The 288,358-nt window shown below is 42.6% G+C and overlaps 1 protein-coding gene and 2 long non-coding RNA genes across 5 annotated transcripts; 2 read left to right on the plus strand and 1 right to left on the minus strand.

Annotated features, from left to right (window-relative positions):
• The first annotated feature begins 79,576 nt into the window (after positions 1–79,576).
• On the plus strand, positions 79,577–214,696 carry Ets1 (ETS proto-oncogene 1, transcription factor). Of its 3 annotated transcripts, none has more exons than XM_048343659.1 (10): positions 79,577–79,666; positions 92,919–93,001; positions 107,624–107,771; positions 182,468–182,587; positions 184,357–184,557; positions 187,529–187,606; positions 188,813–189,061; positions 194,607–194,867; positions 212,274–212,392; positions 214,356–214,696. In XM_048343659.1, the coding sequence occupies exons 2-10, from the start codon at positions 92,933–92,935 to the stop codon at positions 214,569–214,571; spliced, it is 1,461 nt and encodes a 486-aa protein (XP_048199616.1). In that variant the 5' UTR covers positions 79,577–79,666; positions 92,919–92,932; the 3' UTR covers positions 214,572–214,696. The 3 variants fall into 3 exon arrangements, with proteins under 3 accessions (XP_048199616.1, XP_048199615.1, XP_048199617.1); XM_048343658.1 differs by lacking the exon at positions 79,577–79,666 and adding an exon at positions 81,140–81,324; XM_048343660.1 differs by lacking the exons at positions 79,577–79,666; positions 92,919–93,001; positions 107,624–107,771 and adding an exon at positions 144,840–145,276.
• LOC125349489 lies at positions 147,630–169,847 on the plus strand. The gene is made up of 4 exons (XR_007210524.1): positions 147,630–147,775; positions 153,346–153,358; positions 163,839–163,849; positions 169,836–169,847. It is a non-coding gene; the product is annotated as an uncharacterized LOC125349489 (long non-coding RNA).
• On the minus strand, positions 188,212–207,616 carry LOC125349490. The gene is made up of 3 exons (XR_007210525.1): positions 207,606–207,616; positions 190,220–190,225; positions 188,212–188,377 (listed from the first exon to the last, which is right to left on the minus strand). It is a non-coding gene; the product is annotated as an uncharacterized LOC125349490 (long non-coding RNA).
• Positions 214,697–288,358: the final 73,662 nt, after the last annotated feature.

The raw sequence follows: 288,358 nt of genomic DNA on the forward strand, positions 1-288,358 counted from the left end.
TTCAGCTCAGGGGCATACATACACATAGGTGGGTTGGACTGTGGGTTGTTTGGCTTTAGGAATTCATCTTGTCCAGTTTGTAAACAATCCTCTTTAGTTCCATTGAAAATGAACAAACCAGCTGAGCACCAGTGCCTCATGCTTGTAAGCCTATTTACTCAGGAAACTGAGATCTAAGGATCACAGTTCAAAGCCAACCCAAGCAGGAAAGTGCATGAGACTCTTATTTCCAATTAACCACCAGAAAACCAGAAGTAGAGCTATGACTCAAGTGGTAGAGTGCTAGCCTTGAATAAAAGTGCTCAGGAGCTGGGTGCTGGTAGCTCATGCCTGTAATCCCAGCTACTCAAGAAGGTGAGATCTGATGATGGTGGTTCAAAGCCAACTCGGGTGGGAAAGTCTATGAGCTTCTTATCTCACTCAGATATCTCGAAAAAGCCAGAAGTGACGCTGTGGCTCAAGTGGTAGAGTACTAGCCGTGAACTTAAAGAGGCTCAAGGACAGTGCCCAGGCCCCGAGTTCAAGCCCCAGAATTGGAAAGAAAAAAAAAGTTCAGAGATAGGGCTCAGGTCTTGAGTTCAAGCCCTCGTACTCACACACGCACACACACGGACACACACACACACACACATTCACACACTGACATACAATCATACTCACAGTGTTATACTCTGATTACTTTGCAGGGTTGCAGGGAAGTTCCTTCTACTGACACCAAAAGTTTATTCTTTCTACTCACAGCTGTCACCTTTACGCTTCCACACACACGCAAATACCTGATCAAAGACGCACAGGAAAGCATCCTGGGACACTAGGTGCAAGAAAAATGGGTCTCCACCTGGTGCCAGTGGCTCAGTCCTGTAATCCTAGCTACTCAAGAGGCTGACATGTGAGGATCTCTGCTTGAAGCCAGCCCAGGCAGGGAAGTCTCAGAGATTCCTTATTTCCCATTAACCATCAGAAAACTGGAAGTGGAGCTGTGGTTCAAAGTAACAGAGTACTGGCTTTGAACCAAAAAGCTTAGGGACAGAGCTCGGGCTCTGAGTTCAAACACCACAACTGACAGAAAGAAAGAAAGAAAAGAAGGAAGGAAGGAAGGGAGGGAGGGAGGGAGGGAGGGAAAGAAAGAAAGAAAGAAAGAAAGGAGAGAGAGAGAAAGAGAGAGAGAGAGAGAGAGAGAGAGAGAGAGAGAGAGAGAGAGAGAGAAGAGAGAGAGAGAATCTACCAGGTGCAAGAACTCTGTCTTTTCAGGTCCACACTATATCACAATTGGTGAAAACTGAGGATAAAAGTAATTGCACCCAGAGCATTTCCTGTGTTTTGGAGCAAGGGGTCTTACATCCTGAATCTCACACAGGAGACTGTGCCACTTGATGCAACTGATGGAGTCTCAGCTTTCCAGAAGGCTCAGGTTAGCTCCAGAAAGTTGATGGGCAGTACTAACTAGCAGAGAAGAGAGCTGAGGCTCAGAAGTAGCCCAGGAAACAGAATGGGCCTTGGGAGGCCTGAAGGATTTGCTCAGGTGCAAGCCAGGCTGGGGAAGCTGGGGCCTGGAAGAGTTCGAAGTACCCTGCTCTCTCCATGGTGGGTAAGTTTGAGACACTTTCCTCCGATTCCATTTCCTGCCTCTAACTGCCACAGCTTGATCGTTGAGACTTAGCCACCCGTGACTGTTGTGGGAAATAGAGGGAAAATTGAGCAGCTACATTCATCTCCTCTCCTGACACAAGGGGCAGGTCTAGAGATAACTGAGCCACATCTAGGGCCCGTCAGTCATTGTCAGTGAGCCTCAAGTCTTTGTCTTTAAACGATTGGTTAGTACCAGGAATGGAGGCTCGGTGAACCTTGCAGGTGAGCTTGCTTTGTACTTTATTTATTTTTCTTTGAGTTTAATAATTCATCTCTAGAGAGGAAGCCCAAGATTGAATATTAAGACACAGAGATCAGAAATGATGAAAATCTGCATCTTTGCCTCAAAGGTATGTACCAACTGATGGGTTTTCATGTCTAGATATTCACCATCACTGTGAATGTACTCAAGTCATCTTCTCTCCATTAGGCCTCAGTTTCCCCACTCTTTAAAATGGAAATATGATCCACCAAGGAAAATGTGACAAACTAGCCATAGATGGAAAAGTTCCTAAGAAACACACCTCCAATCCATGGGAATGAAACCATGTTCTTACAACTTGACTTATTATTTTTTTTTAAACCACGGATAGGTAAAATTACCCCGCTGACACAGGTCTGTCTGCACCCTCAGAGTTTTTGTTTTTTTTCATTTCACATGCAAAAATTTATGTTTCTCCATTTTCATTGGCTAAGGGTGCTGTTATTTGAAGGTAAGGTGTGGGAAGTCCTTTCGAAGTTCAGTGGGAGACAGGGAGTCGGTTATAGTTTTTCTCTCTGGAAGAAACTTTCATCAAGATTTTTTAAAAAAAGAAATGTTTGGGCTCCGCTTGCTACTGTAACCTCTAGTCCTCTGCCAAATGGCAGCACAACAAAGAGTGCCTCCTTTTCAAGTTTCTGGTTCATAAAACAACACAACGCAAGACAAATAAACAGAAACAGAAGGCTTGGGTTCGCATAACTTAGAATGAACATGTGTGGAGCAAAGAGAGGCCCTGTGCTTAGACAGGCAGACTATGTCTCCTGCTTACCTGAAGATGTCCCCCTGGGTGGAAGATCTGTCATCTACTATGCAGGTCTGCAGAGCAATGCAATGGGCGTGTGTGTGTGTGTGTGTGTGCGCGCGCACGTGTGTATTCTCACAGTCACATGACCTCTTTCTTCCCCCCCCCCCCCCCCGAATTTCTCAGTTGACCTGCTGACTCAGGGAAGAGACTGTCCATGCATTTGAGTGGATATGATGGAATATAAAGGACAAGTGATTTTTTAAAATGCATTCCAATACTGGCATTTTTTGTTCACAGGGCTTTTCTTTATGCATGCCTGGCCCTCTATCACTTGAGCCACACCTCCACTTGTGGCTTTTTGCTGATGAAACAGGGATTAGGGTCTCACAGACTTGTCTGCCTGGGCTGGCTGTGAACTGTGATTCTCTGATCTCAGTCTCCTAAGTGGCTAGGATTGTAAGTGTGAGCCACCAGTGTCTGGCTCACATGACATATTTTCACTATGAGGTCAACCTTTTTTGGTTTCCCTTCTTTCCCATGAGGGGTAATCAGCCTCAAGAGTGAGATGTGAGCTTGGGGCCTCTTTCTAGAATGCAGGGGGAGGGTGCACAAGAGGTGGCTGCATCTTGTCCCACTGTCCTGCAGAGACTTGGGAGGCTCATTGTATTCATGCAACTGTCCCATCTCCCACTTTGCAAGGGGTTTTGGAAAGGGAGTTGGGAATGATGGGGAGGTGCAACAATTTCAAAATCCCACTCATTCATTCTATGCTTTCTCTCTTCCTCTTTGACATGTAAAAATTCAGGCCCATCCCTGGGTCCCACTGGATTGTCTCCACCTTCTCTCAGGAGGCGTAGGGAAAAAGCTCTCATCACAGGATTTCCAGAAAGCTCCAAGCCCATGAGGAAAGCATCGCCTGGAGAAATCACTCTTTCTAGGCACATAGGGAAGATTTTCTCAGCTAATCAGCTCAGTTCTCAGGGGACATCTTCAAGCCATTATGAGGTAGTATCTGTGGATCAACCGTAGCTAAGCTCTGGAAACTCAGAGTATGTCCAACCCTAGAAGAACTGCTAAAGATTTATGATGTTGCAGAAGAGGAACTGTTCACGAAAAGAAAGAAAAAAAAAGGACGAGCCAACTTCCTTGCACTGTGTTAAATAACAAACTGAGGGTGTAGAGCTACTTTTGCTACATCAAGAAAATTACATGACAGGGAAGACCATGGGGCAGTTGGTGGGGTGCCTGCATTTTTGGAATCCAGCTCTGTGTGTGCATATGTGTATGTGGGTGTGATATCTGTCTTTTTGAGGATTTTGCATATCTCTTTCTCTCCATTCACAATCGTCAATTCTGGTTTTGGTCAGGTCCTTTTGTGTCTCTTCTGGGGGGACATAGTTCCCTTAATTCAACCAGAACTCTCATCAACTCTCACATCAGATCCGTCTACAACTTTTGTCTGGGGATGATTATCCAGTAGAAGTGTGTGTGTGTGTGTGTGTGTGTAGGCACTAGTTCTGGGGCTTGAACTGAGGGCCTTTCCCTTAGCTTTTTTGCTCAAAGCTGATATTCTACCACTTGAGCCAAAGCTCTACTTATGGCTTTTTAGTGGTTAACTGGAGACAAGAGTCTCACAGACTTTCCTGCCTGAGCTGGCTTGGAGATTTGATTCTCGTATCTCAACTTCCTGGGAAGCTAGGATTCTAGGTGTTGGCTGTCAGAGCCTGGCTTTTAAGTCTTCCATTGCTACTGCATTCTTCCTGGCCGAGACAACTTTGGCTAATTGTACCCCATTTCCCCATGTTACTGGCTTTCCCAGGCACTCTTTTTTTTTCCAAATTTTTTATTATCAAACTGATGTACAGAGAGGTTACAGTTTCATACATTAGGCATTGGATACATTTCTTGTACTGTTTGTTACCTTGTCCCTCATACCACCCTCCCACCTCCCCCTTTCCCTCCCCCCCCCCCCCCCACGGAGGTGTTCAGTTCACTTACACCAAACAGTTTTGCAAGTATTGCTTTTGGAGTTGTTTGTCTGTTTTTACCCTGTGTCTCTCAATTTTGGTATTCCCTTTCAATTTCCTACTTCCAATACCAGTATACACGGTTTCCAATATACTCAGATAAGATTACAGAGATAGTGTAGGTACAACTACAGGAAGGTGATACAAGAACATCATCAATAATAGAAGCTACAGATACACATAGGACTTTGAAAGTAGTTACAACTGTGATATAACAATTGTTTCCATAACATGGAGTTCATTTCACTTAGCATCATCTTACGTGTTCATAAGGGCCTTGTGATGCTCTGCTGTGACTTGCCTAAACCTGTACTAATTATTTCCAATAAGGGAGACCATAGATTCCATGTTTCTTTGGGTCTGGCTTGCTTCACTTAGTATAATTTTTTCCAAGTCCTTCCATTTCCTTACAAATGGGACAATGTCATTCTTTCTGATAGAGGCATGAAATTCCATTGTGTATATGTACCACATTTTCCTGATCCATTCGTCTACTGATGGGCATCTAGGCTGGTTCCAGATTCTCGCTATGACAAATTGTGCTGCGATGAACATTGTTGTGCTGGTGGCATTACTGTGATTTTGTTTGTGGTCTTTTGGATAGATACCCAACAGTGGGGCTGCTGGGTCATAGGGGAGTTCTATATTTAGCCTTCTGAGGAATCTCCATACTGCTTGCCAGAGTGGCTGAACCAGTTTACATTCCCACCAACAATGAAGTAGGGTTCCCTTTTGGCCACATCCCCTCCAACAATTGTTATTGTTAGTTTTCTTGATATATGACATTCTTACTGGGGTGAGATGGAATCTCAATGTTGTTTTGATTTGCAGTTCTTTTATGGCCAGTGATGTAGAGTCCCAGGCACTCTTGAGCCATCTCTAGCTTTGTGTATGGGTACAATCTGGTTACAAAAATAGAGCCAAACCTGACCATCAAGAAAATATTTGGCCAAGAGTGTCCATGTCACCTAATTTGGTTTGTGGCTAAGATTACAGAGGCTCATTCTCACTTCTTATTTTTAAATAGACAAATATGACACAGTGTAGATTATTCTTCATTCTTAAAAGTGTAAATAGTCACATTTTTCTCCCTTCCCCCTGCCCCTACTTCCCAATGTTCACAAAGGAAGCTACTTGGAAAATAAGGTTGGTAGTCAGAGGAAGGTGAATTGGGACTATTTCAGAGAACTGCATCCAGACTCTCGACTGGCTTCTCAGAAGCTGCCCAACCTCCAGATGTGCAGTTGTAGGAGATATACAGTTCCACATTGCTTAAGTCATTTGAGTCAGCTGGAAGCATCCTAGCTGACTGAGGACATCAGACTCCCAGAGTGGTATCAAACGGTCAGAATGTGAGAGAATGGTTCCATGTGGGCCAACTCATTTGGGAACCCAAGGTACTGGCTGAGTTCTGGCTATCAGATAGTGAGACTGTGTCAGTTCCATCTCTGGATCTTGATTTCCAAGTGTGTGTGTCATAGGGATGAGCTATGTCTAAGCTTCAAAGTGCATCATCCAACAAGTATTACTGTCATTTGTTGGTTTAATCCCCTAATCCATCCTAATGAAAATAACTGGTGGTCAATCTTGGTGAGAGATTATTTTGTATCAAATTCTGTACTCAGTGGGGCCTAGTTCCTTTCATCTGCATTGAAATCCCATAAAGTATGTTTTTCTATTCCCATTTTGCAGATGTCAAAAAAGGAGCTAACCTATTTTTTTCTGTATTAGATAGATGTTAAGTGGTGAAGTTTACAAAAAAGTAATAAATATTTGAAGATGATGCTATTTGGACAAGCATGTGTTCAAGAAATTACCAATTCCACAAACACATCATTATGGGTCTCAAATTCCCCCTTTCTCTATGTCGCCCCTGTCATAGAGCCATTATTTAACTTCCTTTTACTATTTCACAGGTCTTTAAGCTTATGGCTGTTTTCACAATTAACTACAGGATTTATTGTTTTGCACTTAGAAAAAATAAATATTTGTGCTGGGTTTACACCATGCCTCTAAAAGTGTGTGTGTGTGTGTGTGTGTGTGTGTATTTGTGTATGTGTAGCTGGTATTACAGTAGGTATAGCTTCAATGCAAAAAGGGAGAGTCTCTTAGCTGGGTAAATAAAGAGATCTCAATTGGAGATGGTTTTCCCCCTCTACAATATGGTTGTCATAACCAGGAGGGTGATTGTGTGCTACTGGCATCCTGCAGGTGGAGACCAAGGATGCTGTTAAACAAAGACTTGTGCCACCTCAGATACCACTGGTGCTGAGGCTGAGAGACCTCATTGTGGACACATCAAGAACCAGTGTAGCCTATCACAGCTTAGTCAGAATCTAAGGGGAGTGTGGAATGGCGTGCAATGTTCGCCAGTTGGCACCCACAATGTGTTCAGTAAGGTCCTGGAGAGTGGCCATGTGTTTTGCTTAGAAGAAAGACAAAGCTCTTCAAGATGGAGGGTTTTTGCCCAAAGGATTTGGGGTCAGCTGATCATCTCCCTCAAACAGATGAGGTATTCTTTAGTTCCCTAGTGTGGCCAGAAGCCTCTCCTTTTTATCTCCTCTAGTTTATTTCTGTTGTCTGGCCCTCTGACAGCTGAGCCTAGGATCTGTACTCCTCTGTCGCTAGGTTACCACCATCATATCTCTTTTAGGGCAGGACCCTTTATCCTTGTCCTCTCATCCTTCTCAGTCTTACCAGTATTCTGGCACATACAATACATCCTGTTTCACACTTAGGATCTCCCCTTCTGAATCCCAGGAATTTAGATTGTTTTTGTTTTTAATATTTAAGCTTATTTTCTTGTGATCCTTTTGTTAGAGAAGTCAATGTTCCTTAGAGCTACATGATTCTTCCAAATGCTGAGGACAGAGTCAAGACATCCCACAAAGAAAGAAAAGTCATAAAGATGGGTATGTCCAGGTCTAATTTCACTACATCAGAGGCTTTGTAGGCTTCCTCCCCCTACCCTTTGGAGTTTGGAAGGAGGTTGAGGTAGTAGAGGTAGTTTTATAGGTTTAGCCAGATGTGAGGGACATCTGGCAAAGGGATGTTTGTTTTTGAAGCATTTCTGACTGTTAAGCTCATAGGATGAGGAAAAAAATGCAAGGGTTGCTGTTCAAGCTGAGATGACATTTGCCTCCAGGGTAAGAATTAGAGGCAAAAGCAAGAAGATGGGATTTTGACTGAGCAGAAAGCAACTTTCTTTATTCTCTTCCGTCATTTCTTTAGCTGAAAAAATGAGACTCTGTCTATCTGGTATAATAATCCTAATGATTCTACCTACCATTTACATGTGTGCATTATACATTTCTTATATGTATATATTTTGTATGTAACATGCTCCAGGAACATTATATGTGATCTTGTTTACTGCTAGGTTTGGGCTACAGATGTTTCCTAATGCCTCTAGAGTGAATTCTATTCTTTATTTTTTGGTCAGTCATGGATCTTGAATTCAGGGGCCTGGGCACTATTCTTGAGCTCTTGCTGCTCAAGGCTGGTGTTCTACCACTTGGAGCCACAACACCACCTCTGGTTTTCTGGTGGTTAATTAGAGATAAGAGTTATAGAGACATTCTTTCCCAGGCTGACTTTGAACCATAATCCTTAGCTCACAGCTTCCTGAGTAAGCAGGTTTACAGGCGTGAGCCACCAGTGCACAGCTGATGAATTCTGTTCTTTGCCTCCAATATCTGAGTAGGCATTACGCATTAGACTTAAAGATATCATTCTCACATTTAGGAATTTCATGGTTATCAACTACAGTGTAAGGTTTCTTGCTTTGTTTGGGGATGGTTTTTGCTTGTTTTCCTCACAGTGTTGCTGTCTGATGCGGGCCACATCTGGTAACCTAAATTTTTCAGAGAACTTGTGAGGTTCATGCTATTAGTAATGGTTCTGAGAGCTTTTTTTTTTTTTTTTAATATAATGAACTTTCTCCAATCCAAACTCACACTCTGGAAACCTTGGCTTCATAAGCTCCTGCCTCTAATCAGGAGAAACAACTAGTCTCTTTGAAGAAAGCATCAGATAGTCTAGAGGAAGTAGCTCTTGAACTTGAGGCTCTGGCCCATCAAAGACAGCCTGGGGAAATAGAAGATTACACTCATTGCTCAAAGTTCTTGCTTCATAAAAGGATTACGTTGTGTGTGGGGATCTAAAGGCTGTGAAACCAGAAGATTATGAAAAGAATTCTACTCCCTCCAATATACTAGTTCCAGGCATATGTGGGCCATCTTCCCACTGGCCCACAGATAGTTCTTAATCTTAAGAAATTTCTCCCAGCTAGAGGTGCGCTGAAGCAGCAAGGAGGAGGTTTTGAAGCAAATAGGAAAGAAACAAAGATGTAAGACTTATTTCAAGAGGAAAAAGATCCTGAGAGTCTTTCAAAGAAAAAAATAATGGGTTGAAAAAGAGAAAGAGTGAGCAAGGGAGGGAAAGAGGGAGGGAGGGAGGGAGGAAGAGAAAGAGAGATTGAGAGAGAAAGAGAGACTGCCAAAGATTCAGGAAGGAAAGATCTTGACTTGGTAGCTGGAGTCCAGAAGAAGCTAGATGCATATAAATATAAATACAATATAAAACCTTAGCTGGGTGCCAGTGGCTTATGCCTGTAATCCTAGATGCTCAACAAGTTACGATCTGAGGATCATAGTTCAAAGCCAGCCCAAGTAGGAAAGTCTGTGAAATTCTTACCTCCAACTAACCACTGGAAATGGCACTGTGGCTTAAGAGGTAGAGCACTAGACTTGAGCACAAAGAGGTTCAAGCACAGAGCCCAGATCCTGAGCCCAGGGACTGGCAAAAAGAAAAAAAGTAGAAATAAAAATAAAACCCTAGTCACTAATGTAGGGCATGCTGACTTTCTCCACCAATCCAGCCATTGCAGTGGAGTGATTTGAAATGGCTAGCACAGAACTTGAGGTTGATGGTAAAGGGGTGAACAACTGGTGATGCAAAGGAGCAAACCCATGGCCTAGAAGGCTGTCCTTCCCTTCCTGCTGCAAGAGATAGCATTGTTAGCACCCTTCAGATGCATTGATGGCTTCGAAGGTTTGCAAGGGGTTGGGCTGTGGCTTTGAAGTATGCAGTTGTCCCACTTTGGAGCATGCTTAGTTGGGCACTAGCCTTCCTTGATTTCTTGTTGTCTTAAACTGAAGGGAAAGGGATTTGACTTGTCAAAAGGACATTCAGGCTTCAGAGTGTGGGTGGGAGAGGGAGGTAGGGCAAGATTATGACAGATTGGGTGGCAGAATGTATTCTGGGAAATTTCTCTGCACAATGAAATTGCACATACTTCCATTGCTCTTAGAACAGGAAGGTCATCTTCTAACACAGGGAGAAGTTTATAAGGCAACTCTGGATGCTGAAGTAAGCCCAGACATCTTCCATACTACTTTTTCTTGTTTTCACAGTATCCTCTATGGTTGTAGTAAATAGCTTGAGATACCAAGAACTGACTGTAAACCAGAAATTCTCTCTTGCCAGTCACAACCTATAAAAGGGGGGAAAATACCTATTTTACAATTTGGAAATCAAACATTTAAAAAATTAATATTTTGTGAGTGGATCTATACAATAAGCAAACTAAACAGAGTGGTTACTTTTTATGATATTGGCTTACTTTCTTATATATTTTGACTGTTTTTTACCAATTGGGATCAACCAGATACTTCCAACTTTATAAGTTTCCATTAACCAGAAAAATCTGCCAGTCTATATTTTTCTAAGCCTTTACAAAAAGAGTTTAACTATCCCTTTCCATATCTATCAACTTCAAAGACATGATATAGTTCACATATAAAGACATCATAAAACTGAGCCCTAGAAATGTGGATTATAGTTCCAGATTTATTAAGAATATTTCCTAGCTGGGCGTCCATGAGCCATGTCTTATGCCTATAATCCTAGCTATTCAGCAGGCCTAAGCTCTAGGATCATGGCAAGAAGTTAACCCAGGCAGAAAAGTCTGTGAAACTCTTATCTACAATTAGCCAGCAAATAGTAGGAAGTGGAGCTGTGGCTCAAGTGGTATGGCAGTAGCCTTGAGTTTGATAAAGCTAATGGACAGAGCCCAGGTCCTTAGTTCAAACCACAGTACCAGCACAAAATGGATGATAATAATAATAACAATAGTTATTATTATAATTATTATATATACATATATACTATTATTCTTTTGTGTATTGGCTGGCTTATTTTAGGCCCATGGGCTTATGGTATTACATGATAAACAATTCATATGCTCTGACTGGATGCTCTAGTATCTTTCTGTTCCAAAAGATCACTGGAGATGAAAGGCTTTGAAATAAGTTAAACTTGGGGTGTCTGAGTATCCGTTTAATACAGCCCCACTCCATAATACTTATTTTTGGTGCCAGGCATGAAAGAAAACCTCAGAAAAGTCGGCCCTGTACTCTTAAAAATACGTCAAGGGCCCCCAACTCTTTAACAACACAGGAAATGTCAAATATTATATGGATATAAATAACTCAGTAAAACAGGACTGCAAGAACATCTGGCTTTGCACAGTTCCACGCACTCGGCTGGCTCAGAGATATTTCAGTAATATCGTCCATTCGTTGAGTTCTGTGAGACGGTGAGGTGAGGCACAGGAGGGAATTTGAGTGTCGAGTGAAAAATGTGCTTGTAAAAAGGTCTGAGCTGTTATCTGTCTAATCCGTCCTAATCTGTTCAGTCATTTGCTCTGGGGGCTCTTAAGAAAGGAATACTGACCCCCCTCTGGAAGCCAGTCTTTCAGACAGATACCCTCAGGGTCTCAGGGTTAGAGAGAGAGGGCAGAAGGTTAAAGACCTTGGAGGAGCAAGCTGCCTCAATGATCACCAAAGCTCTTTTTATTTTTTTTTAAAGCAACGTCTCAATTTTCCAAGGTACTTCCAGCTTTATTGGATTCCACCATAACACAGAAAAATCTACAGGGAAAATATTTGACTCACATCACCTTTGTTCTGGCAAGTTTGGTTTCCCTGCCTCCTCCTCCTCCCCCTCCTCTTCCTCCTCCCCCTCCTCCCTCTCCCTCTCCTCCCCCTCCTCCCCCTCCCCCTCCCCCTCCTCCCCCTCCCCCTCCTCCTCCTCCCCCTCCTCCTCCTCCTCCTCCTCTTTTTCCTCCTCCTCCTCCTCCTCCTCCTCCTCCTCCTCCTCCTCCTCCTCCTCCTCCTCCTCCTCCTCCTCCATCTTCTTCTTCTCTTTTTCTCCAACCCCCCACCCCAGAGCTTGAACTCAGGATGTGGGCATTGTCCTTAAGCTTTTTCACTCAAGGCAGATGCTCTATCACTTGAGCCACACTCTACTTCTGGGTTTTTTTTTGGTGGTTAATTAGAGATAAGAGTCTCATGGACTTTCTTGCCCAGGCTGGCTTCAAACCTTGACCTTCAGATCTTAGCCTCCTGAGTAGCTAGGATTACAAGTGGGAACCACCGACTGCTAGCCATTCTTCTCTTTGTTGTACCATATTCTTCCTGGGAGGCTTTCTTTTCATATTTAAGATATAGTTTCCCTGAGCTTTGGGCAAACCACCATGAGGGGAAAGCAATTGGTATAATTCAGACTATTGGATGTTCATTTCACTTATACCATTTCAAAAAGGAAGTAACCTAATCAGGAAAAAAAATAGATACACAAAAAAAATCCCATATGGAGGGCTCTCTGCTCTCTTCTCTTTTCTCTCCTTCCCTCTTCTCCTTTTCCCTGCCTTCCCTCCTTCTTTCTTCCCCCCCACCTCCTTCCCTTGCCTTGCCTTCTTTTCCCCTTCCTCTGAGTGAGCTTGTGCCCAAGACCTTGGACATCTAAACTTGGCTCTGCCAATGAGCTTCAGGTCTAGCCTAAACTACCTTGTACCTAAAACCCTCCTTAGTGTCAGAATGCAAAATCCCCTGGTGGTAGATTAGAAGTCATGGGCAGGTCAGAGTACTTCTCACACCGAATATTCAAAAGGTCAAATACAGTTTTGTAACCAAATGTATCCTGATTGGCCATATACCTTGTATAAGTTGGTTGGATGATTTCTCTCATCCTTTTTTTTTTTTTTTCCAGTGTGTAGATGTAACTTAAAGGAAGACCAATTCATCTGAATGAAGGGCTCTGCTCAGGACTTTGAGAATGTTCCTTAAATGTTTGACTTGGTGGGAGCCCAGCCCCCACACGGTCCAATCCATCCCCAGACAAAGACCCTGTTGAACATCACCTGCCAGCCCACTGCTCTGTGAACCACTCACACACCCTCTTTCGCCCTTCCCTTCCAATCCCATACCAGGGATTTGACAGAACAAACAGTACTCAGCCACCATGGAGATTGTGACACAGGCCAGTCCACTTCAGGAAATTCAAACCGACAGACAGTCCTGCCTTCTGCTATTGCAAAAGTGACTCCATGGGCAGGATGCCAGCACAGAACGGAGCGAGGGCTACAGCTCCAGGCCCACGGCCCTCTCAGAAGACATGGCAGTGCCTGGGGGCTAAACGTTTTGGCAATGTTGAGATAAACATTCAACTTGAGCCATGTTTCATGTGTTTAACCAGATCTTATTATAGTGTCAAACAAAACTGCCAGCTCACAAGAAACAGCCATGTATTTTTTATTTTTTATTTTTTTTGGTGAGAGTTGAGAATGAGAGGAGAGAATTTTTTTCCCCCCACAGAGGTCAATTTCCATGGTGCTGGGATGCCCAGAGACATTTTCATTGAGATGGAAGTGGATGCTGAGAGACTTTACTCCCAATCCTGACCTTTCTGACCATCACTTTCTCCCACCCCATCTCTGTAGACTTCAGGAATATGCCACTTTGCCATTCTTTACTAGGTTAAATTCAATATCAGTTGCTTAATCCTGATGCAATTTAAAGGGTGGGTAAATGATCACTGTATCCCACCATGAGTTGGAACTGTGAAGCAATGATTGTGACCTTGTAGATGTCCTTCTGGACAGTCCTTCCAGAGGTCTATCTGAAAAACAAAATCTACATTTGGGGAAATCCAAAAGAAAGGTCTGGGAAGTGAATATTTTCTTTAGTCCACTGACTTCTCTCTTCATCTTGCTTTGTTGCGGAGTGTGTTTTCCACATACAAATCATTTTTGTTTTAATTATAAAACTTTATGGTAAAGCTTAAAAAGCTGAAAGTTATTCTCCTTTTTTTTGGTGGGGGGGTTGTCCCTGAGCTTCTTTTACTCACGGCTAGCACCCTACCACTTAAGCCACCCCGCCATGTTCAGCTTTTTTGGTAGCTTTAGTGGAGATAAGAGTCTCACATGGGGCTGGGGATTTAGCTCAGCATAAGAGGGAGCCTGCCTTGTGAGTGCAAGGCCCCAAGTTCGGTCCTCAGCTCTGGAAAAAAAAATCTATAAAAGAGTCTCACAGACTTTCCTGCCTGGGCTGGCTTCAAAACATGATCCTCAGTGCTCAGCCTACTGAGTAGCTCTTGGCATGAACCAGCAGTATCTGGGTTATACTCTTTTTCTAATATATATTATATATTATACACATACATATGTATATATGTATATATATATGTATAATTTGTTGAGCTTTGCTGGTGCTGCTCATGCCTGTAATCCTAGCTACTCAGGAGGCTGAGATGTGAGAATGAATTGCAGTTTGATGGGCACGAAAATCAAGAGACTTTATCTCCAATTAACCAGCAGAAGTCAGAAGTAGAGATATGGTTGAAGCACCAGTCATGAGTGAAAAAGCCAAATGATAGCGTGAAAACCTGAGTTTAAGCCCCAGGACAGATGTGTGTGCACAAAAACCCAGAGACACCTCCTCAGCCTGGAGTTCAAGCCCCAGGACCAGTGCACCCCCCCACCCCCATTCCCAAGACCATGACCACAGAAACTCTCAGTTAACTTCCAGTTTCTGGGTGATCCCAACTGATGATTACTAAATGAGGAGAAAATATACACTCATCACGGTTACATCATATCTCTTTTCCCTCTAGAGTCATTCCATTGTATCCCCAGGGGATTGGTCTCAAGACATGGACAACCCCCCCATGGATACTAAACCTTGATATTCAAGAGCCATATATGGACTTGTACGATCTTTACCTATAACCTGTAAAAATCCTTCCATTTTTCAATCATCTCCACATTGCTGATAAGCTTTGAAAAATGTAAATACTATGTAACCAGCTATTGCGCTATATTGTTTAAGGAAACATAACAAGAAGAAATTGGTTTGTACATGTTAAGTACAAATACACTTCCCCACCCCCCCACCCCCAATATCTTCAATCTGTGGCTGATGGAAGTAGAGGATATAGAATCCTGGGATCCCAGGGCGATGGAGGGTGGACTGTATATTTTAAGAATTTGCAGAGCCTTGAGTGTACTTGATTGTTGACAAGAAGGATATAGATGAAAGAGAAGGGAAGGGATAGTTGACTCTGTGAAATCCTGAGAAGACAGAACTCAGAGCTGCAGAGGAGAAAAGAGTGGCTTGGAAGGGAAAGTTTTTTCTTTTAACAGTGTCATGGATTGTATAGACATTTCTTCTTTTCTTTTCTTTCTTCCTCTCCTTTCCTTCCTTCTTTCCTTCCTTCCTTCCTTCCTTCTCCCCTCCCTCCCTCCCTCCCTCCCTCCCTCCCTCCCTCCCTCCCTCCCTCCCTCCCTCCCTCCCTCCCTTCCTTCTTTTTGTGCTGGTCCTGGCCACTTCTCCATTTCCAGCTTTTAGATGTTAAATTGGAGATAAGCGTCTCATGAACTTTCCTGCCTGGGCTGGCTTGGAACTATGATCCTCAGAGTTCAGCCTTCTGAGTAGCTAGGCTGGCTCCCAGATTGGGTGTTCATTTCCTTAATTAGCCAAAGCGAAAAGTTGAGTTGCTTTTGGAAGCATTTTCTATAAAAGATAAAGCAATGAAATCTCTTTGTTTTCCTTCCAGATCATGTTGGTTGCAAAATTCTTTTTTCTTTCTTTCTTTCTTTCTTTCTTTTCTTTCTTTCTTTCTTTCTTTCTTCTTTCTTTCTTTTCTTTCTTTCTTTCTTTCTTTCTTCCCTTTCTTTCTTTCTTCCTTTATTTCCTCCCTCCTTTCCTCCCTCATTTCTTTCTTCCTTTCTTAATTTATTTCTGCCATTTCTGAGGCTTGAACTCAGGGCATGACCACTGTCCCTGAGCTTCTTTTGCTTAAGGCTAGCACTCTACCACTTGAGCCACAACACCATTTCTGGCCTTTTCTGCTCATGTGGTACTGAGGAATCGAACCCAGGGCTTCATGCATGCTAGGCAAACACTCTATCACTAAGCCACATTCTCAGTCCCTGCATTATTTATTTTAAAACCAGTTCTGATAGATGGCAGTTAAATCCATCATTATGGTTTAGAACAAGTCTTCAGGTATAATTCTATGTGACATTCCTTTAAATGTTGCCTGCCATTCCGATGACACCTTGTCCCCTCTATTGCTGGGCTTTGAAATCCCTCCATCTCAAAAGAAGCACAGAACATAATTGTCACTGTGGGATTGATTACTATCACTAATACAAAAGAATTATGTGCTATTCCAGTTTCTGAACTCTTGCTCTGTTGAGGTTTCCTCTTTGCTTCACAGGTGAAAGAAAGCATCATCAGTAAGCCCATGATTCTTTTTGTTACTCATTCTTCATAGATACTAACAGTCTGTCCTTCTCTCCCACCGCAGATGACATGACTTCCCACTTGTGCACTTGTAGGGTGTTTCCTCTATTATCCCCAAGTTTACAATGGTTTTCCAGAATGGAGCCATTTGTGCTTGACTGTGGATAGAACATTTTTTAGTCTCGAGGATATTTTTGAAAATTTTCCTCCTCAAAGCAAACAAACAACCAAAAAACATAGTTTTTGCTCTTAAAGTGGGTGCTGCTGGCACAAATCTGTAATCCTAGCTACTCAGGAGGCTGAGATCTGAGGCTCACAGTTCGAAGTCAGCCTGAGCAAGAAACTCTGTAAGACTCTTCTCTCCAATTAACCATAAAAAATATGAAAGTAGAGCAGTGGCTTGAATGGTAGAAAGATATTCTCCCATGAAAAAGCCAAGGGACAGTGCCCAAGTCCAGAGTTCAAACCCCAGTACAAAACAAACAACACCGTAGTTCTTCAGGAAGGATTCTGATGATTCCTCTGTTTCACCAGCTCATGTTTACTCTTCAGGACCTTTTCATGCCAATGTGAGACCTTCACTTCAGGCCTCTGGCTCTAGCATCTTTTCTCTATTGTTTCCAGTGTAACCCTTTTTCTCCTGATCATTTTGGGGGAAAAAACCCAATTGCAGCTTGAGTTTTTAACTGTTTATCTTTCAACCATTTTTCAATTGCCCAATTATTCATTTTCCAACTTCAGCTTGATTTTTCCCTTACAATTTCAACTCTTCCTTTTCCCACTTCTGAGTATAATCCTACGATTCTATCTTTTTCATTCATTTACAATTTTCCACAATTCTAATTTTTTTCTTTTTGTATCTTCTTTCTTTCTTTTTTTTATTTTTTTTAATTTTTTTTTTATTTTGCCAGTCCTGGGGCTTGGACTCAGGGCCTGAGCACTGTCCCTGGCTTCTTTGCTCAAGGCTAGCACTACCACTTGAGCCCCAGCGCCACTTCCAGCTTTTTCTATATATGTGGTGCTGAGGAATCGAACCCAGGGCTTCATGCATGCTAGGCAAGCAATTTACCATTAGGCCACATCCCCAGCCCCTCTTTTTGTATTTTCTAACCCTAGGCATTCTATTACTAGTCTAAAGATGGCACAACTTCTGGCATTCCCCCAACATTGCCATTTTAGAGCTCTGATATATTCCAGAACAGTTAAGACGAGACAGCCTTTCTTTTATCCTGCAGTTTGTCTCCCAGAAGATAGATTGCTAAGCAAGGAAGATGCTGGGCCATGGACGTGGTGCATGAACTGCCTGTGTGCACTGTCTATGCTCTTGGACACGAATCCCCTTTTCAGCTCCTCAGGCATTGTGTCAGGAACATAGGCACCCAGCACAGAGCTAAATTCACAAAGCCTGACCTAGTCTTCATCTAGCTTGATCTTTTTCTTTGATGATTACACTCCTGGGAGGCAGTGCATCCTTTCTTATAAAAATTTAACTTCAAGCCAGGCTCCAAGGCTCACGCTTGTAATCCTAACTACTTGGGAAACCGAGATTGTTGGGACTGAAGTTCAAGATCCCCATCTGGGAGGATAAAGTTCCTAAGACACATATATAGGGAAGCCTAACCTAGGTGAATCACCATGGACAGGAAGAGAGAACTTACCACAAAAATTACCAGCAAGCAAATAGGACTGGAGCTGTTGTTGAGTGGTTAAAATGCCTGCCTAGTATGGATAAGGACCAGAGTTCAAACCTTACAACTGCCAAAAAATACTAAGTGTAAAAAAATCATAGAAAAGAATAAAGGAAATCCAGCTATCGCAAACTGAAGAGTATAATTAATGAGGACGTGTGGGATATAAATGAATTTGTATCGAGCCATCAGACAATCTGTGTTTCTCACAACTTGGAATCGACTGCAGATAAAATTGTACAGCCTGGAGTCATAACTCACTCCCGTAATCCTTAGCTACTAAGGAGAGTGAGATCTGAGGATCACGGTTTGAAGCCAGCCCAGGCAGAGACTCTTACCTCCAATTTACCACCGAAAAGCACAAGTGGAGCAGTGGTTCATGGGGTAAAGTGCCAGCTTTGAGCAAAAAAGCTATGGGAAATGAGCACATTTATTGTCAACTGTTTGTCCAGGATTATCTTCTATAGCATATTACTAACATTCTGTGCAATTTGAGTAGCCATTTTTTTTTTTTTTTTTTGGCCAGTCCTGGGCCTTGGACTCAGGGCCTGAGCACTGTCCCTGGCTTCTTCCCGCTCAAGGCTAGCACTCTGCCCCTTGAGCCACAGCGCCGCTTTTGGCCGTTTTCTGTATATGTGGTGCTGGGGAATCGAACCTAGGGCCTCGTGTATCCGAGGCAGGCACTCTCGCCACTAGGCCATATCCCCAGCCCTTGAGTAGCCATTTTTAATGCTAGTGAATCATCAGCTCAAGGTGAGCATTTTATTTATTTATTTATCTCGAAAAGGTGATGAGCAGGGAGGTGACAGTTGTATAAGTAAGGTAATGAGTACATTTGTTTTTGATCATTGTTACCCCCTCCCTATTCCCTTAACCCCCAAGTGGTAAGGTTCATATCCAACATAGTGTCAAGTGAGTATCAATGTTGCATTGGTTCATCCTTTGTCCCACTGTGTCTGTGACCCCCTTTCTCTTCCTCTGTGGATAGCAGCCTATACAGTCACATTTCTTGATTTAGTCAAATAATAACATGTATATTTTTCTTCCTGATTCAGATTCCTTTTGAATAAAGGTAGTTTTACAGTTAAAAAAAAAAGCTATGGGACAGTGCTCAAGCCCTGAGTTCAAGTATTGGTGTGCGCGCACACACACACACACACACACACACACACACACACACACAGAGCAAGTAGGGTTATAGATTAATGAACTGGTATAATAATTACTAATATAATCAAATTCAATTTAATTATATATACATATGTGCATAAGTTAGTAAATATATGTATATATATATGAGATTTAATTATATGAACATTTCATAGATTTAAAAATACACATTTTCCCCCTATGGTACCTAAGGCACAATTACAAAAATAAATCCTATTCTTGAAAGTATTGGCAAGTTAGGGGCTAATTTTTTGTGTGTGTTTGCAAATTACACTCAGATCATACTTTATGGCAAGTAAAAAAAAAAAGTAATAAAATACGTCCAAGAAGATTTTCCTGTTGGGAAATGAATGTCCTAAGATTCTCTCCTGAATGAAAAGAAACAATCAAAAGTGAGATGGCAAAGTATCTACAAAGGAAAACAAAGAGGATTATCTCCTTCCTTGTTTCTTCTGTGTGGTGAGAGTTTATGAGTGACACCACTGCAGGCATGGAGGCAAGGTAGGAGTAAGGGAGGAAGTCTTTTCCTGGGGCAGGAGGAAGATAAACTTCCTAAAGATCCAAGTCTTTCCTCTTCCGTAGTAGGAATGAATGCCAGGGAGACTGGCCTGGAGAATTGTAATTTCCCAGGTGTTCCTGCTTTCTTTTCCCCCTTGCTTGTCTTCCAGTTGTAAGGTGTGATTCTACAGGAACTCACGCGTTAACATTGCATTTGGAGCCCCAGTATTTGCCATAGTTGCATGTGGTGCCTGAAGAGAATTTTTGTAGCATTGAATAAGGCGTATGAATCCTACATTTGGGCACATGGAAGTCTAGACGTCACGTGGGTGGAATGTGAAAAGGATGCTCTCTACTCTTGCAATTAGCAAGACATTGAATGTTAGCCTCCTGAAGAACTTTGTAAAATTATTTTAAAATATTTGCATTGTTCAACAACTGGGATAAAATACCTCTTATAGCCAGTTGTGATTGGAAGTATAATATTTATGATTTATGCTTGGCCTTTTTATCTTCATAAACGCTTTTGTAAGTTTTAGAAGAAAAAGAATTCTAAAACCATAGTTGTGATGTTTTTCACTTTCCTCTAACATTTGCTTTAATTTAGAATAACTAAAAGCTTACTCTTTTGTCTTTATTTTATTCTCACCCAGATATTATTGGTTCATTAAGAGAAAATCAAGAGGTTAAAGATATAGTTTAGTGATAGTGCTTGCCTAGAAAGCAGAAGTTTTTAGGTTTGATCCCCAATACTACAAGAGGGGGGAGGATAAGCTTTCAATATAAAATAAAAATAAATTTTAGTTATCTTTGATATTTTCCTCTCTTTTTATTCTAGAAGAATTGTATCTGTCGATGGATTTTTATATCATGTTGTAATTGCATATTTAGGAAGTTAAGAGGAGTTTGTTAGCTTGAGTTAAACTTACAAACATTGAGACAGAGGCTATGTGGTTTTCATTTGTGTTCTTGGTCTGGGTCCTGAACCTATTAAAGACAAATCTGTCACTCCAAACTTGCCCACCTACAGTGCTCTTAGTGGAGGCAACCTAAACTGAGGATGGTTTATAAACAGATACTCAACTCAGAATCTCCATATCAACTAGTTAAAGTACACACTCATCCTCCTTAAGTCGTAGAATTATATTGTTCCTATAACATGGAAATTATACTACACGTTGAATAAATCCTATCCAAAATGCTTACCAGAGAATATTTGTGTGTACATAATGAGAAATCTAGGGCTTGGCACTCAAGCCAAAACACAGAATTTAAGCCAGGTGCTAGTGGCTTACACCTATCTAGAATTCCAGCTAGTCAAGAGGCTGTGATCTGAGGATCAAGATTCAAACCCAACCATAGGAAGACAAACCTGGGAGATTCTTATTTCTAATTAACCAGAAAAAAAATCCCGAAGTGGACCTATGGCTAAGGTGGTAGAACAAGATTGTAAGGATCTGAATTCAAGTCCTAGTGAGATGTATGTACACACAATTCATTTATATTTCACATACACCTTGTACATAGAGCCTGATTATTTTGGAGGATTTTAAATAATTTTGTGCGTGCTACCCAGTCATATGGTGTGGAATTTTTTTTACTTGAAAGTGTCATTTCAGCTCTCAGAATCATTTGGATTGTGGAACATTTTGACTTTGGGGTTAAGGATGATCAACCTATGTTCTTGTTTCTTTTTCCTGTGCTTTACAGCAGAATGATTTCTGTGTGACCTTGGTGACAACCAGAACTTGTCCACAAAGTGGGAAACCTGCATGGCTGAGGTGTCTGGTGTACTTTTAGCCCACCTTTGTCACCTTTCCTCTTGCACTGCAGGCTGGCAAAGAATAAACTGGTGAATGGATGTATTGAAAGTAGCCCTGACTCCATTTACCAGGGGTCTCTGCCCATTCCTTAAGGGTATCACAGCCTTCTGGTCTTCTGTATCTAGAGATGATGAGTGGTGGGTGCAGAGTGAATGTAGAAGGGGAAGCTTTGAAAAGCTACATGAGGCAATGTTGTGTCATTGTGAGAATGAGATTTTCCCATTGGATCCAGAGCCTATGTGTACCACTCATCTTCTGGGTTCTCTGAGGCAAGAACACCATTTTCAAATGGTTCAGTTCTCTTGTCTAGAAAATACCAGTACATACCTAAAAGGTTGCTTGTGCAGGTGAATTGAGCTAATGCATTCGTGATTCTCAGCAGCTGGCATACCACAGACACCCTGTAGGTGGGCATTTGTTCTTATTGTTCAATGAAGGCAATATGTGATTTGATTCAACATTAGTTGGATGTGTATATAGGCTGCTAGAAATCAAATGAGGGTCTCTACTGCAGGACAAGCAGTAGAGAGGGGACACACACATCGAGTAACCTGCTCCCAGAGTTTCTCATTTTGGGGACAGCAGTGGATAGCAGGAAAGACACCCCCAACTTCTGGTCCTCATCCCTTCTAGTCCATTCCATTCTTTACAGTCTGAAAATCCTTTGGTGTTCCTGTTTGTCTTAGTGAATGTCCAACCAAGCACCCGCTCCTCTGGGTTTAGAGGGTGTGGGTTTATCTTCTGCAGCAGGCTTTCCTCTCCTAGAGACTTCCTCCCTTGTTTCCTGTTTCCATCAGAACCAACATATCCTGTAAAAGACTTTTGGCTCATGGATTCAGCGTGTGCAGAAAAGAGTCATATTGCACGGAACTCTGCCCACAGGGGTTATTTTTCCTCCCCTTCTCCTCTTGCTCCTCTCCTTCTTCTTCTTATCTCTCTGCTCCATTTCCCACTTGCCTCAAATTCTCAGACTTCCTCTGTAGATCCCAAACAAGGATTTCAGAAATTCTGAGTCATCTGTTCTGAGAGGGACCCTCTTAGGGGTCTGCTTTAGCTTTGAATAATGCAGTTATTTTGGTACTGTGTAAAATCCATGGACAGTAACGAGCTCTGAAATATGCTATCTGCCTTACAGAGATACTCTTTGGTAGAGTAATGGACATTTCAGAATTCTCACTCATTGAGGACAAAGAAATCCACTATTTGTGGAAATTTTTCCATTGTATTCGTCAGTATTTTATTCATAAAGTGCTTTTTTTAAATGGCAGCCACTTCATACAATTACCTAAAGATATTTTTTTTTTTTTTGCCAGTCCTGGGGCTTGGACTCAGGGCCTGAGCACTGTCCCTGGCTTCTTTTTGCTCAAGGCTAGCACTCTGCCACTTGAGCACAGCACCACTTCTGGCCCTTTTATATGTATGTGGTGCTAAGGACTCGAACCCAGGGCTTCATGTATACGAAGCAAGCACTCTTGCCACTAGGCCATATTCCCAGCCCCAGATAATTTAAAAAATAAAAAAAAATTACACTAGGAAGGATTTGGGGTAAATAATATAAGTCTGATCTAAAATAATGAGTATGTTATTTGTGCAGTTTTGCTTTACTTATCAAACTCAAGTTATCTTATTCCCTATTCTTTTTTTTTTCTTTATTCTCAAAGTGAAGTACAGAGGGGTTACAGTTTCACATGTAGGGCAGTGAGTACATTTCTTATTCAACTTGTTACCTCTTCCTTCATTTTTCCCCCCTGGCTCTCCCCTCCACCTTTCCCTCTCCTCCCATGAGTTGTACAGTTGGTTTACACTAAATGGTTTTTTAAGTATTGCTTTTGGAATGGTTTGTCTTTTTATCCTTTGTCTCTGGATTTTGGTATTCACTATCCCTTCCCTAGTTCTAATACATGTATATACAGTATCCAGAGTACTAAGATCAGATAATTTGTGGAAATTTTAAGTGTTAAATGAGAAGGGACAAGTAGTAGTTATTCATACTATGGTATGAATTGATTTCTCTGCCCTTCCTCCATTCCACTTAAGGATCATGAAAGCATGAAACCTAACACATGTGATTTCTTTGGAGGTGGGGTTTACTGGATGGATACACGGGAGGGGGGAGAGAGTGGGGGAGCCAGCCTTGCATTTATTTGAGCCATTTCTCTTTCCCTTTTTGCCTTTAAGTTATTTTTTTCCCAATCAGAATCAATTCTCTCTCTTTCTTTGTTCTTCCTTCCTTCCTTTCTTTCCTTCCTTTTTTTTTTTTTTTTTTTTTTTGCCAAGCTGGCTTGAAATAGCAATCCTGTGATCTCAGTAACCAGGATTATAGACATAAGCCCCCAGGCCTGGTGCTAAGGATCTGTAATGTATTATTCTTTTTTAAATTAGCATATATTAATCACATAAAAAGTTCAGTTGTGTTAACTCTGTTTATACATATAATGTATTTCACTAAATTCACCATTTCCCACCTTTTATTATTTTATTCCCCCATTTCTAAATAATTTATAATGGGTTTCATAAATTATTCCTTTTTAAAGTATACATTAATTTCACTAAGGGATTCTTTATAGTTATTCTGAGCAAAATATAATACACATACAAATATGTATATATGTTGAACATTCCATAGGATATATGATTTTATGGGAGCTATGGCGTTGAAGAATGAGGAAAGGCAGGAACAATCTTATATAAAGTTGTGTATCAGATCCACAGTTTGTGTCCATCCATCTATCCATCCATCTGTCTTCCCATCCATCCACCCATCCACGCACCCACCCTCCATCTGCTGATTTTTCTATGTGGTCCATCCCTTATATCCATCCATTTCGCCATTCCTTTGTCTGTCAATCTAACATGAAGAACTAGAAGTGCCTACCATGTCTAGATGATGCTGCACCTGCATTCTGGACATGGAAGAGTGAGCATCCATTGCTCACCTGGAGCTTGATAGAAAGGAAAGGATTATCTCATTCTCACAAAGTACAGGACAATGTGTTAGGAGAGCCAGGACATACAAAATATTTTCTGATGACTTGAAACTTGAAGGACGAATTAAGACTTTCTAGGCGGACTTGGTAGTGAAGGGATTCTGGCCAGAGCTATAGAAAAGCAGACCTGAGAAGATAAAATATCTCTATGTGTGAAGGCATAGGAAGGCTAAGGTGTACGGCCACTGTCCTGGAAGAGAGGAGCCATTGCTGGGGTGAAGACAAAGCACAGACTGAGTCTCTTAGGAAACATCTACATGGTGTGGAGGTCAGACCAACCCCATGATGATACACTCATGATTTTCCTAACACTGCACATTTATAAGAATGAAGGATGAAGAAATGAAAGGACAGGTGTTAAAGCTGAGCATATTGAAAAGAGAAGAAACAAGTCCTAAGAGAGTTCTCTATTTTTCCCTTGAAGCTGGGTATTTTTAGGAAATAGAAAGCCTACTGGGAACCTATCATTCGATGTCCCCATAGCATTAATCAGAGAAACTATCAAATAGGGGGACCACATTCAACATGGCAAGTGAGGGCCATGTATAATATTTTGGATTTTATTTGCTTTTGTTCTTTTTGTGGTTTGTTTTTGTGTATACCATTACTGGAGCTTGAACTCAGGAACTGGGCACTGTCCCTTGGCTTTTATACTCAAGGCTGGTACTGTATTCTACCAGTGAACCACAGCTCCACTTCCAGCTTTTTTGTGGTTAACTGGAGATAAGAGTTTCATGGACTTTCCTGAGTGGGCTGACTTCGAACCACAATTTACAGATCTCATCCTCTTGAGTAACTATGATTACAAGTATGAGCCACTAGCACCCAGCTTCCTATTTGGTTTTTGACAATGATAAGCACCATTTTCCCCCTAAACTTCATTTCTCTCTGAACTGTCTGTACCAATCTTTCTTTCCCTGGGATTCATCTTGTGAGAAGGAGGGGGAAGAAAATGAGCAAACTTCTGGAATCTCCTGGGCCAGTCCTCAGTGTCTGGCTCATAGGCTTGCGTGTGGCCTGTTCTTATCAGTACCAGGTCTCTAAACCATCAAAGACTTTTTGCTAGAGAACCTCAGTGTCGTTTGGAGGCCCACACACGTGTACTGCTCCCCTAAGTGAGCAAGTTGGCCCCGCTGTCAAGACTGAAGGTAAGGGGAAAAATAATCTGGTGAGAAGGAAGGAGGAAAGCAAATGTGTTTCTGGTCAGTGGCTCTTGTTGTTTTTGGCACCTGAGCGTGAAACTCCCTGGCTGGCCTGTCACCTCTACGATGATGGCCAAGGGAGGCCAAAGGAAGGGACATTCCAGCACCTTCTCAGATTCTTCAGTTGTACCTTTGGAGCTCTGTTATTTGTTTATTTTTTACATTTCACTGGTTTCTAATTCATGGGCACAGGTGGGGAGAGAGGAAAAGGAAGGTCACAGTTGAGATGTGGCTTCAAGGCCTCAGAGTGACAGCTTTTCTCCCCATGGTGGAGGAATTGGACATTGCAGATAGAGGACATGGCCGCTAGGTGGCAGGCTCCTGATGCTACCCCAGGTCCCATGGTAGTTTCTCTGCAGTGAATCTAACAGAAGATGGGGCGGGGGCCAGGGGAGGGGCGGGGCGGGGCAGGAAGCAACCGAAGGTTGATATGCCAAATGAAAACTTTCAGAAATGAAGGGCTCTAGCTATGTTACAAGGCCTGTTGACAATTCTATTGTCAGAGAGGATGGTGGTTTATATTCTCCTAGAGCTGATCATTTGTGCACAATGGCAAGAGAATGGGAATGTTCTGGACTCTGAACCCACCTCCTCCCATGATCTGTCTCTACATTGCCTTACAATGTATTCAGTTGTCTCTCCTTCCTATTTCTGAAACTCTATCTGTACTAGCATGTGATTCAAGGTCTGGCAAAATGGCTGTTTTACTGGTTTGTGGCATGGCCTTAATGTAGGAGAGCAAGCATGAGCTGTCCTTGAACTTTGCACACAGCAAGTCCCTCTTTGCATTTTAAGATGAAAGCCCACCATGGGGCCCCTCACTACTTTGTAGAATCCCAGAGGGGCAGAGGCAGCACATGGCCTTTTTTGTTTCTCTATGGCCAGACCAAATGTTGTCTTGAATCCTAGGCCTGTCTTAACACCAAAATAATTGATAGAAAAGTTCAGGGATTGGAGGCTGTGGGCATTCTGCCATGTTGCTCATGCACATGACTCCTTTTCCCATTTCCTTTTCCCTCTCCTCCCTTCAACCTCTTCTATCTTCCCTGGCTCTTCTCATTCCTATTTCTCTCTAAGCTCTTGTTATTGTAGCCCTAGAACCTTCTGTAATTTGGAAATCAGCATCTCCAAAGGCCTATGTGAAAGATTGTGGCAGTATTGGGAGGTGGTACAGTTTAGTGAGAGGAAGCTATACCTTTTAAGATATACCTTTCTAAGGTTATACCTTTTAATCAGGCTTGGGGCACCGCCTTCCTTGTTGTTGGTGGTGGTGGTTCTGCAGCTTGAACTCAGCCTGGGCACTGTCCCTGAGCTCTTTTGCTCAAAACTAGCACTCTACCACTGTGAACTACAATGCCACTTCGAATTTTTTGATGGTTGACTAGAGCCAAGAGTCTCATGGACTCTCCTGCCTGGGATAGCTTCGAACCACAATCATCCTTAGACCTCAGCCTACTGAGGCTGTAATCCTAACTGGATTATAGACTTGAGCCACCAGCACCCAGCTGTGACACTGCCTCCTATTATTTCCTCTCTCTCTCTCTCTCTCTCTCTCTCTCTCTCTCTCTCTCTCTCTCTCATATGCGTGTATGGGTATATGTGTATATGTGGGTGTTTATGGCTTGTGAGGGATGTGGGTATGGTGTATTGATTATGCATGGAATGTGTGTGTATGCTTGTATGTGTGTGTGTACGTGTGTGTGTGTGTGTGTGTGTGTATCGTATGAGAGCCAGGAGCTGGAGCCTCCTATAGATGCCCATCACCCCTTAACTTCCTCACCCCTCTTCTAGGCACAGCAAGGTAAGAGGATGACCTCAGCAGCTCCAGGTCAGGAAACATGAGCGCCACCCCACCCCTGGGTCCTCACTGCCTGGCTTGCTCCTAACCCTGGCTGCCAGGCTGTAGACGAGCTGCAAAGCCGCTGACAGCCCTCTCTCTGGGAAGGAACAGGAAATGAGGCTCCCTGAGGTCCTGGAGGGGTCTAGCCTCAAAGGCTTTTGGGGCTGGGAACAGGTGAAATGTCCCTTTGTTAGGGAACTGAACAAAAAGGAGGCAAGGGGAGATGTGGAAAGATGTGGAGATGAATATAGCCAGCCAGTAGCATGCACAGAAAAGCTACTCTTGATGGCCTGGCTTTGCGCACAAATGGGGAATGGGAAATGGGCTGGTAGAAGCAGGAAAAGGAAGCTGGGGTAAGAGGAAGAAGGTTTGAAGTAGGCAGTGAGGGACGCATAAGAAGGACCTGACCTAGAGAGAGCGTCGGTGAGGAGCTCTGAGCTCTGCCAGAGTTAGACTGTGATATTTTATTATTAAATTATAGTTTTAGAAAAAAAAACTCTCAAGAGAAAATAGTCAGTCACCAGAGCCTCGTGCTTGATTCCATTTTAGGACTTGAGAGAGAGAGAGAGAGAGAGAGAGAGAGAGAGAGAGAGAGAGAGAGAGAGAGATGAACCAATCCCAGGCTTGAACTCATGGCCTAATGCTCTTTCTTTGCTCAAGGCTAGCACTCTGCCATTTGAGCCACAGCTCCAATTTTAGCTTTTTACTGGCTGATTGGAGACAAGAGTCTCACAGACTTTCCTGTCCAGGCTGGCTTTGAACCTTGATCTTTAGATGTCAGCCTCCTGAGTAGCTAGGAGTACAGGCAGGAATCACCAGTGTCCAGTTATATTTTGGAACCAATTTTAAATGGATATTTTAAAAGTCACAAAACCGTTAACTAAATGTCTGATCTGGGACATTTTTCGTTTCTTTCTTGGCCCAGTTGTCTTTGCTTCCATCACTGGAGTTATGTGGTGTGGCTGAGCTAATATGATTTCTCTAGCTTCAAAACCTGATTAGCCAGGTGCCAGTGGCTCATGCCTATAACCCTAGCTACGCAGGAGGCTAAGACCTGAGAATTATGCTTTGAAGGCACTTGGGGTAGGAAAGTCTGTGAGCCTCTTATCTCTAACAAATACTCAGAAAAAGCAGGAAGTGGCACTGTGGCTCAAGTAGTAGAGGGCTAGCCTTGAGCACAGAGAAGCATTGAGTGACAGCATTGAGGCCCTGAATTCAAACCACGCACGCGCGCGCACACACACACACACACACACACACATATTTTCTAATGGAGAATTTAATAGTGGCTTTTATTCTTGACATGTTTGGATTTTTGTCTGTTTTGTTGGACATGGAGTAGGCTCAGATGTCTCCTGGGGCGTGGTAGAGATGTTTCTGTGTTGCCAATTGTAGACTTGCAATTAGAGGTCAATAGAGGCCTCCACGGGCCACCTCTGGGGCCGCAGCCCTGTATCCTCAGCAGAGAGGCGATCCATAAGTGATACTTACACAAGAAAAACCGAGGCGAAGGGACGCTGTGTCAGGCTCCTGGGGAAGGCCCTTCTCTGTTTCCTTGGGCCTTAGTCATTACAGTTCAGGCCCATTCCAGAGGAGCCCCCGTCTCCCTCATTTTCCTTATTCCTAAACACAAAAGAGGCCATGGCCTGTGGATAGGAGCGACCATCAGCAGTCCAGGGGCAAACAACATCCTTTCAGTCCCTCTACTGTCATCTCCCACAGAAGCCCCTCCCCTTGGAAGGTCCTTGGTTCTGGTTCTCCATCCCTCCCAGCCTCTGCTCTTTGTGTACACACACACACACACACACACACACACACACACACACACACACACACACACACTTCTCTCTGTCTCATCACTCAAAGCCAGCTCAAGGCTCGGCAGCTCTTCTCATGGCTCTTCTGTCTGTAAGGTCTATCACTGTCACCAACCTGCCTGGTGACACGCCCTCCCCCCATCCCACCTCACGTGAGATCACACGCGGCACCTGCTCAGCTTTGTCTTCTGCAGCCCCTAGTGCGGTGCTGAGAGCCCAGCTGGAGTCCAGGAGGCGATGCCCCGGGGTCCAGGGAACGCAGGGGAGGATGAAGGGGAGAAAAGAGGACTCTGCTGGCCCAGGGGCAGGCAGCATTTGGTCTCTCTTTGGTTACCTTGCACCTCCAGCTTCTGGCCAGGTGGGGGCTCTGCTGTGCAGAGCACAAGTTAGTTCTTGCTGGGGGGAGAGAGAGAGAGAGAGCACACTGCTTAGATGCATAGATGTACCCTCTCTCTAGAAAGTTTATTTCAGGACCTTCTCTGCTCCCTCACTCCTGCCTGCTGTTCTCTTTTTAGAAATACACGATGGGGGGAGGGACTGCTGCTCTTTCTCTTGGTGGCACTGGGGTTTGAATTCAAGGCCTTGCGAGGCATGTGGTCTACCACTGGTCTCTGGATAAGTTTGTGTATAGTGAGTATAATTCAGAAGTGCTTACTGAATTGAATTTCTCTGCTATTTTCACAGATAAATATCAAGAATAAGAGTACTAGCCAAGCACCAATAGCTCTCATCTAGTCCGGAAACTGAGATCTGAGAATGGAGGCTCCAAGTCAATCCGGGAAGGAAAGTCTATGAGACTCTTATGTCTAATTAACCTCTAAAAGGCCAGATATGGAGCTATGGCGCAAGTGGTAGAACACGAGCCTTGAGAGAAGAAACTAAAGGAGGGAGCCCAGGCCATGGGTTCAAATGCCAGCACTGACACAGAAAAAAATAATAGAAATAAAAATGCTAAGAATTTTATAGCTACGGGTCCCCTGGCTTTGTTAACTTAGACATGATTTTATATGGTATGCCAATTGTTCAAATACCCTGTACTATTAGTTTATTGCATATTGCCACATTCTTAGTGCCTCCCTAGTCACCTCCTGTGATAGTTCTCTGTGTCAATGGTTCCTTTTATGAATGTGGTCTACCATGAACAGGAATCTAATTCTAGCTGCCTTTCTTTTTAATTGAGCATGTATTTTGTGCCAGCCCCACACCTTTCCCTCTGCTGCTTGCAGCAGCTCTGGGGCGGAGGATGGAGGCAGTGTGCAGTGTGGTTGACTCTAGGCTCTGGGCCACACCACCTAGGTTCAACCTGGTTTTGCCAATTACCAGCTCTGAAGCTTCCTTACTCACTCTGGGCCTTGGTTGTCTCATTTGTACAAAGTGGGTAATACTAGAGCAGGAATCAGAGGGGTTTTGATGATTAAATAGTTTAATGCAGAAAACAGAGTAGACACAGCAAGGTGGAAAGCAATAAAAAAAAAAAGTTATGTCCAGCGACAGTGGCTCATGCCTGTAACCCTAGCTACTCAGAAGGCTGAGATCTGAGGTTCAAAGTTTGAAGCCAGCCTAGAAAGGAAAGTCCACGAGACACCATCCTCCAGTTAAATACCTCAAAAAGGCAAAAGGTGGATGAGTGACTCAAGTGGTAGAGCACTAGCTTTGATCACAAAAGCTCAAGAAGAGCTCCCAGGTTTTGGGTTTAAGCCCCAGGACCCCAATCCCCCACCTCGCTGTGCTTCCCCTCGCCCCCCACAGAGTCATCTAAAGATGGTTTAAAGCACACAGGAATGTGTATTCTATGCAAATACCATGCCTTTCTATAAGAGACTTGATCATCCTTGGAGTTTTTCTGCATGCAGGTGAGAGCAGGGGGGAGGGGATGTCCTGGAACTGAAAAAAACATCATATTATATACAGAGAGGGGAAATTGAGTCAGAGCAACATGTCTGTGCGGGAATCAAATCCAATACCGATTTGATCCCAGTCTTGCTCCTCATCTATGTGGCACGTGTGTAAAGAGCTTGGTGTGTCAAAACTGCGTGAATGACTGACTTTGCCTTGGATTCCAACTTTCCTTGGCCAATCAGAACTGGAGGACTCCTGGCATCACATTCTCTTGGCTGTACTGTACCCTATTGGCCTTCAGGGGGCGCCATTGAGCTGTGTTCACGAAGTTTCAGACCAAAGGGACCTACATGTAATTTAAAATTACCCAGGAGGTAAAGAAAAACTTTTAAGGTTGAAATCCTAACTATTAAGACTTTTGTCTTTGTGGAAACACACACACACATACACATACACACACATCTTAAAAAACAAAATCATTCCACAGCTGGGATGAATAGCCTTTTGTGAAGTCAAGGTTAGTGCAACTGGTGTTATTTCTCATCTTTGCTTAAGGTTCTTCAAAAAGAAAACTATACAACTACCTTCAAATAAAACAAAGCAAAGCAAAACATCATCAAAGGCACACACAGTAACTCTGGGCCCACTATCGGCGTGGAATTTGTAACCCTAAACTTGTCAGGGGTGTCTTGGGAGGCCCTGTATCTACTGTAAGCTAAAGCAAACGGCTAACTGTGGTTCATACAAACAGGAATCAAACCCATCAGAGAGCGCTGACACATGGGAAATAATTAGGATGTATTTTGTGCTTGTCTATTTGCCAAATGTGAGGTTTCACTCAGGGTGGCTGAAAGCCTTCATGAGGAAAGGCCAAACTGTCTTGGAATACCAGCCTGTGTCCACCTGGGACATTCTGACATCCACGTCTGGGCCTCTGGCCTAATTCTGTGCTGGCCTCAGCAGTGAGCCTCCTGGCTTGAGCTGAAAACTACCAGCACTCTGTAAGAACAGTCACAGGCTGCCACATTTACCCTTTTGTCCCTGTTCTGTGTGTCTTCGGGTGATCATCGTTAATCTTTGTCTTTTCTCAGTATGGAAGAGCATCACTCCTGCTGGAAAGATGGAAAGAGAATGCTTCCAAGGGCTGGGGAGATAGCTCAGTGGTAAGGAGGAGCTTGGCTAGCATGCATGAGGCCCTGGGGTCCATTCTCAGAAGAGAGAGACAGACAGACACAGACACACAAAGAAAAGATCCTTCTGATCCTCCTAATTCTGGAAATGCTCTTCCAGACTTTTTTTTTAGATCATCTCTAAGTGAAAGAAACCTTTAGGCACACCTGCCCATTTCAGTCACTCAGGATCTCTTGTGAGTGTTCCTATACGGTAGGTGCTGAGGAGATAAGGAGACTGAAACAATACATATATGTGGGTATGACTTCATAGCAGCCAGCCTGAAGGTAGATTCACTGCATTCGGCATCACTGAGTATCTCTCTTCTTTGCCGAGTTTCCCAAGGCTGTGCTGACAAGTGGCTGCTTGGTACCCTTGCTTCCCGGTGCCTCTCATGCTCTCCTTCATCTAAAATTGCTGAGCAAAACCATCAGGGCCAATATGGGGGGAATATAGGAGGCACACGTGGGAGTCCCCTTTAATCTCTACCTGGGCCCCCCACTCTGGCTTTCGCTCTACTCATTCATCTTCTATAGACCTGGCTTGACTTATTCTGCTCTATACTACGTGGACACATCTTGGAGGCCTAGCTAGTTGCTATCTTGTTTCTTGGCTGGGAAAACAATGATAAATAGGAAACAAAAAAGAGGAGTCAGGGAGTAAAAACATGGAAAGGATGAGGGACTGTCTTTCAGTTTGCCGTAGGACAGAATCTAGTCCTAGGTAAATGGCAGCTGAGATCACCCACCATGAAATGAATGACTTGAAGCTTGATTCACTGCAAAATAACACAGTCTCTCCCCACCTAGCTGCATAAGCTGAGTATCAGAGAGCTGCCCCACAAACACTTCCATGGCATCAGTGAGATCTAACAGCACCCCCATTCCCCTGTGTAGGGTGGGTGACTTTTAGCCCTTCTCCGTGGTGGCTGAAGGATCGAACTGTATTGTAGAAAACACCAAATTCTCTCTTCAAGATCACCTGGCAGAATGGTCTTTGAACATATGTACAAGGGCCCTCGCCCCTGAACTTCCTTCTGCTTTTTTCTTTTTTACTTCTTTTCTTTTTTTGACAAGAACAGATAGAGTTCATCATTTTCAGACTGTGCTGGGTTTCCTCTTTGTTTCTGAAATATGTTTTACTTCACCTTCCACAAGCAAGTTCACGCCCCACCCCTCTGCTGTTTGTTGAAACCTTGAAATGCTGAGCTGAACTTTGCTTGAGCCTTTGAGAATCTCTCCACAACTGCAATCTTGAGGCCTGAGATCCCGGAGCATCTTCCAGCTTTGCAAATACCTCACAGGGTTTGCCTGGAACCCTGAAGGCTGAGGAGAGGGTCACACATATGTGAGGCACCTGCCTGAGGTCTGGGGTCATGGGCAACCAAACACCTCCAGCTTGGCCTGGAGGGTGGGGGGTGTGTGTGTGTTTTCTCTCCCAAGCAGCTGGATTCTAACTTACTCCAAGCAGGTCTGCTTCAGCGACGTGGGGCACAGATGGGGTCTTGCACTGTCAAGTCGCACACTTTTCTCATCACACTTTTCTCTAAAGGTGCTGCAGCCAGGGTGGTCTGATAAAGGGGCTCTGTGGTCGATGCCTTCGGTGGTAGCTGCTGAGCTGGTTTGGAGGGTTGTGATGTGAAAGTTGATGAACAGGTATCAAATGACATGTCTCACCCACTGTCCTTTCTCATCTCCCCGGTTGGGTGGTTTTCTCTTCTGCCTTCTTTCCCCCCCTAAAGATGACATCTCTTCACTGGGAGTGGGGATTGCAGGTAGCTCTGTTCGGTGGTCATTCTTTGTAAGACACTGTTTCCTAAGTTAACAAGAGGGGCCTGTATTTTTGTTTGTTTGTTTCTGTGCTGGTACTGGGGCTTGAACTGGTCCTGGTCACTCTAACTTGGTTTTTTTTTGTTTTTGTTTTTGTTTTTGTTTTTTTTTCTGCTCAAGGCTAGCACTCTACCCCCTGAGCCATAGCTCCACTTCCAGCTTTTTGATGTTTCATTGGAAATGAGTCTCACAGACATTCCTGCCCAGGCTGGCTTTGAACTGTGATCCTCAGATCTCTGCCTTCTGAGTAGTGAGGATGACAGGTGTGAGCCACCAATGTCTGGCTAAAAACTGGGGTTTCCTTTGACCTCTTAGAGGAGGGCAACATTAATCTGGCTGGTCGTCTATAAGCTCTGGCTGAACCCACAATCTCCATCTTGTCCCCAGGGATCAGGGCCCATGAGTAGGTCTCACTGGGACATCCGCAGTGCCAGCCAGGGTGCATGGTGAGGTAGAGCGGCTGGCATGGTTCAGCAGGGCTCCGCTTCTCCTGACTACGTTTCTTCTGTCACATTTTCTGGGGAGCCTCGCCACCCCACCCTACTCACTGAACAACAATGCATGGTATCTAATTGCTCTCTCATTTTTTAATTTAGTAACAGGGCTCAGCCCAGGAAGCCTTGGCTTCCAACCCTTGAGTGTTTTGACTCAGGGACCATAAACGGTCTGATTTCTTGGACAAACATAATGTTGAGGAATTTGTCTCTTGACACAATGGCCAGGCTCTCTGTGAATGTCATGGCTGTCCATTCAGGCCCGCGCCAATCCCCACCCCCACCCTCTTCCTACGGACAAACGTCAGATTACTTAAAATAAATATTCCCTTTGGGTTTGGGGGTTCTTTCTTTGGGTCACTCACCTTTATCTCTGCATTCAAAGGCAGCTGTAGGGCTGAGATATGGCTTTGTTTGTAGTCACTGCGCATGGGGCCTGACTCATATGGACATTTTAGTGACTCCAGGGTCCCCTTTTGGCTTTGCAGACTCCACTCCTTTGCCATGAGGCAGCAGCTGCCTGTATGACTATGCTACTTGGAGTGCCGTCGATTGCCTCCATCTTCTCCTCCTTTGTGCCCCCTCCCAACAGCCTCCTAAGCCCCTTTCCTGAAGTAAACCTGGACAAGCCTCCCTTCCTTCTGACATGAAGTCCTGAGACTCTGCTAGGCAAACGGAGCCCTTCTCCACGTGGCTGGACCAGAGTCTCCCTTGGTTTTCTTTCCCATCACCGGATCCACATGGCTCTTCCCATGGCTCCCTCAGCACAGGAGGGTGGCCTGGGCCTCTGCTTAGTCGACTTCTCCTCCTTCTTGCCTCGGTACTCATGCATAAAGAGCCTCCTGGGGGCGGCTTTCTGATACATACAGAGTCTCTCCTCCTTCTCAGGGCCTCTACTACAGCTCCTACTGCATTCTGTGGTACTTTTCTATTCCAGCCAGCCAACCTTACTACTATTATTTTCTTCCAAATAAACTACTAATGATTCTTTATTCTCTTCCTATGTCTTTTCCCTCCTTCTTCCTCCTCCTTTTAGGTAGCTAATAAGATCTCTAAAACCTCTTCTGGTGGCTCATGCCTGTAATTCTAGCTACTCAAGAGGTAGAAATCTGAAATTGCCATTCAAAGCCACCCGGAGCAGGAAAGTCCATGAGACTCTTATCTGCAATTAACCACCAGAAAACTGGAAGTGGAGTTGTGGCTCAAAGTAGTACAATTCTAGCCTTGAGCAGAAAAGCTCAGGAATAGCACTCAGGCTCTGAGTTCAAGTCCCATGACTGGCACAAAACAAAACAACAGCAAAAAACCCTCTTCTGGTCCTGTTACAATGCCTGGTATTCTAGAAGAAAAATGTGTTCCATCCTAAATTTTGCATAATCAAATTATTACAATGCTTAGTCACAATGCGGCTATTTAAAACCCCGAGATTCAATGCCACTGCTCATATGCTGACAAAAGGAAGCCTGGGGCTTAGGGAGCTGAAGTAAGTGTCTCACAATCACTTTGCTAGCAAGGACAGGATTCACACACAGATCTCTCTGACTCCAACTCATGGCTTTGCTGTAGTATCCCATAACCATGACTGGGCCCTGTATGGAGAAGCAGGCCCCAGAGGACTGGCCTGTGAGTGGTGACTTTGGTGTGCCTCCATCTTCCCTTTGAGGGGATAGAAAAGGACACAGCAACAGGTGGTCCCAGGAGAATTCCTTAGGACATCAAGTTCATACGTAAGCCCCTCACACCTGCTAGGCATTCTCCTTCCCCTTTCCCACCACAATGCTCTGTTCTACCTTCAGATTTATTGTGCTATCAAAAAAAAAAGGATACAAAGAACCCATCCCTGGGAAGTGTCAGCCTCTGTGAGCTTGGGCTGCTAGAGAAAACAGTCACTTTGAACCTCTGATGGGCAGGAGCAAGCAGACCTGTCAGCCACGGGCTCAAGGATGCGTGGGACTATGAGGACCCAGAGAAAAGGAGGTCCATACAGTGGAAGAGGATAATGGAAGTTGGTGGGAGAGGCAAACCAAGAGATGACATAGCATGCTGCAGGCTGGAGTAGAGGGGATGAGCACCACAAACTGGAGTCGTACTTGTGTATGATGTCTCTGTAATGCTCAGCACCATCTACTCTGGGCCATGTTCTTCAATGCCCTGGCCATTATTCCTCTTCCTTTTATTCAGTAGTAGAATCCACAGGATTCAACCCCCAGCACATGGTTATTCAAATGCCGATGGTGCAGAAGACTTTAGAGTTCTAAGACTCTGGCCTGGTTCTTCAGAAGCAGAGGCCAGGAAGACATGCCTTCAGAATGAGAATCCTTCATCCAAAATGGTTGGGGCCAGAAGCATTTCAACACTTGGAATTTTCAAGTGAAGTATTTATACATACCTAATGAGATAACTTGGGGAATGGGAGCCAAGTATAAACGTGAGATTTATGTTTCATATATAAGAAGAGCCTGATGATACTTTGAAGGTAGTTTTAAATAATTTTAATCATGAAATGATGTCATGAGGTGGAATCTTATTGGCGCTCAAAGCTTTCAGATGTTGGCTTTCTGATTCTTGGATTCGGGATTTCCAACCTGTCATAGATTCCTATACCTCTGATTCATAACCGAATGCTATATTCTGATTCGGGGATGAGATGGGGAAGACCAACCAACCAATAAACAAAATGGCAGCTGATGGAAGTTGCTGATATTCAGATGGAGAGAGAGCCTGCTGGGCAAAGGGTACATGGGGGAGCCTGGTGGTGATGGTGGTGGTGGTGGTGATGGGGTATGTGTGAGTGTGTGTGTGTGTGTGCATGTGCTACTTGTGGCCAGGGTGTTCGTGCAACAGGAGGCATCCCAGGAACAGGGGCCAGTTCCCGGATCAGGCCCCTATTGCTCTTTGTGGTGATCTGATTTCCATTATGGAAACAGGATACTGGCACTGGCAGTTAGATAATACACACACATACACATGCACACACACACACACACACACACACCAGCCATAGGGCTTGAGCTCAAGGCCTGGGCACTGTCTCTGAGTGTGTGTGTGTGTGTGTGTGTGTGTGTGTGTGTGTGTGTGTGTGTGTTGGTTCTGGGGCTTGAACTTTGGGCTTGGGAGCTGTCCCTGAGCTTCTTTGGCTCAACACTAGCACTCTATCACTTCAGCCACAGCACCACTTCTGCCATTTTCTTTGATTAATTGGAGATAAGAATCTCATGGTTCTTGACCAGGCAGGCTTTGAACTGTGATCCTCAGATCTCAGCCTCCTGAGTAGCTAGAATTACAAGACATGAATCACCAGCGCTGGACTAGCTAGATACTATTTATCAAGGCCTTTGGACCTGCACCCTTTAACTTAGATCTTGTCCAGAGACTCCTGTGTGGGTCATTGGTGTTCTGAACTGTGTGACACTTCAGGCCTGTGGAACCTGAAGTTGGCCACCACACTCTGAGAGGGCTTAGGAAACAAGAACGCTGGCTCCTAGCCTCCCCATCTAGCTTGTACCACTCGGATTCTTCCTCACTCTCAGCTCTGGGTCTTTGGCTACTGAAAACTAGCCACTAAAGCCAGATACCATGATCATTGACCCCAAATGTAGCTGCCAGGGCTGTGGGGGGTAGCATTGGACACCTAGTTCTAGGACCTCTCCATGTACAAGAAGTCCACTGTTTCTTTTGCTTCCAAATAAACCTACTTTGTCTGCTTTAAACACTTGTCTACCCTTTAATTTTTCTGTGGTCAGAGAAAACAAACCCAAACCCTAGAAGTAATACAAATAATGACACTCTTTCTAGGCTGGGCCTCCTCTCCTCTTCTCTTAATCTCTATCCATTGTAATAATTGTCCTTCTCTTCGAATCTGAATGCATTTCAATGTAAATGACTTTTACCGGGAATAAATAATGAACAAATAAATGTGTTCCCTTGCTCCATCATTGATGAGATCTCTCTACCACCTCCAGCCAGATTTCCTTATCAGATGCTCAAAACTTGCTCGAACATGGAAAGGGATCCAAAGGTGAAATGAGTTGGAGAGGAGGAGGGGATTTAAACCAAGATTCCACAAACCCAAGAAACAATGCTACTTGTATGTATGTGGCAGGGGGCCACGTAGGGCCATCTTTCTGGCTGTCATCTAGGCCCTGAGATTCCTCATCCTCAGGTTCTTCACAGAGCTATCTGGTAGCTGACTTTCTTCTTCATCTTCTGTATTCCAATCCCCTGAGATGGAAAGTGTGCTTTCTCTGAAACATGCCTGTAGCCTTGCCTTGAGGCCAGGTCTCTGTATTCCTCTATGCTCGTCAAGGAGCAACGATGGATTCGTCCTGTAGTTCCCTCTGTGAGAGAAGTGAAGGAAGCTCACAGCTGTCTGGAGATATTTGCTGAAGTCATGTTGGGAGAAACAAATGACATGTGATGCAACCCATGAACCGACCACCAAGCTCCCGAGATGCACAGGTTCTCAGGCTCACAGACCCTATGGGAAATTGCCTATAGGGGCCTACAGCCTGGGAAACTGGCCTAGAGGTTTGATAGAGTGACTAATATCCTACAGGGATCAGTCAGGCCTCGGGACTTGCAACAGGGTCACCAGAACAGCCAGCCCCCTCTCTGAGCAGTACCCCTGGGATTGTTCGTGTCCATCTGGAAAAAAAAAAAACCCCAAACTCTTCTCTGAGTGTGACTCAGGACTGTGTTCTTCCTCCCACCTCTCTCAGCAGCCATACGATTTACTGTATTATTTTATATTTTCTATTGGGAAACCCCAAAGCCTCTAAAAGGCAAGAGAGAGTCAGAGGTTTGAGGGAGGAGGATCTGCTTCAGAGGAAATAGGAAGGAGAGGAAGAAGGGGGAAATAGGGAGAGAGAGAGATGCCGAGGAAGCTGTGTCTCTGTCACAGCTAATCTCTCTCTACCCATCAGGGAGCAATCTAGAAGGATTCATGTCTAGATGTTTAGCACATTGTTCTGACCTGGAGGTTTCTTCTCTGCAGTGTAACCTGCTTGGTTATTGTCCCTAGGAAAAAGAGGACCCAAAATACTGAATGTCACCCAGCCAGCCTTAGTCCCTAGCAAGTCCACATCTCTTCACCATCCAGCCATCGTTCTGCAGTAAAGACAGGTAAAGGTTGGAGCTGAAAGAAGCCGAGGGAAGAGAGGATTATAAAATAGAAATGACACCTGTGATTTTTTTTTTCTATCCTGGGGCTTCAACTTGGGGCCTGGGCACTCTCTCTGAGCTCTTTTGCTCAAGGCTAGTGCTCTACCCTTTGAGCCACAGTTTTACTTCCAGTTTTTTTGGTGGTTAATTGGAGATAAGAATTTCAGAGATTTTCCTACCTTGGCTGGCTTTGAACCATGATCCTCAGATATCAGCCTCCTGAGTAGCTAGGATTACAGGCATGAACCACCAGCACCCAGCCAAAGTGATGTTTAAATCCTAACTTTTATCAACCATTTGAGACCCTTGTTTCAGAGAGTATGCATACTACATTTTACATGCTAAGCATTCATAAATAGAGTCCTCCTTTTCTAGCATAATCATCTCATTTTTACTCAGATGCAACTAGGAACTTCCCTTCAGGATAAAATCAGTAAATATTTCTTGAATAGAACTTATGTGATTTGTTCAAGGTGACTAACTTTGAGCCCAAGTCTCTGGAAACCAATTCAGGGCTTTTTAAGAATAGATGTCACCCCCTTCCTTCTCTGAACCAACTTCCTCTCTGTTCTTAATCATAGTTGCACCAGAGACAAGATCTCATTTTCCTGAAACCCCCTCAGCGGAGGATGTGATGTGGATGGATACAAGTGAATTTTGCTTGCCTTGCTTTCCCGGGATCAACAGGAGCAGCTGGTTTCTCTGACTACGGGCCTGGGGTACAGCAGCTGGAGGCTGGGCTGGGGGCAGGGAAGGAGGAGGAAAGACAAAACAGAGGAGGAACTGGAAGATAAAGCCCTCTCCCTGCAGGCCTGGCTGGCTGGAGGTTGATAAGCCATCTTCAGAGGTGTGCAGGGGAGCTGTCTGCCCCTGCTTCCTTGCAAAACCATGACTCAGAAGTATTGTTCACATCCTCAGGACACACAGGAGCTAAAAATAAAGCTTGAAATGAGGTCCGATGAGGAGGTAAAGAAGAGGAGGAAGACAGCTCGGAAGAATTGAAAGCAAGAAGCCTGGAAGCCGGGTGTTGGTGGCTTGTAGTCCTAGCTGCTTAGGAGGCTGAGACCTGAAGCCTAAAGTTTGAAGCCATCCTGGGCTGGAAAGTCTGTGAGACTCTTAGCTTCAATTAGCCACCAAAAAGCTGGAAATGGATCTGTGGCTAAAGCGGTAGAGTGCTAGCCTTGAACAAAGACAACAACAAAACCTCAGGGACAGTGGTCAGGTCCTACAGATAAATAAATAAACAAACAAATAAATAAAAAGATGGAGGAATGTTTCTGGGGGAAGAGAGAGGAAATGGCTGTGCCTGTTGAACAAGAAATACAACAGGAGAGGGAGAAATAGAGTTCCAACCTGAGACAGGAGAGAGCAAGCCTAGAAGAAGTAAGGTCCTGGAGAGGAAGTCCAATCATGCGAACATGAGATTAAAGTTTCGTGAAAAAAAATACCTCGGGAAATTATTATTTAAATGACAAAATACCACTAGGCCTGATGCTCTGTTGAAGGTCAGAGTTTGTTCTCTTGTCTCTAACCTTGGGTTCCCATGCTTACTAGGTTCTGTACTCGAATACCTTTCTCACAGATTCCTAAGTGGCCAGCCCTGGGCCCCAAATCTTCATCCCTAACACAGATCCCTGGTCCACAGTTGATCTAATCTCTTCAAGGATTAGTGGTAATGATCCTGTACTCCCTCCCTCTCTCCTGCCCTCCTTCCTTTCTTGGTGATAATGGTATTTGAACCAAGGCCTCGTGCTTCCTAGGTTGGGTGCTCTATTGCTTGAGTTATACCCCCAAACCATTGTTATTTTCTTCCCCCAAAGTTGTTCTTAGGAGTCCTCAAGAAGGAAGTGACTGCTTCTGAGGCTCATGGCATCCCTCATGTTAAACCAATGCAGTCTCCTTTTAATTCTTGTTACCTAGTAGATGTCCTCCTGATTTGATTTGAAAAACAAAATGTTGCCACCTAATAAGGTTAGCACTCATAGACTTATTAAGATGGCATAATTTACATGGCCCCAAGTTAAATGTGTCCCAATCTGTCCAGTTCCTCAGGCGGAGGATCATTGTCTTCCCTATACCTTCAGGCAGGATCATTGTCTTCCCTACACCTTCAGGCACTCTGCCACCTGGGATCCTGGGACATGCCTCTTAGGGTTGTCACTTTCTCCTCAGTCCCTTCCTGTATGGGCCTCATCTGCTGTGGCCTCTAGCCAGCCAGCCTTTCTCTCCTCCCCTGGAGGCCTGGCAGTCCTACCCATGCTTCTTTCCCACCTGTGCTGTTTGCCATCCACCTTTAAGAGCTCACTCCTAGCTCTCTCAGAAGTCTTCTGACTTTACTTCAGTTTGTGTGGCCCAGTACCTGCAGACTTGGCTCAGTCCTGCCCATCAGAGATCTAGACCTTTCTCCATCTTGCTCTTCTCACCCCTACTTAAGAAGCATCCTTAATTGTGGAACCCTATCTTGCATTTAGGGTACTCAAAACCTGGAGTTAGTAAATGAGCTAATCTACAAGTGTGGTTATGGCAAAATCAATCAACAAAATGAACAGATCACCAACTCCGACTGCTCCATCTCTTGTGAAATAGGCATGGTCTGCGTGGAGGATCTAATTCATGAGATTGTGTCAAGGAAGCAAATAATGTCCCCAGGCCTTTCAAGTTATCTTCTCTACCACGAGGCAGAATGAAGCAGCAGAAGAAGATCACCCATTTTATAGAAGGTAGAGATGCTAGCAATGGGGAGGATCAGATCAATAGGCTGGTTTGAAGGATGAACTGAGGTGTCTGCCATGCTACTTTTGTAATTGGGTCTGTTTAGGACATTCCAACCATCCGATCTCTTTGTCCTACAGATGATAGGTCAGCCTTCCTCCAACCAGGGCCTTTGCAAGTGACATCCTTTCCCACTGTCTCTTATGAAGTTACTCTTGCTGAAGGTTCAACCTCACCCTACAAGCTACTTCCTAGGGCATGCTTCCTTGACTGCCCCTTTGAGCATGCTCTCAGTGTATGCTGTGCATTCCTTTATAGAATCCACCACAATCATAACTAGATGGTTCATTCTTTAACAGAAAGTGCCCACCAGGCCATGAGAACCATTAGATTTCTGCACTGCTTTCTGTCCTATCTCTAGAAGAGAGTGCCATACAATGTAGACTTGTTGACAAAATGCAACTTTGGATTTTATGTGAGAAGTAGAAACTGGTTGGTTCCAGACATCAGTATTTTGTCTTTTAAACCCACTGTTGGAGTTTGTCTTCTGTCTTTTTGTTCTGTCACATTCAGGGAGATGGAAGTAGGTAATTTGCTTTTCCACCTATCTTGTCCTTCTTTCTTTCTTTTCTTTTCTTCCCTCTTTCCTTCCTTCCCCTTTCCTTCCTTCCTTCTTCACTCCCTCCCCCTTTCCCCTCCTTTTCTTCTTCCCCTATTCCTTCTTCCCTCCCTCCTTCCCTCCCTCCTTCCCTCCCTCCTTCCTTTCCTTCCTTCTTTCTAGTGGTACTACCATTTAAACTTAAGGCCTTGCTCTTGCTAGGCAGGTGCTCTACCTTTTTACTTTTGCCCCTATCCCTTTTTATTTTTGCTATTTTTCAAGTAAGTTCACACGTTATTTCTGAGCTGGCGTGGACTGCTAGCCTCCTATTTATGCTTTCCATATTGCTGAGATCACTGGCATGAGCCACCATGCCTAACTATTGGTTGAGATGGAGTCTTGCTAACCATTTACCTGGACTGTCCCCCGCCCCCCCCATCTCTGCCTTCTGAGTGGCTAGGATTACAGGTATGAGCCTAGTGCTGTCTTTCTGGATGCAAAACACTTCGGAAGCAGGCAAACTGCATCTAATGTTGGCGTATTCTTTTTCCCCAGACTTCAAAGAAGCTTGGCTCAGTGGTCACCCTTGTTAACAAGTCAAGAAGCACTAGGGCGATTGCCTGGGCTAGATACAAATCACAGCATTCATTAGCTGTGCGGTCATGAGCAAGCCCTTTCATCATCCTGAGGCTCCATTTCTCATTCATCACATGGAGACAAAACAACAGTTACTCCCCAGATTGCTTGTGTATGAGGACTGGATCTATAAAACCCCCCAAACAGCCAGCACATACCTGACTCTCACTGTCATCTCAATCACAATCTAAGCCTCTCACATTCCGTTCTGCAAACCACCAGCCTGGGCCCTGTGTCTGGGATCACAGAGAAGCAGCCGCCAGGATTGGACAGATGCTTTTACAGACACAGTCCCTGCCTTGCCTGGGGAGCCTGGGTCATCACTGGAGAGTGGGGAGGACCAAGCATCCAGGCCCTCTCCCCAGGAGCTGAGGCACACATGAAAGCCCATCCTAGCTCAGGAACTGGGCCCCGCTGTGCCGAGCATCTGGATGCTCTTAGATCTCTGTCTGGATGCTCTGCTTGTCTTGTAGGATCACTTATCAGCACAGGCAGACCAGGCCCTTTACCTTCCTCTCTGGGGCCCAGCCCCTCCTTTCCTATCCATAAACACTGGTGGGCTCGGGGCTGGGCTGCTGTTCCAGGACTTGCAGAGGAGGCTTCCGTGCAGGCTCTTTCCTTCCTTGCCTCCTCACTGTACATGCTGCTGCTGTCCTACAAATACAAGGTCTCCTGGCCAGGTCCTAGCCACCTGTGGCTCCCCCCATGTTCAGATGGGTGATGTAAAGGGATCAGATGGAGATTTAGAAATGGTTCTCAAAGCATGCTTGTGGAGGGCTATTTGTCTTTAATCCTCACCCCTTTTCCTTCTAAATCCTCCTCCTCTAAAACCTCCTTCTCAGCCAGTTCCATTCTTCTTTCTGAGGTGAGAAGGACCCCTTATATGTCCCTTACATCTATGTCTTGATGAGTCCTCAGGTGGGGGTTAGGAGGTCTCTTTGGGGGCACTGCCCTAGACTTGGTTCTATCCTCAAGGGTGAGTCCAGGCAGAGATTTCAGGCTAGAGGCAGAGAGAGTACCAACCATGAGGAAACACTTGAGGGGATAGAGCTTGGGGCATTCCTTCAGATCCTCCTGAAATAAGAGTGGGTCTGTCACGTCCTCACTTTATTATTCCAGTAAGGTCTCCTATGATGCTATTAGCTACTTTTGTCCTAGCTCAGTTTCTTGGGCAAGTCTTGGGATGTCATTCTTGCTTGCCTTTCCTCCTACATCACTGGGTCTGCTCAATCTCTCCTGCTTTCTCACAGCTTAGCTGGTGTCTAGCTTCTGCATTTGGCTGTGTTCTTGGCTCTGCAGGCTTTCTGTGCATCTGCTTGGAGAATCCTGCCTTTGGAGAGCCTCTCTGAGCTGATCACCTCACACTTGAACTCCAACTCAAGCTTCCTTGGGACGCCAGACACACGTACAATGCTCATGAAACAGACATCGTGGATTTGGGTGGTCACAATGGCCGCTTGGGTTGTGTCACACACTGCATCCCCAGCTTCCCATGTGGCCATTTTTTCTCAGACTGAGACGTGGATTCCTGCTTCCCTTCTCCATTCTTGCAGCCCTCACCCAATATGTCACCAAATCCTGTGGCCTCTACTTTTAACTTACTCCATACCCACCAGCTGCTGGGCCTCTCTCCAACCATCCCCCCCCCCGCCCCCTCCTTGCTGAGCCACCTTCTAAGCCTCATTTGAAGGTGCGATGGCTTTCTCCCAGCCTCTCACTGAGGTAGCCAGAATGGACAAATCATCATTCTTTTCTTTCACCATTTAAGTCTCCCCCCTCACTCCAGTTTCAACTGGTCTACCTGAAGGAAACACACCCTCATGCCCCCCCCCCCCACACAGCACCGCCCCATCCCAGCTCGCCCATGTAGCTTATCCTGCTCTCTTTCTTCCATGCTACTTGGATTATTTCCTCTGTTCTCCATTTACTGTCTTTCTTCCTTCCCAGGCTTCAGGCCTCACCAAGACTTGGAGTCCCAGAGCCTGGTGACACAGGATAGCCACTCTGCCATGGACCCAGCACTCTCCCATCAATAGAGAAATCCTCTTCCCTTTCATAGGCTATAGTCTGAAGGCCCCTTTCTCAGAGACCACCCCAGGCAGAATACGCCCTCCCCTCCCTGTGCTCTCTCCTGGGGCCTCCTTCCCAACCTATAGTCACAACCTGTAAATACACATTTACCTGCATTTGTCATTCATTCCCTTCCTGTGTTTGCTTATTTCTATGGTCTTTCAAGGACTTGGTGTAAGCTCCAGGAAACAGGTGCTAACGAAATATTGGTTGAATGAATGGGAACCGTTTGTAGTGTATTGTCTTCTGGGATGCTTGCCGCCATTCTGTAAAATGCATTTTATTAAAATACCTATGTTTTTGCTGTTGAATGAATTCATGGCTCAGTAAGATAAAGAATTTGCACATAGCCTCAAAGGTAGGAGCAAAAGGCAGCCTGGAGCCTAGGTCTGTCTAACTGAATGCAAGTGTGCATGCACATGTGTGCATGTACAAACATCTGTGTACACGTGTGTGTGTGTGTGTCACACGTGGGAGTGGGAGTAAAAAGAGAGAGAAGAGAGGGTCTATTCTCTCTTTCGTATTGCACTATGCAGGCAGCTGCTTCCTCTTTCGGTCCCTCCATGGACGATTCCTCTTGCTTTCCCAGACCAAAGGCCAGAGTCACATTCACACACTTGTTTAAGCCTCCTTATTGGCTGGAAATCCTCATTGGTGGGCCCAATGCCTGGTACTGAGAGATCCCAGGTCATTTACCACATTACAACCCTACCATATCCATTGATTCCAAGGAAACAACGGGCCCCAGTATTGCTCCTTTGTATACAGAACACACGGCTTCAGGTGAATCTGAATATTACCTGGAATATGCAATCGCTAGAGCCTCTTTACCTGGAAGATCTATTCTATTTGGAGCTTACTGCCAGACACGAGCTTGCTGTGTGTCTTGGCTCAGGCATTCCACTGTGGGTCACCTATACCCTGCAAGAAATGAACTGGGTTTTTGCTGCAGGAAGGAATGGGTAAGGAGGAACTACTACAGAAACTTTTTTTTGGGTTTTGTTTTGCTTTTTGGTACTGGGGATCGAACTCAGCACCTTGCCCTTGCTAGACAAGCACTTTGCCACTGAGCTACATCCCAGACTACAGCCTTAAGACTGAACTCCTTGAACCACAGAAAAGGACATGGGCCCAGAGCTCCTACCAGCCTCAGCTGTGCCACTTTTCCAGCTGCTGAGTCCACTTTCCCAGAGAGACCCTGCTGCTTCCTAGGAATTGGGGTACAGCTTCAGGACACCTCCTGCTTGCTGAGGATGTAGCTTGCTGGGAATGGGGCTGCCATAGCCCCAGCTTTAGGCACTGTAGCAGATGTAGATTCCTTTGGCTTGTGGCCCATCCTTGTTGGTAATTCATGGAACTAGGGACTGCACCTCTACCTGTTGAAGCTTATGCTCAGTCTAGGAGCCTGAGAAAGACTGACAGGCAGAGGTCTAAGTAGGGAGGGACCTTAGGCAGTGTGAGCATCAATGGTTATTCATCCCAGCATTCTAGATCGGCACTTATAGTCACACATTCACACCTGCCTTACAATGGCCCATTCAGTATTGCCACTATTGTCCAAGTATTTATCTATAAATAGACTTCATGTTTGCTGCTTCACAAAGTGACAAGCAAGTTGGCCATCAGAGCCTCACTCTTGTAGTCCTAGGTACTCAGAAGGCTGAGATCTGAGGACTACAGTTTGAAACCACCCTGGGCAAGAAAGTCCTTGAGACTTTTATCTCCAACGAACCACAAAAAAAGCCAGAAGCAAAGCTATGGTTCAAGTGATAGAGTGCTAGCCTTGAGCAGACAAGCTAAGAAAGAGTGTCCAGGCATTAAACCCCAGTACTGGTGCACACGTGTGCACATGTACACGTGCGCACGCGCACACACTCACAACACACACACCTTAAGTGACAAATAAGTAGAAATGGTCTCACCCAAAAAAAGCAAACACATGGCTGGCTTTGCTCTATGTGTTCCAATGGAGCAGGCATCTCAGGGCTGTGGGCTCTCCACAGAGCCGCACCGTCTCGCTGCTGCCTCTGTATCAGGGCACAGAGCTACTTCTGTTTGCAGATGCTGTTTTCACCTGAACTGGCTGTTGGCTTGGGCCATTTGTATAGAATATTAATCTATATGTTTTTTGTTTGTTTGCTTGCTTGTTTTTAGTGCCAGTTCTGGGACTTGAATTCAGGGCCTGGGTGGGGTGCTGTTCCTGAGCTGCTTTTTTTTTTTTTTTTTTTTTTTTTTATCATGGCTCACACAGGGCTACTTCCCTTTTTCTGGTGGTTAACTGGAGGTAAGAAGAATCTCATGGACTTTCCTTCCTGGGCTGGCTTTGAACCACGATCCTCAGATCTCAGCCTTCTGAATAGCTAGGATTACAGGTGTGAGCTGCTGGCTAATCTATATACTTAAAAAAATAATTAAACTCTGTTCAGAGTGAAATTACTCCAAATTGCTATCTAGTAGGAGACAGAAATGACAGAGAAGGAAAAGAAGAGGAAAGGAGGAGGAGGAGGAGGAGGAGGAGGAGGAGGAGGAGGAGGAGGAGGAGGAGAGGAAGAAAGAAGCAAGGAAGGGGAAAGAAAGAAAACAAGCTGGCTTCTCTTTTGGTGTCCTCCTCTCCCATTGTGGCCTTTGTTCTTTGGGTCTCCTCATCTCTCCCAGTGTGGTTTTTGTTTGCCTTAGCACAGAGAAGCACAATGACAAGGAAACACCTGTTCCCACTTCTCCCTCTGCTCTGGAGACTGCAGACCTGGTTCCACCTGTGTCCACCAGTTCGGTGGACCAGCTGCCATTGCACCATGATCCTCTCACAAATGAAGAAGAACTTGAACAATGGAGATCAGTTTCTACCGAAACCTGCAAAAGCAGCTTTCTACCATCTAGAAAGGGCACCTGGAAGCTTACAAGGCTACATGGGTGGTGAGGAGGTAGCTGTTCAAGTTACCTCCCACACCCTTCCCTATCAGCCTTGCACCACTGTCCCCGCCACCCCCCCCCCCACCATCCTCATCTGCCTGTGTTTCCATGTGAATCCCCAGGGTCCATTTCCATCCACAGCTAGTCTTCACAGTAGCACAGTAGTAAGCTGTGGCTTTGGCTCATTTGCCTATTTTAAGACAGTATTAAGTCTTGAGGCTGAATGCTTGTGCCCTAAGAAATACCAAGAAATACCCCCATTTACCCACTAACTCTTTGTGATCTATGGGGTCACATGACCCTGCACTTTCATTCTGATCTGTACCTCCTTAGGTACCTGGATGCTGCCTTGTTTTATTCAGCCTAACCTTCCATCTTCTACTGCACAGATTAAAGTTCTGGCTTATACTGGGAAATCATTAGAAGGCTTCTTTTCCCAGGGAAGCAGGGGAGAAGGGTTTGGGAAAGCTGTATACAGAATTATCTGCACCCTCAGCTCCTAAATGAATCTTGCACAGCTGGACAGATGTTTCAGCTCCAGCATGGTTGTCCATGCTAAAACTGGGCTCTGGCCCAGAATGGCCCGTTAGCTGGCACTGGGTCTCTTGGGCTCTGTGGTGAGCTTAGTCAGTCCTTGGTCCTGGCCCTGGCCCTGGGCAAGGCATTAACTTTGGCTTATACCAGGCCCTGGATCCCTCCTCCTTTTCCTGCTGCCATCTGCTTGGGAAGCAAAGGCCTTAAGTGTTTGCCCCACAGTGCTTGTTCCCAGTACTCTGTGTACACAGGCAGGGTCAAAGAGACAAATGGCTCTGCACACATGCCTGGCTAGTTGGATGTCAAGTCTGGAGAGTATATGCTTGGATTTTGCTGAGTCTTTTTCCCCTGGACTAATACAGACCTCCACATTCAGTGTTCTATGAAAAAATAAGAGCCGAGGCCATGTCACAATCACAACCTAGAACCACATGCAACCACACAGCCGATACCAGCCACCCCCAGATGCAGATACAGCACCCTGTGTGTGGATGAGACATTTACCAGGTCTCTGCCAGCCCCAAGTAGCTCAGACCACAGGGCCCCATACTGCAGGTGGTAATTTGCATGGGGTAGCTTAGCCTCTCCCAGGAGGTTTGAGCTATAAGAAGTTTATTTTCTCTACCTGGGAGTTAGATGGTCTTCTTAAAAAAGAGAGAGAAAGAACACACACACACACACACACACACACTCACGGAACTCCCTTGCTTTGGACCCAAGCCTTAAAGGTGTTTGAAAGCCTCTTGTGGCTATTTCTGGCCCCATTGTCGTCTGGGTCTGGGAGGAAGGCCTCATGGCAATTCTTTGCTTGAAAGACAGAAACAGAACATTGTTTCTGCCGGCTTTGATTTAATGGCCAAAAGCAGTTATGGGAAACTGTTGAACAGATGTTCTATGAAACTCAGAAAAGATTGGGTCTTTGAGAAAGGCTATTTTTAGATAAATGCTTCCTACTAAAGGGGTTTGGTGCTCACAAAAAGGGACAGAAAAGGAGAGAGAGGAGGAGAGGGCGGGAGGAGGGAAGGAAAGGACTTAGAGGTGCGGAGGAGGGAGCTATGAACATTTTGATAGTCACATTTCAGTTTTCTACTTATTTCCTCAACATGAATTTTCTGTCCCAGGAAACCTGGGAGACCCGTGATACAGATGGCTCATGGAGGAGGGGGGGCTTCTCTTAGACCTTCCATTTTGAAACAAGAACTTGCTGGGTGCAGGAAGTTTTCCCCAGCCTAATCCACCTCTTGCTCCATGGAAAGACTGGCTTTCCTGGACCACTTCACATCCTTGCCTCTACTTTCATCCCATCCCTCCCTTCCCTTCCCTCTGCCTCCCTCACTCAGTTATTTCCCTCTGAGCCACACATCTTCTTCCCCTTGCAACCCTTCTCTGAACTCCCTGGAATGAGCTGGTGTTCTTCCTCCATCACCGTGAATGCCACAGGACTGCCTGGCATTCCATCTCTGCCCTGTTTCTGCATTAGGTTGGTCCACAGGCTCAAAGCTCTCCGAGACTTTAACTGGTATTATTTTTAATTTTTTTCAAATTATCTTTAAGTAGTTGTAACAAAGGAGTTGCCATTCAATAATGCAATTTATTAATACCATGTGTCTTATCAATGGCACTCTTTTCATCATTCTCACCCGTCCCTCCCTCCCCTTTCCTTACTTTAAGAAAAATTCTTAATTTTGTAAGACATGCACTGAATGCGTTAATGCATTCTCTGCCCCTTACTGCTCAGTTCTCTTTTTGCTGTCACCCCTTGGCCTTGGCGAACTTAATATTGAGTGTAGAATAAATGCTCGTGGAGTGAGTGGATAGACGGGCCAATTTTCCCTTCATCTACAGGAGCAGAAATTAATCCTTTGCTGCTTTTGTTGTTCTGCCATAAGGGACTAAAATAGTGCTTATTACTATTGTGGGAAACTGAAGCTGTGGGGCAATCCATTAAAGAGCTGGCACGAGAAGGCATTCCGATTCCTATTTCTATCTTTCAATCCCGAGTCTTTGGTTTGTTACACTCAGGGGGAATAACATCATTTCAAGACAGCCTGACAAGACAGCCCCAAGAAAGACCACCTCAGGCAAGAGAGAGGGCACAGCGAAGGGAAGTGGGCTACCTCGGAGTATCCCATATGCTAGAATTTCTGGGGCCATTCTAGATGGAACAAGAGGACAACGGGGCTGTCCTTGGTGAAGGTTCATGGTGACCTTGACAATGTCACCATAGCAGATGAACAGAGCAAAGGCCAATTGCTTCAACTTTCTAGAAAGTATTATACCCCGGCCCAGGAAGAATGGATTCACTATTGACTCCCTGCCTTGAAGCCCTCGTGGAGTATTTTCCAGAGGATGTTTTTGGACTGGCTGGGTTTAGCTAAGTTATGCTTTCTGGACAGTCAGTTGCCGTGGCTTGCATAGGAGCCAATGGTCACAACACTATGTTCTAGAGGAGGAGTTTCATGGAAGCTAAAGCCAGGAAGAACTTGATTTTCTGTGTCATGGCTTTTTTTGTGTGAATATTTTTTTTGGATTGGGGGGGGGGGTCAGCCATGGGGCTTGAACTCTGGGCCTGGGAACTATCCCTGAGCTCTTCAGCTCAAGGCTAGCACTCCACAGCAACACTTCAGGTTTTCTGGTGGTTAACTGGAGTTAAGAGCCGCACAGACTTTCCTGCCCAGGCTGGCTTTGAATCACGATCCTCAGATCTCAGCCTCCTAAGTAGCTTGGATGACAGGCATGAACCACCAGCACCTGGCTGTGTGAATATTCTTACCTCCTTTTATATTCTTAGAGCCATGTCTTTAAAAATATAATGTCGTAATGACTGTGCTATCCATGCTAGAAGATGTTCATACTCATCTTTGTTGAAGGCATTTTCTAAGGCACATGACATAAACAAATGAACCTGGGGTCTAGGGGTCAAGCGGCAGCATTCGCCAAGCATGCAAGTTCTGGTTCAAACATCAGTACCACAGGGATAAAAAGAGGGACATTACCTTTTTATTTTATTTTTTAATCTTTTTATTTTAAAAATTTGCTTGTAGTAGTGGGATTTCAAAGCTAGGCTTTGTGTTTGTTCAGTTTCTTGCTCACTATGGGTGCTCTATCACTTGAGCCATGACTCCAGTCCTACTTTTTTCTGGTCGTGGGGCTTGAACTTGGTCTTTTTTTGCTCAAGGCTACTGCTCTACTACTCTGAACCACAGCACCACTCCTGGCTTTCTGGTGGTTCATTGGAGATAAGAGTCTCACTTTGCACCTACCTGCCTGGGCTGGCTTTGCATGGCAATCCTCAGATCTCAGCCTCCTGAGTAGCTAGGATTAGAGATGTGAACCACTGGTGTCCTGCTGAACACTGCCTTCTTAATGTTCTCAGTTACCTAAGCTCCGAGTTCTATTCTCCCTTTTGTTTTATACATGAGGAAACTGGGTTGGTCAGAGAGATGAACAGATTTGATCTATTCCATCCATGCTCCAGACCACAGCAAGTGAAACAAAATGGCTGCATTGAGCACAGGTTTGGCTGATGACAGACAAGGACTTCTTAAAAACTTTCCCATCAATTACAGTTTCTGGGGTGTTTAGTTTGATTTCATTTTGTTTCTGTGATGGTGGGGTCAGGACATAGGGCCTTGTACATACTAGGCAAGAGTTCTACCACTGATCCTTCCCACTGGTTTCCATTGAGGTCTCTGTGACACGTTCTCAATGGACCCTTTCTTTTCTAAAAGTCTTTGCACACCTTCTTGGGTGATGATTTTTTCCCAATTCTCTGACCCTTTCTAGGACACCATTAAGACAAAGCGGCCTCAGAGTGGAAAAGAGGTAATATGTCAAAGGCTCTGAATGGTACTTTTCTAGAAATATGAGCAAGAGCAATGTAGTCATTGCCCTTTCTCTACAGTTTCACTTTTCAGAGTTTCAGTTACTCACAGTCAACCACAGTCCAGTAATATTCAATGGAAAATTCCAGAAATGAGAATTTCATAAGTTTTAAATAACTTCTATCACAGTCTATATTATCATAGTGGTGCTAATCTATGATCAGTTGCTGTTGTTAATCTCTTACTGTGCCTAATTTATGAGTGAAACCTCAACATATGTTTGTATAGTACAGGAAAAAAATCAAACTATATGTAGCATTTAGGATTGTCTAACGGTGGTCTTGGAATGTATTCCCACATGGCTACGAGGGGCGGACACTCTATTAAATGGAGTTAGAAAAGATTTTTCTTTTCATTTTTTTCTAGTGTAGTAGATAGCTTTTGTCTTAGTCTAGGACCAAGCTATTTAAAAAAATTTTTCTTAGTTTTAATTCCTTTCCCATCTGTGGTATTTGGGTTTGTTCTCTTGAAACTTGTTCTTATTTGGACACCAGTAAGTATTTGTTAAACACTTCTGTAGGAGTCAGGTTGGGCCAGGTTATGGTGCGATAACAAATGCCAACTCTCCATATCTTGAAGCAACAGTTAATCATGCTACATGGGTATTACGGGTTGACAAAGGGACTTTGTTTCATGGGAGCAGGATAATAAGCAGCTGTCACCTAAGGTAAGATTTCAGAATGGCTGAAACTCTTCATTGGTCTCATCAACTCCTTAATCAGTGAGAACAAATTCTGTGGTCATTCCCAATTTCAAAACAAGAAAGTATAGTCACAGGTCCAGATTGAGAAAGATCTGAAATATACAGTGACCAACTTTTGATGTGCTTTCCACCAGGCTAATTTTACTGTAAAAGCAAAGAGGAGTCAGAATCTTGCCCTAGTTTCCCCTGGTTGAGTAAGTAGAACTTCTCATACCTCAAAAGATTCAACAGTGTCTGGTCCCTTGTAGCTTATCCCTGTGATCCTAGCTATTCAAGAGGTTGAGACCCAAAGATCATGGTTTAAACCAAACCAAGTAAGCAAGTCTGTGAGATCTGTGAGACTCTTATCTCCAATAAACTACTGGGGGGAAAAAGCCAGAAGTGTAGCAGTGGCTCAAGAGATAGAACAAAAGAAGCTCAGGGACAGCAGCCAGATCCATAGTTCAAGTCCCCCTCCCCCATGCACACTTGTGTGCATGCACACATGCTCAAAGGTTCAAGAATATTACAAACTGGTCTAAAGTACTGCTCCCTAACAAGCCATATGGGAGGAAAAAGAGAATTTCAGACTCAATGTGTGCAAGCCCTGAGAAAGCAAATGAAGAGAATTGGATTTGGGGAAAAAATGCACTGGATAGAGCAATGTCTAAATAGACAGAACAATTATAAGCGTACATATCAGAGATGAAAGGATTCTATGAGCTGATCAGAGTTACTCGAACCATTTGTCCCAGCCAAACCCTTCACATGAAGCTGCATGAAATTCATGTCGTCTTGTTATTTGTTCTTCTGATAAACTATAAGCTCTTTAAGAGCAGAATCTTACTTTATCTCTTATTACTAGCTCTTATCAAATCTCTGGGGCACAGAAGGGCTTCATTATGAATTGTTTGGGTGAGTTAATCCTCATAAGCTATCTTCAAATAGTGTACTCAGAGCAAAAGACCACCCACCGAGATAGCAATATCATCAATGGCCGCTCAAAGCTTCTAACACAGTGAAAGGCTCACCATTCTTAGTTTTTCTCCAGGAGGCCAGCCCATAGCCTACCTGTCTCAAATTCTTCGAGTATCTTCTTCCAAACATTGTTTTTGCCTAACCATGCCAGCAAGAAAGAATCTAGGTTTAATCTCCTGAATCTACAAATTTCCTTAGAGCAAATACACTTCCCAAATAAGACCAAAGTTAGGATGGTCAATGATGCTAAAGGGTGCATGAATCTTTAATGCCTGCAGGGTTCCATTCTATGAGGATTCTCTAGCCCATCACTTTTGTTGTTGTTGCTGTTGGTTATAGGACTTGAACTCAGGGGCCTGGGTGCTATCCCTGAGCTTTTGTGCTCCAGGCTAGCACTCTATCAATTTGAGCCACAGTGCCACTTCTAGTTTTCTGGTGGTTTAGTTGGAGAGAAGAGTCTCATGGACTTCCCTTCCAGGGTTGACTTTGGACTGTGATCCTCAGGTCTCAGCCTCCAGAGTAGCTAGGATTACAGGGGTGAGCCACTGGCACTCCATGAGCTCATTACTTTTTAATCCATCTCGGAAATGGTGAGGAATGGGGAGCTGGGGTGACCCTCTCAACGCTTTGTAGAATCCTCTGGGAGATCTGGGCTACAATCCAAGTGTTTTGACTCACACACCACTGTTCTTTATACTCTGGATGAATGTATATTGCTGTTTAGACCTGTTGATAAACTTCATGCTTACCTTGTGCTTACCTTTATACCAAGACAATGTTTAAAGCAAGGCAGAAACAACTAAAGGAAACCAAAACAACATGGTTTTCATGGCAAGAACACAGCAATCTTACAGCCAATATAAACATGAGCTCTCATGGAAACCTCAGCGCATCAGGTGTGAGTGACATTTGAGCTAATCGGGTAGGAATTGAAATCCCAAGTGAAGCCCACCAGCTCCTCAAGCTGGCGTGATGGCAGCCACTAAGGGTCAGGAAAGCAGGTGGCATTTGAAAGCAGATCTGAGCAGTACCAGATTTCTGAGATTCAGTTGTGTTACTTGTAATGTAGCTGGTACACAAATGCCTATAATTCTTGCTACTCAGGAGGTGGAAACCAGGAGGATCACAGTTCAAGGCTAGCCTGAACTAAAAGCGAGTGAGAGTCCATCTCAACAGTTAAGCAGGGAAGAGTGGTATGTACCAACCATTTCAGCCTACACACCATTAGTAAGAGGCTCGTGATCTAGGTTGGCCTAAGCAGAAAACGATCTGAAAAATAGAGCAAAAAGCTGGGACCGGGGCAGGGGAGGGGAGGGAAAGAGTCATGGCTCCAGGGTAGAGCACCAGCCTAGCAAGTTCAAAACTCTAGGCCTTCCAAAGAAAGAAAAGGTGAGAATCCTGCTGGCCTAGTTCATATGTTCATCACACACATTACTTATGAAAATGAAAATGAAGATGCTTAATGGGATGCACACCAAGACTAGATCCTGCTCTACAGAAGGTAGCATCTAAGAGATTTTTTTTTTTCTTTCCTGAGCCCAAGTCTGGAATAGACAGAAAGTAGAGTTATCCCAGGTCACTGACCATGCCATGAACATAATCAGCCATTTAGGATTGTGATGGGAAAAGGACTAAAGAAAGGAAGCAGAGGTGGGGGGTGGGGGGTGGAGTGGGCACAGCAAGGTTCCAATGAGGCCGACGTAGGGTGGAACAGGGAAAGAAACACCTCTCAGAAGTAAGGAAAGACTTAAGTGATGCAATGAACAATGATAAGTGCAACTCCCTTCTCTTCTCTGGAAGCACTGCTGCTCCAGAAATAAATCAAGAAGTGAAAAGCAGTAAAACGTCATAATCAGGAATATGACCTCTCCAAAACTGGTGGCTCACACCTACAATCTTACCTTCACCGAAGCTGAGAACTAGAGGAACACAGTTCAAAGCCAGTCTGGGAAGAAAAATTGGAAAGACTGTATCTCCAAAATAACTGACAAAAAGCTGGACTGGAGGCATGACCGAACTGGTAGAATACCATCTAGCAAAGTAAGCTCAGCAAGCTCAAGGCCCTGAGTTCAAACCTTGGTACTGCCAAAAAAGAAAGAAGGAAGGAAGGAGAGAGAGAAAGCAAGGAAGGAAGGAAGGAAGGAAGGAAGGAAGGAAGGAAGGGAGGGAGGGAGGGAGGGAGGGAGGGAGGGAGGGAGGGAGGGAGGGAGGGAGGGAGGGAGGGAGGAGAGAGAAACAAAGAAATGCTGCAATACAAATTTGCTACTTGGGTCTTTCCATACAAACAAATGATCCTGGATTCTCTATACACTCCTCCTCCTCCTGTCTCATAGACTTAGGCTCCTTTCCCATCAGTTTTAATTAATGAAGCATTTTATTGAGCATGTCTGAAGGGCTGGCCTCACCAAAAGGCAAATGGAACAATTAATTTGCCTATTAGGAACTCAGTGAATTAGGACTAATTTAGGAATTTCTCAAGCTGATCTAATTTTCCTGACTTTTGTAGGCCCTAGGGAATGCGAGAGTGGGAATAGGTAATTCTCCCTGGTCCTAGGAGGGTTGTCAGAGCTGCGGACTTCAACTTCCTGGCAGCCTTCTATGGAAGACTTCTCAGCCTTGTATGGAAACTCCTCCACTACATTGTTATAATGGCAATCATAATTAGCTGACACCCTATTTCCTGTTGTTTTTTTTTAAAGCCATGTTTGCTGTAAACCTAGGATAAATAAACCCCAAAGCAGTCCTTAGACCAGGAAGCATTTTTAGGGCTCATATCCTGCCCTGGCATGAAGATAGGGTCAGATGAACTAATGGGTCTTTCCAGTCTCACTGCCGTGACAGCAGCCATGCTAATAAAGGCAAGAGCATCAGAGCAGAATACTGTCCAGTGAGAGAGAGAGAGAGATGAACAGCCAGGTGACTATGTTCTGTTTTCATTTCTATCAGCACAGGCAAATGAAATAGGAAGGCATCCGTGTTTATTCCATTCATGTGGAAATTAAAATTATAACAAGGGAAACTGGAACCCATTTGGTCGAGGATGTGGAACAGTCTCATCACCAAAAAAGGAAGTCAACAAACCCAAACCAGGTCCATAGTAATGCAAATAATATAGGCTGATACAGTTAATCCTAGCTACTCAATAAGCTGAGAGAGGAAGGATTGTGATTACAGGCCAATTAGGACATGAAATAAATCTTTTTTAACAAGACTCTATCTGAAAAATAATGAGCAAAATCAGGAATGGATGTGTGGTTCAATGATATAGAATGCCAGGCTAGCAAGCACAAGGCCCTAGATTCAAGCCTTCCTACCATCACTATCCTTATATAAAAATAACCCTCCCCCAAGATCATATTTTAGAACTGGAGGAAAATACATGAAGTCTACTACCCTCATTTGAATTTTGGGTAGCACTTTAGTGGCCTGGTGGGTCCGAATGGCAAGAACATACCCTTGAGTAGAATATGTTCAGTGTCAGGAAGTCAAAAGAAATACAGTCCTGTGGTTCCGTGAGGGGCAGAATCAAGCAGGTCTGGACACACCACCACATATCTCTGCCTCCCCCCAACCCCTCAGACCTCAATCTCCAGCCAAGTGACTGTAATTCAAATGGTCCAATTGGAGAATGACATCTATCTAAGTCTTCTTCGTGCCAATTGGCTAGGGAGCCAAGCCAACTCTCAATGTGGATTTTGCACTGTTCATTAAATGGGGAAAAAATGGGGTTTGAATGACAAATGTTCCGACTTCACAAAGGAATCCCATCTTCTAGTCTTCCCTTCTCATCTCCTGGTCTTGACCCCAGTCAAACTTCTCTGCTTGCTGGGGCACTAGAATGTTCCAGTTGCTTTCTCAAGCTACATTTTGGCTACACGGGTGTCTGGGAAGGACAGGTTTGGCACTCGGAGAGTGTATCTAGCCCACGGATGTGGGTGGCATAGAACACAGCCAGGAGAATTATTACTGTCTTTGGCTCCCTGCTCTATTACCAGGTCCCTCCATGGGCCCATTTCCTTACCTTCTTTCCAGGTTGGGGGTGTGGGGGGGGAGCTGTAAAGGCTCTGTGCAGAGGTTACTCCTTTCATAAGCCTGAGGTATCCAGTTGTGTGGTCACCTTTCTTATCCCTCTGGCCTGGCAAGAGGAGAATGTGTCTTGGGAACATTTTACAGTCATTTCTATAAAAATGGATACTCCAAGTCAATGAGAAGCCTGAGTTCAGCCTTCCAGGCAGGGTTCGCCAAAGAACAAAGATCTGATTCATACTCACTCATTGACTGCCTTATTTAAGATTTCTTCCCCCCTTTAATATTATAAATGCACACAGCCAGGAATGCAGGCTCTCTAGATGAAAATTTGCACATATCATTTTAATTTCCCATTCTCTGTATGTTTCCTGTCCACCCCCATCTCCAGCCCCGTGCATTCCAGGGCAAAGGCCATCAGTTAGGGAAGAGGAACTGAAGTGGTCTTGCTTTGGAAGAGAGGAGCTCCTCAAGGGGCATAGAGACGTTGGGCAGGATGCCTTCTACCACCCTCCCTGAGCCTAAGGCCCAAGGATGGGGGCTTGCCTGGAGCCTGTAAACCCATGGAGGGAGGATGAAGCTGGCCCTCGGAGAAGGAAGTTGTCCATCCTGTCCCCGTCTCACCTGGTGTTTTGGAGGTATGCTGTGAGCTGCGTGGGTGGCTGGCTGGCTGGCGGCTATGCAATAAGTTAGCAATTTCCTCAGAACATTTGGAAATTTGATTCTGTCAAGGGGAGCATTGGAGCTGCTGACTGATAAATCGTCTGGTGCCTTTACACTTTTCACACATTGATTTGGGAGCCATAAATGCAGAAGAACTGGGTGGCCCATTGCCATGATGACTGGCTTAGACTGGAAATGACCGCAGGCAAAATTTCCTAGACCTTAGGGTGCCAATGTCTCCCATTTTTAAAGGTCCAAGTAAAAGAGCGAACCATTAGGGGAAGAACTCTACCGGAGGAGGGAAAGATTGAAACATAGCTACTCAAAGATACATTTTCTTTTCTGAAATTACTGTTGCTCTTGATTTCATATCAATATCTTTTCAGAGGTTCTCCTGGGCACTCTTTAAGCTACCCCAGAAAAAGAACCAAATTTCCATAATTTATCTCACTCTGATACAGCAGGCATCCAAAGGAACATGGCTATGGGCCAGCATCTTCTATTACAAATGATCTCCTCTGTTAACAACAATGACAAACTGATAACTTAAAAAATAATGTATAGGAATTCATGTGATAATGAAAAGCCAAGTAGAATAGAATATTATAAATATTTGAAAGCTGACATTCCCACGACCACAGCTGGTCACATTTCAAAAACCATGTCTATTTTTCTTCTTATCTTTTGGTAATTCATTTCATCCTTTATGTATTATAATTGATATGATTTCATATAATATATAATATAATTTATGTAATATAATGTAATCATGTTAAATTATACCAATTGACTATCAGTCTAAAACATAAAATATGTAGATCAATTACACTATAACCGAACACATCAATTTCCTAATCTTTATGGGAATTTTCAGTTTAGCTTTCTTTTGGCTATCATTGTAACTATGAATAATGTGCTTTCTTTTGGCTCACCATCTTTAAAGAACATATCTGATTTCATACCATGTAATATGAGGAAATGAATATTACCATATTTCTCTCCACCTTTGAACATACATCTCTACCTTCTAATATTATTAACATTAAATTCTCATTTTGTTTTGTAACCAAAGTTGTCATTTATACTGTTTTACTATAGATTATTTCTAAAAATTGAAATCTGTGTTACAATGAGTATATATTCATATTAAGTCAGTTCACCATAGAACCAAGTTGTCTAGCCAGACTTTACAAAAGGAGGCGTAATTTTATATCATAAAAACTCCACTAATGGAAAATTCCAAGTTCTAAGATTAGATAGAGTCTCTTTCTTATATGAATTACTTCACATTTTTCTTTTAGAGATTTATGTTTTTCCTGTTACCTCCTCCTCCTCTTCCCCCTCCCCCCTCCTCCCCCTCCCCCTCCCTCTCCCCCTCCTCCTTTCTTAGGTTGTAAGGCTTAAACTCAGGGCCTGGGTGGTATCCCTGAGCCCTTTTGCTCAAGGATACTGCTCTATTACTTTGAGCCAAAGTTCTACTGCCAGTTTTCTGGTGATTAAATGGATATAAGAATATCATGGACTTTCCTTCGGGGGCTGGCTTTGAACCTCAATCCTAAGATTTTAGCTATCTGAGTAGCTGACCCTAGGTGAGTAGCTAGGATCTGTGTGAGCCACTGGTGCCCAGCTTGCTTTTCTTTTAACTAGAACAATTTATGTAGTCACTGCTCATCCAATTTGTAAATTATTTGTTATAGGAACCTGATTTATATATGTATGCTAGTACTGGCGTTTGAATTCAAGGCCTTACACTTACTTGCTATGCAGGTGCTTTGCAACTGAAACCACACTTTCACTGGACTGGCCATGATTCTCCTGTTGATGCCTCCTGAGTGGCTGGAGAGACAGAAGTTAATGGGCTGGGTTTCATTCTCTGCCGATCCCCAGACTTAGAAGCATGCCTAGCACCAGACAAGATCTTACAAGAGATTTGCTAAACAAGTAGACACATTGATCTCCACTCTCTCTATAAAACCATAAGCAAGAAAGAGCATAGTTATTGATAAATGGAGAGAAATAAAGCAGATTAAGGTGGATAGGGGAGTACTGAGGTTGTACATGGATGAGACAGTCAAGTGAAATCTCACTGATGTGTTAAGTGCTTCATGTGACATCTATTAAGCGTGCCAGAGAGAACTATGTGGCACTACAGCAGGAAGAACATGTGCAAAGTGTAAGAACTTCCTTGTTCTTTGGTCCTTTCCCATATTGGCATCTGGAAGATTCTTAAGTCGACCTAAAATGTGAAGATACTCTTGTTTTGGGTTTGCATTTGAGCCTCTCACCTAGTCCATTCTCAACTCACCTTCAGGTCTCTAAAATTGTAACATACCCATTTTGTTCTTCATAATGGCTACATAAAACTGTGTGTGGCATGTATATTTTGACATGTATAAATAGATACTGACTGAGAACTGCCGAAAGAGATTGCTTGCTGGATTTGTCTATGGAGGCCTGTGAGTAGCCCAGGAATATGAACTTAATTTATCCCTGGGAAAATTAAATCTAAGAAAGACAGAAGTTAAAAGGCAATAGGACCAGAAGAGGACTCCTCAGTGAATGCTCATTTGTTTTTACTCTTTCTTTTTTTTTTTTTAGGTGCCAGTCTTGGGGCTTGAACTCAGGGCCTAGGCACTGTCTGTGAGTTTTATTGGTCAAGGCTATCATTCTACCACTTGAACCACAGCTCAGCTTCTGGCTTTGGGGGTAGTTCACTGGAAATGAGTCTCACAAACTTAAAACCTTTTTTGAAGCCAGGTACCCATGGCTCATGCCTATAATCATAGCTATTCAGGCAACTGAGACCTGAGGATCGTGGTTGGAAGCCAGCCTGGGCAGGAAAGTCCCTGAGACACTTACCTCTTATCTCTTCACTGAGATGTTGAAAAGTAAAGAGATAAAACTTAAAGTGCCCTGCGTGGGGCAGTGGGGAGGGGGGGGAGGCACTGGAAATTTTGCTTAAGATAGTTTCCTTGTTTACAAACAGCAGGGTTTTTAAAAGAGGAAAAAAATTGGTTGTTGGAACGGTGACCGCCTCATTAGCACACAAGTGTTACAGAACTGGGATCAGTGGATAAACACTCTAGGAAAGTGTATTCCAGGCCAAAATGATGAGGTATGCTGGAATATTGGGAGCCACCCAAGCAAAAATGAGCACCCAGAAGCAGCAGGCAAGTAGGACCAGTTCCTGAGGACGCTGTGGGAAAGCCTCTTGCCTTGTACAAGGCAGAAGCTACAGTTGTGATGACCTCGCCTGCTGCTTTTAGATATGTCAAAGGCTCCAGTAGACAAGCAGGAAGTTTTAGATCAAAGTACTGAATCGACCTGGTTCATGGGTGTTACAGGAAGTTCATCTTTGGTATTCAGTAACAATATTCGTGCTATCTAATTCAGCTTTTGAAGCCCATATAGATGTAAACCACGAGGAAATCATCTACTGGAAGTGACTCCAGTGACTGCAATTCTCTGCCTCTTCACCTGCTTCTGAATCGTTCCAGTCTCATGTGCCTATTCCAATTCAGAGCCGCAGGTAGAGGGTTCATAGTCAGGTTTTAGATTCTGGGGGATTCATCCACATTGAGAACATGCGGATCATAGAGGTGAGTTCCTCAATCCCTGGTCTTCGAAAACTGGGTGGCCATGAAGCTAACGTGTGGAGTTCTATGCTGAAAAAAAATGCAAATGATATCTAAATACAGGAATGCAGAAAAGTCTTTCTTGTCTCTGTGTTCTCTCCTGTCCTCTTCCCCCCACCCCCAAAGTAATCACTGTTATCTTCTGGTTACATTACTTTAGCCCCATGTTACTGTACTAACATAAATATCTAAGTACACATAGGATATTTTTCTTATGTGAATGAGATCATAATAAACATTTTGTTTTGTCATAAATGTATAAACTACAAAAACATCAATTTCCGTAAATCTGTCTTGTTTCTTCTTGATTGTTAAACTTGGTTTTCATGATTCAGCTCAAATAATCTATGTTTTTGACCAATTTCTTTGACAGATCTGTAATTTAACAGGGCACATTTCTATATGATATAATTATATCCTGCTATAATATAATTATATAATTTCAAAGATCAAATCCCTAAATAAACTGAGATCCTTGGATGGAGACTGGAAGCAAAATAAATAAATAAATAAGAAAGAGGGGCATGCCTGGAGGACTACGTAGGGGCATACCTGGAGGATGCCTGGGGGTGTGTCTAAGGGCATCCCTGTGGGTGTGCCTAAGGGCGTGCCCAGGGCATCCCTGTGAACTTCCCTGGGAACATCCTGGGGTTTGTCTGGGGGGCATGCCTGGAGAACTGCAGGGGGCATGCCTAAGGGCATACGGGGTGTGTGTGTGCCTTAGGGCATCCCTCAGGGCATCCCTGGGGGCATGCCAGGGGGGGCATGCCAGGGATATGCCTGGGGGCATGCCTGGAAGGCTGCCTGGGGGCGTGCCTTAGGGCATCCCTGGGCAACCCTGGGGGCATCTCTGGGGGCATGCTTGGAGGACTGCCTGCGGTCGTGCCTGGGGGCTTCCCTGCCTGTGGGCATGCCGGGGTCATGGCTGGGGGGCGTGCCTTAGGGCATCCCTTGAGGCCTCCATGGGGGCCTCCCTGGGAGCGTACCTGGGGGCATCCCTGTGGGTGTGCCTGGGGGCGTGCCTTAGGGTATCACTGGTGCTGTCCATTTGATGGCTTTGGATACAAATGGCACAAGTGGTATTGTGCTTCAAACACAGGAAATATTGTAAGATACATAAATGCTTTCAAGGAAATATTAAGAAATATGATTGCTCAGGCCCAACCTTTGAGACAGGTAAATGGTTAGTGCTAAGTAACTGAAACTAATGAACAGGCAGTGCAATGGCGTCCAATAGTTATACAAATGAGCCACACATATTCTGCTTGAGGAAAACCAATTTAATTCCAAACATAATTTGCGCTGAAAGGAAATGTCACTTGTACATTGTCCATATTGGCATGAATTAAACTCATCAATTAAAATTTTATAAAAAGAATGAGGATTAGGCAGGTGCTGATGGCTCATGCCTTTAATCCTAGATACTCTGGAGGCTATGATCTGAAAATCACAGTTTGAAGCCAGTCCAGGCAAGAAAGTCTGTGAGACTCTTATCTCCAGTTTACTGCCAGAAAAAGTGAAGCTGTGGCTCAAGTGGTAGAGTGCTAGTCTTGAGCAAAAATAGTTCAGGGACAGCACCCAGGGCTTGAGTTCAAGCCCCAGGACCGGCAGAGAGAGAGGTATCCAGTGCAATGGCTAGTTTTGCTGTGGCTAATACTGAAGACTGAAGGTAAAATTAGTCAAGCAGGAGCTGTTTCCAAGGAAGTTCATGGGTCAGATGCTCTCGTTCTCTGGAATCCTGTTCTCCCTCCCTCCTTTCCTCCCTTCCTTCTTCCCTTCCTCCCTTCCTTCCTTCCTTCCTTCATTCCTTCCCTCCCTCCCTCCCTCCTTCCCTCCCTCCCCCCTTCCTTCCTTCATTCCTTCCTTTCATTTTCTTCAGAAACCACCCAGATAGACACTGAAGATATGCAGGGATAACACCACATAAAGCTGTGTTTCATTTCCAGATCTGTGCTAGAGCTCACAGGAAGAGTAGCTTGGTTAGACTAGGCCTTGTGAGAATCCTTCCTGTCATGCAACGAGGGAGAACATTTTATTAATCAGTTTGTGCAGAGTGGCATCGGGGAGATTCAGGAAATCTGGAAGATTTTTCTATGAAATACTTTATTATCCCTCAGGAACTTGTTTACATTCCAACTTATGAGTAAGTTGAGAGTCCGTCTATTTTCAGTGTACAGAAAGCATTCCCTTCCTAGCCTCTGTGATGTAGAACATAAAACCTTTTCTGGTTCTTTTGATTGTTGTTATTACTATTATTGTCATCATTAGTATTATTATTTTGGGGTTGGGGGGGTGGTCAGTTGTAGGACTTGAACCTGGGGCCTGGGTGCTGTTCTTGGGCTTTTTTCTTTAAGGCTAGTGTTCTGTCACTTTGAGCTACAGTGCCTCATCCAGCTTTCTGGTGGGTAATTAGAGATCAGTGTCTCATGGACTTTCCTTCCTGGTCTGGCTTCAAACTATAATCCTCAGATCTCAGCCTCCTGAGTAGCTAGAATTACAGGCCTGAGCCCCTGGCTACTGGATAATTATTGTTATTAAGTAGTTATACAAAAGGGTTACAGTTCCATATCAGGTTATTAGTAGGGTGCTTATGCACTGTCACCCCTTCTATCATTCTCCCTCATTTTCCCTGTTCCATCCCTACTTGTAAGTTACATAGCTTACTTTTTACATAATGTACATTGGCTATATTAACTTCAGATGCATCATATGAATGTTTCAATCATACACATATATACTATATACATATATATACACTTGTGAGTTTAAAGTTACATATATGTGCATATAAAAGTTAAACATAAAATAGGAAAGATAATTAACTTTGTGTGCCTAAGACAATGAATATGTCCTTTCAATTTCTTTATAGTTTTACTCTGGCTGGAGTTTGCAAGAAAGTAGAGCCTTCTTTGAAGCTCCAGGAGTATTGGCTGTAGTTTTATACCAGGGACACAGAGCTCACGTCAGCCTGGTTGCAGCAGCACCTTTAAAGGTGCTGGCTATGCCCCTGCAGTTCTGAACCAGAGCTCTCACTTCTGGTAGGATTCTGGTGCTGGGTTTGCAAAAGCCAAGAATGGAAGAAGCCAACCACCCATCTTCCAATGAGAAGATAAAAGGAATCACGTTTCATTGTTTCAGGGAAAGAGGAAATGGAAAAATTAAAGGCAAAGAAATCAAAGGATGAAAGGAAAGAGGAAATCCCTATCACATGGAACACAAAGTAGGCAGCCAGGCAGTTTATGTATTGCATGAGAAGACTTCCTCTTAAACTTTCTAGAAATCATCTGGGTCATCCTTTACTCCATAGACAAACAGGCTGTGTCCAGGGAAAGAGAGAGACCTTGCCCTAACCAGACCCCTAGTTAAGAGAAGTGGGAATGGAATCCATTTTCTGACACTTCTCATTTCTAGGAGGGTCAGGAAGTGAAGGCTATGTCCTCTGGGTTTTAGGAATACATGTAAGAATACTAGGTGGGCTCTGGCTCCAGCGGTTCATGCCTGGAATGCTATCTACTCAGGAGGCTGACATCAAAGAATGGAGATTTGAAGCCAGCCTGCGAAGGAAAGTTTGTGAGAATCCTACCTTCAAGTAACCAGCAAAAGAAGCTAGAAGCAGAACTATGGCTCACGTGTTCCTAAATGGGAAAAGCTATGGAACAGCACCTGGGCCCCGAGTTTAAGCTCCAGTACTGGCTGGCGCGCGCGCGAGCACACACACACGAATAGTAGGTAGGGATTTAAAATACCTTGAATGGCAATCATTTGGGGCCATTGAAAACAGATTAAGGGCTGAGATATTAGCTCCGTGGCAAAGTGCTTGCCTAGCAGCTACAACTTCTTGGATTCAATCCCCAATACCCAGAAATAAAACGACAAAAAAAAAAAATACAGTTAGGAGCTGGGAATATGGCCTAGTGGCAAAAGCGCTTGCCTCGTATACATGACGCCCTGGGTTCCATTCCTCAGCACCACTTATATAGAAAAGGCCAGATGTGGTGCTGTGACTCAAGTGGCAGAGTGCTAGTCTTGAGCAGAAAGAAGCCAGGGACAGTGCTCAGGCCCTGAGTCCAAGGCCCAGGACTGGCAAAAGAAAAAAAAAAAAATAACAACCAAAAAAAATACAGTTAGGCCCTCCCCCCAAAAAACTAGGTTATGATGTATAACTAAAGAAAGCAATATATTAAAATTTCATGAGTAGTAGGATATATTTTATTTTGCGTAATAAAAAATGCTTTTTGCAAAGAAAAGATGGGAAAGAGATGGAAATTATACCATTGGGTATCTCTAGGTGAAGGATTATAAATGCATTCAATCCTCTCATTTTGTCTTTATTTTTTCAGTGATTAGAGTTTTTAGATACATCTTTCTTTTATATCAGTTTCATATAGCTGTTTGTGAATACAATGTATCTTGATCAATGTCACCCCTCCACCATTCCCCCCCAATTTCTCCCAACCCCACCCATCCTTTCAAGTTCCCTTGTTCAATGTTCACATATGTACATTGAATATTCCTCTCTCCATTCATCGGCCCCCCCTGACCTTTCCTATTTGAAAAAATTGATACTTATTACTTTCAGATTTCAAAAAGAATATTTATTTGTAAAAAGTAATAAAAGACAGAATTGCTTTTGAGTTCAAGGTCAATATCCTTGGCAGTGGGATGTAGTTGAGTAGTGCAGTGCTTTCTGTCACACTGTAGACCCTAGGTTAGACCTCTGCCTCCTACCTACAGCCCCAAAGCCAGTGAAAGGTGATTTTAAAGGATGAGCATCATTTCAATGTAAATCCCCCCAAAAAAAGCTCCCTTGAATTTTGATCACCTTTGGGGCAGACATTCTCCACAACCTGAGCAAAACAAACCCTTCTGAACCTTTGACTCACTGTAAGATTAGACTCTGCTTTAAGCAAAAAGCAACAATACTTGTCTACAACTTAAGCTGGTTTTTTTTTTTCATTTATTTTGTCTCTTTAGAAGTATGTATTATCCAAACTTCCAGAATTTCCAACATTTCTGAAATGCCACCTAAATAAGAATAAAAAGGACTGGAGTTGTGTATTGGCCAGGCCTGAGCTGAGAGGCAAGAGGCAAGGAAAAAAAAGCTCTGATTAGGAGTTCAGTGTCTTTAGATAATGAGCTAGATTGTCTCCAGCCACAAGCCTGTTACTAAGAGTTATGTCAGCATCTCTGGGCGTGGGGGATTTAGGGTGGGGGGTAAGGGGGATGGGGGATATCCAGATGCCTTCTAGTTGGTGTAAGATTGAGTGATTATGTGATTTCCTTACCTGGCATTTAAAACAATCATGGGTAAATGATGCTGTGTGTCTTATTAGGGTGTCTCCACACTAGATTTTATACTTCCTATCTTTCTTTCCATACTCTATACTTGTTCCAAATCAGGATCTAGATGGGATTCCCACACACCTGCCCCATGCAGAGTGTTCTGTAGAACAAACACCATTGAGAGGAATGGGTGAAATAGTTCATCGGCGTTTAGACCTGACACACATAGAAAACAAACCAAGCAGATATTAAAACTCCGAAGTCTAGATTCAGTCAGGAAATCACAAGTCTGTTTCTTTTATTGTATTTGTCCTCAAGGAAAAAGTTAGATGAAGGTTGTACTGAGATAACGTCTTGGATAATCAGGGAAAGCCAGACCAGATGTAGACTGAATTACCCAGATAACAGAAACAAATCTGGTGTAAAGTGGTGACTCATCCTGTCTGTTGACACAGCCTGAAATGTTCTGCTTAATTGTCAGCTCTCCACTTTGTGCTACATAAGAGATAGAGGATTCTTCTGACAGGTTTACTTTTGTGTGGATTGGAAAAAAAAGTTTGAGCTAAGTCAACAGTATGGTAACTGTTACAAGGGACAGTGACAAGGGCCAGAATTCAGTATTATGAGTGTGGCATTAGCAGAATCAAGGAGGGAAGAGAAGAGAACAAAGACTTAAGAGGTTATGAGGTAAATTAGATCGAACACATTCACTTATGCACTTGTTCATCCATACAGCTACCTATTTGTCTATTATCTCTCTACTCATTCATCCATCCATCCAATCAAACATTCACGCATTCATTTACATATCAAATTTAGATTTCAGCTTCAGGGCTACGTGCTATAGGAAAAGTGTGAAACAAGGTGAGTCCATTCCTTGCTTCATGACTTAACCATAAGCAAGAGGAATGTTGCACAAATAATTACAGTATAATTCTTGCTATAGGAGAAGTGGTACATGATTGAAACATATCTAGTAGGGAGACAGAATCTCACGAGAGACAGAACACAGAAGTGGTCAGGCAAAATCTCCTTGCAAAGGTAAAACTCAGGTTGAAACCAGATGTACGAATGCCTGAGACATCTGGATCTCGTTAGCCTGTCTCCCCAAGTCCCTGAGTACAGGAATAGTCTTGGCTGCGAGGAAGAAGAAAGCAAAGTATCCAGGATAAAGATGTCAGTGGCAAACCTGGCATCTGGTTGAAATGATGTTCCAGGATGTCTGAAAAATAAAAAATAAATAAACCAATCTACTTCTAATCATTCACCAGCCCCAGTCCAATATAATGAGTACATTAGCAACCGAGGAAGGTGGCTTTCTATAAATCTCTGAACACATGCATAGCGGCAGATGACTGCACCTAAGCTTGTTGTGCATTGGACTTGCTCTTTCTGAAGATGGGAGGATTACTCCGTCAGCAGATCAGTTCATTTGGATTTTGCTTTTTTGGGGGAACTATGGCTTAGTCATTATCATAGATCTATAGACCACTCCCTCCCTCAAGATGTTCAACAGACAGTGGACATTGGTTTCTATGAGTACATAAACCATCCAGTTATAGATAGATGTGAAAAGCTTATCAGCTTTCTCTTAGTCAAAAGCTTTATCTCTTTGGCTCTGTTTACTTATTTGAAAGGCTGTGAGGATAGAGTCCCTGCTTCTTCCCAGTAAACTAATGGCTTCTAAAACTCTTGGACATGGTAGTTCTGCCCTGAGAAGCATATTCGAACAGAAAGAATCAACCCAGATGTAGGGCTGAGTGAGAATGGCAAGACTCAGAGAATAGGTGTTCTTGGATCAGAAGCACCAACTCTTGAGCACTTCAGAGAAAGCAGAACCCAAACTGTTTTCCTAAGACCCCTGCAGACTCCCATCAAGGAAGGTTTGAAGGAGGACCACTTTATCCAGTGGAGGTCAAGGAATTCATATATGGACCCAGAATCCTTCTAAGGATCAAATCAGCACCTTCTGGGTGCTAATGACTCATACTTGTAATCCTAGCTACTCAGGCAGGCTGAGATCTGAGGATCACTGTTTAGTTAGAAGCCAACCTGGGCAGAAAAGTCTATGAGACTCATCTCTCCAATTAACCACCAGAAAACCAGGAATAGAACTATTGGCTCAAAGTGGTAGGGCACACTAGTCTTGAGCAAAATCTAAGGGACAGAGCCCAGGCCCTGAGTTCAAGCCCCACAATTGACCTAAATAATGAATGAATAAATAAATAAATAAGTAGATAAGTAAATAAATACACACATAAGTTAAAAAAAGAATCTTTCTAATGATAGTGGTTGCCTTATAATAAATAAGACTAGAAAATATGGTCAGAAAAACTCAAAAGGGTTGACCCAGTTGTCATGTCTTGGTGAAAAGGCCGAGCTTGGAGACCTGGCTCAGTCTGCAATAGGTAGACCGTTTCTAAATGGAAAATGATGCAATTGTCATTCCTCAATGTGACCCAGGTGCACCAGTCTTACAGACTCCGTACAATAGCTTTCTGTGCAAGTATGCCCTAATTATAAGACTCTCTCCAGCATACAAGCAGGAGAGAGACTCAGCCCATGTGTGGAATCCACCATATTACGGAATAGCACCAGGGTGGGAAGCAGTCCTAGGTCCAGCTCTTGTTCTGCCATCTAGCATAAGCACCGAATGAAATACCCAGCGCTCACTGCTTCTTGCATTCTTACTTTATCCTTGAGCATACTCATTTTATATCTAAGGAAATTAAAGACCAGACTTCTTCAATACAATGCCTGGGGCACTGGGTTTGAAGAATATGTGCTATAAGCCAATGCTATAAAATAGTCTTTATGAAAACAATTTTGTTTTTTAATCTTTTTCTTTGTGCCAGTCCTGGGGCCTGGACACTATCCCTGAGCATTTGAGCTACAGCTACACTTCTAGGTTTTTCATGGTTAATTGGAGATAAGAGGCTCACAGACCATCCTGCCCAGGCTGGCTTCGAACCACAAGCCTCATAGCTCAGCCTCCTAAGTGGCTAGGATTATAGGTGGGAGTCATCAGTGCCAGGCTTTGTTTTTGTTGTTTCCTTGATTTTTTAAAAATTCTTATTGCAGAAATATGACATTGTGTGAAAATCAGAAAGCACAGACATCAAATAAAAAAAGAAAACAAAAATTTCTCATACAAAAGAAAGATGGACTCAGTACTTAGGCAATTTCTGCTTCTTTTTTTCCTTGTGCCAGGATTTGAACTCAGTACTTATCTCACTTGGCTTTCTTGCTCACAGCTGACACTTGCTTGTTGAGCCATACCTCCAGTCTAGCATTTTTCTGGCTCATTGTAAATACAGTTTTGTGGATTTTTCTGACCTGGCTAGCTTTGAAACACAACTCTCCTGAGTTGCTAAGAGTGCAGGTGTGAGCCATCAGTACCCAGCTGCTTTTTAAAATTAACTTATATTTATATTTATTTATGTCAGTACTTGGGACTGAACTCAAGGTCTCATGCTTGCTGGATAGGCACTCTACCACTTGAGCCAATCCTCCAGTCACTTTGTGCATTGGTGATTTTCGAGGTAATGCTGTTCACTTTATGTCCCACTGGGCCTGGGCTGTGATCCTCCTATTTGTGTTTCCCCATGCCACTGGGTGACTCACCAGTGTCATTGCTTTGATGCTTCCTCCATGTCTGGGATAACAGTTGTAAACTTCTGTGCCTGGTCATTGGCTATGATGGAATCTTACAAACTTTTATGCTGGATCTGCCCTCGAACTGTCATGCTCCCCTCTGATCTCTGTATGCCAAGTAGCTAGGATTTACGGGCTTGAGTTGCCCTCCCCAGAAATTTCTGCTGTTCGATTTCAATAATAGGATCAAGCGGTATAGCATATAAAACATCATATAAATCCGTGGTACACGTCTCCAAGGAGACTGCCTCTGAGGAAAACCAGGAATGGCAGGATGCAGAGTTCAGTTCTATACTGCGCATGCTTGATTCGTTTTTCCCACAACACCACACAATTTCCACTTAGGATGTGCAGCCTTTCAACAAGCTAACCTTTTCATTTTACCATTTTAACTAAGTGCATTAACATTTGTCTTGATTGGGAGGGGGCACCATTTGCTTTGGGGGAGGCATATTTTCATAAAATCAAGGCCAGAGAAACTCTCAGCAGATCATACATGATTTAAGCACAACTAACCATAATGCGGGACTAAATATCCTGCATCCACTGACCTGTGTAATTAATGGGCACATGGGAATTTTTGTATTGTTTTTGCAATTTCTCTTGATTAAAAAAATTTTATTGGGTCAGATTCAGTCAAAACTATGTGCAATCAATCCAGGAATAAGGCAGGCTTACTGTGTTTTCAGTTTGGCCATGAAGCACGTATTCCTCCATCCTATATTAAATTCAAGGAGTGTACTAGGGAGATGTGGTTACTGAGGAGATGCAAATGTCAAAAACACAGGCCACACCCTCCCGGAGTCACAGTCTCCTATGGGAGATGAAGTGGAGATAGGAGAACTTCAACAGCACATAGTCACAACTCTACCCAGGAGCAAGAAGATGGCTGCAGAAGAAACTGCAGAAGATAGGGCTGTGTAGGGGGACACTGAGAAGGAACAAGACTGGAGCCCAAGAGACAAGGCAAAGCATGATAGGGAGAGAGTGCTGAACTGAAAGAAACTGCTCTGCAGGAGACGACATGCAAAGATCATCCCAACACACAAGTCAAGAACAAAATACCCAACAACACAATTCTTTGGGTAGGGCTAGTCTTGGTATAAAAACACAAGAAAATCTAGAGGATCACTTTCTCACCCAGTGGGCAGCCTTCTGGTGTGACGTGCAGTGAAGGGCACAGGGATGGGCACACTTAGTTTTGAATCTGTACCCTCTTATACAGTTTAAAGATCAACTCTATAGTCACACTTCCGGTTGAAACAGTAACACCTGCAAGGTGTTACATTGACCAAGCACAAAGAAAAATACAGGAGAAAGGGATTTTGAGGGACACGTGGGATAGAATGACAGAGAAAGCATAGGAAGACACCTATGGCTTATGCCTATAATCCTAGCTACTCAGGAGACTGAGATCTAAGGGCTAAGGGTCAAAAGCGTAAGAAAGTTCTTCAGACCCTTCTCCCCATTGAACTGCCAAAAAGCTAGAAATGGAGGTGTGGTTCAAGTGGTAGAACATCAGTCTTGAGAGGGAAAGGTAAGAGAGAGTGCCCAGGCCTTGAGATCAAGTCTCAATACCAGTATAAGAAAATTAAAAACAAAATTTTTAAAAAAAAAAGGACAGAGAAAGGGGTCCAAAAAGGAGAGGTAAGGGGACTATTTCAGGGCTGACTGCCCTGTATCCCATAAACATCCATTATACATCTGCAGGGTTGCCATAGATCTCAGTAGAACTGGGATGAAGATGCATCTTTGGCAAGGCTTATGAAAGCAACTTTGCAGGGTGTCTATCTGAGACTCCATCCCCCAACTCATTCCACGTTACAGAAAGGAAGTTGGGAGCAGAAAGTCAGTGCCAACAATAATGGAACCACACATTGCAGGGTCCTGGGAGGATCGTGCCAAGAAACCCAGCTTTTCCATAGATAGGCTGTCTGGCACATATAGGAAAGCACCTGGATGCCAGATGTGAGCAGGCGTGTGTGTGTGTGTGTGTGTGTGTGTGTGTGTGTGTGTGTGTGTGCGCGCCACTAACGTTCCATCTGGGACTCAAGACAGAAGCTTGGCTTTTGATCATGGAAAGGATACAGAGAGAAAGAGAGAGAGAAGAGAGAGAGAGAGAGAGAGAGAGAGAGAGAGAGAGAGAAACAGATAGACACACATGGGGCGGGGGTTGGGGGAGAGTGAGAAATTCATTACAAAGTACAGGATAAGAAGTTCCAGAGCTGGAGTGTAAGTAGACAAAGGTTCTTGGCTCAGCGCTTTCCTTTTATCATATCTTTTGGGGCCTCTTCGCTATTTGGTGACAACTGTGCTTCTAATGATGTCCAGATCTTCCCTCCACCATTGTGATGCTTGGTGTAGATTATTGCTTTCCTGCATATAGGGAGATTTCTGAAGCCTTGATCTTTTTTTTTTTTTTCTGAGAGAGAGGGAAAGAAGAGAGGATAGATAAATTGCAGTAGGTAGCTAATTTTCCTTTTGGTGTTCTTTAAATTTAGTGTTCTTCATTCATCCTTTCAGACTTAACTCTTTGTGTCTGATTTAAAGAACCATTTCAGGGGAGGATTCCAGTGGGGTAACCCCTTTGAACAATGAACTTATAGTTTAACAAAGTGAATAGCAGGAAGCTGAAATATATTTTGTCAGAGGAGAGGGGGCAGATGAATGGAGGGAGGGAGTACAGTCATGATCTTCAATGTGCCTATGTGAAATGGGACAAGGGGGGTGGGTAGGGTTGAGGGAGATGAGGGGAGAAGGGGAAGGGATGACATCAAGATGCGTGGAATTGACCATCCTTTCTACAACTCTTAAAATAAAACTAATAATAACAATAATGATGAATCACTGAGAGTTGTAAAGGGGTTAGTGAATTTCAGGGAGCCTCCATAGGAAGGTGAGAAGATTGGTAGGAGAAGGGTTATAAGTCCTTGCTAAACAAAGATTCCAGAATTCACCTCCTTTTCTTCTTATAGGACTACATAGCTTCATTGTGCAGCTGGTGGTGATGAGAAAGGGAAAAAAATATGTGTTCACACTTAGAACAGCAAATAGCTAGGTGGTAATTATTCTAGAAACTTCTATAAGCACTATCCTAATTGTGTGTCAACTGTAATGACTACTGCTGGGTTTCTGGCTGGCAGTGAAGTTGTTTAATACCCTGGAATGTGGAGACCACAGGTATATTTATCATGAGTTTGCTAGGAATTGCTTTCTTTCTTTTTTTTTTTTTTCTTGAAATTCCAAGATGTGGTGATTCCCCATTGAGATCCTTCCAGGTAGATGATCTCAGGACCTGCGAAAGACAATGCAGCATTGCTTTCTCAGCTCATTGCTGATGCCATCATCCAGTTGTGTAGTGAGCTACACAGCCCTGTGAACTTGGTCTGCATGGCCTTGGAGATGTTCAGCTCCTTGCTTTGAGTTTATACCCTCCTGCTCTGCGCGGCCATTTTCTTTTGTCCCCTGTGATCTATGTGAATCAGAGGGCATTCCCCCAGGGTACCTACTTAACACTAAAGGCCTACTTAACACTAAATTTCCTTTGGTTATATGGAAATGTGTCCTCAAACTGTGCCTCAAACTGTAGCCTCAAATTGTGATCCTCCAAATTGCAGCCTCTCAAGTAGCTAGGATTACAGATGTGATCTACCAGTGCCCAGCTTCCAGAACTCCCATATTGTTCCCAAAATCAAAGTTTGATCCCATTAAACTCTGACTCCTCATTCACTCCCTCCACCCCCTGCTGACTTCTATTTGTACATTCTGTCTATGAACTTCAGTATTCTATGGACCTCAGATAAAACCAGAGTTGTACATTTGTCCTTTTGTGCCTGGTTTATTTCATTTAGCATACTTTTGTCAACATACACTCATACTGTAGCATGTGTCAGAATCTCATTTTTTGGCAAAGGTTGAATAATATTCCATTGTAGGTCTATAGCCCATTTTGTTCATCTATTTATCCTTGGGTAGGCAAGTGGATTGTTTCTACCTTTTGATACTTGTGATTGACACTGCTGAGAACTCTGGTATACAAATATCTGCTTATATTCCTGCTTTCAGTCCCTTTGGCTGTATCTGAAGGAATGGAATTGCTGGATCTTATGGTGATTTCATGTTTGTTTTGAGGCGCTATCATGTTGCTGGTGGAGCAAACATGGGTGTAACCCCTGTCGGATCACTATCCATCCTTGCCATTCAAAATTCAATTTCTCTATATCCTAGCCAGCATCTTTTCTTTCTTGGATAGTACACATGAAGCAGTATCTTATTAAGGTTTTTATTGATGTTTCCCTAACAATTACTAATTTTTCTTGTGTTGATGGACCATTTTTATATCTTTGGAGAAATGTTTACTGAAAATTTTTCTGATTTTGTTCATTGAGTTTGTTCAATTATAGTTCTCTATATGTTCTTATAATCCTAATTAACAGTATTCTTATCAATTATTATTAATATATAATTAATTCAATAACAGATGGTTAATTTTAATTGCACTATGTTGTTGATTCTAATTAATACAATATTAGTTCTTTATTTGATATGGGAATTACAATTTTTCCCATTATTGGAGTTTCTCTTTGCTAGGCAAGCTCTTTACCACTTGGGCCAAACCTCAGACCCTTTTTTGCTTTAATCTATTTTATATAGGTTCCGTTACTTTTCTCCCCTCTGCTGACCTTAGACCAGAAACCAAACCTTCCCAATTCTGCCTCTTGGGTAGCTGAGATTACAGGTATATACCACCATACTCTACCTTTCTTTATACATTTTTGATAGTGCCCATTGACAAATTTTTTGTCTTGATGAAATCCAATGTTTATTTTTTCTTTTGTTGCCTGTGTTTTGGGTGGTCTAGCCAGGAAATCATTACAGATAGAATGTCCTGATGTTACCTCCTGTTTTCTTCTACGGGTTTTCTATATTTAGCTCCGGTCTGTCTTTGACTCGCTTCTCAATTTTGCACATGGTAGGAGGTAACAATCTAGCTTCATTCTGTTTTATGTGGATAACTTCTAATGTATATTTCTGAAGATGTCAGTTCAAAATAAAACTACACCTATTCTGGACACGCTGTAGACATTCTTTGGCAGCGATGACATATACCATGCATCCTTCGTCGTTCTAGTTTATTCCCTCCAGAGCATGAGAGGTCGTAGCAGATGATGGAGCTCAGGTTCTAAAGAGTGACTTTGTATAAAAACTCTATGTCAACAACTCTAAATTTATCCCTCAATAATCACCCTGTACCCGGCATAATGGTGGCTTGTGGGTATAATTCCAGTTACTGAGAGGCAGACATTAGGATGGTCACAGTTCAAGTTCAGCCTGGGCAAAAAGTTCATAAGACCTTACCTCAATAAATTAAGCCAGTCAAGATGGTTCATGGCTGTAAGTTCTACTACACAGGAAACACAGAAAGAGGAATAACAGTCCAAGGCCAGTTGCAAGCAAAAAAGCACAAGACCCTATCTGAAAAATAGCCTCAAACACAAAGGGAGGCATGATTCAAGTGGTGGTGTTCTTGCCTAGCAAGCACAAGATTCTGAGTTCAAACCCTAGTTCTGCTTTCTAGTAATAAGAATAATACCCTATAGTTTTGTAAATCCAAGAATCAAAGTCTTTAGCCACGTGCTGGTGGCTCACACCTACAATTTTAACTAGTCAGGATACTGAGATCTGAGAATCATAGGTTGAAGCCAGCTTAGGTAGATAAATCAAGAGATTCTTCTTTTTTTAATCTTTCCAGTCCTGGGGCTTGGACTCAGGGCCTGAGCACTGTCCCTGGCTTCTTTTTGCTCAAGGCTAGCACTCTGCCAACTTGAGCCACAGCGCCACTTCTGGCCTTTTCTACACAAGTGGTGCTGAGGAATCTTCCCTAGGGCTTCATGTAGAGGAGGCAAGCACTCTTGCCACTAGGCCATATTCCCAGCCCCCTCAAGAGATTCTTAACTCCAATCAATGAACAAAAAGCCAGAAGCAGAGTTATGGTTCAAGCAGTAGAGCACCAAGCCCAAGCACATAGGCCCAAGAGTTCAAGTCCCAGTAGTGGTACACACACAAAAGTTCTGTTGCAAATACAGTGACTGGATGATATGCTCTTTGAATACAGCTGCACGCTGGGGTGGACTGAGCTTTAGGAGATAGGTGAAAGCTTACACAACTTCACAGACCTCTCACAGCATGCACCAGGCTTTGTGGACATGGCTGATTTATGTGTCTGCCTTCCCACAATAGTGTGATGATCTTGTTAGATTCCCAGGGCCTAGAACAGAGCCTGGTGTCGATATTAATTAAATTAAACAGAACCAGTAGCACTCTCTCTTCTTTTTTTTTTTCCCCAAGCCATGTTAATGTGCAGAAAGCAACATGCACAGCAGTCTTGCTTTAATTACCTCATTACTGCATTGCTAATTTTATACAATGAAGGCTAACAATGATGTTGCACTGAATAACATTTATTAGATTTTTTATGGGCTTTTAAAACTTGAAAATTGGTGTCTTCGTGTAAAAAAGGAAGAGTGGGGTTCTGGTGGCTGACATCTGTCATCCGAGATATGCGAGAGGTTCAGATTAGGAGGATCAAGGTTTGAGGCCAGCCCAGGTACACAAGTTTGTGAGGAACCCCCTCCCCACCTTAATATATAGCTGAACTCAGTGATACATACCTGCATCCTAGCTGTGATGGAAATCCTAGCCTAGCATAGGTAAATTGTACCCAGGTGCAGTCCTGGGCAGGAAAAAAAGGACCCTAGGCAGGGCTACTAACATTCATTTGTTTTAGAGATCACCTTAAACTATATGTAGGTGAAGAGGCATATTAGCTTTATGGTTCAGAAACCCCATGTCAGCTCTCTTCCATACACAGTAAGGACATTTAGGTCAAGGCCAGGCTACAGAAGCCGGAGTAGTCCTTTTAGACTAATACTGATCATATTTATTTTTACATGCAAGTATAGGCTACAGTGTTCACACAGAGTAAAAGCTGTGCAACTAATGCATAATTGTAGTTCTTTTCTTCTCCTTAGCAAATGTGGCATTTATTATTAGAGTGAAACACAGGACTGAAAAGCTAAGTGGGTAACAGCCACCTGCTTGCTGACAGTTTGAATGGATTTTTCCTGTAGTCTTCCCACTAACTCTTGCCCAGATAAATGGGTCTCCATTGAAAAAAAAAATGTGGACAGCATCGTACATTCAGGTACTCAGTGGAAATCTGATGTATAGTTTCATAATCACCCAGCCGAGTCCTTTTGCTCCTTTCCCTCCTTTCTTTGCTCCTTTCCCTTCTGGGCTTTGCCCCTGGTGGATTCATACTTGAAGTTGAAGTATAAAGTTACGATTGCTATAGCCAGTCACACTACTTGTTTTCCTATAGAATGCAGTGCTGCCCTAAATAACTCCTGTGCTGGTGCCCAGGGCTGGCGGAAGAGTCTCCAGTTTTCCTTTGACCACACCCCGAATTTAAGGAGGCAGCTCTATTAGGAGCATTATGGTCCTCGCATCCTCTTTAGTCACACGCAGAGCAGAGAATTCCGCAGGTAGTTGGTAGGAGAAGGCAGAACTTCAGGGGCGTTCACTGGTTAACTAAACTTCATCCTGCCTCTCCTTTGAAGCAACAAAGTGAAAGGTGAGTTTCTCCTTAAAATTTTTCATTTTCTTTAATCCTGTTTTTATTTTATTTTTACATTCTGCAAATCAAGGGTAAATTAGTGGAAACTTCTAGGATACAAGCAGGTTTTTCTTCTTCACTTTACATCTGTATATCCATTCAGTTGTTTAATAACAGTTTTCAAAAAAAAAAAAAATCTTACCTGATCTTGTTGTAGATGGAACAGCTTGATAGCAGGATTTAGGTCTTATTTTGTTTCTTTCTCCCAAAGCATAATCCTGCATGTTGTTTGTATTCAAAAGACTTGTTTCATGCTGGATTTTCTTGGCAGATTGGAGCACTTCCAAAGAAATAAAACTGTAATTCAACATAGAAATGTCTCCTCAACCCCAGCCTTTCACTCCTAGTGAAGCTTGTTACAGGTTGGAATTTTGTAAGGCAAGGTTTACTACTGTGTTTCTGTCTCACAGTTCTTCAAGATCTACCAATCCCTTAAATGGCCCTTGTCATCTATGTGAATGGGTGCATGAGAGGGATGGGGGAGGGGAATGGCAGTTCCTCTCCATTCCTTGACAGTATACAGTAATTCCTGCTTGCCTGTGTGCTTCTCGTCTACTATTAAAAATGTCACTATTACTGACTCTCAAAGTAGCATTTTCTAACTGGTGCTGGTGGCTCTTGCTTGTAATTCTAGCTCCTTAGGAAGCTGAGGATTGAGGTTCAAAGCCAGCCCAGGCAGAAAAATCTGTGAGTTTCTTCCAAAAAAAGCTAGAAGTGGAGGTGTGGCTCAAGTAGTAGAATACCAGCCTTGAGCAAAAGAAAAAGCTAAGGGACAGTGCCCAGACGCTGCGTGCAAGCCCCAGTTCTAGCACAAGGAATTTTTTTTTTAAAGCATTTTCTGTGGATGAGCTGTCACAAAAAGATACTGGGAGATTGAGATAGAGTTTGGGGAAAGGGCTGATTGTAAGTTTTCCTTGTTACTTTTGTTTTCCTCACTTTTTCTAAAATTCTCCAGGCTATTTTTTCATCTTTGTTTGGAGTAAAATGATATTTAAGCAACAGAAAGTACAGATCTTAAAATAAGAACCCAGGAAGCTCCATTTGTAAAATGACCACCACTTTAATTCTTTCCTCAGTGATGGTCTGGATTGCTTCATCTCCTTTTTATCTTAAGAGAAACCCCTTGTGCCAGTCTTCAGTGGGGTGGCAGCCACCCTTGGGGAGATAGTTGCTTACCTGGTGGTTTCTGAATGGAGAGAAGAGAGAGCTTGTGTTTGTAAAGTGCTTTGAAGATGAAAAGGTCTTTTCATGTGTTGGGGGTATTGTAGTTATTAATATTAATATTTGAAGAAGCATGCTGCTTCTAATTGTAAATCAACAACTTCCATCCTTGCCAACTCAGGACTGAAATAACAAACAGTTCATGCTGCCGTACAAGCCTTTTCCGTTTGGGTTCCGCTGCCGAGGATGTAGGAAGCTCAGATTGATTACAGAGCGGACCTCACTGCTTTACCGGCTCCTTACACCCAGGTGTTCATTGCTGGAAGCCCAAGGAGGCCTCCCAGCAGAGTCAGGGGAGACAGGATAGAGGGGGGTGATCCTTCAACACCTGGCTGCCTTCTGTGACCTTGAAGAATCTGCTAGGAGCCTGGATCTGGGCCAGCTGCTTATTTCAGGTAATAGTGGAGTTCAGAGGCCACGGAGGGGGGGAGGGGGGCTGTCAGAGTTGAACTGCCAAGCTCTGGCTTGAAAATCAGGAAAGTGGAAGGTCCTTGGGTTGTATTAAAGATGTCACATTGTGACATCGATCAAGGTGCCTTGTACTTACAAGCTGACCTGTTGAACTGAAAGCTTTAAGATAATATTTTTTTTTTTAATTAACCTTGTAATCGAGGACAGGTGATTGAACGTGATGGGCTTTGATTTTCTCCAACTCTAGAATGTGAATGGTTATTGGAAACCCCATCGTTCACAGAGATGAGAGATTAGAAGTAAATGGCATAGAGCTTTGAAAACAAAAAGAGAGTCAATAGATCCAGGAAAGCGTGAAGTAATAATACAGGAAAGCGGGTGTGTGGATGGAGGTCCCTAGAGGAGGGTGAGGCAGGGGTATACAAATGCCAGACAGACAGAACTTGGCCCAGATTTCCCAATAATTACACACATAGCTCCCATACACTGGTGAATTTTGCACCATTAACTTGGGTTCTGCTGTGCCTCCAATTTTTATGTATTGGTAGACAATAATCATTTCAAATTATCCTTTCAAATTTCCCAATTGTTCCTATCAAAAAGCAGAAGAAATGGATGTGTCCTAGAGGCTGGAGCATTCTATTTCCTATCTTCTCGTATCCCTTCCCTCTTCTCCCTTTCTTTTTCTTCCTCCTCCTCTTCTCTTCTTTCTCTCTCTTCTCTCCTCTCCTTCTCTTTCTTCTCTCTCCTCTCTTTCCTTCTCTCCTCCTCTTCTCTTTCTCCTTCTCTGTTTCCCCTTCCTTCCACACTTTCTTTATCTCCTCTTATTTTGTCTTTTGCTTCTTCATGGAAATTAAAAAGTAGCATTGAGTGAAATTGATGTAATAGGCAACGATGTAGTGGCATTTGAGGCAAATATCGGGGAAACTTACATATGGCAATGTAGTTCTTACACATGACAACATAGTTCTTTTTGTTTGTCTGTTTGTTGCTTTATCATCCCCACTGAAAATGTAGTAGCTTCCCAAGTACTCACTCTTTGAAGCTAGTAGATTCCCTCACTATCTTTTCTGGTTTCCTTCACTGTACCTGAGAAAGGAGCCCTGTTACTTTTTTTTTTTTCTCTTTCCTTTCTTATATTCCTTCCTTTTCCCTCCTTGCCTTTCCCTTCCTTACCCTTCCTTCTCCCTCCTTTCTCTGTCTCTCTCTGTCTGTCTCTCTTTGTCTCTAGCTCTTTCTGTCTCTGTCTCCATTTCTCTCTCTATCCCTCTCCCAGTCTCTCCACAAACTCTGGCTGCATTGTCCAGGTTGGGCTGAACTCCTAGGTGCAAGAACTCCTAGATGGGGCTGTAGGCTGGTACCACCTATTTGGCTCTAGTTTATTGATATAACAGGTTTTCTGGAAAGACCAGATCCTTTGTAGATATGGCTGTCATCTGGTTCCTGGCTTGAGAGGTCCAGAAAGGACCTGGGTTGCGCAATTCAAACCTCCCAGAGTTGCCTCGCACCTTATCAGACTTGTGTTCAGCCTTGGCCCTGATGTCTTCTTTTGGGTCCTTGGGTGGTCTCTGCTTCCTAAACACCCACTTTTCTAATCATATTCAGAAATGTAATCACATGAGCCCAGCTGCCTACCAACTCACTGAGGTCCTGTGACCTACGGGCTTCCAGGTCACGTGTGCTCAGACCCAGACCCAGACCTCCTTCCTAAGACTTTGTAACAGGATCTCTGGTGATTGCCATGCATGTGATAGTTTGAGTGGGTGTTGCTTTAAACCTAAAAGCTAGAACAAAAAAATGTGGAAAACCCAAACAAACAGAAACATTTATAACATTTTCCGGAGCAGATTACTACTTCCTTATATTAGTAGTTACTCCACAAAAGATTGACATTTCTACCAAAAAGGATGTTGGTTTAACTCCAGTCTGCTGGCTTCCATAATTCTCCATATGTGCTAAGCAATCTCTCAAAGGCTTCCTTGGAAACTGTAAGAAAAAATGCTTGGTGTTCTGCATAACAATGGTACAAACTTGAGTCACACTCCATGGAAATTGTGGCTCTTCTCTCCAGCAAAATTCCTGAATAAGCCTACTCAACCTAGGGTTATGAAAGGAAATCCTAATATTTGACCTTAGGGGATAGGATAGGGGTGGGAGAGATGAGGATTTAGGCTCTATGAGTTCTGGTTCTAATACCATAAATAAAACTACTAATCCAAGGCTGTAAAAAACAAGAAAATAAATAAAACTCATCCTTGCTACGACCTAATAAATGTTGTCAGATTGTCTGGTACCAGACATAAAATGAAAATGATCATTATTATTAATAGATCATTGTTTCCATGTATGAAGAACTTTGCTAAATACTAATTATTTTGTACAATCATGCTCAATGATCCTGAACAGGTGACTATTATCATCTCCCTTCTGGAGTAGTTAAAGTAGTGCAATGAAATATGGCCACCATCGCACTGTACATTGTCACCCAGAGGCTAACTCCAGAGCTCTTGCTAAAACCGTTTAACCTCACTGACTTAGTTCAGTCAAATTTAAAGAAAAAATAAAAGGGCTGACTTGATGAATCTCTTTCCAACTCCGAAATTCACTGAATTTGCAAAGACCCCTCTTTACAGCAAGCATGCCAACAAGCTGTTTAACATTATACTGAGAAATTGGAACCTTACAATTCAAGCAATAAAGCCAATAAAACTCCACCATGGAAATCACAATCAGACATAGTCCAAGAAGTCACTTGGTGGATTTGAGAGATCTATGTCAGCTGGTGTCTTATTTTAATTCAATTCTGTGAAAGGCGTTATTGAAACGCTCCAGTCCCCTTTAACTCTTTTCTCAATCTCTCTATTGATGCCCTTAGCTTCATTGAGAGCTCCCTTAAAGCAAGAATGGAACTGACATTCTAGATTTAGTCTTTCATGGTCCATGGACTATGAGTTGAAAACAAATTATTTAAAGTTCTAGGCTGTTAGAGAATTTCTTTGGTATTCATCACTGGGTGAGGAGTGACATTTTGGGGGTTATAGCCCTTCTCTGAGCTTGACTTGGCCAGGAATTCATTCTACCTGGACTGTGATTCCATCCACATCCATGATGGTTGCAAAGAAGGGCATTTCATGTTATTTTTCTGGCTTCTTCGTGTGTGTGTGTGTGTGTGTGTGTGTGTATGCAGGTTTGCACGTGCACATGCACGTGTACACACCAGTACTGGTACTTAAACTCAGGACCTCATGCTCTTATTCAACTGCTTGAATCTGGCATTCTACCACTTGAGCCACAGCTCCCCTTCCTGCCTTTTGCTTATTAATTGAAGATAGGAGTCTCACAAATTTGTCTGAGCTGGAGGCAAACTGTGGTTTTCAAACCTCAGCCTCCTGAATAGGTAGGATTATAGGTGTGAACCACTTGTACCTGGTGGTTCTTTATGAATACCTCACATGTTCATACCACTAGATCACATCCCGAGTCCAAGTGTGATTATTTGTTGAAGTTCATGATTAAACCTAGAGCAGAGGAATAGCATTTGGATACAAGCTATAGCTACTTTTATTCTAAAACATATTTAATCTCCCAAAAGCTGTTTCCACCCACACACATACTAAGTAGTAGATTGTTAGTTCCTGACCAGTTTCAGTTACTTGACTTAGTTAGCACTGTCTTAGTGAAATACCCATGCATGTTAGAGCTGGTGGACTTTAATGTGTTCTGTGGTATGAATGAGCAGGGCAGCTTTCTTCCTGGTTTCCAGAATGCACTTAGCAGTGTGATGGTGAAAATCAGTTTTCTCATTCAGAAGGAAATACAAATATGAGCACTCCTTACTTAAAACTAACCCAGGTAGAAAAGACCAAGAGAATCCATTTCCAATCAACCATCAAACAGCTAGACTGAAAGCATAGCTCAATTGGAAGGAAGGAAGGTAGGAAGGGAGGGAGGGAGGGAGGAATCTGTGGCGGACACTGAATTGATGTTGTACATCAGTTCATTTAATTAAAATGCCATCTTCTTGTAGCTAACATTTAAGAAGCCTAACCCTCAGGGTTGCAAATGGACATACATCATAGGTGACATTTTTTACCTTTTCCAAATATATCTCTATCCCCAGGCTCTGAGACTGCATGCCATTGCTCTTTCCCTCATTTAGCCTGGGCTATAATAGACACAAACAAGAGCACATTGCATATACCCTAGGTACCACCTAAGAACACACAGTCCCTTCTCTCAAAGAACCCATGTCTCAGAAGCAGAAAAAGACAGGGAGTATTACATCTTTGTTGCCTTGTTATAGATTATCTCAGGAGGAGGATCATAGCTGGCTGACTTTGTAACTTTCCAGGAACATGAGAGAAAGCATCCAGAAAGAGGTAATACACTCAGCCTTTAGAAACAGTTTTGTGGTATCCTTGGCCCTCTGTGCCCACAGACTCAACCAACCACAGATCAAAAGTATTGAGAAATAATCCTATCAGGATTGAACATGGACAGACATTTTTTCCCCCTTGTCATGGTTTCTACACTACAGAATAACATTATTTACATAATATTGGCATCATATTAGAGATGAGAAATCAAGAGATATCTTATAGGACACAGGAGGTGTGTCTCAGTTGTATGCCACTCCTAGGTTGTTTCATACAACAGACTTGAGCCTCCACAGGTGTGGGAAATTGGGTAAGGGCTTCCTGGCCCAGTTCCTTTGGGAGGTATTTCAGAAAGAAAAAAATTCAAAGCCTGTGCATTGAAGATTAAAATGTGGCTTTGACACTTTGCGTGTGGGTTTTCATTTGGCAGAGACACTGTTGTTTGGAATAATCCCCTTTAAGTGGTGACCAGTCATTTGGGAAGCCAAACTCTTTCTCTCCTGTAATCTTAAATCAAAAGGATGTCCTTTTTTTTCATCTAAGTTGATGTCAATGCTAACTTGTTGACATTAGAAGAAATGCTCATTGCAAATCTTATCAAGTATTTTGTAGCTTTCTAAGAGGAAAAGATAAGGAAAAACATAGATATATTCTGGCAGCGATTTATTGTACTTTTGTACTCTTCATAAAGTCTCTATACCCAGGATTGGTCTTATCCATAATTCCAGGCCTGGCAAGTGAACCTGAAGACTAGAGGACAAGTTCCATTGATCAACATACACTGTACTCATCAACTGATTTGTTATACAATGACTTAAAGATTTAAAAAAAAAACAACCAACAACTCCACAGTGTTAGCTGGGTGTGGCCTATTATTGCAGCCCTCTAAATTGAGTCCAATGGGTCTCTGGTAACATGAACCTGACTGTAATTTCAGGCCAGCCTGGTCTATACTAGACCTAAACATAATTTTAAAAACAAATGCAATGACAGTAGCCAATAACTAATCACACTTCCTTTTTCAGTGGCAATGTAATTGTAGCTCATGTATTTTGAGGTGCATTTGTTGATATATAGTAAAATGTAGAATTCATATATTCTTTGTGTCAACCAAACTAACTTTATGGCATTAACTGAGCAGGTAAAATATTTTGAGTGTTTTTATAATAGGAATTGGAGGCAAATTAAATATGCAGCAGTAAGATATTCATTGAGAATAGTACAATGCACACAAAGAAATAGAATTCCATATAGTCTTAAACTTCACAAAATAGAGCTATATTTATTGAAAATGTTCATCTCATGATGTCAATTATCAGCGGAAAAAGTAGATAACAAGCTGGGCACTGGTGGCTCACGCCTGGAATCCTAGCTATTCAGGAGATCTGAGGATCACAGTTAGAAGCCAGACCAGGCAGAAAAGTCCACCAGTCTCTTATCTCCAATTAACCACCAGAAAACCAGAAGTGGTGCTGTGACACAAAGTGGTAGAGTGCAAACAAGTTCAGGGGCAGTGCCCAAGCTCCAAATTCAAGCCTCACACCTGACAAAAAAAAGTAGATAACAAAATAGCATGTAAGGAATATCCCAAAAGTGACATTATGATCACTTTTATGTATTAAATTTGCATTTATATAGATACATTTGAAATACTGAGGAGAATATTGAATGAAATATTCGTGTAATCTTGTGGGATTTCAGATGTTTTATGATGTCCATTTAAGATTTCTATATTTTAAAAGTAATATATTTAAGTTGGGAATGTAGCTTAGTGGTAGAGTGCTTGCCTTGCATGCATGAAGCCCTGAGTTCAGTTCCTGAGTACCACATACACAGAAAAAACAGGAAGTGGTGCTGTGGCTCAAGTGGTAGAGTACTAGCCTGAGCAAAAGAAACTCAGTGACAATGCCCAGGCTCTGAGTTCAAGCCCCAGGACTAGCAAAAATAAAAGTAATATATTTTTGAGATAAGAATGTATTATTTTATCAAAGGCAATTAATTAATTTGTTTTGGGTTTTGGGGTGTGTGTGTGTGTATGTGTGTGTGTGTGAGAGAGAGAGACAGAGAGAGAGAGAGTGTGTGTGTACTGGGGCTTGAACTCAGAGCCTCTTGTTCTTGCTTGGCTTTTTCCTTCAAGGCTGAGCCTTTACCACTTGAGCCATACCTTCACTTCCAGTCTAGCCTTTTCCCGGTTAATTGAAGATATGAATCTCCTAGGTCTTTCTTCTCCTGGCTGGTAGAAGCTCAATCCTTAAACCTCAGCTTCCTGAGTAGCTAACATTACATGCATGAGCCACCCTTATCCAGCTTAAAAACAATTCATTTGAAAAGGTTTTCTTTTTTTTTTTTTTTTTTGGCCAGTCCTGGGCCTTGGACTCAGGGCCTGAGCACTGTCCCTGGCTTCTTCCTGCTCAAGGCTAGCACTCTGCCACTTGAGCTACAGCGCCGCTTCTGGCCGTTTTCTGTATATGTGGTGCTGGGGAATCGAACCTAGGGCCTCGTGTATCCGAGGCAGGCACTCTTGCCACTAGGCTATATCCCCAGCCCCAAAGGTTTTCTTTTTGCAACAGGGTCTTGATATGTAACCTAGCCTGACCTCTAACTCTTGGTCCTCAGGCCTTAGCCTCCCTAGTGTTGAGATTACAGGCATATACCATACATAGGAGAAGCAATTTAAATTATAATTTAAAGGCTTAATCTTTCCTTTAAGAATAGACACCCAAAATGAAATTTTCTTAACTGATGTCACAATTACATGGAGATACAGCCAAGCAGGCCAGAGTTGATGGGAGTGGAAGCCTGCTTTGACTAAGACCTTGTCTCTTTGGGATTTCCTATTCTCCTGCTGCCTTGACCCCAAATGTCCCTATTGCTCCCTAACCTTCATTTCACTTTGTCCTGGGAAGACTTTGGTGAAAGGAAGTACCAGGCGTATAGATCCCTACTGGGCTACAAGACTTGGGCAGGGTGAGCCACAGAAGAGTGGTATATGCTTTGCAAAGAATAGAACCCTCTAGCATCAAATAGAAAGAGATTTGGCTAAAAAGGTTATTACCCTTTGGGCCTCTTCATTTAGTGATCATTTTTTTGGACCCTAAAGTCAAGCATAGTGAAGGTGGAGCCTAAGACTCCGAGTCAGGGCTCACTTAGGTCAGTTCCTCCCCATAGAGAGATAGCAACATTCATGAGTTAAAGGGCCTGTGTTCATTTTCTAATGTAGGCTGTGGTAGTCAACAGTTATTGTGTGCCAATCTGTTTGGTTTAGACCATCAGCACTGCTCTAGAGCAGAGATGTGGAATGAAAGGAATGAGCTAAATCTGCTCTGGAGCTTGAGTTCTACTAGGTAGCACTTAGGGGGAAACAGTTGGTGCCCACGTATTCCAGTGGAGAGTAGGGTGTGGCTTCTTGTTCAAGGTTGTGGGAAAAGATAAGGTGACCTTAAATAGCATCGAAGGAAGCTGTTTCCCTGTACACTTTGCTATGGAACAATCTCATTTTTCTAAGTGGTCTTTATCCAGTCCTGTCACTATGGAGTCTGTGATTTGAGAAATGAATGTCTTCACCTCTGACCCACTTCTTTTGTGTTCAGTCTTGTGAGACCAATTCATTGATTCATCCACCCAATTATCCATCCATCCATCCATCCATCCACCCACAGATTTACACACAGTGAGTGTCTGTTATGAAACATGAAAAAAAGGAGATGTGGTTACATTCATAAAGTTCAGGATCTAATGGGAGAGGCAACTCAAAGCAGATGTTTGCAGAACAATGTGATAAGTACAAATAACAACACTGAAGAATTTTGGAAAGGAGCAGCTTTCCTTGTCTGGGACAAAAGGTGACTCAGGAAGGGGCAGGCAGAAGAAACTCTGAGTGACTGCTAAGATCTTGAAGAAGAGGGGTTCACTAGTTCAGAAATGTGGTAAGGCAGAGAACCTTCATATAATTTGAGAAGGTCAGGGAAGTTTTAGGGGAGCTGAAGAGTCCCTCCAGAACACCAGAGTTTCATGGTGAGGTGTGTGTGTGTGTGTGGGGGGGGGTTATGTGTTGGGTCTAGTGGTGCGAACTGGGGAGGTGGAAGTGTAGAAGGCTGGATGGGTGAGCTCCATTGTTTCCTATTGGATTCACATACTTCATTATGTGAGCAATGCTGGTTCCATTGAAGAAAAAAATGAACTTGGCTCATCATGAGCCTCTGTTATCAAGTATTCGATTCATTTCTACACCCAAGCAGGTCCTGAGGCTCCTTCCTGGCTGGGGAGGACATCTTTTGAAAAATCACACAGTTGTTTCCTATTTCAGTAATACGCATGTGCAATGCCAAGACAAAATGTTCAAATCCAGCTGATATTCAAGCAGTGGTTTATGTGGGAGGGAATTCTCTTTGGCCAAGAAGACAAGGAAGGGGTGGGCGGACCCTCCTCCTCCCCTCTGGCGCGCGCGCGCACACACACACACACACACACACACACACACACACACAACCTCCAATTTGCCTTCTACATCTTCTGAAAGAGTTTAGAGCTCTTGCAGCTGTTCTGTGTCACAATCTACTAGTTGGGAGGGGGGAAAAAAAAGACAGGTTCTTTTTTTCTTTCTCCAAAAAAAAAATAAATAAATAAAATAAAGTAGCAATCCATTTCTGTCCCAGCTTTATTTCCTGAGATGAGAACCCTGGAGTGTCTTGGCAACTCCCTTTTTTCAGTTTCCTTCCCCGGGCAAAGGGCTTTTCCCCCTAGAGGAGCGTCATTCATGGACTGGAGAATGTGGTCCAGCACATGCTGCACCAGATGTTCAGCCAGAGGTTCCCCCCTCCCCTGTTCATGGAACAGAAAACATGTTTCCATCCAACCTCTCCCCCCGCCCCCCAAGCCTTTTGCTTGGAGGGAGCGTGTTGTCTGGCAGGCAGATAGAAACTCTTGGTGTCTTTGAGCTGGGCTGCTAGGAAGCCTGTTATTGCCAATTCCCAACGTTTTTTTGTTGTTTTTTTTTTTTCTTTTGGGAATGTGTAAGTAAAAGAGGCACCCAGAAGGGCAAAGGTCCTTTGCTGCTTGTGGGAGTCTGGAATTCTTCTCTGGGGACCCTGGTGGTCACACCTCTCTCTCTCTCTCTCTCTCTCTCTCTCTCTCTCTCTCTCTCTCTCTCTCTCTCTCTCTCTCTCTCTCTCTCTCTCTCTCTCTTGCTCTCTTGCTCTCTCTGTAATCTTCCATGATTTCTCACTGCTGGTGCTTCTGCTTTCCATATTGCTGGCAAATTATGTTCCTTACATGGGAGTCTCTCTTCTCCATGGTCTTTCTCAGTTTTACTACCTAAGCCTGGTATAACCTAAAGGCCACAAGGGCAAGAGACTTTGCTTGTTCACTTGTGTGTCTCCAGGATTCCAAACAGTACCTCGGCACATAGTAAGTACACAGTAGATTTTTGGGTGTGCTTGAACTGGGGCTTGAATTTATATGAAAGTAAACTGGTGAGGCTCCAGTGTCTCACAACTATGATCCTAGTGACTCAGAAGTGTGAACTTCAAACAATTAGAGTTCGAAGCTAGCCCAGGCAAAAAAGTCTGAGAGATTTCACCTGCAATCAACTAGCAAAAAGGAGAACTGGAGGTGTGGCTCAAGTGATAGAATGCTAGCGGTGAAAAAGCAAGAAAAATGCAAGGCTAAGGAGAGCACAAACCCTAAGGTTATGGAGAAAAAGTGTGTGAAATAATTTATTTCAGAGATCATTTAGGTTTGACATATTAAAGATTTCCTTCTGAAAGGCAGCTAGCTGGAAAATCCCTCCTTCTAGGACATTCTCAAGCATTCTCATGGGGAATTTAGCAGCTCTCTTCTTTCTTTTGGGATGAATGTGGCCATTCCATTCTGCAAGGACTAACTACATGGGGTGGTTATTTGTTTATTTATTTGTTTGGCTAGTTGGTCATGGGGCTTGAACTCAGGGCCTGCACATTGTCCCTGAGATCCTTTTGCTCAGAGCTAGTACTGTACCATTTTAAGCCACAGTACCACTTTGAATTTTCTGGTGGTAAATAGGAAATAAGAGTCTCACAGACTTTCTTGCCCAAGCTGGTTGTTTCAAACCATGATCCTCAGATCTTAGCTTCCAGAATATCTAAGTTTACAGGTGTGAGTCATGAGAGCCGAGCTTATTTTGTTTCTGACATGCTTCAATGTAGTGGCTTTTTTCCCCTTCTTCTTTCTCTCTAATGCTTTCTCTATTTATCCCTTCATCAATTAATTTATGGCTCAACTATATATGTAAAAATATATGTATGTATATATACATACATACATACATATATGTATATATATATATATATATATTCTTTACTCTGTGCCAGTCATGGTTGGGAGTGAGGGACAAGTAAGAGAAGGAGGGAAATCTGCTTTCTAGCATTTGAGCTATATCTCCAAATCATTTTTGACTTTTTTTTTTGTTGGCCATGGGACTTGAACTCGGGGCCTAGATGCCATCCTGAGCTTTTATGCTCAAGATTAGCACTCTACCACTTCTGGTTTTCTGATGGTTGATTGGAGGTAAGAGCCTCAAAGACTTTCCTGCTGGGGCTGGTTTTGAATCCTATCTTCAGATTTTAACCTTCTGAGTCGCTGGGATTACAGGTATGAGCCACCAGTCCCTGACTCCACCTTGACATATTATTTTTGAGGTAGAGTCTGTTTTATGTCCAGGCAGGCCTGGCTTTGACCTTCCTACATGTCACTGGGGGTAGCAAGCTTGTGACCCCACACCCAGTACAGGTGGAATCTTGAGCGGGGAGGAGGGCCGCAGGTCTAGGCTGGCCTCTACTCATGATCATCCAATCTCTACTTCCTAAGTAGCTAGAAATCACAGGCTTTGAGCCACATCACCCAGCTAGGAAAGGAGATCTTACTTTACAAGACTCTGCTTCTCTGCCTAGATTACTATAGAAGGTGCCCTTTGTAAACACTTTCACTCCATCTTGTCTGATATCTACACAGCCAGGCTACCTGGCTGTCAGAGAGTGGCTCTATCTGGGGTCTGTCTCTCTCAGTCTCAGTCTCCTATTCTGCCGCATAGAGATGCAAATCAAATGACTCCTAGGAAGATTCCTAGGTCTAAGGGTCACAGACTCTTTAGTTGAGGTGGGGGAGATGGTTGAGAATCCCACTGCTCTGGGCAGTTGGGGGCTCAGTCAATACTTTCTCCTACACAGGTGCTAAGAGCAGAATGAGCTACGCTGTGGATTCCACCATGGGGAGCCCTGTGCCTTACTCCGCACCTCGTCCTTCAATGGCAGTAAGTAGTGGTCCCTTCTTTCAATTTGTCCTCCCCCCTGCCTTCTGCTCCCTTCTGTGTCTCTTCCAGGACCCATGATCCACAAAGAGTAGTAGTCAGAAACGGGAACACCACCAACACTGGGATCCCTTTTCAGTCTTTCAGAGGAGTTTGATGGTGACGTTATTTCTCCTGTATTCGGTATTAATGTAGAAATCCCTGCATCTGCTGATGAAGATTTCTTTTCTTTTTTTTTTTTTCTTTTTAGATTCACAAAACGTGAACCTACCTATGGCTCCCAATGGGAAGCCCAGTGATTTTTCACAGTTAAGATCATTTGGTGTCTGTTTTTCACATGTACCTTAGACACATTTATTATGATATGATACTTTAACTTAGACCTGAGAAATAAATAATACAAATTTTCTTTGTGTGTGTACGTGTTGGTACTAGAGCTTCAGACCAGGGCATTGTGCTCTTGCTTAGCTTTTAACATTGATGACTGGCCCCCTACCACTTGAGCTACACATCCACTTCCCCCTTGTTGGTAGTTAATTGGAGATGAGTCTGCTTGCCCAGGTTGGCTTTGAACTGTGATCCTCAGATTTTAGCTTCTTGAGTAGCTGGGATTACAGGCATAATCTGTGGGCATCCAGTACAAGTTTTCTAATCAGAGAATTTGAAACTGAAAACAAGAAGAAATGTGACAATAAGTTTATAAGAAAATTTCATCAATCTTTAGTTAAGAAGGGCCAAAGGAACTTAAATAACTTGTTAAAGGTTTTTATTTGTTTTATTTTGTTTGGTCTTAAAAGACTCCTATCTAGACTACATGTAGGTCACCAAACTTGCTTAAAAATTGCTATAAGACAGCTGGGTGCTGGTGGCTCATGCCTGTAATTCTAGATATTTGGGAGGCTGGGATCTAGAAGATCATGATTCGAAGCCATCCTGGGCAATAAAATCCTAGAGACTACATCATTAAAACAACAAGCACAAAGGAGAGCTGGAAGCATGACTCGGGTGGTAGAGGACCACCTGAGCAAGCTCCCTGGTACTGGTAAAGTTGTTTTTTTTTTTTTAAGTTACTGTATAGGAGAGATTCCGGAAGGGGTCAATTTCCATGTTAAATGAAACTTTAATGTTTCCAGATGTGTGGTTAGTTAGCTACTCTTTCTAAATGCTGCATGTGTAAATGTAGTTGTCAAAAAAATGTTGAATTTTTACACTTGGTCTGGAAATGGGTAGATAAGTTCATTGTTAACTTTCTGGGCCCAAATAGGCAGCAATCCATCAAGCCTCTGTTCTGACTAGTCTCTGCCTATGTTTTACTTGAAGTCCTGTGGAATTTTTAACATTTGTATTTTAAGTTAGCCACGATTTCTCATTCTCATTGCATATGAAAAGATTTGAGTACTTAGAGACTCTTTTCCGTCATGTTGAAAAATAATTGCTCAAAAGCTGTTGTATAGTCACAAGAAAACCATATGTTAGGGAACATGAGCACATCTTTCTCCCTGGGCTTCTCTGAAAAATGTTTTTCTTCTTTTTAAAAAATTATTTCTCTTTTCATGTAATTACCATTCACTATTCCCCAAAATTAGAAGCCAGAAAAGGTTTATACAACCATTTATGTCAGAAATATATTTTTAAAAATCCAAGACAAGGAATCAATCAAGCTAGGTATAGTGGTTCGTGTCTGTAATCCCAACTACTGAAAAAGCAGAGATCAGGTGGATCACAGTTTGAGGGCATCCCAGACAAATAAGACTGTATCTGAACAAATAAGCTGGGCACAGTAGTTGATATGTATAATCTCAGCCACATCAGAGGTTGAAGTCCAAGGTAAGTCTGGATGAAAATGTGAGATCCTATCTGAAAAATACCTCTAGCCTAGAAAGCATGAGGTACTCAGTTCAAACTCCATTACTACAACAAGAAAAGCAAAGGAGTTACTTTGGACTTGTTTACTAGAAACTATCCAGGGACTTAGAGTACAAGGCCATGGAAAGGGCTTTATGCCTGCTCCCGAGAGAGATTATCACCTAACATCAGCAAAAGTACACCCCACTTTTCTTCAAGATAATATTGTGCACATGTGTTAAAACATATACTGGTAGTGTGACATCAGGGCACAATTTAAAGCCAGTATGTGTTAAGTATCCTTACCGATGTTATAATCAAATTAAATATTCATATCTTAAAGGAAACAAGTTAATTAAGATTAACACCTTGTGTAAGAAAAGAATGCCACAATGGAATGTACTTATCAAATAAAAGATTAAGTATGTAAGTTGCAGGTATAACAGGTTATTATGCTGGATGGAGTGTCTGGAAACCATAGACAGTTAAAAATGAAAGCTCAACCATACCCAGGTGCCAATGACTCACACCTATAATCCTGGCTGCTCAGGAGGCTGAGATCTGAGGATCACAGTTTGAAGCCAGCCCAGGCAGGAAAATTTGTGAGACTTATCTCTAATAAAGCACCAAAAGCCACAAGTAGAGCTGTGGCTTAAGTATTAGATCACTAGTCTTGAGCAGAGTTCCAACCACAGGACTGGCACAGAGAAAACCAAACAACAACAACAACAACAAATAACCCTCAATCAAAATCAATCAATTTTCAGCTGAAGGCCACCAGACCCAACTGGGTGCATTAGATGTTTTCATGCATTGTGAATGGTTTTCATTAGTTTCCAAAGGAAAAATACATGCTGTTCTCCACCAATAGCCATATCTGGGATACACAATCAATACATGAGATGCTTTTGACCATGAGTTTCCAACTTGCTTGAGTAAAAGCAGAAGGTAGGGTGAGGTGAGAACTTGAAGTTTTTAGCCCAGTACTTTCACTGGACCTTGATTTCTCCATCACTGAAACTATTGAGGTAACCTTCAGAACCACAGAACAAGCAGTGAAACCTTGAATGACTCTTCTGATAAACAGAGGCACATAATGAACAGCGTGGATTGGTACAAGTTCAACAGTAAACCTCTCAGGTAAACTTTCAATATTCATCTAGGTTATATTACAAACCAAGAAAGAATCTACATGTTCTCTTCAACTTAAAACCTTCAGTGTGGTCACTAGAGACACTAGCAAGCAAACTTCCCCATCTCCAGCCCAAGCTGAGATGTGGTTGAAGATGGAGCATAACTTCCTTTAACTCTCAATGTTAGAGAAGCAAGTCTCAGCCCACGTGAAGCCCCAACCACATTCTCAATCCAGCACTCCAGGTCTTCCTACCTAGGCCACAATTTAGTTGGATCCCTTCCTCCACCCCCACCACCCCCACTCCCCCCAAAAAACCCAACGCTGTCCCATCCCAGGGAAGGGTAGAGGGAGGGAAATGATGAAGGTTGGCAGGATTTTCAACAGGGACTTTTTTTTTTTTTTTTTTGGCCAGTCCTGGGCCTTGGACTCAGGGCCTGAGCACTGTCCCTGGCTTCTTCCCGCTCAAGGCCAGCACTCTGCCACTTGAGCCACAGCGCCGCTTCTGGCCGTTTTCTGTATATGTGGTGCTGGGGAATCGAACCTAGGGCCTCGTGTATCCGAGGCAGGCACTCTTGCCACTAGGCTATATCCCCAGCCCCTCAACAGGGACTTTTTGGTAATACATGGAAATGTGATTGGTGGTCAAGGTCTGAGACAAGCTACTGTCTTCTAGTTGATAGAAGCCACTGACTCACCTGAACTTCCACTAAACAGAAGACAGAGTCCCATGACAAAGTATTTTCTAGCCCCTAAGACTGAGAAACAGTATAGCCCCTTCATGTTTGAAGGCTGAATGATAAATGCAGCACAATGGTCTAAGCAGTTCTTGGTCAGAATGGAAGACAGTGAGTATGTGCTCCTTTTCTAAGGAATTCTATTTAGAGTGTTGGTTTGGTTGGCCAAGAAGCAATCTTCTGAAATAGGATATGAATGTTTTCTAAACCTGAGAAAATGCAAGTCTCAGGTTCCTGGTTTGTAAACTCCCTAGTTTTCTGATATACTAGAATTACTAGTGCTTCAGCTTTCCCTCAGAGGCTGTCATTAAAATGGATGCCACCAGCCAGGTGTTAGGGGCTCACTCCGGTAATCCTAGCTACCAGAAATTGGAAGTGGAAGTGGTGCTGTGGCTTCAAGTGATGGAGTTAAGTTAACTTTGAGTGAAAACGCTCAGGGACAGCACCTAGGCCCTGAGTTCCCATGACCACCACCAACAACAAAGGAAAACGGATGCCACCACCAGGCAATGGTGGCTTAGGCAGAAGTCCGAGCATCTGCCTCTGTGTTGAGGCTGTCAAAAACAGGTCGCCTGTTTTTTCCTGACTGTAAAGTCATTCCTCAGGGGACCTTCATGAATGGAGTGATATCACAGCTTCAGCTGGAGAGGTGGAGAAGCCACAGGGTGGAAAGCCTGGTGGCCTTGGTGTGGGAGGGGCACATTTCCAGGTACGGCTGTGGGCTGTGAGGGACCATTTCATCCAGTTCGGGAAGCACTGTTTCCTGTTATGCTGACTGCCTCTGCCCTCCTGAGCCCTGGAAGTCCCTCCAGTGCTGGCTCATCGGTCCTTGTGTGCGTCATTCTCCTCAAGCCACTGAGCTGGCCCAGCTGGGGCGGGCAGACGTGAGGGACCTGGGCATGTCCAAGGCCTTGGCAGGGGGATGGGGGCAGCAGGGCCTCAGGGATCAGTGACCCTGGGGCCCTAGGGATTTTAGGAAGCACCTTAAGTGGTTTCAAGGACAGGGATAGTAACTGCCCCCTCACCTCTTTTCGGAGTTTTGTATTTTGGGGGATGTAGCATTGTACCTGGGATCTGGTAAGAGTGGATGTCCAGGGTGCTAGGCCACATAGAATATTCAAGGGATTCAATAAATATCCCCAATTTCCAGATTTCCTTAGGATAGGCCCAGTCAGGAGACATACCTGCTGGTTTAAGGATGGCGTGACATTGAAAACTCATCACCCTCTCATCTAGATCAAACACATTTTTCCTTATAAATACTGTACCTTTATTTTTTCAATGAAAACAGGAGTTGAGAAAAGCATTCAGTGAAAGGCTTTTTCTTTCTTTGACTTGTGAATTTATTCTCTGATCAGTGGTCTCACCATTTTTGGACAATTATTCTTGTTTAAGACAAAGTATCATGAAAGTTGAGCTGGTCATTGAAGGGACAGGGTGGAGGAAATGAATTCAAGCACACTGCTGATGTCTGCTTGGGATGGATGTGAGGGGCCCTTCAGCCACTGGCTATCTCTGGGGTCTGTGCCATCTACCTGAGCAATGCCAGAATCTCTTGAATCTCAGTTTGGTTGGTAAGGGGAGTAGCCTAGCCACAAGGTTCATTTGAAAGCAATTCAAAACTGAGCTCCTGGCTATGGCTCTCAAACTCTGTGCTTCAGAGGTTTCAAGATTAAATGTGGGGGCTGGGGATATAGCCTAGTGGCAAGAGTGCCTGCCTCGGATACACGAGGCCCTAGGTTCGATTCCCCAGCACCACATATACAGAAAACGGCCAGAAGCGGCGCTGTGGCTCAAGTGGCGGAGTGCTAGCCTTGAGCAGGAAGAAGCCAGGGACAGTGCTCAGGCCCTGAGTCCAAGGCCCAGGACTGGCAAAAAAAAAAAAAAAAAAAAGATTAAATGTGGGTCTTGCCAATCTCTCCACAGTTTGGGCAGATCCTCCTTTTTACCTCTTCTTCCTCCTTTCCCTGATTGATTGATCTATTAACAACTGATTCATACACAATTCTTATTTCCATCTTCACTCACTCTGGGGAGGTAGAAAAGGGAATTCCTGCATGTATGCCTTGTCTGACAACAAACATTAACTGAAGCCTTTAGTCCTGGGGCCAGATAACTGTGAGGTACAACGGATTTTGTTTATTTTCTGCTAGTAGATCACAAGGCTTGACGTTGGGAAATATATAAAGAAAAGATAGTTATTTAGCTCACAGTTTTTGAGGCTCTTGGGCTTCATCTAGTGAGGGTCTTTTAGCTATAGCCTAACATGGAGGAAAAAAATTACATGCTGAGGGAGTCTGTCGGGGGCGGGGGAGGGGGTTGGAATAGGTCGGGCTGAACGCATCCTCACTGGGAGGCTTAAATGAGACCGTGCTTGTCAGGTACCTCCACAAAAAAGGGCTCCATTAATTCCCGTTTCACCAACTTTCCTGTCCAGGCTGATTTCAAACTTTGATTTTCACCTCTCAGCCTCCTAAGTAGCCAGGGTTACAGGCATGAGCCACTGGCACCTGACTTGGGCTTCTTGATTGTGTTATATAGATACTTGGAAACAGTGATAAAGATAATTTCTACTTGTTGTCCATACAAGGATGTTACAAGAGCAAGATGGGGTAAAAATGGAGACATTCTTTCTGATTGAGAAACTCCCTTGCTTCATTGTTGCCCTGAATGAGAAACAGCTCTTACCACTAGATCCAAGTTCTCCTGTCATGGGCCAGTGGCTTACAATCCTCTGGTTCTCTTCTCCTGAGTTATTACAGTTTAATTGGACCTCTTTGGGCGGCAATTCTCTTTTTACCCTAGTCTCCAGCTGGTGATACTCTTGGAAGCCCATAGATAACGCATCTGGGCTTAGAAAAATGGAAAGATACAAAGAAAAGAAATTAAGGATCCAGAAAAGGACTTTTCCCCTCCGTCACTTAAGGTGGTGATGGACTTATTCTTGAGGAGATCATTGGAACTGAATATGGAAGAAATTGTTTATACTTATAACACTCAGTGGCAGGTAAGAAATTGATGAAAATGAAGAGCAAGCACGTATTTTTTTTCTTGTACCTTAGAAAGTGGGAGTTTTCTAAATTACCAGTTTCCATCAGTACAAATGAGCACATTTCAGAGTCAGAGGTCCATGTCATCAGAAAATTAAGGCGCTAAGAGGTTAAATGAACTGTTCCCATTTACAAAACTGAAAATGGATCAAGTGTAGCCCATGTTTCCAGGCTCTTGGCACAGAATACGCCTGTCTACTTGTGTGGCTATAGCTAAACACCAGGGAGTAGGAAATTATAAACACGGGAAGTTACTGATCATAGTTCTGGAATCTGGAAAGGTCAAGATCAAGTTTCCGGTAGATTCTAAAGTTGGTGAGGTGCCCAGACTCCGCTTCCAAGATGGTAGCTTGTTGCTGTATCTGGATGCCATGAATAAACTCTGTGTTTTCTTACTTGATGGAAGGCCTGGAAGGGATTGATCCTCCTTCCTCTACACCCCCTCCACATCCCCACCAGGAGTCCATTTAATAAGAGCATAATTCCATCTTTGCATTTACTTCCTAAACATCCACCTTTCAGTACTGTCGCATTGGTGATATTCAAACCATACCAGTTCCTTACCTCCAAATTCATCCTTATTCAGTTTTGGAAAAAAGAAGATATTGGTAATATATAAGAACATAATCAATGTCTATTTGGTAATTCATGTACTTTGTTTATGGGGAAAAATGGCCTTTCTGATTTAGGAAAGAATCAAAACTCTTGTAGACCACCAAGCAAATCACAATACTGACAGTATTGTCCCTATGGCTCTGATTCAGTGTCACCGCGCACCTCATGCCATGGAGGCCTGAACTGTCACTCAGTGGTGCCACAGCATTGAGTCTGTAGGCTTCACAGTGAGTTCCTGTAATTCAAATATCCAGGGAGCTTGAAGCTAACAAGTGACACTCAACCTCACCTAAGACCTCTCAGCAGAGCTGGGGCTGCACTCTGAGGCTCAAGAAGCCCTTTCTTTGTCCTATCCTCCATGTGTCTAAGCCACATGTCAGCAGGTGTCTGCTGTGAGGGGCGGTCATTGTGCTTCCTCCTGGCTGGCACGAGGAGGTGCAGTGTTAGTATTGGGTATGGCCCTCACTAACTCAAGTTGGTCATCAGATGGTCTACACAATAGCATAATTAGCCAACTGCAAGTGGTTCATGCCTGTAATCCCAGTTACTTGGGAGGCTGAGATCTGAGGATCATGGCTCAAGGCCAGCCTGGGCAGAAAATTCTGTGGCACTTATATTTCTAATTAACTAGCTGGAAGTGGATCTTTGGCTCAATTGGTAGAATGCCAGCCTTGAGTAAACAAAGCTCAGGGAAAGCTCCCAGGACATGAGTTCAAGCCTCAGTACTGACACCAAAAGAATAAAAATTTAAAAAGGTTAGTTAAAAAAGTTAAAAAGCACAATTAGATATTCAGATATCCACCCCCCCCCCCCGCCCCAAACACTGGGCTTCAGATTTTTCCTCTTTCAGAGGCCTGCAGTATGTCAGGTCTGCTCTTCCACCAAGGCCCAGGCCTATCACTCCTATTGTTTTAGGAAGAATTTCCTGGCCTTGAGTCTAAAATTAAATTGCCCTTTGAGAGTTTGCTATTTTGTCTGTTCCTGTCTCTCCTGGTATCCGTACCGCCTCCTAGTCCCCCATGCTTGATAGACAGGCGTGTTCAGGAGATCTAGGGAGGACTTCTACTCTGCCTCCCTCCCTCTGCCTTCAACAGAGCAGAATCATGGCACCCCGAGAAGCATCTCTAAGCTACCATGTCCTTCCAAAGCCAAGCACAGCCCAAGCAAAATCGCTCCTTAGCAGCTCTGTGCATACCATGTCTAGTAAGTGTAAGAAGATAGCTTCTGGGGGAAAAAAAGGAGTGTAGACTTAGAAATCATTGGAGTTGTACTACCTAGTGTCAAGGAGTTCCTGAGCACAATGAGGTAAATGGTTTAATCTAAAGTATGGTTTATGTATTGCACTCTGTGTTATAGTCCCTGCCATGTAAGAGTCTGCCACCAAGGTACTTTCCTGAAATATGGGATCTGTGGGGACAAAGCCATATTTGGATTTGGTTTCAGGGAAGCTTGAATACTTATTAAGGGGACATTGTCATGAATTGGCATTATGGTTGACAACTTTTGGCTCTCCCTAGGCTTCCTTGCTCTGTGGGGCTTTTAGTCCAGCCCAATGTCAAGAGGAGAATGTAGTTGGGTCAGCACAACCAAGCCTTTGAGTTGGCAAGGAACTTGAAGGTCATCAGGGGTAAGCTCTGCAGGAAACAAAGCTTAAGGGAGGTTAAGTGACAGGCCACAGATTACACAGCTCCTTGGTAGTAGAGCAGGATTTGAACCCAAGCTTCCTGCTCTAGAGTCTTTCTGCTAGATTGCATGAACATTTCTGAGTTCCTAGAAAAGACACTAATCCTAATCCCAGGACTCATTCACCCATCCTTCTAGGTTTAAAATGTGCTTAGAAATTGTAGCATCTTAAAATAGTTATCGTATTTTTTATCGTATCTTCTGTTTATGGACTGAAGGTAAGCCTCAGGATTCTGGAGATAACCAAAGGAAAGGTGGAGTTAATATATGGAGAGACACAAAAGGAAAGTAAGAGAAGAAAGAGTTCTCAGGTGAATGAACCACTTGCACTTTGAAGGCTACATCCAGACAGACTAGCTAAAATGTAGCTCACCCACATTCTCCTAGATTCACTGACCTCCTAGGTTTGTGATTTAGTGTCATCAAACTATTTTCCTGGTCCTTCCTTTCCCATTTTGTGGGACTTTGGGGGGAAGAGAGAAGGGAGACAATGAGCAAATGAAATGGTTTTGAGATGTGGTAAGGCAGGAGGAGGAAGGGAAAGAGATGGCCTTGGAGACATAGCTGCAGGCAGTTGAGGAGAGATGGCTGGAAAATCCCCCCTCCGTAACCCTGATGTGTGAGCGAAGGAGTGAGGGAGAGGCCACACACAGGGTTTGTGAACCTTATATCTCAACCACCTGAGTAGCTAGGATTACAGGTGTGAGCCACTAGCATCCAGCTTCAACTACTAGTGTGTGTGTGTGTGTGTGTGTGTGTGTGTGTGTGTGTGTGTGTTGGTCCTGAGTCTTGAACTCAAGGCCCAGGCTAGCACTTGACCCACAACTGCACCTCCAGCTTTTTTTTTGCTGGTTTACAGGTGAAAAGAGTATCACAGACTTTCCTGCCGAGGCTTTGAACTGTGATCCTCAGATCTCAACCCTCTTGAGTAGTTAGGATTACAGGCATGAGCCACAGGCACCCGGTTTTCAACCATTCTTTTCAAGCAAACTATTGCCCCACACAGCTTCCTGTTGTAGAGCTAGGGAGCAAAGAAGCCGAAATCTAACAGATCGAGGTTAGAATGATGTCTCCCTAAGAAGCATGGCCTTTGGAAACTTGCTTTCCATTCTTAAAGTCTCCATTTGCTCTTTTGTGGAATGGAGATGAAAATAGTAATGGTGCAAGAATGTGGTGAGAATTAACAGGGGCTGTTGTCTTGTAGGGGCCTTCACCTGCCAGCTGGTGCCAACAGCCGTGAGATGTCTGTTGGTTCCTTTAATCAGCCACCTTTGGGAGGAAGAGTGAAAAACTGTCAGATGGTTTCCTTAAAACGGTGGCAGAGATTGGGTGTGTGCCTTACATCTCATTGACTCATCTCTGGCTACAGACAAGAAAGGCAGGTGTCAATAAAGAATTAGTTTTGGGCGGTGCCTTTTAACTTCAATGAGTTAAGGGCTTTGCCACCCAGACTTCAAACCTTCTGATACCTGCCTTATTTCGTCTCAACTGGGGTAGTTTCATAATGAACTGGCACTGGTGATGCGGTTCTCTTTGAGTAAAAATGGCGCTTTCGTACGCTATGAAATAGTTTTAAAGTCAGTTGTTGAAATGTCAAAGAAACAGGCAGGTGTCTAGATAACAGAACATTGTCAGTGACATCCAATAGCAAAGATGCTGGTGGCTCATGGGAGACTGTGACATTCAAACCCCAGGACCAACACAAATATAACTAGAAAATTAATAAATAAAAAGCTGTAGTTTTATTTATAAATAAAAGTGAACTATCCCTATTGACAAAAGAACCTCTTTTGGGAACAGAAGATGCTCTAGCCAAAAAGGCAGTGACATAAAATCAAGCGGTTACCACCCATGGTTGTACCATAGACACCAAGAGCTGGCTTTTGTTACCATGACACTGCCATTTTGCATACTTAGAACCTGACAGTGTTACCTCTACCTTCTAGCTGCCTTGCCTCTCCTCTGCTGGTTATACTAAGATCATTTCCCTTCAATACCTCTTGGCATATTAGGCCTTGCCTTTTCTGTGGCCTTTCCATAGCTGAGAAAATGCATACTTTTTAAGTTGAATTCTATTCATTTCAGCCATCCATCACTCTAGCAGGGCCTCTAACATACTGCCCATCATCTGCCTGTAAGGTTTGTAGTTTATTCTGCCTGATGTCCTCTGACAAAGCTCCTATTTCTATTTCCCTCTATCATGTCACAAAGATCCTAATGATACAACCTACTACCATCTTACAAGAATGCCCCACTTAACTCTACCCATCACCATGTTCAAAGATCTTTTGCTTTAAGCAAGCCATGGATGTTTGTGACCCCAAAGAAGGAAAAATATAGGTAACTTAGAATTCTCCTTCATACCATGTAGAGCCAAAATTCTTTCCCTTCAGATCTTGTTTCTAGGACTCTGCTCTTTACATTGAATTTGGTGAAAGGATCTGAAGGATAGAATTGAGAGCCCATGGTTTGACTTAGACATCTAAGAAATGAGTAGTGCGGGGTTTTATTTTTTTGTCTTTTTTGGTTGGTTTTTGCTGGTCTTAGGGCTTGAACTTGGAGCCTGGGCACTATCCTTGGGCTTTTGTGCTCAAGGCTAGTACTCTATTGCTTGGGTCACAGCTCTACTTCCAGCTTTTATGGTGGTTTATTAGAGATAAGAGTCTCACAGAGAAATATCTTTTTTTTTTTTTGGCCAGTCCTGGGCCTTGAACTCAGGGCCTGAGCACTGTCTCTGGCTTCTTTTTGCTCAAGGCTAGCACTGTGCCACTTGAGCCACAGTGCCACTTCTGGCCGTTTTCTATATACGTGGTGCTGGAGAATTGAGCCCAGGGCCTCATGTACACAAGGCAAGCACTCTTGCCACTAAGCCATATCCCCAGCCCCGAGAAATATCTTTTAAATGGATTGTTTCCAAGTGTTTGTAGATAACTTTGCTTACTGTTGGATAGTCAGAAGTTCTCTCAGCAGTTTCTCTAGGAGCTCACAGTATTAGGAGGAGATATCAGCAAAATGGTTTAAAGCCAGAATTCAGGAAACTGTATCTCACTGAAGCTCATAGAGATTTTCTTTTGTAGTAATTTCCCCAAATCTCTTGGTTCAAAATATATACAGGCAGAAAATCTTAGTTTCTCAGGCTTCCTGGCAACAGAAGGCCAAAAACATTAGCCTTGACCTTCATTTAGTTCTCAGGTCGTGTGTGTGTGTGTGTGTGTGTGTGTGTGTGTGTGTGTGTGTATGAGGAGAGGGGTAGTACTGTGTTCTCAGTACCATCAGAGCAGCTGAAAGATAAACAGCCCCAAAGTAACCCATCCAGTACCAGCTTAAATAATCTTATGAGTATTACAACATACAAGATCCAAAAGTTCAAGGTGTTTTACATTAGGCACAGTGCCTTCTTCTACATTCAGGGTTCAATTGTCACTTTTCTCCTATGCCAATATAATTTCTGTGTTTTATTTTCTTTTTGGCCTGTACTAAGACTTGAACTCAGGGCCTGGGCACTGTCCCTTAGTTTCTCTTGCTCAAGGCCAGATCTGTATCACTTTGACCACAGCTCTACTTCCAGACTTTTTGGTGGATAGTTGTGGGAAAGTCTCATAGATTTTTCTGCCCTGACTAGCTTTGAATTGCAGTCCTCAGATCTCAGCCTCAAGGAGTAGCTAGGATTACAGGCGTGAGCCAGGGACACCTCACTATGTGCAGGGTTTTGTTTTGTGTTTGTTTTGGTTCCTTACTGAGCTTTGTGGGGGGTAGACCACTGCAAAATAAGGGAGTATGTGATGAGTGACCGGATGTAAAAAAATGGGGTGGGTTCTTATATGCTCAAGGGGAAAGCAGGCATCAGATCCTCTAATTAGAGAATCTATTAAGCTATCTTTTGTCAATGGACCCTTGGAGGTTCATTCCTTAGTACTTCCCATCCATTGTTTTAATCACATTAAATTCTTTGTGGCGTTTTGTTTCTCTTAATTGGGGTTTTGGTTTCAATGGCAGTGGAAGATGGGGATAAAGAGATTAAAAAAGACACAAAAGAAAGTTGATGATGAGCCAGCACAGCTTAGACATGTATTCTCAGAAAATCTTTCCATGAATTTGCCTCTTTTTTATGTTTTTAATATTTATTTCACTTGCTTAATTTAAGGAATGCTAAATGATACCTGCTTTTTATTGAGGGTCACTTGTCTTGAATTTTGTACATATTTCATTAGTAAGTAAGTTTATTAATCAGTTTCCTATTTTATTTTAATTTCAACCTGGCCTTGTGTTCGTTATTAAGTGCTCTGCTACTTGAGGCATGCATCCAGTGTTTTTGCTCTTACATCCTTTTTCGGGTAGTCTCTAGCTTTTTTCCCAAGCCAGCCTCAGAACAGTGATTCTCCTGTCTCTGCCTACGGAGTAACTGGGACTATAGGCATGAACCACCATACTCAGTCCTTTTGTTTTGCTTTATATATAATTTTCTGACACAGATTGTTCCACGAAAATGTCTTATCTTGTGAAGTAAGTGGTATTCCCCCCACTATATAACTGGGTAAAATAAAGTTTAGATTAAGAAGCAGACCAGATTCACATTGATAAGTGGTGAAACCAGGAGTTGACTCTGTACATCCTGTGAATTCAAAAGGTAAGGTTTTAAACACTATACATCATGGCCTTTCCCATAGTCTGTTTTATCTCAAAAAATCTCCACATATTGGAAGAAAATCTTGTCTAACAACCAATGTTATTAAAACCTATACTTATTAACTAAAACAATGAAAGGAATTTCAGGATATAGATCTGCATTTCTTTTATTTTTTTAATTTTTTTTTCTAGCCGTGCTATGTTTGAACTTAGAGCCTTGTGCTTTCTCTGTCTGCTTGTTCAGCGGCTGCTCTACCTCTTGAACCATGATTACAGCCTTTTGTTGGTTACGTTAGAGATGGAGTCTCATGGACTTTCCTGCTCAGGCTAGCTTCACGATTTTCTACTGTTCAGGCTAGCTTCACACATCTCGGCCACCTGAGTAGCTAGCTAGGTTTACAGCTACCAGCACCAGGCTAATTTTCATTTTCTTTTGCATTTGCAACTTATTTCTATATATTGGGATGCCTTGTCAGAAGACTGTTTCATGGTAGTTTTTATAGAGTAAGGTACCCTAACAAGAAAAATCTAAGCGTGTATATATTTAAAATAATTCTTATTCTGTCCTGTTGTTAACTATGAGTCTTGGTGAGAGGGGTCCTGGGTTTTGCACACATTAAGCAAGCACTCTACCATCTGAGTTAAGCTCCCAGCCTAACTCTGAATCTTTATTTGAAGGTTATAAAAGGTGGTCCTTAAATATATGAAGAAATAGGTGGAGATGAAGATACTTGTAGTCTGAGTTAAGAATTCCCTTTATTTGCCATGCATTTCAGGGATCAAGGGGAAGGAAATCAAAAGTTGATTCTGTTCTATTGTTTATGAATGATCCCTACTCACATGTAACTGGATAATAATAATGAAGTCATAGTAAATATAAAGATTCCTTCCACCCTTAATATATATCTATATATCTTTCTGTTTTTCCTGATCACAGAGGCAGGGACCTGTCAATACCTTTGAAGATCCTCGAATGACATATACTTTCCCGTCGAATTATCACCACCAGCAAAGACTTTACTACCCATTCTGGGATGAGATGGCTACCCAGGAAGTTCCCACTGGTCTCGAACACTGTGGCTCAGGTAGGAACATCCACAGGAGCTGGGAAGGAGGATAGAGTTGAAGGACAGGGAAACTGATGAGGCATGCATTCTCTGAAGTTACAGCTGCCACGGCCTGCGTGGGTCTGCACTATTGTTCTGGTGGAAAGCCCCTGCCATCGCAATCATTTTGCTTTACTTTATTTTGTTCAACAGGAAGACCTAAATCTACGAATGAGCCCCAAAGAGGTCACTCTGGGTCTCTGTTTTGTAAATAGTACTATGTACTTCCTGACACCAGTTTCTATGACACCATAGTTGACAAAGGGCCTACACGTTTTGCAATTATAAAGGATGAATTGGAAAAACAAAGGTGTGTGGGCCTGTGGACCGTAATTTCTCATCTCCTCCACTCTTTTCTGCCCTTGCCCACCTGTGCTTGGCTGCTCCTTCCTCAGTCATCTCTCCAGTTCTGTCCCAGTAGCTCTTCCCTTATTTTCTGTATTCCCTCTTCTTTCTGGGCTGCTGGTTCAAGTGCTGCCCTCTGGTGAGCAGGAGTCAAACTCCGTCAGAGCTTTCTAGAATGAACAGAACTATTCTCTCCAGAGCCCAAGCAGTGCAAAGTTCTTCCCTCCCTCTGTCTTCAGGACTTGGTTTCTTACAGATTCAATTTTTCCTTCATTTACTTTCTAGCATTTTCCTTTCCAAAACAAAAATACAAAATCATTAATCAGATATTCAGATTACTTTTCCACAAACCTATGGTCTGATGTATATCCCAGTACCAAAGCCGGTCCAAATTTGATTTTCACTAGGATGAATTCCAAACATTTCAATGTCTCTATTCCTGTGAAACTAGTGTAAATTTGAGGAATTACTTGGGTGAAGCTTTGGGGTGAGGTGAGTCTGTGGAAGCTAACTTAAATACAATTTATTTGTTTATTTTTGGTTCAGTATTGCCTTTTACAACAGTAGAGAAAATAAAACAAGCATTGGTTTTATTGATCATGCTTTATCTGTTATCAGAAATAGACACATAGGATAAGATGTTAAGTCACTTAGTGGGGCCTGTTCAATATAGTCAGAGAGGCCTGAGAGGCTGCTTTCCAATTGCCTGGTTCTTTTCTAGGAAAAAATGAATTCTGTCTCTGTGTCCCAAACTCTTCTCACTCAGTAGTCATTGATCTTTCAGGGATTCTTCCACACTACCTGGATTTCAGACATCATAACATTTATGTGATCACAATCTGTTTGTATCTGCGATCCTCCATCCACAAACACAACTACCCCCTCCATGTATCTATTTCATGAGAAGGTTAGGAACATTTTATGCACCTATTCAATGTAAGGACTTAAGATATGAAGACATGAATAATAGTGACCTTTAAAAATTCTATGCGAAAATATGATTATATTTGTTTAGGCAGAAGATGAAAAAGGTTGTATCCCTATTTGTATAATTCTTGAACACGATTAATGCTATAAGGTTTAAATTGTATATCTGCCATTTTAACTGTGGTTAAAGCTACACAGCCTTAAACTTCCAGCTCTCAATATATATCTGCTTGCTAGAAGTTACATCTTATTAGTAACTTAGGGTTTGTCTGAACTTGACAAAAACCTCAAAATGAGATGGTCTTGTCTTTACAGCAATTAAACATGGTCCTCTATCATTGTACATGTGTGTGTGTGTGTGTGTGTGTGTGTGTGTGTATGTGTGTGTAGGAGACTTGAATTTAGGACCTGGGCACTGCCCCTTAGTTGTTTTCCTCAAACCTACCACTCTATCACATGCGCTACAGCTCTACTTCAGTCTTTTTGGTGGTTAATTGTAGGTAAGAGTCTCATGGACTTTTCCTGCTTGGGGCTGGCTTCGCACCTCCATCCTCAGATATCAGCTCAGTTCTCAGCCTCTTGAGTAGCTAAGACTACAGACATGAGCTATCAATGCCCAACATGGTGTTCTATCTCAAGAAGTAGGCAAACCTCAACATTTTATTCTCTTCCTTATCAGAGTTCCCAAAGGTTCAAAAAATTTATTTCAAGATGAATGAGACTGTCTATGGGGTATATGAGGGTCTTGTAAGGGGAGAACTGCTTTAAAATGCAGGGACTTGCAAGCAGAGTAAAGTAGTCTTCTTTCTATAGTCCACTTTATTGTTTTGAGATGAAAGCTGGGGTCCCCCAACCCCTGTGGCTTTCAGGTAGGATGGGGAGGCTGGGTGACCTGGGTCACCCCTGTGTGGCTCTGAAAATGGTAGACTCCCAGTGGGCTTTAGCTCTATACCAGTTGGTGGCAATCTCTTTGCAGATGTAGCCTCCAACTCTCACTTCCCCAGGCTCTCTCCGATGGAAATACCTTGCAAGAACCTTGTGCTTTTCTAGTTTCTTCTTTGCTTTGTGAACTGTCCAGATGAAGGAGCCCTAGGAATTCTTTCTGGACTTTGGTCCAGTTTGCCTGGGTGATAGCTGGCCTTTGGAAAGCCATAGTAGGATCATCAGAAAGGGAGATGAAAACATGGACCAAGTAATGATTTCTCCAGCTGTGGCAAACTTCCTAGGAGATGTGTTGAATAAAAAAGAGAGGGAAAAAAATACTCCACTTATTTTTTTCCTCCCCTAATCTTCTTTTTTCCTATTTATAACTTCAGTTTCCTTCCCGTCCTCCATCTCATGGCTACTTCCCACCCTCCTCCCCCTTCATATTTGTGCTCTCAAAAGGGATGAATGAACATCTTTTCCAAGGATTTTGCATCTGTCGGAGACTAGAAAACTGACAGGAGGGGCTGTGGGGAGCGGTCAGCCCCCCCTTCCAGCAGCCCTCATTGGAATGTTGTAACTACTCACTAATAGGCAGAGGCGGAGCGGGAAGAGAGGGGGGAAGCACAAAGATAGGAGTTGGGGAAAAAGCCTCAACAGGTGATAGGAAAGATGGAGTACTTAGGAGTGTCAGGAGCCACCTAGATAGAATAGATGGTAAAGGGGATGCCTAGGAAGACAGGTGCAGTGGGTGGAAATGGACAGGAAATAAAGGTGGGTAGGGCTAAGAGAGGTAGATCATAATGGGGAGAGATTAGGAATGATGAATGGAAAGGGGGGAGCCTGGAAAAAAGACAAGGCAAGAAGGAGGGGGAGGGGGGATGACATGAAAGAGAAAAATAGACGATTCTGAAAGCATTAACTATACGGCTAAAAAGAGAAGGCACATTTGCATGCAATTGCCTGTGCAGCTGTACATTTCTTCATGACAATCTTGTAGTCATCATTTTCTTTCATTTTTTTTTCCTCCTCCTCCTCCTCCTTCCTCGGCTTTGGCCCCCTCCTCCCTGTCAGCCTGGAGCTATTATGTGAGCCAATGGGGGCTGCGGGCTGGTGTTCTGAATGAATGAATGGACCCTTTCTGTCTAAGCTTCTCGTCATCCTTCTGTCAGGGAACTTTGTGAATCAATGAGCCCCTTACACGAGACAGGGCTGAAATGTCTGTTACTGTTTATAGTCTGCCTGGAGTGGCTCCCACAGACCCTGCCTGCTCTCCTCTGCCCCACTTTTCAGTTTCAGCCCTCTCTCTCCTCCTCATCACCAGAATCACTTGGTGTGACAGGCTTTTGCTACCTAGATCATTCGTGATATTTCTTTTTCTTTTTTTTTATTTTTTATGCTGGTCCTGGGGCTTGAACTCAGGGACTAGGTGTTTTCCTATAGCTTTTTGGTTCAAGGCTGGTGGTGCTCTACCACTTGAGCCACAGTTCTACTTCCAGCCTATTGGGGATTAGTTGGAGATAAGAGTCTCAAAAACTTTTATTGCTCAGGATGGCTTTAAACCTCAATCCTCAGATCTCACCCTTCTGAGCAGCTAGGATTACAGGCATGAACTACATTACTTCCAACCCACTAGCATTTTGGTGTCATTATTATGACTATTCTTCTACACAGCCTACTGAGAAGTGACAGGATAGATGGAGGCCACTGTCTGATGGACACAGGAAACCTCAGAGTGGAGTCTACTGTCATTCATGCAAAGCCTCGTTTTTACTGGAATCCAGAAATACAGTTATCAGCCATCCCCTGAAGCACCCAGACTGTAAATTCTCAATCCATATTTACTTCAGTCTCTCAATAAGGGTGATCACCAACCTTGCCTACCTTGCATGTCAGAAATACAATGGTACCTGGTACCTTCCAAATAGAAAGAATTATTCACTTTTTTTTTGAATCCAGGAATGATATTACAAATGAATGATGAACTGCATCTGGAATTAACCAAAGCCACGATGTTGCCATCAGAGCATACTTTTGAAAAATAGTAGTTTAGAGTTCATAAACAAGTATGAAGCTGTAGAACATAGTAAACCCACCTTCCCTTCCTGAGCAGTAGAAGTCATTACCAAGATCCTTTGGAGTGAGCAATAGGATGATGCTTTTTCTTCTCCTTCTTAAGAAATGCCATTTATCTGTTAGTTGCTTAGCACAATAAATCCCTATCTACTATGTGCATAAATACCTAATATTTCCTATTCTTCTCCAGAAAAAAATGTGTACATGGTACATCAGTAAAGAACTCAGACTCTAGCCAAGTGTAGTTCGGCATGCTCGTAATCTTAGCCACTGAAGATGTAAGGCAGTGGTAGGAGAATAACAGTCACAGAGAACACATGCAACTCTATTTGAAAACGAAATGTAGCTCAGATGGCAGAGTGCAAACATAAGGCCCTGAGTTCAAACCTGAACACCACTAAAAACAAACAAACAACAAAAAAAGCAAGAAAAGTAAAACAAATCCAGACCATGTAACCAGATCGTTGGCTTTACAAAGCTCTTCCTGACCTTGTGATCTTAGGTAACTTGATTTTCCTCATCTATAAAGGAGATCTCTTAAAGTCTGTTCCCCAGAACACCAGCAAAAATACTATCTGAGAAGTTGGTAGAAGTTCAAAATCTTAACCCATACCCCACACCTGTTCAACCAGGAACTCCTGAGGTGCAAAATCCTCCTGGAGGGCTTTAACACAGCCTTACTCCAAAGAGGATATCTGATTTGGTAGGTCAAGGTTAGAGTTCAGGAAAGTAAATAATGTATTTCTTTCTTTACTTCTTTGTGGCTTATATTATTTATAGAGGGCTGGGGGATTTCATTGTTATATCTCAACACATATTTAAATTGCATTTACTTCCTCTATCACACGTCCTGCCCCTCTTACTCCCTAAAAATAGTAACCTCAACAGGTTTCCTTGTTTAGCTGTGCAGTTTTAGGAACATTTTTATTTGTACATTGTACATTTTTAATTGTACAATGGGATTTCACGGTGGCATTTCCATACACATCTTCAATATTTCCTGATGAAATCTACCACTGCTATCACTCTCCCCCATCCTGCCCTCTTTTTAAAACAATTTCAACAGGTGTTCTATTTCACACATGCAAATAGGGTACTTCAACAATATTCACCCTCCTTCACCCTTTCCATTCAGAGAGCATCTACCTTTCCAGCAGAATCTGTTATACTTCTTATCCTTCATTTTCTTCAGTGTATATTAGTTGTACAAAGGGATTTCACTGTGGTATTTCACACGTGCATTATTAATATACTTTAATCTCATTATTGTGTGTGTGCATGTGCTTGTGTGTGCGTGTGCATTTCCACAATAAAGCAAATGATTTCCATATGAAATATCACAGTTATGTCAGAAAGGTTGGTAGTACCAGTGAGTGATTTCAAATCACACTATTTAACATTTCTGAAGCAAAGTCACTAGTAAGATGGTGGAACCGAAGAATGTCTTTCCTAAATAAACGTTGGACATTCAGGTGGCAGATAATATTGAGACTTGGGTTCAGAAGTCTCTCCCAGGGTTCTCAGAGGGCAGGGCGGCTGGAAGGGATCAAACCTGGGCAGTGTTTGGAAAGGGATCTCCACAGCCAGGTGGGAAATTTCAGCAGGAAAACCAGATGCCTCCAGTTTGGCTTTTAAGTGTTGAGGTTATTGAGGGAAAGCCAGTGAGACTTGTTCAAGGGAGCTTCACCTTGCTCTGAGATGTTTATTTTTATAGCAGGTTTGTTCTTTCAACTGACCATCTCAGATGGCCCTGGAGTTAAAAGAATGGTATTTTAAGCTCTATCGGAGTATATACGTTCTAACTCCTTCCAGAATGGGAGTCTCCTTTCAGTTTCTTTGTTCTTCAAAAACAGTTCTGGTCCCATGAGCATGTGTTGTGTGGATGTTGAAACATCACACACTACGATACTGGATGGATAGTATATAGTGAAGTGGACCAGGGACCATGCAGGCATTGCCCAGTCTCACAATTGTATTGTATTTTCTCAATTTTCCAACTCAGTGTGGAGCTGTCTTAAACGGTCCAAGGACAAAACCATCACTAGTTCTGTAGCATAAGACTATATCCCACAATTCCCTTTAGTAAACAAGGTCTGAATACTTAAGATGCTGGGAAAGGTGGACTGTTTCAGGTTCTGACCCAGGAGCTATGGCATTTAGTGGTCACCTTGTCTCAGCTCTGACCCTTCACCAAATGGTCCAATGCCAAGAAAAGCACAAGGCCGGACTCATCTTGCCATGCCCCTACTTGTCTCTGAGGAGATCTGAGGTTGCATGGAGGAAATGCTGGAGAAAAGGGAAGCAGGATACAAAACAGAATCCACCTGCTAGAAAAGATGGCACACACTTGCACTATCATATCTTTTTCTTAAAAATATTAACATAAGGCTGGGGATATAGCCTAGTGGCAAGAGTGCCTGCCTCGGATACACGAGGCCCTAGGTTCGATTCCCCAAGCACCACATATACAGAAAACGGCCAGAAGCGGCGCTGTGGCTCAAGTGGCAGAGTGCTAGCCTTGAGCGGGAAGAAGCCAGGGACAGTGCTCAGGCCCTGAGTCCAAGGCCCAGGACTGGCAAAAAAAAAATATATATATATATATATATATATATATACATAACTTACACAAGGAAAGGGGTTTCACTGTGGTATTGACACATATGCATGTGATTGACTTGATCAAGTTGACCCTGAGATCCTCAGATCTCAGCCTCCTGAGTGGCTAGGATTACAGGGGTGTGCCACCAGCACCTGCTCTACCCTCTCCCTTTCCAAAACATTTTTAGTGGGTTTCATTGTGCTATTTTCAAACATACATATAATGAATGTACTTGAATCATATTCACCATCCCCACTCCCATCATTTCCTCCTTTATTTTCTTTAAAAAATATTTCTTGTGCTGGTCCTGGGGCTTGAACTCAAGGCCTTACATTCTTGATTGGCTTTGTCACTCAAGGCTGGTGCTCTACACTTAAGCCACTCTGATACTTCTTAGCCTCCCCCCCCCCTTTTTTTTTTTTTTTCAAATTTTCTGCTACTTAGGTTTCCTGACCACAAGATGCTTAGGAGCCTCACTTTTTGCAAGTGAGGGATGTCACTGACCAGCTATGGGCTGAACTTGCCTGTCTTCCAATGTCACATGGCCTCTTATTCTCTTGCCACTCCCTTGGTAGTTTTCCAGCCTGAGTTGTGTCATAGGTTGTGTGAACTGTGGGCACCAAGGATGAGAGTAAACCGAAGGGAGAAGAGTCTACGCAGCCGGTGTGGTGCTCAGAGCAAGAATATACCCCAAGTTGGGCGCTGGTGGCTCACACCTGTAATCCTAGCTACTCAGGAGGCTGAGATTTGAGGATTGTGGTTCGAAGCCAGCCCAGGCAGGAAAGTCCCCATGAGACTCTTACCTCCAATTAATCACTCAAAAACCAGAAGTGACACTATGGCTCAAGTGGTAGAGTGCTAGCTTTGAGCACAGAGAGGCTTAGGGACAGCACCCAGGCCCTGGGTTTAGGCCCCACAACCTACAAAAAAAGCACTGTTTGGTATTGGCTTGGGGGGTTGATTCTGTTCTTCAGGCCTATTATTTCCACCTTTAACAGGTGAGGTACTTAAACTGTGTTGTTTATTATTAGTATAAAGGTGATGTACAGACAGTGTAACAGTTATGTAAGTCAAATAAAAGAGTACATTTCTTTTTGGACAATGTCATGCCTTCCCTTGCTCTCTCCCATTCCCCCTCATCCCACCAGCCCATCCTCACCCCTACCACGCCCCTCACCCACAAGATGTATAGTTCATTGTCAACACAGTATCCAGTGAGTACCACTGCTGCATTTGTTTACTCCTTTTCCCCTCTATTTCTGTGCGGCATCCTCCACTCCCCGCCGCCCCCCCCAGACAGATAAATGAAGAAGACAAAAAGAAAAGGAAACAAAAGCAGCAACAAAGAAAAAAAACACTCTTATTTCCATTTCCTGGAGTTCATTTTGGTAAATATTATTTTATATGATTGCGCCTTTGTGTTCCTCTACTAAGTATACCCTCCTTTGGTCTCACTGTGTGAATTCCTAGAGATGGGCATAATTTTACCATGCCCCAGTGTATTTTAGATCTAGCTTCCGCACAAGAGCAAACACATATGGGCTGTTTGTGTCTCTGAGCTTAGCTTAAACTTATTTTTAAAAGTTCTTGCACCCATATGACTGAATGGTATACACTACTGAAAAGGTCTTGGCCTCTAACAAGTGACAGATTGATGCCCTCTCCTCTTCTCTTCCAATCTGGGTTGAGCTTGAGACACAAACACTAGGTCCCTGCTTGTGCCCAGTGAGTGTGTGCCTGCTAGCTACTCATCTGAGACTGTTCTTCTAGGTCTCCTTTTACCCAAGAAAGGAAGAGATGCTTTGAGAGGCTAGTGGCTGGGGGTTCAGCTTTCTGGATTATTTCCATAGCCAGGAGAAAAGAGCTTTCCAGATATATGTCACCTTTGCACCTGGGGGGAGGGAAAGTAGCCTAGATGGAGACCAGCTAGCCTAGTCTAGCCTGTGTGAAGTCCCAGAGTGTCACAATGATGATGCAAACTTCTCTTGTTCCTGCCATGGATTAAGTCCTCGATTTCCCCAAATCCAAGGAAGTTAGGGTCTTGCTCAGCCAAGTCCCCTGGGGGCTGCCAATCGAAAAGTTCTCTTAACTTTTACAAACCACAAATATTTGGTCCAAGTTGGGAAAGGTCCCTGGGGACACCAGCATTCAAGCAGTTTGACCCTTCTTCTGCAATGGGGTGGATGGGTTGGGGGGGGGGGGGGACGGGGGCGGTGGAGGCCACTGGCTGGCTGGCTGGCGTCACTGGGCTCTTTGCTTGGCTCCAGTGGGCAGACGACAACCCGGGCGCCACTGCGCTCTGTGAATGGAGACCCGCGGGTGGGTGGGTGGATGGATGATGTGAGGGCTGGAGCCAAAAAAGCAAGACCCGGGGTGTGTGAGACAGAGGAGGGGGTGGGGATCGGCCGCAGGGACAGCCTGTTGTGCTCAAGTCTGGTGATACTCGACTCTCTGTCCAGATGTTCACAGTGTTTATAGCTGCTGGAGCAGGAGACCCAGCTCCCTCATTAATAAGTTGCTTTCTTACGCTGCAGCCAAAGAGGTCTCAGCCCAGAGGCTGCAGCTGGAGCCTGCGTGTCCTGCTCCCCTCCCCCCCCATCCCAGCCTCCCCACTCCTCACCCCAACCCCGCCTTCCTCCTCTGCAATCCTCCCAAAATACACGAGCACACAAAAAAGAAAAACACCAGCAGATTTTTTATTTCAGAGAGTAAACACTTGGGCTGTGGGGGTCTGGAGGTTATGGGAAAAGAGGAAACCATCAGGCTAATCAGCCAGCACACACTTCCCCTGCTGAAATAAAACAGAAATCATTGCTGCGCAGCCCCTGCGGGTTAACCCTGGCGCTGCCAGCCAGGCCTCCGAGGTGGGGGCCTCAGGCCCTGCATTTTGCAAGTGCGACCCTCGCAAAGCCAGGAGAGGAGAGGGGCGTGGGGTGCTGGTCTGTCTGCTCCAAGCGGGACGGTTGGAACAGGGGGTTTCCGATAGGCGAGAGATACTGGCGTCTGGGTAGAATGTGGCTCCCTACCCAGGCGCATGCATGGCTACTCAGTGTAGACATGGAGAGTGGGACCTATTGATCGGGTTAGCTCAGATCAGGGCCAGCTCGGCCACCTCATGCAAATCACTGGGCCTCTCTGGGCCTGTTTCCCCACTTGTGCTAAAGTGAAGAAAGTAACAACAAATCAAAGAACAAAATTCCGGATTTAATAGACTAGTGTGCATTGACCAAGTCCTTCCTTCCCTTTCACTTCCACCCTCCTTTCCCCCAACTCTCCCTTCCTTCTCCACCCCTCCTCTCCTCTCTTTCCTTCCCTTCCTTCATTCCCTCCTTCCCTCCCTCCCTCCTTCCCTCCCCCTTCCCTCCCTCCTTCCCTCCCTCCCTTCCTTCCTTCCTTCCTTCCTTCCTTCCTTCCTTCCTTCCTTCCTTCCTTCCTTCCTTCCTTCCTTCCTTCCTTCCTTCCTTCCTTCCTTCCTTCCTTCCCTATCTCCCTCTTTCCCTATTTAAAGGCCTCTAGCTTCCATTTTCCCTCTCTGGCCCCCTGCTGCCTGCCTGGGGAACATAAATATCCCATGAGACAGAGATCAAGGGTCAAACATGAAGCCTAATTGCCCCCCTTGGAGAAACTACCTCTCCACTGGCTGATGTGTGGGCAGCTGCCTTTCAGTTCTGCCTGCCCTATCTCATCAGGCAACTGGTTAGCCCTTTCCTCCTGGAATAATAATAACTATTATTCCAAATAGGCATGGAATTTTCCTCACTCCATCCTGAACATCCTCATTAGACTCACTCCTGACTTTGGAGAATAGTTTGACTCTTTGGGGCTCTCTTGCTATTTACAAAAAGAGAGCTTATGGACTTCTATTCATCCCTGAAGGCCAGATGGGAACACCCCCACAGCAAAGCTATCAGTTCCCAGAAGCTATTTTGTGATCAGGTGGTGGTGGGAAGCTGACATGCAGTGATCCAAGCAACCACACAACCAGGTTTCATTTGGTGTCATCCTTATCTCATAGATTCTTTTATCAACCCTGACAACTTTCTGCTAAGTTAGATCTGCTGATTCTCATAGAGCAGGGTTCCTTGACAGAATTGAACTTCAGAAATGTGTGATCCTGATGAGAGATTATGTGCAAGAAGACTCTTTCTAAGGATCTGTTGCTTTCCTCTAGTCTCGAAGTGGTCTGAGGAGCCCCCCCCCCCCCGCCCCATCCCCTCCATAGAGGTAGCACATAGACTATTGTACTTACAGAGTACACCTTGCACACTTGGTGCAACAGGGATGGATTCATAGTGTAAAGTTCCTTCTGATAATCTTGCCTCACCAGAGCCCAGTGAATCCTAACAGAATGCATTTAGCTCCGGAAGCTGGTTCCATTCCACTGTCTCTAGGACAAGCACCACAAGTCCTAGTCAGAGTTCAGCTCCATCCTTCTCTTTTACACCATCCTTTCTACTGATGATCTTGACGATCAGCCCTGAAAAAAAACAGCAAAACAAACCTTGAAATAATGGCACTGTGGCCTCTTGCAAGTGAGCTGGAGTGTGGATGGCACCCCGTTTGGTCTACTTCACACCATTCTAGGGAAGCCACATGGAGATGCTACTTCCTTGAGACTTCCTAATAAGCAAGAGATTTCCCCCATCGTCCTTACCCCCCGTGTGTGGGGGGGAGTGGTGTAAATAATGTCATATATATATATATATATATATATATACACACACACACACATATGTCAATTATATCAATGGCAGATAAATCACTGGGTACTGCAGCCTCTCAGTCATCTGTAACTGTACCTAGGTTATCTCTTCAAATCTTTCCTTTATTTCTGATCTTTAAATTCTCTTGGAATCATCGACTGTGATCAGACTTAAGACTCTGAGTCAGGTCAGATTCATCACCGCTACTGACACCGGCAAGTAGAGACAACTTTCAGACCTCTTCAAGCTAGAAAGAGCCAGTGGCTTTCAACTGCCCAGTGGTGTGTTAACATTTCCATCCTTCATATCTCAAATGTACATTCTTAGCTGAGTGCCCCTGTGAAAACTAAGAGGCTGAATATTGGGTTTCATAGTACAAGAGGCTGGCTACCTTAGGCAACAGATCAGTTTCAGGACTGCTCCTGGCAAGTCCAAGTAAAGACCAGAAATAATAGTTAGGCTGGTGCTTCAATCCAACCACACTTGTAAGATTTCAGGTATTTCATCAGTACTTTGCCACCAGCACCTGCTCTCCTCTCTTCTTCCCTCCTCTCCTCTTCTCCTCCCCTCATTTCCTCTTCTCTCCCCTCCTCTCCTCTTTTGTTCTGGTACTGAGGTTTGAACTCGGGGCCTCATATTCTGGCTTTTTCACTTAAGGCTGGTGCCCTACCACTTGAGCCATACCTCCATGTCTACCACATTTCCCTATTTCTATGTTGCTTCTTTACTGATCAATGGGGGCGGGGGAGGAAACACATGCATATTGCTAAAGAATAATTTGTAGCCCATTCTTTTCTAATTAAATGAGAATTTAAACCATTGTGTTCTAGAAAGCTCCAGAGAAGGCGGTCTTCCTAGAGTGGTCTGAGAGGTAGTCAACAGTTTCTGAAATGCCTTCTATGTGCCGGGGAACACGTACGTGTGGTCTTTTGCTTTTACAAGAATCCTATGAGAGTGATATTCTTCTGATTTTATACACCAGATGAACGACAGCCAGGGAGGTAAAGCTCCCACCCCAAAGAACAGTAACTATCACTCTGGGAGGGAGGGAGAAAATAGGAGGAAGAAGAGAAGAAGAAAGGGAGGGACAGAGGGAGGGAGAGAGTAATTAAATTGGAATTTTTCTTCAAAGCTTGTCCTCTTAACCATTAGACAAACATTACCCGGATTTTTTTTCTTACATCTTCCTTGTGGCCTCCTCTTAGTGACTGATATCCACCCACCAGAATAAGAGAATGTGGGCTTTCCTACATGTCACAGAGATCAAATAGAAAGCTGGCCCAGTGTTGACTATGACCTTCGGAACCTCTGCCTGGTTTCTTTGGTGCAATACTGGTTTTATTTCAGGACATGAATGAGCCTGCTTATCTGCAAGGCTTCTCCGAAGCCTGGTTTAGTTCCTTTGTTAGGTATTCAGTTAGAGACAGAGGGGTTTGCTGACCCTTTCACTTAAGCCTCACATCCCCCTCGGCTCCCTCAGCACCCCCCTGGCCCCCAGCTGAGCCACTCTGGGAGCAGACAGAGTCACTGAGCCAGACTCAGAAGTTCCTGAAAGGTTATACCCTTGAAGCTCCCCACAGTGTACATAGCACGTGCTGAAGTTTACACAGACTTCTCAGGCCTCTGAATAGAGAGACTAATTGTGGGGAAGCTGCTTTTCAGCACACAGGATGGGCTGTTCCCTGTGGGGTTTACTATCAAAAGGCTTTTAAAAGTGCAGTGTAGTCATTGTTGAATATTTCACAATGAATTAAATACCATTTCTCTCCTCGCAGCTGTTGTATATGAGTGAGCATAGAGTGTATTCTCTCTCTCTCTCTCTCTCTCTCTCTCTCTCTCTCTCTCTCTCTCTCTTTTCCTGGCAGTAGACCACTGCTGTATAAACCCAAGCACCAGGGTAATGAGATTATTTGTGAGTGAATTCTTTAGGAAAAGCATTTTGTTACCTGGATGTCAATGGGCTGTGGAGCTGGGGCTCTGGAGGGGGGAGGAGAACCTGGGCAGGAGACAGAATTGACAAGTCTCATCAGAATTGGGAGGCAGGGGGCAGGGAGGACTGAAGGGCTAGGACAAGTTATCTAGTTTAGCAATGGATCCCCATTTTGCCAAGGCTGCCTTTGTTTTCAGCTCTAATGTAGTGGGTAACAGAGGTGAGTTCCATATTTTATATTATTTACTTTTAGCAAACAATTATTTTTCCATCTTCTCTTTCAAAAAATCCTTCCTGATCTTACCTGTTCTTAATGGAGTTGACAGAACATTAGTTTGGCTGTTTGTTTGTGTTGTTGTTGATGGGGCTTGAACTCAGGGCCTGGGCACTGTCCCTAAGCTCTTTTGACCAAGGCTAGTGCTCTATCTACCATTTTGAGCCAGAGGGCCACTTCTGGTTTTCTGAGGTTTAATTGGAGATAAGAGTCTCAGAGACTTTCCTGTCCAGGCTGGCTCTGAACTGTGATCCTCAGATCTCAGCCTCCTGATTAGCTAGGATTATCGACTGGTGTTATCTACCAGCGGCCTGACCTTATTTCTTTGATTTTTTGGGGATTTTTTGTTTGTTTGTTTGTTTTAATCTTCAAGAATTTTAAAACATTTTAAATGGTAGAACATACCAGGGAATCGATCTTTCTTATGACATTTAGTGTGGTTTGGTTTCCACTATGTAGCTGACCCAAACTGTGCTAAATACCATTAGTCTTGACAAAGCCTTAAGGTTGGAAGGTTTGCATGTGGTTTGAGTATATCCTCCAAGTTCCATAGGCTCCCATGTTTGTCTTAGATAATAAGAGGTAGTGAAACCCTTCAGAGGGGACCTTGTGGGAAGTGATTAGATCTTTAGCTGAGATTGGTGCTTTTCTCAGGAGAGTGCCTTCTGGCTCTTACAGAAAGGAGCTCAAGCCTAACAGCAAGATTGATACCTCCCCTGATTTTCTTACAGCCTCTGGTATTTAGTTACAGCAATCCAAAATGGACTGCGACTCAAAGTATTTACATCTTTTCTCTTTTTAGAAGATGAAATTCAAGTGAACAGTGAGTTGGAATTCTATATGAAAACAATAGAGATTCAATACTAGTGTCGACTTAATTCTCCAAATTTCATCGGGGGTAGCTCTTTTGCACATCATTCTTTGAATAGTAAAGAAGAGATTAAATTGAAAAAGAGGATTTTGACTAGTTAGAGGGAAACTGGACTTCCAAATTAGCCACTAAAGAGTCTGTGGATTACCTCTCCTCGCCAATATCTTTCATGATACTTCAGAGGGTGCTTAAGTAACTATTTTATTATATTCCCTATGGCTCTATCAACTAAGACAAAAATTTGGAAACATAAGGGAATGTTTTAGGAAACACAAAGGGAATAAGCAACTCATGTATGCAAAGAAAAGTATTGAAGCTGAGTCTGGTGTCTCAGGTCTGTAATCCTAGCTACTCAGGAAGCTGTGATCTGAGGACTGAAATTCAAAGCCAGCCAGGGCAGAAAAGTCCATGATACACTTATCTCCAATTAACCAGCCTAAAGCCAGAAATGGAGTTGTGGCTCAAGTGGTAGAGATGCAGCCTTGAATGAAAGTGCTATAGGGCAGCATTCAGGCCCAGAGTTTGAGGCCCAGTACCAGCACAAATAAAGAAGAGAATGGAAGGGAGGGAGGGAGGGAGAGAGGGAGGGAGGAAAGGAAGGAAGGAAGGAAGGAAGGAAGGAAGGAAGGAAGGAAGGAAGGAAGGAAGGAAGGAAGGAAGGACAGAAGGAAGGAAGGAAGGAAGGAAAGAAGGAAGGATGAAATTGAGTTCAGAACATTTTAATTCTGCATCAGAGGCATTTAAAGAAACCCAGCTTGTCACGTCATTATGACAAGTCCAGGCATCAGATTTTAGGGTTGGAAAGAGGCAGTTTGAAGTTCAATCCTGTGCCTCTCCCTTTGTTATCAGTCACCTAGTATTTGTATTTCCCCAGTGTTTGTGGCTAAGCAGGCATCCAAGCTCAACTTCCGCAGGAAACACTGAGGAAGTGTGCATCACTCTTGTCACTTTCACACAATCATTGTCTTCTTCCTGGATGCGAACTTTCCATGTACACACATATATGCCATGTTTAGTTTACCTTTTAAAACAATTGACAATGTTCAAAAAGAAATGTACTCATTACCTAAATTATGTAACTCTAACTCTTCTGTACATCACCTATATAATAACAATAAAACATGCTATAAAAATAACATATCTTTAAAGAAGACTTATATGAGACTCATAGCGTCTGTAACTGTTAAGATTTCATCTCTGTGGTTTAACACATCTAGATGTTTGCATGGGTGTTTTCTTCTGAATGGTTCACCTATTTCCCACAATGGTGGCCCTGTGTAATAGCAAATCTTGCCTCTTTTCCCCCATCTCTGTGTCCTAACCCTTACATTTTCTGACTCCCTCCCATCGACTTTTAACCCATATATGTTGAGGCTTCTTTTGTTTGCTAGTTGCAGAGGAGTAGCTTAAATTCAAGAGGACTTTATGGATTTGCAAGTTCACTAGAAGATCCAGCCTGGAAGAACTGAGGGTGTTAGAAATCTAGTCACATTTCTCTCTTTTCGTCCTCTTCTCCATTTTGGTCATCTTCCCTGCTCATCTTCCTTCTACTTTCTCTCTCTGTCTGTCTCTTTCTGTCTCTGTCTCTCTGCCTCTCTCTCACACACATACTCATGATTTTTCTTTGATAGTAGAAGAGAATTCTGTCATCATAGACATTGTGAATCATGTCTTCCCTCTGAGTTAATGGCATATCTTAAATTTCTGCATCACATGCTCTACCCCAGGTAATCAATGAGATTATGGAAATGGGTAAAAAACGTCTAAATGGTCATGTTAGGTCTCATACTTTTCCTTCAAAATAGGAGGAAAAGGGTGTACCATGCCCATCAGTGGCACCAAAGCTCTCCTGTGTGAAGAAGATTCTCATTTCCTTCAGGTCTCAGTAATGTTTTCTGAATACCAGTGTGCAGTCACTGCCTTGGTGTTTCTCATGAAAAATATACTCCTTGTGGTACCTAGCAGAGTGGCTGAATTGTCATAGGAACTCAGGTAAGGTATGACAGATAGTTGAACCAGTGTTTGAAAATTCATCTACAGCCAGGCTCACTCCTATAATCCTAACTACTCAAGAGACTGAGATCTCTGGACTGAAATTTGAAGCAAGTTCTGACAGAGAAGTCTGTGAGATTCTGATCTCCAGTTAACCAGCGAACAGCTGGAAGTTGAGGTGTAACTCAAATGGCATAGTGCTAGCCTTGAGTGAAAAAACCAAGTGTGAGACCCTGAGTTCAGGTCCCTGTACCAGCACCAAAACAAACCAACAACTCATTTCTCAGGATCATTATGGCTACAGAGAGTTCTAAAATTAGTTAAGAAGTTATTAAAAATTTACCATACGTATAACACCTTCAATAATCCATAAAAAAAGGCCTTCCAGAATCTGATCCAGCCAGACATGGGTGTCTCAGGCTGAGAATCCTAGCTACTTAGGAGGTTGAGATCTGAGGGTCACAGTTTGAACCCAGTCTGGGCAGGAAAATCCATAAGAATTTTACCTCCAACTAAGTACACAAACAAACAACAAATCCAGAAGTGGAGTTATGGCTCAAGTGGTAGAGCTCTAGCCTTGAGCAACAAAGCTGAGAGACAGTGCCCAGGCCCTGAGTACAAGCTCCAGGACTGGTACACACACACACACACACACACACACACACACACACACACACACACACACGAATTAGACCCAAAGAAAGCTTTCTGTGTTGTTATTCTTCTTCCTCAAAGACCACAGGACGGCTCACCATTGACTGTTCTATCTCCAGTGAGTAGCCTAATACATGACTTATAACAGAAGATTTGATCAATATTTGTATCTTGGTTGTCCAAACTCATCATAGCTATTGGTTGGTGACTTGGTTCTTACTTAGAACTCAGACTCTTGACTGAAGAGTGAGAAGAATGTCCTTTGTGTTGGGCCGGGGAAAGAAGGCCCCGCCTCAACATACTTCCTTCTGGGAACTCCAAATGATGTGCAAGTGAGGGTGTGCCCCCAGGAGGAACAGTCATTTCCCCTGACTTGGTCAGCCATGGAGAGGAGAGTCTGATTTTTGCAGAGGGGTTTGTTTTACTGGTGTTTAGAATAGTGGTCCTCTGGCTCTGCTTTATGTAGCTGGGATTGCTGTTATTCTTTCCTTCTCTGCCCTGGGTTGGTTTTTCACCTCCGTGGCCTTCCTGCCTGCCTTCGAGATGCATTTAGACTTTGCTCCTGCCTCCCAACCTGAATGAAATATTCCATTCCTGGGTCTGCCGCTCTTCACCTCATTAGTGTCCCCAGTGTTTATAAAGCCAGGAGATAATATTTTTAGGTTCCATTTGGAGTTCCCCGGGCAACTTCACTCTAAGCTACTTAGGAAGTTTAGAAAAGAAGGTCACGGAAATGTTAGATGTTTTTTCCACTGAACTTTCGTTAAGAAAATGGTCTTAAGATGCTGTCCCATAGACTGGACTGGGCAGACTTGACTGCATGATAAAAATCCTGTCTTTTATATGTGTCTTGCCTTTACCATTTGAAAGCTAAGGTTTTTTAAAATTCTTTTTTCCTTCTTTTCTTATGGGGGGGATGGTAATAATAGGGAGGAAAACTTCATTGAGATAATTTATATACTATGTAATTTACTCATTTAAAATGTACAACTTAATGTTTTTAGAATATTAACACTATTGTCCAATCATCATAATTTAGAGTATTTTTGTCCTTCCTATAACAAATTTGTAGTGAGTCTCCATTTTCCCTCAACTACCTGTCCTGCAACTTAATAACTACTAGTATTTCTGTCTTTGTAACATTTTTTTTTCAGTTTGGGTTTCTTCTACCGTAGCCTGCTGTAACTATTTTCTTTCTTTAGCATATAATATTCTCAGTTTAGGCACATATTCATCCATGTTTCAGCACTTCATTAATCTCGGGGTTGGTAGCTCATGCCTGCAATCCTAGTTATTCAGGAGGCTGAGATCTGGAGATTGAAGTTTCAAGCCAGCTAGAGCAGAAAAGTCTGTGAGAGTCTCATCTGTAATCTACTATGAAAAAAGCTAGAAGTAGAGGTCTGGCTTCAGGGATAGACTGCCAGCCTTGAGCAAGAAAGGACCAATGAATGCTTGAGGCCCTATGTTCCAGCCTTAGTACTGGTACACATGGGTGCACATACTCATTTATTTCATTAGATGGTTATGTTGCATTGCATGTATTCACCATTTGATGGACATGAGAGTTGCTTTTACTTTGTGGCTGCCACAGATAATATTACTATGAGCATCCTTGTACCTCGTTTCACATGAATGCATTTTCATGTTTTCTTTGTATAGATCATGTGGTCACTCTCTGTTTAACCATTCATGTTGTGACCAGTGTTTTCCAAGGTGACCCCATCATTTTCTATTGCCATCAATGATGTCTGAGTGTTCTATTATCTTCTGATTCTCTCTAATACCTGTTCCTTCTTAAAAGCTAATTCATTTCATTTTGAATTTGTGTACTTTTATTATAACATAAAAAGAGCTTCTTTAGGATCTTTCCTTTTATGTGCACGCCCTGTTTATATTACTCCCTCCTCACTTTTCTTTTCCTTTTTACTTTTTGCCAGTCTAAGGGCTTGAACTCTGGGCCTGGGTGTTGTCCCTGAGCTCAAGGTGAGTCACAGCATCACTTCTGGCTTTTTCTTGAGTTGTTTGTTGGAGACAAGAGTCTTAAGGACTTTCCTGCCATGGCTGGCTTGGAACCTGATCTTCAGATCTCAGCCTCCTGAGTTGCCAGGATTACAGGCTGTGTCCCACATTTAGACGGTGTTATACATTTTACCCCTTTTGCCCCTCTCCTTCCTGCTCATCCCTTTCTAGGTCACCCTCTGTTTACAATCATGATCCAGTAAAATGATCATTATTTTAGATCTGTTTTCCATAAATTACTGAGAACATCTACTATTCGGTATACTGAGCTGGGCTTATCTCCATCAACAGGAGGATAACCAGATCCATCTCTTTTCCTGCAAATGACATACTTTCATTTTTCTTTATGGCAGATTAGTGTGTGTGTGTGTGTGTGTGTGTGTGTGTGTGTGTGCATGCATACATGTGTGTCATTGTTTCTTTATCCATGCACTGATTGTTGGTCACCTTAGTAATTCTTGTCTTGTCCTTTTGTTTCCGGTCTTCCTAGTGAATGTGAAGTGTATTTTATTATGGTTTTGGTTTGCATTTCTTTAGTGATTAGTGATCTTGGGTATACTTTCCTGTGCACATTGATCATATGCATATCCTTTTTTTTTTAAAATAAATGTGTATTCACATCTTTGGTCTACTTTTAAACAGGGATATCTTTCTTACCATTGAGTTGTAAGAGTTCTTCAGAAAGCCTAGATACAAGTTCTTAATCAGATATACAATTTATAAGTGTCTTCTCCCAGAATATGAGTTATTTTCACACTTTTTAGCCCAATGTACTTCCAGTGCTTTTGCTATTGTATCTAAGGTATCACTACCCAATACAAGGTGATGAAGATTTATTCCAGCTTATCCTCCAGAAGCTGTATGGTTTCAGCTCTTACATCTAAGTCCACAATCCACTTTCAGTTAGTTTTTGGAAGGGCCATTTCTTTCTGAGTTCAAAGCTAGTGACTGCGGGACGGGCGTGGGGGATGGGAGTGGGTGGGAGGCAGAGTGTGTGTGTGTGTGTGTGTGTGTGTGTGTGTGTGTGTATGTGTATTCAACTTGGAAACAAAACCCTTGCTATACATTATTTATACCAAACCAGATTTTATCAAACTTATTAAATATATTTTCCCACTCACATCTTACCAAATATCCTGCGAGCTATTATTAACTCCATTTTATGGACCAGTAAGCTGAACTTTACAATGCTGAAATAATTTGTCCAAAGTTAGACTGCTAGAACCAGTCACCACTAGCTCACACCTGCATCCCTAATGACTCAGGAAGCTGAGATCTGGGGGATCATAGTTTGAGGTTAACTTGGGCAGAAGAGTCCACTATACTCCCACCTTCAAGAATAACCAGCAAAAACAAAACAAAACAAAAAAAGTGAGCGGCTCAAGTGGTAGGGCACTAGCTGAGCAATCTAGGAGACCTTGAGTTCAGACACCATGAGCAAGGAAATCAAATAAGTGTAAAGACTTGAATTCAAACTCTAGTACCAGAACACTACAAAAGACAAAAAAGTTTAAAAAAGAAAAAAAAATGTTATCAGTTGTCTGGTAAGCATCTTGAATCTTCACAGTTTATCACAGATCAGAGTTTTAATTCAAATCAGTTCAAATCAGGGACTTGGAAGGAAAAAACTGTGAATCTAAGGAAAGTAGAAATAACCTCTTAAAATGGAGATGCCAATATCTACTATTCTGTATGAAATTACTCCCCCCATTCTTTCTTCCTGCTTGTAGATCCCCTTTGTGAAGAATGTGGACTATGAAGCTTAGAACAATGTAACATTGTTTCGGATGCATCATTTAGGTGTATGTAGCCTTGTGCCTCAGTTACTCTGAGATATGTACAGTACTGGAATGTGTTACTATAGAATCCCAATATTCAAGGGCACGTGAAAGCAGAATGCTTAGGAAGAGGACTTTGGTGGCCAGCCCCTCACTTTCTAAGGCTTTGCTGACCAGCTGCAGCTGTGATGGAGAGACATCTGAGAGACTGTGCAGTCTGGATGAAGAAGTTTATTTCATGTCAGTTTCCCTTGACCCCTGGGTCCCAGGGGAAAGAGCTGAGTCTTTGCTCTCCTTTTCCCAATACTCAGTGGTGATTTCATCCCTCACGCTGGTGCCTTCTTGAGCTCAGGCAGATGTATCGCTGAGATCCAGCTGTCTCCACCTCCCAAGTCACCCCACTTCCTTCCTAGGAGAGATGGTTGGAAATCAGTGTGTTAGTAATGTCATCATCTACATCCCTCCATGTCTCCTCTCCCCACCACCACCACACTCGTCCTTGGTGGAAAGAAAATAACCATATAAATGGATTACGGCAGACAAGTGATTGAAAAAAAAGAAATTTCATAAGTGAGCCAGGTGATAGTGGCTTATGTCTATAATCCTAGCTAATCAGGCAGCTGAGATCTGAGAATTGCTGTTCAAAGCAGCTCAGGAATGAAAAACTTTGAGATTCCTATCTCTAATTAACTGCCACCAAACAAAGCAAAAATAAACAAACAAAAAAATTGAAAAGGGAACTGTGGCTCAAGTGAGCATGAGCCTTGAGTGAAAAAGCTAAGGAACAGCATTCATACCCTGTGTTCAAGTTCCAGTACCAGAACAAAAAGAGAAAAAAAGGGAGGAAGGAAGAGAAAGAGGGTGAAAGAAAGGAAGGCAGGAAGGGAGGGAGGGAAGAAGGAGGGAGAGAAGGATAAAATTCAGTATATGACAACAAAACACTTGGCAGGGGAAATTCACATTTAAAGATCTTTGAGAGGTAGGTGAGTATGATCTTGGACATATGAATAGTTAGGAAGAACTGAACTAAGGTGCATTGTCAATGTTTTGCACAGCAGTTGCATTGAATAAGACATTGGAGAGAATCTCTATACCCTGGGCAGCCACTGCACCTGCGAGGCTGTAAGGCTTCCTGTCCTCTCAGGCCTGTGTTGAGATGTGGTGAAAAGAATACCATTTGAAGTGCTTTGTGATCTCCCATTCTAGACCAGGTGAAGCATGAGCGCTGTTTCAATCAGGGGAAACAAATGATGCCTATTTACATTTAATTCTGAGGTTTAGCACATAGAGGACTTTAAATCACCCTAACTCTGTGATGTTACTGTAAAATGAGTATTTTCTAGTTGCTTTTCGAAGATATCCGATTGGTAGTACTACAAGGCTATCTTGTCCTGAGGTATCGTGCGATAAAGAGAGAACAGGAATGTATTGAAATGAATCTTTAGCACCTCTGCTTCTTCTAGTCAATTCTGAGCTCTTCCTCCTCCTTATGTAATATTCTTTCTGTCATGATTTGTCTTGATTAAAATTGTTCAAAACTTTAGTTGGTTTCAGAAAACAGCTATTTCCAGACCATATAATATAAACAATTCCCTAAGACCTTCTATAATATTGTTTTTACCCAATGTACTTAATTCTTATATCCAGTAACTATGACAGTGCTTAATTTTGCTATACATATTTTCTTCTGATCTTACTGTTTGGTTAAAGTACATTGATTATACATACCTGATATTTCTATTTGATTAGTGTGGTGGCATTCACACTGGCTCATTTCCAATAATTCTTCTCTTTCAACCATGTTTTCTGCTAATCTCTGTTTGCCACAGTTTATTTCTGCAGTGGAGGTTATTTGATTTGTCCTTGATAAATTAACAGGTGTGACTTTTACAGGCTCAGGACTCAATGGCCACTTTGTATTTGTGCCAAGCCCATGGCGGGGGGGGGGGGGGGTGGGGGGGCGGAGACAAAACTACAGGAAAATGAAGATCGCTTTGTCTTCATTTATCCTACTATTTACTGCATGCCTTCGAGTTCCCAAATTAGTCTTCCTTATGGCATATCAGGGTAAAGGAGAGTCATGACGTGTGTTTTACCAGCTAGTGTCTAATTGCATAGTTTTCAACCCATTGCAATAATTACAAAATGGGGCCTTTCACTTTAGCATGTAAAGTTCTTGCCAGAACAGACTGACTGCCAAGCATATGACAGTTTTCTTCCTTTCAGATTGGAGGTTCCCAACTCTTTACGGATAATTCAGTAATCATGGAATCTTCCAGGTTCGCTGTAAACTTTGATTGCTGTTTCTATGCAAAAGGCATTCATATATATTAGCAATGGTGAGATAAACTGATCTGGAATGCCATTGTGCCTAGAAATGAAGCTACAAAATAAAGTCCACAAGGCAGAGGCTTTTGCCACAAGGCTTTCTGTGTTAGAGTAAGAATCAGTCATTGACTTTGGCTGTTTTTATGTGTGTGAGAATTTAGCAGAATTCAAAATTTATTTTGCCACAGGCCTTAATTTTTTTCTTTTCATTATCCAACTGCTAATTTGGAGGCACCTGGGTACATCATGGGGGACTTACATTAAATATATGGTGATCACTTTCTACACCAGCCATCTATTCATCTATATGAAACACTCAAGAAGATGCAAGATGGCTGGGGATATGGCCTAGTGGCAAGAGTGCTTGCCTTGTATACATGAAGCCCTGGGTTCAATTCCCCAGCACCACAGAAAAGAGCCAGAAGTGCGCTGTGGCTCAAGTGTCAAGAGTGCTAGCCTTGAGCAAAAAGAAGCCAGGGACATAGTATTCAGGCCCTGAGTCCAAACCCCAGGACGGGCAAAAAAAAAATAAAAAAAAAAGATGCAGGAGTCTAAAGTACTCAGGCAAGGTATATATGGGTGTAGGGATTTAGTGAGTGTGGACCCTCAAAGACTAGAGCTGGTTTGAAAACTTTAAGCTCACAAACTATTAAAGAGATTTTTTTAAATAGCTGTTCCATTAAAAATTCTATCTTAATAAAATTTAAAAAAATGTATAACAGATACTACATGTAAATGTATGTGTGTAATGAATATATATATATATATACACACACACACGTATATGTATATGCACCTGTGTAGGATACCTGATCATTTCAAATGGAGAGAAACATACTGTAAAACAGTAATGTCCTTTTTCAAGCACAAAGACTATCTATAGTGAAGCTGGAAGTAATTCTGAACTTACCTTTCCAGATTGTATACAGTGTAAACAGGTTTTCATTCATCCATCCTTAATTCATTTATTCATTCACCCATTCCTTGTTCCATTCATTTTTTTCATTTGTTCAGTTATTACTCTTCTAATATTTATCAAGAAGTTGCTAGGTGCAAGCCACTGTGTTTTAAAATATAATTTCAAATTTGAATACAATGTGCTTCTTTCTTGCTCTTGAGGTCTCAGGCTTTTCAGCAATGAAATAATCATAGGGGAAGGGAATGTTTAATGCTGAGATCCTCAGGGCAATTGAGTAAGTAGACCAGAACTTTCTAGAAAACAATCCCATAAAAGTAGACAGGAGAATGAGCACCCAACTCCAGCAGTCCCAGGATTGTTGGGGGTGCAAGTTCCTTCTTCAGGAAAGAAGGATAAGTGAGGTTGAATGGTAAACAGGACCAATTTTAACCTTACAGGCTCTGCTTGGATTTCACTGACTTGATAATAAGGCTCTTTTGAAAGAGTTTAACTTGAGGAGTGTCATAGTATTTATACATCATGCCTAAAAATTGAGTGGGGCTGGATTCTGGGGGCTCATGCCTGTAATCCTAGCTACTCAGGAGGCTGAGATCTGAGGATCACTGTTCTAAGCCAGCCTAGGCAGGAAAGTCCATGAGACTCTTATCTCCAATACCCAACCAGAACACTAGAAGTAGATCTGTGGCTCACAGTGGAAGAGTGATATCTTTGAGCAAAAAGAGCTTGGGAATAGTACCCAGGCCCGGAGTTCAAGCCCCATGACTGAAAAAAAGAGAAAAAAGGAAAAAGTGGGGCTATTCTTTCATATCCTTGCTTTTTCTATATATTACTTTTCCTAGAAGCCTGTGGTTTTTTCTTGTTTTGTTTTGTTTTATGGGGGAGGGGCTGCCCCCCCCCCTCCATTCCCCTTGGCTCTTTTGCTCTGAACACCTTGGAACTCAGTGATAATTGTTCACAATGTTTCACTCCAGAGGCAGAGACACCACTGCTGGCCTGGCCTGTGGGTTCATTCCCCCCCAAACACTTCACTGTGATGGAAACTTTTGCCTTTCCAATTAAATTATTTTGTAAAAGAGTGTCAATTTGGTCTTCTCCTCCAAGCTGTGGGGGGTAGGTGGGGAGGGGGGCTAGAGTCTGAGCTGTGGATGAACACAGAAGCTGTATGAATGCAGAGATATTGATAAAGATGCTTTTCAAAGGGCTCCAGCTAATTGGCAGTGGGATGAGGGGGTGGGTTTGTGAGGACTACAACATTGGCTTGTCTATTTTCGGGGCTCTTTGTGGAGGTTGCTAGAGTGAGGGGAGCTAATCAGGAGACCTGCATGGGGAGAGAGGCGTGTTATTTAATTAGCTTTACAATGGCCTGACTTGAAGGCACGTGGTGGTTTTAATAGAGGGAGATAGATGCCCTTTTTTGCAGGGCTAATTGTTAGGAAAAAGCAAGGTCTTTGTTCCCACCCAGCATGAGGGCTCTGATCTCTTGGAGCCTAGGGCTTCCCCTGCTTATAATTTTAGACAGAGCTATTCAAGGGAGCTTTGCAGAGAAAAGAAGAACAAGAACAGTATTGTATATGCAGGATCACTGCCCAAACTTCCCCAAAGTCATGGGGGGGGGGGAATAAAAAAAAAGAGCCAGAGGACCCAGCCATGTGCATTTTGGAGTATTTCCCCATTCTTTATTTATTATGGCTGTTGGAAGGGCAAAGCAATCCTTTCATCAACTTGGAGCTGAGGTAGGGCAACTTAACCAAACATGGCCCAAAAAACCAACTAAGTCTGTGCTTCCAATAATATGGCATTCGTCTGGCTAAAATGGGCAGGCAACTTGCAAGGAGACGGTGATTTCCATGATGCCAGCGTTGGTGGCAAGGTGCCAGGCAAACATCGTGCCAGAATACAAATTGAGTTGTTGATCTTCCCTAACTAGCAAAATCTGTATTACACAAGGGACAGTACTGGGAGGGTAGCCCTTGGTTGTGAGTGGTGGCCCAAGGGGCAAGGTAATTGAGCATTGCACAAGATTCGGTGGGGTCCACTGGCCAACACAAGCTTCTCCTCAGCAAGTGACACTTTATCTGAATTCCAGATGACAAGTCCAAGCTTGGGGCTGGTGGGTCTAGAATTCTGTCACTAACATGCATGTGCCTGGCATGCTTAGAAATGAGTGGAAGTTCTGATTTACAACACCACATGTTTCAATTGGCAGATGAAAATGAGTGAACACAAAGAAAGATGAGTTAATACAAAGACGAATGAACACAAAGAAAACTTGCCTGAAGTAGTTGTATTGCTGTTATGACTGGTAGGAACCGATTGGGGAATGCTTCTTAGCAACGTACAGGGCAGGCCATGTGCAGGATTTTGACAAATTACTGCCCAACCCGATAGTTTAATGGTCAGGACAATCTCATTAAAAAAAATCTCATTTGGTTAAAGTTGTACAAAAATCACTGGATAGCTATCACTCTGCTACCCAGATAGGAGAGAACTCAATATTGGAAGGCATCTTTGAGGGTGTATCTATGTACGTATCTGTGCTGCTGATTGGTGCAGCTTTGAACCTGAGTTTAGAATGTCCACAACCCTATTTCCCATCGCCATGGTGAGACTTAATCCTTTCACACCCAAAAGGCTTGTGTTGTGGGTGTGTGATTTATTCACTTGATAAAAAAAAATTCCTTTTATCACTTAGTCATGATCTTAATGGCATGTACCCAATAGACACCCATAGACTAATGTTTTTTCCTTGTGTGCCATGGTTTGGATTATGAATTGTTTAGGTGCATTCAATCTGAAGTCATGATTCCTACTTTTAAAATTCACAGTAGCAATTCAGCATCATGGAGTACTTTATTGTGTGTCAGGTCCCATGCAAAAGTTCTTGGCATACACATACATTTTGTATTCAGCTCCACTCTCGGGACACTTTCATCAGCTATGTTTAACAAAATGGAGGCTTTCTGAGGCAGGAGAGTGACAAAGCCCAAACTCAAACTCTGGTGTCACTACTGCCAAAGCTTAGGCCATTAACTGTTCCACTCCATCAATGTTCAGGTATTGTAGAGCTTATGTGCATTCTGTGTCTGGAAGATACCAATACCGGATGGTTTCTGTGCAACAAGAAACTGCAGGTCTTTGCATGCATTCTTGAGAAGCTTGGACATGAAAGTGCCTTCTTACTCTCATACTTCAGTTCAATTCAATTCACTCCAATTTGATTGCAAAAAACCCCTCCATAGGAGTAAGCATTAATGGGAAGGGGTGTACATGTAGGTTCCAGGCCTTTCGTGGATCTGGAATAGTTATTGCTGATCACCTGGTCTCTCTCGGTGCTACAAAATTCCCAGAAAGAGAAGTCTATGGTATATTTTTTCTTTAAAATTCTCAACAAAATTTAGAATTTTTAATTCCTGGAAAGGGATCTCTCCTGGGAACCTGCCATAAGAGAGCTGCCTTTTGTTCTCTCCTCCCTGAATTAGCTGCTAGCTCCCCGCCCAGTAGTACTCCACCTCCTCCTGGTTGGTCCCTGGTGATTCTTCTTATCCAAGTCCATTGGTTTGTGTCCAGTCATAGGGCTTGGACTCAGGGCCTGGGCACTAGCCATGAGCTTTTGTGCTCAAGGCTAGTGCTCTGCCACTTTGAGCCACAGCTCTACTTCCAATTTTCTGGTGGTTAATTGGAGTCTCATGGACATTTTTGCCTGGGCTGGCTTTGAACCAGGATCCTCAGATCTGAGCATTCTGAGTATCTAGGATACAAGTGTGAGCCACTAGCACCCAGCCCAAGTCTTTTCTGTGATGAAGTCGTTCAAGAGGATTTTCTAGTCTGGGAAAAACATGTGTCCTATCCATCTGATGATATAGATTTTCTTTAAGATTAGATTTTCCCTATAGTTTCTACTTCTCTTTGTTTTTCACCTTATTCATCATTACCTATTATTTTGAGCCACAAGCCCTTGAATGTGCTTCATGAGTCTGACTGATGGTGGCTCTGTACATGTTACTCAGATGGGAATTTCTCCTCTCTTCTTCACAAATTCAAAGAAAGGTTTCTATTGCATGGCAGCCAGATAGATGAGATGTGAGCTACTTTTGTTGCCACAAAACAATGCCAAGCAAACTGGGATGGCTTCTTAGAAATTCCACACAACCTAACATCTCTCAGTGGCTCTTAAGAATGCAGAATCAAGGGCATTGGTGGCTAACGCCTATAACCTTAGCTATGCAGGAGCCAGAGATCTGAGGATTGCGACTTAAAGCCAGCCCCCACAGGAAAGTCTGTGAGACTACTATCTCCAAATAACCATTAGAAAACTGGAAATGGTGCTGCAGCTCAAAATGGTAGAGCACTAGCTTTGAGCTGAAGAGCTCAGGGACAGCGCTCAGGCCCAGAGTTCAAGCCCCACAATCCACCAAAAAAAAAAAAAAAAGATGCAGAATCATGTGTGAGCTGTAATGCCAGTGAGGCTGATATCTCTCTTCTTTTTGTTAAATTTTGTTTTTGTTTTTGTTTTTTTACATAGTTGTACAATGGAATTTCAATTCAACATGTCAAGTTCTGAGTACAGGGCATCTTGATCCATTGTCACTCCTTCTATAGTGCTGCCCTGTCTCTTGCTACCCCACTTAGCCTCCCAAGTTACCTGGCTTTTCATTTTCATAGGCTTATCGCTTCTTGAGGCTGTTTGCCATTGGTCAGAATTACAGAGGTGGCATGGTTCGTGGTGCTCAAATATTCTAAATATAACTAATTACATGAAACCTTCCAATCTTTTTTCCTGGATCTAACAAGCTGGTATATTTAATGAAACTTATATTCTGTGCATACTCTTCAAGATAGTACAGCTCATGCTCCAAAACACATTTAAAAAGAAAGAGATTTGAAGTAGCATGATGTGCATCTCTTTTCCTCTGCGTTAGATTTAGCATCAATGTAGGAAGAAGAGTCTCATAAATCCATTAGGATACTATCATGTAATTCAGTGAAGGATATTTAAGGTAAAATGTTTACAGACAACCAAAAGGGCACACTAAATTAATTGTTTACTAATTTCTTTTTTGCGATAATTAGGAGGTTGTACAAAGGGGTTACCCTTCCTTCACGTTCTCCCATTCTCTCTTCACAAGTTGCATAGTTCCTCTTTTACATAGTGTATATTGAATGCCATGATGTATACTAATTTCTTAATGTGAATTTTTTTTTCTTGAGACTCTTATAGCCCATTATAGTTCAGGTGTCATGATGGAATTGAACCAAGCCTATTATTTCCTTGGTTTTTATGGTTAAGATCAGTAAGTTCTCTTTTGTAATGTCTTTATTCCCCACTAGCAGATATCGATGTTTAAGTATGGAGAGTACCCTTTTAACCCAAACAAGAAAGTTCAAGCACTTTTTACCTGTCCCTGTGTGCTTGCTAGGCATAGATGCTCAGTTGACAATCCTTGTCCTTTCTCTTCCTGTCCCTATTCAACTCATGCCCATCTTCACCCCATTTGTACTCTCTACCTATCCCCCTCCTTTCTATGCCTGTAGTAAAAGGATACATTTCAAAATACAATGCTTCCGAGGAAGACTGGTCACAGTGTATTTGAGATGGTAAAGGGGATGTGTAATAGACACCGTGTCCCATAAAGTATGTAACACTTGACTCTTTCTTGTAAAGAAGGGGGGAAATTGAGCTTATTGCATACATTTTCCTTATAAATACTGCACCTAAAAGCTGTATATCTGACCTTGTGGCAATCAGTGCAAACAAAGACTCATCTCAAAGTTCAGTCTTGAAGACAGTTCTTGAACAGTTGGAAGTGATGAGCAGCACACTGCATAAAATGTCCATACTGATGATAAAACCCTTGGTTTGTTATGGGATGAGCCTTTTTCCCCCCACAAACTACTACTCTTGCCTACACTCAGAAGAAAAGCCACATGTATATTGTGATCATAAGCATATTCTCCTTTAAGAGGATGAATGCTGGAATAAGCAGAATAACTAGTGGTTAGAAAGGCATTAACCCTTTAATCAGCACCATTCATTGGGCTCCCAAGGTCTTCAATCAAACACCACAGGTGCAATAATGACTGGAGTTTCTTTTGCTGTTTGTCCTGAGACTGCATGAGCAAGGAGCACATATTCCAATAGATTCCAAGGATGGATGCTCAGGGTGCTGAGGACAAAAGGAAAATGTATGGGTATGGGAGTAAAGTTTCTAAGAGGGAAATTCTTTCACATGGAAAATGTACATGAACCTGAGAAATGAATCCCATGCTTGTGTTGTATCAGTCTGTGACCTCCTGGGACCTATCCAAGTCTGTCCTGGATCCTTGGTATCTCTTCAGCTTGAGGACCTCCCATTCAGTTGACTTTCGTAACTCTTTGATTCTTAAAAGTTGGTTTTGTGTAGGTATTGGGCACATTCTCAATTTTTTTAAAAAAATTGTAATTATAAATAAAAGTGATGTATGGAGGGTTACAGTTACATAGGTCTGGTAAGGAATACCTTTCTTTTTGGACAATGTCACTCCTCCCTTCCCTCTTTCCCAGTTTTTCCTCCCTGTTCCACATGAGCAAATCTTAATTTCATTTTGGAATTTAGGGGACTTAAGGCCCAGAAAAACAAAGGCTTGGAATCACTGATTCTTATTTCTTCCATTACATCTGGCCCTCGTCATGACCCATGATCATTGCATCCTTCCCACAGAAGGTCCCTCCTACGGATCCTCTTTTAACCTCTTCTGATTGGCTTCTAGTGAGATTTGCTTCTTCAGCTATCAGAATGGAGAAACTCTCCATCTCATCTCTGCTCCTTGATCTCCAGGATGATACAAGTTAGTCCTTTGGGGCAATTGACTTTGGCATTTAAGAGAAGGAAGACGGTTCCACAGTGAAATTATCTTCCTGTGAGAGTCAAGCCACAACTGCAGAGAACATCTGTTTTGAAGTTCCGTGTTGTCTTTGTAACCTAAGAGTCTAGTAGGGTAAGATCAGAGGAAGGCCTTGCACCACCTGCAGCCTTGGTGGTAGGGTGGGAATCTTGTTCCCATGAAAGAGACCCTGGGCCTCCACTTTTGCCAGGCTATTAAAAAATGTTGGCTCTCTTATCATCTCTGCTAATGCCACTATCTCTCTGCCTCCTCATGAGGCCAATTTAGGACAATGTAAATTGGGATCCCAATTATAGGATCCCCACAGGTGTGGAGGGCAGTCTGCATTCAGCATTATCCGGTCTCAGGTGGGAGCAATAGTCCCCAGAAAGATGCTGTCTGTAGGCTTTGGAGAGGCAAACTGACCCTGAGTGTAGAAGAGGCTTCCATACTCTGTAGCCTTGATTGACTACTCGCCTCATCTGTCTGAGCTGTGTCTGATTTGCTGCGCGGACACGTGATGTCTAAACGGATGCATTCTAAAATGTCGCTTGGTCTGTGGATTAGGCCAATCCGTCCCACATTGTTGGGGCTGCAGATGCAGATGAATGGTTCATAATTATAGTCTAAAGAAACTGCAGACAGCAATAGAGCCAAGCCAGACCCTTTTCTTCTTATAGCCCATGCCAAGCTGTCTCCCACAGGGAATGAGAGTGTGGTTATTCTGCAATCTACTTGTCCCAAGACAGCTCATGTGGTACACAGAATCGGGTGCAATTTCTAGAAACCAAGTCTGAGCATTTACAAGCTCCCCTGTACATCGGATCCTGTTCTGTGTTACAAGGCTGATTGGAATAGACTAAGCCAAGCAGCTGAGACTTCTCTCATCCATGTGGCATCTGTAAATGGCAAGGGTAGTTGCCATGGAGAGCTAGCTATCAGGGGGTCCTGACACTGTCTTGGTGCCTTGTTCAGTTGTGTGGCGCTGGACAGGGTGAATTGTTCACATGTAGACTTAGTTTTTCTTTTTGGTGAATGGGAAGGGCTATGCTTGTTCATCACCAATAGGCTTCCACCCATTTTGAACCTGTGGTCAGAAAGTCTGAGTTTTCCCCCCCCCCCTCAAAAAAGTCATCAGTAATTGTGACCTTGAAAAGCAGCTTTAAAAAACAAATTGAGAGCCAGGTAGGTGGCTCACGTCTGTAATACTAGCTACTCAGGAGACTGAGCTCTAAAGATGGTGGTTCAAAGCCGGCTCAGGTAGGTAAGTACATGAGACTCTTCAAGTAACGACCAGAAGACTAGACATAGATCTGTGGCTTAAAGAGGTAGAATGGTAGCCTTGACCAAAAGAGCTCAGAGACAGGGCCCAGGCCCAACTTCAAGCCCCGTAACCAAATAAAGAAGAAAAAAAAGTGAAGGACCTAGCTAAGAGAAAGATTTATAGTGGATTTTCACATATTTTACTTGATCTTTAAAACAGTAATAAAGAGTTGGGGCATTATGATTTTTCTGATTGTAGATACTGCGCTCAATGCTTTGTGGGTATGATTTCATTTCATGTTCTCAATAATCTTAAAAAGTGGATGCTGCAAGGTACGGTGGCTCACAACTGTCATCCAAGCTATTCAGGAGGCTGGGATCTGAGAATCACAGTGGGAAGGGAGCCCTGGTAGAGGAATTCAAGAGACTTTTATCTCCAGTTAACCAGCAAAACGGCAGAAGTATGGCTACGGCTCAAGTGTTAGCGTCAGCTTTTGAGCAAAAAAGCCCAAACTACAGTGACTTGAGTTTAAGTCCCAGTATCAGTGCATGTGCACATGCACACACACACAAAGATACTATTATTTTCCCTTCTCATATGTGGAGGAACTGAGTTTCAGAATTGTTTAAGTGTGACTTACTGTGGTAAATTAAGCCCATGAATTGGTACAGCTAGAGTTAGAGCCTGAATCTTATTCTAGAGTCCACACTGTTCACTACCATAGGTCTATTTTATTCTAAAGTTTTCCCCAACAAATAGACCACCAAGTCTTCTCTCCCCTCCCTCTGTTTCCTCCTAACTGTGGCTCCATTATCCCTTATTGTTTATTGTACCTTCTAAACAATAGCTAATGCGTCTGTTACAGACCAGGGTGGTTTTATTCCCTGAAGCAAGAGGAGGTTGTGACACCAAAAGGTTAAGTAGTTTGGGTGAGGTCATTGGGGTAGCCCGCAGTCAGCAGTAATGCTGTCTTCCCAGTCCGCTACTTGGGTTTTCAGGCTGACCTCAGGCCTTTTGGAATTAGAGTTTCATTAATAGAGTTATTTTAACTTTTATTTTCTAGCTCTGATTTTTCCATTTTATTGCTGTTTGATGATAGATATTACAGCTAGATTAGCCTCTGGCATCTTTCTTACCCAGCATGCTTTTTTCTAAACTTAACAGATACAAAACAGCTTAAGTTTGTGAAGCTGCTTCTTCTTCTTCTTCTTCTTCTTCTTCTTCTTCTTCTTCTTCTTCTTCTTCTTTTTCTTCTTCTTCTTCTCCTTCTTCTTCTTCTTCTGAAAATGATAGGGGTTTCTGCCTTTTCAGGACAAAAGAAAAAAAGCAGGAAAAAAAAGTCACAAAACAGACCGCAAATGCAGTGCAGACAGGTTGCTAATTGAGAGCTTGAGTGTTCTCTCTCTCTTTAAAAAAAATCTTACATGTATACCAGTAAATCAACATCTGTGAGTCATAAACTCACCCTGGATCGGCCGTTAGTGGTCTGAATGTTTTTCTACCTGCCTTCAGTACAGCATATTTTTGCTCAAAACTCAGAGATTTGTTCTATTTTATTCTGTTGGAGTTCAAGATTGAGGAGTAGGCAAGATTCAAGAGGAATCTTGGAGAGGAAGAAGTATGTTTTCTATGATTGTTTAAAATGAAATATATTTTTTATCTTTTTAACTTTGTTGAAGCTGAGTAGAATTGAGGGGAGGAATATAGAGGAACAAAATTTGTTTTGTTTTACATTTTTTCATGTGCTGAAAGAGTGCCTGGAAAACAGTGGCCATTTTCTTATCATTTTACTTGCCTCGTTCATGGTTCTGTCCCCTAAATCCTGTAGTCTTTTTTTTTTTTTTTTAACTTGGTGTGGAGCAGGAATGGAGCTTGAGGAGTTCCAGTACTTGGTAGAATGTACTTGGTAGTACTTGGTAACTGAAGTCTACAGAATGTTTGAAACTTTAATTTGTTTTGTCCCCAGTGCAGAAGTAACTGACTAGCATAATAATAATAAAAAAAAGACAAGTCACTTCCCCTTCTTACCATACCTGAGTGACCAAAAAGCTGACCATCCCTCATTTAACACACTTAACAAACATCTGTACAGGTCTAAGCCATTCAGCAAGGCACTTACTTTACTAAGATGTCAGATAGAAATGTCATTTAAAGATTGTAAGAATCTTTAGAGAAACCTATGTGAGTCCTAGCCAGAATAAAAAATTACAATTTACCAAAAATCTGATGAATCAAGCATAACAGACCTCACTGCATATTAATTTCTGATTGGATTATTAACATGTCAATAACATAAAATCTTTGAATTTTGCCTTGTAAGTGCTTTTCATCCTATGTTTCAAGAAGATCCAAGGCATGACTTCTGATAGTATGAACATTTGTAATTAGTATTATCTAGAGGTCTGTGGGGGTCCCTATCTATCTGCTCAGCAATCCCATTGCTGCTCTGCTTCCCACCCCCAAATTCCCTGCTTTGGGCATTCGAGCATTTGAGCTTCTGAGCTTCAGGACTGAGTTAGAAAATGGGATGATTGGCTAGCTGATTTGTCATTGTTGAAAGATTACAAGTGTCCCATCTATTTCCCTCCCCCTGCCTTGCTTGAGTGGGAAAGTGTTTACAGTTGAATTATGGTGGGCCGTTTTAGTGTCTCATGTGAATTTTAGTGTTTAGGTTAGAAAAGAAAGTGGAAGAACAGACCTGGCTAGAGGGAGAGGGAAAAAAAATTACTCTGAGCAAACTGTGTTTTCCGATAGGGAAGTTTTCACACTTGGAATAAAATATTTCATTATTTTTCATAAGTCATCACCAACAATTACAAAATTTCCCCAAAGCAGCTGTTGATTTATCCATCTCTCCTTCAGATATCATATGTGAACAAGGCAGGACCCAGTTCCAGACCCTTCTACTCTGTGGCTTACTTGGACGTGTGAATGTACAATTCATTCATCAGCTGTTTCCCTGAGCTTTTCCCAGGACCCAAAGTGTCTGTTCTTGTCATCTGGGGGCTAGTATTGTTTTCTTATGCCTTCTGGAAACACAGCTGGACCCCAACAGTCTTTGTTCTTTCGAAAAATTAAGATTGTCACATATACATATTTTCCTCTGGTCCCTGACCAAAAACTAATGGGGTATAATCTGGAAGTTGGACCAAAAGCCCGAGATTTACATTTATTCTTGAATCCTTCCCCGATTTCCTGTGAGAAGCTTGCTAGTTGCTAATGCTCAGAGGAGAGGAAACCCAGCTTAGATGAAGGTAAGCAGGTGTATTAAAATTTGCCTGAGACAGGGGCTACAGTTGGAAGCAACTGGTAGCACAAATCAGGAAACTACTAAAAATAGCTTTCTTTGAGGTTGTACAGGAAGGTTTGTTTAGTGTTTTAAAATCAAATGCAGGTCTCAATGGTTGTACACATGTATGTATCTACGTCCTGGTTGATTTGATGGTTGAGATCAGTTATCTCCAGGTATAAACCAATGTGCTGCTAGCAAATCGTGCATTATTTTGATTCATTTTGTGTTATCTGAAGTGTTAGGAGTCCCCAAATGTGTTTTCCCCCTACCCCTTGCTTTCCAGTTAAGTATCTCAGAGATTCAAAGTAGAGGACTAAGCTGACCTGGCTTTTTTTTTTTTGAGGGAGGGCGGGCAGGGTGGAATTTGAGGTGGTGGCTGGAGGTTTATTGGCTTTATCTAATAGTCATCCTGAAAGACGAAGCCTCGGCCTGTGATCACATAATTCGAGGTACAGAATTGCCAGAAACTCACCCCCCTTCCCATCCACTGCTGTAGAAGCTTATGGAAGCCTGCGATGGGGGTTCAGAGGTGACGTTCCCTACTCCGAACTGTCCTCCTCCCCGGTAATACAAGGGGCATTTGGGTCTGCATTTGGAGGTCTCCAGTCAGCTGCCTCTCGCCCGATTGTAATCAAACGCAGCCATCACCAATGCTGCCTCTGCCCTGCCTAAACCTTTGCAAGAGTGGGAGCCAGGTTCCCGAATCACCACTAGCCGGTTGGAGTCCCACCCTCGGAATCCCTCTGAGGACGTCAGCCCGTGACCCCCACGACCCGCTCGCACGCTCGCCCCTGGGTGCCCATGCCTCACGTCCTGTGTGTGTCAGTCTTTGTGAATGAATGATGCACACGCGCTGAGGAAACTATTCTGCTACTGGGAGGAGGGGGAGCGGCGGGTGATCAAGCCCTCAAGAATGCGTGGAGAATCAGACGGACTTTCCCGAATCTGTCGTGGTGGAAGCGGCCCAGGCGCGGGGTTCAGGGCCCTTCCCCTCCCGGCGGACGAGCCGGGGCTCAGCGGGGGCCCGCCGGCACTCCCGAGCCCAGCTGCGGGGCGGCCAGGCGCGCCCCGCCCTTCCTTTCGCTTTAGGCGGCGGGCGGTGATTGGCCCTGGGCACTCTGGAAGCCACGCCTCCGGACACGCCCACCGCCCCCGGAGAGCTGAGCGCGCGGACCGGCTCGGGCCCGGGCACACGGAGGAACGCCCTAAAGAGGAGGGGAGGGCGCCCGAGCGAGGGGAGGGAGGAAGAAGCGGGGTCCTGGGGAGCGAGAGCTGGAGCTAGAGCGAGCCGCAGCCGGCGGTGGCCGTGGGAGCGAGCGAGTGAGCGAGAGAGGGGGCGAGGGGCGCCTAGGAGCGGGCGAGCCAGCCAGCCAGCCGGGCGAGGACCCAGCGCGCTCACTTCTCCGCAAAAAGTGTCAACTTCCCGGGAGACCGCGCCGGGCGCGCACGGTCCAGGCGTGAGGGTGGAAAGGCAGCAGGGCATTTGGAGTCTTTAAGGAAGAAAGTCGGAATCTTCCCCCCTTCCCCGTCCCGTCCCTTTTCTCTTGCTAAGAATCACCCCCCCCCCCCAACTCCCCATTAAAAAGAAAAAAAAAACTATAACCGCAAACTTGCCCTCACCCGGTCTGGCCCCTACTCCTGGCATCATGAAGGCGGCCGTCGATCTCAAACCGACTCTTACCATCATCAAGACGGAAAAAGTCGATCTGGACCTTTTCCCTTCCCCGGGTGAGTGGTGATTGCCAAGCGCCCCCCCCCCCCCCGCCCAGTCCTGGGGGGGGGTCTCCTTATTTTCCCTCTGCTGCTCCCATTCTAGGCGCTTGATTTCTGCCAGGGATGCTGGTGGCAACTGGAGGGAGGGAGAGGCCAGGAGGGGGGCTTGTTGGTGGCCCAGAATCCTTGGTTTGGGGCATAGTATTTTATTTTCACAGCTGTGTTTTGCTAAGTGGTGGGAATAAAGCTTATAGAATTTCTAGCATCCCATTCTTTTTCTTCTCTTAAAAAAAATCTCTTCTTTCCTATGCCCTTATTTCTTACTCATAGCAAGAGGACCTGGCATTGCCTTCCAGAACTTCATGTCTTTTTTTTTTTTTTTTTGTTTTTTTTTTTTTTGGCCAGTCCTGGGCCTTGGACTCAGGGCCTGATCACTGTCCCTGGCTTCTTCCCGCTCAAGGCTAGCACTCTGCCACTTGAGCCACAGCGCCGCTTCTGGCCGTTTTCTGTATATGTGGTGCTGGGGAATCGAACCTAGGGCCTCGTGTATCCGAGGCAGGCACTCTTGCCACTAGGCTATATCCCCAGCCCCAGAACTTCATGTCTTGATTTTGCAGCTCCTAGAATTGGAACTGGTTAGAGGGCAGTAAGAGCTGAATGGGGTGTCTAACGGGCTGGCCTTCTAGTTCCTTTCCCTATAAAATCTTGCCTTCCCAAGCTCTCTTGGGTCTTTGCTGGGTACATGATGAGGTGGTAGGAAGAGAACTGAAATGATCCTTTTTATCCTGGTATTCATGCAGGTTCCTAATTTGACCAGTGTTTCGATTTGGTTGTGTTTAGTTGGTACCAAAGAGCCTAGAAGAAGGAAAACATCACAACGCCAGGCATGGCTTGAGTGTCTTTGGTTCATAATGTTGTTCTGAAGAGAGAGAAAGAAACTTCATTTTTTCTTAGACCCAAATTTTGGTGCTAAGCAGATGGAATTAACTCCACAGGATTCCTGTAGTCTGAGAGGGAACCAATCTTATCTATAAGGCAGAGAACTGCCTCCTGGCCTTAGTGAGGAATGGTTTTGGAAATTAAAGTATCTAAAAGATAGGGGGAGAAGTCCCTGAGTTCTGGAAGAAAATTGTTACATGCACCTCTGTTGTATCTGATTGTCAATAACTTTAGTTGCTGTTCTCTGGCCTTTCTTTGCCTCTGCCATAATTAGCTGCCTGCTTTAACCCTTTCTTAGCTTAAATTTCCAAATGAAGGTCAAGCTGATATTTTGTCATTCGGAGGTCCATCAGAACACCTTAATAGAGGAATTAAGATCTTTCCTACTCCCTGCCAGTTTCCCAATATTCAATCCCTGGATTGCTGTGTACAAAGAAGGCTGGACTAGTTTCTTGTCATCCCATGACCATGGCCAAGTCAGTGCAATGCTGAGGCCCAGAGCCAAGATTACAGGCACTGAGAGCTGCTGTGAAGGTTGTCTTTGGGGGTCCAAGGGAGCTAGAAGAAGTTCTGTGTGTCACAAGTGATCTATACCATACAGAGGAGCAGTGAAGGGATAGTTCACAGTGAAGACATAAACTCAGCTAATAGACTCTTCCTTTAAGAATGACTTGTTTACATGTGTTGTTATGTGTGTTTATGGGGAAGAGACAGAGCCGGTCATCTGGGAAATATCATCTAGATATGTCAGTTCACATACCTACTATAGATATTTCTTGTTGGCACTGAACAGAGCCCCTGGCAACACATGTTTTCGATCACAGCGAACAGCTGAAGCATGTTCGTCTGGTAATTTAATATTAAATATTAGAGATTTAAAGTATATGGGGCTGTTACTTCAGTTACGGGTAAAAATAAGCCCTGGGCAAGTGAGTTTCTTTAGCTTTCCTATCCACGAAATGGGGACGGGATGGAGATGGTAAGGCCTAATGCTACCATCCACATCCAATACAGGATGCATATCTCTCTCCCTCTTTCTCTCTTTCTTTCTCTCTTTTACTCTCTTTCGCTCACTTTTTCTTTCCTTCCTTCCTTTTTTCTTTCTTTCCTCTCTGTCTCTCTTCTCTCTCTTTCTGTCTCTCTCTCTGTCTCTGTCTCTCTGTCTCTCTGTCTCTGTCTCTGTCTCTGTCTCTCTCTCTCTCTCTCTCTCTCTCTCTCTCTCTCTCTCTCTCTCTCTGCCAGTATTGCGGCTTGAATTTAGGTCCTGGGTGTTTTCACTTAGGATTTTTGTTCAAGGTTGGCACTCTACTACTTGAGTCACAGCTCTGATTCTGGCTTTTTGGTGGTTAATGGGAGACAAGGGTCTCACAGTCTATTGCTGGGGCTGGCTTCAAACTGTTCTCAGCTGCTACCCCCTTTAGTAGCTAGGATTACAAGCAGGAGCCACCAAACCTGGCTACGATATGCATTTTTACAATGGCTTTTTGTTGTTGTTGTTGTTCTGAAAAGATTCCCAAGCCACCATCCAGTTTCATAAGTAATTTTCAATGCAGCAACATTTCATCTTCTCATGAGGTTTTATTTCTAAAATTTTTAGGGAGGGAAGTTAGGAGAATAACGTGTAAACTCTGAAAATTACATAGAAATAATAACTAATTTTTAACTCTTTGGAGGGAACTTCAGTTACTTCTATGTAAATAACATACCCATGCCTCAGAAAGGGACATAGAGGTAGAGAAAAGGTAAGTAACTTCAGTGAAAATCTCCAGAGAGCCAGTGGGTGATGTAAAATGAGTTTCTCGCTTCTCAGTACCTATTATCATGAGGAAGGTCGCAAGGTGCCTTTGATATAGCTCAGCACTGAAACTTCAGTTAGGACTTACTCTGACAGGTGCAAATATGGAAGAACCCTTGGCCGGGCCTGCTGCTTTTACCAGGGGAAGGACAAGACTTTGTCTGAGTAGAGACTTGCCAGCAGACCGTATAGGACATGTGTTTAAAGTTTAACTGCTCACAGTGTGGCTTTGTGTGTCCACAGCTGTGAATTAAATAGTCATCACAATGACTTCTTTGGGTTGCCTGGTTTCTTATGTGTGGAGACAACTATTGTAGGAGTGTTAGCTGGCTTTAACGGTTAAACTAGAATTTCCTTTCTCCTCCCCAACCTTTCCCAATTTGGCCAAATAGAGGCAGTCAGGAGATGGGGTGTCCAAACAGGAGTCAGTAGGCCTGGGATATTTGTCCACCTTTGTGGCTAAGACATGCTTTTGAACTTTTATTCACTTTTTTTCCCCTCTGTGTTGGTACTTGGGCTTGAACTTCAGGGCTGTGCTGTTCTTTAGTTTTTCCACTGAAGGATATCCATCTACCCTTTGAGCTACAGCTCCATTTCTGGCTTTTTGGTGGTTAGTTGGAGATAAGAGTCTCACAGATTTTCCCTTCCAGGCTGACTCCAAAACTCAATCCTCAGATCTTAGCTACCCAAGTAGGGAGTAGGTAGTATTATAGGCATGCACCACTTGTGTCTGACTCTTTTTTCACTGTTATTCTTTATTGAGATCTTAGAGGATTTTTGACAGCATTACATACCAAATTATCATATGCTGTAAAATAACCTTGACATTGATTTCCCATGTAAGTGTGAAGTGGGATCTTATTCTGTCTCATTGTGTTGTGTCTGATCTTAAATAGACTCAAACCTAACATGGTCATTGAGTAGTTTCTGGTTTTTTCCTTGGCGTGGAGTTGGCTGAAAAGGAGCTGAGGCCACCCAGGCTGGGCGCCAAAGCAAACACATTCCCAAGCCACTTCATTTTTTCTCTCCTTCCCCATTCCACTCTACCTTCTAGGCGATATGAATCAGTGCTCTAAGTTCTAGTTCTGGATCTTTATCCATTAATGAGACTAAAAGGGCCATTCCTAAACCCCATCCCACCTTGGCAGAGTTGGTTCTTCCAATGGAGATTGATTTTGTCCTTAGAGAGGAGACAAAGCTTTGTCCTTTCTCAATGAGCTGCCTGGCCTGTCAGGATTATTTGCTCATTGTGTGCCCCTACTGACCGTGCTCTGTTTGTGACAAAAGAAAGACCCTTGTATCTCAGAGCAATGACTAGAGGCAGCCCAGGTGACCACTTAGTTACTGTGTTGACTTGGGGTAAATTACTTAATGTCTCTGTATTCTAGTTCCTGCATGTGTACTGTTACTCAATATGATTGCATGAAGATTACAGCTGTGAATTTGGGCAAAATCTTCACCCAATACTGTAATGGGTTCTGCTGAAGAGTTAACTCAAAGTCATGTCAGTAAAGGATTTTCAGAGGCCCCCTTGAAAGGTTTGATTGACAGGTATGGTGGCTACATTACGTACATTGCCCAAATCTATTGCGTGAGAGTGCACAGAGGAATAACTTAAGACTCTTTTGCCTGCTTCACTGAGATCTTGTGCCAGTGAAGGTTCATGCTTGTCCCAGAAAGCAAGCATGGTGGGCAGGTAATTTTGAGTATCTTGAAGGCTGACAAGCCAGGGATTGGTCAGTTATCTTGGGTGATAGAGGCTGTCATTGTTACTTCAAAGCAGGAAGTCCACTAAGTCTGAGGACTAGGGCGACATTTTCAGGGCTGATGGAGACCTAGTTTTTTCCATGATGCACGATTGAGAAATGCATTGTGTTTAGTTATTATAAAATATCTTTCATTTTATTTATTTGGTTGGCAAAACTTGCATTCCTGGCATATTTGGGCAGTTTGTGTTGCTGTGTCTTTTTTTTTTTCTTTTTTTGGTCTGTATAAATTTTTTTCCTTCTTTTAAAGAGCCGAGACCACATTGTAGGAACCTCATGTCCTTCTAGGAGCCAGTCTAGCCCATGGTCAAGTTCCCAAAGCCCAGCTTGCTCCACTGGGTCCTATCCGTTTTTCTGCTGGAATTTCCAGGAAAGAATCTCTCTATTTCAAAGAGTATGGTAGATAACTCTCCACAAGCTATCGTGTAATTATAGACAGTTCTTGGGTCTACAGACATGATAACCTGTGGCTGTGGTGGCATTCCATGAGCTTGATTGAAAGGTGGACTCCGGCCATCCAAAAGTTATAGGAATCCTTCTGAAAGATGTATTGAGCTTCATTGTATGTCTGGCGTGTTCACATCAAAGAGCCCCTTTTTATGCGTATTGCTTGCTGTGTGAAAAGTATTATTTACTCTTATTTTTCAGATAAAGGAAATGTTATTCAGAGCAGTGCCTTCAATCACTCTAGAAACTAATGAGATATAACAGATTTTTTGTTTCACCTAAAGTTTAAGTATGGTGTTATTCTTATGCTGGTTCACAGTTCCAGCTGGTTCACAGCTGTAACTTAGATCCAGAGGATCACAGTTCATTGCCAGCCTGGAAAGAAAAGTCCTCTGGACTCCATCTCCAAAATAATCACCAGTCCAGCTGGGCTGGAAGCCTCCAGATACATTGTTTGAGGAAGAAGCTTAAGGGTCCGGCCACACTGACGTTGGGTGGCAGTGTGGTTGGGAGTACTCAGGTTCTTATGTTTTCAATGTCCTTCAGATGCCCTTAGCTCTCACAGGTACAAAGGATTATATTTACCCTTCTAAGGTTACAACTTTTTTTTTTTTTCTAAACGTGCCAGTACTGGGGCTTGAACTTAGGGCCTAGGTATTGATTTTAGCTTTTTTTACTCAAAGCTAGTGCTCTACCACTTGAGCCACAGCTCCATTTTGAGCTATTTTGGCTGTTAATGCGAGTTGAGACTCAAATGGACTTTTCTTGTCTGGGCTGGCTTCAAACTACAATCCTCAGATCTTAGCCTCCTGAGTAGTTAGGATTACAAGCCTGAACCACTGGTGCCTGGAAAATATTGCCACTTTTTTTTTTTTAAGCTTCCAGATCTGCCCATTTTACTGCCTTTATCACTGCTGCTTCTCTGCTCAAAATCTGGGTGGAGAAAGATTTTGACTGGCAAAAGGGTTCATTTTCTGAAGACATGCTTGAAGTGTAATTTTCCAGTTCACAAAGAGAACAAGGGGACTCTGCATACAAATGTTATTTTTTTTCCTCCCTAAAATTTAGGGTTGTTTTGAGTCCATTTCCTAAGTTAGGGAACACTGTTTAGAGTGCTCATGGAATATGGAGGGAAAGACAGCCCCAAAGGCAAGTGGCTCATGGAGAACAGACTCCTCCTACCTTCTCTATGGCCAGCCGGGTGGTTCCCTTATCACTGAGCTGTGGGGAGCAGTTTCTCAAAGATTAGCATCCTTGGGGAATTGGTGCATGAGCAATATGATCATCTCGTGTGTGCACGCATACGCCTGCTGGTACTGGGGCTTGAAGTCAGGGTCTAGGTGCTGTCCCCGAGCTTTTTCAGCTCTAGGATGGTACTTTATCACTTGATCCACACCTCTACTTGCAGCTTTTGTCTGGTTAATTGGAGATAAGAGTCTCATGGACTTTCCTGCCCCAAGCACCTTTGGAACTATGATTCTCAGATCTCAGCCCTCCTGAGTAGTTAGGATCCTAGGTGTGAACCGCTGGCACTGGGCTAGCCTAATACCTACAACAGATGTTTATTTAGTTGCTCCATCCTGGCATACCAGTCTCATTGCTCTGCTCAGAAGGAATGTGTGAGGATTTCTTGCTGTGCTGTCATGTTCTAGGGCTGCACTTTGCTCATGGATGTTGTTCTTAATTCAGGGTTAGGAATGTCAAGGTGATTCTCATATCTATTACATTTAACTTGTCATGTGATTCTAGCTAATTCTTTACTTCCCCCCCCTCCCCCAGGCTAATCCTACTTGGCTGTTTTTCAGTCACCTTTTTCTTTTTAATTGTGTGGTTTATAATCTTCAAGGAAAAGGAATTGGTCTGTATTGTAGGTTGTGGTAGGTCTGAATGCATTGGCGGAAAGCCATGCTTACAGATACACCAAAAATATTACATCGTGTGCCATAAATATTTATTATTTGTCCAACTCTGTCATATGTCCCAGGTTCTTCCCAGTGAGCTTGAATTCAGCCTGTCACTTGGTACTCCAAATGTGGTCTCTCGTTCATTGCCCACACATCTTCTCTCAGTTGCCTGTTTTTTTTGTTTTTTTTTGTGTGTGTGTGTGTGTGTGTTTTCCTGGAACTTTCAGTTTTGTCTCTGAGAGTCAGTTGCAAAATAATGATTCAGAAAGTGCTTTTAGTTCTCAGTAGCCCTGGGAATATTTTTCAGGCACTTTGGAGTGGGGAAAGGAGCAATATTGTTAATCTCACAGGACAACAAGGTATAAATGAGGACTCATCAGCAGGTGGGGTCACAATACTTACACACTAAATTTGGACTAAATTTGTATTCCCTCAGTCGCTCATCTTGGGGTTATGCCATCCAAAGTAAGCAAAGAGAACCAGATTAAGAATTTGAAGCAGTTTAAGTTTAGCATGGTTTCCCTAACCATGAGTTATATTTTAAACTTATTGTTGATTCATACCTTAATTTTGCTTAGAGTCTGAGAAACAACTCAAAATCAACCTCAAACAAGTTCACATGAAGCACTTGAGACCGCTAAGGTAGCTGTGGTGGCCCTTATTTTTTGCGGTGGTGATAGTAGTGGGGCTTGTACACAGGGCATGGGTCCTGTTCTTTAGCTTTTTCACTCAAGGCTGGTGCTCTACCACTTGAGCCACAGCTCCACTTCGGAGATTCTAGTGGTTACTTGGAGATATGTCTCATGGCTTGGGACCTTGACCCTCAGATCTCAGCCTCCTGAGAGCAAGGATTACAGGTATGAGTCCCCAGCACCTGGCTAATAACTATTTTTTGCTTTGCAAAGTTCTTCAGAGGAACCATGAATGTCTTGCATGCTTTATGCGTGTGCTTGTGTGTGTGGTATTCACATGTATCTGCATTTACATTCATGAGTGAATAAATGAACTTTTGAATTGGGAGGAAGTGTCATAAGTGAAGACAATTAAATTTTATATTTTGTTTTAATGTGTATTCAAGCGGACACATTTTACTGTTGAAATAAAAAGGAACAAAAGAAACAAATTTTCCCCCAGTAAACAATGTAGATGAAACAAAAAACAAAAGTACACTACAAGCCTTTAGTGTGTTCAATTGCAACATTGTGTTTTTGGCTAAAAAAAATAAGAGGGAAGAAGGTCAAGCAGAGTACAAGTAAAAGATCTAGTAAAAGAATAAAAGAACAAAAGGAAGTTTTTCCAAAGAAATGAAAGAATTTAAGAGGAATAGACTTTGCGAAGGTCTCCATCTGGGCCAGGCACTACATTTGAATGACTGGACTTCTGGTGTCAGCTAGCCTGACTAGCAGGACTAGCAGGACTGCCTGATAGGCAGTCCTGGCCCTGTGCTCTTTGTTCTTTGCATGGCCATTTCTAATACTTGAAACCCCTCATGGGCTGATAGCTGGTCAGGATAGCTCAGATACTGTCTTCTGTGTGTTTTAGGTACTTCTGTGGCTAAAAGTGCAGAGGTACATGTGTTTGAATTAAGGAAAATATGTGTGGACCAGGAATCCCTGTGTTTTCTGCTGGATGGACTCTCTATCCTAACAGTTCTAGGATGGAACTTTCACGCGCTAGCTATGTGGAGACCAAAAGCATTTCTGAAGCATTTGAAGGAGATAGATGAATAGAGAAGGGGCTGGGGACTGGTGGTCATACGTGTGATTCTAGCTACTCAGGAGGCTGAGATTTGAGGATTGTGATTCAAAGCCAGCCCAGGCAGGAACATCCATAAGACTCACATCTCTAACGAGCAAAATGGCTGGAAATGGAGCTGTCACTCAAGTGCCAGAGCATCAGCCTTGAGTGAAAAAGCTAAGTGTCAATGCCCAGGCCCCTGAGTTCAAGCCCCAGTGCCAGCACACACACACACACACACACACACACACACACACACACACACACACACACACCTACCCCCCACACTGAATAGAGAAAGGAGTGTTTTGGATATAGAACATCATATGATTAAGATGAAAGAAAGGGTGGGTACTGGTGGCTCACACCTGTAATGCTAGGTACCAGGAGGCCAAGATCTGAGATCATGGTTTGAAGCCAGCCTGGACAGGAAAGTCCATGTGATTCTTATTGCCAATTAACCACCAGAAAACTGGAAGTGGCACTGTGGCTCAAAGTGGTACAGTGCTAGCTTTGAGCATAAAAAGCCCAGGGATAGTGGCCCTGAGTTCAAGCTCCACAACGGACCAAAAAATAAAAAAATAAAAAAGGCTTACATTAACATCAACATGAAGAAGAAAAGTTCGAGGTTCTTGGAAAAGAGAAAGAGAAATTGATGTAGGGCCAGGATCTAGGACAAAAATCTGTGGGATCTCAGGATGAATTTTGCCTTTGAAAGTAGGTAGGTTAAGGACAGAGAGGTACTGTTGAGCAGGTTTATGAGACAGATGATTTTTTTTCTTCATTATTTTCCCTCCCACTCAAACTGTTAGTTGTTAAAACCTCCATATCAGTTTATCAGAATAGGCGTTAAACCTCAGAGAACATGACAAAAATCAATCAGGTACCTTTCTTTTGTGGTACAAATGGAAAATAACTTAGTTTAGCCATGGGTATCTTTTGAACGTGGTGTTTGTAGATATATTTTTTAAGTCTTTAGGAACCCTTACTATGCACCAGGTCCTGTGTCTGTTTTTAATATTTCTGTGCAACTTCAGCTTTGTGCTATGGTAATTTTTTCTTGTCATTAATGTTCAAATAAGAATGTATTGTGGATATAATTTTTTTTTTGTGTGTGTGTGTGTGTTAGTACTTGGGCTTGAACTCAGTCTGGAGGCTGTTTTTAGCTTCTTTGCTCAAGGTTGGAGCTTTACCACTTGAGCCACGGCTCTATTTTCAGCTTTTTAGCAGTTCATTGGGGATTCTACTCATCAAGGAAAAAATAAATTAAAAAATATTTTTTTAAAGAAAAAAAAAGAATCTTATGGACTTTCCTGCCTAGGCTGGCTTTGAACAGTGGTCAGCCTCATAAGTAGCTAGGATTACAGGTATGAGCCATGTTTGCTCAGCAGACTTTTGATAATACTTTAAATAACCAAGGCTCAGAAAGAAGAAGTAGACAAGCTGAGCACTGGCAGCTCAACCCTGCAATCCTAGCTACTTGGGAGCCTAAGATCTGATGATTGTGGTTTGAAGACATCTTGGGCAGAAAATTTGGTGAGACTCTTATCACCAATTCATTTCAGAAAGCTAGAAGTGGAGGTGTCACTCAAATGATAAAACACCAGTCTTGAGAAACAAAAAAAAAGCTAAGCAAGAGCTTTGAGGTACTGAATTCAAGACCCTGTTCTGCCATCAAAAAAAAAAAAAAAAAAAAGAAGAAGAAGAAGAAGAGGTGGACAAATCCCTAAGTTGTGTTGATAATAAGCCCTGGGGAATTTAGGCACCTCTGTAAAGGGCAGCTTTCCACAGAGAAAAATGATGGGAACTGTTCCAGGTCTCACTCACACTTGTCTCTATGGTCATTTTATTTATTTTATTTTATTTTTGCCAGTCCTGGACTTTGAACTCTGGGCCTGAGTGCTGCCCTTAAGGGCCTTTTATAAAAGTAAAGCTAGCACTCTACCCCTTGAGTTACAGTACCACTTCTGCCTTTTTCTGTGATTACCTGGAAATTAGAGTCTCTCGGACTTTATTGCCGGGGCTGGCTTTGAGCTGTGATCCTCAGATCTCAGCCTCCTGAGTAGCTAGAATTACAGACGTGAGCCACTAGTGCCTAGCTCTATGGTCATTTCTAAACACATTGTCTTGGGATCACACTGGACTTCCCTCTTGGTCACACCTTTCTCTTGGTCTCTCAGCCTTCCCCAGCTTCCTTTTTCCATAAGCGAATACTCCATCCAGCAGATAGTGGCTTCCTTTCAGGGTCTGAGCTAGAGGAAGAAGATGGAGGCTGTGAATCCTGGGACGTGGAGCAGGCAAGCCCAGCTGCATCCTCAGGGTTGAACGTGATGGCTGAGTAATGAGTTATTTCATCAAAGCTGCCCCTTTTTGTTGTTGAACTCTGTTGAGAAACAGTCTCCTCCTGTAGCAGGAATGTATTCTGCTGGGAGCTACCTTCACACGTCTTCCTGACAGGCCAGTGAGTCAAGGCCTCTGCCGCCTGTCTATACACTGGGAAGGGCCCAGGCCTGCACAATGAGGGGCCACCCACAGGTGGTGTCTGGGCAGTTACAAGCTGACCCTCCACAGGCGCTGCCTGATAGTGGGGTTAGGAACAGGCAAGGCACCACCTGCTTTTGGCTTCTCAGCCATTCAGGAAGCTACAACTGTGCATTGGGTGTGGTACCCTCCCCTCCCCTTCTGAGGGGTTGCCTGCACCACATTCTTATCTGAAACCTCCTTTTATTGATGCTTTTTTTTTTTTTTCTGTATTTGGAGTAAGATCTGTCATAGTTAACCTTTGAGAAGTAAGGACCTAAATTCAGAAAGCCAGGCTTTCCTTTGGGGGAAGGGGGTTGGAGTAGAAGGGAAATGGCCATGATAATAGGTAGAACTTACCAAGGACCGTTGCTTATCCCTAAACTACTCATCTTTTTCTTTGTTGTTGTGTTTGGCTCATTTTTTGATTTGCTTTTGGATGCAGACTTTTGTACCGAGAACCTTATCCTCGTGTGTGTGTGTGTGTGTGTGCGCACACTCGTGTGCGCACACACACACACACACACACACACGACAGTTCGGGAATATTTTTGCTGAAGGCTATCACTCTACCACTTGAGTCAAGGCTCCACTTCCAGCTTTTTTTTTGGCAAATTGGAGCTAAATTGGAGGAACATCATGGATGTTCCTTCCTGGGCTAGCTTCATACCATGATCCTTAGATCTCAGCTTCCTGAGGAGCTAGGGATTACAGGCGCGCAGCACCAGTGCCTAGGAAAGAATCTCAATCTTTTACCCTAACCCATAATAGTGGAAGCATTATTCCCTGTTTGCAGATGAAGAAATTCAGAGAGAAAGCCCTTGCTCCAGGTGTGGGACTAGCTGAGTGGAGGAGTTTAGATTCAAACACATCCAGCTGTGTCTGATGTCTTCCTACTTTCCCGAAACATCGTTGAATTGGGGTGAAATACTAAGATCTATGGTGCATCTGGTTTACTAGTTCATCATAACATTGGTTTAGAACCAGGTAGAGCGGTGGTAAGGTTTGTCTGCTGGCTTCATTATTCTGGAGCTTCTGGAATCCTTACACAGGAAAGGGAAGTGCAGAGCCACGACACCTACTAACTCCCTCAAACATATGCGAACAAAAAGTGTCAGTGTTAGTAGGTGACATCAGAATTCACCAAATGCCCTGTGTTCGGGCACGCTAATGTTTAATATTGCTTTAGTTTGATGAATGCTAGCATATGCACTTACCTAGTAATAATAGTAACTGTTAGCCAGGGATGGAGATGTCCATGGGGCATCCTCTTCTCTTTTTCTGGAGTAGACATCTCATACATATGTTAGTCATATTTAAGGAGCCCTTCACCATTGGCACTTGTGGAGCCTCGAGCAGGTTACTCTGATCCCTGTGCTGTAGGATTGGGGTGTGTCTTAGAGGTATTCAAGACAACAAGCTGAATAATATGGCAAGTTTGTTCCTTCTCAAGAAATAAAAAGAAATGTCATTATGTCACACTCTCAGATTGTGAGACAAATACACCATCTCCCTTTGGGAAAGTTGACCCTGGACTTTTAAGAGTGTTTTTCTTTTTCTTTTTATGAGTACTGAGGCTTGATCTCAGGGCCTCTCATGCTCTCACTGGGCTTTCTTCACTCAAGGTCGGCACTTTACCACTTGAGCCACAGCTCTACTTCTGGCTCTCTGGTGGTTAATTGGAGATAAGAGTCTCCGGGTCTTGCCTGCCCATCTGGCTTTAAATTACAATCCTCAGATCTTAGCCTCCTGAATAGTTAGGGTTACAAGAGTGAGCCAATGACAAGTAGCTCTTTCTCCTCTTCCTTTTCTTTTTCTTTTAAAGCACTTTGAAAAGAATTCTCCAATCTCTGCCTGCATTAAACATATTACTTTGTGCCACAGATTATGCATTTACATAGTTCATCTTAATGATAGCAAGAATGACAGGTAACTAGAAGACTATGGCTGAGTAAAGCAAAACGGAAGCAAAAAGAGCACTTGGAGTCTCCCAGTGGATGTCATGGGGAACAACTGTGTCGACAAGGTGTGCAAGAGCTAGTGAGTGCTTTGGGCTTTTCCTTTGTTCATTTCCATTTGGGACAGAGGGTCTTTGCTAGGGCAAAGAGTTGAGCAGAGTTGCTTTGGATGGCCTCCCTGCACAACTGTGTTGTTCTTAGCAGTAAAAGCAGGCCTCACTCCCACCCCCACCTTGTGTAGGTCATGCTGGAAGCCAGAGTATTCCAAAGCCCAGAAGAACTCCCTTGGTGTGATACTGTTTTCCTTGTCAAGTAGGTGTAAATCCCCTGTAGCCATTGGTGCCAGAGGTCCTTCTGGATTATGGGGCGCAAGAGGGGGTGGGGATGGGAAGCCAGGGGTGGTTCCTCTGAGTGTAGCAAAAAAAGTGGTGAGAAGAGCTTTATTTAAGTTTGGCATTTTTGAAATCTGAGCATTCACTTAATTCTTGATAGGAAAATTCTAGAGCCTCATGAAATCAAAGTTAGTATGGCCACAATGTGTGTCTTCCTCTCACCTCGGGGTTTAGATTCTGGCTTAAAGCCCTCTACTTAGGAGTACTTTGGGTGCCAGGCTTCAAGGGTCCCTGGTTTTTAACCTTTGCCTGGCTTTGAACATTTCCTATGTGGTACTGTCAGCAGGTCTGCATAGGCAGTCTGTTGCCTGGAGAGACAATCAAAACTCCTGTTTTTCCTGGACCTGCCAGATAAATGTTCTGTTGCTCTGTTCTGTTAAATTATTGTGATATTCTACTTGAAGGAATTTTCTCCTAGTAGGTGAGCTACCTTTCTTTGAGAGAGAGTGGGAGAGTTCCTGAGTTCATACTTAGTGTCATCCGACAAAGTAAGGAGTGTTCTTAAATTAGTGGAAATCGCACTAGAGTGTGGGGCTAAATACACGTGAACCTCTCCAATGGTGAGTCTTGTGTCTCTACAGGAAACATATCCTTGATGTTACAGAGATAAAAAAGATCAGTCTTACACCTTCCTTGTTCCCTAATGGGAATCAAATGTTTGTCAGAATTGCCAGGTGCATTGTTTTTTCTGGTCTTGACACTTTTTTTGTGTCTGAGTACAAGGATTAAGAAGTGACTTTTTTTTTTTTTTTACTGTGTGTCTGATTGTTTACAGAATCATACTCTTTAATTGATGTTGATGTGTTCTACCCTGTTTTGTGCACACAAAATTGAATCTCAGAAAAGTTCAGATAATTTTCCAAGGGCCATAGAGCTTTCAAGTCAGAATTTTCTATTGAGCTGGGTGTTGGTGGCTCAGGCCTGTAATCCTACCTACCCGGGAGACTAAGATTTTAGGATATCAATTCGAAGCCAGCCCTGGCAGGGAAGTCTGTGAGACTCTTATGTCCAATTAACCACTGGAAAAACCAGAAGTGGCACTGTGGCTCAAAGTGGAAGAGCACTAGCCTTGAGGGGTAAAGCTCAAGACAGCTCCCAGGCCCTGAATTCAAGCCCTGGGACCAACAAAAACGTTTGCACTAAAGATATCTTAATTCTTTAAAATTATCTTTAATGATGCTAAGTGAAATGAACTCCATGTTATGGAAACGATTGTTATATCACAGTTGTAACTACTTTCAACGTCCCATCTGTATCTGTAGCTTCTATTATTGATGATGTTCTTGTATCACCTTCCTGTGGTTGTACCTACACTATCTCTGTAATCTTATCTGAGTATATTGGAAACCGTGTATACTGGTATTAGAAGTAGGAAATTGAAAGGGAATACCAAAATTGAGAGACACCGGGTAAAAAAAGACAAACAACTACAAAAGCAATACTTGCAAAACTGTTTGGTGTAAGTGAACTGAACACCTCGGGGGGGGGAAAGGGAAAGGAGGAGGAGGGAGGGGGATATGAGGGACAAGGTAACAAACAGTACAAGAAATGTATTCAATGCCTAACATATGAAACTGTAACCACTCTGTACATCAGTTTGATAATAAAAATTTGAAAAAAAATAAAATTATCTTTAAATAGATAAATGGGGGTAAAAGGAGGATTCAATTCAACATATCAATTTATGACTACAATGCCTCTTGATCAGTGTCACTTCTTCTCTTCCCCCTTGTCTTTCTTAACTCCATTCATCCTCTCAAACTACTTTTTTACTTATGTACATTGAATGTTTTGATGGTATTTGCCCACCTTCCCTCAAGATATTTCTTAATTACATTATCTTTCCTGTTTAGGCCTATTGGAAGAGAAAATAGGCCAACATTTTTGCAAGAGGACTTGATTCCTGGGACATTATTCTGGGACAGTTTTAGGATGGACATTACTGTCAGTGTTAGGAAGAAAATATTTAATGTATTTATAAATCTGTGGTAACACAGGGATGTGTAATAGAGGGAAAGGGGAAAATCCACATGATTTCTTCTATGATTTTTCAAGTCCATGACGGATAAGTGAACAAACTTTCATTAAACTTACTGAACTTAGAGGTAGAACTGGGGCTTGGTCCCCCTTGTTCTAGTTTAGAAAATCGAGGAATGAAGTGAGAGCCCCACCCGTGCCAGAGAATTTTCCAGGGAGGGGACATTCACAGACAGTGTAGGCCTTGAGGCTACTTGAGGCAATAAGAATGTTTGTAGAAAAACAAACATGCATGGAATGAATCAACAGCTACATGGTAGACCTGGAATTAACCTCTGATTCAGTGAGAGATTTTTTTTTAATCTTTTTTTTTTTTTTTTTAATTAAAGCTGGGTGCCAGTGGTTCAAGCTTGTAATCTTAACGACTCAGGAGGCTGAGATCTGAGCATCACAGTTTGAAGCTAAGCCTGGGCAGGAAAGTCTATGACATTCTTATCTTCAATAAACTACCAAAAAGCCAGAAATTAAGAGCTGTGGCTCAGGTGATAGAGTACTAGCCTTGAGTAAAAAAAGTTAAGGGACAGGGCCAGGCCCCAAGCTGGAATAGTGGCCAAAAAATATTTTTTTTCTAGATATTTTGAAAACCTCTTTAGGACCTTCAGGGCTGTACCCTTAGCTGTATTTTTTTTTGTGATGGATGGGCTGATGGAAGAACTTTGAAATTTGGGTGCTGGGCAGAACAGCAGGGACTGAGGGTTTTGCTTGGTTTTACAGAGTTCTGCCTAACACATGCCCAGTGCTGGCAGTAGCCAGCAACAATGAAGCAGTCTCCCGTCTCCCTGACCCTCCCAACTGCCTTGCTTTGTAAGAAAATAATATTTTTAATTCTTTATTAAGCCAGGCAATTCCAGAGGAGTTAATATTTGAATTTCCTAAACTTGGTACCAAATACAGCAGAGTCAAAATATAATCCACTTGTGTAGCCATTGGTACTTGGGTCCTTTTTTTTTTTTTTTTTCTTTTCCTTTTCTTTTGTGCCAGTACTGGGCTTTTGAACTCAGGACCTTGCACCTCTTGCTTGGCTTTTTTGTTTTCTTCAAGACTAGTGCTGTTCCACTTGAGCTATATCTGTACTTCCAGCTACTTGATTCATCTATATTTGACAGGTAGATTGATTTATGCCATAGGTTGCTTACCATAATTTCATGGTATAAATCATTTTAATCCTTTTCCTACTTGGCAGGTAAGATATCTTAAGTCAAAAGCAAAGGACTTACATTTAGGTGGTTTTCCATGCTAACTAATGTCTGTCTCTGAGTGGTACTTTATCACTTTTGTGATAATGTTAATGATAATACTTTTTACTCTAGGCTGATGAGACAGCCCTAGATTTGAATTCAAGCTTGTTGCTTACTAATTTGTCCGTAGGCAAATTATTTCACTTCCTAAGCCTTGCTGTTTTGATCCTTTCAATGAAGATAATCATAAAGATCTCTTAGGGCTATGCAAGGATTAGAAATAATTCCTGTAAAATACTTTTTCATGCCACGGGTGCTCAGGAAATGATATTATCACTGTCTCTCAGCCCACCAAATTCTGTACAAGTGTTCATCACCACGGACACTGTTATTACTTGAATGGTTGTGAAAACTGTGGTTTACTGTTAACCTGGTTACAGAAAATTTTCCACTTGACACCCCTCTAACCAAGCAAGCCAGCGCTGTCCCTGGGGCCACTTTATATCATATTCTAGTCTCTGTCACGCATGCTTCTGGTTGCCTGAGTTGGGGTTGCGATAAGGTTTGCAGCCATAAAAGTATTATTTTCCAGGTCCTACTCTTGCCACTTTTAACTCTGTGGTTTCTTAAAAATCAGTATCAAGAGGCAACTTTATTCCACTGACAAAGCACTCCCTCTTTGCTATGGGACCCTGTCTTTCCTGGGAGGTGACTTATACCTGTGACATGGATGGAGGGACTATCTGATGGAATAACACAGCAAGGCAGGTCAGTATTCCCATTCTCCAGGTGTTACTTCCTGAGCTATCCAGGCAGTGAGCTTATTTGACAGACTCTTGAAGACTTGTCTTTTATTCTTTTTTTCTCCTCAGCCACCTGGCTCCTGCCCCTAGAAGATACCTGGTAGGTTGACTCACTTCTCACAGACTTTTCCCTAAAGGATTTTGCAGCTGGAGAATCCAAAGGAGCCTTGCACCTCTGGGTTTTGTCAGTTTCTGATTGCAGCATGTGATTTACAGCCAAAATCTGGCGCCTAGAAAAGGAGATCGTGTGTCTTTAAACAGCTGTGTGCCAGTGTGTGTAAATGTGCTTGCTAATCCAGTGACTAATTCGGCATAGTTTAAAGCAGCAATGAGCCTGGCTGCCCGGGCAGGGCTGTAGCCCAACTGGATACAGCCCAATTATTTCTTTAGTCCTCTCTGTCTCTCTGCCTCTGTCTCTGTTTCCGACTGTCTCTGCCTCTTGTCTCCTCTCTTCTCTCTTCTCTGAACTTCAATTAGCACTGGCCTCTGGTTCCTGGCCTTCTAGTCCCCCTCCTCCTGGCTCTTCACCCCTCCTTTTTATTTACTCATCGGAGGGTGGGGCTCTGCCACTTCTGAGTCAGGGCCAGGGAACCAATCAGAAGTATGTTGGGGCATTCCAGGGGACAGAACTCATGTTCCCTCTTGGAAAAGAATTTCCCCAAAAGATCCCTTGCCTATTGAAGTGTTGTGACTGGGCCTTGCTCAGTTCCAGTCCAGTGATGCCGGCTCCCCTCTTACTGTGTGTTTGGCTGAAGTTGCATCTGCCCTTCCTCTATCACTGTCCTTTCCTGGTGGGTCTGAGGTGTGGGAGAGAAACATCCAGTCAGTGGGCAAGTGAGCGCCCTACTTCTTCCCTGAGAATCTCATAAATATAAAAAATGCAAATGTTGCCTTAATTGAGAGCCAGGGTGGCCTTTTGTGGGAACATCTTTGGGAGTTGGAAGGGTTTGTTTGTCTCCTGGAGTCTGGAGCTTTTCCTCTGGATCCTTAGCCTAAGTGTTCCCAGAAGTTGCAGACACCAAACAGGTGTCTGCTCTGGAAATGGCCCCTGCCTTGCTTCTCCCACAGGCTCAGTGAGCACAGCCTCGCTGCCACCTCAAGCTCTGCCATGTGTCAGAGGTGGCATGGGAGGTCCCCACCTCTGCCTGTCTTCCCTCAGTAATGCCACCCATCCCTTCCCTGGCATCATCTCTGTCCCCTTGACTTCTCTCCTACACCAGGACATCACCAAACACCTTCCTAGTGACTCTCTCCCGACTCCTGCTGCCCCTCGCACTGTATAGTCCACCCCATCGCAAACCCTCCTGTGTTGGAGGCACGCTCAGGGTGTGCCTCCGGATGTCTGAATGTAGAATGATTGTCTGAACTAATTGGTATACCTCAGTGGCTTTTGTTTTGTTCACTGAAGGGGCCTCCACATGAAGGGGCCCTGGGTTACCATTGCCAATGTATTCCCATTGCTCCATTGGCCAGTAATACTGTTTCCCTCCTCTCTCTCTCTCTCTCTCTCTCTCTCCCTCTCTGTCTTTTCTCCTTTTTTTCTCCTTCCCTCCCCCCCTCTTTCTTCCACTGCTCCTAGGCTTGAACTCAGGGCCTACATGCTATCCCTGAGCTTTTCTGCTCAAAGCTAGCATTCTACCATGTGAGCTCCACTTCCATCTTTTTAGTGATTAACTGGAGATAAAAGAATCTTGTTCCTGCCCAGGCTAGCTTTGAACCATGATCCTCAGATCTCAGCCTGCTGAGGAGCTAGAGTTACAGGTGTGAGCCATCAGTACCAGATGGAAGGTGTTTCTCTGGGAAAAAGTTATTATTCTTTAAATGGAGAGAGAGTTCACATAACAAAATGCACCATTTTAAAGAGTATCTTCAGTGGTGGTGGTAGCACATTCACAAGGTATACAACCATCACCAACATCTAATATCAGAATCTTTCCAGCACCCTTCCAGAAGCCCTCTGCCATCAACAGGAGGAGAGATCTGAGCACATAAAGCTGTACATCTCCCCCAGGGCCTGCTCTTTACTTCTTCCTCCACAGCACTCAAGCTCAGACTGTGTTCTGAGTGCTGGCTTGGTTAGGCCCCGCTGGAGTTAGCAAGTGTATGTCTGGGTGGAGATAATGAACGCTTTCACCAGCTGCAGGCAGACAGTTCAGCCCAGGGAGCACGGGCTGTGGTGACTGCAATTTCCTAATGGCTTCCTGATGAGGCACAGCCAGTTATTAGTGGCAGATGAGGTCTGTGAATCCTGGGCCTCTCTTTCCCACCTGACACGGGCAGATGCAGAGCGGCTTTGGCCACTACCCCCTCTGCATTGATCACGTTTTCTCTGCTGTCCACTTAATCGCTCTGACTTGCCTGTTGATCCGGAGATTAGGTCTGCCTGGGGACAGGTTGGCCTCCTGACTTTGCTGCTGGGACAGGTGGCCAGAGGTGGCTGGTGTCTGTCTGTGTGAGTGAGGTTTGGGACAGAAGTGGGATTGAAGGAATGCTGAAGCCTGAGTATTTGGGGACATTAGGAGAGACCCAGGAAGAAGGCTGAGAAGACATCTACCTCTTCCTTTGGTGAGGTATATTCTTCTTGTAAGCCTCAGATCCTATACTCTATGTGCAGTTGCATTTAGGACCAGAGCTATAAAGCTCATTCATTTAGGCTTCACAAGATGGGGCAGGTGGGGGGGGGGATAACTATAGAGAAGATTTCATTAATTAAACAAACATGCCACAAGCCTGTGTCCCTGACTTTGTGTCCTTTCTTTGTCATTGGGGTTTGTTGTATTTCCTTACCTCTACCAACTATGTCTTAGTTGCCCTATTTGGACCACAGTGGGACTAGAATGGTAGTGTTGGAAGCTATCAAATGGCATGCTCTCCTTTCAAGTGATTTTAGTTTGATATATCTGACCTGGGAGCCAGCTGGTGACTCATGCCTATAATCCTAGCTACTCTGGAGGCTGAGATCTGAGGATCAGGGTTTAAAGCCAGATCCAGAAAGGATTATGAGACTTTGATCTCTAATTAACCACCAAAAAGCTGCCAAATAAAACTGTGGCATAAGTGGCAGATCACCAGTCTGGAGAGAGAAAAGGCTTTAAGAGATAGTACCCAGGCGCTGACTTCAAGCCCCAGCACCCTCTTTTACACATACACAAGAATCCATAGGTCACCAAAATCAAAACCAACTGAAATCTTCACTATTCTGGATTGACGAAACTGGCCACTCTCAAATTTCTGAGGTGACATACATACAATTCAAAGTGAGCAGCAAAGATTGCATCTTTTATGTCCCTTGGTTCCAAAGAAACTAACTGGAGTCTGAGCATTGTCTCTCAACACTTGAAACCATGCAGCGGGAGCCGATAGAATTGCAGGCTCATAAAAATTCCGTCATATCTGTTGCCTCTTTGGGTGGGTTGTCCTGCTGTGGTTCTGAAGAGCTCAGAAAGGAATAGCATACATCCCAAATGATGAACCAGGGCTTGTTGGTAGTGGAGACATGGTGAAGACCCCTTCACCCTCCCTTGCAATGCCAATGATAAGGTAGGTAGGTCAACCGCATTGGTACAGAGAAGTACAGGGAAGGGAGGCAAAATATCTAGAATTAGCAACCATGTGATGTATGGCAAGTTGAGGTCACCTCCCTGTTCTCCATTTTCCCATCAGTGAAACAAGAAGTTTGAAGTAGATGACGTCTCTTGTGCCTTCTAACTGTGGTCCAGCAATAGTGTTGGGGCCTCTGAGCAACAACAGAGCTCTTCTTCTCTGGGGCAACTTCCTTCCCATTCATCTAATTATGTCTACTTGCCAGGAGGGAACACCTCCCTCCAAGAAGCTGTTCAAATTATATAGCAAATTCTGCTTTTTTTGGCTATAGATAAGGGCTTTCACATTGCATAGTTAGAGCTGAGGGTAAGGTAGGAAAGCAGAGACAAGGGAATATGTAGACACTCCAGTGGAATGAATGTATGGGAGGATACTGCACTGGCCAGGGAAAAGTCCAAAGCTGAAGAGATAGGTGGCCAAAAATGATAGATTAAGTAGATCTTCACAAACTGTAGAATGCCTTAAATGATGGCGGCGGGGAGCAGTGAACCTAATAGTTTAGGAAGACCAACCATACTCCCTTCAATGTTGACCACCTCTCTGGTTTCTGAATACTGCCACAGCTGCTTGAGAAACTCCAGCTGGGACTCTTGAAATTATTACCTAAAGGCCTCTACGTCATGAGATTTCTGGCTCACTAGGGACATACATTTGCTTTTTACAGAACTGAGTGGGGCCTTTATCCTGTGAGTGGTTGAACAACGAAAAGCTGAGCATGTAAGTTCCAGATGTTCCAAGCTAGCGAAAGGCTATTGGTTTTGAGTCCATTTACTAGTGTGCAGGCATTTTTGAAGACTGTGATATGTAGAGACCCAGCGCTGTCTCAGGCACTTGCCAAACATGCTATGTGGTTGTGTGTGTGTGTGTGTGTGTGTGTGTGTGTGTGTGTGTGTGTGTGTTTTATCTTCTCTGATGTCAGCCTTGCTTCAGGGTAGGAATGTGTGTGTCTCTGCCTTTTCGTCACTCCTACCATGTGGTTCCCATGTGGTGCTTTTGAATTATCCTGGGGTGAGTCAGCAGGGCCTTTGGAAGGAAGGGAATGTTTAGCCTTTAGGGAGTAAGGATGGAGAGAAATGGAAGAAGCAGCGTTTGAATGAAGTACTGGACCAGATCAGGTAGCCATGGATCTACTTAGATACCCACTGTTCAGTGTATTTTAAGTGGTCTAGTCTTCCTTTTGGATTTCATGGCTACCATCTGCATTGAATGAAAGCTATGTCAGAGTGTTAGGTGATTGTCACTTTGTATATATTATCTCTGTTTTCCTGATTGTCCCAAGTTTATTGGTGTGCTCTCCAGATGATGGGAGTCTTGAGTATCTTCACTCATACCCTTCTGAAGTCAGTGAATAAGAGGGATATTCTCTGTCAAATACTCTAAGCTATTTAAATGGAAAGCCTTTAGGCTTCTTTCTATGTCTTAAGTGCTGATTTCCCCAGGAGCCAAGAAGGAATTCCATGCCCAGGACTCAGGTATTAAGTAGAAAGTGGAGGGGAATCTCTTCATTGGGTCCTGAATTTCTTACCTTTGGGAAAATCCAGCTTGGGGTTGAACATTTCTTTAGGTTGTGATGTTGGATGGGATTCAGAGGTCGTGGTTGCTGACTTCTGTTTCCTGTTATTTCAGAGTTGAAGATGGTGAGTGATGGAAGCACACAGAGTGACAGCTTTCAGGAGTTCACTGCTAGAGCTCTTCTTTCTTGCCTTCCTCTGCCTTCTGTGGAGGTCCACACCCTGTGTTTGTCACAGGCTAATCTTACTGCTGTGGCCCATTTTAATAAGCCCATTTTAATGTGTGTGTGGAGGGGGGGTTAAGGATATAAGTAACACAGTTGGAGAGGAATGAGATTGCTTATCACTCCAAAACCAAGTTAAAGACGAAATTCCAGAAACTTAGAGAAGCCATCCAAAGAAGGTGAAACAGAGGGAAGACAATCCCTACTGAGATGCGCTGAGATTGGTGTATTTCACATCACAGTTGCTTTGCATCATGAAGATTAACTTCAGAGTCTCTTGCACTTTACCATTGGGCTGCACCCCTAGCTCTAGATCTTAGTCTCTTTATTCAGCAGTAAAGAAGTGAACAGGGAACTTTCCCCATGGCAAAGTCCTTTTGTAGTATCCCTGCGTATGTATAATGAACAGATTTGATAAGATTATTGTCTCAGGAAGTGGAGTGGGGACTCCACTTTGCTTTGGCCTCAGGATCCCCATCTCAGTGTTATAGAAATAGACTTTTAATTGCTCTGGGTTGGGCAATTTCTGATTGTCCTTCTCAGAGATGGTGTGCTTTAACAGAGGGCTAGCAAACCGTTCCACTTGGCTAAAGAGATCCTCTAGTGTAAAGAAGGAACCCTGTGAGCAGAAAATGAAGTCCATTCCTAAGCTGGCAGCAATCGGGTTGATCTCATCTTCCTCCCCGCTTGGGTCCAGTTGGAGCTATGCGTACAGGGCAGACTTCCAGTTCCCCCTGTCTGGGACGCACAGGGGCAGTTATAAATAGACCAAGACTTTGTCTGCAGGCATTGTTCTCTAACTGCCCATTGTTTCTGGAAGCAGAGCATTGCTGTGCTCTAGTACATGCTCTCTCTCTCTCTCTCTCTCTCTCGTTCTCTCTCTGTGCTTCTGTCTCTCATTTTCTCCCCTTTTTCTCTTATTGTGCACAAGTCTAAATCTTAACTTAGACATTATCCATCTACTACCTCTGCACTTGTTTGATACTTAGGGAGGAACTTGAACAAACTTATCCCGGCATGTAAAATAATGGAATCTGAGGATCTTGTCTTTTGATTCTAGCCTGCTCTCGTGTGAGTCTCTGCATGATGGATTTGTGGTTGAGACAAAGACAGGTGGGTGTGGTGATGGTGGATGTAGAGGATTTGTAAGTGTTGAACAGCTATGCTCAGAGGGTCTTGATTAATGTGCTAGCGTCAGAGTAATACCTTTTCCCTCGTGTTACAATGAGAGCCACACTGCGTGGCTCGGCACTTATTTGGTCATTGCCTTTTCAGCATTTTTGTTGGGGGCTTAGAATAGAGCAAAGTTGCAGAGAGCAACTTAGTAAACTGTAGGTGGTGCAGAGCTGACATGGACAATTAGTAGGATGAGGAGGGACTTGTGATATTAAAAAATGATCTCCACACATGGAGACATAGAAACATGGATGACAACAAAGGTGAAGTTTAATATAGACACATGGAAAACTCCATATATTTCTTAAAATACCAGTACTGGGACTTGAACTCAGGGCCTACCACTTTTAACTAGCATTTTATGATCAAGGTTGGTGCTCTACCACTTGAGCCACTCCACTTCTGGCTTCTTGGTGATTAATTGGAGATAACAGTCTCATGGACTTTTCTGCCTGGGCTGGCTTCAAACCACTATCTTCAGATCACAGCCTTCCCAGTGGTTAGGATAACAGACATGAGCCATTGACTTTTTCATGAGGGTCATTTGAGTTCTGACCTTAACCAAGTAAAGTTTAAGGAGTGAGCTGGTCATGAGGCTCTCTTTTTTCTCCTGAGAAGTACAATGTTGGAGGCCTATGATATTCTTTTACAGACATGGGTTGAAGGAATGGTTCTAGATTTGGTCAGGAGCACCATGAATGGTTGAAGGAATCAAAGAGTTTTAAAACCTGGGCAGAAGCAATGATAAAGTGAAAGAGTAAAGCAGTTGAGAAGCAGTTGCATGAAGGATGCTAGAATTTCTACTTTGTGGCTTTGAGCAATAGAAATGAGGTTAATGGACAGATCTCTAACTCAGTATGTGTGATCATTTCTTTAAATGATTCTGTGGCTTAGAAGAGAAACAAAGGCTCACAAAGTAGGGACCTAACTAAAGGTATTTTCAGTGGAGAATTTCTGGGTAAGAATGCTTGGTTTGGGGCTTGATTGGCATGGACAGTGTGTCATTATAATGTTGAGAAGCCTCATCTTCTACACTGGGAAATGACCAATATAGTCTTTATTTTTTGTTTTGTTTTTATTTTTCTCCCCTGGGTTAGCAGCTGACAGTCTCACAGTATGAATGTGTGTGGGTATGCATTTTCCTTCTCTGTCCAGATTTATTTATTAAAAGAAAAACACATCTGCATAAAAAAGCCTTTAGAAAGGCAGGAAGAATGTTGACTTTGTTTTTCTTTCTGAAGCACTAAGACATGTAGGGTTTCAGCTTCCTCTGAGGGGTTTTTGAAGACTGCCTTTCATCTCCAACAAGGCCTTTTTTTTGCTCCTATTAGAAAAAAATGGCCCTCTTTGGTTTAAAAAATGTATTTATATAATGTATAAATAAATAAGAAAATAGGGAAAGAATTTCCTTTCACGATTTATGGAAAAATATTGCTTTCTGACCATCATTAATTGGGAATAAGTGACTGCTGCTGTTTCCGTGTCTGTTCCCACTTGGCTTTGTCTATGCTGAAGTTTTTCTAAGTTTCCCTTCCCAGCCTTCTGTCTTTCCCTGTCTCGCTTCTAGCTCCCCACCCCCCTCCATCTCCTCTTAGCTGCTCTTGCTTCCTCTGCTGCTTCTCCATAGCTATAGCCCTGCCTGTCCCCAGCTTCTCTCTCTCTCTCTCTCTCTCCTCCCTCGCTTTCTTCTCTCTGCCCTCCCTTCCCCAGCTAGCTAGCTTTGAGCCTCAGAGTGCCGTCTCTGTGTTTGTTTCCTGCGTGGGAGGGAGAGGCAGGCCTTGAGAAAACAGTTCAAAAGTGCAGAAAAACTTTACCTCTTCCAGCCTAAATAAACGGGCCTCTCCTCCATTTGTTTGCCCAGAATTTTCCATTGCCCATGAAGAAAACTCATCCTTCACCTTGCCTAGCTTTGCCTTTCTGGTGAGTCTCAGGTCTCTTCCCTCCTGACCATGACTTGATTCCCACAGGACGTTCCAAATAGACCTTGAACTGAGGGGTCAGAGCAGGCCAGTTCTGGGTAGGATGTGCAGCGGCCCAGTGGTGCCTGGAACTTGATGTTGAAGCTGCTTGTCTGTAGCATGTCCAGATAGAGACTCTGCCCTTCTCCAGAAAGAAAAAGAGATGTTCTTTTTTCTTCTTCTTCTTCTTCTGGCTCTGGGTCTTGAACTCAGGGCCTGTGTGTTGTCTCTGAGCTTTTTTGCTCCAGGCTGGCCATAGCTCTACATCTAGCTTTTGGGGGGTTGGTTGGAGATAAGAGTCTCATGAACTTTCTTGCCTAGGCTGGCTTCGAACAGCAATCCTCAAATCACAGCCTCCTGAGTACGTAAGGTTACAAGCGCCAGTCACTGGCACCCGGCTATAAGAAGATGGTTTTATGTCCAATCATTTCTACCTGTTGTGCTTTGAACTCTGCAAACAGAGCTAAAGAGGAACTTCCTGGTTTTCAGACAGAGCAAGACTTGAATCCTAGTTACATCACTTTACTACTTGCTGTCTTGGTTCGAAATAGTAAATCTTGTAGGAAACATTTTCGAAAACTTAAAAAAAAAATTCTCTTCAGATAGCAGTGATGGTTGTTTTGGGCAAGAATTAAGTGAAATGAAAATAAATAAGCAATTGTAGCTAATCAGCATCTTTAGGATCTTGAAGGACCAGGTCTTCAAGACTCATAAGCAGCCAGAAGGAGCAGAAGCTAAGATAACGGGTAACAGGAAAAGGATGACTTATTTCAAGTTGCTTTATTACTAAACCTCAGCACCCTGACGCAAGTTTTGTAGTTGAAGGCAGGACAGCGCGGTTTCCCCCCTCTTCCCCCCATTGAAGAGTGTGAGGTTGTGGAGGGTGAGCCTTGGGGGCGTGGCTATAATGTTGGAGGACTACCAGGCATGAGGGAGGCCCTGGTTCCATCCCCAGCACCCAAAGAAAAAAGAATGGGATGGGAGAAGAGTAAGTGGGAAGCAAAATAGCTGTCTGCCAGTTGGTAGAGAGGAAAAGGACCGACCCAGACTTTCCTCTTCCTGCTTTCCATGGAGTTTTTGGTGGTGTGTTTTTCATGACAAAGAAATCAAACCTTTTCAGGACTTTTAGGACTGATAATAAGAGGTTCTGTGGTGAGCAGCAAGTGGAAGCATCTATGTCAGACTTGATGCCGTGAAACATGTGAAACACTTTGTAAATGGCTGCACTTACAGTCACACAAAGATTTTCAAGTATCTATTGGGTACTTTATTTGAGGTGGTCTTTGTGCAGGATTCCTCATTGCTACAGTGAAAATCACTGTCTCTCAGCTTTTCCCCTCAAGACTAGAGTTCTGAGTAGCTAGGATTACAGGTGTGAGCCACTGGCGCGTGGGGGAACCATTTAAAAAAAGTTAAAAAAAATTACATCCTGTGCTGGGGGGTGGAGCCACTGAACTATACCTTTAGTTCCCTAACATTCCTTTAAATTATGAGAATTAGCCTTAACAAACCCACATATGACTAGGGTAAAATATGTATCGTATATGATATAAATATGAAAATATATTGTATTAATATATAATATATTATGCATAATAAAGTAATATAATAAAATATATTATATATATTTTATACATATATAGAGAGAGAGGCATTTATTTTTTGCCAGTCCTGGGGCTTGGACTCAGGTTCTGAGCACTGCCCCTTGGCTTCCTTTTGCTCTTGCCACTAGGCCATATTCCCAGCCCCAGAGAGAGGCATTTTGAATACAAAATTATACTTTGTTTCTGTGCCATATTGACTCTAAGATGATACTCAGAGAAATTTTGTGGGAGGGCACTGGGATTTGAACTCAGAGCCACTCGTTAGGTATCTGCTCTACTATTTGAACCTCATCTCTAGCCCTTTTTGCTTGAAGTTGACTTCCAAACAGGGTCTCGTACTTTTGCCTTGGCCTTTCCAGGAGCTGATATTACAGTTGTTCACCACCACACACAGTTTGCTCTTGAGACCGTTTTGTTAACGCTCACCTGGGCTGCCTTTGAACTGTGATCTTCCTGTCCCTGCCTCCTGAGTGGCGCCGATTATAGGCTATATCACCATGCCTGACCCTCAGTGGAAGTTTTTAAAATCAAAAGATCCATTGGATTCATGTGCCTTTGAAGTGTTGTCAAACCTATTTTTGCGTAGTAATTGCTACAAGAAAAGTAGTTTCCCCCTTAGCAGGCTGGAGGATGCAGACTTGGTAAGAACTTATTCTGCGTGTTTCATTGAATCCCTTTTCTACAGTAAATACCTAAAAATACTAAAAAAGAAAAAGTAAATCAGTCTACTTTGTTTAAGGAAAAACAAAAAACAGAGCAAGCCAATTTCAAGTGATATCAATTTCCAATTATGTCTCCAGACGGATTCTTCATCCCCTTTTCTCGGTTAATTGTACCCAGAGCAAGTTACCAGATTAAAAATACTATATCTATTTGTTCACTCATCACATTTTATACTGTGTGTAAATTTAATCAACTCACCAATAATTTATTGAGTCTGTACTATGTAGTAAGGCATCTGCAACTTCACATGCCTTTTCTGTAGTCAGGGAGAGAACCTAGTAGAATTCCATCTCAGTGTCTTTGGGTCTGTTTCCTACGCTGTCGCTTGACATGATTGCCTGAGAATACATGTATGTGGATATCCTTCCAGCAAGCCATCTTCATTCACTTAGCCCTTCTTTCAGGTCATTTTGCTCAGTGTTTTAGGTAGGAGATTTGCTTTACTCTAAGGAAAAGAACAAGAAAAATGTAGCTGTAAGGACCCAAGGGGGCGGTTCTACTTTCTGGCTGGGATCTTGGAACGGAAGAGCCTCTCTGGGTTTCCCTGAACACCTGGAATTGATTTGGGCTGTGCTCTGCCTTCTAGTACATTTGCTGAGGTGGAGGCTGGTTGGAGTGGCTGGGAAAGAAATAAATCTAGTGATTAAAAATAGCTTTTGCATGTCAGGTGCTTGAATGCATTTGGGAACTTGCCTGCAATCCCTTTTTGTCTGGCAAGTTTGAACTCCAGCGCTGCCGTATTACAACTGCTTTCATTTGTTTTCCCTGCTTCCTTACCATGTAATGGTCAAGGGCTCATTGAAACCATGTGTGAGCCTGGTGAGTCACCGAATTCTTAGGACTTCAGCGGCAATAATGTGTTAAAACTCCCTTTTGGGGGGCTGGGACGATGGATGAAGGGAAGGAGGGAAACGTCTGAGGTCACTTCCTACAGATGTTCATCATGCTTTGGCTGGCTCTGTTGGTGTCTTTCTTGCTCCCAGCTGCAGGACCTGTGTCTGGCTTCTTGGTGCTATAGCAGACCATCTCTTTTGTCTAGGGCAGTTTCCCTCTGTGAAGAGGTGTCTACCTCCAAGTTGGCACGTTGTACCCAAACAGTGTGCCTTCGCTGGTGGCTGTGTGTATTGGCAGTACAGTAAGATGCTGTAATCTGAGACTAGCTTGCATATTTGGGCAGTCAGGTCACTAGAGGGTGAGCTGGGGATTTTCAGTGCTGCTTCTTTCTCCCTTCTTTGGAGTGGTGTTTATTGGCTGATTCCTGAGAGAAAGGCAGGCACCCAGCTTTGTTTCTCTAGCCATAGGGGTCCATTCTCAGGGATTTGTGTCCCATTGTTTGGGCAGTGATGAACTGTTTCTTTGGGATGGGCTCTCTGCCTCCCTCTCCATTTCCCCTCAGCAAGGGCTAGGCACTGTATATTGCTTAGCTTTTGTTAGCCAGGACTTCTGCTTGTCCTCCATTGCTTTGTCTTATCATTATGTGTATGAAAATTAAGGCAGTGTCTGGAGAGGAACCGTCGTCACCATTCTTTGTGTTAGCCTCGGTCAGAACTTTGTGGATTGAACCAGCTTCCTGGGATTGCCTTTTGCCTCTGCCCAGGTTTCTAGAGCCTATTTGCAAGGATCAGGAATGAAGGAGGAAGACAGTGGCCCTTTAACTCTGGTTCTGGTCCACTCTTCATGAATGAGATGGAGGCAATAGACACCAGAAGATTTCATTAGGATCTTTAGCCCCTCTATGGGGTGCATCCTCTTAGAGACCATTAGCAGCTTCTATTTGTGTTGGTTTGAAGGAGTAAGGCATTCTTGTCTCTGACACTTGTTCCAGGTAAATATAGCCCTATCTTTGAAATCAGTTGCCCAGTTGATCTTTCTATTTATTTATTTTTAAATTTTCTTATTTAGTAGTTGCACGAATAGGTTACAATTCTACAAGTCATGTCATGAATAAAATACAGCTTGATCCTTTCTTCATTTTCTCCTTTTCATTCCTACCTTTGAAGCTATGTAGTTCATTTTTTACATAAGATGCATTGACTATAATGGCTGCGCTAAAATTGTTCCTATTTATAATTGAAAGTTCATGGGGCTGTGAACTCGGGAAGAATGACATGTCATCTTTGGTGTACAGAACCTGGCTCCGGCATCAGCTTTCCATTCTGATTTCAAGTCATCCTTCTTTGTTCCAACCTTACCCACTTTCCTGATTATGATGGTGTTGCCTTAGCCTAAGTTCTGGGGTCCCAAGGGGCTCGGAAATGAAATGTAGACGTTGATGTAAACAAAGGCAAAGTAACTCAAAGCCTGGTACATAAGCCTCTTGGAAGCATTCATATTGAAGTCCTGTATCTCAAACATATGGTATGCTGATAAAATTGAGTAATAGCACTTGCTGCCTAGGATTGGCTTCATGGTGTGTGTGGGTGAGTTGAAATAAAACTTGTAATGTTGGTAGATTTTTGAATAGGGGCTCACTATACTCTCAGCTTTTGTGTATGTCTGAAAATTGCCAAATAACTAAAACTTGGTGAGGGATATAGATACTACTTAGATACAGATTCCCCTCAGATTTATAGACCTAGCTCAGATCTCTTCTAGACACAAATGAGTAAGTGAGGTACCCAGTATAAGAACGCCAGTGGCAAGAATGAGGCCAGAACCCCTAGGTTTTGACCAGCAAGCCAAGTGTACCTTGCACATACTACTCTGTGTCTTTTCCCCTCATCTTCAGAATCCCGTCTTTTCCATTTGTACAGTTGCTTTTTCTATTCTTCACATATGATCCATAATGTCTGTTGGTTTTCTTTTGCTCTGAGAAATGTATTTCAGCATGCCTTTATGTAATGAATTAACTTTGTATTAGGTGAGCAGTGGCCCTCTGGGTGGCAGGGCAGGAAGCCAGTTTATCATTTAACCTGTTTGCTGTATATGTCAAGAAGAAAGCCTCACTTCCTTTTGTCCCAGGACAGGAGTAGAATAGAAATGATTCTTCTAACAATGGCTTTTAACCATTTTTTTTTTGACAAACTGTAATGAAACTTCGGGTTTCTTAATAATTGTGTAAGTGTTCAGTGATCTCCGTTTTGTCTCATTCTGAACCAAGAATAAGATATCTTACCTCTCTCATTTCTGAAAATGTTTCAGTTTTCTGCATCTCTGATCTATTAGAAAGATGCTGGGTTTTAAGAGTTGAAAGACTGGGTTGACCCGTTAGTTTGTTCCATCCTGTGACTTGAGGCCAACCCTTTTATTCTTTGGAGAAACCAACATGGCTTCCTCATCTCTAACATGGAAGACTTATAGCTCCATCCAAGTGGTGCTAATGATTCAGACCCTCATCAATTTTAATTTGTAACTGGGAGTATACAAAAGTGGGGAACAAAAGGGAGGCTGAGGATTCTAGAAGTCATGTTGCAAGAATATTGTAAGGTGTTTTGGAGAGCCAGAAGGCAGTTTTCAGATATAAAGTGCATTATTCATTCTTTCACATTGCTTTGATTATGACAATTCCCAATACACGTGGCTGGCACCGTTGTACTCCACCAGGGTTTAGCCCAGCCCAACCATCTATATAGGACTGGAAAGTTCACATTGAATTTCTTGTCTTTAGCTTGTCACCTAATACTGAGGGTCCCAGGTGCTCCAATTTTCCGTGTGTCATTTATTGAGAACAACTGGAGCTTCTCTGGTCAGTAAGTGCATATGTCTTCTTGATTGAAAGGCCCCTGGCCCCAAGTTTAGATTCTGCGTAACTTTGTTGGAATGAACCATTCAGTTTCAGGGAACTCAATGGCACGAAAAGACCCATGAAACACCTTGAAGACTTCTTGGAAAATGAGGAACCTTTAGCTTGGAGTAACATACAAGTGAATACAAACTCTTGTTTAGCATTTCACATGAACTGTGGATGGGGTGGTTTGTGTTAGGCCACAATGAAACATGAGTAGGTGGTTTGCTCTGTTCAAAATGCTGCTGGCTCAGTAAAAGCCACAGATGTGCAGAGAGCTGCCTTTCTTCTTCTGCCTCCTCTTCATACCAGCGTGGGATGGGTTTTTAGGTGCTACTCCTATACCTCTCAAGATCCTAGTGTAATTCTTATAAATCTTAATTTAGGGTCCTGAAGAATGGTCAGTGAGAAGAGATCTAACCTATAATCTTATTTATACCTCTAATTTACATGCATTTCAGGAATATATCCACTGCACTGAGTATTTCTTCAAGTACAATTCCTAGAATTTTCAAACAAACATGTTATTTGAATTTAAGATACCACAATTATGAACACATAGGTAATCTCAGTGTTTCTTTTCCATAAAATGCTGTTAGCTAATCTCTGTAGAGGTACTGATTGATGTTTAGATGGTATTGCTCAAATTAGGACAATTTGACACAGAATGACAAAATGTTATAATAGATAATAGGTAAAATATATTAAGAATGAGAAATTGATTTGTTTGGGATAAACCTTTGATTCTTTGCTTGTATAATGATTTCATTATTATTAATATTAATTAGATAACTAGCAGAACTGCTCCAGTCACAGACAATGTAGAAATACTACCATATTATTTTAGGTAATAAGTTTAATATTTTCTATTAATGTCCACTTTGGGTTGTGATTATTCACCATCATTTAAGAGCAATACCCACACAACTGAAAAATGCAACCCCAACCAATTGTTGACTTAAAGATAGGAGAGTAATTTTTTATTTTTTATTTTTATTTTTGTTTTTGGCCAGTCCTGGGCCTTGAACTCAGGGCCTGAGCACTGTCCCTGGCTTCTTTTTGCTCAAGGCTAGCACTCTGCCACTTGAGCCACAGCGCCACTTCTGGCCATTTTCTGTATATGCGGTGCTGGGGAATCGAACCCAGGGCCTCATGTATATGAAGCAGGCACTCTTGCCACTAGGCCATATCCCCAGCCCGAGAGTAATTTTTTAAAAACCCAAATTCCACACTTTGTAAATGTCAACAAAAAATCAGGGCACTGGTGGCTTAATCCTGTAATGCTAGCTACTCAGGAGGCTGAGATCTGAGGATTTTTGCCTGACATCAGCAGGGACAGACAGATTCTAAAGATTCTCATCTCCAGTTGATCAGCAAAAAGGCAGAAGTAGAGGTGTGACTCAAGTAGTAGAGCACAAGCATGGAGCAGCAAAAGCCAAGTGAGAGCACAAGGCCTCGAGTTCAAACCCAAAAGAGAAAAAAATAATGGGTGTATAGCTCTTGACTTTCTTTACTGTGTCCTTTGGGTCCAAGAGCAATGATATGTCAGCTACTGGACACCAGATGTCTCAAATGTGTGGGGTCGTTTTCCATCACCTAGGCTGTGAGCTTTCCCTCAGGGGCTCCAGTGCTCGAATCCCCCACAACCAGAGAATAGCACCAGGAAAGCACCTGTGGGCCTCTGTGCAGCTGCAGTTGACTGCATATGACCTAGAGTACTAGAGATGGCACTGAGGTGCACGGGCTAAAGTAATTGCAGCTGTTTTCCTCAGAGAATAAGCCGGAAGTGCTGGCTCCCCAGCCGGAAGTAGAAACTTGCTTGGATAAAGTATCTGTTCCACACTTCTGAAAAGACCATACTAATGGAGTATGAAGAGTGAGAGAAAGTAGATGGAGGCTTTCAGCTGTCCTTGGCATTTACCTCAACCTGGCATCCTGCTGCCCAAGTTTTTACGTTTAGGAGATGTCTGAGGTCTCCCAGACAGTGCTGCTCATCCTTCACTTTCAGTTTTCAGCAGGACTACTGCCTCTTCATTAGGCCCAGTTTGCATTTTTCCACATGTGTTACTCTGGCCAATTTCCGCCACCAGTTAAGTCCTTTCACCAAGTTCATAAATCTAATGGAGAGGAAACACATACACACAGACAGAACAAAATCTGCACAGTTCAAGCTCATCAATTTATGTTGGATAGAAGTGAAGAGAGGAAAGTTAATTCAAATTTGGAAAAATTTAATTCATAAAATATTGATTGACTTGTGCTAGGAGTTGGAGATGCTGCAGTTTTCTCTTCTCAGAACCAACATTCCGTAGTGAACTAAAAAGTCCCTTTCTCTAGTAAAATTGACTTCTACTTTACAGGGGAAACATTTCTGGACCTGCCACTTAGCTGTTCTTGGACTGGTAGAATGGGGACAGAGGGGGAGCATTACTGTGTTTCATAAGTGACTCATTTGGTGATTACTCCATTGTTTGAAGAGCTGGATGTTATGTAATCAACACCCTCCCCCCATTTTTTTTTAATCCTTAACAATCTGGGATTTTCCATCATTTTGTCAACCTTCCTGGAGACATAATGATTTTTTTCCATCAGATTTCTTTTGGCCATGTCCAGGGGGGAGGGGGGGCAATCCAAATTTACCACTCCCTGGCGCTTCAGATGCCCTGTCTCTGGCAGGGCTTGGGAGAGCAGCTACAGTGAGTCCTTTCTGTTCTTCCTGGGCAGGATCTGGACTATAGGCCTTTTCCTGACAACATGGCTGAAAGCAAACTGGAGAGAAGGTACTTATAGTCCTTTGTTTGTGCCAAGTCACTTCCATCCATTTCTGCTCCTTTATTTTTATTTATTTATTCCTAATATAGTTTTATTTTCTTATAGTAGTTGTACAGAGGAGTTGTCATTCAACAGAGCTGTTTATGAATACAGCGCCTCTTGATCAATGCCCTTTTAACATTCTCACCGATCCCATCCTACCCCGCTCCTCTCACTTTTCATAATTGTAGGTTATGGATTGAATTTTTTATGTCAAAGCCCAACCAAATGAGTACTAGGAAATGAGTATACTTGTGAGGGGGGTGAGCCAAGAGGAGGTAGAAGAATGAATGTGGCGAATGAGTAGCATGCAGCCAGGAATGCATTGTTTATGCCACAGAACTGAGAAAAATAAGGGAAGGGATAAATTGCTTTGTTAAATGGCTGAATTAACTGAAGTATAATAGAATCCCTTTTTTTTTTTGAAGTCACTAATTGTCATTTCCTTCTGTGTTTCCATCCCATTCAAACAATATTTTGTATGTTCAGGGATTTTTTTTTTTTTTTAACTAGCAAAAGTTTAAGAGTGACTAGTAGAGGAACTTCTATAATACTCTGACCTGGGACTTGACCATTTCATAAGTCACTTTCAACACCCAATGCACAGAAGAATCAGGCTTCTAGTATTCACAGCATTGAAGTGCATCACTGCCAGAAGTTTTCATGAAATGATTAGCTTTTGGGGAGTGATTGAGCCTGATGTGAATTCCAAAGATTTCTGAATACAGCCACACGTACCTTCCTACACTGTGACCAGAATCTGCAAGTTCAAGCAGGGCTGGACATAAAAGATACAGGGAGAGTCCTGCTAATGATAACAGGTTGGCCAGTTGACATTCTTTTGATGCCTTATTCTTTACTATCTCCTTGTCAACAAGTAAATTAAGTTGTATGGATGGAGTTTTACCTCCTACATGCGTGTCAAGCTTGCCTGATTATCTTATCAGCATTTTGACCTTCTGAGTCGTAGCCTTAAGAGTCCTTCTACTTCCATTCATACCCTTCTCCTAAGCTACACTTTACAGAACACCTCGGAAACTACTCTACAAAACACACTGTGATGGGACGATTCCTTCACATTAAACTCTCTGTGGTTTTCTGTTTTATTTAGAGTAAGATGATAAAATCCCAAATGTCCCTTCTTATCTCTTTGACTTTGTCTCTAATGACTCCCCTCCCTGTATTACACTGTTTCTGCTTCCTCCCTCCTTTTGGTGCCAGCATGGATTAAGTCCCCCTCAACTTCTCTAGTCACATTGCCTTTTATTTATACTGTTCACTTTGTCTAGGATTGTGGTCTCCTAACTTTAGTGTTCATCAGGATCACCTTTGTTCTGTTCTAAAATCCAGATTTCTGGACTGAAATCTCACAACCTATAATTGAGTTGAGAATATAGTTGTGAATTTGATCATTTCTAGGTGATGTCAAGGTAGCTTTTCTGGGTACCATATTTTGAGAACCACTGGTTTAGAGTATATTCTTTCCTCCTTAAGTTCTGGGTAGGTCACATACCTCTCTTACCCTAAGGGAGGCTTTTCTTGGTTCCTCCAGATGTGTAGGGATATCTGTGCATATGTTCACACTCACCTTTTACTTCTTGTTTGAGGCCTTTGTTGACCTTGTATTTGAGCCTATATCAATAGGCTTTTTGAGCAGCAACATTAGTTGAATCAGGTATCCAGAGGGCATTTCTATCTTATTTGCTACTGTTTGTTTCACTTCTTCATTGCACATAAAAATTCCTTTACATAGGACACAGAAAATATGAAGCAACACTAATACTTTCAGTGACAATGAAAAGTTAGTAGTGATTATGTCTGGGTAAACTAGCAGAAATATACAGAAAGAATAAACAAATCCTGTTCATTTGGGGTGTACGACATTCGGGTAAGAGCTTGCCTTTCTGCCTGCCTGCTTTCCTTCCTTTTTTCCTTCCCTCCCTTCCTTCCTTCCTTCCTTCCTTCCTTCTTTCCTTCCTTCCTTCCTTCCTTCCTTCCTTCCTTCCTTCCTTCCTTCCTTCCTTCCTTCCTGCCTTCCTGCCTGCCTGCCTGCCTGCCTGCCTTCTTTTTCCTCCTCTTACTTCCTTCTCCTTCCTCCTCCTCCTCCTCCTCCTCTTCCTTCTCCATTTCCTCCTCCTCCTCCTTCTCCTCCTCCTGCTCTTTCTCCTCTTTCTCCTCCTCCTCCTCCTTCTTCTTCCTCATCCTCCTTTGTTCAATTCCTAATTCCTATGGTTTATCTTGGAAAACCCTTGAAACTTTATCTGCTCTGATGAGAATGTGAGCATGGTAATTTCTCAGTTGCCACCTTCAATCTATCCATATCTCATTATGTTTTATGAGTAGTTAATTGCCACTTGATTTCAGTCATTCATACACTTATTTTTTCCCCCTTATAGACATGGAATGTGCAGATGTTCCACTATTAACTCCAAGCAGCAAAGAGATGATGTCTCAAGCATTAAAAGCTACGTTCAGTGGTTTCACAAAAGAGCAGCAACGACTGGGAATCCCCAAAGGTATGTTGTTATAGTAGAAAAAAAGAAGCACTGAGGGTATTTCTTCAAGCGGCTCCTTTGCAGATCTGGAGTAAGGCAGACATTAGATGAACCACATGTGAATCATCAGCAGTGGGCTGTTACAGACGTCAGTGAGGACAGATTTATGGACTAATAGTCCATCATCTTCCAGGCTTGTCACCACCATCTTGCTTTTAGGACAATAGTTTCTAAGCCTGTTTTCACATTTAGATCCCTTCTAAATCTTTGAAAACTATGAAGGCATCTTTGGTGGCATCTGTGTTATTATTTTTGTATGTATGCTGGTACTAGAACTTGAACTCAGGGCTTAGGTGCTATCCCTCAGCTTTTTTTCTCTGAAAGCTGACACTGCTACTTGAGTTCCACTTTCAGCTTTTTTGGTGGCTAATTGGAGATAGGAGTATCATGGACTTTTCTGCTGGGCTTTGGACTGCAGTCCTCAGATTTCTGTCTCCTGAGTAAATAGTATTATAGTAGTGAGCCATTGGTACCCAGTGCATCTGTATTTTTTCAGGCTCCTCAAATGATTCCAGACTGTAGGAAAAAAATAGGAAACTGTTTCAGAGTTACTTTGGGCCACCATTGGATGTACTTCTTGGACTTTACTAATTGATCTTCTCTGTATACAAATCTGTTTGTTCTTTCAGTTTTGTTACATGGAAGCATTTATTGAAAGATGGAAAGGATTTGGAGTTGTCAGAGAGGAGACTTAGGTGGAGGACTTCACTAAGAAACAGTTTATAGACAATGGAGAACAAGGAAGGTGCTTTCCTTTTGGGAAAGTATAAGACTATCTTTAGATCAGGCCACTTCTACTGTTAGGCAAAAGGCTTCTAGCCTAGACAAATCCAAGCTTAAGGTAGATTCCATGAATATTAGACAGATTCTGTTACTATATCTATATACCTTTCCCATGCTTCCGCCTTTACTACAAGTTTTGGTGACCAGCAATACTAGACATTTTTCGAAGATCACAAGGCAGAATGAAGTGACTTCTGACCACTGGGTTTCCCAACATCTCATGAAGTAGTCTGCTGGGTTGAAGTGGGTACTCTAGGCACAATGGTGATAATGCTGGCACTGTAAGCTGTTGTCTTCTGAGCTCTTTCAATGGCCTTGGTGGGTGTGGTGTGCAAAACTCAGGACACACGTGAAGATTATATGTTGTATGTACTACAGTGCTCCTTAAAGCAGGGCCTTTTATATGAAAAGACTTGTAGAAAATCTAGTGTAATACAGGTACCTAATAAAGTCATTACCAGGTGCCATTTGAATGACTTGTCATTGCTAATTACTACAGTTATTACTAAGCACAATTGGCTAAGATAAAAATAATTGTGAATGATGATCCCCAAGCATACCTAAGGGTTGAGAGCCAAGAGAGGCATGTGCAATCTGTAGAAATCACTGCTTTGTTATTACTGCTATTAAGCCATCTTCCCTTATCTAAGGCTTTTAAGAAAACCTAATGGACATAAGGCAGGGAGGCAGGAGATTCATGGAAATGGTTGCCTAAATGGAGGGCAGGACTATGCTTGCATTATGTTTTGGCTTATTTCAGTTCCTCCATGCTGGTAAAATAGAAAAGGTGGGATGTTGAGCGTGGGGAAGAAGGACCTAGGACAGTAAGTCCTGGGCTGGTGCTCCTCAATTCTGTGGGGCTGGTAGGGACTTGAGTGACATTCAGGTCCTTCCATGTTTATTCTAGAGTCTGATGTGCAGCCTCTTTATTTGGTCTCTTTCCTTAGATCCCCGGCAGTGGACAGAAACTCACGTTCGGGATTGGGTGATGTGGGCTGTGAATGAGTTCAGCCTGAAAGGTGTGGATTTCCAGAAGTTCTGCATGAGTGGAGCGGCCTTGTGCGGCCTGGGTAAAGACTGCTTCCTGGAGCTGGCTCCAGACTTTGTTGGTGACATCTTATGGGAACACCTAGAGATTCTGCAGAAAGGTAAAAGGGTATAAAATGATGAGGAGGGAGGGGAGGAAATGGGAGGGCATGGAAGGGGTGGAGTTGTCAGAGCAGGTAGGAGGACTGATCCAGTAGATGGGCTGTTAATGCCATTGTCTGTGGGGGTTCCATCATAGCATGGATGGGCTGTGGCAATATGTGTAATGTAATACTTGGCAAACAGTAGGTACTGAGTGTCTGTTGGTTCCTTTTTCTTCTTTCTATTAGGGTTTCTGAATTTTTAGTTTTCAGCATGCTCAATTGTCCTCTTGTGATTTCTTGTGATCTAAGGAGTCTTCTTACATCTGTGCATTTATTTATTTTGTTGAACTGTGCTCAAGAACAGTGTTGTCCCCTGTTCCATACCATACAGCCCCTGGCAATAGATACTCCCTTGATCTATGGCCATGAAATACCTGGTTGTAGACAGGAGATGCTTAGCAACTCAGAGCTAATTAATATGTGAGACTTCTTTTCCCACTAAACTGGACTGGAGGTGCTGCAGTGCAGAATCTCTTTTCCATCTGGAGCAGAAACTGAGGTCACATGAGGACATGGTGTTGCAACCTTGTAATGACATGGCCTTCCCTACCGGCCTGCCCTAACCTTTTTGGACCAAGTGACTCACGTCCCACAGTCCTGGCTGAGTATAGAAACAGCAGCAGGCGGTAAACTTGGGTGTTTTGGCGCTTATTTTTCTAAATTTCTTCTTAAAATAAGTTTCAGTTACCAGCAGTCAGCAGTTGCCCCACAGATGACTGTAAGCCTAGAAGCCCGCTGCCCTCCATAACCCAGGCCCACCCTTTCCCTGTGGTCAGACAGGGGAGGAGAGGGGGTGGGGGGGATGGGCACAAAGCTTAGGATTGGCACTTTGATTCCATAGAATAACCTTTGTTTGCTGAAGAATATTCTCCACTCTGCAGTGCTCCAAAAAAGACCTAGCTTTGAGCCTCTGGGACCAGCATCTCAGTGACAAATGAAAAATAAATGAACACAGTGATGAGCTAGGTGAATCTTCCTGAGGCTGGCAGGCAGCTTGGTCTTCCCTAGTCTATGGGTGTGTTCCTTGTGTAACTGCATCCACACCCACTCCTAGGTGTTGACATGAGTGGCCTGTTTACATGGGCAAAAGTGATGGCAGGTACTTTACGTGTCTGATGCGTCTGTTGACTTCTAAACACAATAGTTGATTGCACTAGACCATGCAACCCAGACATATTCTACTACTATAATATTTCCCTCTGTTGGGCACTACGGAGTTGCCCTGTGTTGGGGGAGGGGGGGATCCGCTTACCCCTGATCACAAGTCAGAGCTAATATTCCTCTAATACCTCCTTGCTGCCAAAGTGCTTTACAATGCATTTTCTCTTTGGATTCTCAAAATAACGTTGTGAGGAAAAGGTAACATTGTCCAGAAAGAAATGTACTCCACCTGACTTGTGTGATTGTAAGCCCTCTGTACATTGCCTTTAAAATAACAATAAAAAAGATGCACAAAAAAAAGAAAAAAAGAAATCTTGTGGAATAGGCAGGGCAAGGAGTCCTTGTCTGTCAAACGAGGATCCAGATAGCTAATTTCTCAGTTATCATCATGCATTCCTTGAATGCTTTTTTATTTTTTTCATTTTGCTTCTCTTTCTTAATACCTTTTAAAATATAACTTCCTGGCCTGTGTTTTTCTTGTGATATCGTGGTCTCTTTGGGAGCTTTTGGCTCTAAGACAGGTCCAACTTACCTTTCCACAAAGAAAACAGCATAAGGGAGTTTAAGTGAATTAGAATGTAATCGAATGTTCCCTCGTGAGAGGCAGTCAAAACCATCTCGGTTCACATTCACATACTTAAAGAGAAGATCTTTGCACCAAGGGTACAGCCTCTGTTCTATAATTAATCCAAAGTAATACAGCATCCAAAGAACATAGCTGTTTGGGGTGGGGTTGGAGGCTAAAGGTACAGGGGATGTTATAATCTGATAAGCTGCTAAAGCAAAGTTTAATCATTTTATCTCAACCAGGAACTATTTTTCTTTTTCTTTTTGTTTTGTTTTGTGCAGGTATAAACTTGTCTTCCCATCAACCCTTGCTCTGAGCAAGCTATCAAATACTTGAGGAAAACCCCAAACCAACACACTCGCTTTATGTCTGCTTTTCTTTTCCTTTCTTTCTTTTTCATTATTTTTATTTTATAGTGAAATGCCGTCATATTCTGCAAGAGTCAGAGGCTATCCCGCTGGGTTCCAGAATAAACACTGGATCCCAAGCTCAGAGAAAGCATTTCTATCTGAAGTTACCCTTCCTTCTCTGTTCCTTTCTTGTTCCTAGGGAAGGGCAGCCAGGCAGTTTGGTTATGTTGCTCTTCAGGTAAACATGCCCTCATAGTTTACCAATGGGTGCTACCTTACCAGTGTCTTGCTTCTTGTCTGGGCCTGAACTTGGACTCTGAGAGCCAGGGGGAAAAACACCATACAAAAATTAGACATCTGTTAAAAGTAGAGGCTATACAAATGTACCTGCCTAAAGATTGGGAAGTATTTCTCGTGTTTGGATGGATCACTTGAAGTGCTGCGTGCGTGATTCTTGATAATCTCCTGAAACCTCATCAAGCCTTTGATCCTAATCTCTAATGTGAATATACCCATAGAGTAGAAAAAAGACCTCCAAGCACCAAGGCAGAATGTTTTCCCTGCCCTTAGTGATTACTCATGGGTTCGCTTTCCAAGATATTACACCCCATTTTGCAGCTACCGAAACAGTAAACCTAGCCATGCTTGTGATCTCATCCTGAGACAAGATCCCCCCTCCCCCCTCCCCCCCAGTCAAGAGCAACTCAGACACTGATTCAGTTGACGGACTTGCAGATTTCTTAGCAAAAGAGTTGAGATCATTGAGGTCCTTAATTCCAAGATCTTCCCAGGCCAAATGTTTCTTGCATGTTCATGTTGACTTTAGTTCATTCACTATTGTCTCTTACAGAGGATGTGAAACCATACCAAGTTAATGGAGTCAACCCAACTTATCCAGAATCCCGCTATACCTCGGATTACTTCATTAGTAAGTTCCATTTCCACACATTTCTTTATCTTTCTTGGCTTGCTATAATGGGAAACTAGCCCCCCGCCCCCCCCCCCCACATATGCCTCAGTAGAGCTCAATGTCCTTCATGGTAATTCTACAGAACATAATGTTTTCTTAACCAGAGACTCTTCTTTGTGATTTATCTTTATTAATTCTCACCAACCACAAGAGTTCAATTTGCCTGCAGGCCTTGTTAACTTGAAAGTTCCTGCACCACTCCTACCTCTCTCTGATACATCTTCAACAGGAAAGTCAGAGGAGTAGAATATAACTTGAACCCCCTAAAACCTTGGATCTTATTTGATTATGCATACTGTAGCAGCCTATCTATATCTAAATCTATTGGATATGACAGCATTTCCTCTGAAATCCTTCAAGGCGTTCCATGAAGCTTCATATTTTACTATAGAAAAATAGAACTTTCTTCTTTTTAACATAAGAACCTAACTATGCCCGGTGTCAGTGTGTCACGCCAATAATCCTAGCTAACCAGAAAGCTGAGATCTGAGGATGGAAGTTTGAAGCCAGCTCAAGCAGGAAAGTCTGTGAGACTCTTACCTCCAGTTAACCACCAAAAAGTCAGAAGTGGAGGTATGGATCAAGTAGTAGAGCACCAGTCTTGAGTAAAAAGCTAAGGGAGAATGCCCAGGCTCTGAATTCAAGCCCTAGTACCAGCACACACATGCACAAAAATAATAGAACCTAGCTCCAATATACTGGAGAGGAAGAGACTAGTGCAGGGATATTCTTATCTGATGGCCTTGTTTTCAAAGATTTGTTTTCATTTTAGCTTCTTTATTAAAACTTTAATTCCAGTAACAATACAATTAACTACTATATACCAAGAGTTCATCAAATGTCAGAGATGTTAGCAGACATTTTTTCCATATATACTGTTGTTAGATCTCTATCACAAAGCTCTGGGAAAGACTGGAATCATCTGTGTTTTGTAAATGAGGAAATTAAGTCAGAAGAGGGAAATAAGCATCTTATCAAGGACAATGGTTGCTAAGTAGTAGATTCAAGTAAAAACCAAAGACTTTATGATTTAAAGTATTTTCATTCTGTCTCTAGGGTGGCCCGCTCATTCCACATTGTGGGCGAGCTATTGTGGTTGATGAAGAGCTGCTTGTTTTAGGTCCATGTCTCTCCTCTCTGCAATTACCAATATTCTGTTTGCAGGCTACGGTATCGAGCATGCTCAGTGTGTTCCTCCTTCAGAATTCTCGGAGCCCAGCTTCATCACAGAGTCTTACCAGACACTCCATCCCATTAGCTCAGAGGAACTTCTGTCTCTCAAGTACGAGAATGATTACCCCTCAGTCATTCTCCGGGACCCTCTCCAGACAGACACCTTGCAGACAGACTACTTTGCCATCAAGCAAGAAGTTTTAACCCCAGACAACATGTGTATGGGGAGGACCAGTCGTGGTAGGTCAAATCTCTTCTCTAAAGAAAACTCTTGGGGGGCTGGGAATATAGCCAAGCGGTAGAGTGCTTGCCTCGCATACATGAAGCCCTGGGTTCAATTCCTCAGCACCACATATATAGAAAAAGCCAGAAGTGGCACTGTGGCTCAAATGGTAGTGTGCTAGCCTTGAGCAAAAAGAAGCCAGGGACAGTGCTCAGGCCCTGAGTTCAAGCCCCAGGACTGGCCAAAAAAAAAAAAGTTTTCTCAGGTCCTTCCTTTTTAAAAAAATTCTTTTGCTTATGTGTTAGCTGTATGCCCTCCTCAGTTTCAGCCTTCTCATCCAGGCTTGCCTAGGTATTAAGACCCTGGTGTTTCAGCCATATCCAGCATGCTGTGAGAATTCTGGGCCCATGGTGGAAGTTATTCAAGTCATTATTCTGATATTCTATTTGGGTAGAATGTTTTACCCAAACAATCAATCTCATTGAATTTGGTCAGTTTTTTTTTTAAAGTATACTGGATTTTCTTAGAGAGGATTTTGTTTGAGGAGGACAGGATAAAAAAAAATGGTTTCAATACCCATCTTGGGGAAATCTAGCATCTGTGTGTGTCCTGGTATACCTCCCAGATTACCCCTGGGTCAGACTGTAGAACCCAGCTTGGTACCTGGAGTAACCCCTGCTGCTCAGACTGGGCCCTTAGCCTCTTGTGATGACTTTGGTTTGGGAAGATATAGGATGGTTAACCAATGGTTTATTTTGGGTCATTCATCAACAGTGTGATGAAGGTGTGTATTTAGGTAGAGGACCAGAGAAAGAGGTGGTTAGAACCTTCCAGAAGCAGATACTCCTGTTGACAAGGCAATTACAAAAACTGATAAAACATTCCCTGGCAGTGAAATAAATGTTTCAAAATAGAGCTGACTGACATAAAACAAAAAGAAAAAGTAAAATATGCTCAACTTCCAAGGTAAAACATTGCCCACCTGATAGTGTGTTCTGATCATCTTGTTTCTGAGGAAAGTGCTGTCAGTTATAAGGAAGGGCTGGTTTATCTATGAAGAGCTAGCTAATTTCTGGAAAAGTAAACGTTATGACTTTTCTGATGGATACATGGGAAAGAATCATAAATAGGAAGAGGAGCAGGGAGAAGTCTGAGACAAATTTTCCTTTGGTCACTTGGGCCTTCCAGTTTGTTCTTTCTGCTCAGTGGCTGGCTGTCTGGCACCCATTTTGTGGCCTCTCGTTTTGCAGAGAGCCAGACACTTTTGTTTGGGTGAATCACCTGTTTGTATCATAGGCCAATACACATTCTCATCTTCTTCCAGTGTTCAGGCTCATGCTCTCTCCCAGCATGCTCTGCACAGGGATACCACCAGGCACACAGCACAGGGAAAGTCCCTGAAAATCACAACCCATAATGGCCCTTCTTAGGGCCCCAAGGGAATTTGTTTCAGACCAAAGGGGATGGGCGGGACCAGATTTGCCTTCCTCTTTCTGTCTTTTATTTTTGGGTATGTGTCTATTTAAATACATGTACCCAAGTCGTAAGCATGAGTGTTTCTTCTCAAACAGGTCAGGGCATCAGAGGAGCTTTCTGGCTGGGCTTTCTCTGCATATATGTATTGAAATTGAGTTGTAGGTTTGTGGTTTAGCCATCATGTTGTACATTTTAGTTGATCTGCTGTCACATTGCTTTAAAATCACGTCTGGTATTGCATTTGTGTAACTGTCTCTTCTCTCTGTCTTTGCTCTTGTTTTTTGGTATTGGTCCCCACCCAACTCCTTCAAAACCAAACTAAGGATTATTAAACCCCAAGTGACCCTTACTATGAGACATAAAGTATTTTTCTCTGAATCTACCCTCCTACCATCGAAACTTCAGGCCACAAAAACTTTGAGGGAAGACGATTGTGTGCAAGTCTGCTCTCTGCATGTTGGAAGTGCTATAAAGAAGACTGATTCCAAGGGCAGATTGAATTAGAGAGGGTGTGATTGGTTTAGATGTGAAAGCATTACTGTTAGCTGCCTATTAGTGCTCATAGAATTCCTATACTGCATTATAGTACACAAAGTGCTTCTATGCCCCTCTTACTTGGACTCCAAGGACTGTCTTTATGTTAGCCTTTTCGATGGGCCAACCCAGCTACTGTTCTGAGTGCTCTGAGGTCTGTTAGGTCGAGTCAGAGCTTTAGAAGGTTCTTGCTGAGGCATTTCTTAGAAAAGCTGCTGGTGGATGTCTTCTAGGACCTTAGATTCCATGTATGAGCACAGTAGCCGAATCGAGCATTGAATCCAGTTGGATTCAACCCATTGTTGCAGAAAATACCTGGACATGGAGGTTTCTACCTCTAGGATTGCAAAATGAAGCTAAAATGAAAGCTGTCTTTCTGCTATAAAACTCTCTTCTCATCCAGATGTGTTTGCTGATCTTTGAAAGGCTGTCAGAGAGAGGTTCTGGCCAGCTTACTATGCTTGATTATTGGGACTCGAGTAGTTAGCCATCTTGCCTGGGGAAATTATGGTCTCCTCACATGCAAATATAAACATGACTGATAGAAGCAGGCTTAGTGTTGCATACCTGCAATACTAGCATTTGAGAGACTAAAGCAGGAGAATTGCAGGAGAAAGCCTGGGCTATATAATAGCAAATTTCAGGACAGCCTGGCTTACCTAGTGAGACCCTGTCTCAAAAACAAAAATAAAAGGTTAACAAAGATATGAATCATTTGAGGAGATGTAAGTACTGATAGTGCCTAAATATTGGTGATCGGGTAGTGTGTTCTTCTTTTTTTTTTTTTGGCCAGTCCTGGGCCTGAGCACTGTCCCTGGCTTCTTCTTGCTCAAGGCTAGCACTCTGCCACTTGAGCCACAGCACCACTTCTGGCCATTTTCTATATATGTGGTGCTGGGGAATCGAACCCAGGGCTTCAGGTATAAGAGGCAAGCACTCTTGCCACGAGGCCGTATCCCCAGCCCTAGTGTGTTCTTCTTGTCTTAGGCTTTAGCATGTTTATCTCACAGAGAAATTTAATGACCTTTGACCTCAGTTGCTGGTGTAAACAAACATCTTTTTCTAAGATCCCAGGAAAATTTCTGTTCCCCTGAACAGAGGCATGGCATTCTGCTTGTGGGCTTCCCCCCCCCCCCCCCCCCCCGCGTCACTTGATGGGGCTTTCTGGAAAGGGCAACTCCTTGGAATTTAATAGCAATAAAAAAGGTGAAGAAATGGCACTCTGGGTAGGCTGGATCAGCCACTCCACGAAGTTCTTTGATTTGTCTTCTGAAGTTACCTTCCTCTGAATGTCTGGAGAGGGGAAGGAGTGAGAAAATAGACAGTGCCACCTTTCTCGTGTAAGCAGGACTGGAAGGAATAGGAGGCACAGAACATTTACAACAGTGGATGATGCAAGAAGTACATTTGTCTTAAATATATTTCATCTGGGATTCAAAAAGAAATTTGGGAACAGCATATTTTCCTGGTTTTGTTTTTATTTTGGTACCAGTAGCGGGGGTTGAATTCAGGGCCTCCTGCTCTTGCTTAACTTTTCAAGGCGTGGTTCTCTCCCACTTAAATCGTACCTTCACTTCCTGCTTTTTTATTTTTGCTGGTTAGTTGGAGATAAGAGTCTCTCAGTATTGTCTGCCAGGCTGGCTTTGAACTGGGATCTTAAGATCTCAGCCTCCTGAGTAGTGAAGATTACAGTCACGAGCCACTGGTGCCTGATATTGTCTATTTAATTTTGATTTGCATGCCTGCTTATGTTTAAATATTATGTTTTTAAACAATACCTACTGGTATGTAGGAGAGACTAAACCTTATAGTTTACACGTACATATTCTGGGACTTAGAATTTATTAATAGGGCAGTCCTGAACAACTAAGAATTGATACATAGGTCTTTCTGCATAAACATTTGTCATGTGCTTTTTTCTGTTGACAAGTGCTGAGTTGAGATGACTGTCTAATCTTCTGTAATTAGCCTTAGGTTGTCTGAAAAGTATCTGATCATAGAATTTAAAGTAGATTCTTAGGATCTTTTTGGGTTCTTAGATGCATTGGTTTTTCTCCAATATTTTTTTATTAGCTCCTGTTTTAATGCCTTTAAAAAATGTTTTTCTTTTAATTTTGATTTTTTTTTGGTAGTGGAAATTTCTCCAAGAGCCATTGTGCAATCATTACAGCTGTTTATAACCTGGTTTGGGAAATTAATGAACTTGCATGATCTTGTGGTCAGTTAAGAATGCCTTAAGCAAGTCACACACTGAGGATTTCTGACACTGCTATGGGCCTTAACTCTTTCAGCAGCCTCTGTGTGTGTGTGTATTGGTTAGTACTGGGGCTTGAATTCAGAGCCTGGGTGTTGTCCCTTAGCTTTTCCATTTGGTGCTCTACCACTTGGACCACAGCTCCCACTTCCAGCTTTTTGGTGATTAATTGGAGATAAGAGTATCATGGACGGTCCTGTCCAGGCTGGCTTCAAACCTCAATCCTCAGCCTCTTGAGTAGCAAGGATTACATGTGTGAGCCATAGGTCCCTGGCTTGTTTATTTTTGTCTGTTTTGTTTTTTTTCCTTCTTTTCTTAACTCTTTTTTTTTTTTTTTGCCAGTCCTGGGCCTTGGACTCAGGGCCTGAGCACTGTCCCTGGCTTCTTCCCGCTCAAGGCTAGCACTCTGCCGCTTGAGCCACAGCACCGCTTCTGGGGGTTTTCTGTATATGTGGTGCTGGGGAATCGAACCTAGGGCCTCGTGTATCCGAGGCAGGCACTCTTGCCACTAGGCCATATCCCCAGCCCTTTTCTTAACTCTTGATACTTCCCCAGTGAACTGTGAATATCAAATGTATAATATGCTTCCAGAGGATAATGAGTATGGCCTTTTGGTTTTTAAAAAAATGAGAGCGTTTAAAAATACCTACTAGAAAAAAAACATGCAATGAAATGACTTCCTTTTGTATTTGAGAAGGTCTAAAGGAAAAAATATGTATTTCGTTTGAAATGGCATGTGGTAGAATGTGAAATATTAAGGCATTAGTTCCAAGGTCAAGTAAGCTCAATGGAACTCTTGTTTTCTTCTTATGATCAAATTCTGTTGCTAAATTGACCCTTTTGAAGCCATCTGATTGACTTGGGTTGGGGAAAGAATTCACTGTGACATTGCTCTGATGTATTCATCAGCTCACTGTTTCTAATCCATCAAGCCAGAAATCCACAGCAGGTGTGATTTTTAGTTATTAAGTTTCTGGCTTTGGAATTCTTGAGGTCCTACATACTGCCTTTCTTGCTGGTAGCTTTGAGCAGCCCTTGAGCCTGAGTTGCCTATACTAGGAGCTCTAAGTCAGGCAGCTGAATGGCAGTGGGTCTTGCAGATTGCAGACCACCCCATGCCCCAGAACGAGACTGAGGACCTCTGAAGCTCTTACTTCCCTGGACGCCCCTTTCCTTCTTCGATCCATCCCACAGATCTGATTGCCAATCTCTCCTCCATAAGAGGGTTTTTACAGCTGTTTTTCCCCCCCAATCCCTCCTCCCCTGTCCTCTTCCGACCTCTCCTCCTTTATCTCCAGGAAAGCTTGGGGGCCAGGACTCTTTTGAGAGCATAGAGAGCTACGATAGTTGTGATCGCCTAACCCAGTCCTGGAGCAGCCAGTCATCTTTCAACAGCCTGCAGCGTGTGCCGTCCTATGACAGCTTCGACTCCGAGGACTACCCTTCTGCCCTGCCCAACCACAAGCCCAAGGGCACCTTCAAGGACTATGTGCGTGACCGCGCTGACCTCAACAAGGACAAGCCCGTCATTCCTGCTGCTGCCCTGGCTGGCTACACAGGTAGGAGCTCTCCCCGCTACCCAAGTGGCCTGTCTTCAGGCTTTTGCAGGCTGGGTCACTGGAAAGGCCATAATGTCCCCCCAGAGACCAAAGGGTACAGTCTTTCTTTTTGGTGGCAGTCAGGAGGTATCTCTTAAAGGTCTCTAGTCTCTGTGAACAGTGTGCTTGTGCACAGCCATTGATTTTTTATTTTTATTTTTTACTTTTTTAGGGGAGGGAAAGAAACATTCTAAGGGGTTGTTTCCAAGTGTGGTAGGAAACTTACATTTTTGGATCTTTTCCATATCTGGGGGAAGGGAGCTATGGTGATTTGGAGTTCCTGGAAACTCTTGTCTAATGGCCTGGCATCCAGGGATTTTTTTTTTCCCAGCCTGCTCTTGGCAGGGCTTTCCAAGTACAAAACCAGAAATGGCCTCTCTCAAAAGTGTGATTGAATGGCTGCATGCTTGACTGTGGTAAATGAGTTATCATGAGACTTGCTGTTTGAATGTGAGAATAGCATCCTAAATAACTCCAGAACTACCCTGGCCTTAAATAGGGAACTGTTTTTTTTTTTTTTAGATAACTTTGGTGTCATTGCTGGGGCTTGAAGTCAGGATCTTGTGTTCTTACTTGACTTTTTTTGCTCAAGGTTGGAGCTTGAGCCATACCTCTACTTCCTCTTTATTTGCTGGTTAATTGGAGATTAAAAAGTTTCATGCACTTTTCTGCCCAGACTGGCTTTAAACCATGATCTTCATATCTCAGCCCAAGTAACTTGGACTACAGGTGTGAGCTACCAGCACTGGGCCTCACCTTAGTTTTATGACTGATTTTGTTCCAAGGGAAAACTAAGAATAGTGTAGTAGTGAGTGAAGACAGATCTCAGAGAATGGAAGATACCCTTTGAAAGCTTGGGTACTGATGGAAAATCTGGTAATAGAGCAAAACAGCATTTGTGAGTACCTAAGAAATATCCAAAGAGTATTAACTAATGTGTTCATCATCACTCTTTGTAAAATTGCAAGGGTGGGTGTTAGTTGTGTGTGAAGGAAATGAACAGCAAAATCTAGGTTTTATTGGCCTATCTTTCTGATCTTAAGAATGTGCTAGGTTTTATTGTATTCAGGGAGACCTTAGGGTTTTTTCTTTACTTTCTTAAGGAAAACCAGCTGACTTTGAAAACAAAACTCAAATACTTAGGAACAAAGATGACTCCCCATTCAAAGATCAAATGTGTTTCTTTTTACATTTCCTTCCTCAAAAGCCCATAGTGCTGTTCATTATTTGAATGGTGCTTAAGAACTTGGTTCATGTTTTCAAGTTGGTACCGTGAGTAGCACCAAAGGGTATATGTAGCCATTGGCTGTGAAAGGAGCTCACAGTTCCTCGATTCTTTCTCAAATGTTCCATGCTCTTCTCTGGAATATGATCAGTAGATGGGGATTGTCTGTATTTTAAGGGAGTTTTTTCTCATCTCTGAGAAAGTGTATTGGAAAGTTTATACCCATTTTCATTAAAGACATCTGGAAGGAGAAGAAATACATGAAGAGCATCTTTGGATGTTCAAGAGGACTGGGCCCTCTAGTTAGGACTAAGATTCTAGTTGAATGCCAGGAGAAAGTGGGGAGGGGAGAAGAGCTATGTAATTGGGAAGACAAAGCCTGAGCTCTTAAAGTGATTGATAGTGCCCTAGGATTCTTCATTCCTTCTTCCTTCCCTCCCACCTTTCCTTCCCCCTTCCCACCCTCCCTCCCTCCTTTTTTCTCTTCCTTTCTTCTTCTCTTCCTCTTTCTTCCACTTCTCCTGTGATAAGAGCTTATAACCGTGAGTGGAAGAGAAGGGAGGATGATCCTCACTTACATGGCTTAAAGAAGTAGTTTTTTTTATATTAAATACTTAAGATCATCTTGTTCTCTTGTTTCTTTTTTATTGTATGTGTGAGATGAGGGCTTTAACTCCCCAAGTTCAAAGGGTGGTGAGAACCACAGCCCAGAAAACAGAAGTCTTCTCTGCTCCCTCCCGGCTCTAACACACTGCATGACTTTAGGCAAATTTATCTTGTACCCTTTTCTACTTTTAGTGAAGTAAAAGTGTTCTTCCTTATCTTGACAGTAAGAGATATTTGCAAACTTAATTGAACCAAATCATTTCATTAAACACATGAGTGCTAGACATTGTGTTAGACATAGAGGAAAAAAAATCTCACAGCAATCGATCATTTAAGTAAATGAGTACAGACCAAGTATAGATAAGAGGGTAGCCCCTGAGGCTCACTGTCTTGCTAAGTTTGTTGCACATGGTCTGGGGCTTGAACTAGAATGGCTGATTGTTGTACTCTAGATGAGGCTTGGATTTGTTGAGGAGTCTGAGCAGTCTCCATTTTGATGACTTTTCTCATGAAATTTGTCTCTAGTGAACTCTCCCTGACTTCCCAACCTTCTGATCTTATGTAGGGGTTCCATGATCCTATATCCTCATGGATATATGGTTCCGTGAGCCTACATCCTTCTCTTTGCAAATATGGGAATGGGGAGGGTATAGAATTCAACCATTGTTTCCCCTTCGTGTGTGTGTGTGTGTGTGTGTGTGTGTGTGTGTGTGTGTATGTGACTATAGTACAAATGAGTACAAATAAGTGTTACAAAGACATGTTAAGATGAGTTGATATTGTACAGATGTTGGAAATATTTCTTTCTTATTTATAAAAGTTACACCTTGCTATGGCCCAATGGCTCACACCTGTAATCATAGCTACTCAGGACATTGAGATCTGAGGATCATAGTTCAAAGCCAGCCAGGGCAGAAAGTCCATGAGACATAGTCTTATTTCCAATTACCCATCAAAAAGCCAGAAGTGCTGTGGCTCAAGTGGTGGAGCACTAGCCTTGAGCAAAAATTGTCAGGGATACCTCTCAGGCCTTGAGTTCGAGCTCCAGTACTGGCATGCACACACACAAATGCACTCATACACACACATATACACACATCACCTCTATTTTCTGTCTCTGGTTTTCCCTTGTCTGCTCTGTGTTCTCTTAAAATTTTGTCACTGTAGAATATTTGTGGCCTCACAGAAGCACCCCATACCTTAATATCCTGAACATATGGCTTGTTTAGATTCTCAGCACGAGCCTAAATGTGTTCTTTCTGCCTTTACCCTAGGAGTCCAGTTTTCCACCTAAGAAAGGCGTACATTTTATTTTCCTTCCTTGTAGGATGTCTTAGTTAGTGTACTGTAAGTGTGGAAATCAGCTAGAAACTGAATTTTCACATTCTCTTGCACAGTTACATTCTTCCTCCAAAGATAAGAAAATTGCATCAACCTTCACTGAGCTCCCATGGCAACTTGTTAAATTAGGTCGAGATGTGGGGGCAGATAACATGGCTTGAAAGCCTGCCTCTTAGCTCAGTTAAGAATACATCAAATGCAATGGTGGCTTCCGCCAAAATGTACCTTCTTACCTTACTGTGAACTGCTTACGGTTAATCAAACTGATACCATCAGAAAGCTCCATTTTCTCTTGTTCAAAGACACATTCTGAGCCCCTTTCTCCTTACAATGTAGTGTGAGAGAGGTAGCCCAAATGTTTTTGGTATATTTTCTAGACCTCAGCAAAAGACTTTGCTGACCCTTCTGAAAATACGCATGTCTCCAGTTTCATTTCATTTGTGTTTGGTTTTGTTCTTGAACTTTCCTAGGGATAAATAATATGCTGGATTGTCAAACCATATTCTCCCTCTCTCTGTTCTTCCTGCTCCATTTTACTAAGAGTGAGACTAATGGAGACATGCAGAAAATGACTTACTCAGGGCCATGAATTTGCACTCTACATAGCCAAGACATTGAACCTGAAGTGCCACATGGCTGGCCTGAATGCACTATCTGTCCATCATTTTTAGAAATGAGACTACCCTTTATATCTCATCTCCATTGCTTCCAGGAGGTTTAGGAACTTGCCAGCCTCCTGTCACTAATTAACACTGTATTTATATAGACTATGGAAGAGGGATTCAGTCCAGAGTTCCTGGCCAGTGAATCACCTTTATTGAATTTCGTTTCAGATTGTGAGACATAGTCACAGATAAAGAGTCCATTCCTCTCATTGCTGAAGTTACAGGGTGGGTATGGTAGTAGTGACATGACCTTGGGTCATGTCTTGTGGGGTCTACTTACCCTTTGAGTTGCAATTATAAATGAAGTGCTTTCTTTCTTTTTTTTATTTTGCCAGTCCTGGGGCTTGAACTCAGGGACTGGGCACTGTCCTTGAGCCTCTTTGCTCAAGGCTAGCATTCTACCACTTGAGCCACAGCACCACCTCTGGCTTTTTCTGTATATGTGGTGCTAAGGAATGGAACCCAGGGCTTCATGTATATCAGTCAAGCACTCTACCACTCCCAGTTTTTTCTGTGTATGTGGGACACATGGAATCGAACCCAGGGCTTCATGTGTGCTAGGCAAGCACACTACCACTAAGCCACATCCCCAGCCTGTGCTTTCTTTCTTGACCTGAAGCTTGCAAGACATCAAGTCCAAAGCAATTCATGAGCTACCATGGTGTTCATTATGTTTTATAGTGTGTAGATTTGGGGCTAGTGTGTAGATTGGAGACTATCTAGAATTCAAGTAATAAATATTGTGTGTGTGTGTGTGTGTGTGTGTGTGTGTGTGTAAGAGAAACCTAATACACATGTATACACACAGTCTTGTAGGAAAACATAGCTCATCCTTACCCTTATGGTTCCTTTCAAATTATTTTTGGGCTTAGCAACTTCTCTTCTTGGCCTTTGAGAGATAGCAAGAGAGCCAGTCTAAAGGCATATAATAACAAAGCTCCTGGTAGACCATGACCTTGGAGATCTGTTTTACGGTTGACTTAAATTTTTTTTTTTTTGTGCCAGACCTGGCGCTTGAACTCAAGGCCTGGGCACTGTCCCTGAGCTTTTTTGTTCAAGATAGTGCTCTGCCACTTGAGCCATAGCTAAACTTCTGGCTTTTTGGTGGTTAATTGGAGATAAGAGTCTCATGGACTTTGCTGCCTAAGATGGTTTTGAACTACCATTCTCTGCTATCGGCCTCCACAGTAGCTATAATTACAGGCATCTAGATACAGTGGAGTTGTAGGATTGATTCAGTAACCCAACATTACTGCTGAAACATGTTTGTAAAAATAAATAAGTTTACTGTAAAAGGAAGTGCTTTGAGCCCTTCATTTCAGGACGCAGCTGGGATCTTGTGGCAATACCTGTAGTCATAGTTTTCTAAAGGAAAGCAGGTTGCAAAAGAGTCTTCATGTGCCACCGGCACAGTGAGGGACTGAGGAAACTTTGGTCTGAGACTAAGCTACAGATATGCACACAAATGTGTGCAGCTTTTGAATATCCTAAGCTCTAGTGGGTTTGTTATTAGAAACGGTGTAAATGGTCTTCTTGTTTTCCTCCACTTCTTCTTCCCCCTCTCCCTTCTCCCCCTTCCCTGGGGCTTGAACTCAGGGCCTGGGTACAGACCCTGAACTTTTTTTTCTTAAGGATAGTGCTCTACCACTTGAGCCATAGCCACACTTTCAGCTTTTTTGCTGGTTAATTATAAATAAGACTCTCATGGATTTTCCTGCTCAGGCTGGCTTCAAACCATGATCCTTAGATCTCAGCCTCCTTAGTAACTAGGATTATAGTTATGAATCACTAATGTCCAGCTGTGTAGAGTTTTTTGTTTGTTTGTTTGTTTAATGTATTTCCTGAGCTGGTGCTGGAATATAAAGGCTCTGAGTGGCTGTTGCATAAGACAATTGAGAGGTGACTACTGTGGAGCAGGATACACTGGTTGACATGTCATTGTTTGTGCTGTGGCCACATTTTTAAAGGCCAGGGATGTCAGGTGACTTTCCTGAGCATCTTGAGGCAAGGCCTGGGATGATTGTCAGGATTGCTGTACCATCATAAATCATCTCAGGGTTAGCATTGTCACCATTCTCTCCTTGGTTTTCCACTAGCAGAAAAAGGATTTGGCTCTCATTTTAAGTGTCTTAAAAATGTGGAAAGCAGAAGTTCTCTATTTCTTTGGTGGCTTTTGAAGGCCGCAAAGGCAGTGCCCTCTCAGAGTCTTGGTTGAGCTTTGGTGGAATCTTGACAAGCTGGCTGGGGCTGGAGTGGTTCACTCATACATTACAATCTATCCAGACTCTTGGTGTTGTTTATGACTATCTGAGGACTCCTGGGTGGATTTTTGGATATCAAGAAACTCATGAATGGACTCCTGGGTTCTGGAACATCCTCCTCTCCCCCTTCTCCCTGCCACTGGCCTATTTTTGTACTAAGTATTTAGTCTTTTTTTTTTTTTTGCCAGTCCTGGGCCTTGGACTCAGGGCCTGAGTACTGTCCCTGGCTTCCTTTTGCTCAAGGCTAGCACTCTGCCACTTGAGCCACAGCGCCACTTCTGGCCGTTTTCTCTATATGTGGTGCTGGGGAATCGAACCCAGGGCCTCATGTATACGAGGCAAGCTCTCTTGCCACTAGGCCATATCCCTAGCCCTAAGTATTTAGTCTTAAGTTTGGAGTCACTACTGCTTTAACAAAAGTTCACTAGGAATGGTGGATGGGTGGTGACTGTTCAGGAATTCCTTTTTGTCTCCAGTTTGATGCTTCACCTTTTTTGCCTTTGAAGTAGGCTGTTTCAATTGAGCAAAATACAGCCAGCGTGCTGCAGAGATATCCACACAAGTCCTAGCTGCTTTGAAGCAACTAGCCTTGGAAACGTCCATGGCTTTTTTATGGGGATAGGCCTGGCCACCTGTTTCAGCTACCCCTGCTTTGCTTGAGTGGCTTCTCTGGATACAAGTGCAAGTCTAGAAAAGCAGCATTCTTACTGTTCTCCTACAAAGGTACTCTCACGTGATTCCTGCAAGCTGAGTATGCGCAGTACCTTGCCTGTTAGTAGAGAATTCCTCCAGATTGAAGTCTAGGTTGGAAAAATGAGAAGGATCCCACCTAAGCTGCTTCATTCCAGGGCCATATCATGTAGGGATGAAGAGAAAGGACTCAGGCTTGGCCACTGGCCAGCTGTGTGTCCTTGGGCAAGCCAGCAGTGCCATGCCTTATTTTTTTTCTATTGCAAAAGGGCAACAATCATGATTCCTATCGCAAAGACCTGTTGTAAGAATGAATGGATGAGCTATGGAAAGCCCCCAAGACAGTGCTTGATAGCTAGGAAGTATGCTTTAAATGGCAGCTGCCCTGAACTTATTATCTTTCCAAGAATGATCCTGAATTTCTTGAAATCAGAAGACGACATATGTAACTTACAGAATTCCTATAATTGCTGGCAGTGGTGTGAGGCCCAGTAGATTTCTAGTGTAAGTTAGATTAGTGATTCAGCTCAATCCCATGTATTAAGCATCCAACACTCTTTCATACAGTGGTTTTGTTTATTCTTCTGGTACGGGGACTTGAACTCAGAACCTGAGCATTGTCCCTTAGCCTTTTTTTTTTTTAAAACCTGGTGTTCTTCCACTTGGGCCACAACTTCACTTCTTTTTGGTTAATAGGAGAGAAAAGCCTCATGGACTTTCCTGCCAGGCTGGTTTCAAACTGCAGTCCTCAGATATCAGGCTTCTGAGTTGTTGGGATGACAGGCATGAGCCACTGGCACCTGGCTAGTGTTTATTAGTTTTCAACATTTCACCAAATGCCATCCAAAGAAACTTCTATTATTCCCATTGCATGAATAAGAAAATTAACCTCAAAGCCACATAGTACACAGGGAAGATGTCTGTCCAAGTTTTTCACCCTGTCCAATAATTAGTAGGAAAGTACCTAAATTAGTGAGAAGTAGAGTCCAAGACATGATTAAATGTGTAAGAAATGTCTTGGCTGTGGGGATCATCTGTGAAGGACAGAGAGGAAACAGGTTCCTACACATCATGCAGCAGGTCTGGAAGGAAGAAGAGCTGGGTAGGAAGAAATCCTACCAGCAGCACATTTCCGAGAAAATTTTGGCCTGGCTAATGGAGAACCCTTGGATCACAGTTGCCCAGCAAAGAACCTCAATTTGTCATGGAGTTTGACCTTCATGCCCCTCCATGCCCAATCCCTGGCTACTGCAGTCGTGGGGGAGGGCGGGGCTTGGAGTGGACATGATAAAGACCTGTCCGTTGTGCTCCCTTGCTTCAAGAGAGCTGAAGAGCCGTTAGTATCGGTTGCATCAGACCTGACCCACCAAGATGAGCTGTCCCATAGGCCAGCACAGCTTGGCCATCTGGCTCGCTGTATAGCAGGATTCAGGACCATGTGTCTTAATGCTCATATTAGCCCACAATGGGCTCACAAGCCTGGTGCCTATGGTTGATGATAAATTATTCTGTTGCATTGTTTGCTCGGTGAGTCACCTCTCTCTGAGAGATAATGAGAGTGAAAGTTCTCCTGGGGTGACTGAATGCGAAAGTTTAGACTCTTGAGAGGAGAATGGGTATTGAGAGGCCGGAGGAGAGGGTGACTGGGCTGTAGGTGGGGCTCTGTGGAGAGGTTTAGTATTTAGAGTTGAGATGGGGCTGTTGCTTGTGAAAGTATCCCTGGGCTTCTTCTCTGGCCTTAATAAATTAAAATTGTAGGCAGGATTCTTTCAACTGCTCACTTACTGGGGAACGGAAAGCTTTGTTCAGGTGTTTCCATGCTTCTCAATATTGTGTTGGGTGTTTCAACCGGGTCAGGTACACTTGAGGGGTGTTCAGGAAGTCTTTGCCGGACAGTACTTAAAAAAAACAAACAACTTTAGTTGTATTAATGACCACTTTGGGTTTAACTCACCACCTCATACGTTCTCATATGCCTAGTTCATGACTCTCATCTCCCATCATTTCCCCTCATTCCTTTGATAGAGGAAACTTCTCTCTAGGATAAAATCAGCTCCAAGGGTGAATTTGGGAAGCCCATGGACAACTTAGTTTGCAGACTCTGAAATCCTGCCCTCTCACTCTTAAGTGATGAACCCATCTTCCTTCCTTTTTATTTCTCACCCACATAATTAGGTAGGTTTTCCTCCCCACTGGTTAGAAAAAGTATACGTTTGGGTTATAATAAAATTCTTGCCACTTCTCCATGTCCCAGCCTAAGCTATCTGTGTGTTGATTTCTTCGAACCATTCAACTCCCTAGAAGACATCAGGAAGAAAAAGCCATAATAAAACCCACTTCCTGACCTGAGCTTTGCTGGCTCGCTGTCCAAGTTCACATCTGAGAGTCCGGCTGCACGTGGTTAGGCAGTGTTTGTGGTGGATGTAGAGGAAAGAGCTGGCCACACTTGAAAAGAAGCTACCCCTTTAAGAGAAAGGAACAGTCTCCTCACTTCAGCTGCCACACCCTCATGTGTGTGTGTATTTGAACATGCAGGTGTGCAAAGCTTCAGCAAAAACAAAGGTCTTTCTCTCCTCCACACTAAAAACATGCGACTGCTTTGTTCCCAGACCCAAGCCAGACTGGCTTAGAGAGTCTCACCGAAGTTAATGCCAGACTTCAGGGAAGTCAGGGGGGAAGCCCCATTGGCCATTACCAGCCAAATGTACTTGCTCCAGACGGACATGACCACTGATGGCTGGACAGGACGGCCCCTTAGCCAGTGCTCCTAGGCTTTGGCTCTGTAGCCCCCATGTTGGTTGGGATACTAGCTGGTTAACTCATTTTAGCTCAGCCCCTCAAAGTCAGTGTGGTCATAACGCAGCGGCGGGGGGACTTGGCAGGGAGCACATGGTAGGGGGTTTTAGCCCCATTTGTGGCTAAAATCTCCCCAAGACAAAAACTGGTCTGCAATGCTTTTACTTGCAAAGCAGTTTGCATCTGCTGTTTCTTTGGGTATGTAGCTACTTTTCATCAGAACTAAGGATTTCAGAGTCATCCTTAACTTTAAAAATATCTATAATGGCTATTTTCAGTTAACATATATTAAAAAACATTTTAACTTATATATATTTTAACCTCACCCCCCATAAGCCTCCAGCTCTCTACTTTTCAAAGCTACAATATATAAGGCTGGTTTCATTCTTAGAAGCCCAAATTTAGTCTAGTGCTTTCATAATTCAAAGAAAAATTGCCTGTTTTTTATTTGGTCTTCTTTGGAGAATTCTGTTTGTTTTTTTTTAATTTTTATAGTTATTATAAAGGTTATGTACAGAGGGGTTATAGTTATATAACTCAAGTAAAGAGTATATTTGTTTTGGACAGTGTCACCCTTCCCCTAATGTCTCCCAGTTTCCCCCTTCCTTCCCAAGAATTCTGTTTGTAAAAATATTTTGGCAGTCTATTTGCTGTCTTTTCTTCACTTTCTGTCCATTGTTGAATTTTATACTTCATCCAAACTGTCTTGTTCTGTTATTCCTCCTCCCCATCCTTCTCCTCCTCTTCCTCCTCCTCGTTTTCTCTTGTTCTCTGTGTCTATTTGTGCATCTGTCTTTCTATAATAAAGACTAAATTCAAGTCTCTATAGATTAAAGAAGAGCAGAGGTTTCTATTTCCATTTTAGGAATAGGAAAATAAATCCCAGAAAGGTTAAATAAGTTGCATGATGCTGCACAGTAAGCCAGGAAGAACTGAAATGTATGCCCTGTGCCTTTGATTCCTGATGTGGGGCTTTTCCAGGTGCTAATATATATTCTAATTTTGTAGGACACTGTTAATGCTCATCCTACACTGCTTGAAATATGCTGTCTGTTAATACAATATGTTTTTGAAATGCTCTATCAGAGACTATACTTAATAGTTAAAAGCTGGTTTTAATTGACTTGAGAACTGCTCTCTAATTTATTTCCATTGCTAGCTACTGGATTATCTCAGCAATAAGGAGATATATATTGATGAAGCTGTTGTTCATAATTGTGTTTACTGAGTGCATTGTATTTAGTAACAGCATCTGTCAGAATGTTCACTGGTTGCTGAGTGTGATCACACAGACCTAGAATCCCAACTACGAAGGAGATAGACACCCTACCTGAAAAATAACTAAAGAAAAAAAGGATGGGACTAGGGCTCAAGCAATGAAGTGGCTTCCTAGCAAGTATGAAGCACTAAGTTCAAACCCCAGTATTGTCCCACCCCCCAAAAATATTCTTTGTAATAAAATTATTAGAATTATTAGAATATATATTCCCAATCCCTGCCATTGAGCTCCTAGTCATTGATGACAGACAGACAGACAGATTATGTCAGAGGTGAGGTGGGTTTAGGTTGGGATGGTGGCAATGGAAAGGAATAACTCAGAAGAAATGAGCGAATACATTGACAAACAGAGAACAGAGCCAACTATCAAGCACTCTCTTTCCTTTCGAAGCTCTTCCCAGGGCCTGAATTGCCAAATTACCCGGAAGTAGCATTCTCTGGCAAGATGTTGTGTAGCTTCAGGTTGCCCTTGGTCCGGAACAAGAAACCATCAGATGTTTCCTATTATACTGGTCCTTTAACTGCATTCCGTGAAGCCTTAACAAAAGCACAGAGAAAGAGCTCTTGGAATGTTTCGTGAATGATGATAGAGAAGGGGTGGTGATGGAAAGGGAGTAATGCTTTAGACTCGAGGGTCTGCAGCAGACTCTTCTGCACTTGTGAGCAGATGGGTCATTTCTGGATTCTAGTGTTCTGTTTTTGCCGTCATCGTTTGGCTGTGGGTAGAGACACCTGGCTAGAAGGGAGGGGCCAGCGGGGCTCCTTCTCTGTTTTAAAGCCACCTGCCAGATGTGTGCCCTCAGAGCAGAGTCAGACCTGTTGCAAGGGTGATCAACCATGAGAGTTTCATAGGTTAAAATAAAATGCGGTGTCTTGCCCACGCTGATGTATTCGATTTGAATTGGAGAGTACGGCTAAAAGATTTTAGCTTTTCAAAGCAGCAGATTTAACCCCCCATAGGACTAGAGGGTGTGGTCCTTTTTATTTTGGGAGCATGCTGATGTAACATTGCCTGGGAATCACCATATTGTTTACTCACCTACTCCCCCCTCCCAATATAATTGAATAAAGAAAAGGCTTCTGGGTGGCCTTTGAAATCCTCATGTCTTTCTTCAGAGGAGGAACCTTTTCATTAAAAAAAACAAACAACAACAACAAAGCATCCAGTGACATTTATGGAGTACCTACCAAGGATGAAATATGGTACCTGGCACTGACCCATTCAACAACAATTAAATTTGTTGATGGTGTTGGTTGATGAGGCCCTGTTGGAGACTTTGGGTAATAGCAGTGACAGTGGTAAAAATTCCCTTCCTGTGTATGGTGTAGTCACATGAGAGAAGGACATTGAGCAATCCATTGGGGTAGGTCTTGGTGTTGGCAAACCACAGTGAAAATACCAGCACTCTGCCTGGAGAACAGATGGTCTACATTGACCTCAGTGTCTGTGCAAGTCAGCTGTCCTGGGTCGGCCTTGCATCCAGGCGCAGATGACAGAGTATGAACTTGTGGCTGAAATGGAAATGAGGAAGGAATAGCAAAAACAAAACAAAACAAACACCTGATGTCCAACACCCAACTCCATTCACCAGCCATGACATACGCTGGCCAGCCAACTCTCAAACCTGGAAATTGACAAGTGGAAGGATTACTATCAAGACTAGCACAACTTTCTTCCTAGATCACTGCTGTGTAAATTGCTCTTTTTTTGGCCTTAGGGCAAGGGATTAAAAAAAAAGCCAGGCACCAAGTGGCTCCTGCCTATAATCCTAGCTACTCAAAAGGCTGAGATCTGAGGATCAAAGTTGAAAGCCAGACCAGACGGGAATGTCCATACTACTCTTATCTCCAGTGAACTACCAGAAGACCAGAAGTGGCACTCTGGCTCAGAGTTGTAGAGCACTAGTCTTGAGTGAAAAAGCTCAGGGACAGCACCCAGGCCCTGAGTTCAAGCACAATGACAGACAAAAAAAAAATAGAGTTTTTATATCAACTAGCTCTGATTGAGACAGTAGGACTTGGAGTTCCTAGATAGAACAAGGAAATTAAAATATGGCCACAGTGGGTAGGAATTACTTGAAGCTTTATTATTATTGTTATTATTATTACTACTACTACTACTATTGTAGCCTCACTCATCCACTCAATTTTCCTAGGTCCATTTTTCACATATACACATTGAATATTGTGACTGCATTTCTCCACCCTTTCTTTCTTCATTCATCGAATGAGTTTACCGCCTTGGGTGTGTGTCTGTCAGGTCTGCCTGTATGTAGGGCAGCATCCTTGCTGTGATTTGCCTGCTATCCCAAGATTCCTCCAGGCACCCACCCGATATTCTTTCTTCCCAGGCTCTATCTACCCGATTCTTCAAATCAGGACCTTTCACGCTGCCATAAGAACTTTCCTCTCTTACCAAAGCTGAGAAGCAGTCAAAGGAAATTCCCCAGATACAGGCAGGGCTGGAGAAGGGGTGGAGGGAAGCAGAACTCGAGGGGGTACAGAGGCTCTTGAGCTGGGAGAGAGATGGGAGTGGCCTGTGGATGTGTGTGGTACCCTCCCTCCTGCACCACTTGGGGAAAAGACCTCCTTCTAACAGGGACCCCTCTGTTGTTGTGGCTCAGAGCTCCTCTTGAAAAGCATAGTTTCCCAGTGATGCCACTGGATTCCTGATGTGTGACACCGCAGAACAGCATGGTGAAGGGCTCTGTTGACTGCCTTGGGGCCCCAGACAGGGACACCATTGTGAATCACATTGAACATGTGAGCTCCCCTTTCCCAGGGCTGGTGCTATTCTTAGTACAAGTCTCTCCTCCCTGGGACAAAGGTCACTGGGCCCACAGTCCATTTGGGTAGGTGGATGGGACAGGCCTGGTACAGGGAGATTGGAAGAAGAAAGCATGCTGGAACAAGGACAAGAGGTGGAAGCCTAGAGCCCAGTGGATTTGAGCAGACACACACATCCTCTGGGAGAGTTGTAACCTGGACAGCATGACTCATTGGAGGTGTAGACTTGGATGTGGCTGGCAAATGTGTGGAGCCAGCAAGCCTTGCAAACCCAGGGCTGCCTTCACTCCATGTGTCCCCCAGTGTAGCCCCAATTTCTTCTCCAGATCTGAGTGAGGGCAATAGGTTGCTGGAGAAACAAGATTCCTTCATGAGACCATCCAGGAAATGGGCTTTCCCTCAAGCCAGAATTCTTCTTGCCTTTGTGGCTGGATGAGCCATCCACATCTTTTCAGTGGCTCGTCTCCCTACAACAGAAGGGCGGTGTATGGGTCAATTGAAGGCCGTAAGAGGAAGTTTCCAAGGGACCATGGATTCCCCGCCACCCCCGCCCCCCCCGCATACACACACAGAGTACAACAGCCTGGGTTCTCTGGAGGACTAGAGCCTTGGGTGTGCCTTTTAGCCAAATGAGCTTACTGTACTTATCTGCAAGAGTCGTGGGCAGGAGACTTTTGCTGATTGCCCCTGTGGTCATATTCCATTGATGGCCCCAGTGGTCACTTTTCTCTTGTGGTGCAGAAACATTGCCCTTTGTGCTTTCCTTAGGGTGCTGCTCTTCTTGCTTCTCCTCTTTTCTTCTTTTGGTGTAAATAGGTAGGAAACCAAAACAAAAGAGTTCATAAGTGCAGTACCTAAAACTTAGATTCCCAGTGTCCAAATTAAATGTTTTTGTCTCCCTTCTGAAAACCACAAAGGTCACTCAGGCTATCTTCACAGACATCTGGGGTCAGAAATACAGGGAGAAAGAGCTAGAACATATGACTCTTCAACATTTCAGGTTGAGAAATTCTACTGCAAAAAAAAAATAGCAATACTAATTCCATAAGAAGGCCTATCTTCTGAGCTGGTGCTCATATCTGCCTCATGGCTGTGACCCAAGGGAAGCAGACTGTACTAAGATCTTCCTTCCTATTCTCTGACAATGGTGAGGACTGGGTTTCTCGATCTATACCAAGCTTTCCTCAGCTTGGAATCCTAGCCTTTGCCTCCAAGAGATTGAAGACAGAGTGATAGAAATCCCAAGGTAAATAGTGGGAAGGAGAAATGATGATGTAACACCACATAGCCACTTTAATGGGACCTGATTGCCTGGGCTGGCAGCCTTAGCTGTGGAGGAAGCACCTGTGACTGGAAGATACGATGGCTTTTAAATTGAGAACCTTCTATCCACTTGGTTACTGCATTGGTTTTAGGCAATGCAATGTTGAGAGAAATTGGAGACCCAGATTGCTTGGGTCAAAGTCCTAACTTCTCCATCTCTGATCTGAATGGCCTTGGCTCAAGTTAGATAGTGTGTCAATTTTCTTTGCTGTAATGACAAAAAACAAGTAGAATAGGTATAGCATCATCCCACAGAATTGTGGTGAAGAGTTGTAAGATAATGGGAACCATTGTTTAGTGTCTGGTGTAGAGAAGATGGCTTCTGTTAGGATTTTTTATGCAAGGGATTTTTTTTCTTTTGGTCATGGGGCTTGAACTCTGGGCCTGAGAACTGTCCTTGAGCTGAAACAGTAGCATGGAAGCAGTAAACTCACCTGCGGCCAACGTAGCATGTGAACAAGCCTTGAAGAAGTATATAACATAATAAAATTTATACCTACAGAGCATAAAGGACATTTGGTTCTTAAGTGAGAGGAATCTTAAGGCTTGTTACCCAACAAATCTCTATCAACTTTGTAACAGAAACATTTTGAAGATTAGAACACTAGAAAGTCAAGTTTCCAGAGCTGGGTACAGTGCTTTTACTAACCTCAGCTACCTCAGGAGGCAGATAGGAAAGTTTGAGGCCATCTTAGGCAAAAAGTTAGTAAGAAGCAGGATATGGTATAGTGGTATATACTGTAATGCCAGCTAAGACAGAGGCATAGGGAGGAAGATCATAGTTCATGGCCAGCCTGGGCACAGTGTGCAGGACCTTGTTTGAAAAACAACCTAAAGCAAAAAGGGCTGGTGTGTGGCTGTAGGGGTAGAAAATGCAAGGCTCTGACATGAAATGCCAAGGCAAACTGGGTGAGGCTGGCTCCCGCCTGTAATCCTAGCTACTTAGGAGGCTGAGATCTGAAGATTGCAGTTTGAAGCCAGCATAGGCAGGAAAGTCAGTGATACTCTTATCTCCGATGAACCACCAGAAAACCGGAAGTGGTGCTATGGCTCAAAGTGGTAGAGTGCTAACCTTGAGCAAATAAAGAACTCAGGGACAGAGATGGAAATACCCTAGCTTCATTCCCACTCACCCTGTCACAGTGTAGACATATGACAAGTAGCACAGCCTAGTGAGCCTATGTTATTCTCTGTAGCCATGGCCATAAATTAGATAGGCAGTGTCAGTTCCTAATACAAAGGCAACCTAAAAGGAAGGTTATAAGAAAAATTGCTTGTTAGATAGGCCTTCTAGAGGCAAGATCTTGGCAGTGTTGATTGCTAAGACAAAAGGAGTGGGAATGGAGAGAGAGAGAGAGGGAGAGAAGAGAACCTATGGAAACAGCATGAGACAGTCCTTATTTGCCCTCTGAGGATTCTTTGGGGGGCAAGTTAATTCCTCCATAGTGAGAACAAATTCCTTTCTGAGCTCAAAGTGTGCCTGTGTGTGTCAGTGGAAGGTGGAGTGGTGCTGGAGAGATGCATCATGGCAGAACAGCGTTCTGTTGTCTTATTTCCTAGTCAGGGGATTTGAGATCAGGATTCAGAGGAGTGTTTCTAAACTTTGACTTGAGTTTGAAATTACTCTGATGAGTAGCAGTTCGACTTCTTAGGCAAGCAATAATGACTCGGGCTTTCAAGGCTGTTGAGTATGCTTCCTAGAATCTGACATATTTCAGTTAATACATTTGTAACCACTGGCATACCACCTAACATATTTATTCATTGATCTACCTGCAAGGTCCAGATACCACAAATGAGGGAAGCCATGTAACCAATTCGATTCCTTAGACAAATCAAAGCTCAACAAAATAATCACTAGGAAATGAGGGGTAGGGCCAAAAGGAGAGGGTAGGCAAGTGAAGGGGAGTAGGGTTGGGGCCCAATGCAGTCAAGAATTCATTGTATATGCTATAAGGTTAAGTAAAGTAAGAGAAGGGGCAGGTCAAAGCGGGGTGAGAATATTGACAGGGGTGACACTGATCAAGATGTGCTGTGTTCATAAACTGCTTTGTTAAATGACACCTCCTTTATACAACTATTTAAAGATACTAATAAAAAAAAGATATGCTTCTTTAGAAGATCTCAGAAGGCAGACCCTGTCTTTCTAGAGTTTGCTTAGCAATTAGAATGGACTGACCTTTACTTTAATCCAAAATAAGGCAATTGCTGTATTATCTGTTTCTGGTTTTGATCTTCATCTTTGGTGTCTGTCTGAATTCAGCACATTTCCCCCTTCAACATCTGCAGCTGCATTTTCTCCTGGCTAGAAGGACAAGGGATACAATATAATGGGATAAGTAACTAAGAAAGATGAATATGAGTTGTGAGGATTCAGGATGCCTTATGTTTGCAGGCAGTGGACCAATCCAGCTGTGGCAGTTTCTTCTGGAATTACTCACTGATAAATCCTGTCAGTCTTTTATCAGCTGGACAGGAGATGGCTGGGAATTCAAGCTTTCTGACCCAGATGAGGTAAGAAAAGAGCAACAGGAGAGCTCTGGGCTGCCGAAGGATGGGGGTAAGCCCTGGGGGAGGGGCTTACATGGGCCTGGATGACACTTCCTAGGACCAGTTTCAGCTCTGTGACTCGCTCCTTATGTGACCTTGAGCCAATTATGCAGCCTGTCTGAGACTTTGTTTTATCATTTGGAAAACAGAAAATATCTACACTGCCCTTTTGTTTCCCAAGATGAACTGATATACACAAAATGAAGTGCCTGGCCCATGCTAGGCCCCTCATAAAGAGTTGCCCTTCTCCAGCTCAGCTTTCTTTCTAGCTCTCTGTCTCTGTGAATGTAGAAGGGGCCAGACAGTTCAAGAGACCTTGGAAGATTGATGTAATTTGTTCATTCAGTCATCCTTTCACTACACAAATGCTTATTGAGTGGTTGATCTATGCCATACCCAGTTCAGCTGATAAAAAAAAAAAACAATGAACAAGAGGGACAAGCTCTCTGTTCTGACAGACATGAGAAAATGTTTGTGTCCTAGGACAGAAATGATGCTTCCTGTTGATGAAAGGCAGGTGTGATTTCAGCTCAGTGCTTTCCTCTCCCCGCTCTTCTGTTAGATTTTATGCTTTCAAAGCAAGGATATCCTACTAATGCTATAGTGAAAGAGCCTATCATGTGGTTGTTCTTTGTTTTACTTCCCAATCGAACACTTTTAAATGCCTTTATATAGAGAGTTCAGCTCACTGCATTTTCACCAATGTAGTTAACTTGACCACTATCCCTTGAAAACTAGAATTCATAAATTCTCATATTTGCAGCAATATGGATGTAACAGTGAAAGGTGGCTGTTATCTTTAGTGATATAAACAAGGCCCAGAAAGACAAAAATCCTACATGTTCTCCATTTCTATTTATTTTTATTTTATTTATTTATTTTTTGGCCAGTCCTTGGCCTTGGACTCAGGGCCTGAGCACTGTCCCTGGCTTCTTTTTGCTCAAGGCTAGCACTCTGCCACTTGAGCCACAGCGCCACTTCTGGCCATTTTCTGTATATGTGGTGCTGGGGAATCGAACCCAGGGCCTCATGTATATGAGGCAGGCACTCTTGCCACTAGGCCATATCCCCAACCCATGTTCTCCATTTCTATATGTAGGTTAAGAAGTTGGTCTCATGGAATTAGAGGATAGAAGAATGGTGGGGAAAGGGTTGGGGGAGAGGGTAGCTCATCAGCACAAGTGTATAATTAGAGAGGAGGAATAACTCTCCTGTTATTGATCACTTCCAAATGAACAATATTTTCATCTACTAGAGAGGCTTTTGAATGATCCCACAGAAAGTAATACAAACGTCTATTGTGGTAGACAAGGCTGGGATCCTGATTTGATTATGACCCATTGTATATCCACATTTACACAGGACTTCCTAAATACCTGCAATTTCTATAAATCAATCAAAAATTAAAATCCTAGCTGGGCACCAGTGGCTTATGCCTGTAATCTTAGCTATTCAGGATTGTAGTTCAAGGCAAGGTTGGGCAGGAAAGTCCATGAGATTCTTATGCTCAATTAACCATCAGAAAACCAGAAGTGGTTCGGTGGCTCAACGTGGTAGAGCACTTACCTTGAGTGCAAAAAGCTCAGGGACAGCACCTAGTCCCATGACTAACAAAAACAAAGCAAGAAAACCACTTAAAACATTTTTAAAAGAAAAGAGTTGACATTGATCAAGATACCCTGTATTCATAAACTGACACATTGAATGGAAATCCTTTTGTACAATTACTTAAAGATAACTAAAAAAAATAGAATTCAGAGAAAATAGCTCAGAAAAGTATCTTGTGTCTGTGCATTGATCTCTGATCCTTTGTCTGAGTCCCAATGGGTCCTGGTGGTAGGTATAGACATTGGAACATGGAGTTTGGGAATACCTGGAGAGTTTTTCCCATTCCTTTTTTTTTTTTTTAACTTTGATTTTCTCTCAGGTGGCTAGGAGATGGGGAAAGAGAAAAAACAAACCTAAGATGAATTACGAGAAACTGAGCCGTGGCCTACGCTACTATTATGACAAGAACATCATCCATAAGACGGCTGGTAAGCGCTACGTGTACCGCTTTGTGTGTGACCTGCAAAGCCTGCTGGGATACACCCCCGAGGAGCTCCACGCCATGCTGGATGTCAAGCCGGATGCTGATGAGTGATGGACATGAAAGGGATGGGGCGACCCTGCTGAGACCTTTCAAACAACAACTGCATTGGTTGAACTCTTTAACTTTTAATGGTTATTCTATTTTTTATTTTGCAGAACTCATTTTTAAATTTTTTTGTGTTTTTTTTGTTTTTGTTTTTGTTTTTTACATTCAGGGGTGGGAGCTAAGGGAGCTGCAGCTGTAATCTAATGTGCAGTAGCTGGAAAAGGGAAAGCCAGGACTGGTGGGATGGGGTGGGCAAAGACTTTTTGGGTAGATTTTCAAGGTAGAGAGAACAGCCTTCTTAGAAGCTTGAAGGATCTGACTTAAGGAAGGAAGAGATTAATGTATACGTTCATTTTTCTTTTAAATCATCCATGGAAAAACATCCATCTTCAATTGTGGACCCATTAACAAGAAAAGTTGTCACATCAAGAATCATGAGACATGATGATGATGATTGATGATGACGATGATAACAATGAATTTGCTTTTGCTTTAAAAATCATGGAAGGGAAATAAAAAGAAAAGGGTGGATTAAAAGCAATTTTCCTTAGGGGATGCACTTAAAACCAAGAATTTGTATACCTTTCACTCTGCTTTTCAAGACAGATGGACTTCCATGGGGAGGGGCCGAGACTGTTTTTGTGTTAAAATTTGTTCTATTACATTTTGTGCCAGTATTTTTTTTTCTTAAAAATCGTCTAAAGCTCTAAGGTGGTCTCAGTATTGCAGTATCATGAAAGTTTGTTATTATTTGCTGGCTGAGGACTATGTCACAGTGGAAGAAAACTTTTTATATAGACCCCATTGGAAAAGCAAAGCTCTGTCACTGAGGTCTGGGATTCATCCCCAAGTTCATGTGACTTAGATATGAAGGAGATGGCCATGCTGAATTGAGTAGAGGGAGACAGTGCATGTGAATCTTCACTGATTATTTTATTATTTTTTTAAGAAATTGTCACATCCCCATAACCTATTTTCATTTGCAGATTCTTGGGTTTAGAATTTAATGTTGAGCTAAGACATATTAAGTCTTTGAAACCGAATGTATTTTGCAGCCCTGGTTTTGAACTATAGTTGATATAGGCGCACTGTTGAAGTGGAAGAAAGGAAATCAAAGGAGGAAGATTCACTTGGTTCTTGATTCATTCTCTACCTGTAACCTAGGTGACTTGGAATAAAAGCTGTGTGGATGGGCATTACTCCTCAGGTCATAAGAAGCCTTGAGTGCATGTTTTGTTTTTTCTCCAAAACTAACGCTCTACAATTCCTTCTCTTTGTCTGCTTTTCCCAGCATCCCACATTTGTTGATCCATTCCCACTCTTATTATTCAGCAGAGCAAAATGTACAGCTTTCTCATAGGTCAGTGAGAGTGTGCCTTAGGAGATAACACGAACTGAAGACTTGCTGGGTTTTGGAGGCATGGAAATTCAGAGGGAATTTCAGTCAAATACGATGGGGGCTGTCTTTGAGAAGGGTTAGGCAAGGTTTTCCTTTGAAGAACTCAAGCTAGTTAGGTAGTATATCAGGTGAGAGACTATATTTACAAAGGAAATATCTCAGGCAGGGGTGAGGCCTCATGCTTGGATTTGTTATCTCGACAGAGGGTATGTGAAGGTTAACTGCAGAAGGGATGAATGATTGGAAAGCAGAAGACACAGGACAGGTGCTTGAGTGAAGGAAATAAGGTGGTCCATAAGATTTTAGTTCCCCCAAAGTTTGAAATACACAAATACAGTTAACTGAGGCAGTCATCTGTTTTGCTGGTTGTATGTGTATGTATGTGGCGGGGGGGGGGTTGTAAACGAGGTTTAGAGGAAAAACTTAATATCATACCATTGAACTAGTAAGGAAACAAGCTTAATATGATTAGAATTCATTACATATATATGTATATGTATATATATATATATATAATGTATATGATCTCCAAGTTAAAATGAGAGTAGACTTCATGAAAGAGGACAACAATTACATGAGTGTCTCAGGACCGGCCCTTTGTGGAACTTAGCTAAGAAACTGGAAGTATTAACTACCTTCTAGCAAAAGGTAACTTTTGCAAACTCCCAGACCCCCATACAGATCCTGGCCTATCAGGAACACAGCTCTGTGATGTATGAGATTCCTTATGTCGACCAATGGGAATGTCCATACAAACAGCAAAGCAGAGTAGCCCAGCTGTGTATTGTGATCTTAACGGATGCAGGTGCCTTAATGAAGCTCTCAAAATATTTTAGGAGCTGCTCAGGGAGTGTTAGGTGGCATCGTTTGGACTACATTGTTTTCTCTTAGAATTACGTGATCTTTGTTGGGCACTGGTCAAAGTGTGTGTTTGAGTGTGTATGTGTGTGTATGTGTGTGTGTGTTCAGACATGCAAAACTGCAGCGAAAATAATACCTGCATTTTCTAGTGAAGTCTTTGCCACATTTCAATAACAGGTGAGAGTAGAACCAAGGCTAGGTATTGTCTGTGCTTGCATAAAATCACTCTATAAATCATCAGCCTGTCCTATTTCATTTATATTGGGAAAAAACTCCCCTTTGGTGATTCTGTCTAATACCTACAACCTCAGTAAGCAGATAAGATGTGAGAAAATGCCTCATCACACTCTCCTCAGCTCACTTGATCGCTAAGATCCTTTCTCCCTAGATCCACCATTTTCAGGATTTGTAGATAATGTGTTAGTTCAGACAACTTTTTCCATCTGGCCACTTGTTTTCTCTCTTTTTTATTTTTGTCCAAAGGCAAGAGACCACTCTCGGAAGTGTAGTGGGTGGTTTATACACTGGAAATGTAGCAGCATCCTTACATATGCTTTTTTGTTAAAACAAAAACAAAAAAAAAATCACATATGCTAACTTCAGAGGAAGGATGGGCAAATCTGGTCAAGGTGGATGACACTGTATCTTTTTTTTCTCCAGAGAAGCCAAAACCTGTGTGGGTTTGGGCTTTGGGGCTCAAGAGTCACATGGTCCTTCTCCACGCAGGAGAGGGTTTGCCTTACAGAGAGCCCTGATGTGGTAGCTGTGGGGACTGGAGATAGCATGGAAAGATCAGATGTGCCCTTCCTCATTTGGAGATGAACATTCTGGGTCTTAGAGCATTAACCTGCCTAACTTTTCACGGTGAGGAATATACCTTCTCGTCTGCCATTCTGTGCATGCTGCTTTCTCTGTTGGGGGTCTATATAAATCTGTTGAACTCTGCACATACATTCCAAAGAAGTTTCAAGAAACCATTAAGTATATGTATACATATACATATATGAAATAGCTATATAAAAATGAAAGGATCTCTTATCAGGAAAACTGCTTCAGTTATTGAGCTTTTTATTAAGGATACTTTTTTTTTTAAGCTGAGAAGTATTCGGGTAAAAACAAAGATGTTATATTGTGTTTGACTATTTTCCAACTTGTATTTTCATATAATTTATATTTTTTAAAAGCTGAAAATTTAAAAGCAAGATTTTAAAAAAAGGAAAAGCAGGTGCTTTTTAAAAAAATCAGAACTGAGGTAGCTTAGAGATGTAGCGATGTTAAGTGTCTTATGTGTTTTTTTTTAAACAAATGCAAAAAATTTCTTATGGGGGAGTTTTTTGTTTGTTTATTTTAGTAGCTGATGCTGGCACATCATTTTGCTGGAGAGTTTTTTATATACTGTAGCCTGATTTCATATTGTATTTTAAACTGTGTGAAAATTAAAAAGAAAAGAATTTCATTCATAATGATGTGGCTTTGACTTCATTCTTTCCTGTCTGGAGGGTATAATAAAATAACAAATTAACCAATCAGAATGAAGTAGGACAAATTAACCAATCAGAGACCAGCACAAGAAAGAAAAATACAACTCAGTCTTCCTGACTTCTCCAGCTCAGGATCATTTCAGATAAAGATATCCTGATACAAGGTGAACCCTGGGCTGGGGATATGGCCTAGTGGCAAGAGTGCGTGCCTCGTATACATGAGGCCCTGGGTTCAATTCCCCAGCACCACATATACAGAAAATGGCCAGAAGGGGTGCTGTGGCTCAAGTGGCAGAGTGCTAGCCTTGAGCAAAAAGAAGCCAGGGACAGTGCTCAGGCCCTGAGTCCAAGCCCCAGGACTGGCCAAAAAAAAAAAAAGAAAAAAAAAAAAAGGTGAACCCTAATAGGATTATAAGGAAGTCATTTAATATTCCAACGATTACACATAATATAGCATCCTTTGTGGGATGTCCTTGGCTTTGTCATCCCTCACTGGTTCCTGTCTGAGAGCCATAAGAAGGTGGACATTTGACTTCAGCTAGAATAATTCCTGATATTAATGTAGAAAGCTGAATATTGTGGATGCCCCGGACAGAGACCAAGAACAGTGTTTTGTTTCTCCTGATAACTTTGCTCTGTGCTAATTTAAGTCTATCAAATCCATTCCTATGCCTCCACATTTTACTGGGGCTGAAAATTAGGGAATGATACTATCTGTCAGAACCCCCTCAACCCAGAAACCCATGTCATAAATAAAACACATATTTATAAGTTCTCTGGAGAATGAATGCTTAGGAATGCATTTTGCATGGTGCCTTTTCCTTGTTGAAACTGTAGAAGGTGGATGTTTTTAATTAACACCAACATTTACAACATGAATCCCAACTCACAGCTGGAAAGAGAGTTTTTGCTGAATTGTTCACAAAGAGAGTTCTGTTTTTTATTTTGGTGGGGGGAGAAATCTCTCTTTGGGCCTATAACTTGAGGTTTGCTGAGTACATGCTAAACAAGGATTGTGTGGTCTAGTGGTTAGGGAGCCCAATCGTGCAAGAAGAAGGCTCTGGGCTCTGAATCTCAATGAAACCACCACCACTCATTGGGAGAGTAGGAGAAATGGTTTCAGGTCCTCATATGTTCCAGTCTTTAGCTGCAAACCTGGGCAAAACCACAGCTCCTGAGCCAACCTGAGGCCACAGCTGTGATCTCCCTTTAAATCAACAGCTTACAGACAGGAAGTTTCTGCCTCCGTCAACGTTTTGGTCAGAGAGCTGTCCTTCAGTGTCAAGTTGGTGTCCTTTAGAAGATCTTCTTTCATGCTGACCAGGGTAAAAGGTATAGGGTGTACTTCTATGAAATCGATTTGGGCCTCTGTTTCTCCAACTAGGAGCTAGCGTTCCAGCAGGATGTTCTCAACAAATTGGACTTTGGTAATCTCTTTATGATTTTACTGAGAGTCTCATGTTAAGGCCATGGCTGACGGGCCATGGGAGAGAAATGACATTACCAATTGCAGGATTTGGGAGGATGGGGTACTGTGAATGAGAAGGAGACCCAGGAGAAAGAGGGAGTTTCACACACACACACACACACACACACACACACACACACACGAAGTGGTGGTCAAAAATATGTACATTTCACGTTTTCAGAAGGTGGCCAAAACATTGGCCAGTTCCACTGAGTGAATCGTCATTGTGATAGATTTGGAACAAATTATAGAACCAAAGATCTGCTAGCTCCTTCCTCACCTCGTCCCCAAATTGAGCAACAGTACTCTGTTACAAGTCTGTTTTCTGGTTCTATCAAAGAATAATCAAGGTTAGGCCATGTGTGAAGAGAAGACATTTATTTAACTAATAGTGTTGGAAGCCAAAGTCCAAGATGAGTAACCTTTCTTTATATGGGCTATAAGGGCTACTAATGTGTAGCTTGATAGTGCCCGGAACGTGTGGGAGAGACATAGCTCACAGAGTGAGATTGAAAGTCAGAAGTGTGCAGGAGTTCAGGATGCCCCCTTTATAACAAGGCTCATGAGAACAGGGCTAACTTGAATTCCTTTCCAGGTAATGCCCCCATGCCTCCTAAGGGTTCTATTGCAACAACATGGCCACATAGGGGACCACGGTTTTAGCACATAAACTTTTGGAAAACACAACACAAATGATACTCCTGTATAACAAAGGCTTTATAAGAGAGTGAAATGCAGAATTTTAACCTAAAAAAAAGGCAGAGATATTGATTTGTGCTTTGGGCAAAAGGAGGGAGACATAAACTAGAAGGTAGCACACAGACATTCCATGACAATTGTATTTAGCCTTCACAGTGTTGGATCCACCTGCACAGCCCAAATGAATAATGGCCTACAGAAGAGAAGTGGGATGGTCTTTGAACTCTGACATTGATTTAAAGCAGTCCTCCATGGGCACTAAACAAGCTGTCTCATGCATGAACTTATATCTGCCATTTTATTTTTAGTAAGCAAGCACCACACTCATGAATATCCCTGCCTAATCCTTAGAGCATTTGAGTTTGTGACTCTCTCCATAGATATCTATCCACAGTCCCTATTTTCTTGGTATGCAACTGTTTTATTCTGGAACCTCCCGTGGAAGAGAGTACAAGAGGCCATCAGGGTTATCAGAGAACCATCTGACTTCTGAGCCCTTGTTCTTTCCATTACGCCATGTTGCTGCCACACAACTTGACTGATCTTCTTTGATGAAGCTGGGTCACAGATCCCCACCTGTGGAAGATACAGCTCTGGTTCCTTTGAGTTATACTTCAACTACTAACACTGGTTGAAAATAGAGTCTTCCTTCATCAAGGATCCGTTTTTTTTTTTTTTCCGCTTCGAAATCCTTTCTGGCCACTTTTCTCTCCATGACTGATAAAGGTGGTTTATGATGTGGTTCCTGTTGCTCCATCTGGTAACTCGCTCCTTTGTGGATCCCCACTATACTGAATATCCTCACCTAAGAGCAAGAAACAAAAGAAGAAAGAACACTTTCCAAGCACTTTTTAAAATGAGGCAGACATTTAAGGAATCGGATTACAGTAGAGGTTGATCGATTGGTACCAATTTTACAAGGTTTGAGGTTGAGAGGGTAAAAAATCGATGAACTGAGAATCCAAAATGCCTAATTAAGAGATAGAATGGATTTGGTTTCTCTGCCCTTGGATCAGTGCCATTTCCTGTTTTACTCAACATCTCAGTCCCTTTCATGGTTTCCATTTTCCTGAAAAATACATCTGTCCTGGGAAAGCCAGCTTCATTCCCCTGCCTGGAGTATATCAGCGTGTTGATACACAAAGCAGTGATAGCCATGAACATCAGCCCATAGCAACGCTGAGAAATCAACAAATGACTAGGCCTGTGACATGCTCCCCAATTCCCCAAAGCCCGTGTGAGTTTATGGTCCTGTCGCTAATCTCTCATCCTTGACATTCAGGCTCTTTTGTACAGGCTGTGTACAGAGCTTTGATGTCAGCTCCGTTCTGGTCACTCCCTGTGATATGCCAGAGAAACAAGGGAGTTTTCAGCATCCACTTGTGGGGATTATTGAGGTCAAGAGATAAGCGCCATCTTTTCTCTGTCCAAGTCCAGACTATCATCCTAATCCACTGATGCTAAGCAGTAGCAGTTTAATCTGGCTGTTCTTGTACCCTTTTGGCACCAGTCTCTAAGATGTGCCTGGAATGGTCCAGAGATGACTAGGGAAGTGACCATAGTTTTAACAAACATGGAATATTGATGATGAATATATGAGCATTGTCTTGGTCTCAGAATGCCTTTTGAGTCTAGAAAATTCCAATAGATGGGAATTATATAGTACTCATAAGAAATAGTGGCTATCTCTTCTCTGCCTGGCCACCCCAGATCTCAAGGAGAGGCAAATTCCAAACTCTCGTTTGATTGAATTGGGGATCCTTTCTCTCTTCCGATCTGCTTCTCAAGTAGATGAGTTTTATTCCATTTGTTCTGACTTCTGTCACAATAAGACAGTTTACAAATGCAGTGCAACTAATGCACCTTTAATTTGAGATACTTATCCATATTGAGGGAATATCCTCGATGGTAGGGACAATGACCAATGTGACCCATGTTTGTAGATAATGGATATTTTGTACAGGTATCTATTTCTCATGGCCATTTGTTTCCCAAGCTGTGCACTTGGGCCAAAGATATTTCAAGTGATTTCTTTACCAACGGATCATAGAACACTAGGGGGGCAGCTGTGCCACCTGCATGATGATGGCACCTGTTATCAGTTAGCTGCTCAAAAAATCCCACATCAGAAGCCTAACCATGAATCCCCAGTAGCCTTCTCCCCGCTATTGTAAGTAATAACCCCACACCTGAAGTCCACCCAGCAATGAAGGGAAAGGGCATCTCCTGATATACGTGGGTTAGCCAGTCCTATTGTTTACCCATTGTTCTGGTGTGAATGTTCCTAGCAGTTTCTTTCTCTTCCATGATACTTTTCATGGTCTCCTTGGTAAGCCCAATAATGGCCTAGAGGTGGAACAGCAAATGCCAGAAGCTTAAAAGTCCACATTTTAGAGTCAAGAGGGTTCTTTTTTTTGTCAGTTGTTGGGCTTGAACTCAGGGCCTGGTTGCTGTCCCTGATCTCTTTTGCTCAAGGCTAGTGCTCTTCCACTTTGAGCCACAGCTCTACTTCCAATTTTCTGGTAGTTAATTGGAGATGAGAGTCTCATGGACTTTCCTGCCTGACAGGTATGAACCACCAGTGCCCAGCTCACAAAGCTTCTTAAATATGACCCAATACAGTAACTTTAACTAAGCATCCATGAACCAGAAGTTCAGAGAGGTCAAAACTCGCTTCACATTACCACAGAACAAACTAGACAGCCGATCTAGCCCAAGAGCTCTCACCAACACTCCATTCCTATACTAGATCAAGCCTCATTTAACTTGATGATAATGCATTCTTCCTTAAGCTGACACCTCAATGGTGTAGAGTTGACCTTATAGTTTGGATAGGCACAATAGCCTGCTAAATGGTGAGGTTTGGCTAGGATGACAGGAGGCATCGTATCTTTGTTTGGAGAAACACAAAATTCAAGGTGTTTGAGACTCCATTCATGAGCATACTCAGCATAATGTCATCCCCAGATGACTTCATCACATAAACAGCATTCACTGAACTTCTGCTATGTGGTGAGCACTTTGTTGAGCTCTTCCTTGGGGAGTGTCATAAGGAAGAGGGGACAACGCATGTTCCTTTGCCTGTAGTGAGTTAATGATAATAGATAAGTGAGTGGGAATTCCTATCCTGCGAGCTCAAACTGTTATTTGATGCTAGCAGAAAATTCAACCTGAAAGAATGTATGACCTTAGTGGTGAGAAGCAGCTAACTAGGTAGACAGAAGAAAAAATTATTTCAGGAAGAGAGAAAACATGTATCACAGCCTAGAGAGGAGATGGTGTATGGATCAAGACAGGAGTTTCTTAAAAGTAGGACACAGGCTACAAGAGCAGAAATGAAGGTCAGGATAGAAGTGGGTGCATTATGTGATCCATGGCCTCTAGGCTAGTCTGTGAAGAGTAGGATAGGGTTCTAGGGATTTGGCTGCAGGCTGAGTCCCATGAGCTAACAATAATCATGTTGACTCTAGAGAGTGGATTGAAGGGGCAGGATAGAGGAAAAAGCTCAGCTGGAAAATTGGCAGAAGTTTTGCTGGGCACATCGGAAAGCTGCTCAGGCTGAAGAATCACAGCAATGGGAAGTAGGTTTGGGTGGGTATTTTAGACCCTGTATGAAGGATGATCCCAATTAGGTGGTATGCAAAGTAGACTCTGGTAGTCTGAGTCTTTGGCCACAATGTCATTAAAGTATGGGTTTTAGATCTGGAAAGGACCTTAGAGATGAAGCCCATGACTTTCATTGTAGAGATGACGGTTCTTTAAGAAGAGAGTGTAAATGACTTGTTTAAGGTCACATTACCAAGTGGTAACAGGTCAAGGAAGGACTTGCATCTACTTACTCCAAGGCCAATTCTGTGCATGTATTGAGGATCACCGACTTATCCTTCCAAACAGAGCCATGATATACGCTTGTCTCTTTCCTCTCTCTCTCTTTCTTCTTTTCTTCCTTCTCCCCTTCTTCCTTCCCCTCGTTCTCTGGGAGAACCAGAGCTATCTAGCTTACAAATGGAAGCAGCAGGTCTCCTTGCAGGAAGGACTCAGCTTTCTCTTCTCATCAGGGTGGGAATCTCTCCCCAGACCCCTGGCACCTGCCTCTACCCCCAGCTGTAATCAGAACAAGAATAGAAAATGCTCATTCCTTTGCTCCAGCTGCTGCCCTCCACCTTCCCCCAGAGCAGCCAAGCTCCAGTTGCTCAGTGATCCCTGAGCATATTCCCAGGATCCAATTGGAAGCCTAGGCAAAGGCTAATGACTCTTTGGCCAGTCATGTCATTTCTTCCATCCTCAGCATAGTATTTCTTACTGTTGTTGGAGGGACAGCCTCATTATATTATTGTGTTATTGTAGCCCTCGATGATTCTTCCTCTCTCTTGTTAATTATTCCATTTATTCTCCATCTTATTTTCTTTCTCTGGGTCTCACTTCTGGCATTTCTAGAGAGGAAATTTGAGAAGCCAAAGAAAAGAAGCAGTTGTATTTAGGAGTATGGACTCTGAAGCTAGACTGCTTTGTTTGATTTTTATTTCATTTTTTTTTCATGTGCTGGTACTGGAGGTTGAACTCTGGGCCTCTCCATTCTTACTTGTCTTTTTCACACAAGGCCGATGCTCTGCCATTCCACATCCAGCTTCCTGGTGGTTCATTGGAGAGTAGAGTCTTGCAGACTTTTCTGTATAGGCTGATTTCAAACCACAGTCTTCAGATCTCAGCCTTCTGAGTAGCTAGGGTTAAAAGTGGGAGCTACTGGCAAGCCACTGACTGTCTGGTTTTAAATTCTGCCTTTCTGTTATCTGTGTAACCTCAGTCAAATCACCTTCTTTGTGCCCGACTGTGAAATGTGATTAATAGTACCAGTGCGTCAGGCTTGACATGGTGATTGCCAATTCATAGATGTTAGCACTGACGACTAGTGAATGCTATGTAAGTAGGCACTATATAAGTGTATGTGAATGAGCTTTTTTTCTCTCTCTCTCTTCTTTGAGAGCGATGTTTTCCCCATACTTGTCAAATAAGGACAAAAAAACTCAGCCTTCAGGGCTTGCCTGCAGAGCAAGCCATGTGTATTCACAGCCCTTGGGTGGAGCTGTGGGTGCCTAGGCCTCCAGGTGGACAGAGTGCTGGCTCCCAGGGTGGAGAGGGGATGGCTGTCCCTGCCAGCTGCAGGGCTCAGCATTTTCCACGACTCTTACTGTGTGTTTTCCTCTCTGGGATCCTCCTGCTGAGCCAGGACTTCTGAATGATGGCCAACAGCAACCATGGGCCTGCCCAAAGTCCTCGCCCACCATGGGGCTCCCAGCCCTCCCTGGTTCTCCGCTGTCCCCTTGGCAGGCAGAGGGAAGTGGAGGCTGGCCCCTGCACAAGGCTCACACACAAAGTGCCATTGTATGGGGCCTGGTCTGTGGGAGACAAATGAAAGGGATTTCAAAATCAACGGCCAGTTATTTTTATCCGTGGAAGGGCTGAAATGCCTTTATTTTCCATCTTGGAAAACAAGTCGTAAGGGATCATTGTGCTACAGAGAGTGTTTTCGTTTATTCTGGTATTCAAGAATTTAGGAGGGACTTTTCTGACAGACTGCAACTCAGAAAGAGAGAGATCTGGAGAGGGGGGCAGGTACTAATGCTCAACTGCCCTCACACAGATTAGGGGGAATTGCTCAGAAATGTCCGGCCCTGCCTGCTGTGGTTCTCAGCCCTCAGGGTCCCATCCTGTCCAGAGATTTATCAGTCACTGTGGTCCTCCAAGGAAGGGGCGTGCCTATCCTCAACAGCTCAGATCATCACTGGTCTGCTTTTGGTCTGCACTTCCATGTCAGATGGGGTCCCTTTCAAGAATGTCATGGTCGTGGTCCTAATGGACAAGGAATGTCTCTTCAAAAGGAAGAGCTCACTCCAAGGATCAGACAGTAAAACCTGGAATAAGGGTGGAAACCAATAGGACTCCCATTCATATTCCTATTTAATGAAGAATAGGAAGGGTACACTCATTTATTCATACTGAATAAACATATCATTGAGTCATAGTAACAAAAACTCTTCAAAGATGGACAAATAGCTTAACTTATTGCTGCAATGAAACTATGGATTATAAGGCAATAAACCCTATCCACATTTAGAATGACCGGGGAAAATCCCCATTACTTTTTCTACTTCTGTAACAAATGGTTAGTCAGCCACATATTGAAATCAAATCAACAACAATTTAATTAGGTTTGACAAGATCCAGCCAAAACATTTTCCAAATTATCAAGACTATACTAAATGTAGGCTTACATTCATTGTCACTAATGATGATTATTACTCTAGGGTATTAAGTTGTTAATGCTATCTGACCTTGTCTGGTGCATGTAATTTCTGAATAAATATGCATGTAGCCTAAAAGTATTCAGTGATTGCTGTGATGGTAAATCTTGATTGGGTTGCAAAGTGCTTTGATAAGTAAAACTCATCTCTGGATGTTTCTAGGAGGGAATTTTTCAGAGGAAATTAAACAATGGGGGATGAAGGAGGCATCATCCCATAGGAATTAAAGGAGAAAGCCCAGGACACAGGACTTCTCTCTGTCTTTCTCTGCCTCTGCCTGCCTCCCCCTCCTTCCTAGCTTCTATGCTATGAGCTGCTCTACCCCACCATGCCCTCCCATCATTGTGGCCTCAAAATTTATGAGACAAAATAAGTCCTTGCTCCTTTCAGTTGTGTTACTCATATATTTTTGTCACAATAATGAAAAGCCATAATTTTTTATATGGGGGCATTTTCTGGTTGTGGTAGAAGAAGTTCAACATTTGTAATCAGTAAAAAGTGTTTTAAATTTGGATTCTCTCACTTGAATAGCATTTTCATACTCTATTTACTATGTGGTGTGAGAAGACATTTAAATCTTGTCCTCAAAAATACAATAGTACCAACATGGCTCAAAGGTCTGTTCTGAGGATTAATGACATATTTCATGTTAAGTGTCTAGAATAGGACTGACATATAATAAATACTCAAGAAGTATTTTCTGCTTCCTGTTTGCACGTGTCCACTGCTGGGAAAAGACCTGCACCATTCATTATGATATCCTACTACCAACTCTAGGAGAGCATTGTGCTTGTGCTTTTCAACAGAGGATGGAGGGACTCATGATTCTATAAGGGGAGATCCATACTGGGGTAGGTTTTTCTAGTGGTTGCTAACTAGTTTGGAATAAATTGTTATGTGCTGGTTTTAGTCTATATCCAAGAAGACAGTTTTATTCCCTCCCCTCCCTTCTTTCCCATTTTCCCTTTCTGTTACTTTCTTCTGTAGATGTTATCACACAATCAGTGCCATAGTTGGCAATAGCTATCCTCCCCACGGTGCGTGCTGCTCAGCCCCAAATCTCAGCAGTAAATTAGCTATGGAAAGAAACTAAGAGTTCCTCAATGGTCCACAGACTGACTTTTGAACAACCATCTCCTGCTTAAGGCTTCATGCATAAGGTTGCACCTCGTTAATGCACTTACAACAAATGAGATAACAACCTTGTACATGAACAGATCCCTTCCAGAAATCTGGTGTGCCACGATCTCACATGAACTCCCATATTCCCCAAGCCCCAGAAAACTAAAATCTTTAACTATGTGCATGCTTTTGAGTCACCTAGCTCATGCCTGCCTATTCCCTTTACAGTGTACTTTCTCTATGAAACTCTTTACTGGGCCATTTTACTTGGTCAGTATCTTTAGTTCCAAGACCATCCCTATTAACAATCATACCCATCAGCTTTTCTGTTCCAAACAGAGGTGCAGGCCCAAATCTTAACAATGTTATTTCTTCATAGATGGCCCTGGAGGAGCTTGGGAGTCAGAGACTGTATTCATGTTACTAGATAAAGGAATATTTCATTTACAGTCCTACCCTGGGAGAGAGAAGGGAAAAACAACGAAAGCTGGTAGAGCACTCAGGAAGTATGGTGGATGTTGAAGACTTTTCATAAAGAATCAGCCTCTGAAAGGCTGGCATGAGCTGGTATGATTGGAAGATCCGACCTGAATACAACTCAGGGAAGGATTCTGGTTGATGTCACCACTGAGTCCTTTGCAATCCAGACAGGTGACCAACCTGTGAGTCAGGCTGGCCTGGACTAAAGGAGCGGATACTGGAAAGATGCCCGTTCTGTTCCTGTAACCTGACAGCCTTGACCCTTTGTTTCGGTGGTGTTACTCTGTCTGAGGACAAAGTGGCCCTTGTTTTTACAACCTGCCTCTGGGGCATGAGGATGAATCATCTTGTGCCCCTCTCACACCCCTGCCACGTGGTTTCCTAGATCCTTTGGACTTTATCTTGAGCCACCCGCTTCTTTACTTGTCTCAGGTCAGACTTCCTTGAGTTTCAGGTTACCTATACTTGATTTGCGATGCCGACATTCCATCATTCACTTTGCCCTTTTTAAGAAGAAACTATTGAAAGCTAGTCTCCCATTTCCTAGGTCTATACAGTGAGGTATCCCCAGGGTTCTGTCATCCCCTCTAGCATCCTTTAATCCGGGATTAAAATAAATTTACCCCTGAGGATCCTCCCCATTAGGATTAAGGAAAGGACTTGAGAAGCAGGAAGAGGGAAGAGGCAGTTGGACACTTGTGGGCACACTCAGGAAGCAACCTACCTGAACCAACACTTCCTCTTTTGCAAATGGGATCCTACTTACTTTAAGGATTTGCCATGTTGTTCAAATGAGATAATGTAATAAAATGACTTTTAAAGCAATGGAGGCCTAGAAAACGCCCAATAGACATTATATGTATGTATATATGAATACACATTCACATATATGACTCAAATAACAGTTGTCCAATCTGACTCTTAATTGTCCCCCAAAGGCCTATATGGTAAGGCTTGACCCCTAGTGTGGCACTACTGGGAGGTAGAACCTATGTTCTTTTTATTATTGTAAAGGTGATGTACAGAGGGGTCACAGTTACTAAAGTAAGGTAAAGGGTTATATTTACATAAGTAAGGTAATGAGTACATTTCTTTTTGAACAGTGTTACCCTCTCCCTCATTATGTCCCACTTTCTTCCCCTGAACTCCCCTTCCTTGTGTTGTAAGGTTCAGTTCTAACATAGTGTCTAGTGAGTATAATGTTGCTTTGGTTCACTCTTTGTCCTGATGTTTCTGTGGTTCCCCTTCCCTTCTGCAAATCAGCTAAACATACATGACAAAGGGTACAGAAATCAAATGCAGTGACAGGACCAAAGGCAGAAGAAAGAAAACAGAAATAATTGCAAACAGTACATTGTAAAAACCTTGTTTCCATTTCTTGGAGTTCATTTTGATAAGATTCATTTTATATGGTCATATGTACCTAGCTATTGACCTATTGTGATCCTCTACTAAGAACATTCTAGACACATTCTAGTTATTCAAATGAGGGAAACCATGCAGCCTGTGTTTCTTTGGGTTTGACCTGCTTTACTTAATGTTTTTCTCCCCAAGTTTTTCCATTTCCTTATGAATGGGGCAATGTCATTCTTTCTGATGGAAGCATAGAATTCCACATTTTCCATATACCACATTTTCTTGCTGCATTGATCTACTGAGGGGCATCTGGGTTGATTCCATATCTTATTTATGAAGACATAGATTCTTCTGGGAGGTCTTTGGGTCTTGCAGGTTGCTTCCAACTTCCAAAGTGAATTGTGTTATACAGGTCTCTCTGTCTCTCTCTCTGCTGCACAGTACTTATATTTGGACCTAGGGCCTTGTACTATCATTTTAATCATGCCCTGTGCTTTTGCTTATAGATTTTTTTTTTTGGAGAAAGTCTTGTGTTTTTGCTTGGAGCTAGCATTTAACCTTGACTCTTCTATTTTGTTGTTTTTTTGTTTTATTTTTTGCCTTCCATACAGCTGGGATAACAGGTGCCTGACATCACACCAGGCATATTGGCCCAGATGGAATCTCCCTAGCTAAATCTCCCTGGGCTAAACTCTCATTACCATCTTTCTGATCTCAATCTCCACCTCCTGAGTAGCTGGGATTACAGGTGTATACAACTATCCCTGAGACGTCTCTCTTTTGCTTCCTAGCCATGATGTGATTATATTTAAATGATCTTGAAGTGACACCCTTCTTAACAAAGGACTAAAACCAAATGAGTTCACCAGGTCATAGAGTAGAACTTGAAATATTTTGAGGCAAAATAAGCCTTTTCTATTTATAAATTGATGATTTCAGGTATTTGTTGTGGTGATGGAAGTTTAGAACAAAAATTGAAAAATACTGGAAGATAACCTAAAATTTCATGGATATTCCTTGTCATTAAAATTTGTGTATAAATCGTTTTTTGTCATACACACATATTAGATTATGACAATAATTTTTTATTATATTTATAATAACATGCACAAGGTTTTTGTTCAGTGAGATGAGTGTTGGTAAATTAGTAAGGAACATTCCAGAAAGATTCTATATCTACATCCTGACAGTCAATCACTGTGCTGATTTCTGTCCCCAAAGGTTACTTTTGCCTGTTTGTGAACTAAGTAATTCATCCAGCATTGGGTAGAGTACTGGAAGCTTTTACATCTGTAGTGGAGTAAAATTAGCCTTAGATTAAACGCTCTTCTCTTCCTGCCTTATTAGCTCGGAAACAAGACTCAAAAGGGTCAAACTGTTTCCAGGGAATTTAGCTCTGAAATATTTTTAGGCATGCAAAAAATATCCAGAAAGCCCACACTGTCTGGCATCCAATCAGAAACTACTAAGCATCTAAAGCTGGAAACTATGACCCATCATGGAGAAAATATTCAGTTGAAATTTTCAAAGAAATGACACAAATGGTAACATTTGTACATAAAGGACATTATAAAAGGGAATAATGTCACATATTCAAGAAGCTAGAGACTGAGTGTGCCAATCAGAGATGCAGAACATAGGGCATTGAAAGCCCAAGTGGGATTGGTTGGGATTGATAACATATCCAACACTGCAGAAAATAGGAACTACTTAACTTAAAGTTACAGGCATTGGAAATATCCAGCGTAAAGCTTACGTGAAGTGAAGTAAAGATTGGGAAGAAAAATGTTCAGTATGTTAGTGCTTTGGGTCAGTTGTAGTAGTTGAAGATACTTGTAGTTTACAAAGTGGTGAGAAGTGTAACAGAAAAAGATAGTTAATAAGGAATTATGAATGGCTGGAGCTATTCCAAGTTTGATTAAAGCTATAAACTCACAGATACAGAAGCCCAAAGAATGTCAAGCACAAGTAAACATCAAATGACTACACAAAGCCACATTCTAATCAAATTGCTTAAAGCTAGGAATAGCAATTCTTAAAGTAACCAGAAATCAGCTGGGCATGGTGGCCCCTATCCGCAAACCTAGCAACTCTAGAAGGAGAGGCAAGAAGATTTTGAGTTAGTGGTTAGTCAGAATAAATGCCGTGATAAGATCTGGACTCAAAACCAAAACTAAAAACAAAGCTGGGAGTATAGCTCAGTTCATATTGCCACATAATAATAAAAGTAATAGTTAAAAATAAAAGTATGCAGAGACTTACTGCATACAGAGTACCAAAAATAAGAAAAACAGATTTTTTTCCCTAGTAAATACTATTTAAATAAGAAGGCAGGGCCCAACAGTAGTGAAAGAGAAAACCATCAACTTAGAATTCCATACATAATGAAAAACCTCTTCAGAACAAATCTGAAAGGATTTTTTTCAGACATATACAGTGAAAGATTTCCACTTAGGTGAACAAGAGAGTTGTGTATCTTCTAGGAAGTGTCTGCTAGAGTTCAAATAGCTGTCCCCTCCCAAAGATTCATGTGTTAAAAGCTTGGTACTCCAAGCAGTGCTACTGAGAGGTTATGGAACCTTTGCCAGGTGAGGTGAGTGAGAAGTCACTGGTAGCCTACTCAGTAGAGATTGTGAGACACCATCTGTCAGGCTCCCTCTGCTTCCTGGTTCATAACATAAACCTTTCCATCCACTCTATGCTCTGCTGTGTTTTACTGCCTCATGAGATGATACACACAGGATGGCCTGGTCCTATAGAATCTTGTGCTAATGGAACCTTTTCACTTTACAAGTCCATTGCCTTGGAGCTTTCATTACAGCAGCAGGAAGCTGACTAATGCAGGGTTCATCTTGATTTGTTCTCTGCTTCTCATTTCTCACTTGGCAGGGACCCTTCCCTGGCCCCCTTCTTCTATAGTATAGAACAAGAATTCCCTATAGTTCTATAGGGACCATGGTGGCCAGCTTCATGCCTCGTGAACCCACATATGTAGCAAGAGGTTCATGCTCCCTCTTTCTCAATGACTACTTTTGATAGGGAGTATTGGCCAAGAATGAGATTTTTCTCTGGGGCTGGAAACATAAAGATGTCTCCCTAAAGATGGGGGATAGGTGATATCCAAAGCAGAGACAACTCATTCTGTTGTGTCAAAGCTCATAAATGTAATATGTGTGTGTGTATGAGTGTGTGTGTGTGTGTGTGTGTGCGTGTCTGTGTGTGCTGGTACTGGAGCTTGAGCTCAGGACCCCACATTCTTCACTTTTTCACACAAGCCTGGAGCTTTACCACTTGAGTATCCAGCATTAGTGAATCCCTAGAGCCTACCTGTAACAATTTCAATGTTAATATACATATTTCACCCAAAAATGTTCTATCTCTACCGACTGAATATGTGAGTAGCTGTTTCTACATAAGCCAACATTTTTCAAACCTATTCCATTAGGTCTACATCTTTCAGCGATATTTAATTTAGGTAGATAAAAGATTGGAAAGACAGAATCTAATGTTATTTCCTCTCTGATAAAGTAGAAGACCTTGCCTCTCTCTTAGCTCCTTACTGTATTCAATTACTAGAATTACCTTTCATCCCTAAATTTTGGGTGGTTTCAAAAAGGGGGCTCTACCCCTCAGGTTTTTGTGATAGTGATTTCCATATACTTTTTCTAACTGATCTTCTATATATTAGTAATTATAATTATAAGAATTAGGTCTACAAGTCAAAGCATCAACTAGGATGACTTCTATATTGTGTTTCATCTTTCACCAAGTTTCTTCATCATACACAGAGAACACTTTCTTGCTATCTTTGCTTGTTTCTGTCATCCTATCTCCAGATAGATGGCAAATGGTAGATCCTCAGCTCCCACATTCAGATATTATATTTTGGCCACATACAAGAACCAATCTCTTAGTTCCAAATTCCAACTTGCCATAGGGTGTCAGGCTCCTGTTATTCAACCACTTAAGAACAGCTAAGAGCAGGGTCTCCAAGCAGATATAAAATTCACGGATGGTGGCTATGTTGTTCCCAGAAAAAAGGTCCTGGGATTAGGGGTGGAGACTTCCGTAGGTGCCTCTGACATGATCCATTGAAACACAGTAGGAAGAAATGCAAGTATTTTCATTAATCATAACTTTGGATATATTAGTAGCCTTTAGATGGACTTGAGACTTAAATACCTTTTTATTGTGAGTAAATACAGCATTATTTTATGGAAAAAATTTTCTCTTAGTCATCTCCTAAAAAACCCCCACAAAACCTGAAAATAAATATGAGAAGGGAACTTCATTCCATCTTCTTGGCTTTCATTGATACAGGCCATCACACTACCTACAAACAATCAGAAGCCTTTCTGGGCTCCCAGTGTGTGTGTGTGTGTGTGTGTGTGTGTGTGTGTGTGATTCAGACATACAGCATGTGATTCCCCAAGGGCAAGATTGGCAGCCTCAGCTCCTTGCTGCTTCGTGTTGCCAGAGTGACATCAGGCCTCTGGGGTTTCCCAGATGTGAGTGTGGACGATCTTACTATGAGTGGCTTTGGGTCAGGATGAGTAAGTAAGCAGACAAGTGTGGAGAAGGCTTAACTTTATAACTTTGGGTTCTCATCAAAATTAAACTCACAGACAGAATTTATACTTACTGCACAAGATTGGATCATGTGGAATGTGGTGATTGGATGTGGAGACCGACGAGATTGAAGGGATCATACCATACTGGCTCCCAGACTTCGGTTTAACTATCGGGAGTGAGGAGGGGGAGATGGAAAAGATGAGGCGTGTCTGATTGTAAATCATTGATGATTGAATCATTTGTGGTCATGACCTCCAAAATTCAAAGGTAAGACATATCATTTTTCCTTATAAGTTAATTACCTCAGGTATCTTGTTACAGTGATGGAAACCTGAGTAAAACACATAACATGACTTGTTTCTTCTAATATTCCATTCACTAGGAGATATGTGTCAATATCCTCCTTTCATAAATTAGAAACTGAGGCAAAGAAAGATTAGGTAACTTGCCTGATGTGACAATAAATGGCCAAGCTGGGCACCAGAGTTCAAATCCCAGTACCATCCCAAGATGAAGAAGAAAAAAAAAAGATTATGATTGGCCATGTACAGTGGCTCATGTCTCTTAGCTACTATGGAGGTGAATAGTGGGAGGTTCATGGTTTGAGGCCAGCTTGGGAAAAAAGTTAGTGTGGTCCCATCTCAAGAGAAGCTGAATGTTGTGGTGTTGTTGTGGTGTTTGCTTATGTTCCCAGCTACAATGGAGGCATACATAGAAGGATCAGAGGTCAGCCTACCTGGGGGTAAAGGATGAATCTCTACCTTCACAATAACTAAAAAAGGAATGGGGGTACAAGGACCCGAATTTAAAATAAAAATAGGGAGAAGGGATTTGAACTAGATTTCTAGCTGAGGTATTTTGGATTCAGAGATACTCATGGCTCTTAGCCAAGATATTACAATGCATACAAACAAATCTCTACAAATGCTTAAATAATACCTATCATGTGCTTTCTATCCACTTTATTTTTATTATTTAATTTCATTGTCAAGGTGATGAACAGAGGGGTTGCAACTATATATGTTAAGTAGTGCATACATTTCTTTTCACATTTGTTACATGCTCCCTCATTTTTCTCCTACCTTCCCTCCTCCTAACTCCACTCCCAAGTTGTACAGTTAATTTCCAACATATTGTCTTATAAGTGTTGTGCCAAGTTGCAAGACCACCCCCAAGAAGACCACCGAGATTCAGACACTCCGAAATGCAAGAGCAAGGCAAGGCTTTATTTAACGAGCTGCCAACTCGGGCCTCGTCCTACCCACCGACACAGCGGAGGTTAGGAGGGAGCCCCGAGCTGTGATTACACAGGGCTTATAAAGGCAAAGAACAAGGTTACAACAATCAGCTGTGCAAGCAAGATTAGAACACAGGTACAAATCTAATTGGCTCAGGGTTCGATTCTAAAATGGGGTTCACGTGGTGGGGCCTGACTTCAAAGTCTGGCACCTCATTTCCCCCTTTTTCTTTTTGGTACCTTGGGAGCCAATCATGGCTCCATTCTGTCCATTTCAATGGCTTGCATGTCTAGGGGATGATATAGAGGTAAGGCATGGGCCAGTAGGGCCAAAAGTAGTATCCGAAAATAACTCTGGTCCCTCGGTTTTAAAGGGGGGCTGATGGGTGAAGATCATCCATCTTCTGTAACTTCTTCAGGCTGACTCAGGGGCGTTGACCTCACCCAGCCAGGAACCTATAACCCTAGTCTATGGTGAGGTCACTCCCTGCCACCTGTGGGTGGCTTGGGCTGGCCCTACATCCACCCCGTTTACTTGGGGCTGATGCGTCCGTGTCCTGGGCTGTCAGCGCCGGCGAGTCGACTGGGCAGGACCCTCCGGAGCGGAGGGCACAGCTGAAACATTTTCCTCAGAGTCCTCCTCTTGTAGAGTTAACTGGGATGGGGAGTATGGAGCGGGAAACATTTCCTCCTCCGTGCTTCCTCCCTATGTCAAAGCTCCCTCAATTTCCTCAAAGGTGGACCATTCTGACTTGCACAGGGTGATCCACTTTTCCTTTTTAAGGGCCACACCTTGGTTCTGAGCTATCTCCTTAACCTCCCTCCAGTGAGCTAGGATCAAGTCTAGGGGGCTAGATGGAGGTCCTCAAGATAGAACGTTACCCATAGCTCTGATCAGAAGTTCAGTCCAAAAGGCTACAAAAAACAAAACAATAAAAAAGGAGGAAAACACACAGGCCTGAGAACAAGAAAAGCTATGAGTTGGAGATCTCCCAAGCTGGCCCACAACCTCCTACAAGGGTGCAGAAGGAATGGACCCAAGTTGGCCCACAACCTCCTGTAAGAAGGAGTGGACCCGAGTTGGCCCACAACCTCCTGCAAGGGTGCAGAAGGAGTGGACCCGAGTTACGAGTTGGAGATCTCCCAAGTTGGCCCACAACCTCCTGCCAGGGTACAGGAGGAGTAGACCCAAGCAAAAGCAAAACAGACAGACAAATTACAGGACAAGACAAATGAACAGTGCTGTTTTCTTACCTTCGGAGTCTGGGATCTCGGGGTCTCTGGGGCTATCCCGGACGAGCCCCCAAATGTTGTGCCAAGTTGCAAGACCACCCCCAAGAAGACCACCGAGATTCAGACACTCCGAAATGCAAGAGCAAGGCAAGGCTTTATTTAACGAGCTGCCAACTCGGGCCTCGTCCTACCCACCGACACAGCGGAGGTTAGGAGGGAGCCCCGAGCTGTGATTACACAGGGCTTATAAAGGCAAAGAACAAGGTTACAACAATCAGCTGTGCAAGCAAGATTAGAACACAGGTACAAATCTAATTGGCTCAGGGTTCGATTCTAAAATGGGGTTCACGTGGTGGGGCCTGACTTCAAAGTCTGGCACCTCAATAAGTATCACTGTTGCATTGGATTGCCTTTTATCCGTCGTCTCGCCATTGTGATGTTCCCTTTCCCTTCCCTAATTCAGATAATGAAATAGAACTGAGGACCCAGAAATGAACCCACAGATCTATGGCCACCTAATATTTGATAAGGGAGCCAAAAAATATAGAATGGAAGAAAGACAGCCTGTTCAACAAATGGTGCTGGCAAAATTGGTTCAACACCTGTACAAAACTAAAGTTAGAACCTTATATATCACCCTGTACCAGAATCAATTCCAAATGTATCAAAGACCTGGGGGTAAAGCAGATACCCTTCTATTCACTTTCAATTGACAACATTTCAGCGCTTGTGTGACCTCCACCCCCCTTCCCCCCAAGGCAGGGGCTTCAAGCTTTTCCGCATGTTTTCACTTCATCCTTGTTTTTTGCCCAGACAGACCTGTGCCCTTACAAACTCCCTAAAGACATCAGACCTTGTTTAACTTGTGCCTGGAGTCAAAGCCCCTGGTGACACCTTTATTGGAGATAACCAAGAATAAAGGATCTAGCATTTGAGAGATGGAGTGGAAGCTGGTTTGGGGGAGGGAGGTGCAATGCAGGTACATAAAACAAGAGACTGCTCTTCAGGGTCCCCTTCTTCCAATCTCAGTAAGAGAGAATTTCCTTTCACTGAAGGCTACTAACATCTGTTTCTCATCTGACTCTCCATTTCTGATTTTCTTCTTCTTCCTCTCTCTCTCTGGCTCTTGGGTTGCCTGAAGCCGGAAGGCCCATGTGGAAGTGAAGTTCTCGGTAAATCACCACGAAGGCTCTAGGGCTTTCGGGTTCATTTTTCACTGGGAAGAGCCAAATCCAGCAGAGGCTGTAAGGGATACAAAAGATTGCCTGGCCTGGGCTATCTCAGGATAATGAGAGTGGGGTGAGGAGTGTGTGTGTGTGTGTGTGTGTGTGTGTGTGTGTGTGTGTGTGTGTGTGTGTGTGTTTCTCAGGTGTTCATTCAGATCTTTCCTTATAGTTCTTGCTAAGAACCGGAAGTCAATGTCCTTAAGTGGCTGAGTCTAGTGGATTCCACACTGTGCTGCTCTGTCCCATGAAGAACCAAGCTGCTGTTCAAGTATGAGAAAGTCTTTGCTAAGCCCAGAGTGGCCCCACAGCTCTTCTTACACTGAGCTCACCGTTCACCTCACATATGTCACAGGAAAGTAAACAGAGGCAGGAGGGCCCACGCGTGACTAGGTGGCTGTGGTCAGATACGATCTGTGCTAGACGGAGGAGGCCATGAGGCCATCTTGAAGAAGTATAGGAAGTACCACCTTCAAATGGCTTCTGTGTGGCTGCAGAACCCAGATTTTTTTTTTTTTCAGTAATCATGCTGTCTTTTAATTCCGTTCTATTCTACTTTCACTTCAGGCATTTGGTGACAGTCAGGCCTAGGACATAAGATTCGACTGGCTGAGAAAAATTACAGATGATGATGGAGACTCTGAGCCATGGACACTTTAATTCTACCTTGATCATTCAGCATTGACTTGCATCTCATTAGTCTTTAAAAGTCAAGTGCTAGCAGGAAACCACTAGCTCACACCTATAATCCTAGCTACTAAGGGGGCTGAGATATGAGGATCACAGTTTGAAGCTAGCCCAGGTAGGAAGATCCATAGGGCTTACTCCAAATAACCATCAGAAACCTGGAAATAGAGGTGTGGCTCAAGTGATAGAGCACTGGCATCGAATGCAAAGGCTAAGGGACAGTGTCCAGATTCTGAATTCAAGCCCCAGTAAGCATGCACACACACGCATGCACACACACACACACACACACACACACACACAATCAAGTATTGCTGTTTCCTCACACATCTCCTCTCCCATTACATTCTTAAGTGTATGGGAGATTCTCTAGGGGAATGTTAGTCTTGATTCTCTTGTTATGAACTTGATGATTTTTGTTTTTCAAAACAGAAAAGATGATAAGATACATTTAGAATATTATACTCTTGAAGTCCACTTACGTATGGGTTATTAAATTAGATAAGAAACCCTTGAATTGTGTGCAAAAGAAAATTCAGAGGCAGGCACTAAGAGCTCATGTCTATAATGGTAGCTGTTCAGGAAGCTGAGATCTTAGGAGCATGATTTGAAGCCAGCTTTGAAAAGAAAGTCTTTGAGACCCTCATCTCCAATTAAGCACCAAAATGCTGGGAGAGGAGCTGTAGTTCAAATGGTAGAGAACTAGCCTTGAGCCAAAAGCCCAGGGACTGTGCTCAAGCCTGAGCACTGTCAACATACATTGACATTACAACTAGGCACTGCTTCGCGGGATTCCTAAATCATAACAAAAAAAGTAATGATTAGAAAAATCAGAAAACCTAAAAAGAAATATAGTCTAGTAGAATTTTTCCCCAAACAAAATTTACAAAATGAAAATGACCTAGCTCCTAGTATTAATTTCTTTTTTTAAATTAAATTTTATTGATAAGGTGATGTACAGAGAGGGTATAGTTACATAATAAGGTAGTGAGTACATTTCTTGTCATATTTGTTACTTGATGATTTTTAAGGGGGAAGCCTCTGTTACTGGAATCTTAGACAAAGCAGTCATCTTGGGTGGGGTTTTGTATCTACTGCTTGGCTTTGGGCATAATCTGTGGTCTCCTCCATGTCTTGGTTCATCAGTGTCCTAAAGTGAGAGTAGAACCAGCTTCCAGTCTAGGGTTCTGTCCATTAATGCATTAGCCCAAGTTAGCAGCCTGAATTTGGTATTCACATGATATGAACAAGGATTTCTGTGTCATTTCCAAGCATAAGGAACAGCCTGGGAAATGTAGTTTCCAGAAATTGTTGAGTTATGAGATTAACAGATGAAATTATTTTAAATTGGGACTTCCTGACAGCCTAGGGCTTGGGGTTCCCATTACACAAGTGCTGTCTCTCTGGTATTGTAGGGTGAGAGGAAATATCTCCTGTTCTCCACATTTGCCTCCAAAATTTCATATAACCCTGAGAATAAATGTGGGAGGAAATGCCATGGTGGCATTCATATAAAAATGATGCTGACCAAGGCTAGAGAGAAATGGGAACCCAGTTTGAGTGAATGAACTAGATAGTTTCCTACCCCTTTCATGACAAAGGCATGGAACCGCATGTTAAAAGGACAGGAAAAGCTAGGCTCCAGTAGCTCAGAACTGTAATTCTAGTTACTCAAGAGGCTGAGATCTGAAGATCACAGTTCAAACTGAGTACGGGCAAGAAAGTCCATGAGACTTATCTCCAATTAAGCAGCACTCCACCCCCTCCAAGAGAAGAACCCTCCCCAAAACAGAACTATGGTTCAAGTGGTAGTTATCTTTGAGCAAAAAAGCTCAGACCCTGAGTCCAGTACTCTAGAACCAGTATAGAAATAAGTAAATAAATAAATAAATAAATAAGAATAGAGTGTAAGAAAGCCTGGGAATTGCCTCACATCTTTGTTTTAATAAAGCCATTTTACTGGCAGGCTTCACTATTCTTAGCTGTGGCTTGTCTTAGAAGGAATCTGTGCCAGGGACCCCACAGGGCTAAGGAAAATTGATTTTTTGGATGACCTCAACCATGAATTTGACAGAAATGCACAAACATGTTGAATCCAGCTGTGTCATCCAGTAGATTGAGTGATAAAAGTAAAAAATAACAGCAACAATAACATCTAACATTTGTGCAGTGACTGCTATGTTCCAATGCCTGGAACACATTTAGTCATTATCATAATCCCGCGAGGAAGGTGCTCTTCTTAGCCTCATTTTGCATCTGAGCACACTGAAGCTAGCAGAGGGCAGGTAATGACCCTTGCCGGCATGCACACAGCTAACGCGCAGGTGAGTGCACGCATGCCCAGCCTGGTTGACTGCAGTTTATACTTGCCCCAATATTATTGCTTCTCTGGAAATGGCTCTGAGATGGAAATTAATAGTTATCCCACAGTTTTCATTGGATACTTCTCTGCTACTGTTAAGTAGGAAACAGGACTAATACTTGGATCAGGAAGTAGGCATCTGTTTCCATCTTCTCAAGAGATATTATTGGTGAAGCCTGTGCCTCTTGATAATCACGTTAGCCCCTTGTCAGCGGTGGATGTGGGTGGGAATGGGAACCTGCTGAAAATGTGGAAAGGAGAGTAACTATTTCTGGGAATGCTGAGATACGACCTTCTGAGAAAAGCCAAGGCAGGGTGGGGAGTGGACAGATGAGCCCATCGCTCCTACTGTCCCATCCCACGTTGGCTATAAGTGATGGAAAGGATGAAAAGGCCAAGCCTGGCTGGAAAAGTGGTTGCATGTCTCTAGATCCACCAACACAAGTGATTTAGGATCATACATCTTATGCAGCCAAGAATTGAATCCTGCTCCAATACTCTGAGAGAACATCCTATAGGACAGGGCCAACCACGTCAGTCACCCCTGGGCAGGGTCCTGTCACTCTCCACCTCATTTGGACTGTTTTGGCTAGCCAATCCCCTGCTTGGAAGGCCCATCGTGACCTTTGGAAGAAAACATGTGAGTGTGCTCCAAACCTCCCACAACAGGTGTGAACTTTAGGCAAGCTTAGCATTTGGCGGGAGTGTGCAACTGCCATGTCTATTCTACTACCTTGGCTCAGCGCGGGGAGTGGATCTGTGCCTCCCATATGGATCACTGGACCATGGCTCCGCAGAAATGGCAGCAGTCAGAAACCTCCCTGTTGTGAAGGGTGTGAATGGTTCTCCCACCACTGAGGAACACCAGCCTGAAAATCCCACTGGCCTCCCTCCCTAGGGGGCTCCTATGTAGATGGGAATCTTTATTTCTTAGTCTGAAACTTGATGTGACTGGAACGCAGATCCTTAAGAAGAGCCTTGGTGTGTTTCGTTCAAAGATTTGAAGTCCAGCAAGTTGCTAAGTCCATTTGCCAATCAAAAATAAGAATGCTGGACGTTCTGTAAACACACCAGGTAAAGACAGTGATGTGCAGCAGTGACATGGAGAGAAGAAAGAGTGAGCATGGTGGCCTGAGACAAAAGCAAATTTGAAAGGCAGAAATGACAGGGAGGACGGGTGGGAACAGTGGGAGCAAAGGTTTGTATGGGGTTGCCAGACACTGTGGTTAGGATCTCATTTCCAGACGGAAGCCACTGGAAAGTTTCAGTGAGGAAGCAACAAATATGATGTGCTTTTATTTTGGTGCCAGTCCTGGGAATTGAACTCAGGGTTTGGATGCTATTCCTAAGCATCTTTTACTCAAGGCTTTAGCCACAGCTCCACTTTTGGCTTTTCTTGGTGGGAGAAGGGATAGTTAATTGGAGATAAAAGTCTCACAGACTTTACTGTCCATGCTGGCTTCAAACTATGGTCTTGAGATCTGAGTCTCCTGAGTAGCGAGGCTTAGAGGCGTGAGCTAACAGAGCCAGGCTGAAGTGCATTTTTTTTTTTTTTTAAAGAAGAGCTCTTTGGCAACTGGTAAGCAAGAAGAAGGTGGGACAGGAATAGGAATAGGAGATACACGAACTAGAAACCCCACGAGGCACAGGTGTGGCACATTCTGATGGTAAGGTGGACCCTGAGGTTTAAGTTGAGCCTAAGTGGATTTTGCAAGGTCAGACTGCAAGTCAAGAATTGGAGCCCCAGGTGGCTGAAATTCCAGAGCCTGTTTTCTCTTTGACAGAGAATGTTACTTCCACCCAAAGCCTTTGGAAACTGCTGCGAATGCTGTTGCTCACTGTGGCTGGCCACCGATGAGAGACACAGCCACCCGAGATCTAGCACTGGTAGGGTGGAGTTTGGCTGGACAGGTGATGGAGAGGCGCCCCAGCTGTGGCCTGGATCTGCAGGGCGGCTGTGCAGGGCTGCAGGAAGACGCTGTGCCCCTGCCCCTCTTCCTCCTCCAGCTCCTGCAGAGCTTCCTGGCTCCGTTACAGGGTCTCCGTTCCCACCACACTGTGTCCCAGAGGTTCAGCTGCTTGTATACCTCGAGCGCTCCACCGAGGCCCTTGTGGTCAGCAGTGGTTTCCGTCCCTGTTCAGTCACAGGTTGCAAGCCATTGGGTCAGGCGAAGGCAGGGCCATTCTGTTTGGCAACAACAGCCGCCTCCACGGCAACAGCACGTGACCCCCCACTGGAAAAGCGATTTGTGAAAGCAGAGCTGGAGAGCCCGGGTGTACAACGCATAGGGAGCCAGCTGCGCGCTCTCCGGCGCCCCAAGAGTTAGACACGCCAGGTCCTTTTCTGTAGTCCTGGGCCTTGTCAGACCTTCTCATTTAGGCTTAGCAAATCCAGATGTCCTGAAAATAGCTCAGGCGCATTTAGCCTAAGATATAAACTTCTGTTCATTTTTCATCCGATCTGGCAAATATTTGTAATCGCCTTACTCTGCGAGCTCGTGGACCCCTAAGAGGGTGGAAGGGGTTAATGGGGCAGCCCTCCCAGCCAGCCCCCTACTCCACCAACCTGCTTCCCCTCCTTCCTCCCCTCCCACTGACTTTGGCAGGTGGGAGGATTTGCTGTCCAGAGAATCACATGAGACAACCAAGCCGTCTTTTCTTAGAAACAGGAAACAACCTTCAGCCAAATACAAAAGAAGCGAAGCACCCCCACAAACCTGGGGGTCGCTCCGAACTCTCCAGAACTGGAGGCAGACAGAGAGGGCTCAGCTGTTTGGCAGAGCGTCCCTGGGACTCCTTCTGCTTATAAATGAGATTGAACTCAGCTGTGGTCCTGGCCGTTCTGTTCATCACGGACAGGACGTGCTAAGTAACGAATCCATGGAAACACTTTCAGCAAACTTCTTTTTCAGCCTCTCCCTACCCCACGCACATGAATCTACCCAGCATTAACTTTTGCTAATTATCATAACCTCATAACTGTTTCATTGGGACAGATACTAATCACTAGTGGTACTGGAAAGACTACTGGCATGCTACTTAGGCAGCTATTTCAATAAAGGAAAATGGAATAAAATGAAGATCTTAAAGAGTTATTCTAAATATAGCAAGAGGACTAATGGGGAAAACCCTTGTGGCGGTGGGATTTGCTGAACTTCTTCAGAGAGTAGTGACAGATCTTTTCAGGGTTGAAATAAAATCTCACTGGATACTATATCGGAAATGAATTATCCAAGTTGGGATAGGGGGTCCAGAGGGGAAAAACTGGGAGCAAATGAGGGGGAGGTGACACTGATCAATAAGAAATGTACTCATTACCTGACTTATGTAACTGTAACCCCTCTGGTATGTCATGTTTACAAAAAAATCTCTTTTCTCCTTGACAGTTGGTCGTGTGGTACCCTTAGCACCTAGCTTGATGGCTGGGATTGCGATTGTATTCCCTAGATACTCAACAAACAGGTGTTAGATGATGAATGATTATACAAATGAATAAATCAATGGAATTAGTTTCTGGTTCATCAGGATCATAGCAAGCCCTCATTGGAGGATGTGAGAATAGCATCTTTTCTATCATAGCAATTTTGCTTCCTTTCTGTTAACCTTGAGAGAATTGTTTTCCTAAAAGGTTTCTGCTTTGGCCAGGTGGCTCTCAGCCCTTTTAACATTACTTATTGGTTATATACACGCTTTTCCTGAGCACTTTAAGGCATCCTATTAAAGATCCTTGAATTTTAATTGCATCTTGTTAAGCCACATCCTTTTGCAGACTGCGAATCTGAGATCAGCCAATGGGAACAGAGAGGCGGGGCCTGCGGGGTTAGGGATAAAAAGGGAGCAGGCTGCCTGTTTTGTTTGCTTGCCAGATTTGTGGCCCATGGTGCACCTTTCTGTAGAAATAAACCTTGCCTTGTTGAATGACTTTCTAGTTGTCTTTTTCCCTACATGACACTCCAACATCCTAAGCTATAACTAACAGGGGATCAGAGTGGAGAGAAGAGAAAGAAAAAGGGGTGTGTGGTGGTGGAAAATAACTTTTGCCCAGGGCTGGGGAGAGGAGGAGAAGGGGGAGGGGACGGGGGAGGGGAGGAGGAATAATAGACTTCAAGTCCAAAGAGTTTGCATTCAGTCCTGCATGTATTATTGAGTAGCTATGTGACTTCAGGTAAGTTAAGTCTTTCTGAGCCTAAAGTGTTTCTTCTCCAAAGCAAGACCTTAAACACACACAGGTATAAGTGTGACTAATAATTTTCAGATTAAATGGGACAAGGATGAGAAGCATAATAGAAGTCTCAGTACACTTAATTGGTAGTATTGGGAATTGAACTCAGGGCCTTCTTTACTACTTGAGCTATAGTCCCTATTCTTTTTGCTTTAGTTTGTTTTACAGACAGAGGTTTGTGGTTTTACCCAAGCTAGCCTTGGACTGTAATCCTCATATCTCTGCCTTCCCAATAGCTGAAATTTTAGACGGTCACCATCATGCCCAATTGCCTTCATACTTTTAACAAACTGGCATTTCAGTTTGGGCCCACAGCTCCATTTTCTTCCTTTCTTTCCTTCCTTGCTTCCTTCCTTCCACTCTAGCTCAGTGCCTTTTCTTTTTCTTTTCTTTCCCTTCTGTTTGCTCTGTCTATCTCATTTTCCTGTTACTGGGGCTTGTACTCCAGCCCTTGCAATATCACTCCATCTTTTTCAATCAAGGCTGGCGCTCTACCACTTCAGTCATATGTCCAATTCTAGCTTCTTGCTGGTTACTTGGAGATACATGTCTCATGGACTTATCTACCTGGACTGACTTTGAATTTTGATTCTCAGATCTCACCCAATTTCTTTTAAATGTGCTGCGTATGTAACCTACACTCCTACTGATAGAATCCACCATCGATTTCCACAATCAACTTACAGTCCCCATGGCCGGAAGTCCTCCTGCCCTGTGGAGCTTCCCTTGCCCTGGGCAAGGCGGTCCATTTCCTTCAGTCTATGGCTACTGTCATTGCTGGTGCGTGGGGGAGCATGTCAAAACAACAGAATACCTCCTGTGTGTTTGCAGAGCTCTGGAGTATCAGCCTCCAGTGGAATATTTTGTGGGCTTTTTCCTGAGGTTGATTGAGCCTGGGGAGTGTTCACTACTGTTCTGGGCGCACCCTGCTTTCCTGGAAACACACACACACACACACACACACACACACACACACACACAACACATGCCCTGCACTTCTTCCTCATCCTTGCCAACCTCCTCCCCCCTCATGTACACACAGGCACCCTGAGGATAGCTCTTCTGGGAGGCAAGGGAGAGCAGCCCTCCCTCTCTCCCATGGCACTTGGGCTTTCCGATGAGCCAGCCAGCTGAGGGAGTGGTTTCTGTGGTATGGTCTGCCACAGCTCATTTTCCATGAGGGTCACCAGGCAACCGCCAGCAGAGTGACAACTCCTGACGCAAACTCGACTTCACCCAGGGACAAGCTCTGGATCCCATTACTCAGCCTGGGCGGGCTCCAGGCTGGTGGTGCCAGGGCGTCCTGCATGTGAGGGTGGGCGGTCTGGAGAGTTCGAGACACACTCAGCACACTGTGTAGGTGTAGGGCCAGGGCCAAGAGGGTGAGGGCGTGTTGGGTGGAGCAGGGAGAAATCAGCAAAGGTTTAAAATCAGACATTGATCCCAAAAGAAGTATTCTCTTTTTTTTCCATACCATGTGGAACATTTTTTGATTAGGGTGTCACTCAGCTAATAAATTGCTATGTTACTTTTAAAAATCAAGTGCCAACATCTCATTTTTGCATGGTGATTTCCAAGTGTTCAAAGCAGATTTATTCCTGTGTTTGAAATGTATCCTCTGACTTGCCATTTGTGGTAAGTATGTTAAGGGTACTCTATTATTTTATTTAATTTGTGTGTGTGTGTGTGCCTGAATGTGCGCATGTGTACTAGTACTGGGGCTAGAACTCATGGCCTTGGAGTGGTTCTTTATCTTTTTCACTCCAGGCTTTCACTCTACACTTGAGCAAGGGCTCCACTTTTGGTGGTGAATTGGGGATAAGGTTCTCATGGACTTTTCTGACTCTGTTGGCATCAAACCACGATCCTCAGATCTCAGCTTCATATCTAGTGAAGATTAGAAGCATGAGCCATTGGCACTTAGCTTAAATTTCTACTTTTATATGTCTCTTCATATGGGTATGCATATGGGTAAAAATGATAACATAAAAATACAAAAGACAATCTCCATCACCACTCTGATACACTGTGTTCTCTCTTCCTTTCTAGATTTTTCTTAAGATATTTAATTTAGTCCAAGCAATATTTTTACCCAGAGCACAATTCTCTGGAGAATTGAGCCCTGGCTGTGGCTTCCACATGGACATGCGCATGCGCAGAAATAGCCCTGACTCCACATCCAGTATCTTTTTTCCCCCCTCTCTTCTTCTCCTCCTTCTCCTTCATGTTCTCTCCTGCCTGGGCTTTGCTCTCTCCACAAGGACCTAGCTGACCCTGAGCTCTGGGACAGCCCAAGGGCATTAGCCTCTGCTACTGAGCTATACATTTCCCGGCTGGCCTCCCCCAGCAGGAGCTCCTCCTGCTCCTCCCTAGACTGCAAACATATGCAAGTAGACAGCAAGATTCACGGCTGTCTGGCTTCTCCCTGTCCTCCCACAGTTGAGTTGAAGCCAGATGACAGCCTCACTGACCTGAGGGGGTCGATGGCAAGCCAAGAAGGAATGAGTGATATCTGGTCCCAGCTTGGACCTGGGCTTAATAGCTACCACATGAGCACAGACAAGCGAGGCTGGAGAGCCCCAGGTGGGATTAGAAGGGAGTCTCCATCTGGCAGACTGAGGGGATAAGAGCTCTTGACTACAGGAGACCCTCTGCTGTTCCGGATATTGTGTGATGCTAGTGCTTGATGCTTACCCAGTGCCTGCCATTCACCAGGCCTGGTGTTAAATGCTCTGAGAGCTTCCTTTGTGGGCCCCACTTTAGAAATGCAGACTCTGAGGCTCGTCCAGATGAAGATCTCAGTCACCTAGCTAATGAGTGGTGGACCAGTGATGTGAAGCAATGTGGTTTTATTGTAGGTGTTACACGTTTACATGATGTGTGACTCCACTCATTTCTCTCGTACTCCTTCATTCTTTATTCATTCATGCCCACCATTACTTATGTTTTCACTCATACCATTCATCCAGTCATTTATTCACTCATCCCTTTCACTCACACCATTCATCACTCATTCACTCACTATTCATTTATTTACATATTCATTCATCCATACACCATTCATTGATTTACTTATTCATTCCCTCCCACCATACAGTTGTTTATGGACACAAACCATTTATCCACTCATACAAATCATTTATTTATTCATTCACACCATTTATTCATGCATACTATCCATTTGTTCATTTACTCACACTATTCATTCATTTATTCATTCATTCACTGGTCATATGAATTCAAGCTGTTTTCATGGCTCTCTTGGATAACAGATAACAACAACATCTTAAATGTTATCTCTCTCCAACCTTGGTACCACCTGAGGAAATTTCAATAATTCTGACTAATGGCAAACTCTTGGCTCAGCTCTCTTTCAGAAAAAAGCTCCCATTCTTAACAAGATCTATCTTGTCTGCCCATGCAGCCTCTGAACCCTACCAATTTGGCTTTGTGAACTTCCTGGAACGCTGCTTGCTTTTCCGCAGTCCACCATTCTCTTTCCCTCTATCTGATTGACATTAATTCTTTAGTTTTTAATGTGATACAGTTGATTGCAAAAATCCTCTCTCTGCCTCCCCGCTACCCCCATTGTAAGGCCACTCTTTATAAGGTTGTTTTATAGCTTTCCCGATGCAGGAATGGAGTCTCCCCCTTTTACTACTTTATGAATGGGGGCTGGCCTTGTAATTTGCCCTGGCCCAAAGGATACTGCAGAAAGGTTTGTGGTACCAAGTGTGAACATGACCTTCAGGAAACCTTGAAGCCTTTTCCTCAGCATATGAATCCAATAAGAAAATCAAGGAGGGTATTCCAGGTAGAAGCCATGGCATGGGTAATGATCAGGAGGAAGAACTACAAAGAAACATTATTTAGACTGTGAGGACACCCTTTTGACCAAACAGAAAAAAAAAAATCAGAATAGCACTTTAGATCCAGGAAGTGAAGCATTTTTTACTCCAGGTTGAGATATCAGAATTGGTTCTTTAAAGAATGAGGGGTATTAGAACTAGGAAACTGAAAGGGAATACCAAAATCGAGAGACACAGGGTAAAAAGACAAACGACTACAAAAGAAATATTTGCAAAACTGTTTGGTGTAAATCAACTGAACAACTCGGGGGGGGGAAGTGAAAGGGGGGGGGGGATGAGGGAGGAAGTAACAAACAGTACAAGAAATGTATCCAATGCCTAATGTATGAAACTGTAACCTCTTTGTACATCAGTTTGACAATAAAAATTAAAAAAAAAAAGAATGAGTAGTGTCACTGAACAGTTTGATCAGGAAAGTGAATGTAAAAATCCAAAGTTATTTTAGGGTAGTGGGTTGAGGAAAGTTTCTTCTTTGCCCTGGTTTTTATTGTACTCTGGATAAACATCTACTACAGACATAATACCATCCTCTCCGTTTCTTAAGGAATGATCTGTTACTGATTGATAACCTGGGAAATAAACCTGGATATACAGTGTTCAGCCCCCTCCTTCTTCCGCTCTTGAAATAGTTTTGCAGAACAGACTCACCCTTGTGCTTGGCACTCTGTCTTTTGTAAGCTAGGTCTGCATGGAGAAGCCTGGCTCCTGATGTGCTTCTGTTGTAATGAAACGGTGTAGCAGGTCTGGGCTGCCTAATTAAGGAGGCAGTGTGCCCATGCACACCTGGCTGAAAATCTCTGCTGTGGTCTCGGAAGTAGATTTCATCTGCTATAATGCTGACATTTTCTTTTTATTCCAACCTATCTGACCCCCCATGTTTCTCCTTCAATGAATTCCAATTTGAATAGAACACGCCTGGTGCTTGGGGCTCTTTCTTATCAGAGATAAAATATCCAATTAGACAGAGATAAAGGAATTGCCTTATCAATCAGAAGACCCTGGGAAATATCCACCAAAGAAAGCTTATGCCTGATTTATCTTACACTTGCAAATAGGTTGGCAATGGAATCATCAAGATCTCAGATCAACCAACAGAGAAATTTCACAGTTGACAAACTGGCCCACAGGGTCAAATTAGGCCTGTCACTTTTCTTGGGGGGTTGGGTTTGCTGGTCCTGGAGCTTGAACTCAGGGTCTGGGCACTTGTCCTTGAGCTTTTTTTTTTTTTTTTTTTTTTTTTTTGGTTTGAGGCTAGAGCTCTACCACTTGAGCTGCACCAGCACTTTAGGTTTTTTGGTGGCTGATTGAAGGTAAGAAGACTCTAATGGACTTTTGTGCCCAATCTGTCACTTGTTTTTGTCAATAAAATTTTGAAAGAGCACAATACTGCATATAACTTATGACTGTTTTTATATTAGAGCCAACCAACAACATATTTGGATATAAGTTGAATATTAATTATCTGAAATTCTTAGGACCAGAAATAATTTCAGATTTGGAAATATTTGCATGGATATAATGAGATATTTTTAGGGAGGGGACCCAAGAAACATGAAATTTATTTATATTTTTGTGCATCTTATATAGATAACCAGAAGGTTATACATGTTTAATTTTGTTCATGAAACCAAATTTCATGCTATGGGAATTTTTCACATTTTATCATGTTGGTAATTCAAAACTTTTGTATTTGGGAGCATTCAAGAGTTTGAAGTTTTGTTTTGTGTTTTTTCTGGAGCTGGGGCTTGGACTCTGGGCCTGGGCAGTGTCTTTGAGATCCTTTTTGCTCAAGTGCTCTACCATTTGAGACACAGAGACACTGCTGGCTTTTCTGAGTAGTTTATTAGAGATAAAAATCTCATGGATTTTCCTGCGTAGGCTGGCTTTGAACCACAATCCTCAAATCTCAGCCTCCTGAGTATCTAGAATTACAGGAGTGAGCCACCAGAAGCTGGTGAAATTTATGAAACTTTGAATACAGAGATTTTCAGTCTGTATATTCCTCAGAGACCCGAAAGCCTGGCGAAACTTGAAGTCATTTCTGAATTCTGCACGGTCAGTGGGAAATCTGTTACCATTTACAAATGTTTAAATTTAGCTCACAAAAGCATAACCTTAGTACATGGAAACACTGAGATATATCAGAAAGGGGGAGGAAAGACTTTCTTTATATTTAGTATTTGCAGGATAATATGGAACATTTGAGGATAAATAATATGTCAAATAAACAATCAAAGCTAAATCTCTGGTCTTCATTCACTCTGCCCAAGCAATTCATCCTTCTGCTACTGGATGGATACAAGGCAGCACAGCAGTCCATGTTCATGAAATCATATGCTTTTGAACTAACAAAGTTCCAGAAATCACCTCCCAGGCCCATGCTACTATTTGGCAATTGGCTAAGCTTTGTGAGCCTGAAGTTCAAAAGCCAGTGTTCGTTGAGTTTCTACTCCTTGAAATATAACTTGTTAAAATGATTTGGGGGAGGGAGTTGGGAATATGGCCCAGTGGCAAGAGTGCTTGTGTCATATACATGAAGCCTTGGGTTCGATTCCTCAGCACCACATATATAGAAAAGGCCAGAAGTGGCGCTGCGGCTCAAGTGGCAGAGTGCCAGCCTTGAGCAAAAGGAAGCTAGGGATAGTGCTCAGGCCCTGAATTCAAGGCCCAGGACTAGCAAAAAAATAAAAATAAAAACAAATAAAATGACTTGGTATAGTTCTTGCATAAGACACGGAGATTGTCCTTCATTGAAGACTAAACTGCTGGATTCTAGTAAGCATCATAAGAAAGCAAAAGATATTTGTAGATGAGATTAAGTCAATCACAGTACATGTGGTTAATTTATTACAGTCATCAATAAGATTCAAATGAATAAGTATAATTCCAATGAATAAGGGGCAAGGCATACCTTCTGCATGAAGGTTTGGACATTTCTGCAGAAGAGAACATACTATGGACAGTGAAGATAGTAATAAGTTTCCAGAAACTTCTAGTGCACAATATGAACATTTGTTTTGTCTTTGTTTATATATTCATTTGTCTTTATTTTTGAGAAGATTTATCTCTGTAGTCCAGGAGGGAATGGAATTCCTGATCTTCCCATCTCAGCCTCCTAAGTACTCGGACTATAGACCTGCACTACCATATCCGGCCTGAATAATTGTTTCAATAACAATTTTCCTATGGAAAATTATCCTTTGATCTCATCTCTCTTCCCATGGAACCCTGGAAATATTACTGGACTAATTAACAAGTCCAGCACATAACCAATATACCTACTCACTTCCAGTCTTTGTCTTTTTATAAGATGAAAGAGAAAAGGCCTTGAAACTGCATAGGGCTTTCTGGGAAAATCCCCTCGTAGTTTTAATTCTGTATTTTTTTTCAAATATGGGATGCACTATTAGCAAACAAATACAAAAAGGCTTTCAAGATACAGTTAATAGCTTAAGATAAGTCCATGGATATCTGAGAAATAATAGTGTGACAGCTCACATTCTGGATCACCCTTGGCTGGACTGAGTCACTTCACTGAGTATTACTGTGAATATTTGTGTGAGGGTGTTTTTAGATGATATTAGTATTTAATCCAGGAGACTGCTCACCATAACATGCGTGGGCCTCACCCAATCAGTTTGAAACTCTGAGTAATTAGCTGAATGACTAAATTTGTTTTAGCTTTCTCGTGTGTGTGTGTGTGTGTGTGTGTGTGTGTGTGTGTTTGTGTGTGTGTGTGTAAGCTTGGAATTTTACATAATAATTCTTATTAGCTTGCAGTTTCTACAAAAAGATTTTTAATTCCCTTAAAAATATAGTTAAATACTAGAAGTTCAGTTTATTTTCTAGAGAAATATTGTGAATTCTGGAGAAACATACTTATTCTCTCTCGACTGAACATGCAAAACTTCTTTAGTTTAAAATGCTTTGTGGGGGGAGGGGGGGAGGGAATGAGGGAGGAACGAACAAACAGTACAAGAAATGTATCCAATGCCTAACATATGAAACTGTAACCTCTCTGTACATCACTTTGACAATAAATAAGAAAAAATAAAATAAAATACTTTGTGATCTATGCTATGTGTACATTAATGTTATTGTTATTATTAAGAGGTTGCACAGAGAATACAATTTATTTTAATTGACATGTAAGAAAATCCTTCCATGGAGTATGATATGATATTTTTGTCCATGGCATATCAGTTCAGATATGTATGATTAATGTTGAGATCAATCGAACACCCTCTCAACTACTAGCTATTTATAGAATCTTTAATTAGTTATTGTCAACCCCTATCTCCCTATGGTGCTTTAAAACATTAGATGTTATTTCTTCTAGCTAATCACATGCCTCTAGTTGCAAATATTCTTTCTCCATCTCATCCTTTCTTAGGCTCTGGGAAACACTCTTTTCTTCTTGGAGATCAACTTCTAGCTTCCACATATAAGTGGGGAAACATTCAAGTTTTTCTGACTGTGTCTGGCTTATTTCATGTAATATTCCCATTCTCCAATTCCATATGTCTTGATGTAAATTATGGAACTTCATTATATTTTATAGCTGAATCTATATCTATATATATATATGTATATCACATTTTCTTTGTCTATTTACTTCCTTCCTTACTCCTACCTTTTTGCCTGCTTGCCTCTCTGCCTTCTTTCTTTCTCCCCATCTATTCATTTAATTTTTTTGTGCCAGTATTGGGGCTTGAACTCAAGGCCTGTGTTCTGTCCCTTAGTTATATTGCTGAAAGCTGGTACTCTACCACTTTCAGCTTTTTGGTGTTAATTGAAAATAAGAATCTCATGGACTTTCATGCCCAGAGTGCTTTCAAACCATGATTCTCAGATCTCAGTCTCCTGAGTAGCTGGGATTACAGGCATGAGCCACTGGTGCTTGCCTTCTTTGTCTATTTTTCAAATATACTACAGAGGTAAGAAAGCATTTCACATGCACAAGCCGAGTGGTAAGTCCTGTGCGCAGATCTTATAACTTCAGTTCAACATTCAGCCTCAGGTCCAACTAAACAGAACACTCACTACACTAGATCGCAAAGATTTCATCTCTTTAGCATGAGATATACTATTTTTTTTTCAATAGCAAAGCAAGGCTTTATTCAAGCGGGGCTGTGGCCTGGGTCTTGTCCTACCCACCAACACAGCCGAGGTTAGGAGGCAGCCACGAGCTACGATTACACAGGACTTATAAAGGCAAAAAACAAAGTTACAACAATCAGGTGTTCAAGCAAGCAAGATTAGGACACAGGTACAAATCTGATTGTCTCAGGGTTCAAGGCATTCTAGGGGTGGTCAGAGTTAAGCATTCCCGGCGGTTAGAGTTCTGGACCAACTGAGCCCTAATGGGCTTGTCCTGGGGAGATATACTATTTTTATCTGAGCTCACAAGCTCATAGAAGACACACAAAATTAGTATATCAGATTCTCCCTCAATATATTAGAGACCAACACATAACCAGATGATAATACTAAGTCCCCAATATTGTTGACAATTATGGGAAATAATTTATCAGTAATAAACAAACTATCTTCACAACCAAACTTGACCAAGTAAAGAAACAAAAACAAGAACACCAAGGCAAAAGATGCAAGAATTGTCTTATTCCAATTGCCATGGTGTTTGTGGACAAGAGTGCAAGAGAAACTGGGCAAATGCTTCCCACATCATGACTGCCCCAATGCAAGAGGACACAATGTACTCAATGTGGGTCAAGAGCTTCCACTTGAAAATGAGAGAAATTCCAAGTTACATGGAATTAATTGGATTTTTTTTTCCAGTCTTGGGCCTTGGACTCAGGGCCTGAGCACTGTCCCTGGCTTCCTTTTGCTCAAGGCTAGCACTCTGCCACTTGAGCCACAGTGCCACTTCTGGCCGTTTTCTATATATGTGGTGCTAGGGAATTGAACCCAGGCCTTCATGTATACAAGGCAAGCACTTTTGCCACGAGGCCATATTCCCAGCCACATGGACTTAAGAGAAAATAAAATACCTTTTGTTTGTTCACATAATTAAAATGGGGATGTCTTCAAACATTAAGGAACATCCAAACCCTCTGAATCTGGTTTCTCTTTCTCCATTTTCCTATTATGGGTCTCCTGAATGGTGCACTCCACTTTTGGAGGGCTCCTGTGGACAGAGTATCCCTAGAGCTTACTTACATCTCAATTCTAAGCCTCATGGAAAGAACAAGAAGCTTCATTCCAGAATTCTCAGAAAAAAACCACAAAACTGGTTGGGTTATGAACCCATCTCTATGTAAATCTCTATTGAGCCTAAACCTGCAGGCCCTACCTAAATGAGACATGCTACCTATGAGTGAGTGGGTAGAGAGACAATGGAATCAGTCTACCAAGAAAGGATTGAGTGGCTACAGAAAAACTTTTGGTACTCAATACTTGTAAAATACTCTGTGGTCACAGATGAGGAAACACAGCACCTTAGTGAGCTGAAGGGTATCTAGGCATTACTTTAATTTTAGAAAGAAGATTGTATATAAAGTGTTTCAAGGACTCTGATAATGAAGAACACTTTATATTTCACATCAGGCTACTATGATCAAAAGGTGATCATGCCAAGCACCAAGTGGTTTGTGCCTATAGTCTTAGTTGCTCAGGAGACTGAGATCTGAGCATCAGTTTGATGTCAGTCCAGGCAGAAAAGTCTATAAGCCTCTATCTCCAATTAATCACCAAAAAAGCCAGATTTGGAGCTGTGGCTAAAGTGGTAAAGCAATACCCTTGAGCAAAAGAAGCTCAGAGAGAGCACTCAGACTGTGAGTTCAAGTCAGGACCAGCCCTCTCCCTCCTCCCACCCCCCAAGAAAAAAACAGAGATACAGACAGATACCACATAACATTTGGTCTTTCCGGCCAGAGGAAGCCATTTCATTTTATTCTTACTTTTTGGCATTACTGAGGTTTGAGCTCAGGACTTTATACTTGATACACAGGTGCTCTACCACTTGAGCCTTGCCCTCTTCCTTAGAATAGCTTTGATGGTCATATGGAATCAAGGAATGGAACGGAAGGATTTCAATAAAAATTAAAGAAATTTACATGCATGACTGTAATACTCTAAGGACAGCATTCCATTACCATCCCATGGGTCTGCCTATTTTTAAAAAATCCTTAAATGTAGATGTAATTTTCGGGGGGAAGTTAAAGATCTTGTAGCAGAGCACTAAAAACCATCTTTCTTGCCAAGGGTATTTAATATAATCATGGTGAGTGGGAAGGAGCTATGCCTTACATATGGAGAAACAATATTATCATCATTCTATTTTGACCTTGACTCACATATTCTTCCATTGACTACTTCTTTATCTCACAGTGGTTGGATCAGGGCCCAGTTCTAAGCAACAGACTAGCATTGGTGTTAAGAAAAGAAGAATGAATGTTCAATATCTCAGCATTGCTATAATTTCACGAAACATTATGGGGGGGGGGGGTGACTCATAGGGATAATTGTTGGCTCCATTCTCTCTCCCTGGAGATCAAGATATTCTCCAAAGACAGAGAGGAGGAAAGCAATGGAAGACCGCTTTGGTGAACCCTCTTTAAATAGATGCCAACTCTTCACCTCACCATCCTGCAGGTTATTAAAAGACTTTAAAACAAAGATTTAAAGCAACAATTGACAAATGAGCTCTCTTGGCTGCCAGCGATGGCATGAGAAATTTAATGACTGAAAAATGTCTGCATCTCACTGACACAGAAATGAAATTCAAGCTGTCTTCCTAAGGAAAGTGGAAGGCTGAGATAGAAATGTTAGGAAGAAGACAGGCTGTATGGCATTAAATCATGGAGTAAATTGTCTTACAAAAGTGGGATTAGTGAAAGAGTTTTAATACTATTTTCCTACAGTGGTATTTTTCTGAAGCAATGACAGAAGGGGAAAAAATAGGGGCATGGCTAGAACTGGCAGAATCTGTCATCTTTTAGAAAACTAGGAAGTAACAAATTGAAAAATAGTCTTGTTTATGCCAGATGTGGACAGCTGCTGATTCAGAAATATAGGAAGTTTTGAGCTAAGAAAAATAAAGGGAAGCATGTATATTAATAGATAGAGGGCTGTGTTAGGGAACTGGGAGAGGCTGAATGGAGAACATAGCTTCTGGAGGCTCAAAAGCATAGAAAATATAAATAGAGATCTGGGAGACAGATATGTAACAATGTACACATGAGGGGTGACCACACACGGAAAAGGGTAAAGCAAAGCACTAATCCTGGTACATTTGCTAAGATGTTCAGCCTAGAACACTGGGACAAGTGAATCATAGATGGGCAATAGAAAAGACAGTGTTGTGTGCAGAAGGACCTTGTTTGGAGCATAAGAGTATCTAGACATCCACATCAGATCTCTGCTTCTTAAGTTCATTCTTTTCATATGTGTGGATTACATTAAGCACACACACTATTTCCTCAGTAAAAGAATACCAAGTCAGCTATTTTAAAGTCAGATGAAGAACTAGGCATACATGAGGTTGGACTGAAAAGAAATCAGGCTGTGGTGTTTTGAAACTTGGGCCAAATTCCTGAGCTTTAGTACAAAATTCCTTTCGACAATTTGTATCAGATATTTCATTAATGTGTCTGATGTCAGATTTGTAAGCATTCTGTGAACTAACAGGGTTGAAAAATTGCTATGGGGTGGTTTGAACCAATCTTTCAAGAATGAGTGTTACATTTTTGTTTTGGAGATCCCAAATGTCATATAGATGACCAGAATTGGTCCCTTTCTTGTTTGGGGTCAGATGGCTGGATAGAGATTGACTTTGGTTTTGCAAATTGATGATTACACAATCTGAGGAATGGATAGCAGCTTTCTCAGTAGATGGGAACCACAAAGGCTTTAGGGAAGCCTTCAGGCAGACTGGCTGGCATGGGGTGGGGGTGGGGGGAACTCCTTACCACATACAAAGGCATTCACCACAGTTCATATAAGCTGAGCAAGAGCTAATTTGCTAATCTTTCTTTCACTTCGTCTTAGCCTTGTTCCAAATGTAAAGATTCAGTCATTGGTTGTTGGGTCTTTGGAAAAACATTTTAGTACCTACCCCCATTTTTCCCTTCTAGAAAAATGGAAGGAGGCAGCCAAGATGGTCTGCAGTTTGCATGGCAGCAAGAAATGTTCACCTCTGTGGAAGTACACAAAGAGGACACTATGCACTTACTAAAATGGCTGCTCAGAAAAGAATGGGGAGAAATGAGGGGGACAGAGAAGAAGGGGACAGAGAGGAAGAGGGGCTGGCAGGAAAGGCCCTTCTAAAGTCAGAAGTATTTTGAAGTTTTCCTAAACAAAAATTTATTTTTCCTATTGTGTCCTGTTCTGCCCTGGTAGGGAAGTTTTCCTTCCATAGTACAGAACCCTTCCTTCCTTCCTTCCTTCCTTCCTTCCTATTTTTACTCTCATTTAGCTAGTCTTAAGTTTCTCAAGGCCCTTCTCTTCTGGACCTTCACCTTTTAAATTTAATTTTTTTTCCTCTACCTTTGCCCAAGGCAAGACAACATGCCCTTAGAGGCCATTTAAGGAGTGTGTGTGCTCTGGGATACCCACTTCTCATTCTTTTCTTTATGGTTGTTGCCCCTCTAAACCAAACTTTTGTTTATGATGTCCTAGAATTTGAGTGATTACTGATGGTATGAAAATATTTTTTCTCTTCCTTACCCATCAAGGCTCAAGAATTTCTCTCTGCTGAGTCAGAATCGCTCAGGTCAAACAAGTGACCAAGGTACCCATTGCAGTGCATGTTTTCCTTGGTGTTTGGGGAGCTGGGTAGATCAGAACACTCCCCACCCCTCAGAAGTAGGCACCATCCCATAGGCTCCTGGGCACAGGCCTCCTGGGAAATGCAAAACCTGGGCCAAAGATGTTTTGAAGAAATAGTGGGTATGTGTAGTAGCTCGTGCCTCCCCAAATAGAATGCCCTGACTGACAAGTTTCCTAGAGACCACAGAGTCCAAGCTACTTCATTTTGCAGAAAGGGAAACTGAGGTCCAGAAGAAGTAGCCACTCAGGACTCTTCCTCATGGTTGGAACGACTATGGATTCACAGTCAGAAACTGTATTCCTTGCCTTTTGCTCTTTTTACTCACATGCAAAACATCCACAGGTTCTGCTTTCATCTTTCCAAACCCTAGAGGTGCTCAGAGGAGACAAATGTGAGTGACCTTATCCCCAGCTGATTCTGTCTAGTCTTGGTTCCTGAGCTGTTTTTCTAGATCTATTTGCAATTTATGCTCCCTGGTTCTTGAGATTCCTGGGCCACAGTCCAAGATGACACCAGACACTTCCTTCCCAGGAGTGTGCAGGGCAGGTCAGCATTTTCCTTCCTCCCTGGGTCAGAAGGGGCAGTGGTCTCAGAACCTTGCTTCTTCAAACTCAGCTCAATCTGTACCTGACTCAGCATGGGTTTCTGGGTTCTCAGATGAATGCTAACCAGAAGCCAGTGGGTTGTCTTTCTGTTTCTCTAATGGGAAGACCAAAAAAGCTGACGATGACCACTGAGGAAGAAAATGCACACACATAAACACAGCAATCTCTACCCTATAAATAACCCTAATTAGAATGAAAACACCCGCATACTGTACTCTCATCTTTTTTAAAAAAAAATCTTTTTTTTCCTGCTGGACATCATGGGAGGTCCTGACAACAGAACCTTTGGTGCTTGCCAACAATAACCAGTCTCCAAGAAGAAGTTGCTCTGCCTCTCCATTTTTTTCCCCCTGTCAGCTCAAATTTTAACTCTTTTTCTGAAGCTTTATACTGGTCCTTTTCTTTTCTCCCCTTCTTTCTGTCTTTTAAGGTGACTTTTAGGGCCTCCTCCCTCAGACTCCATATTCCATCTTGAAGTCCTAAACATTATCCAGTTGATGGATGATATCAGTTCAGCTGGGCTTAATCCATCATACAATTAAAAAAGCATATAAGGGTTTCCTTCAGAGGGAGGCATTGTGGCTCTTCAAGTCTCCCTTTAAAAAATGGACCAGATAACATAGTACAGAAATCTTAAAAAAAAAAGAAAAATAAGCCGGTGGGAGTGGGAGATGAAGTTCAGCTGTCTGAAGGGTGCTGAAAAAAGTTTTAAGGCTGGAGATGAGAGTGCCAAAAGGTTTCTGTCTCTGTAAATGGAGGGTAAAGCAGTTGTTGCAAGTGACCAGCCTAAGAGCAAGCCAGCTGTGTGGATTTTTAAAACTTTAAACGTATTTTATTGTTATTGCAGAAGTGATTACAGAGTGGTTACAATTACATAAGTCAGGTAATGAATGCATTTTTGAACCATGTAGCCCTTTCTTTTACTCCCTCCCAGTTTTTCCCACCTGTCCCCACCCACAAGTTCTATAGTTCATTTTCCACATAGGGTCTAGTGAGTACCACTGATATATCTGTTTACTCTTTGTCCCATCTTTGATATGCTCTCCTTTCCCCTCACAGAGACAAATAAACTAACAAGACAAAAGAAAAATGACAAAATAGTAGTAACAACAACAAAAATCTGTTTCCATTTCTTGGAGTTCATTTCATAAAATATTGTTTTATATGATCATATGCACATAGCTATTGAGCCTTTGTGATCCACTCCTATAAATAGCCTTTTTTGGTCTCATTGTGGAACTGTCTAGAGATCTGTATAATTTATCATGTCCTGGTGTGTGTGTGTGTGTGTGTGTGTGTGTGTGTGTGTGTGTGTGTGTGTGTGTGTGTATACCATCCAGTGTGTTTACTTTTGGATTTACAGGCACATTCTATTTAACACAAATGAGGGAAGAAAGAATTATATTGTGCCATTTGTAAATAAATAAAAAGGTTTGGGGACAGATTATATTCAGTGAAGTAAGCCAGACCCAAAGAAACATAAGTTGTATGGTTTTCCTCCACTGTGTGCATTTATTCTCCATTCTCCCTTCTATCCCCTGAAGGATAGGCCTGAGGTTTTCACATTCAACCCTTCATCCTAGAGAGCTTAGAAGGTTTCCTTCATATACCTCCAGGACACATGATGGAAAAAGGCAATAGGTGGACCAAGGAAATAACAAAGTCACCCAAATTATAATTTGTCAAAATTTAAACTTAGAAAATGTGATCATTTAACTCTTTATGTTTGACAACTCCCTTCCTCAAAAAACAAAGATAATGATTAGTTCAAGTTTATGCAGTGTCAGGGGCACTCATAAATGAAGCAATTTTAGGGAGTCCCTTCAATATCACATTCTACATGTGGCTGTCTCATGCTAGTTTTATATCTCCAAACACTCCCACATAGTTAGGCAACAAGAATTTATTGGGCAGAAATATTTAGTGTCCCGCCATGCATCCATGCATCCTTTATTGTTTGTCTACTGACACTGAACACCTCTCTTTCTAATTTTGCCTCTCTCACTTGATGCAAAGACAGGAACTATGTTTTAAGCATCTTCATATTTCTGATGGCCACATTTGCTGAATTTTACTGATTGTTTTTCGAACCAAACTCTGATACATGCTTAGAAAGACACAAATAATACAATGCATATTTTCCCTTATTCCAGAAGCCTAAAGGGACTTATAAGATATACATGTCTAATTCGTTTATTCCTCTATACAGGAAAATCATGTATTTATACATATAGTAAATTTTATTTAAGGAAAAAAGTTAACATGATATGTAGAGTCATGCTTACTTGGCTCTATTATCCCTGGGCCACTTTGGGTACCTAAACACATTTCCTTCATTCCTTTAACTTGATTGTTCCTGGTATGGAGTGGCCTTCTCCCTTGTACCTATTGAAGCCAAACCTATCCTTTAAGATCCATTTTAATTGCGACTTCTGATCATTCACTTCTGGAAGTGGTTTTTAAAGACTTTTAGTGTGCTCTTTGTCCCTTCCTCATGACAGTGGTCTAAAGGGATTTTTGTATCTCTTGAATCATTCCATCCTCAGTCTGGGGGAACTCAAGTCCCATAGATCAAGGGTCCATTGCTATACTCATTCATGTTGAAAAGCCTTGCTGGAGTCACTTGATTTTGCCACTCTTCCCCTCTGTTACCCTTGACCCTCCTTCTGTGGACCATCTCAACCCTTTGTGAAGCTGTCAAAACCAATTCCTAATGAGTTCTTTTCTTGAGCTAGCAGGTTATGAGGTCTGCAGTGAATTCTCTGTGACTATCTTGTCCTCTGTGACATTCTCTCATTATAGATATGCCAACCTGGATAACATAAAGAAGTGGAGCAGTGACTAAAGCTAAGGACCTGGGCTCAAGTAGCAGAGTCCCAGACTTGAACAGAAAAGGCTAAGTGACAGTGCCCAAGCCCTGAGTTCAAACTGCAGTACCAGAATAAAAAATAAATAAAGATAAATAACTGCATAAAGCAAAATAGAAGACGATGTTAAAATTGCTGTTCTAAATAGCCAGAGTCTTTTCACACCCAAACTGGAGAAATTGTTATAGAGAAAGATATGTTTGTTCTCTAAATTTTGGGGTCAGTGATTGCAGACCTCAATAGGAGTTATATTTTATCCATGATGACTTTGACAATGTCAGTTGACTCTGGAAGATGAGGATTTCATCTAATGTTTTGTATGAAGATATATAAAAACAACATTGTATGGGTCAGTGTATGTGATACCAACCCTCTGGGGTTGGAGTTTAATTCTGAGCCACATTCTATTTGATAAGCTAGGTTTCTGACTTTGGTAAGCTTTAGTAGACTTTCTTTCTGAAACACTTTCATAAGGACAAAAACCCTCCTTGAATCCCTGTTTTAATTGGATAAAAGGAATCAAGGGAGGCAAAACAACATGTTGTAGAGTGTTTTAAGAAACATGGTGCTATTTCTTTACTTTCGCTATGACATGACTACAGAACTTTATCACAGATCATCTTGGTAAATCAAATAGAAAAGTTTCAATAAAATAGTTCTCATGTTGTTCTTATTTGTGCTACCTGTTCTATTGGAGGTATGTAGTGAGAATAAGAAGAAGGGATAGAAATAGAAGTGACTCAGAAAAACATAAAGACAAAATGAATTGCCACCTACAGGTGGAAAAATAAGAGAAAGTGAACAGAGAGTTGGTGCATGATTTAACTTTAGATTCTCAATGCAAGAGTCTAGAGCTTCCCTTTCCTTTATCACTGTGTGTCCTGACTATTCTATGCACTGTCTCTTCCTGATGCTTGTAACCCTTAAAGTCCCAATACTGACATCTCTGGGCCTTTGAGTGTCTTGGATGAAGGGGTTCAGCTTGAACTCTAGCGTGAGCTGGAGAAGTGGTTTCCAAAATAGTTACATGAGCTCACCCTTTGCATGTGTGCAGCCTCACAGAATATTCCACTGAGTCAGACATTTAAAAAAAAAGGCACTAAACTATTGTAAACTATGGGGGAAAGAGCAGAAAGTCAGAAAAGAGCTATTTATTGTGAAGTTCAACCTCACATTTTGACTTCTGACTTGGTCTTAAGTTACTTAGGTCAAAATCAGAAGTTTTAATGACAGGATCTCAGAACCCGTGGGAGAAACCAATCTAGAGCTGATAAGTCTGTTGAGCCATTTATAAAAAATGTAAGCTTGGTTAGCAATTGACTTTTCCAGGAGAATTTAGGAAGAACAATATGATTGGGCAGATGTGTCTCCCTCTTAACATGACTGTACAGCTAGAAATAAACTTGGAAAATCAAGTGATTATAGCAGTTAGTTATATGGGTTCTTGAGTGCATTAGCATGTACTGAAGTCCTATTTCAATTTTAAAATCTGCCTGAATTTTAGCAAGCTATCAATAATAGATTAATAAGTTTTGCTTTCTACTCCAAAACAAGGGACGGGTAAAAATTAGCAACTATCTGAAAGAGTGGTTGTGAAAATGGAGTATATTATTAGTGTCCCTGGAGGATGAGTTCTAGAACCCCTTGTGGATACCGAGACTCACAGGGGCTCAAATACTTTAGTAAAATGAGGCATTTGTTTTTTGCATATGACTTATACAGTACCCTTGAGTACTTTATCACATATGCTATGTAGTTGTTATGCTACATAGTTGTTGTATACTTTTTGTAGTTGTTTAGAGGAGAATGATACAAAATTGTACACATAGAGTAGAGATGTGTTCTATTTTTCTATTTTCAATAGTCTATACTTGGCTCAATCATTGATTCCATGGTGGATTCACTCGTTGATTGAATCCAATCTTGTGGAATTCATACTTATGGAGGGGTGATTATGAGCGACCATTAAAGAGTCCTAGATTGATCATATATGCTATGTAACATTATAGCTGCCTTTGTTTCATTGTCTCCAAAAATGTTAACTGAAATTTAGAGTTTCTATATCCACCAGAATCACGAACCTCTTACTCCATGGAGAATTCTCACTGATGCCCATCACATTTGTGGTCTTGAGGCTACTTATAGATTCATCTTTAGGAAGGAAAGGCTCCCCAACTTGTTTCTCAGTGGAGCTTTTCCTCAGTTATTTGGTTGTTGCTGGTTAGTGTGAACCTATTTCAAATGTCACATCATAATAATGATGGACAAATCAGAGTAAAAAATGGCAGTATAAACTCCAATTGTGTTAATCAATACCCGAGAACTAGAACAAAGGGAAAATCCCACTGCTTTCCACGTGGGTCAGCGCTCAGCTGGAGAATCCTGCTAATTTCTGAGCATTGCATTTTAACAGGAAACAATCAACAAATTAAAGTAAGTTTGGATATTTGGAACCAGTAGAGCAAAGAACCTTAAAAGTGTGTAATTGAAAATAAGTGGAGGAACTGAGAAGACAAGATAAAATAGAAATAGAACCTAGCACTGTCTTTAAACCTTTATATGAAATAATAATTCAGCATTTTCCCTACTTCTAGTAAGAAGACTCAGAGGATTACAAGGAAGGAGGAAGAAGTTTGTGGTAAGAGAAACTTTTGGCATAATGCTAAGAGTTAAGAAAGCAACTTCAGGAGAACAGATTTTTATCGGTTTGTTTGTTTACCACTTTTCTCTAGTGTCTAAAATAAACCTTGCGTATGTAATACTTAATAAGCATTTGTTGAATGGATGAATGCACAATGACTTTTAGTTAGAACTGCCTGAAATTGTATTGGGATGACTTAGGAAGTAATAAATTGGTCATTCCTGGAATTAACCAGGCATGATCTTTGGTGAGATGTGATATAAGCCATTCTAACATGGAAGAGGGGCTGGGGCTAGGTGACCTTCCAAGTTTATACCAACCTTGTGATATAATGATTATATAAATCAGGGAAAGGACCAGTGACCAGCAAATAATTATTAGATTTGGTGACTTCCAAAGCAGTCTCTCAACAATTCATTTATCCCCCAACACCTTAACTCCACTACTCTGAGTGTTGGTTGTAATAAACTTATGGCTGGCAAAGGAGCTTATTCCTTAATGAATGATTGTAATGACCTCTGGCTGATGTGACAAAGACACAGCTTACAGCTCTGACTTCCATCATCTTCTGAGACTGTTCTGGATACAATCTGGCCATCATCAAGATCAGAGAAGGATGTATTTTTCAGTAGGAGTCCAGGACTGAGGTGTCTTTCCTGCTACCATCAAGGCTCTTCCAAGGCTAGGAAAATTCTACTAACTCTTTACTGTGCTGCTTGGCCCCTCCTGTCCCTACTCTACTCTGTCTCTTACTCCCTCTCTCCCTTCCTCCTCTTCTTCATTCCTCTCTGTCTCCCTTCCTCTCCCTCCTTTGTTTTCTTCCTCCTTTCTCTCTTTCCTCTATCACTCCCTTCTTGCCTCTCTCCTTTCTCCCCTTCCTTCCATTTTTCCTTTCTTCTATTTTTCTGCTTTCCTTCCTCCCTCTCTCCCTCTCTCTCTCCTTCTCTCCCCCCTTCCATTCCTCCCTCCCTTCCTCCCTCTCTTCCTTCCTTCTTTTCTCTTTCCTTCCCTTCTCTCCCTTCCTTCCTTTCTTCTTTCTTTCTTTCCTTCCTTCCTTCCATCTCCCCCCCCCACCTCCAGAGCCAGAAACAAATTCCCCAGCCCCTAACTGGTGTGTAGACTTGGAGCATAAACACAACCCCTGGCATTAATCATGGGTAATAGAAACCAGAGATGAACTGTCACGTAGTTGGCTGTCTTGTTGCTGAGTCAATGCAACCTTCTAAAAACACACCAAGAAATACACACACAGGCTGGGAACAGAGCATGAAAGAAATTCCAAGGAATATTTTCCCTTGCTTTTCTTATTTTAATTATACAGGAATTCAGTCACCAGAAAAAGAATTAAAAATAGAATCACGACTTCTAAAGATCTACACTAGAGTAGTGTGTGGAGGAAAATGCTTCTTCTTCTTCTAGACCATTCTTGGAACAAGAGTATTAACTATTTCAAGATGAAAACTATTCATGGTCCATCTGGTGGTTATGTCTTCCCCGCAGTGCCGGCTCTCAGCACCATGTGCTTGTAGCGAGCAGAGAAAGACAAGTAGTCCTAAAGTTATGATTTCTTTGTGAATTCTGTTGGTGTAGTTAAATTATTTCTGTCTTTCTCAAGCTAGTGAACTCACTGACACAATAAGAATCACAATATCTACTACACCGATTTCAATAAAGGTTGAGTGGCATAATCATCTGTCCATTTCAGACCCTTGAGAAAGTGGTTGATTCTAGATTTGATTGTAGTTGAGAAACAGCACAGGAGCACAAAGCCTGACAATATCCAAGACGAGGAACACAACAGCCATAACAGCCATACTCTGTGTGTGTGTGTGCGTGCGCGCGTGAGTGCGCGTGTGCATGTGCACCTGTGTATATGTTATACTAGTCAATAATATGTACTTATGTTAATCTATATAGCATTGGGCCTTTCTTATTGTATTTTACACTGATAGAAAAACACTTGCATTGATATAAAATCACTTTTATTTGGCCACAATACCATGCCTTTACTGTTAGAGACAACAGTTATCCAGCAAAGCAGGAGAAAAGAAAAGGTAGCATCAAGTCCAATATAGAATTGGTCTTTTCTAAAAAGAAGACACTTAAGATATGTATGCTAGCAAAACAAGAGGAGCAACAAAGTAAATATTAGCGATGGCTTAGTTCTGTTTGGACATCTATCAACCACGACCCCAGTCTGCTAAGTGATGACCTCAAATGGTACTTACAAATTATACTCAGTTTCTTCCCAGCCCTGTTGCTTAATTATTCCCAGTTCACAGTTAAGCTGAATAAACCAGAGAGGCTAAGAAAATTCCTGAAATCACCCAGTGTCTACTATGGAGGGAGGCTGAGATTCTGACAGATTTTGTGTTGTTTCCAATGAAACACCTTTGTGGGAATGAAGACTTGTCTGCCTACTAGTAACTGCTACTGAGCCTTGAACACAAGGCCACGTGTGAAAGTGGCTCAGTGACTTTCGAGTGTTCAAGGAGCCAGCACACTCCACATGGCTAAAGTAACTATTTTACAGCTTACCATTCAAAGTGGAATGCTTCTGAGCATGGAGGGGTTACTATAATAAATATCCTGGAGGAATTTATATAAACAGGGAAGTGGTAGAAAAGTCAAGACATATGTTATCCTATCTTCAGCATACCAGGTTGGGGAGCTGTCATGGAGTCCTGGAATATCACCCAACTTTCCCCCAGTAGTCTTCAGCTTAACCCTGGAATGTGAATCCCAGGCTTTCTTGGAGATTCTTACCTTAGAATTATGGACAGCAACATCATCGTGGGAAAACTGATCATGACATAGTTTGCACTTCATTTATCTGGCAATTAGTGTATAGAAGAGTCACATATAGTAATTTTGGCTGATTACATAGATGCTTCTTGTTGCACTTACCTTAAAACTGCAGTCAATCTTTTTCCAAGGTAACACAAAGAATCATACAAAATGTTTTTTGTAAATGTCTAGAACATGCCTTTTCTTCCTCTTCTTCTTTAGACGAAAGCAGCTTTCTTACTTTTAGCAACAGCTTTTGAAGCCCTAGTATTAAGCTTCTGAATCAATTACAGGGTTTCTAAAGTAGTCTCATTCTTGATTTCCTCTTTCAGGTCTTCTGTGAAAGTTCATTAGGAGGTTTTGTAACAGTGCAGTTGACCTAGCTTCTTAAGTGTAATTCAGAAAACAGTTTAACCTGGCGTGTGAAAGAGTGGAGGTGAAAGGTGGCTAGAAAGAATAGCCTGTTGGCTTTAGTTTGCCCTTAAAAAGCTTTTGATGTAGTTCTGCAAATTTTCTGGGGAGCAGTGTTTCGCTCTGTGTGCCTCTATCTGACCTCTCAAAGTAGTATGAGTATATATTATATACACTCATATATATATATATATATACACACACACACAAACATACTCTCTCACACACATATACACATACAGTGTGTGTGTGTGTGTGTGTGTGTGTGTGTATTCCTAACCCATATCATTTATTGATGGGCTCTTTGATCATTTTTACCTTTTAGCTAATATGAATAAGTACAATGAATATTCTTATGCAGGTTTTTGTGTGACCATGTCTTCATTTTCCTTAGGTATCTTCCTAGCAGGGAAGTGCTGGATCATTTGGGAACTATGCTTAAACTTCTAAGGAAATAGCCAGGCTTTTTCAAAATACCTGTACTATTTTACATTCTCATTAGTCATCATATCATGATACTCAGTTCTTTACATCCTCATTAACACTTTCTATTATTTCCAATTTAATTGTAGCCATCCTAGTAGGTGCAAAGCAGTATCTTATCTTAGTGTGGATTTGTATTTCTTTTCCTGGTGGTTCCTGTAACTACTCGTATAGTCATATAGTTATTTATCCTGATTGTTGTTCAAAATTCTGTCTGAAATATGTCATATATATCGGGAATTCCTTAATATGGGTTGTGGTAAGAAACTGACAATGAAATATTTATTTATGTATTTATTTATTGTCCTGGTCCTGGGGCTTGGATTCAGGGCCTATGCACTGTCCCTTAGCTTTTTCAGTCAAGACTAGCACCTTACTACTTAACCTACAGCTCTACTTCCAACTTTTCTTTCTTGTTTTTTTTTTGTTTTTTTTTTTTGGTGGTTAATTGGAGATAAAAGTCTCATAGTATTTCCTGCCTGGACTGGATTTGAACCAACATCCTCAGATCTCAGCCTCCTGAGTAACTAGAATACAAAGTCTGAGACATCTGGTTTGGAAGGTCTACTAAAGTTCAGCTTTAATGGACCAGCTGAGTCCCTGGTTACCCAAAATGCTGGCCACCCCTGCTGAGGAAGGATTGGGTGTAAGGCATCCCTTGAGACTGGAGCCTTTCCCTGTCAGCTGGCTGACGTCTATCAGTGACTGGCACATTAACAGACTGTGGGGAGGGGGGTGTCCAACACTTCTGCACTTGCCCTAGTGCTTTGTTTGTCTAATAGCTCTTCACAAACATGAGAAAAGCAATCACCACTCCTTTGAATGTACACACATCTTTCAGTTTCCAGGACATCGTTCACGACCTGGATGTTTGTCTCATGCAGCCTCTTATTCCACCAAACAAACGGATTGTGTGAAAATGTGGTTTGAGTGTGAAAAGTAAGCGTGAGAAAAATGTGTCCTCATGCATGTTTTAAAAGCAAATATCACACCTGTAAAGGCAAATGCGTGGACAATGGGTGGAGAGGGTGTATTCTCATGTCCCAAATTGCTTGTGGAGTTCTTATCTTCTGTGGACATTAGAAGTACCAGTGAAGACAATGTTTTTGAAACACGTTTCTTCACTTACCCAAATGAATTACATTGTAGTATTACTTTTGAGATACCCCAGTTAATAATGTTCCTTTTTTCTAAGTATCTGGGTCTCCCTGAATGTGCTGGGCTGATTTGACATATCCAATTAGCCACCACAGGATATACCCCCAAGCCAAATTAAGGTACATACATTTCTTTGAGCACTCATTATTGTCTTTCTGGCTATGCATGTGCAGTTTGTTTTGTCTGGAAAGTTTTCTTCTCAAACTTTTCCATTTGGCGAATTCATGTTAGCCATTCGACATTGAGCTCAGTGGACAAGGCTTCTCTGTAAAGTCTTGTCTAATTCCATCCCAACCCTCCACCAGAACTGACCTATCCTTCTACCATTGCATCCAGTAATGCCTGTGCTGAGAGAGAGAGACAGAGAGAGAGAGAGAGAGACAGAGACAGAGACAGAGAGAGACAGAGAGAGAGAAAGAGAGAGATAGAGAGAGACAGAGACAGAGAGACAGAGAGAGACAGAGAGAGGGAGAGACAGAGACACACACAGAGAAAGAGAGACAGAGAGAGGGAGAGACAGAGACGGAGACACATAGAGAAAGAGAGAGAGAGGAAAGAACAGCAAACTAAAAGCAAAAGGGGAAACCAACTGCAAAACTTGAGAGCAAGACAAAGCATGGCATGGTCCCAAGGCTGCTAGCTGTCAAGTTTGTTGCAGAAGTGAATGAATGCATTGTGGAGGGGTAGTTAGTACCTGTGATATACATTGAAGTTGGAGAGTAGTCAAGATTTATTCCAAAGTGTTCTATAATGCCTTCTATTCTCCCTTGCCCTTGAAAAAAGAAACTTGTCTTATTCATGTTCATATTTCAGTGATTCATATAATACAATGTATGGTGAGCATTCCACCAACACTCATTCGCTGGGTGGATAGACAGATGAGCAATAGAATCTGTGATCACAAAGTAAGTGCTAATTATCCATACAGATGAAACATGATTTTTTTTCCCCACAAAGTGTTTGGTTGACTCTCAGAAAGGATGTTGATTTCATCCTGGTTACTCCTCATTTCATCCATTTTACTACCATATATTTCCTCAAAAGAAGGTCTGGCCAGTATCAAAACAAAGCAGGCTACTCTGGTTTTAATTACCTCTTTCAAGGGTTACACTAGGCCTGGCGAATGCTGTTTGGATCTCACTTGAGCCATGATCAGAAACATTTTGTCTGCTTTTCTTGTAAGCGTTGAATGGTGTGCATGAAGCTTCTGTTGATAAGGGATGAATTTTAGGCTTTATCTTTTAATAGGAGTGATAAGATTTTAATGTCTCAGCCCTCTCTCCTATCTACTTGCTGGTGGTGGGAACAGTCACCAAAGTGCTATGCTGGGTGGTTGTGGTGGTGGTGGGGCCCTGGGTTAACCTCAGAGAAACACAAATATGAGTGGGTGGAGCGCTTTCTTTCCATGGGAATCTTTCTCCCTCTCTTTCACAGCCTGGCCTCCCAGAGTGGGCTCTTTGCCAGCAAGCTAAGCAATGGATTATTTTTTTCCATTGGTCAGAGGAAGTTTTCTTTCTTTTCCTTTTTTTTTCTTTTTTGTGAATGGAGATAAAACCTTTCATTTTTAAAGGAGAACGTGAGGAATTCCATTTTAGGAAAATGCAAGACTGGTGAGATTTCCAGAGAGCATCACAAGAAAGAGTGCATCCTTAGAACACTGCAGATGTGAATTCGAATTGTGTTTCTATTGGAGGCCAGCAGAACACCTCTTGAAGTGGCTATACCTTTCTGAGCTTTTTTTCTCTCTTTTTTTTTTTACTATATCCTAGGGAAAACTTAGGTAAATAAGATAAAATGAGTGTAAGTCAAATATTTAATAGACATGCCAAATGTGCTATTTGCATTCTTTTGCTCTTAAACTAAGACAAAGGATTATTCCATTTTTCCACACATCTTCTGTATATTTGAGAACAAAGTCACAAATACAAATCTAACATGCCCAAGGGACAACTTTGCATATACAATGTCTCATCCCACAAGCTGATTTCATTCCGGTCAACTCACCAAATATTTATTAAGTATATGCCTTGTGTAAAGCTGCTGGAGACTACAGAGTTTATAGTTGGGTAAGAGATGCTGACTGGCCTCAATCTTGCAGAAACTTACCTCTTACTAAGACAGAATTTTATGCATGGAGCTGAGGAAGTAGTAAAAGGCAATGTACATATGTGTGTACATGTGTGAGTGTGTGCATGCTTGTAGGTGTGTCTACATGTATGTACATTTTTGTGCAAGTGTATGCACATACATGTGTATATGTCTATTTGCATGTACATTTGTGTGTGCATGTGTGTATGTGTGATCATGAACATGGTATGTAGCTTGGGGAGCAAGAAATTAACAAGAGTTGGAGAAATGAATGAGGATTTTATTTTTTATTTTATGCATTATGGGGGCTTGAACCCTGGGCTTGAGTGCTGTCCTTGACCTCCTTTTGCTCAAGGCCAGTGCTCTACCACTTGAGCCATAGTGCCACTTCCAGCTTTTTCTGTAATTAATTAGAGATAAGAGTCTCATGGACTTTCCTCCCAGGCTGGATTTGAACAACGATCTTCAGATTTCAGCTTCCTGAATCGCTAGGATTACAGATATGAGATACTCATGCCCAGTTAATTCTGATTAATTTGTGAGGGGTGTACAATTTGCAAAAACATGAGCCACATAACTACTTTTTCTACAGTCCATACATAACTTGGCCAATGAAGGAAGCCTTTGGATTGCATAGTTTCTCTTAATACCATTGAAATGTTGGTGCCTCTATGCTTCTGGGGCAGCTCTTCCAGTTGTAACTCTATTCTCCCACTCTTCCAGATCCAATTGCAAACTCAACTTTTCTACTATAGCTTCTCTGTCTCAGTATGCATACATTTGTGTATGTGTATAACCTAACACAAACACAAGATACATATTTTAGGAGTTAATAAAAGCAGCCCCATGACTGGTTTGGAAATTTAACTTCTCTCAAGAATATTCCATTGATCCCTGAACTGGCTTGAGAGCTTTAATACCTTCTTCAATATCCATCTATCCTGTGCTCAACTTCTCCCACTTGCCTTCCTTCCAGGACCAGAGTGAATGAGCTTCCGCAGAAATCTAAAGCTCCCTCTGCCACTTGTTTTCCTTGAAATCAACTCAGTAGTCAGAAGTAAAAAGCAGAAGCTGGATTTGGGAAGCACCTGTTCATCTTAACAATCCCATAATGCCTCACAGACCATGTAAGTTAAAGGAGACCATGAAGAACATGGTATTAGTATGTGAGTGCTTATGCCATTTATCTATTTTCTAGGAAAAGCACATTCATTTTGTGCCTGTGTGAATTGAAGACAGGACCACAAATGAGCAACCACAATGTAGCAATTCTGCAAATGTATTGATCTTGCCATTATAATCTTCTGACATTCAAAACACTAACAAAATATTTTTATATTCTAGGGACACTGGAAAGAAAAAGGCTCCACCTGTCATTCTTTTAGTTGTTTTTATGGGAAATGAGCACTAAGATCTGAATAAGGCTCATCTAACCAGGATGGCTCCAGGCTGACAAGGCCTTAGAACCTTAATTAATTAATTTTTTCATTTATTATTATTATAGATTTACTTTTTTCATTTTTGTTGGTCATGGGACTTGGACACAGGGCCTCGATACTGTCCCTGAGCTTTTTCACTCAAGGCTAATACTCTATCACTTTCAGCCACAGCTCCACTTCTGGTACTCTGGTGATTAATTGGAGATAAGAGCCTCACAGACTTTCCTTCCCAGGCTGGCTTTGAACTATGATCCTCAGTTCTCAGAATAGCTAGAATAGCTAGAATTAAAGGTGAGAGCCATCAGTGTCCCACTATAATTTTAGTTTTAAGTAATTGTACAAAGTGATTTTAATTCAACATGTCAGTTAATGAATACAATGCACCTTGATCAGTGTCACCTCTTTCATCATTTCCTCCCATCTCTCCCAACCTACCCATCTCTTCAGTTTTCCTAGTTTGATTTACACACATACACACACACACACACTGAGACTTTACCCTCCCCTGATACCTCAAGTACCAGTATCTTGATAACGGGACAATGGAAACTCAGTAGGAAGCCTTGTGTCTTTGCAATGTATCAAGAATGTCCAGGCGGGGTATGTTTTGGGGATCCAGAGGATGATCCCCATTCCTGCTCAGTTTTTGGCCCTGTCCTGCCATCCCCATGTGCCCTCTGTGACCTGGTTTATTTGCCCTACTTCTCCCTAAGGACTGTAGACAACAGTGGAGCAGGATGACCTTGTAGCCATCAATGAGAGAAAACCCCACTCTCAGCTCTACATTCCATGGACCAACTTGTTTTCTCTGAATCTCAGCTGCTATCTGGTCTGTGTACAGCCCTTTCTCAAAACAAACAAAAAAAGCTCTCTTGGAAAAGGTGAGGGAATGCAGTCATAATGTTCAATGTACACCTGCGAAAATGAAACTAGGTACTCCTTATGTATAAGTGAAGTGGAACTGAGGTGTCGGATTTGGTTGGGAGAGACGGGGAAGAATGATGGAAGGGGTGCCCTTGATCAAGATGCATCGAACTTATGACATGCTGAAACTCCTTTGTATAATTGCTTAAAATAATGAACATAATTATTTTATTTTACCAAAAAAAGGGAGAAAACTATCTTGCTTCTTATGAACTTTTCAGGAATGCATCAATTATTTTTCCTGTTTTTCTAAACTTGGAGGCAACTCTAAAGGGTTTCCAGAGCACAGAACAGCTGGTTTTGACCACGTTGAGGACTGAATTCACAGCATTTTTCTGTGCCTTTTGCCCCTTCCCCTAATTACATGGAAATTCATTGGCAAGAGAAAGAAACACGTTCTCCCCCCCCTTTCTTTTATCAGGAAAAACATTGGAAAAACAGATTGCATGCCCAGTCAGTGGGTGCTTGAAATCCCCTCCCTGTTCAGATCTGTTATCTCAGTCACAAAAACAGTATAGATAATCTGAATCTAACCAGCTTTCATTTTACTGAGCCCTTGGGACAAGTGGGATGGGCTCTTTCTCCCTCCCTTTTGGGACAGGAGTTGGGCATTTTCAAGAATTTAACTCTATCACAGATGAAGTGGAAATATAAGCCATATTCTGTTAGCTATTTGTAAGTAAAATGGATTTATATTTCATAGCAGGTACTGCTTTAGGAAATGTCCTCGGCTGTCTACCTGAGACTTGTGCTAGCCCTTCTTGATTACACTTGAGATACTTAAGACTCCTAAATTCCTTGTCCAAATGACCTGGATCTGTTTCCAGGACATTCCTGGGACTCTTCCTACTATGTATTCTCTAGAGTGTAGATAGATCATTTGTACTTCTTAAGTCTCAAGACTGGCAAAAGCATGGTTTTGGGGTGGGGGTGGGGGTTTACAGGTTGAGTTTGGTCTTTGACAAAAGAAGACAAGGCCAGGGAAGAGAGATGGGAAAGGGCCTTGCTCCTGCCTCTATGTGTGTTGTAAAATGCATAAGAGGTTGAGAATTCTGAGTTTCACTGGGGCCTTGGAGGTGCTCACCAGGCAAATTACACAGGGTGGAAGGGTAGAATGATTTTCATTGACATCCACTGAGTTTGGGACATAATGTTCAGTGTTTATTAGATATACAGTATGTTGTTCTCTATTTAAATTACACTCAAGGCTCCCAGATGTTAAAGGAACTTTGGAGAAAAGCTATTTGTTGGTTTTACTGTGGCCTCTTTCTCTGATAAGCCAAGTCAGTAGGAATGAGGCAAACACTCCTTTTCGATTCAGATTTTCACTTTCTGAAGTGAAAGTTCCTTATAGTCAACCGAAGTCCAAAAATATTAAGTCAGGGGTGAGGAAGATTTAACTCAGTGGAAGAGCACTTGCCCAGCAAGTGCAAGGTACTAAATTTGGTCCTCAGTTCTGCAAAAAAAAATAACTTAAGTGGAAAAAATCCATAAATAGACCAAATAATTCATAAGCTTTAAATAATTTACTATTAGTTGATTGCCATAATTATCCTATTATTATTATAAATTATCAATATTGATCTCTTACGTTTAATTTATGAGTTAAACATTATATATATATATATATACATATATATATTCACACACACAGTACAGGATTTGGTGCCATCCATTGTTTCATGCATCCATTAAAGGCCTTAGAATATTGTCACCTCAATGTATCGAAGGGGATAATCTGTATTTGATAGGTAAATCTATCTCTCTTCTTTTTTGGGAAAACTAGAAAAAGAAGAAGTAGCTGAGATTTGGAAGAAAAAAAAAAAGAGGCCTGGATTCCATAGATACTTATTAAGCATTTAGCATATAATCAACTTCCAAACTGATGCTAGGATAGGAAAAAAAACACAGGTAAATCCTCAGGAAACTTATGAGGGAAACAGATAGTTGTAAAAAAAGTAAAGACATGTTGAAATTCACTGTGAACCAATATATTTTTCCCTTCCTTCCTTCCTTCCTTCCCTCCCCTTCTTTTTTCTCCTCCTCCTTCCCTTCTCCTCCTCTCCTCCTACTTCTTTCTTTTCTTTTTTTTTTTTTTTTTTTTGGACTCAGGGCCTGAGCACTGTCCCTGGCTTCTTTTTGCTCAAGGCTAGCACTCTGCCACTTGAGCCACAGTGCCACTTCTGGCCATTTTCTGTTTATGTGGTGCTGGGGAATTGAACCCAGGGCCTTATGTATATGAGGCAGGCACTCTTGCCACTAGGCCATATCCCCAGTCCCCCTCCTACTTCTTTCTTTTGTGCCAGTCCTGGGGTTTGAACTCAGAGCCTTAGGCTCTTACATGGCTTTCTTGCTCAAAGCTAATGTTCTACCACTTGAGCCACAGCTCCACTTTTAGCTTTTGTCTACTTAATTGTAGATAAGAGACTCGTGGACTTTACTGTCAAGGCTGGCTTCAAACCATGATTCTTACATCTCAGCCTCCTGAGCATATAAAATTACAGGCATGAGACTCCAGTGCCTAGGTCTAATCTACTTTTAACATATTAAGATGGGCATTTAAACAAAGGAGAAGTTCATCAGAGTAAGAGTTTATGAAAGTGACATTTAACTTAAGGATCATTCTGAAACATATAGATAGATGTTTGCTGGGAGGAGGGAAGAAAGAATGGAAAGGGTGGGATGAACTGTGCAGAAAAATGAAGGAAACTTAGTAACTTATTGAGTGACTTTTGAGTGAATTATTTAATTGCCCTTAACCTCAGTTTCCTCTTCTTTATACTAGGGATCATAAAATAACATGATTATTACATGAGATACTGGGTTGGAAATACATATTTTAAGTTCTAAAGCACTACTTATATCTTCATTTTGGTTGTGAGTGAAGCTACAAGCTTAGATCCCCCTAAATTCCACTTGGGAAGCACTCTGCTGATTGTAGTGTGAGAATTGACATGTTCCGAGGGGCACTGCGAAGCCTGTATGCTGAGAATAAACAGTCACATCTGGCCTATATTTCAGAAGGAACACTGAGTTTGGGGTGGGCTACCTAGGAATGGGTTGCTTGTAAGAAGGAACATCAAAAATGGAAGGCCTGCTGGCTCTTCAGAGCTATTCAATGCTTTCCTATAGCCCAGGAGTGAAATGGAGCCCATGATGACCTGTGATCATGCAATTAAAATGATAGCACTGGTAGCTCATGCCTGTAATCCTAGCTGCATAGGAGGCTGAGATTTGAGAATCAGAGAATCCAGCCAGGGCAGGAAAGTTTGTGAGACTCATCTCCAATTAACCACCAGAAAACAGGAAGTAGAGCTGTGGCTCAAAACAGTAAAGCACTAGCCTTGGGCTAGAAAGCTCAGAAGCAGCACCCAGGTCCTGAGTTCAAGCCCCATGACTGACACACAAAAGAACATCTTTTTAGATAGGAGGCCTCCATCTCCCCCACTCTCCTCACCAAGTAGAGGCCTCACTATACCCAGATTCAGTCATCTTTATCACCCTCAAACAAGAGACAGAAATTTTGAGTTCTTCTATCAGCACAAGGGTGGCTGGTTAATAAGCAATCTAAGGACAAAGACTGTGTCATACATAAATCAGAATCCCTGGGATCCTGAGCTGGTAATGAACAGTGTTCTGTCAAGCAAATGAGTTATGAGAAGGAGGCTCTTGCCCACCCTCTCACTGGGTGTATTCCCTTCCCTGCTTGCTGAGAAAGACAAAGTGGTTTGTGTGCTCTGGTCAGCTCCTCAAGCCTGCGACTGTCTACTCTAATTGCTGAGTGCCAGCCCAGTGTAGACTCATCAACCACAGTGTATCCTACTCGGGGTCATCTCCTTCAGGGCAGGACCCATGCCCCTCCCCCCCAGGACACTGACAGCTTCTGTTTCACATCTGTTTTTACTTCTGGCTGGACCTTCTGGGTCACTGCCTTGGCCCAGCATTCTCCCCTTTCACCTTGTTCCCACTCTGGGTCAGGACAGAGGGACCTCTTCTTCTCTTCCCACCCCTCCACCCCACCCCCAGGCCTCTCTCTTGCTCCCTGACCAGACTCCATGGATCTCTGTCCTGTCCCACCCAACTCCCTTCAGCCTGGCCTGCTCTGGCCATTCACGAGTGCCTGTTTGCCACTCACATGAGCTCATCGTGACCTCTGGGGCTTGGAATGTCAGCAAAGGAATCCAACCTGCTAGATACATTAGGTCTTCTAGTCATCTGAACTCAGGGAGGCTCTGGGACAGCAACATGTCAGCTGTCTATTCAATCATTTAGGTCAGAGTTGAGGAGACGTGCTCAATTGTTTACAGTGAAAGGAAGACGAATTTTATTTCTTCCTCTTCCTTCTCTGCTGAGTATTTATTTGGTATTAGTGAGTAAAAAAAAAACCTTCATAATACTCCATGTATCAATGTGAAAATGGAACTAGGAAAATTGAGGGGATGGGTAGAGTTGGGAGAGACGGGGAAGAATGAAGAAAGTGGTGAAATTGACCAAGATGCATTGTACTTATAAACTGACAGGAATAACTGGAACTCCTTTGTACAACTACTTAAAGATAATTGTTTAAAAATCAGGGCAATAAAAACCCCCAAACAAAGTAAAATAAAAGAACCCTAAACTAAATATAAAAAATAAAGTATGGATGGGCCAGGAAGTCCTCCCTCTTGTAGCTCATTATTGGTCACTAATGAAGAACAGTGGCATAGTGGGAATAAGGGATATGATTGCTGGTTTCTGGGAGTTCATAATCTAGTTGTAAAGACAAAACTATTGCATCTTAAACCATAGCAACCATATGAAGGAGAATTATGATGAAGAATTGTGGACTCCAACTGCTCTGAAAGGACAGAAACAAGAGATTGTGGAGATTGTGAGTGTATGGGAAGACTGCTCATAGGGGATGGAGTTCAGGCCTGGCCAGTGAAGATACAGGGAATCACAGGCAACCAATATGTATTTCATACAGACTCATTTACTCGAAGAGCAGGCAACAGTTTGAAGTCAGTCAGGCTCAAAGAAACAAAAGGTGTACCACGTTTCTCATATGTGGGTTAGATCTAAATTATAAACATACAAAAACATACATTGGGTCACATGCATATACACACAAACATTGTATATGCAGGGCAGAATTACAATAGTGAAACTCCTTCGAACAATGAACTTATAGTTTAACAAAATGAATACCAAGAAGCTGAAATGTATGTTGTCAGGAGAGGAAGTCAAAGGAAGAGAAAACAGATGAATGGGGAGAGGGAGGGTGGGCAAAGACAGCGATGACCAATGCACACATGTAAAAGTGGACCCTGGTAGCTTTGTGGAGGGATGTTTGGAGTTTGGAGAGATCGGGGGGGCGGGGGGGGGGGAGAATGATGGAAAGGGTGACACTGATCAAGATGGATTGTAGGCATAAACTCTTATGTTGAATTGATACTCCTTTGTACAACAACGTGTGTGTGTGTGTGTGTGTGTGTGTGTGTGCATGAAAGGTAGAATGAAAACATGATGGAGAACATTATATATATATATATATATATATGTATACATACACAAAGAGAGAGAGAGGGGGAGAGAGAGAGAGAGAGAGAGAGAGAAACAAAGGTAAAGTGTGAGCATGGAGAGAAATGGCACCTACTTGACCCAATGGTGGAGCTGAGTGGGTGGGAATTAGATTGAATCAATGGAAGGAGAAGAAAATGTAAACCCAGAAGTTGTCCAAGTTTCTACTCAGTGGGTGTTGTTCATGCTATCTAGTGTCACTGGCGATGTCTGTCAGGGCATAGCATGCTGAGAGAGCTCAGATCACTTTTCACTTTATGATCTGCTTTTCTCATTCCAGGGCGTTATGGGAAAATATTGCCAGTATCACAGAGATAAAAAACATGAAGCTGAAGATAAGCAGGATAGGGTGACTCTAGGTAAGCAGTATGGGTCACTGAGATAGGTCTATGCTTCAAAACAAAGCCAAACAATCCCAAAATTCACACCAGAACTCAAATGCAAACGAGACTATAAAAGGGGAAGGAGGGGCAGTAGAGGAGGAGAATTCATGCTTGCAGTGCACAAATTCTGCTGCAACGAGACAGATCTGCCTTTGTGTTATTGTTCCTCCAGAAAGTGTGAAAATCTATGGAAAACTTGGCTCTATGTGTTGAGTTTAGGATATAAACACCAAACATCTGTCTGTTGCCCTGTAAGAGTATACATGTGTTTATTTATCCTATGGAGATCTATTGTCTATTATGTGCTAAGCCTAACCAAATGTACATCTCATACACATATGCCATAAGTAGACAAATGTGTGTATATATATACATGTATATTGATAATTGTATTTGACCTATGAACCCTGTTCCTCTGTGGCTTATATTCTATTGGGGAGAGAGGTACTTGAGAGCTAAGAAATAAAAGGAAGAATGGGAAATCTGTTTGCTTTCTATAAGGAATATTCAGATGTGGAAAGGATTAGAAATGTACAAACAACAGAGATAGCATAACTGGCTCTTTCTCTAGAAATGGGCTTTTTCTTATAGTAGAACTAAAGTACTTAGTTTGAGTCCTAGTCTTAGACTGAAAAAGAAAAGGAAAGGGAAGGGAAGAAAGGAGGAAGAGGTGCTGTGTAAACTAAACTGGATATCCTTATGTAGAAGTGAAACTAGCAATTCTTCTCTTACCCTGTACAAAAATCAACTTGAAGTAGTTTGAAGACTTTGATAGAAGGCCTGAAACCTTGAAAAACATAGGGCAAATACTTCCAGATCTAGGCATAAGCAATGACTCTATAGCTCAGGAAATAAGAGCAAAAATTGACATGTGGAATTGCAACAGAAAGCCTATAGAATGAGAGAAAATCTTTATCATGTACTCACTTGACAGGGATTAATATCTAGAATTTCTTTATAAAGAATTATACTAAGTGAAGTGAGCCAGACCCAAAGAAACATGGACTCTATGGTCTCCCTTATTGGGAATAATTAGTACAGGTTTAGGCAAGTCATAGCAGAGCATCACAAGAGCCCAATAGCTATACCCTTATGAACACATAAGTGAAATGAACTCCATGTGATGGAGACAATTGTTATATCACAGTTGTAACTACTTTCAACGTCCCATGTGTATCTGTAGCTTCTATTATTGATGATGTTCTTGTATCACCTTCCTGTCGTTGTACCTACACTATCTCTGTAATCTTATCTGAGTATATTGGAAACCGTGTATACTGGTATTGGAACTAGGAAATTGAAAGGGAATACCAAAATTGAGAGACACAGGGTAAAAAAAGGCAAACAACTACAAAAGCAATACTTGAAAAACTGTTTTGTTGTAAGTGAACTGAACACCTCGGGGGGTGGGGGGAAGGGCAAGTGGGAAGGGGGAGGGGGGTATGAGGGACAAGGTAACAAACAGTACAAGAAATGTATCCAATGCCTAACGTATGAAACTGTAACCTCTCTGTATATCAGTTTGATAATAAAAATTGGAAAAAAAATTGGAAATAATAAGAGAGAAAATATTCCCACTAATAAATGGATACTTCAACTTAACAGTTTTCTTTTTTTATAATTTCAACTTTTTATGTCCTCCTCCCTCCCTCCTCTATCAGTCATGGGGCTTGAATTCAGGGCCTGGTTTTTCTGGTGGCTAATTGGAGATAAGAGTCTCACTGACTTTCCTGCTCAGGCTGGCTTCGAACTGTGATCCTCAGATCTCAGCCTTCTGAGTAGCTAGGATTACAGGATTGATCCACCAGTGTCTGGCTTTTTATTAGCTTTAAGTAGCTGTACAAAGGGGTTTCAATTCAACCTGTCAGTTTATGAGTACAATGCATGTTGACCAATGTCACCCTTCCATCATTCTCCCCCATCTCTCCCAACTCCACCTCCCTGGTTCCATTTTCACATATGTACATCAAATATTCTAAATACATTCTCCTATCCTTCCTGTTTTCATTCGTCTACTCCCCTCTCCTTCACATCATCTCTGATACCTCAACTTCCAGCTTTGTGGCCTTCATTTTTCTACCCTGTTACTGGTCCAAAGGCTTTACACCATTGGAATTTTCCTTTGTATATAGCATACTTTAACATAGTATATTAGTATATAACATACTAAACTTATTTGTTTATATTTATATACATATGCATATGCCCTGTATATGTATTTGTTTTTGAAATCATGATGTAGGTATATGTTTTATTATGCATTTTTGAGCAATAGCTACATTACAAACATTTTCCTGGATAGTACAATAGCCTTTTATAATGGCTCATTTAAAATGGCTATATAACATTTCACACTATTTTTCCGGCAGTCCTTTTCCATTCCTGCTTTCCCCGCCCCACAATGTGTATCTGTGGATAACTGAAAAAAGTGGTTGATGCTTGGGGGAGAAGTCTATGGCTGTTTTTTTCCTCTGACACGAGCTAAATCTTGACCAGAGCCTCATTAGCACCACGCATTAACCAAGTTCAAAGCACCAGACAGAGTTGGGCGGAGGTCCTTGTTTATGGTAGCAGCCCTGGGTGGCGCACACACACCCAGTGACCATAAGGGCAGCGGCTGCTCTACTGCAGCCTGGGCCACATCAACTCAAGGTCGCCCTTTGCACTGACACTGCCCTCAAGTTCATTTGAAATGGGGTTGCCAGAAACAGGAGGCTTCATTTGCAGAGTAAGAGCATGGCTTTAATTATCCTATAGATCCATAAAAAAGGCAAAGGGGGGGGGGTGGAGATAGATTTATGACTTTAAATCCTCTTCTTTGCCATTTATAAAAAAGTATTTATCAGGTGTGGGGCACATGGCAGCTCTAGGGAGTGCCAGACAGGGATCAAAAGCGAAGCATGAAAACCTTCCCCTTTCAACATCCTTAATCTCCTCCTCCTATCTATAAATGGCCACATTAACCAAACAGCTCAGAAAGGAGATTCATTCTAGCACTTTGCTGTCAAGCGCATCAGGAGGGGGTGAGATGAAGAGGGCTTCTGTATACCAGGTCTGCTGGCCTTCTTTTGATGTTTCTATCCAGGGGACAGAAGTATGGCTAAGAATGTGTGATGGACTGCTCTACTCTACCATGTTGGAGATGTCCCTTCAAGGGGAGGAATTTACATCCTTCCCCGAAAAGCATGGGATAGGGGCATGGTGGACAAGCACCGCTTGATTATTCATTTGCTTATTGCTTGCTTAGTTCTCTTCCCCTGTCCTCCTCTGCACTGGGTGGTTATGTCATCGTGCATTTTAGTGAAAGCTAAGCTCCAGTTCTATCTTTCAGAGTGTCCATGTTAGCTGACTTGAACTCAGGGTCTGGGCTCTGTCCCTGAACTTTTGCTCTCTTCTGGGTTTTTTGTGTGTTTGTTGTGGTCGTGGGGCTTGAACTTTGGGCTGGGGCACTATCCCTGAGCTCTTCAGCTCAAAGCTAGTGCTCTACCACTTGAGCCACAGCACCACTTCCTGAACTTTTGTTCTCAAGTCTAGCACTCTATAACTTAAACTACAGCTCCTCTTCTGGCTTTTTGGTGTTTAATTGGAGATAACATTTTCTTACCCAGGATGGCTTTGAACCATGATCCTTACATCTCAGTCTTCTGAGTAGCTAGGATTACAATCATGAGCCATCATTGCCCAACTCTGACGTTTTTTATATTGAGAGGGTACTTTACTTTTCCTCTTTCTTCAATTTGGGATGCACCTTCCCTGTATTAGAAAAGGTACCACATGGTAGAACCTAAAAGCAGATAAACCTTGAGGTTTATCTGATGCAAGCATCAGAGATCTTGGTTGGCTTTTATCCCCTGTGAGTGTACAGTACCCAGCACAGTGCTGTGCAGTTAGTAAGAAGTCCATGGGCACTTGTTGAATGAAGTGAGTGAACACCTGGGCTCACATACAATGCTGGAACATCTGGCTTCTGCATTGGGACACAATTTCCAGTCTTAACTTTGACTCTTATTAGCTTGGGGCACATCATCACTTGTCACTCATCTTATTCTTCAAAATGAAATTACTAAAACTCCATCTTAGTGGAGATTCAAATGGAAGCATCAATAAATGCATGTAACTATACCATAATATATTTTCTTCTTCTCCTTCTTTCCCTCCCTTCCTCCCTCCCTCTCTCCCTTCTTTCTTCCCTTCCTTACTTAGTTTGTTCCTTCCTTCTTTCCTTCCTTCCTTCCTTCCTTCCTTCCTTCCTTCCTTCCTTCCTTCCTTCCTTCCTTCCTTCCTTCTTTTGTTCCTTCCCTCCCTCCCTCCTTCCTCTCTCTTCTCCTTCCTTTATCACCCTCTCTTTCCTTCTGTATTTCTTTTCTTCATTCTTTTGTTGTGTTGGAGATAGAACCCAGGGATTCATGAATGCTAACCAAGTCCTCTATTGCTGAATCTTAACAACATATTTTTAAATATAGATAATCATTAAATGAATAAAGAGCTATAATTTTAGCTTCTATCTGAAATCCATTCAAGTCATAAAAATTTATGACTGAGAGTGAATTGATTCCACCTTTAGGAAGAGGACAATGATTTCAAAAAATCAACAAGAATCAAGCAACCTAAATATAAAACAGTTAAAGGATTATAGTAGACATTTCTCCCTACAAGTTATACAAATGGATCATAAACATAGGAAAAGACATTCAAGTGTAAGAGAAGTCTTATAGAAACTCCAACACTGTTCTATGTCAGAAGAAATATAAAACACAGCATCTGCTATAAAAGAACATAGAGATGCCTCCAAAAGCTAAATGCAGAATGGTTATTGTACCTTCCAGTTCTGCTTTTAGTGACAAATCCTAAAGAATGAAGAGGAAGGACTTGGATTGATATTTGTACACACATTTATTATATTATTATTTATAATAACCAAAAGTTAGAAACAGACAAACTCCCATTAATGGATTGCACTTATTTAGGTAATAATGCAGAAAGAGTTCTGATACATGCAAAATGAACATTATACCAAGTGAATACACCAGTCATAAAAGCACAAGCATTGCATGATTTCATTGGAGTTATGAAACTCATAGAATCAGAGAGAGGTATGGTATGGTAGTTTCCCAGGGATTGGAGGAATTGAGAAATGTGGAACTCTTGTTAAAAGGGTTCATAGTTGAAAGTTTGGAAGGATAAAAACATTCCACGTATGGACACTAGTGATGGTTGCGCTACAACTTGACTACTTTTAATTTAAACCTTTCATTTAAAACCTCCAAAGAGTTAAGAACCAATGGTTTGTACCTCTAATTCTAGCTCTTAGGAGGCTAAGATCTGAGGATCTCAGTTCAATGCTACTTTGGTCAAAAATCGCCATGAGACTCTTGTTTCCAATTAACCACCAAAAGGCCATAAGTGAAGCTGTGGCTCAAATGGTAAAAATGCTAACCTTGGGTGAAAAAGCACAGAAACACTCAGGCCCCGAGTTCAAGCTGCAGGACTAGCACCAAAAAATAAAACAAAACACAATTAAAATAAAAGCAACCCTGTAAAAACAATAAATTTAATGTAATGAATTTTACCAAAATCCTTAAAATTTGTGTTCAGCTAAAATGTGCCAAAAATTTTTCCCAAAGTGTCTTGATAGTCCCCTACGTATAGTAGTGAGGTGTTAAGACATTACTGAAAAGTCATGTAGATGTAAGTAATTGAACCAGAAGGTTCCATATTATCTTCTTTTTCTAGAATATTCTTCCCAATTCATATGCCTAAAATATTTTTTGCATAGCCTGATTCACAGTTGTTCTTCTCTGTCATCCCATTAAGGAGTGTTGGAAAACCCAGATTGCTGGCAACAGTGAGTAGCAAGCAACTTACTTGTTCAGTATTTATTTCATGGAAATATTAATGGACCTTGAGATGGTATGAGGTATTTTCACAGATGATGAGTTTTGTGGTCAAGATGATTTAACACATTATGTTTTTGTGTGTCATTGTTTTTGTAGGATTTTCCAGAGCACTTTTACAGGCAAATGAACATTGCCAGCTTCCAAGAATAGACTATATGGGGAGCTCTCAAACATTTTTGATCACAGTCTTATTTTCCATATTACCAGTTTTCCATAGAAGCTGATTTAGACAACATTTTCACTTGGATAAATGTTGATAGAGTCCATCAGGTCATGAGTCTTTATGTGTGTGTTCCAAGCACACAACTCACTTATGAAAGTAGGCTAGTCATTTTTTCAGTTCTTGGAATTAATGCCCCTGAAATGCCCTCTCAAAAAAGTCAACATGATTTCTTTTGGTATGGTACCACACATGTGCTCTGCACATATAAGAAACACTGTCACCCTAAGGAGATTTTCTTTTTTAAAAACTCAGGGCCTGGTAGCAGCTGTACCTGAGCTTTTGTGCTCAAGACTAACACTACCACTTGAGCCACAGCTCTACTTCTGGCATGTTTTTTTGTAATTAATTGGAGATCAGAGACTCACAGGCTTTCTTTCTGGGCTAGCTTTGAATTGTGATCCTCAGATTTCAGTCTCCTGAGCAGCTAGGATGACAGGCATGAGTCATCCTTACCTGGTCCACTGCAGACTTTCTAATTTCTCAATACTCCAACCTTTGGAGGAACACTAGAGCTATTTTAATGAAGGAAATCCTTACGGAAACAGGAAGCCCCCATGTCTCCTGACTCTACCATCCCTGTGTGGTTCTCTCTAATATAATCTTAGAAAGAACTAATTTATTTCTTCTAACTCTTCATGTTCAACTGAAGAAAATGAAGATTTCAGAATTTGTCCTCAATAAAACAGCAACAATGTAGGCATTTTGAGACCTAAGACCTCTAAGAAAATGTAGAATGGCAGGCTGACCACGAACCTTCCAAAAATCTGTATTATTTTGTGTAAGTAGTTGGAAAAGCCTTGGGGCAGAATTTAGGTATGATTTACTGCCAATGAAACCTTTGATGAATCCCCTATCCTCTGTTGCTTTAGTTCCCAAAATGAGAATAGAACAGTCATCTTATGGTCCATTTTGTATTTCTAGTCAAAACTACTTTATCTACTAGCAGATTAACTGCAAGAAATGTATTTGGTAACAAACCAACAACTTACAATACAATAGCAGCTTCCTACTCTTGGAGGGGGCTTCTAGAGAAGAATGCTCTGCTGAAAGACACACATGGAAATTAATTCCCTCCATCCATCCTTATGGATATTTCACTCTACTTCAGCATATTGAACTATATATTAAAGGTCTCCAGTATGGATTTCATTTAGATTTAATAAGTCAGAACTGCAAATCCCAATGAAATGCCAATAGAGTGATTAACAACATGTGCTTTGAAGTCTTTAAAATATCTAGCTCCCCCAAAAAATTATTCAAAAAATGTTCAGACATGGAATTTTACCCTGAAGTTTATTTTATTTGCAGAGTTGAACTCTCTCTCGATAGCTTAGTTCTAAGTAGAAAAAAGAGCAGGAGGATTATATATCCATCTACTCATCTGTCTGTCTATCTATCTATCTATCTATCTATCTATCTATCTATCTATCTATCATCGTCTGTCTATCTATCTACCTATCTATCTATGCTTTCCAAACAAGACAACAACCAAGGCTAAAACACACACCCAAAGATTTCAGCAAGAAGCAAAAACAGTCTTTAAATGACAATACCCCCCAGAGGCAGATTTGGTGAAATGTAGCTTGAAAGGAGGCCGATCCACCCACTTTTCCCCAAGCCCTCCTCTTTACTCCAGTCCTTCCTCTGTGATTTTGTAACTTCTCCCACATTCATTAAAAAAAAGAGATTTCTGGGCCGTTGCCTCTTTTCCTTCCCTGAGAAACATGTAAGAACATAAACATTGAAACTGAAGCCATCTGCTTTTTGAATTATTCTTCTTTAAGAAAAGTAGCACAGAGTTGTCACCTAGAAGTTTAACTTGTGCACACTCACATTTATCTGTACAAAGTGTCTATGTGGTATCACAGGTTGATTGTCACAAACTTGTGATCATTTCAAGACCCAGGCTGGCTTCCCATGACCTCCCGCCCAACCCCCCACCCCAATCCAACATGCTGACTAGCA

The sequence above is a fragment of the Perognathus longimembris genome, chromosome 3, assembly GCF_023159225.1.
Source record: "Perognathus longimembris pacificus isolate PPM17 chromosome 3, ASM2315922v1, whole genome shotgun sequence".
Lineage (NCBI taxonomy): Eukaryota > Metazoa > Chordata > Mammalia > Rodentia > Heteromyidae > Perognathus > Perognathus longimembris.

Bases quoted from the DNA above. Each gene is read 5' to 3' on its own strand.
- Ets1 (XM_048343659.1), top strand. From the start codon at position 92,933: ATGAGCTACGCTGTGGATTCCACCATGGGGAGCCCTGTGCCTTACTCC. The intron at 182,588-184,356 runs GTATGTTGTTAT...CTCTTTCCTTAG, and splicing joins ACGACTGGGAATCCCCAAAG to ATCCCCGGCAGTGGACAGAA. The intron at 189,062-194,606 runs GTAGGTCAAATC...CTTTATCTCCAG, and splicing joins TATGGGGAGGACCAGTCGTG to GAAAGCTTGGGGGCCAGGAC.